The sequence below is a fragment of the Typopeltis vanoorti genome, chromosome 24 (assembly GCF_054136105.1).
Source record: "Typopeltis vanoorti isolate ZY-2024b chromosome 24, IOZ_Tvanoo_1.0, whole genome shotgun sequence".
Classification (NCBI taxonomy): domain Eukaryota; kingdom Metazoa; phylum Arthropoda; class Arachnida; order Uropygi; family Thelyphonidae; genus Typopeltis; species Typopeltis vanoorti.
Window position 1 is genome coordinate 48,573,617 of NC_143572.1, and position 281,252 is coordinate 48,854,868.

Here is a 281,252-nt window from a genome sequence, read left to right on the forward strand (position 1 = left end):
TAAAATAAAAATAAGTATACAGAAAAACAGAAATTTTTTCAAATGAACTTAAATATTCTAAACTTACAGTTGAGAGAACTGAGACACTTTAATCTCCTGAACCGATTAATTATTTATGACCTTGTTGCGACTCTTTTAACAAACCCATGCAAAAAAAGGTTGGAAAAAATTACCATTATTAAATCCTTTTAATCTTCATAGTCATCTGAATCGGTGTCCGAATCGCCATCACTTTCACTTAAACTAATCACCAAAGGTTCGCATAATTCTTCGATAATTCCATCTCTATCCCAATACATATTTTCCAATGAAGTGACATGAAAGCAATATTTTCCGCAGTTTTGAACTGTAATACTTTCAATCGCCTGTTCTGAAAGCTTAAAAAGTTTCGACATATCAATTTCCCCAGTTACTTTGCGATGGCAAATGAAATTTTTCACTTCTGCGCAAACATACTCAATAGCATTAATATCGCAATGATATGGTGGTAGCCTCAAAGCTAGAAATCCATACTCTTTGAACATCGTGTCGAATTTAAATAGTTTAGTTGTGGGCGAGTTTCTATTGACCAAATTAAGCAATTCAATTTTTCGCATATCTAGGGAATAAGAAATATTATTTGCAGAGAGCCAATCAATAAGAACTTGCTTCTTATTAGACCAATTTGGAACTTTGTTCAATGAATGGAGTGATATGAAGCATTATCAATAATAACAACAGCATTTTTAGGAAGGTTTGGAGTCAGTTTTTCTTCTGCCCACTTTTCGAAGATCGTAGAATTCATTTGCCCATGATGATCTCCAGTAGTTGAATTGGCTTGGTATAGTAAGTTTGAATTCGGTAAAAAAAAAAAAAAAAAAAAAAAAAAAACATTTCTCCACCCGCACACAAAATAATTATGCGTCGCGAGGCATTTCCGGTTTGTAGCACTTCACATTCTTCTTTAGATTGCCAAACGTTTTCCATAAATTAAATTACTATCAATCCAAATTTCATCTAGATACACAATCGATCTTTTCTCCTCCCTGAAACGTCGTATTGCTCTCAAATACTGCGTTCTAGATAAAACAATGTCACTTCGCTCCTTAATAAGTTTCCTTTTATTCTGGGACTTTTTCAAACAAAATCCAGTAGTTGAATTCTTTAAGCGCAGGAATCAATTTCGGAACAGTTGGCACTCTTTTCTCCACCACGTAAAATTCGTGAATTATTCTTATAACGTCTACATCATAAGGCCTGTGTAGCTCAGTGGAAGTGGCGCTTGCGTCCTCTGCACTTGGCCGCTTGAAGTTAGACTTAGGTTCTAGTCTAGTCACTGACTGGAGGAACTTTTTCTAAGCCTATCTTCGACCGGTTCCCGAGTTAGTCGATCTCTGGCACAGGCAAGCGGGTTTTTCCTCCCGGAAACTCGGATTTTTCGTCCCTTAAACTCCAGAAAATCGACAGTAGTACCCACATTATTTCAGACAGTGACATATCTTGTTAGGGTTAGGTACCAAGTGATGGCAGCACTTGTTTGCCAGCCTCTTCATCGGTGGCTGCTATAATTAGTGATAGAGACATGGGCCAGCTATCTCTGATTGGCTACCGGTGGAGATTGAACTTCCCACTTAGTCTCCAAAGCTAGATAGGGTATAAAGGCCTCGCCTACTCTCTATTAGGGAATAAAAGGCGTTAGTTGTTTTTTTTTTTTTTTTTTTTTTTTTACGTCTACATCAAAATCCATCAGCTACGTTTTCGACGGTTTTCTTTCTCTGGCGCTTTTTTTTTTTTTTTTTTTTTTTTTTTTTTTACATTTTGGTTTACCTTCACCTTTTGATTCCTTACGAATTCTTTTAACAGTCTACTCCGGTACGCCCGCAATTGCACTTGCACGTTTTATGACTCAAGAAAGGGGAACAAGGAGACTGACTTTTAACGATTCTTTTTCGCAGAATGTCAGCACATTATTCAATATTCTTTTGCAAGAGCTACTGAAACGTTTAACAACGGAACTTGTTGACTGTACTGGATCCATCATACAAATTAATAATAAAAAAATTTAAAAAAGCAACAACAAGAATCAAGCTACTACTACTAGTACAGCGACAGACAAGAAAGCACGTGATTTCGCATGTTGGCGACCAATTCGTACATCCTTCATTTCTTTTTCCCCTTCACATGAATAGATTATTCTTGGCACGTTACCAAGCAGAGATCTACAAATTGTGAGCGTACTATATCTGTTGTTAGGTCTGAGTATTTTGAAGACTGTTTTTCCTATTTTGGTATTATATATTTTAATTTGGGAGTTGTAATTATGTATATTTTTTTTTCATTCAGTGCATAAGATACTCAGTTTTGTTTTTTCCTGATTTATCTATAATTTATGTTCCTTTTCCCATCTTTCGAAGCCTTTTATTACATTATTTAGGATTTTTTCAGATTGTTGTGGATTACTGTTTGTGTGCCAGATTGCTTTATCATCTGCATAGCATGCTATGTTTGTGTCATTTATTGTGTGAGGATGAATATTGTTCATAGATGAGGAATAGGAGTTGGCTAAAAGCAGAACCTTATGGGCAAGTTCGATGCATGTTAGAATAAATTCCATTAACTTTTACTTTCATTTTTCTTCCTTTCATGAAATCTGAAATCCAAGTTAATGCGTTCCCCTTATTCCAGTATCGTATACAATTTTATTAACTTTTGTCTCCAGTCACGATCGGAGGTAGCTGCAAGATCCAAGAAGATTGCTGTTGTCTTTGGTGGTTTTTCTTGAAAGCCATCTATGATTGCCAAAGATATTGTGCTATGTTGTGTCTTTGATCTTCTGTATTGTGTTGAGACCTATATATAGTTTTGTAGAAGTTGATCTTGTTATTTTCCAAGAGTCTATTCATATTATGTATGAATAGTATGTATTATTCTTTTGTTTAGTTTACAGAGAGTACTAGTCAACGCTATTGGTCTGTAGCTTTTATTTTTGTTATATGTTTGTCACTAGGATTTTTGTTAGGTTTTAGTAAGGGTATAGTGACTGTTTTCCAGATTTTTGGCAGTTTACCAGTATTCCAGGAAGTGTTAAATATCTCTAGAAGGCATTTTTGGCTATCCTCCCATGTTTTTAATCCTATGTCCAAAGATGATATCAATTCCAGGTGATTTGTCCGGGTCAATTTGACTAATTGCTGTTTCTAATTTTGTTATCGTGAGGTACTGAATAAAGATGTCTTCAGAATGATAGGTTCTGAATTGTATTAGCAGATATTTGTAATTTTCCTACACCTTTGGTCTTCTTTGTTGTATTGCAGTTTGCTTACTTTAGAGTAATGTTTGAATAGTATATTTGCTATCTGTTTGTTTGTTGCTGCTGCTGTGTTAATTCCTGAGGAGATTTCGTTTGAAGAGTGATCAGTATCCGGAAGTGTTCCGTTATTTAATAATCTGATGATATTCCAGTGTTGTGAGTCTTTTCTTGGATCTAGGCTTTTGAGAATTCTTCCCACTTTTTTTTGCTTGCAAAAACTCAAAAAATTGTAGTATTTGAAATTTCATCTATAATTTTTTGAGTTAATTCTACTAACTTCTCTCTGTTTTCTTCTGTATTATTTTGTTTAAACTGTTCGTTGATAATACAGCATATCTTTCTGTGATCAGAGTATTGATATTATGATCATTTCAAAATGGAACCCAATTGTTCGTGAGACTTCTGGAAATTGAATTTTTTGCAGCTGTCTGTATATTGTTAGTTAATTCTAGTAGTTGCTGATCAAGTTCTTTACTTTGTAGGTGTGCTAGTGCAATGTTTCTAATAGTTGTGTGTATTTAGGCGAGTTTGCTTTTCTGATGTTTCAAGATCTCTTTGCCTGTGGTTTTTGGTCTAACGGCAAATTAATGGTTGTGATAATAGATCTAGGACCCCTGATAGCATTCTTTACTATTTTCCACTGGACAAGATTTGCACTTTCATAATCTACTGCTGTGATGTTTAATGCTAATTCTCTATCCGTTGCTTTTTACAGATAAGTATTTTGCTTGTTGTTTATGATCTCAAGGTTTAAATAATCATTATGCCCTCTATTTGTGCTCCTTTCCGATGTAGTTGTGGGAAGCCCACAAGTTGGGCTTTTAGCATTTACATCTAAAAGCATCTTTGTATTTGACATTGTTTAACTTAGTTGCTTAAGTAGTTCTGGGTGATATGCATTGACTATTATAATAATGCGTTTTGGTAGAAATATCTTAACTGCTTGACCCTCTGTGTTACTGTTTATATTGCTATATGTAGTTGATGCGATTTCTTTATATTTAATGTGTTTGGTCTGTTGGAGTATAGCCAGACCTCCGCCAGAATGATCTGGTCTTTCCTTAATGCTAAATAGCCTTTGATTTGAGCTTCAGATTTTGATTTAGTTTCGTTTCTTTTAAACATACAATCTGGATGTTATTTTTGTATAAAATATTCTTAAGCTCTTTCATCTTTTTTGAGTGCATTGATGGTTAGCTGAAGTATGTTGAGAGTCCTCGTAGCATATTTCTCATCGAGATCTCGGACTGCAGTTCTCGACGCGTCGGCTACCCCGGACGCGGTAGTATGTTTCTGATCAGAACAGATGTTCTTCATGGAATTGGGTGTGCCAGAGCCCCGTTAGCCAGCAATTTTCAGGGTTCTCTGATGGGTTTGATTAATCCAAGTGAAAAAAAAGGGGATGGAAGCAGGATTAGACAAAAGAAAACTTTTATGCTACCGTATCGGCGCTTCACCCTACAGAGCAATCACCTACTTCTTTCCACTTCCACCTTGCACGTGAGCAAATGCCTCGGAGGTGGAGTTGGACTTCCAAGGCGATGTAATAGATAAGACGAAGAAATTACGACTTTTTTGGCCTTACCTATTGCTCTTATGAAAGGTGTCGATATTACTGAAGCGCTCTAGAACTATTTCTGCTAGGCGTTGTCGCCTCTGAATATTGCTGAAACAATAATAACAACAGCAACATCAAATAAATGGTTACTAGATCCTGATGATGGGTAGAGCAGAACGGATGCCAGTGTATTGTTTTACATTTTGGCTGAAGTGATTGCCGGTGATGTCACGCAGTGAATAGTAATTAATAACGACATTTTGTTCCACTGTTCCAGAAATCCGAGCAAAATAAGATGGCGAACTTTTAGTTCAGTAAGAAAAAATGAATCTATGAATGCATTTTTTTGAGTTATGATGCCAATGAAAGTGCGAACAAACAATATTATTGGGAGGAAAATGAGTTAATTATATTTGTCGCTTGCCATTCCCAAATCTAAGCACTGACTAGATAAGAATACGCACTGACTACAAATTATATTAGCATAACTCGATTTACAAGAAATTGAAGAAACAAGAATCCACATGGTAATGAAGATAATGATATGATATTTGGAGAATCTATTATTAACAGGATGCTTTTGTTTTGTAATTTTATAACAGAAGTAACGGACACTTTTAATGGAATGTATTATATCCATAAATTGCTTTGCGGAATGAAAAACTGGAGTTTCCGAGATCAGAAAACTTACCTTAACTTGTAAAACCGTTGTAAAGGTTATTCGATCCAGGGTTTTTTCAAAAGGACATCCTCAATGCCTTTTGAACTATGCTAACCAACTACGGCACGACAAAAATTGATGCTGTGATAAAAATGACATTCATGTGCAGGGATGTCAGATCCTGTTCTTTATCAGTCTTACATATTGCTAATCTGAATTTCTTTGGGAGAATGGGAAAATTGGAGCAAGGACAGAGTTCAAAGGAGGAAAAACCGATATAATATGAAAGCTACAAAACATTCACTCTGAGAACATTGGAAAACGTAGCGTATAGAATTAGGTAAACGTATTGATAAAAGAGAGGGACTTGATGAAAGATAAAGAAGAGAGATAAAGAAAATATTTCATTATGTGGACGAGATACAGAAGCATATATTCATCTTTAGAAGGGTTCAATAAGAGAGTAGTCAGAAAGAGAACAATGGTATATTTTTCAAGGGAAATAGTCAATGAAAGGAATGCGTTATTACAAGAAAAAGTGATATTTTCACAGGCAGTGAATAAATCTAAGGGAGTAAGCAGCCTTCTGATGTCTATTAATAATAGTTGTACGGATTAATAAAATCCAATGCGTAACTTTTAAAATCAGGTATGAAACTTATATAAAAAAATAAAAAAAAAACAGCTAACGCCTTTTTATTCCCGTATACGGGAGTAGGCGAGGCCATTTAGCCCTATTTAACTTTTGGAGACTGAGTGGGCAGTTAAATCTCCACTGGTACCAATCAGAGATAGATGGCCCAAGGCTATCACTAATTAAGCAGCACACAATGAAGAGAGACGGCTCAAATGTGCCGCCATCTCGTGGTCTCTAGCCCTAACACAATATATTTAATGTCTGAAATAATGTGGGTTCTACGGTCGATTTTCTTGAGTTTACGGGACGAAAAACCCGAGTTTCCGGGAGGAAAAACCCGCTTGCCCGTGCCAGAGATCGACTAATTCGGGAACCGGTGGAAAAAAGACTAAGAAAAATTTCCTCTAGTCGCCGACTAGACTCGGAAACCAAGTCTTCCTTCGTGCCGCCAAGCGCCGTGGTGTGCAAACGCCACATCCACTGAGCTACACCGGCTAAACCTATATGTAATGATATAATACAAAAATAAGACGAATACAGTATTGTGATAATTACTAAAAATGGAAGCGAAATATGTAAAGATGAAGTTGAAAAGTTCTAATATCAGTATGTTAATAACCGACAATATAACTGAAAGGAAATTTTAAAAAATAGCAAAAAAACACCAAGCAACAACAACAACAACAGCAACAACAACAACAAAATAATAATAATAAAAAACACCTGAGCCTGTGTAGCTCAGTGGATGTGGCGTTTGCACACCAAAGCGCTTGACTGCACGAAGGAAAACTTTGTTTCGAATCTAATCGGCGACTAGAAGAAATTTTTCTAAACCTTTTTTTCGACCGGTTCCGGAGTTACCATACTTCGAAATCCTCCCCCCCCCACACACAAAATTAAAATTTTACACGGGAAAACGGGTTTTTTCTCCCGGAAACTCGGGTTTTTCGTCCCGTAAACTCAAGAAAATCGACCGTAGAACCCACATTATTTCTGACATTAAATGTATTGTGTTAGGATTAGGGACCACGATATGGCGGCACTTGTTGAGCCGTCTCTCTTCACTGCATGCCGCTTAATTAGTAATAGCCTTGGGCGAGCTATCTCTGATTGGCTGCCAGTAGAGATTGAACTGCTCAAAAGTTAGATAGGGTTAAACGGCCTCGCCTACTTCCTATATGGGAATAAAAAGGCGTTAGCTGATTTGAAAAAGAAAGATAAAAAACACCAGAGAATAATGACAATCACTTAAAGACATTTATAAACAAATTACACCTAAAAAGAAATGTTAATATTATAATATAGACAAGAAAAAATGCTCTGGAAGCCAGCGTAAAAAAAAAAAAAAAAAACGGCCATGGCAAATTACCATACTTTGAAACCCCCCCCGCCCCCAAAGAATTAAAGTCTTGCCAGCCAAATAAAAGAACTGAAAGGTAGCTGATAGCTGGATGCATATAAAAGCTTCAAAATTCTGAATATTAACTGGAAATGTAAGTCAAGAACTCTGAAATTCTTATAAAGCTGAAGAAAAAAAACTAGAATCTTGTTCATTTGATTGTAACGAAAATAAATTTAATGAAGTTCAGGTCAAGTGTGGTTCAATTGGTCATTGAAAGAGAAGAGAGAGAAAATTATGAAAACCTACCTGCATATCAAAGATAGTCCATTCAATGACTGACACTTTTTACTGGATACATTAACATTCTTTTGCTTCATTACACTTATCTATCAGTGCAGCAGCGTAAGCTTAAAGCAACATGTGAACAACGCCACCTGCGTGAACTTATCGTTTAGTTTTTCGAGAAATAGTGACCAGGCAAATTTAGATTTATAGAACTCCAAATCTTCTGACTTCTACTTTTATATCAAAAATATCTTGACCATTGCGAAATGTTAAAATTATAGATGGCAGGTTGATGAGAAGTTAACGTTATTAGGGCAAGGAAACATGTTGTTAGTTGCACAACGAAAAGAGGCTCTTAGATCTACAACATTCTGCCCCCAAGTTACACGTAAAATCTTTAAAAACTATATTATTATTAGTGGACGCTAAAACTTCTGTTGCCTATACAAAAGTATTGCCACCTGGAGAACAAATGTACGCAACTTTTTCAAGAATGTGGGAAAAAAAAATCTTTTTTTTTTTTTTTAGAAATATACTCACACATTGGACTTGAAAGTGTTTTCCTCTATTTTTTCCAGAAGGAATTACTTCTTTTTTTTCTCAAAAATTCATTTAAAGTAGATTTTGCATTTCATCGGAGAACATAATTATGGACAGAAAAAAAAATTGTTCCTCACTAGGGATTAAAATTTATTTACACACACGCACACACATACTCAACAGCAAAAGAATTCTTGCCAAGTATCAGAAGCAAACTGCAGCTGAAAAATCACGCCAACTCTCCAGGTCTAACCATGCTACTAACGGGACATGGAAAACTAAGACACTACTTACACAGATTCCATATCCTGGAATCGCCATCATGCATTTGTAGTCCACATCTTCAACAGACTGTTGACAACATACTTTACGACTGTCAGCTATTGGACTCCATCTGGATGTCCCTAATATACAGGGGCGAATGCTGGTCTTGAAATTCACGCTTGCTCTTGTTATCATTCAGGGAGTGAGAGGTGTGATTGAAGTCTGATTAGTGGAATAATGAATTCCCGCTAATCAGACCATTTAGAAATTTATGTACATTTAATCACACAAATACAGCATTTATTTTACAAATGATATTCTGTCTTTTTCAATTTAGCTACTTGAATACAAATTCTACCCTACGGTTCTTCTTTATGAACTGGTCAATAACATCGGCATAAAAAGTTGGTTGTAAGTAACTTAATTTTCCCAAGCAACACGCATACTTGTAAAGGCTGGCTGATGCTCACTGGCTAGAGCTACGTTGACTGCGTATGGCCTGTGTTTAAGCAACAGAGTGAGACGACGTGAAATGGCTATGCGCGTGCATGAAATCACAGTGCTGCTGCGAGGACCTGGAAGCTCCTATAACCGAACAACGCAAAGCTCAATTAATGCCGCGCAAGATTAAGACGTCTTCTTAATTAGAAGAAACACACGTATAAACCACAGTGAAAATTATTTAATTGTAAATATTTCATCCTAAGTATCTTAGGACATCATCAGTACAGTATTTAAACAAAATTAGGAATAACATACAGTTAGGGCGCATGATTACAATAGAATCTCATGAAAACGTGCATAACGTGCTAAAGTAGTACAAAAAAAAAAAAAAATTAGGATGAAATATTTACAATTAAATAATTTTCACTGTGGTTTATACGTGTGTTTCTTCTAATTATGAACGCACCACAGGTTTCGTTATTTAAAAAAAAATAATAAATAAAATAAGACGTCTTCTGTCTACAAAAATAAAAGCCTAAATGGAATGCTTATAAATGCATGTATTTATTAACAAATAAATATTACTTCTTTCTCAATTAATGAGCTTGAGCAGCAAGCATGGAGAATTCATCACTGCTAATGCCACACGTCATCACTTCCGGAGACAAGTGGCCAGTGTCAAAACAGAGATTTACCGAAAAGTATTATTCAAAATTAATTAAATTTATTATTATTATTATTCCCGATACCTCCAAGGAGTCCGAAGACTCATCGCGGGAGGACACCTACAACTGTCCAACCACTACACAGAACCTGTACTACGAATCATATCCATCAACGCCATCTACCGCCCACCTCCACCAACAACTAGTATTTTTTGTCTGTAAATTGCGTGTGTTCTGAAGGGCCAATTTGTCTATATGCGGGATGAAAAACCCGAGTTTCGGGGAGAAAAAACCCTGCTACCTCCGTATGAGATCAGCTAACTCACCTTCGATTGAAATCGTCCAGATAAAGATTCCTCTCGTCGCGACGAGTATCGAACTTAGGCCTATTCCAATCGAACGGCGCAATGTACCGTCGTTCTTCCAATTGCGCTACGGAGGCGCTTAGAAAAAGTTCGTCCAGTCGGCGACTAGACTTGAACTTAAGTCTGACTTTAAGCAACCAAGTGCAGAGGACGCAAGCGCCACTTCCACTGAGCTACACAGGCCTGTAATATATTTGTCAACAAGATCAACTTCCAGTGGTTGTAATCTAACATAAATTACTGATATTGTAAGAATTATATAGTGTAAATATATGTATATATAAAATATGAATATGGATGTAAAGGTCGTAACATGTACATATTGATGTAAATTGTAAATATGAATATTGATACAAAAATATAAATGTAAATGTTAATCAGTACTTGTAAGCTACATGTAATATAAGCATTGTATGCAATGGAGCATGTAGGAATAAATTACCTCCTAGTAGGGTTACTATTGACAGGAAAATGCACACACACACACACACACACACACACACACACACACACACACACACACACACACACACACACACACACACACACACACACACACATTATTTCGGTGTATTTGCGGTTGGACAAAAAAGGGAAGTTGGGTAGCTGCTGCGGCCCTTGTTTTAATCGGCCCAGCAGAAAGGGGAGGAATGATTGTTCAGTTAATTAATTAACGAAGTTAATTCAATAACACTTTTATTTATACTTCACATTTAGAGAGAAAATATTTCTTCCATCTTGTCACTGCTTCCAAACAATCTTCCTAAGTATTATTTTAAAATACAATTTACTAATTTTAACTTAACGTTAACAAGTTTCTCATTCTCAAATTTCTCCATCTAAGGTACTAATATACAGTTGGTACCAGTAGTATTAATATTGAGTGATAGTGGTACCAATACTACTAGTACCGCTGTGTATATTAGTGGTAGATCTCTGGTATAAAGTACATTATAAGCTATAATACTGTAGAAAAACTATGGTCTTTTTTTAAACATCTTATGTCTATATTCTCTTATATCATTGTGTCATATGATATATGACACAATATATATCTGTTAATACTGAAAAAAGAGAGCCAAAAGGCTTCACTTCGGCGATGCAAAATTATTCAAATTAAGTGGATATTGAATCCAACATTATTTCAAAGCCAAATAGAGAAACTACAAGAGTTTCGTGCCGAATATATAGAACCTATAAAAGTTTCGGCGGATCCAAGCGTAAGCAAACCTTTCATGACAGGGCAACTCGTAGTAAAGGTGGCGTGAGCTCTGATCACTATCCTTAGTATTTCCCATAATGTAAAACACATCTCCTAGCGGACATGTATGATGTTATACATTATGGGGGGGGTCACTACCCAGACCAGTTTCGACTTTTGTTGAGGTCTCGTCAGTGGGAGCCAGACCCAGATATATACTTTTATAGTTTCTATGTTCGGCATGAAACTCTTGTAGTTTCTCTATTCAGATTTGAAATAATGTTGGATTCAATATCCACTTAATTATTAAAATTAAGTGGATATTGAATCCAACATTATTTATATGCCTTTCGTGATGTGACACGAAAGGCAACTTGTATGGTAAAGTATAAGTTCTGCATCACTTCAACCTGAGTATTTACATCTGGGTCTGGCTCCCACTGACGAGACCTCAACAAGGTCGAAATCGGTTGGAAGCTTGGGTGATGAATGGCAATGCTGTAGCCCATGAAGTTTTAGCTGAGGCTCGACTGTTGCTGTCACCCAGGTCCTGGGTGGGGGAGCAATGAATGGCAATGCTGTTGCCTGTGAAGTTAACTGAGGCACGGCTGTTGCTGTTACCCCTCGGATGAGATATGAGCAAATGAGCGGCTCTGCTCGGTGGTGGGGTGAGCCTGACGCGGTGTAGAGCCAACCGGTTCTGAGAGTTCTTCTCAGTGGCAGGGTGAGCCCATTACTGAGGGGAACAACGCTGAGTTTTTGGAGTTTGACCTGTACTTGAACATTCGACAAAGGTCGAAACCGGTCTGGATAGTGCCCCCTCCAACATAATGTATAACATCATACATGTCCGCTAGGAGATGTTCTTTACATTATGGGGAATACTAACGATAATGATCAGAGCTTACTCCACCTTTACTAAGAGTTGCCCCTGTCATGAAAGGTTTGCTTACGGTTGGATCCCCGAAACTTTTATAGTTTCTATATATTCGGCACGAAACTCTTGTAGTTTCTCTATTCGGCTTTGAAAATAATGTCTGTTAATATATATATTCAATGTCTGTTAATATATATCTGCGTTTGTTTAAAAGAAAAATATGCTGTTTTGACTTATTACTTTATGTGAGTTTGTTGCAGTGGCACACTTGGGATTTAATCTTGGGGGGGGGGGGGGGAGCAGTCAAGATTTAATCTTGGGGAGAGGGGCCGAGTTAAGTATACGATTTGAGAATACACACTACGCATTGCATACGACCTATGACTGAGCATCTCGCCAATACATGATACCCGTGATCGCCTTTGGTCCTGCTCGGGCAAACGAAGTAGCGCTCGGTCCGACGGAGCAATACTTCGCTCGCCTCGCGTTCAACAGTGGCCGTGATTCTCGAGAGCTATAGGGTATTCCCACCTTAAGTGACCGCACAATAAAATAAAAAAAGAATAATAATTTTAATTAGGAAAAGATTTTTGGAAAATTTTCTAGTGTTTTTTAACTTTTTCTTTTGGTGGGCTCCAGTGCCCCTTGGCCCCCCTCCCTGGGTGCGCCACTGGTTTGTTGTATTAGTATTCTCTTTCTCGGCACTTATAATGTGCCGAGAAAGACATTTTTTTTTCTCAAGATTTTTACGGAAGCTGGCACCAGAAACGTTTCCTATCACTCTCGAAAATTATCGCGCCTTCAAATTTACGATGGTTATCATCTGTGGAGATGTGAACGGAAGCATAATAAATCTCAAGGAAGTAGCGTTGGTAAGCAGTGAATCGTATTTCAGTTTTAAAAAAAAATAAACGAATAAAAATAAATATAATTTCAGTCAACTGATCATGAAAACAAATCGAATCGAACTGTTTACGATGTCTTTGCACGAACTTGATAATTTTCTGATATATTATCCATATGTAGAGTAAGGAAAATGGCAGGGCATCGAATATAATAAAGAAAAATAGCATGTGTGTGGAAAAGAAATTACGCAAAGATTTCGTATGCATTCTTGGTGGTGGGGGGGGGGAGGGCTAATTTCCGTTATTAATAAAGGGCATGTTGTTTGGTGTATTTCGGTATTATCTCAAACCTCTGCGGGTGATAAGGGACTAAAGTAGCAAAAAATAAATGTAAACATTATTATCTTATATTGAAGGCTCTTCAAACCTCTAAGAGGTGGTTGATATACTATCATTCTGTAGTGTGAACAAGATAGCTAAAGTGATAAGACTCAGCTTATGGACAACGATGTTTACACATCCATTCTAGTGTCATTAGCAAAAGAGGCTTTGTAATAGAAAATTATTATCAGTATGATGTTTGGTTCTCTCGTCTCATATTCTTGCGTTACAGAAATTTAATATGGTTTTCTCATCTTCGTAAAAAAGGATAATACATGCACCATAAAGTACCAAATGAGCGAATCGCAGAAGCAAACATAGAGTGAAGACAATAGGAAAAAAAAAAACCTATAGTTTGTCTAGATTTCATACATTTTCAGATCTTTACGAGTGTTTTGAAGGATCCATCATAAACACCGCTTTATAAAAAAATAAATATCTGGATAACACTATATTTCAGAGATCCCTAAATTGCATAAACATCAATACTGTAGTGCTGAAAATATTCCATGCTTCGGACACCTCTCCATCAGGTACTCTGGACCACTCCTCCTGCAACACAACCATTAACCCAAGGCAAGTCGAAAGAAACATTGATTGATTGGCCAGAGAGGCATATGCTAAAATCACCTGCAAGAATAGAAATATTAGAACCCTACAGTGGACTCAGGACAACCTTACAGTTGTCCGCCAGACTTTCTTTGCGGATTTCAATTAAAAAGTTTGATAGCCTTGGGCCAGCTGTCCTGGCCGACTGTGGAGTTTTCTACCTTCCAGTTTCAAAACATTAGGGCTGAAACAGCCTCACCTTCGCCAGCCTGGTTGGCAGAGTGGTCAGTGTACTCTCCAACGAATAGACTGCTGGTTCGAATCCAGCCGTAGGCATAGATGTTTGTGATTGTCTTTAGACTTTTTGACTTGACACTTTTTCACTACCATGTTAACAATCTTCTGAAAATCGTGGAGGGAATGATACCGTCTGATGCGAAAATCTAATAACAGCTCGATGTTAACTAACGATACAATTCAAAAAGCAAAACTAGCATGTTTCTGCCTCGAGTGTGAGACACATTGAATATCAACAACTGGGAAGATGCGTTTAGACTTATCTATATAATGACCATGACTTGGAAAGTGCACCGACATGCATGACGCATTATTTTTAGATATCTTGACTTTTATAAAACCATAAGAAAACGCACAAAAATGAAATACAGTCACATGTATTATTATTTTTTTTTTTATTACGCGGCACCTACAAATTGAGGAAAATTTTCATTTTAATATCTGAATATTTAGATTTTGTTATAAAATCTAAAATTATAAAAGGTATTCTGTTATAAAAAAAAACTGGAGAAAAGATTAATTGCTGATTTTGCTTGTGTGTAATCCGTTAAATGTAAAATAAAGTCACAAAGAATCAGAAGTGTATGGATATATCACTGCCACTCTTGAATTTATTTTAAACTTCACGAGTTCTTCACATTCTGTGTAAATACACAACATAACAAACAACATCAACAACAGATGTTTTAAGACATCTTCAATTCTTCGTGGAATTTTCACAGCCAAAAAACGTGCACAAAATCTTAACAGTACGATAACAAAGAGTCACTACAACCGAGTGAAAATATGTGAACTTTCAGAAAGTAATAACATTTTTCATTTAAACAGTTTGTAATGGAGTGATTAACGAATTAAAGCTAAACCAAAAAAGTAATTAATTAGTCAACTAATCGAAATATAAACGTAAATTAAATCTGATACATTTAGGAAACTACTTGGTAACAAAGTCGTAGTTTATTCTGAATTACAACAAACACAGCGCCATCGAAACTGCAGTTTTCATTTCGTTCAGCAGACGATAAATGTTACTCGTTTAATGCTACATCAGTAAAAATGTCTCCATGTTTCCAGATGGCAATACGTGTGGCGTTGTATACTTATTTCCTTTTATTAAATATCATTATTATTTATTAATAAATAAATAATACATATAATGTATGCATAAATAAAATGTTTTTTTTAACTCCTAATTAATCTATTACTTTATAATTAATCTATCTTTCTTTCTACAAAAATTAATAATAAACTTTTCAGACTAACAATTTTGATAACGAACTTGTTATAATTATCCCCCTCCCATGAGGCTTAACATAATAATAAGTGACAAATACGCATAATTATTACTAAATGTAACAAAATTGAATTATAAATATACTACGAACAACAAATATTCCTATTTTACCACTCAAAATCATTTAGTAACATTTAACTTTAAGCTAACGGATATATTTTTAAATTAAATATATTACGTCACAGGGATCATGAATAATTCATGTATTAACAACCGGTCAACTCTCACATCCTTAAATAGTTTTGGTATTAATCACGAAGAATTCGTTGTATGCATTAGTTAAATATTTTAAATCATGAATATACGGAATGCAACAATAAAATTAACACTAATTTTGCCTCATTGAAATGCGAATTTTTCTTTTAGTATGTATACTGTGATAAGTAAAAACTTACAAAAAAAATTGTTTTACTCTAGTTTTTAAGAACACTTAACTGACTTTCTGGATGAAATCTTTTGAGCATATTTTTTAAGAATGCACCATTATGTATATACATTAACGAAATTCATACTATTGATGAACAAGAGCTTAATTAAATTCTGTTTTAATAAGAGAATACCGTGAGTAGACATATAAATACAAAATTAATAACGGAAAAACTCACGTAAAAAGATTATTTAATAGTATAATTTTTGCCTGCGTGTCACAGGCATCTTCAGTACATTTTAAGCTCAATTAACAATAACTGACAATTCCAAAAAACACTACCTAAGTAACTAATGTAAGTTAACTATAAAGGTCAATAAATTTCCTAACTAAATATATATATGTACATATATATTATATTCAATAAAAAGTTAGGAAAGATTATCTGATTTATAAAGTACTATCTCCCATAAAGGGATAGACGTAAGCCGTCGGATCTGTTTAAGTTAGGACAGTGAAGTAACGTTTCACATGTTTCTTTATAAAGACGTTCCATGAAGAACTTTTGTGAAGGACTATTGTCTTTTTCCAATGAACTCTATGTCTAGTGATGATGGCATGTTCTGCAAGTCCAGACTGTTCAGGTTCAAGGTATTGAATATAAGAGTGGTGCTCTTCTAGCCGAATAGAGGCAGATCTTCCTGTTTGTCCGAAATAAGATAACCACAAGAGCAAGGAATCTGATAGATGTCTACCAGATTCCTTGCTCTTGTGGGTATCTTATTTCGGACAAACAGGAAGATCTGCCTCTATTCGGCTAGAAGAGCACCACTCTTATATTCAATACCTTGAACCTGAACAGTCTGGACTTGCAGAACATGCCATCATCACTAGACATAGAGGTCATTGGAAAAAGACAATAGTTCTTCACAAAAGTCGGTTCCTCATGGAACGTCTTTATAAAGAAACATGTGAAACTTTACTTCACTGTCCTAACTTAAACAGATCCGATGGTTTACGTCTATACCCTTTAAGGGAGATAATACTTTATAAATCAGCTAATCTTTCCTAACTTTTTATTGTATATAATATATATATATATTTTTGGAATTGTCAGTTATTGTTAATTGAGCTTAAAATGTACTGAAAGATGCCTGTGACACGCAGGCGAAAATTATACTATTAAATAATCTTTTTACGTGAGTTCTTCCGTTATTAATTTTGTATTTAATCACACTCTTTATGCTGATCTCCACTTAAATCAGTATAATTTATAATGAAACTCATAACATGACTCATTAATAGATTAGACTTAATATTAATAATCCATACACCCTATCGGAATACAAAGGCAGCTATTAATAAAACATCATTATAACACAGTATCTGAAATCAGTAAATAGCCAACAATATCAACAGCTTCATATTAAATCACAGTGCATGTACAAATCATAATAACATAATCGGTATCACATTTTTCACATCCGTTCATATGAAGTGTTTTATTAAATAGGATACATTCTTGTTTTCAGATAATTCTTTCAGAGCAGACAAAAATTTCATTCATTTTGAATAACAAACATCAAATAGAAAACTTAAATTTTTGGTTTTATTGGTATATTTTATCATAACAATACTAATCTAGCCCTGACGAAGAAATTCTTCAACACATGGGTCTACGTAGCATACTGTTGGGTTACTACGTTTATAGAACACTCGCCTTTGACGTAGAGGTAAGAGTAGTAGACGAGCTGTTGTTTGACAAGGAACATCTTCACGACAGATTGTGTGACTTTGGTGGACAAATCCTACGTCACAATCGTCTGATGTTAATCCGAAAGCTTCACCCTAATAATAAGAAAGCAAATCAAGAAAAAAAAAATGTTATGCAGTGAACTTTTGCTAAATCTTTTTTTTTTCGCAATTTGGTAAAACTGAATAATAATAATAATAATAATAATAATAATAATAATAATAATATACTATACTGTGTTCCCTATAACATATTTCGTGGAATCCAGATTACAAGATAAAGAAAGGAGACAAACTGATTCTCATACTAAATGTGTAATTGAAGTTTTTTGCCTTTATTTTTTACATTGCGCTTTTGTTATCCCTTTTTTTTTATTTTCTTATCCTTGGTATTTTTCTAATTGATTCACTATGAAGATTCTTCGAGTAATACGGAAATACCATTTTACACACAAAATGGTATTCCATTTACAAGTTCTAAGTTCTTCTACCCTTCCTCTTAAAATCCTTGTGTGATCATTTTCGCTGCATAAAATGATGTTCAGACGATAATCAAATATTATATACAATTTTTTATTGTCGGTTCCGCTATACCAATATTTTCATAAAAGCAATTTTCGGTTAAAAATAGAAAACGTACAATAATTCTATCACAGATTGTTATCAATTTATCAGATTCGAACATTCTATCCTACTGGTTACCGATTTTCAAGGGGGAAAAATACTCTTGTGCAGAAAATATAATCAGCAGGAAATTATTAACTGGTTTAGCGAGTGGAGAAATAAAAGAAAACAGAGTGATACTTACACAGGAATAGCACACTTCGTGCCAGTTGCAGGCGTGCAACATTAGTTGTTTCATGGGCCCATCTAATGTGATATCTCCCAAAGCAGAGCAATCACTAGTCAGTAGATTAAGAGGAGGACATTTTTGGTCTGGAAAGACAAAATGAAACGATTGGACCTTTTTGTAGAAATGTGAAAAAGAAAATAATTATGGATTTTCCTTCACGATCCAAATTGTAAAAATGATCAAAACATTAATCTAAGTTAAGCTGTCGCATTTCCTCATGATGTTGGTTGCTTGCACTGACTTTCCCACCAAAAGAGAGAGGTCATACGTTTGAATTCCACTACCATATTATTTCTTTTTGAAATTTTTTGTGAAAAAGTGGTAGATGAATTTCATCGCCTGTTGAATCTGCCTATTGGAGGCCTAAGAAGATAGAAAAAGTTCAATGCTTAACTGCCTAGAGCAAGTTTTTTCAGATTACTTAAATCTTGTCTCACCCACAGTGCTAATGTGTCATTGATTTACAAACTTTCATGGATGGAATTCACATAAAACTTTATGAACTCACCACTCTGAAGTGGTAGTGAAGATCGGCTCAATTTCAGTCCTACACGAACCTGAATAATTTTCCTTACTCCACTCTCCCCTTATTATTGATATTCGAACTGCTAGTCAGTTTTCCCTCAATGAGCTAATTTTCACATTCTATTCTGGTATACAAACACTTAACGACAATAATATCCACAGTTTCCAAAATACTTATTTTGTTCAAAACGAAAGAAGTGTCTTCTTTTGTTCAAAACAATACTTTTCGCCTGTACAATTCCTGATACTTATAATTCGAAATCCGGCCGACCACAGAAGTGTTCTCACATTTGGGATGGTGTACCAAAAAAACTGTCTAAGAATGCTCGATTGTATCCAGAAAAGACAACCCGCTCAAAGGTCATCTGTTAAAGCAGATTGGATTGTTACTATCGGTATTTTCATGGGCGGTGCTCATGAATTCTCATGAGCTGCATTTTCTTCTAATTAGATAAGAATGCGAACAGCTGCTGGTCAGCAGCCCTCCTCGGTTCACTCCAAACTTATCACACCAACTTATATCCTCTTCTTTCATTCCATCTAGGTCTATTCTTTGAAACAGCCTTAACAATATTGCTTTCCATGAAGGTTACATCCTCAAGTACTTCAACTCATCATGATTAGAGAGAAAGATGGAATATTTCTCTCCAATCGCATGGAACTGCTAGGTTATAAGTTTTGTACCCGTCATTTGCAGGTTATTATTAAAAACGAAGTGAATAACTGTACTGTTCATCAGACTTTCATTTACGAAGACATAATTTATCTCGATAGTTTTTAATATTCATAACTCTAACCTATTTTATATCCTTTTCGTCTTCTTATACTTCATCGCAAAGAAAAACTCTTATGTGCATTGCAGAATAGTACATCATGGCAACACATCGTAAACAGTCAATGGTCTGTCGAAATGCTAACTTTTCTCAATTTCCATAACAATCTCTGTGCGAATCGCCAACAGATGACAGAGAATTGCATGGATTTCTCACGGTAATTAAGCATTACCGTTTTACCTAATGTCTCTCGGGAAATCTATTTTTTTTTTTTTTTTGAATTTATAGAAAAAAGAACATTGAAAAGTTTCGTGCGATGTTAAACAAATCAACATAGCCCTCACCAAACAGACTAACTAATGCCTGTGCTTATTACTTATTTATTTTATTTTCTTGTTATTTTTGAAAGCGACAACATTGAGAAAGTAGATGTAGTTTGCCTCACCTTTCACGCGAATTCCTATAACAGTTTTTGAATGACATGATCCGAAACGATCGTCTTTTGGTATTTTATTAATGCCTTTTTATATTATATATTTTAGGGACTAACCTGAGAGGTCGCTTAATCGTAAATGTGCGGATTGTTTCTTTATCTACCTGCTTTACTCTTAATAATTTGCTTTTAAGATGATTACTCACACAAGAGAAATTAAGCGATTAAATAACAAAAAGCTAAAAGCCATTTATTCCTCAGCATACAACTGCCGACATCTGGTGATCCTAAATCCTAGTCTTGTAGACTGAAATATTGTGAAATAGTGATCTACCTTTTGGAGCCCGAGGGGGAAGTCAAACCCCACTGTTAACTAAACAGAGATAGCGCCTCAGACTATCACTAAGTTTAAACAGCATCCGGTGAAGAGACGGAAGACAAGTGCTGCTACCTTGCAGCACCTAACCACAACACAATATATTATTGTATGGAATATTGTGGATTTTATGGTCGATTTTTTTTTTTTTAGTTTACGGGACGAAAAAACCGCGTTTCGGGGAGAGAAAAAAAAAACGCTTGACCGTGCCAGAGATCGACTAATTCAGGAATCGGTCGAAGAAAGGCTTAGAAAAGTTCCTCTAGTTGGCGACTAGAAGATGCAATCGCCATTTCCACAGGGATACAGAGGCCTTTTACAAAAAGTCGTCGACCTATGATGTCTTTCTTTTCACTGTCTGGTATTATGAAAGCTTTGCTACAAAACTACAAGACCTATTAAAATATTTACAATTTTGGCATCATTCTTCCATAAAATCTTCCAATGCTCAATGATGTACTTCAAACCGTTCACAGGATAAGGTGGTCAGTACTATGCTCTGGTGTATCCTATGTCCTGTAGTGTTGAGTTCTCAAGGCCAGTTTACCTGCTTTGCAGGATGCAAAAACCCCAGGATAAACTGGGAAAAATCCTACTGTCCACACCCAAGACCGGCTAACTTGGTTATGGCTGAGGAAGATCCTTCAGTTCCTCATGTCACCGACGGGAATCGAACCTAGGACACTCCTTCCACAGGCATATGGTTGCGAAGAGCACAGCCACTAATCTAAATAATTTACAAAATAAAACTTTATTATAGTTGTTTGAAATCCATAAATTTTATGTACGGATTTTGAACAGCTCTAATGAACGCCCTGAACTTAAGCTAATCTTTTTTTTCTACCGTAAAATTTCAATTTCGCAGAGAAGGAAAATTTTCATGTTAATAATTATTTATAATTTTTTGCATTACCTGAATAAAATTTACCTTCTTCATCTTCATCAGGTGTCCACTGACTTTGTGCAGGTAAAGAAAATTCATCTTCAACAGGATGAGAACCGTACAAGGAACTATATTCTAAGAGGCGAGGCAGATAGGCGTTAATGTCATTTTCGTCATCATCTTCGTCATCTTCGTTTCCTTCTAATCTTGCTAGGTGTCTATCCTTTACTCCTGGTAAATGTATGCAAATGATTATATACATATCCCGTGATACTCGATGTTGTTTACAAGTGAATGAATATCCATACACTAAAAACCCGATGTGATGCGTAGTCTGGTTTTAAACTATTTTTAGATTCAACATTTATTCAATAATAAGTTCTTTTAACACATTTCTTATTACAAGTCCACCAATATGATTAATTTTTAATGTTCATGTTCGTAAAATGGACTGAAATTAAGCCCTTGTTTATGTTTTATTTATTTATTTAATTATTAATGATGGTCACGACTTGTCGGAAACCTATCGTGCAATAATTCCGTATGTGTGTGTGCTAAGGGTGAGACAATCCAGATTCTGCTCACACCAAACGATGAAAATCATCATGCCACCTAAAGAGACTCAAGATCGTATGTTTGTACATACTTGTACAGTGACTAGCAATGTCTATTAATTGAAAAAAAAAAGTATCATCAATTGAATTCAATGGTGGCAATTAAACATTGTGGATTGCTCATTGAAGTTAACTCCAATTATTCCACTTCCTCTTCTATGCAATCCAGAACGGTTGCTTGATTGATTCACAACCAACGATGTCCAGTAAATTACAGCAGTGACTACTTCACTGTAAAATTTACAACGATAGGGGATCGAAATATTAGCAGACCCATGTAAATTGATCAGGAGCACTGAACGTGACTGGCCATAAACAATAGCAGTTAAGGGGACAATCTAACATCCTCGGGAATCTCTTTGAAAACTTTCCTATAATAAGTATATCAGTGAACTGAATTGCAGTGTTTATTTTCTAATTATTTATTCAGTTTTGTCTTTTGCATTTGCCCAGTCTGCATGTACATGCACATGATGTGTATTAAAAAGTTGGAAGGTGAATTTTCACAGCCTGCAAACCTATACTGTTTGGTCTCTAAAGTGAGATTTCTGGGTTTTCTAGTCCATTCGCTGTATTAAGGTGCATTCAGTTTAGAACCTTTAGTGGGTAGATATGTCATAAAAAATTAAACCTCACGTAAATATTCTTCTTATGCGAACCGATTTTAATTTCTCAGAAATATTAAACAAGCTGTTTACTTTAATTTCGTTTTACTTTAAAATTACTGCTACACAAACGATTAAAAAATAAGCAGTGCTGTAAATGATAAAAACTGAACCGGTACTTAGTCGCCTACAAATATTTGTTATAAGATCGATTAATTTCAATGTTGTAAACATTCAATGATGGAGTTTAACTGTGCGCAGTCATTTGTCTAAAATTTCTCTATGCGTCACTACTTTTGGAAACGTAGTGTATATTTGAAAACTCCTAAACTACAAAACCTCATTATGACGTGACGCACCCACACATCCACCCACCATAATATACTCTTTCCGTAAAACGAAGTATGAAGAGTTTCGCCGTAAACATTATAAGCACATTTCGGTACAAATTCAAATATCATCATTGACGTCATCGGCGAAAACGGTTCAATGTCAAGATTATTAATACGACGGCGATTCCTCAGAAACTAACCATGTTTTCGTTAAATCCTTTCGCATCTTTAATCGATTTATCCGTCGGGAAGAATTAAAATTCGATATTTAATTTGTTTCATTATTTTCAATTTCATTTCGAAGTAGCCTTTGATTTTCCATAACCGCTAAATGATAAATGTATTTTCAATTTTCTTTACGGTCTCCTGTCACCTGGCTGTTAATATATATTCCGAAGTGGTACGTACGTCTGCATTTGTAATTTCATTTTATATTTCGCTCAACGATGTACTTTTCTTTCTATTCCGTGTGGGACCGCAAAACTGCTTACAAATAAGTTTTACTTATTTGTAAGCAGTAATGTAACATAGATTACTTAATAAGTAATCTATGTTACATTTCGTTTTCTATTAACCTATGTAAACAAGTGAGAATAATGTTTTATTCGCCATGAATTAATTTTGCACACGTACCAAAAAAAAAAAAAGAAGAAGAGGAAGTAAGGAGCAAAAAATGAAATAGCAAACGAAAAAAAAGCCGCGCCATATGCAAAAAAATAATTGTTCACTCATTTGCAGTTTATTATTATTATTATTATTATTATTATTATTATTATTATTATTAAAAAATAACTCCCGGAGCCAGACTGATCAAAATAAAATACCTCCAGAATGAAGGAATTTATTTATTTATTTACATAAATAATTAACTTAAATAATTACTTAAATAATTACTGAATTTTATAACTCCATCAATACTTCATCTGTGCAACCGAGCAAAATTTATTAATTATTATTTTTTTATTTATATTCGTTTATTTATTATTATTATTATTATTATTATTATTATTATTATTATTATTATTATTATTATTTATATTTATATTCGATTTAATTTCTCTTTCTTAAATTCTGTTATCATTTCATCCATAACTGTGTTAAATAAATATACATATACTTAAAGAAACTTAGTCTTATCCCTTTCCTTATAGGAATTTTCTGCGTCGTTATATTGTGAGAGATCTGGATGCCAAAGTACACATACCAAATATATTTTCTTTTAATTTGTTCTCGCAACATTGTTGAGAGCTAATCCATAGCAAACCACTACACTATGCATTTTAATTCATAAATACAATTAAAACTGGAACGTATTGCGACCCTGTATACACTGTTAGAATAGCAGCACAGAATTTAGTATAAGAATATTGTTGAATATCCTATGAAGGCGCATCGAAAAGTTTGTAGAATTTATTATGATAGCAATGTCGGTTACCTATTTTATCGTATTTTAGTAGAAGAAAAAAAATGAACTTTACGTAAACTCTTTTACGATTGTAAGAGTTCTTATTACAATATTGTCTCGTCTCTATTAGTGATTATTTTTACAAACTACACATCGCATGCAATGATAAAGAAAGAAAGTTACCTTGATGATCAGACAACCAATGGTACTGTGGCTGGTTATCATCTGATGGAATTGCCGAATGGAATGCAGAATTCAGACCATCTACAAATTAAAAGTATTCATATAAACTCTGATAAAATCGGAGTTATGTTTTGTTATAAAAATCAAAGGCTAAATGGGAAAGCTGACTTGAATGAAACTGTTAATTATATATAGGACTTGCAAATCCAGCATTTTTCACTTTGTTAAGTTCAATCATTAGACAAAGATATGTTGCAACATACAAGGAGATATTTGCAACAAGTAAGGAGCAAAAACTGTTTCAAGAACAGATTTCAGCGTGTTAGCAAATCTTATTTTGATGCAATCTTTTACCTTTTTCACTAACGCGTACAACAGTGCTTGGTAATTAAGCTACAAAGTTCACCATATTATAAGCGCGTCACTACATGTTCTAGGCCAGTGCTTCCCAAACTTCTGGATGTCAGGGTCCCCTTTGCAAAAATTAAAATATTTCACGCCCCCCCCGGAAAAAATCGTAATAGAGAGATATATTATAATAATATTTATTGTATTTATATTCAATACAAAACATACACAGCGAATAATGCAAAAATCAAATGCATATATTACATTTTTTGCCTCTTACCGTTTGGTTCTGAAGATGATGCGGGCTGTTCTGGTTTGAAATACTGTCCTTTTTTTGAGTCTGTTTCTGCTTCTTCTGATTGTTCGCGGGAATTTTTTTTTTTATTTTTTATCAGCCACTTATCCATCTCAGGGTTAATTTTTTTTAACGTAGAATAGATCAAATAATATCACCACTCACCGATACTGGCACACCACAGACTGATAACATGAAATTAGTGAATATTACCTGAACAAGGGAATCCCCCCGGACCAGGAACATTTTTCTCTTTTGTGACTTTTCTTCCTTTAACGTAATTAAGCCTAACGCGAAACAGACAGCAAAGGCAGGTTATTAAAACGTGCATATGATTGGTGCGGTATTAACAAAAGATCGCGCAACCGAAAGATAAAAGCATAGCTGACAATTGAGTTGAAATGCTAACTCTCTTCAACCGAATTCCATATGTGAAACTGCCGTAACATTCATTACATGTATATATTACTTAGTTTTAACACTTTTACGAATTTTAACACGTTCGGTTGAATTTTATTGCTGCCTTGGGAAATCGAACTTACACACATCTAATTAATAACAATTGTTTTTAGTTAGATACTGTGTTTGCCCATGCAACATATGGTTTGGTTTCAGTCTATACAGCATAGTTTCTGTATGAGGGGACATGTGATTCATTAATTAGTGTGTTTTTATCCCAGTTGTCTCTAATTGCACTATTTGATGAGAAATATATTACACAGACTCCTCTTACCTTATTCACTGGCATAATAAAAGTACTTGTTTTTATTGCCTCTGCAGTATGCAGGCTGTTAGTGTTGTTTACCACTGCAAGTGAGTTACTATCGCTTGCAGTGAACTTGTTTAAGCTTTTTTTTCATGTGTGAAGTATATGCGAAACTTTTATTGGTAACAGAAAACTAGCTCGGATGACAGTGATAATATAAAACGAGTTTTGATATGTATATAAAGTCAATATCAACAGTCCCTGATTACGAACGCGTGATGAAAGGGATGGAAGATTTGGAGCTTCCCTGGAGAGCATTCGAAGTAAATACAATTAACCACTGCTTTGAAATGAAACATATGAATAAACAATATTTACTAATATTCATTAAGCGCCGAAATACGCAGGAAGCAAAGTTTGTGAACCAACACCAATGTGTGAATTTTTCCATTAAAATATAAAAAATAACAGAAAAGAAATAATAAATAATAAAAGTTAAATACGTTTCTTTTAAAATAAAAAAAATCTACTTAGTCTTAAAACATTTTAAATTTGTTTTCATTATTTCACGGCCCCCCTCAACAAAATCTACGGCCCCCAAAGGGGCTGCGGCCCACAGTTTGGGAAGCGCTGTTCTGGGCAACTATTTAAAGACTGCCTCTGCTCAGCAATCATCAGTAGTGTTAATCACAATGGGAAAAACAAAGGATGGTTTGGAGTTTGACGAAGGGCTTATTGCAAGTGTCCGTCTGTCTGAAGCCACGATTTTGAAAACAGCACTGACTGGTTTCTCAAAAGGTTTGATCAGTGGAAAAATAGCCAATTACTTGCTTGTCTAAGAGGCATAACTGTGACGGTCTGTCAGGAACCAGTTCACCATCGTATGAGGTTTGTACGGACAAACAGAACTTCCTTTGTGCAGCAATTGATCTAAGCATTTAATGAAGGTTGTTCTCAACTCATATCTCACCGAACTATGCACAGGGAATTGAAGAGAATCGTATTGCAATCTCATGCCTATACGGAAACCACTAATTTCTGCAAAGAACCAGAAAGTTCGTCTACAATGGTGTCAGGAAAATCGTGACTGGACACTGGAAGACTAGAAAAAAGTCATGTAGTCCGACGAGTCACTGTATACCTTATTCTGTACCGACGATAGATTTGGCGGGAGCCCAAGAAACAATGAACCCAGTTTGTAATGCAGATAAACACAATTCAAGGTTCTGGAGAAGGTGTCATGCTGTGAGGCATGTTCTGTTGGTACAGAATGAGTCCCCTGATATTGATAGAAGGTCGGATGTCCTACAAGGAATATCTGAGTATTGTTGCCGATTAAGTCCATCCTGCAATGTCGGCTTTTTATCCAGCAATTGACGGTTGTTTCATGGACGCTACTGTCCATCGCACAAGAATTGTTCAGCAGTGGTTCAGTGAACATGAAAGCAACTTCTACCATCTTCCCCTGCCACCACCAAATCCGGACCTGAAATCCATTGAGAATGAATGATGTCAGAAAAACAGATTCCGAAACAAAGTCTTCTGCCAAATCTGAACCCGCAGTCGTAACAACGGAAGCAGACGACGCTTAGGATTTTTTTTAGCAAAGTTTCCGCCGAGTGGTATCCATTTTTTATTTTAAAATGTGCCCGAAGTGAGAGAACAAGTACAACATTAGTGTTTGAAAGCAAATATAATTTTCTAGTTAGATCATATACTACAGTATAATAGGTCATCGGCATTGCAAAAAAGAGCTAAGAGTTAATTTCAGCGAGCATTCATTCTGCGTAATGATCAAGACTTTCACCAGCTTTACCATTCATCAAGAGTCCGAGTTTTACTGGTGCAGTCGACAGGATCTACAAGGTGAGAGCAATTCGTTATGTAAATGCATGCTCCCATGTTTTACAGTTCTATTTTGATTATTTGGGCGAAAGTCTGTTTTAATACAAAACAAAAAAAATGGCGTTCGGAGTTTATTCCATCCTGGAACAGTAGTAGTTTTGATTTCTCGCCAGAGAAAGAATACATCAGTATTCAAATTTTGTTCCATCCTGGAACAGTAATACAATAGTTTGGATAAAAGAAAAACACGCCAGTGTTCAAGCTATATTTTCGTCCCAGATAAATCAGAATAGTTTTTTTGTTTTTTTTTTCATTTTAAATTTATTTTATTCTGTTCTGCATTTATCGATTTGTCCTGTTTTGCATGTTTGTTCCATCTTGGAACAGTGAGTACTCGTGATTTCTCGCCAGAGAAAGAACACGACAGTGTTATCATAGTTCATTTTTGCATACTGTTTTGATAGTTCTGTTTTTCGAGATTTAAGTTATTATATAGTAGCGATGTAAAATCGAAACTATTTCTTTTTTGTTTTGTTTTTGTTTTTATATATCCACACACACACACACACACACATACACATATATATATATTTGTGTATTTGAAAGTGTAGTAAATTGTGTAGTTGAAGTTTTTTTTTTTATCTGATAATATTTAAGATTTATCTATGTTTACAAATGATATATTGAATTTAGTTATGAGTCCCATTATCGCCAAATACTGTATATACATCTCTTTCTGGGCATTTAAAAAAAAATTGCAATTGATTCCTTTTTAAGGGTGATTTTTTTTTTATCAGTAAAGAGAGTTATTGTTAAGCACCATAGCTTATTTAACCAAAGGTAGAAAGGAAGATTTACGTAAATTGGCTGAAGAATTGGGAGAGAAGCGAACTGTTGAAATGAAAGTGATAGATCTTAAAATGATTATTACGGGAAGTAAATTTTATGAAGAAGTTATGTTAAAGGAATGTTGGAGACGATTATTAGTACCAGACTCGAGGAAGAACTGATGAAGAAAGAAGAATTAGAAGCTCAACGGCAGAAGGAAGAACTAGAAGCCCAATGCCGGAAAGATGAATTGGGAGCCCAACAGAAAAGAGAACAAATGGAGTTCGAGTTGAAGAAACTGGAAATTGAAGCGCGTGTTCAACCAACCTCAACTCCAGTATCCAGTGACGATAAACCATATTGTCTTGAACTAATTAAGCTAATGCCTAGGTTTAGATTACAAGAGGATGACATTGTGATATACCTATCCCTGTTTGAAAGACAAGCTAAGAGAACCAAAATAGATGTTAAAGACTGGATATCATGTCTCTTGACTTTGTTACCATTTGAGATTGTCCAATTAATTGGTAGAGAGTCAGAAGAAAATTGCGAAGATTATGAATATATTAAAACAATTCTACTAAAGAGATTTAGACTGAATCCTGAAAGTTTCAGAAAAAAGTTTGTGATGCACTAAAAGGTTGCTGAAAAATCTTGGAGGGATTTCTGTTATGAAATAACTAATTATTTCGAAGAGTGGATTGGTGGCCTTGATATCAAGGATTTTGAAGGGTTAAAAGATCTAATTATTACGGATCAACTGAAGAAGAAAGTATCACACGAAGTGAGAGAACATCTCTTAGACGACTGGGCAAAATTCGTTTCTCCAACCAAGCACACAGTAACCTAGTTCAAACGTCTACCACTGGGGATGACAATAAATCAGGTGTGTTGACTGCCAAAATTTCCATTCCAGTATCCAAATCAGTGGACATTGGTCGAAACGTAGATGGTTTGAAGGTCGTCAAAATCAAATGCGGAAGTAGGGTTTTAAATGGAATAATAGATACGGGAGAGCAAATATCGGTAGTGCGCAAAGATTTAGTGGCAGATACGCCCCATGATGGAGAAAGTAAGATAGAAATATCTTCTGCTTTCGGAGATAATGAAATAACACCCTTGAGATTTTTTGAAATGAAAATTGATGATAAATTACATGGTAATGTTCCAGTCACATGTGCCGTCTCAAAAAGACTGGTTACCGATCTGCTACTGAGCTCCTCTGCCTATGAAATACTGGTCGAAAGCGTCGAGCTACATGAGAGTAATCATCATTGGGAGACACCAGTTCTGAAATCAAAAGATTTAAGTGATAAACGGTCAGAAGATGATGAAGACGAAGACATGCCTTCGAAAATAACCAGTACAGCATTGGCAGTCAGTACGATACAGTCCCCACCAGGTGCAGAAAATGAGTGTATACCAGAAAAAAATTCGAATTCGGCAAACTTCAAGAGAATGATGAGACGCTCCAAAGGTGTTTTGAATTGGCAAAAAGGCAGAAAAATGCCTATGCGTTTGACAATGGGGTTCTGCTTCATAACGAACATATTTTCGGCGAGAATATTAGACAAGTAGTGCTACCGTGTGTGAAACGAGAAAATGTCTTAAAGATGGCACATGAAATCCCTCTTGCTGGCCATCTCGGCGAAAAGAAAACCCGTCAGCACAAGTACTCATTCTTTTGGCCTACCATTAAACAAGATGTGAAAAAATATTGTGAAAGCTGCAAGGAATGTCAAATGAGAAGGACTGCTACATATAGAGATAGAATCCCCATACGACCTATCGTCAGACCAGAAACTCCGTTTGAGGTATGGAGTGCGGATTGTGTCGGAGCGTTAGAACCTCCATCGAGAAGAGGACATCGATTCATAATATGTGCTGTTGATTTATGCACTAGATGGGCGGAAGCCATACCCGTCAAGGAAATAAGTGCTAAAACTACATGTAATGTTCTGATGAGGATTTTTACTCAGACGGGATTTCCTAAAATGGTCTGTACCGACCAAGATACGAATTTCACATCTAAACTCACTCAAGCTTTTGAAGATCTGCTAGGCATAGCTCCACGTTTTTCCACTCCAGGACATCCTGAGAGTATGGGCGCTGTCGAACGTTGGAACAGAACTTAAAAGAGATGATGAATAAGAACATACAGGAGCATGGAAGATACTGGGATTTACATCTTCCCTATCTTCTATTCGCATACCGAGAAGTGCCACATAGCACTACTGGGTAATCACCTTTCCAGATGGTATATGGAAGATTACCTCCAGGCCCCTTATCTATGTTAAAGGAAATTTGGACTGGTGGACGAGGCATCTCAACCACTGCCTCTCGCTCAATTGAAAATTATTTACAAGAGCTTCTTGAAAATCTAAGAAAAGCTCATGAAATTGCATTCGAGAATGCCAAAGGGTCTCAAGAACAATACTCCTCCAGATATAATCTTCGTTCCAAAGAAAAATCCTTCATTGTTGGTGAAAAGGTTTTAGTATTGTTACCTTCATCCTCTCATAAGCTTCTAAATACTTGGACAGGACCTGCTACAGTCGTCCAACTTACTAGACCACATTCTGCGAAGGTTGAGATGAAGGATGGAAGTATCAGGGAGCTCCACATAAATAAGCTTCGACCATATATTCAAAGAATTAATCATGTCGGTCTAGTTTTCGAGCTAGATGAAGATTTCGGAATACTCCACTATGCACCCGCTGACAAGATGAATAAATCAGTCGAAGATATTAGGAAACACTTTGAAGATATGAAAGCTCTCTTGACGGGAGAACAAAAACAAGAACTTTTTGACATCCTCCGGAAATATGCAGATGTTTTTAGTTCCAAACCTGGTCATGCCAAAGTTGACGGACACTCCATCAAAGTTACAGAGAACTATTCCCCTAAGAGACTCAAACCCTATAGGGTGTCAATCACTCTACAAAAGGAAGTAGATCGACAAGTGAAAGAACTGTTAGATATGGGTCTCATTGAGCCAAGTGTCAGTGAATGGGCTCATCCTGTGGTTTGTGTGGCTAAGAAAAATGGAAGTGTCAGACTATGCATTGACTTTAGATTGCTAAATAGTTTTACTATTCTAGATGCTTATCCAATGAAAATAGCTAGAGAGTTATTATTTGAGGTAGGACAAGCAAGATTTATCACTGTAGTTGACCTCACCAAGGGATATTGGCAAATCCCTATGGAAAAGGAAGCAAAGCCCTTTACTGCATTCGTGACACATTCTGGTCACTATCAATGGAACGTCTTACCGTTTGGAATGAAGAACGCTGGAAGTACATTCCAGAAATCATTGAATAAAGCACTAGCTCCTCATAAGGCATACTGCCGATCTTATATCGACGATTTGGCTATATTTTCTAAAACATGGTCTGAACATCTCACCCATATAGATGAAATCTTCAAAACATTAAGAGAGGTGGGTTTAACAGTAAACCTAGAAAAATGCGAATTCGGGAAAAATCAAGTGAAGTTCCTAGGTCATTTGATTGGATCCGGTCAACATTCCCCGGACACAGAGAAGGTCGAGGTTATAAAAGGTTTAGCAACACCAGCGACAAAGAAGGAAGTAAGAAGTCTACTTGGGCTGGCTAGCTACTACCGTGACTACATACCACGATTCTCCCAAATTGTATTACCACTGACAAATCTGACTAAGAAAAGTGTCCCAAACAATATTCCTTGGATTACTGATGCTGATGAAGCTTTTACGAAACTCAAAGAAGAGCTTATAAAATGCCTTCTTTGCATACTCCAGATCTCGACAAGCCGTTCCAGCTGTATACGGATGCATCAGCAACAGCAATTGGCGCATGCTTAGCTCAAAACAACGAACAAGGAAAAGAATTGCCCATTGCTTTCTTCAGTAAGAAACTAAATTCCTGTCAAATGAAATGGTCAACCGTTGAAAGGGAAGCTTTTTGCGTCTTGGAGGCGTTGAAAAAGTTTGACAGATGGTATTTGGTGCTGAAATACAGGTAATTTCAGATCATAACCCTCTGACCTATCTAACTAAAAGTGCCACTCATGGTGCCAAGTTGTCCCGATGGGCTTTAGCCCTACAACGTTATAATATGACCGTTACATATAGAAAGGGTAGTCGTCATGGTAACGCCGATGCCCTTTCCAGATTAAAAACTGATATAATTAATTAATGTTATTGGCTTGTTTCTTAATAATGATTATATATTTTCTTGATGTTTAGTTAATGATGATTATATAGTTTTTTTTTTGTTTTGTTTGTTTGTGGGAGCTGCATCGCACCATAAAGCTCTCACCTCATTTCTTGTATTTTAGAGTCAATTACTCACCTGAGTTTTCTTTTAGATGCAACATCGACACTCCTGTGACGGATGTGCTTCCCCCAAAGGGATGTAAGGATTTTTGTCACGAAGACTTGCGAATTCTCTTTAAACTGTGTACTAGTGGCGAGGAGGCGCGGCAGTCGTAACAACGGAAGCAGACGACGCTTAGGATTTTTTTTAGCAAAGTTTCCGCCGAGTGGTATCCATTTTTTTTTTAAAATGTGCCCGAAGTAAGAGAACAAGTACAACATTAGTGTTTGAAAGCAAATATAATTTTCTAGTTAGATCATATACTACAGTATAATAGGTCATCGGCAATGCAAAAAAGAGTTAAGAGTTAATTTCAGCGAGCATTCATTCTGCGTAATGATCAAGACTTTCACCAGCTTTACCATTCATCACGAGTCCGAGTTTTACTCCGTTAAAGGGCTGTCTGGTGAATCCAACACCTTATTTAATTTATGCCAAACCCCATATGTGCTGTAATTCGGGCTAAAGGGGGGGGGGGTCGAACCTGGTATTAAATAAAAGTTTTTAATTCAGTGGCCGGCATGTGTACTTGTCTTCCAGTGGTCTGTTTTCATTGTCCTTTCTAATCATCTAAAGATTCTGATGCTTTCTGAATTATATAAAAATTTTATTTTAATGAAAGGAAGCTAGTATGGATTTACAAAAGTAGCAGACCAATCATGAATATCTATGTTCCTGATTCGACCAATATTTTTGAATTTTTAACTGAAATACTCGTGAACTGTTTTTTTCAATAATTCATCAATATTTCAAACACATTCTTGTATAGTTTAAGCAAAAACTCTGAATTCAACCATTTATGAGCAAGCATGAAGATAAAAAGGGAATTATTTAAAAAAAAATTAAAATAAACAAAAAAGAAGAAAAGGATATTTCGAGCTTAACTTAGCTTAATATTATTATAACAAAATACAATAAGTATGAAAGCGATCGAAGACAGTCATAAAATGGCATATTTGCAATAACATTCATGTATAGCGACGATATTCATTATCATAATAACTGTACGTAGAGCAGTTTTTTCATTATTGCATAAAGAAAACAACAAGAGTTTAAATGGTAAACCCAATTTTTAAGTATATACTTGGCAATTTACATGTATGGGGTGGAGTGGACAACGACGGAAGAAGCACGCTCGAGTATCTATTCTCGCAAAAAATCGATGGAAGAACCAAGTTAAAAGGGTTGGACAGTAGAAGTACATGGGAACTTATATTCCCATGTGAAAATGCCTCACGCGACGAAAAGAAAGAGTGTTTTGGAGATTTAAGAGAAGGCGGACGGAAGGAATTATTAGGATAATTTAATAGTTGAGTTGTTATGGTTTATTTTACAAGGATAGGGTGGAATATCAAGAAGAAAAATTTGCCAGGAAATACTCGAAATGACAGTACTAGGGAGTGATGCGGGATGTTCAGGCATCAAAGAATGAAGAGGCTGCTGACTCTGGCGGAATGGTAGTGGCGATGTTAAAATATGGTCGAAGAAAATTAGTGCAGGTCCTAACGACGATATTCAAGAATATAATTGCTGATGACGATATCTCTTATGAGTGGAATTTGTCATGTATATTATCCAAGGGAAGCAAGGAGAATCCGAAGAATTATCGAGGCACGTGTCATGGTTAGCACAGTAGGACATTTAGTTGAACTGTGGAAGAAATAATTGAATTTTGGGTATCCGTAATAATGTCGGAAGAACAGTCTGGGTTTATGACAGGAAGATCCTGTATGGATAATATATTCACCTCACGAGAAATATCCCAGAAAATGGTCACAGGAGAAGGACGTGGAATAATTGATGAGAAAATTGTTAGATAAACATTGCGTCCTGAAAATGAATTTGTTAAAACCAAGTAATGTCCCGTAGTTCTACCGACTGCGCTACGGAGACGCTTAATTTAAAAAAAATTACCTACTAGCGAGTGGTCTGTTGTACTCTATCATAAACTAGTGCAGTGAGCAAAACTTTTTAAATTTTAAACTATTTCAACTATTTAAATATATTTATATTTAAATAGTTGAAATAGTTGAAGCTCAATCCATCCGTGGTTAATTTCACTGTCTCGGGCTAACTTCAAAGCGATGAAGTAGACGAGACGATGACATTCATTTGTTAAATCAAGCATTTTTGCTCTCGTGAGATTAGCCATTGATAAACCGAATGCTTGACAACGGGAGGAATTGAAGCTGCCAATTGTACAGGCTGATCAGAAATCAAAATCGTATCTCACTGTTACGTGGGCTCTGTGCGTACATTAATAGCTTGAATGCGATATGATAGAAATTCTTTGAGTCCGAAAAATATTTGAAATAGTTCCATTAGCTATAACGGCTCTCTTTCTCTCTAGTTCCTCAGTGATGAAGTAGTGGAGTACCCTGATGATAAAAGGAAAATTCAGTCGTCATATGAGAAAAAGTTTTCATAAAATCTTACAGAAAAGACGTTACGCAAGATGATATTATCGTTGCTGAGCTGGTTAATGAAAGTAAGATTGATATCATTGTATATTGGTACTGTTAATTCTTGAGGAGTAGGGTATTACTAAATAAGTAACATACAGACTTATTCAAGGCATCATAACTGAAGAAATTTGTATTAGAACCTTACTTGTCAACCTTTCCATGGAAGAGCTGTTGAGTAAAGATTAACAGTGCAAAGCTGTGGTATGGGGTCACTACTCACGACGGGCTCGAGCACGCTTTATATACCGTGTTGTATATTGTGTTGATTTTTTAAACGCTCAATAGCTACTCTACGCTCACAGATGCGTGACCCTTCCACACTTCTGCGCATGTCAAAAGAAGGAGAATCCATTCCAATATTAGGGTAATCAATGAGTTTCGTGGGAGGAGTGTTTATTATTGTACGTCGGAAAATTAGCTTTTCTTTTATGAAAATTCTAGTTCTTAAAGTGGTAACTATTTTCTTATATAACAGATGGAAAATTTATGTATAAAGCATGTGACTTCGCGTGTTGGTAGCCAATTCATATATGTTTTATTTCTTTCTCCCCTTCAGCATGAATTGATTCTTCTTGGCACAAAGCCAAGGTCGGTTCTATGAAGTGTGGGCGTACTAGACAATATTTGTAGGCAGTGCGTGTGTGGAACACAATGAACTGTGAAAGTAACTTCATCTCGTTTAGTTACAATTATAAATAATATACAGGGTGTTCGGGATAAATTTGACATATTTATAATTAATTATATTTTTCCGTAAGTTACATGTATTAACACACACTTCTCTTCATTTAAAAGTTTGGACCCTTCTTCATTCATATACAAGATGTCAGAAAGGATGGATAGCTGGAACCCACCTGAATCATGGAAGAGAATAACTTGTATCATGATGATTCGTGCCCGCCATCAAAATAAGGATATTACGACTGCTGCCCAATGCTCCCTGAATACAGTAAAAACAATCAGGCATGAACTAGAGACTTGCAATGGTGACTACGAGGATGTAGCAAGAAGAAAGATCCCTAGCAGACGATCTGATTGCGTTCGTACAGCAGAATTCCTCGCAAATCTGCAGGAACAGGTGTTGAAGAACCCTGGCATTGGAATTCGGGCTTTGTTCGTGGAGTTGCTAACTGTAGTCAAGCCCTGGATAACAAGGGTAGCCAATGGTAGGCCGTATGTATGGCAGCAGGATTCGGCCCCTTGCCACACCTCTGGGAAAAGTCAAAAATGGTTGTCTGAAAATTTCTACGACTTCACCAGTCCAAATGTTTGGCCTCCAAACTCCCCAGACCTTAACCCCATGGATTATTTTGTATGGGGCGCAGTTGAAAAAGACACCAATCGCACTTCCAGTAATACAAAAGCCCAGTTAATGGATAAAATTAAAACCGTTTTTGCGGCCCTTCCCAGGGAGACTGTAGCATCAGCTTGTTCGAGGTTCCGAAGCAGAATTGAAGCTGTGATCGATGCTAATGGTGGTTATTTTGAGTAAATCTTGTTGATAGTATTGTAATTAACTCTGCCTGTAATGTTTTTTTGTCAATTCATTAAATTTAATAGATACAAAGAAGATTTTCTTTTTCCTTACGAAACTGTCAAATTTATCCCGAACACCCTGTAATTCAAAATCTGAACATGTTTCATAATCTAAAAAAATAGAAGCTATAGGAAAATCACGGGGCCTCACCTTTCCTTTTGTCCATAGAATCCATCCAGTAGCCTTGCTGAAGGGCTTGTTGCAAGGCGGTCTTCTCAGATTCATCACCTTCTTCTTCTTCATCCATTCTTTCCAAAGTGGACCTGAGATGATTTAAAGCCACTCTCATGGTTGCCAAGTCGTATGCAGCATTTAAATCATTGAGAACTTTTTCCCTGCTAGCATCCGTATCAATTCCTTTGCGTGCCCTGTATTTGATTACTTTTAAGGCGTCTGACAGAAGGGTCTTTTCGATATCTTGCAGTTTATCTGTGACCTCATCAAACTGACTAGGTGGGCGATAGTCATTTGGATTCCAGACGTAGTCGTCGGCATCTCTCTTCCGCTTGTTGTCTTCTTTATCTTCCACAATTTTTTTCTTTAAGGTCTGCTCTTCATGGTCATCATCATCCTCAGGATGAGTATTCAAAGGGCCCCAGCCAGTTCGTTTCTTTCTCATTGTTGCAAAAGACTTTGCCATATTACGATAATATTCCTGCTTTAACCACTCCTTAAAATCCATCTTGTTCTTAGAACCTTTATGCTTGGGTATCTCCAGCCTACTGATGTTTGATTCTTCGTTGGACTGGCGTTTCTGTTTTTCGTGAGTGTCCCCAGAGAATTCGTCTTTATCGTGGCTTTCGCTGTCTTCTCTTCTAACATCGGAAGGAATCTTCTTGCTTTCTTCCTCTTCGCTTTCTTGTCTTTTCTTGACTATTCTCCCATCTCCGTCATCATCTTCTAGGATATTTCGAAGCTCACCTAACATAGCAGCCTGTTCATTATCTTCATCGTAATGTCCTTCTCGTTTCTTCAGAGGGCGCTTTTTATGAACTTCTGATTGCTTCCGTGGTTGAGCTTTTTCACTCATCTGAGAATTCAGTTTGATCATATCATTTTCGTGAGGAATTTCTAAAGACTTTCCATGATGTTTCTTCTTGACGGATTTTTCTTCTTGGGCAGAAGATCCATAAGTTGATTTCAGAGAATTACCAGCTTGTAACAAATGTCCGTGTTTCTTTTTGAGATCAGGTGGAACATTTCGTTTTTGTTGAGTGCGATGGGGTAGATGATAATCTTTAGCGAACATCAAAGGTCGTCGGTCAGACATTGTCCTTTCTTGGTTGTCCACTGTAAGGATATTAAAATATGGAAATCAGTATTTAATTTAAATATTGGAATGAAGAAACACAATTATAAGAAGTAATTAATTATTTAGTTTTAATAAGAGATGTGGCATAAAGTAAAGAAACGAAAAGTATAATGAGACTGATACAATTTAATTGGCTTTGAATTTTTCGAAGTGGTTTAGCTTGGGAGAGTATGCAACGATTGCTAACGAATTCTTGTTTTGTTGTCGAATTCAAAGTGTGCATGGCTTCTTTTTGAATAATATCTTATCGATATCAAATCTGCATTCTTTTAAACACCTTTCAGTTTGGGGGTAGCAAAGATAAAAGGGACATTTTTGAGGGTAACAAAAACTATCATCCTTACACCCTTTCAAGTATTGCGCTCTTCTTATGTTCAATCTTTTTCAATATTGAAAAAAAAAATCGTTTTTTTTTTCAATATATATATATATATATATATATATATATAGGAAGAGAAGAAATGTAGTTTTTTTTTTTTTTTTTCTTGCATGTAAGAATAATGGAATAGAGAATACCTCGTTGAATAAGTTGAATCGGTAAGTAAAATATTTATAATTTATAAAAAAAAAGTACTTCGTTTTCTTCAGTATTCGTTAGGTGGTACAGATGATTAAACTATTTCTGCAGTAAACCACTTCTTAGATCGGTAAATTATCACGTTAAATTGTCTTCCTTTAATTAGCAGAGTTGAACAAACGTTTCACTATAATATCCACCAGCTTCACTTCCACTGACTATTGATTTCTAATAACAAACTCGATAGAGAAATTCCAAAGAGCACAGGTTACCATCCCATTTCCTTTCTTTGAGTCAAAGAAGGTGAACAAAAATCGAATTTTGTTTGTTTATTGAAATTAAAACACAAAACTTCCAAGCAAAGTGAACATTGAAAACTTAACTGCTTGGGAAAGGCGTAGACAATTACTCCAATTATAAACGGAAAGAACGACCAAATGTCTAAATTATCAAGACAAAGTTTCTGCTATCACTGATGTGGGAACATTTATAGTCTTGGATTCGAATTCCGTCATTGACAGAATATGAACTTGAGTAAGTGACGCCTGGTAAAACCAACTCGGCCATAACTAAATAAAACCATATTAGTTCAGCATATGGTTCGTAGTTTCCTTTTTTTTTTTTTCTGTCTGTAAATTTTAAACAGAAGTTAATTTGCACCTAAGACCACACTGACGTAAGTCCCTTTGGGTATTAATGATTTTCATTCTTTTGGATATACTAAAAAACTGATCGAGATTTTTGAAAGTTTTATCTCCTTTGAGAATTTATCACTTAACTGGCTTCTCAAAACATGTTCCCGTACTTCATATTTTTTCTGTCGTCTTTCTTAAATTCCGTATAAACTTGTTTAATCTTATCACACAAACTCATTATTTTCTTTTATAATAATTTCTTTTTCATCCTATCAATTAATCTTTTAATTATGGAAGGCTGCGAAGATATTACTTTCATTTTTTTATCTAATGTAATTGCTCATCAAATTCTTTTCTGATATACGAAGGCATATTAAACGACAAGTTAATAACGCGATTTTTTCTTATGAACGCTTAAGTAGGTTTTATTTGGGGGGGGGGGGAATCTTCATTGATGATCAACGTTATTTTGTGATTTTATTACCCCTTTCTGTAGGTAGTGTCTTGTATAACGTCATTTTAATAGACGTTGAACTGCTTGCAATTATCAAATCTGATATTAAACTTGAGAACTCAATGAAATGATTCAAAAACCCATCTGTTCCCGTACAACTGTGTTTAAGTGCTTTACACGCGTATTAAAGAAGACCAGGAAAGCCTCGAATATCAACCATGGGATGACCTCCCACACAGGCCCGGCTGGTGGCGTGTGCGAAGTGTGCAATATACACAGGCGCCGCAGAAGAAAAGGCGCCTAAAAGATGTCAAAAAATATGAGATAAAAGTTTAAACGAACAACGAATGGTACATATAATTATGAATGTACGTCGTCTTCCGTTCGGGCCCCTTCAGATCTTCCCGGAAACGAAGAAATAAATTCTGAAATTGTATCCCTGACCCGATTATATCACTGTAATTTTTGATTAAAATTTACGAAAATATACCTAAAATAGTTCTTCTTTATTTTTTGATGTATCATAAATCAACTTATGATTAATTGTTGAGTTCCGTGTAAAAAAATTTGTATAAGCTGGACTAATCCGTAGGTAACATTATACTGTAAAGCGGTTTTCATTTGTTTTTCATTTCCTGTTCGTTTTATTCACATTTTATTCAAACAAAACTTTTTTGGAAAGGCGCCAAACATTAATCGCACACACAAGAAAAAATACTAGGCGCCGGCTCTGCTCCCACATCTCGAAACAGATATCTAATAAATTATATGCGATGGAAGAAATTACCACTACGTATCTGCTAGGCTCCAGGTCGTAGTAATCGACACACCTGTCCAACTACAGTTGTCACATTTTTGTGAACACGCACTGCATCTTTTTTTTTTGTCTTCCCAAAATGAAATATCAGCTAAAAATTTGTTTGCTGTTTTCATTAATGAAAGGAGGCTGCTATGGAAAAATCTTCTGATTGGTTTCAGAATCTTTTGATCTCGTGCCTACGTTGGGAAAACTACACGAGTTCCAAAAGTAGCTCTGGGTGAGAGTTAATTTTTATTATTGCAAAGAGGTATCCCTTTACAATTTGGATACCTCTTTTCAAATATAAAATAAAATTAATAAATAAATAATAAAACAATCTTGCTTGTTACTACTATTGCAAGCTGCTCATGCTCATATCGAAATTCATTCGAGGAATCTTCCGTAACTCAGTCAGTTTCGACGCTGCCCTTTAGTTGGAAAGACCTTGAAAGGTGAGTTAGCCAGTCTCATTCAGAAATGGTGGGTTTTCAAACCAAACTGAAAACTCGGTTTCTTTCAAGTTCGCAACAAGCAACGAACCAGAAGAACACGCGTTGATAGTCAAGTAAGTTGGATTCAAAGAAACTAAGTTACATGGAAAATTCAATCGAGATTTTATTATTATTATTTGCTTAATTTCTGCGCCCAAATGATTCATCTTTTTTAACAGATGAAATATTACTATTACGTCATACCTCCAAGGAGTTCAAGGACACATTCGAGAGAGGATACTCAACTCTATTACACACAACTCCCCATCCCACTATTTAATTAATCCACCAACTACACGCGACGCCATCTACCGACTAGCAGCAATAGTATTTTTTGTCTGTAAATTGTGTGTTTCCTTGGCCAATCTGCCTGCATGCAGGATGAAAAACCAGAGTTTCCGAGAAAAAAACCTTCTATTTCAGTAGGAGGCCGGATAACTGACCTGCAATTGAAAACACTCCCACATACTTGAAAAGATTCTTCTCTTCATGACAAGAAACGAACTCAGATCCTTTCCAATCGAAGGACACAATGTACCGTTATTCTTCCAAGTACGCTTTCCGTGAATGTCCATCTTCGAAATAATCCTGACTACTATACACAATTTAAATTTAAATGAAATCCAGTAGCTTAATGCAGTTCAACAATCAAATAATATCCTATAATAATATCATTAATAATAATAACTACCCACTAATAGCAATATTAGTGATTAAATATCACTGAATATAAAAACAACTATATTTTTTGCCCATTTTTAGAAGGAAAATATGCTAAGCAGTTCACTGTGTAGTATCTGTAGGTTCTTTCTAATCATTTTAATCTAATCTAATCTTTAGTTTTAACCTAATCTAATCTAATCTAATTAACTTTCTAATCTTCATAAAATTTTGCATTTATTTCGGATATTTATATTTAGAAATCTTCCCATGGTGGATAATGATGCAGTGTGTAAATTAATAATAATAATAATTGAAACCTCGTTTATTTAATAATGTGCAATTTACTTAAAATAGAAACTGGAGTTTAAATAATGTGTAAATTAAATCTTACATATTGTTTTAAATTAAATACTTTAAATTAAAGAATTGCACATAATGCGCTTATTCTACTTTATTTATGAAAACATTTGAGTCAATTCTAATCCAAGTAATTTGCATGCATAATTAACAAATCATTGATGTATTATGATATTACTTACTCTTTTGAAGACATCCGAAGAAGCTTATTTATTATAAAATCGTGCCGAGAAGGAAAGTTAAAGTAAATGCAAGACTGGAATATAATTTACTACTGAACTTGCCAATATTTCTCATATAATCCGATTTCAGTATATTTTGTAGTTATTTTATAATCGTATTTTGCGTTTCAGATGCATGTTTCCTTCCATAAGCATATAAATGACGCATACAGAAGCACTTAAAATGTAAATTTCATCAAGAAGCAGCCATAGCTATACCAAATTTCATTACTCGGGAAATACGAAAGTATCGTAAGAACCTAAATCATCTTGCATTTCTTATTACTGTCGGTTTTCATAACTTCTCTTCTTCCTGCTATGATATAATAAGTGGCCTTCAATTGCTAGAAATAATCTTAGCTAAAATCATATAACACAGATATTAACATTCGCGAATTCATAAATACTAAATACAGAAACAAATACGAATCATAAATATTTCCCAGTACGTCTAAAAACAAAGGTAAGAAGTAGCATAAAAGTGCAGACGATTCTTTGTGCGTTAATGTCTATTCGATATATATCCTACTCTAGCAGTAGAGGGCGTTTATTTCACTTTTCTTCTACATGTACGTTTTGCTATTTTTATTAGCATTCTTCTCAATACCAGTACCGGTTATCTAAATACAAACTATCCACTCTGATATAATTAATTTTCAGGCGTAACTTCATCCAAGAAACTTCTGGTAAGAACGACTTATATTTTAAACTGCTTCATGAATTTCTGTGGATTTTAGGATGGGAATTCCATACTAAAATATGAAACTGGGATTCGATTTCGGTCCGCCATTTTATATAAAATAAAATTTATACGTAATGGCCTATATTATAAAAAAAGCAGTTATCCACTTTAGGTTTCGGTTAACAAATATGAGTAGAGTGAAAGGCTTCGTGTCTTCTAAATACCAATACTTATGGAAGGAACTCCTCTAAAATTTTATTTCCATGGAATCCTATTCAGTACGGCCTAATTTAGTGGTATTTTCAGACGTAAAAATGAACTATTTTTATTATTTATTTATTTATAATTATTAAAATAATAATGATGACGATACTGATATTGTGTGATATGAGGACATTGCCCATTCGTAGCGTAAATGGAAGAACAGCGGAACATTACACCCTTCGAATGGAAAAGACCTGGGTTCGATTCTTGTCGTGACGAGGGAAATTCTTATATAGGCTTTTTTAGTTGAAGGCGAATTAGTCCAGCTCATGCGGAAGTAGCAGGGTTTTTTGTCCCAGAAACTCGGTTTTTTTTTTATCCCGCGTACAGACAAATCGGTGTTCAGAACACACGAATTTACAGACAAAAAATACTATCGTTGGCGATGATGGGCAGTTGATGGTAGTAGTGGAGAGGGTGAGATGTATTTAGCGAAGTAGAGTAGGTTGCCCTCCCGCGATGGACCCTTGGACTCCTTGGAGGTATCACGTAATAATAATAATAATATTGATATCAAATACAATGTAAACAGGAACAAATGAGGATAGATATGAAACTGGTGAAATTGATTCCCTGATAGACAGATACCAAAAAGTAGTGTACGGAAGAGTAGAGTCCAGGAGAAAGCAGGTGACTAGTAGTGTGCCGCAAGGCTCTGTATTTGGATCATTATTAATAATTTAATTTTTAATAAATGATATAGAGAATGCTTTGAAGGTAGATATTCAGTTGTTTGCTAGTGATGCAAAATTGGGCAGGGTAATAGTTAATCAAGCAGATGTTAAGAGCTTGTTGGATGATTTACATAGGCTGACAGTATGGGCAAAAGATAATGGGAAGCAGTTTAATGTGGAAAAGTGTAAAGTTATGCATTTTAGGATGATTGGGAGACAGAGAACGTATTGCTAAAGTCTCCCAGGTAGATCATTGGATTACTCGGTTATTAAAGACCACATTAACATACTGAGATTAAAAAAAGTTACCATTCCTCTTTATAAGGTCTTGATTCGCCCACACTTGGATTACTGTACTCAGGTCTGGCGTCTTGTGTTTCTTGGAGATGAGGAAGCAGTGGAGAAGATCCAGAGGCGAGTGGTTTATGAAATGCCCCTATGATGACTGATTGAGAGTTTGTGGGTTGCGAAAGTCAGTTGATAGACGGATAAGCGGGGGGGGGGGGAATATGACATAAGCATTTAACTTACTAAACAGATTTTATATAATTAATGCACAGGCAATATTTCAACAACTGGCTAGAGATGATTGAACAAGAGATTATCCCTAAAAACTGAATAAGATTATGGCTAATAAGAGTGTGATAGATTTTTGGTTGGAGATTGGTGAATGAGTGCAATGACTTGCCAGAGTCAGTGATGAGTTAAGTGCTTGGTCTGTCAGTGAGTTGAAAGAGAGGTGATGTTGTACATATAGTATAGGTCTGCTGCAATGAGTTTGGATTCCATGCAGGTTCCCGTACAATAGTATTTACAATAATAATAATAAACACTATGAAACACTATGAAAAATAAGGATTATAATAAACTCGAAAGTGGTCCATTCATAAGGCGTTAAACTGATTATTGTCAGTCTACGCTCTCCCCAGAATTATATATTCTGGGGAGAGCGTAGTTTGTACGGATATTTAAAAATATTATTACGATATTTTTTGTAAAATGATTACGACAATGAAAAAAAATATTTTATGTATTTTGTCATTTTTATTATATTTTTTTCAAATATAATAAAAATGACAACTTAGAATTTCATTTAAAATATTTTCATCAAAACCCCCGAAGGTCTTCTTTGGATCAAAGTTTGAAAATTACTGCTGTAATGAGGAGGTTTCATTTAAATGTTTTAAGTGCTTTAACTGCGTACTGATTGTTAAACTTTAGGTAATTACTTTATGACAAATTGCTATTTGTGATTGAATGATACCTAGAGAAACAGTAGTTAATTTTTTATATAGTATACAGCAGCGGCCGGTAAACTTTTCAGACTTGTGGACCACATTCAACTTTTATTTTTAATAATCGGGTCGCAAGCGTTTAATTAAGAGAACATAGTAAGTGAAAAAAATACTTAAGTTATCAATTTTATTATATCAATTAAAAAAAAAAACAGAAATATTTAAAGTACGAAATATGAAACAAGAATGAAAATGAAACTCAATGAAAAATTATTATCAAGTAAAAACAAAAGTAATACTGTATAGTTCATGCATCACAATATGTGTGTCTCCTTGATTTTTTGGTAAGCATCGATAAAATGTTTGGACATTTTCTAACGAAAATGCGTTCTTTAATGTGTGCCAAAATGTCGGTTGTCGTCGGGTGAAGTCGCTTTTGTTATCCCCACTCAAAATGACGCCCAAGGTTGACTTGCGCCAAGTTTGCACGGCGATATCACGAAGTATAGGTATAAAATTATTTTAATTTAGTATTCATATTATAAAATGTATTATTTAAATAGTTCAACATACGGGTCACATGCCGTGTAAGTATGCTGAACCTTTTATGGGCCGTCAAAAATGCACTTTTGCTCCGCCGGTTGCCAACCCCTGGTCAACAGTATTATCAGTGGTGATTATGATGATAATTCCGGACTTAGGATCTCTTAGTGAAAGCTATTTTAATATTAACTATGAATTTTAGTGATGAATGTAATGTCATTCAACATCACACAAGGGGTAATAATATCAGTGTCTACCCACTACAAAATATTATAGCTTCGGATCCCCTCCATACGAATGCATATATCGCGTCGCATTCTTTTAAAGATTACACAACCACATAACTTTTTCTACGAAATCTATTGCAATAGATTTCTATGGCAATTTATTAAAATTGCAATACAAATTATTTATTTAAACTTCAATTAAGTTTAAATAATAATATCCAAAGTACCACATTTGGATATCAGAAAGAAATCATTGAATTCCGATTGAATTTAGCTCTTGTATCAGCATTATGATTTCAAAAAAAGAACTTCTGGATCTTTTCAAATGATTTTTTAAATGGTTTATTTATGTTAAGATGAAGTTTCGAATCTAAAAAAACTTTCTCTTAAGAAAATAGAGACGTGAAAATCATTTTAGATGTATCCCTTCCTCCTCTCTACGTCACAGGGATTTACTAACCCCATTCCTTCTGTCTCTCTCAATCTCTCTCTCTCTCTCTCTCTCCAAAAGTGTGATGTCATTGGATTTACACTAGAAAAGAGTGAAGCTACTGTTGATGGGATGAAAGGAACCTATTAATGTGTTGGGATTGCATTAATTGTTGGAATTGTGCGATATCCAGAATACTTGGAATCCCGAAGCTCATCATATTCGAGTATTCAGCTTCCCTTTTTTCCACTTTCATGAAGAACAAAATAACTTTTATGAAATATTTTGACGAAACACTTTCTGTTACATCTTATTAAACTGTAACGTTACTTATCGTGTATATCCATAAACAAGCTATTCTACCTTAATTGTTCTCTCTCTCCAACTGGCCACACCACGATAACTCTATAACAGCGGTGTTGAACCCGTCGATCGCGGAGCGATTTTTGGTCGATCTCTTGTGTATTCCTCCTTACTTACAAATTTAATTAAAACTGAAAACATAGTATTTTATTTATCATTATTTTGTATTATTTTTAATTCGCTTTAAGTGTATTGCTATTGTTTATTATTTTTCGTTAAAATTGTCAAATCAGTAATTTTCTTATAAGTCCGGGTAAATGAATTAATTTGGATCAGTGGAAGTCAAACAGCGAACCGAGTGAATAGGATTATAAGCCAAGTGTAAAAACTCGATTGTAGCTTAAATATTAAATATTCCAAAGTACATTACATCGATTTTTTTACTTAGGTTAAGTCCCATGTGAATATTGTAAAAAAATAAACTTTGTTTGTCTCGGTATAGTTTGTTTTTATACCGGTATTGTTTCTAGAGAAGAATAGAGATCTTCAAGTCGTCCAATTGGGTCAGGCAGGCTTCAAACAAGGGTATAAAGAACATGAAGGTAGATTATTATGTCTGTACACGAATGCTAGGAGTATCAGAAACAAAAGGGTAGAGTTTGTTGCGTTTGTCAATATGTTGCGACTTCAGATTGTAGGAATTAGTAAGACCTAGCTATCAGAATCAGACCTATTAACTGGTATCGAGTGTCATGGGTACAGTGTTTTCAGGAAGGATAGAGTGGATAGGAGAGAAGGGGCGTGCTGCTAATGATATTGGATGACTTAAATCCAGTTAGAGTTGAGACCTATGAATGTAGTAATACTACTAACAATATTTCTCGTGGCAGTGAGTTTGAAGTCATCTGGTGTGAGGTGGAATCTAACAAGACAAATTACACAGTGCGGGTGTTGTTACAGACGTGGTGGATCGGTTGCTGGTGATGAAGAAATGCATCACCAAATAGAAAAGGTGAGCGCGAAAAGAGTAAGCATAACGGGAGACTTTAATTATACAAATATTGATTGAGTAGCTGTAGAATGTAATGAGAAGAATGAAAATGCATTTAGTGAGCTGTTGCGGGATATGTTGCGCGAGGAAGTAAAACTTCATGTTGCTTCCTCATGCAGCATGTGACAGAAGGAACTCGAGGTCAAAGAGTGTTAGATTTGATTATAGTGTCAGAGAGAGTTTCAGTTAAAGACGTAACTATTCTGCTTCCAGTTGGTGACAGTGATCTTGCGGTACTCACTTGGGAAGTGACTAAGTTAACGAATGTTCCACTCAGAAAAGATTACATGCTGAACTACAAAGCAGGAAATTATGACCAACTGAGGAGTATACTGAGTTCAGTGGAATGGGATCGGTTGATGGATGGGAAGAATATCGACAGTGTATAGGAAGCATTTAAACAATATTTAAATGACGCGATATCAGAATGTGTCCCGAGAGTTCGAAGAATAAATAGAGCAGGAGTCAACTGGATGTGTAATCTTATTAAGCCAGAGATTCGTATGAAAAGGACAATGTGGAAGGAATACCGTTTGCATAAGGATGACGTCCGTTATGAACGTTATAAGCAGTAGGCTAGAATAGTCACAACTGTTGTACGGAAAGCAAAGTCTGATTATGAAAAGAACCTGGCTCTGCGTGCGAAAGACAACCCACAAGAATTCTATTGATATGTTGCAAGTAAAAGAAAAATGAATATGAAAGAATAACTCTTCTAAATCCAGATGGAGTGAGGGTTACTGATGCAGAAGAGGGTGTTCAGTTAATGAGAGCCCATTTAGTTAAAAGTTATCAACCTAGTGAACGCAACATTGAGCTCACTGTTACCTCTTCACTAGATGAAGAAACGCAGGTGTGTGAGGCCAAGGTATTAGAGCTGTTGCACAAACTGAATAAGAATTCAGCAATAGGGATTGACGGAATATCAATATGTGTGCTAAAAGAGTGTTCAGCTGAATTGATCATTCCGTTGACCAGGATGTTTAATATGAATCTCAGAACAGGGCAGATTCTGCAGGAATGGAAGGAATGCATGGTAATTCCATTGCATAAGGGTGGTGCAAAGACCGATGTATCAAACTATCGACCAATTAATATCGACCAATTGGTGGTGAAGATTTTAGAAAAATTAGTTAGGGGCCCACATTCAGAAATGGGTTGACAGTGAATCTCTACTTTGCAATGAACAACATGGGTTTACTAAGGGAAGGTCATGTTTTAGCAACTTGCTCTCATTAATGTTACCATTGAACTAGACAAGGGGAATGTATACACCATGATACTTTTGGATTTTGCTAAGCTTTTGACAGAATACAGCATGGCAGACTGCTGCATAAATTGGAGAAAATGGGTTTGGGTTATAAATATTAGCATGGATAAGAGCTGACTGACTGACAGATATCAAAAAAGTGGTATACTGGGGATCTGAGTCTGCAAGGTTTAAGGTGACAAGTGGCGTACCACAAGGATCAGTGCTTGGTCCACTGTTATTCAATCTGTACATTAATGATATTGGGAAGGATTTGACAAGCGACATACAGCTAATTGCTGATGATGCAAAAGATAGGCAGGGTAATCATGAATGCTGCTGATATGCAGTCCTTGCAAAATGATTTGAATAAGATGGAATTGTGGGCATGGGAAAATGGGTGTCAGTTCAATGTCAGTAAATGTAAAGTCATTCACTTCGGCATGATTACCTATCCAATGTCGTATTATATTGGTGGGATTAGGCTAGAAGAAACTGATGAAGCTAGGGATCTTGGAATGTTAATAGATAGGAAGTTGAAGTTCAGGGGCCATGTTGCAAAAATTGCAAATAAAGATAATTGCAATGCTCAAACGAACGTTCATATGTAAAGATAAGGATGTTATTTTGCCTCTTTACAAGGACTTGATAAGACCTCACTTGGACTATTGTGCGCAGGTCTGGTCTCCTGGTTTCCGATGTGATTCTGATATATTGGAGAGAGTACAAAGGCGAGTGTTAAAAATGATATCAGGATTGTGGAATACTGATTATGAAGACAGGTGGAGAATTTGTAGATTGCACACTAGCAAATAGAAGAAAGAGGGGGGTGATATGATTGAGACTTACACACTGCTGAAAGGTTCACACACGATTTCAATTGATAGGATTTTTCAATTTATGGAGGGTTGGGATAGGACGAGAGGGCATCGCTGGAAGCTGAGAATGAAGGCTGCCAAGAAGGGTGTAAGAGCCAGATTTTTCTCTTAGAGGGTGGTGCGTGATTGGAATTGATTGCCATTGGATGTTGTGAGTGCAAGCAGTGTGAATGAATTCAAGAATAAGTATGATAGCTGGTGTGTATAGCATGTGGTCTCCCTCGATGAGTCTCTGACTCCCTGGAGGTCTCTAGTAGTAGTAATAATAATAATAATAATAATAATAATAATAATAATAATAATAATAATAATAATAATAATAATAATAATAATAATAATAATAATAATAATAATAATAATAATAATATACTGCTTTAATGAGAATATGTTAGAGTGTTAAAAACAAAGGCAATGTTGTTGTCGCCGAAGCTGTACATGGCGGTATTAGAAAGATTGTTACTGAAAATTGTATGTATGAGAGTCTTGCATGCTCTAAGTGTAAACATCTCCGAAGTCAGTCAGAAAGAGTTCAAACAACTTTCCGATGGCCGGCAACTTACAATCAAAAGAAAGCGGAGGAGAACAAAAGGCGTGCCGAACTTGAAACTTAAGATGAAAGCCTCATACCGATTCTTTGGGGGTTGCCAAACTTCATGCGAGGTCTCAGAGGAGGTCTAATAAAAAGGGACTGAAGCAAGCAGAAGGGGTCCCCGGTTCCAGAATTGCTGTCAGAGCAGAGGCCACCCTTTCCAGAGTCGCCGTCATAGAGACTGCCCGGATCCTTGTTGGTTGAGAGAAGAGTTTCCCGCTTCCAGAAAGGAGCTTCTCGGTTCGAGACGTCGCTAGAGAGAGAGAGAGAGACCACTTCTAGGCCGCAAACAAGGTTTAAAATTGCCAAAAGGAAGAGTTCCAATTGCGGGAGAAAAGTTTCCAGGCCAGGTTAATGTCAGACATTCACCAGTGTGTTGCGTTTTCATTACATTTTGATGAATCAAACGACTTCACTGATATTGCTCAGTTAATGGTATTCATTCGCATTGTATTTCAAGATTATTCAAGTAAAGAAGAAATTTTGAAAATTATATCATTATTGAAAAGGTCTAGGGGAGAAGACATTTTTTCGGCATTTGATGAATTTGTGAAACAACACAAACTTCCGTTTTTTAAACTTGTGTTTATTACTACCGATGGTGCTCCTGCAATGATAGGTAATAAATCAGACTTCATTTCATTATGTAAAAACGATGACAAATATCCGGATATTTTTACGTACCACTGTATTATTCACCAACAAGTACTGTGTAGTAAAAGATTAAACACAAAAGATGTTTTGGATATTACATTTAAAATTGTAAATTCTGTTCGAGGAAAAGCCCTGCAACGGCGGTTATTTAAATTACAGGCAGATGATGATAGGGAACTTCTGTTGCACAATAATGTTCGCTGGCTCAGCAGAAGTCAATTTTTAGAAATATTTCTTGTATTAATTAACGATATAAAAATTTTCTTGATGAAAAAGGAGATATTTATCCACAATTCAGTGATAAAAGATGGTTGTTACATTTATCATTTTTAGTAGATTTCTGTACGAAATTAAGCAATTTAAATTTAGAGTTACAAGATAGAGATAAAAATTTAATTGACATGTTAACTTCAATAAAAATTTTCCAACAATACTTACTTTTATTAAAGAAAAATATAAATGACTGCGAATTTAAGAGAGTAGATCGCCGAATAACTTTTTATAGAAAAGTAGCTCGCATAATAAAAAAAGTTGAACACCACTGCTCTATAAGATTTCTTTTCGCTTGCATAACATTTTTTAAAATTCTTATATTCGATTTCTCTTTCGTTATCACAGTCGCTAGTCTCCTAGTTTGCACCATATAATTAACCCTCCCCAATCTCGTACTTGTTCAGTAATATCGTTGTTACAGTTCTTCATTTTGTAATTCATTCATTTTCATTTACTTCCATCCTGTTCTTTCTTCTTGCTTTTACCACGAGATTTCTCCAACGATATTCTATCTCCATAATCTAACAGCCCGTGATTTACATACCGCATTTCCTCACTGGACTCTGAACGCACTTGGTAATTTCAAAGACAGGACTGCATTATCGATAACCCCAAATCGAAGAAAAGCAGCCGTCATCTTTTGAAATTGCATTTGTTCCCTCAAAATGAAAAAGAAATCATACTTACAAACCATGCGCTGATTTTTATATAAATTTTACATTTATCATGACTTCATATGGAAATTCTTATTGCAGGTTTGTGTTGAAGGAGGTAGAGAAAACAAGGACCTTGTCTTCTCTACCTTACACTCCAAGGAGTAGGCGTTCAGAGAAAATTGAACAAAAATGATGAAAACAGTACTTATTGTCTGATAAAATGAATGGAACGTTGAAATGACATGGAACAAGGATGAGGAAGTGGTCATTTTACTGTGTAAGGATTTGATAACACAACATTCTGGACTATACTGTACCGGTTTCATAAATTTACTAGGTTGAATTTCGAGGAGATGAACGAGCAAGCCTTGGAAATGATTCTAAGGCAGGTAACAAAGCAGACATCTGGTTTGCGGAATGTCCGGTGGCGATGAAGATAGATGGAAGGAATATAATGTGGCAATTTGATAAACGGGAGGTGACATGATTAAGATGTATGTTGTAGAGAAGAGCTCACCTAATGGATGTAAGAATTTTAAAGTACTGAAAAGGAGAAGTAATAACAACAGAAGGCCGTCCGTGGATTTTTTTTATATGGACATTGGCGGGTGCATAATACATACAATTGGTATAAACAATAAATTACACGATAACCACAGTAATTAACTTTAATGAAATGAAAGTACGGAAATTTCGTACTGAAAATACGGGAAATCTGGGAAAATGAAAATGGCTGTCAGCTTAATGTTAGTAAGTGTAAGGTTATGCTCTTTGGAGTGATTACAGTTCCAGCGGCATTTTATAATTTACAGCCTCCATCGATGAGTCCATGACTCCCTGGAGGTCTCAGATAATAATAATAATAATAATAATAATAATAATAATAATAATTTTTTTTTTTATAATTGACTTATTTATTTTTACAATGAAAATGATAAGGTTTACTATCACACAGAGTATCTGCACACACACAATGAGAAACATATTATCTTTTCTGTACAGTACGAAAATTAGATATACAAAATGCAGAGTACATTTTATAAATATGAATATACATTTTTTTTAAACTAGCTAAATATGGATTGGCACCAATGTGCACACAATTCACGATACAATGCAGTAATTCAACATACACACACAATTCAATAATAATAATAATAATTTTTTTTTTGTTTTTTTACATTTTATTATGTCTCAGTATAAGTTACATACAATAATAATATTTACAGTATTTACAATAAGGATTATACAGAATTTTTTTTTTTATGTCTCAGATGAATTGCATACATAGTTGCTGTAGTAATTATATGTATATAATATTTATAATGCATTTACAAGTGTGTATAACAGATACTTGCAAGTTAGTAATTTTCATCCTCGAAGCTTAGCAGAGCTTATCTGAGGAAGATAATAGATGACAGAGGGTGGTGGTTTCATGGTTGTGTTCCTATAGTGGTCACAAGCCAGGTGTTGATTTTACTGTTTGTTGGTAAGCGCTTGAAAGACTTCGACTGCTATTACAATTTAACTTTTTTTTTTGTGTGTGCAAATAGGGTTGGATTTAGACATGGTGTGTTTGTTTCTTTGTGTTCTTGTAGTGATAGTTTTTTGGCAGGGGGGTTGTCGTAGGTTTGTGTGCGCGTGTATGTGTGGTGGGGGAGAGAGAAACAGGAATTGCTCTAATTTTCATTCTCGCTATAATATTTATATAGTGCCTGTTTCAGCTCTCTGTATGTTCCTAGGTTTCTGTTGTCGAACGGCAGTTTGTTTATCATGTCAGGTACGTAGAAGTTTCGGGTGGCTTTGCCGTGGTGATTGTTGTACTTATATGTTATGTAGTTTGTTGACTGTGGTCTTGTTATTTGATATGTTGTTCTGGTTACTCTATATGTTGGGCTGTAGTAGTGTTTTAACATGACTGTGTAGTGGCGTAAGTGTTTCACCTTAAATATTTTGTGTTTTGTTCATGCTTCCTGCATAAGAGTGGGTTGTTCCCAGAATATCAGTTTTATCATTTTATCTTGCAACCATTGTAGCTTGTTAAGTCTGTAGTCTGCGCAGAATGCGTATGATGCGATTGCATATCTTAAAATGTTTTCACATAATGCCTTATAGATTAGCATTTTTATGTGGGTTGGGGCAATATCTTTTAATCTGTATAGTTTGCTTGCTATTATCCTAAGCTTGGTATGTAGGTAGTTTGTATGGCTATTCCAACTTTGATCTGCATCGAAGTGAACTCCAAGGTAGCGTGTTGTTTTCACCTGTGTTGATGATTGTGATTTTAGGTTCTGCACTTTGTGTATATGATGATGAATGTTTGATAGTTAGATATTTAGTTTCTATGGGCAGGGTTTGGGGATTTTTGAATATCATTAGCTTTGTTTTTCCAGGGTTTATATATATGCCGTTTTCGGTTAACCAGTTAGTGATTTGATTGATGTCGTGTTGCATATTTTTGTAAGCAATTTTTGCACTGTTGTGAATGGATACTATGGCAGTGTCGTCTGCATTCTGGAAGATTTTACTTTTTAGGGGGAGTTGGCTTATGTCGTGTGTGTATATGTTAAATAGAATGGGAGATAGGACAGCTCCTTGCGGTACTCCACAGGTTACATGTACCTCTTTGCTGTGTACTGATCCTATACGTGTGATGTGCTTTCTGTTTTTCGTGTATGCTTTAAACCACTGGAGTAGACGACCTCCAATTCCGATATGGGTAAGTTTCGTTAACAAAGTTTTATGTGTTAGTGTGTCAACTGCTTTTGTTAGGTCAATGAATACCACTAATGTTATTCTGTTTTTATCCAATGCAGCGTTTATTAGATCTATGAAATCTTCCAGGAGTGTTGCTGTTCCTTTATTTTTTTGAAAGCCATATTGTGTTTTGGGTATGATTTGAAATTTTTCAACGTATGTGAAGAGTTTCTGATGTACAATGCGCTCCATGATTTGGTTGATTACAGGCAGCGTGGCGATAGGTCTGTAATTACTTATTATGTTTCATTTTCCCTGTTTGTGTATGGGTGTGATTAATGCAGTCTTCAGTGTTTCAGGTATGTGTCCTGTTTCGAAGATTTTATTTAACAGTTTTTGTATAACTGGAAGTTGGTCGGTTGAGTGTTTCTTGATGTCTTTTGGTCTGATTCCGTCTATCCCCGGTCCTTTGTTAGGATTTATTTGTTGAATTGCCATTGATAGTTCTTCTTTTGTTACTGTGGGGAACCACATCGACTGGGTTGCTCGTGGACCTAGTGGAGAATGTCCGTTTGTGTGAGGAAAGGTTGTTTCTTGTAGCTTTTGGACAGAGTTCACGAAGTGCTGATTAAAGTTGTTTGCCAACTGTTTGAGGGATTTGGGGTCGCAGGCAAAGCTGTGTTTTATTGTTTCTGTGGCAGTGGTTCTGTGTATATTGTCCAGCATTTCATTAATCAGGTGCCAGGTTTCCTTTATGTCATTCTGTGCTGTTGTTAATTTGTTGCTGTAATAGTTTCTTTTTGCCATTCGAATCTGGGTTGTTAAGAGATTCCGTTTTCTTTTGTATTCAGCTTTTAAAGCGATATTGTTCGGTGACTTCTTAAGTTGTTTCCATAGGGCATCTTTTCTTTGTATGTCTGTTAGTATGTTGTCTGTTATCCATGGATTTTGTTTCGTTTGGGGGCGTATTTTTATTTTTGTTAATGCTTTGTTGTATATTTTGTTAATTGCAAGTTCAAGATTATTATATACAGCTTCAGCAGAGTCTAAAGATGCTATCTGCATCCAGTCTGTTTTTCTGATTTCATCGTTCACTATTGCTTCGTTTACAATGCTATGATAATGTTTTGTAGTCTCAGTGATTTTTATGGGTTCTGGTTCAGTGTGTAACTGCAATGCTGTGAAATAATGGTCTGCTAGTTTTCATGTTATGACGGCTGCTGTGTGGCTGTTAGGAGGGGCCCTTATATTTATATGATCAATGCAGATTGAGGTTGTTGTGTTTCCCACTATCTCTTCTCGTGTATACGACTGTATGGATGGGGTTATGTTATATGCCGATAATAGGTCTAGATATTGTTCTGTGTTGTTATTTATGTTTCTAATGTTTATATTAATGTCTCCTATTATTATCAAGTATTTTGAGGTGCCTACTTTCGTGGCTGAAAGCCATCTGTTTAGTTCTTCTAGGAATTTTGTGGTGCTTAAGTTGGGTGGTCTATATATTGCGTTTAATATCAGGGAGTTTTCTTGTTTGATGTTTTTAATTTCGATGCATATGTTTTCTGCGTATTCTAATTTATAGTTTATTTCTGTTACTTCTAGTTTATGTTTGGTAAATATTATTATACCACCGCCTCGTTTTGTTTGTCTGCAGTGTTTGTGTTGTTGGAAGTGTGGCATTTGGTAGGAGGATGCCTCTTCGTTTGTCGTAGATACTTCAGTCAGTATTAAAATGTCTATTTCATCTATATCTTCCTTCAGATAAGCTTGCAGGGTCAGCCAGTATTTTTGAATGCTTCTGATGTTGATTTGGAGAATAGATAGTCCTTTTTTGGGTATTGTCAGTTGTTTCCATTCTGATATTGATTTCAGAATGTGGCAATTATCATGTTCCGGAGTGGTTACGTCTGCTTGATGGTGTGCGTTCATGTTGGTTGGGGTGCTGGTCCTTCTTTACGGGTTGTCAATATTCCTTTGAATGTGTCAGCCTGTTGAGGTCATCTACGGATTTTATTTCGATTGGTTTTGAGTCTTGTGTCTTTCTAAGGAATATTTTGCTGTCTCTTATCCATATAAACTGGTAATTGTTTTCTGTTTTTACTTTCCTTGCTTGGTAGAATATTTATGATAGTGTGGAGTAAGGTATTCAGACAAGTATATTGGGGTGTTGTCGTGGTCTCCTTTCAGATCCTTTACTACTGGATTTTTAATTCTGCTAGCTTTTATAAGTGTAATTTTTGTTAGACTGTTGGTGAGTCGCACTACGACGGGAGAAGGACGGGTATTATTTTCTCTTTTCCTTTTTTGTGGTAACCGATGCACTGACTGGATGTCTCTTGGTTTAAGGGGGGAGCCGATTTTTTGGCTTAGTTGTAATAATATTAATTAATAATAATAATAATAATAATCGACACCGCAAGGTAAAAGAAGGAAAAGGAAGATGAGATGAGATAATAATAATAATAATAATAATTATATTAATAATAATAATAATTATTATTATTATTATAGAGCTAACTGAAAGACAGCATAATTTAATTAAAGAGACAACGGACCTACGGCAAGAACTAAACTCTCTAAAGCAAAAGTACGAGCTCTCAAACCAACAGCAGCACAAAAATGACCTCCTCATAAATGGTCTCCCAGAAATAGCTACGGAACATCTAAGAGACACTGTAATACAACTAAGCCAAAAAATCGGCTCTCCCATTGAATCAAGAGACATCCAGTCAGTGCATTAGTTACCACAAAAAAGGAAAAGAGAAAATAATACCCGTCCTTCTCCCGTCGTAGTGCGACTCACCAACAGCCTAACAAAAACTACACTTATAAAAGCTAGCAGGATTAAAAATCCAGCAGTAAAAGATCGGAAAGGAGACCACGACAACACCCCAATATACTTGTCTGAATACCTTACTCCACACTATCAGAAAATATTCTACCAAGCAAGGAAAGTAAAAACAGAAAACAATTACCAGTTTATATGGATAAGAGACAGCAAAATATTTCTTAGAAAGACACAAGACGCAAAACCAATCGAAATAAAATCCGTAGATGACCTCAACAGGCTGTCACATTGAAAGGACTATTGACAACACGTAAAGAAGGAACAGCACACCAACCAACATGAATGCACACCATCAAGCAGACGTAATCACCCCGGAACATGATAATTGCCACATTCTGAAATCAATATAAGAATGGAAACAACTGACAATCCCCAAAAAAGGACTATCTATTCTCCACATCAACATCAGAAGCATTCAAAAATACTGGCTGACCCTGCAAACTTATCTGAAGGAAGATATAGATGAAATTGACATTTTAATACTGACTGAAGTATCTACGACAAACGAAGAGGCATCCTCCTACCAAATGCCACACTTCCAACAACACAAACACTGCAGACAAACGAAACGAGGCGGTGGTATAATAATATTTACCAAACATAAACTAGAAGTAACAGAAATAAAATATAAATTAGAATACGCAGAAAACATATGCATCGAAATTAAAAATATCAAACAAGAAAACTCCCTGATATTAAACGCAATATATAGACCACCCAACTTAAGCACCACAAAATTCCTAGAAGAACTAAACAGATGGCTTTCAGCCACGAAAATAGGCACCTCAAAATACTTGATAATAATAGGAGACATTAATATAAACATTAGGAACATAAATAACAACACAGAACAATACCTAGACCTATTATCGGCATATAACATAACCCCATCCATACAGTCGTATACACGAGAAAAGATAGTCGGAAACACAACAACCTCAATCTGCATTGATCATATAAATATAAGGGCCCCTCCAAACAGCCACACAGCAGCCGTCATAACATGCAAACTAGAAGACCATTATTTCACAGCATTGCAGTTACACACTGAACCAGAACCCATAAAAATCACTGAGACTACAAAACATTATCATAGCATTGTAAACGAAGCAATAGTGAACGATGAAATCAGAAAAACAGACTGGATGCAGATAGCATCTTTAGACTCTGCTGAAGCTGTATATAATAATCTTAAACTTGCATTTAACAAAATATATAACAAAGCATTAACAAAAATAAAAATACGCCCCCAAGCGAAACAAAATCCATGGATAACAGACAACATACTAACAGACATACAAAGAAAAGATGCCCTATGGAAACAACTTAAGAAGTCGCCGAACAATATCGCCTTAAAAGCTGAATACAAAAGAAAACGGAATCTCCTAACAACCTAGATTAGAACGGCAAAAAGAAACTATTGCAGCAACAAATTAACAACAGCACAGAATGACATAAAGGAAACCTGGCACCTGATTAATGAAATGCTGGACAATATACACAGAACCACTGCCTCAGAAACAATAAAACACAGCTTTGCCTGCGACCCCAAATCCCTCAAACAGTTGGCAAACAACTTTAATCAGCACTTCGTGAACTCTGTCCAAAAGCTACAAGAAACAACCTTTCCTCACACAAACGAACATCCTCCACTAGGTCCACGAGCAACCCAGTCGATGTGGTTCCCCACAGCAACAAAAGAAGAACTATCACTGGCAATTCAACAAATAAATCCTAACAAAGGACCGGGGATAGACGGAATCAGACCAAAAGACATCAAGAAACACTCAACCGACCTACTTCCAGTTATACTAAAATTGTTAAATAAAATCTTCGAAACGGGGCACATACTTGAAACACTGAAGACTGCATTAATCACACCCATACACAAACAGGGAAAAAGAAACATAATAAGTAATTACAGACCTATCGCCACGCTGCCTTTAATCAACCAAATCATGGAGCGCATTGTACATCAGAAACTCTTCACATACGTTGAAAAATTTCAAATCATACCCAAAACACAATATGGCTTTCAAAAAAATAAAGGAACAGCAACACTCCTGGAAGATTTCACAGATCTAATAAACGCTGCATTGGATAAAAACAGAATAACATTAGTGGTATTCATTGACCTAACAAAAGCATTTGACACACTAACACATAAAACCTTGTCAACGAAACTTACCCATATCGGAATTGGAGGTCGTCTACTCCAGTGGTTTAAAGCATACACGAAAAACAGAAAGCACATCACACGTATAGGATCAGCACGCAGCAAAGAGGTACATGTAACCTGTGGAGTACCGCAAGGAGCTGTCCTATCTCCCATTCTATTTAACATATACACACACGACATAAGCCAACTCCCCCTAAAAAGTAAAATCTTCCAGTATGCAGACAACACTGCCATAGTATCCATTCACAACAATGCAAATATCGCTTACAAAAATATGCAACACGACATCAATCAAATCACTAACTGGTTAACCGAAAACGGCATATATATAAACCCTGGAAAAAGCAAGCTAATGATATTCAAAAACCCCCAAACTCTGCCCATAGAAACTAAATATCTCTCTATCAAACATTCATCATCATATACACAAAGTGCAGAACCTAAAATCACAATCATCAACACAGGTGAAAACAACATGCTACCTTGGAGTTCACTTCGATGCAGATCAAAGTTGGAATAGCCATACAAACTACCTACATACCAGGCTTAGGATAATAGCAAGCAAACTATACAGATTAAAAGACATCGCCCCAACCCACATAAAAATACTAATCTATAAAGCATTATGTGAAAACATTTTAAGATATGCAATCGCATCATACGCATTCTGCGCAGACTACAGACTTAACAAGCTACAATGGTTGCAAGATAAAATGATAAAACTGATATTCTGGGAACAACCCACTCTTATGCAGGAAGCATGGACAAAACACAAAATATTTAAGGTGAAACACTTACGCCACTACACAGTCATGTTAAAACACTACTACAGCCCAACATATAGAGTAACCAGATCAACATATCAAATAACAAGATCACAGTCAACAAACTACATAACATATAAGTACAACAATCACCACGGCAAAGCCACCTGAAACTTCTACGTACCTGACATGATAAACAAACTGCCGTTCGACAACAGAAACCTAGGAACATACAGAGAGCTGAAACAGGCACTATATAAATATTATAGCGAGAATGAAAATTAGAGCAATTCCTGTTTCTCTCTCCCATGCACACACACACACACACACTCTCAAAAACTATCACTACAAGAACACAAAGGAACAAACACACCATGTCTAAATCCAACCCTATTTGCACAAAAAAAAAGAAAAAAAGAAAAAAAAGAGTTAAACTGTAAAAGCAGTCGAAGTCTTTCAAGCACGTACCAACAAACAGTAAAATCAACACCTGGCTTGTGACCACTATAGGAACACAACCATGAAACCACCACCCTCTGTCATCTATTATCTTCCTCAGATAAGCCCTGATAAGCTTCGAGGAAGAAAATTACTAACTTGCAAGTATCTGTTATACACACTTGTAATGCGTTATAAATATTATATATACATATAATTACTACAGCAAATATGTATGCAATTCATCTGAGACATAAAAAAAAAATTCTGTATAATCCTTATTGTAAATACTGTAAATATTATTATTGTATGTAACTTATACTGAGACATAATAAAATGTTTAAAAAAATTATATTATTATTATAATTATTATTATATTAGAAATTAATATATTAATAAATAATATTAAAATCATTTTTGATGGTTACAGAAAATGAGAATCTCCCCAAACTTTTGGAAAAGAGAGAGAGAGAGAGAGAGTGACAATCGTTTCGATTCAGATTTGGCCAATATAAAATGGCTTCGCAACTTTCTTTGAAAAGGCATTCATATTTAAAACTGCTTCTGTGGAGAAGACTTCATACCACCGGATATTGTGTTTAGTGTCAATGCTATGTTGTGCCAGACCAGCCTTTTGAGGTTTCATGTATTCGATATAATATTGATGCTCATTAATTCTCTTTTCCACAGAGCGGACTGTTTGTTCAAAGTATGTTAAATTACATTAGATAGAGGTGCCAGTTTGTCTTTTGTAGATGGCAACAGATGAGAAATTTTGTTGATAGGAAAATATGTGGGAATGAGATGATACTTCTTCAATATTCTACCAATCGGTTCAGAGATGCCAGAAATATAAGGGGTTGGACCCCTTCGGTGTGTTGAAGAATCTTGAGGTGTTGGAACATAGGACTCAATTATCTGCTGGATTTAATGAGGGTGGTAACCATTAATCCCATTAACGTTTTGATAGTGAGAAGTTCTTGTTTTAAGCTTTAGAGAGAGAGAGAGAGAGAGAGAGATGAGCACACTTTATGTGCTCTATTAATTAGTGTAGACTTGATAACACCAATTTTTTGAGAGGTGCTTGAGCAGACTTTTGATGAATGTTTCTGCTAGTAAAGGTAGGTTTTCTATAAACACTGGCTGATAAATTTCCGGAGGTTGTGTGCATAAGAAGGATGTCCAAGAATGATAAACTAACAGCCTTTTCTTTTTCCATGGTGAATTGAATTCATGGATAAAGGCTATTGATCTGTTGTAGGAAAGTGGCAAGTTCATTTTCGGAATAAGGCCAAACAACAAAGACATCATCAACATAACGAAACCAATGAGAGGGTTGAGGATGAATGGATGAGAACAATGCATCTTTCATATGGTTTAAAATATTTTGCCAAAGGTGGAGAGTGAGGGATACCCATGGCAGTGCCTTCAACCTGTTTATAATCAACAAAATCATGGAGCGCATTGTGTATCTCAAACTCTCCACATACACAGAAAAATTCCAAATCATCCCAAAAACACAATATTGTTTTCAAAAAAAAAATAATAATAAAAATAAAAATAAAATAAAGGAAAAGCAACACTCCTGGAAGATTCCACAGACCTAATAAAGCTGAGTTAGTTAAAAACAGAATAGTATTAGTTGTTTTTATTGATCTAACAGAAGCGTTTGACACACTAACACTCGGAGGTCATCTGCTCTAGTGTTTCGAAGCATACATGGAAAACAGAAAACACATCGCACGTATAGGATCGGCGCACAGCATAGAGCTACTAGTAACCTGTGGAAATACCACAAGGAGTTGTTCTTTCTCCAATTCTGTATAACACACACACACACACACACACACACACACACACACACACACACACACACACACACACACACACACACACACACACACACACACACACACACACACACACACACACACACACGATATTAGCCATCTTTCTCTAAAATGTAATGTCTTCCAATACGCACACGACACGGCCATAGTATCCATTCACAACAATATACAGATACTGTAAATCCTTACAGTATTTGCGTAAGGATTTGCTTACATAGCTTACACAAATATGCAACACGACATCGATCTGATCACTAACTAGCTAACTGAAAACACACGCACGTACGCGCGGGCGCACACACACAGTCGAAAAACACACGCAATATACTCATCCGTCACTAATGATAACACTCAACAATCAAATGAAATTTAGAATCAGAAGGAATAAAACGTCACTAAATAATTTATTATCCGTGATTTCAGTAATATGCAGAAAATGAGGCAAATTAGCGAGCAAAACTCCGCTGGGTATAGGAAACTGTACTGATGCGTGGTTATTTGAAATTAAAATGCAATATTCAATGCCCATTGTTTATTTTCGTGTAGAGTTGCTTCATCTCTTGAATATTTTGACTTATTATTAGATGAAATCAATAAAATAAAGCAAGTTATTTTAACTAACTAAATCGAACGAACACATTTTCAAACAATAAAGATGGAAGATTCAAACTTTACAGTCTTTCACTTCCTTGATAATATAAATCTTGACATAAAAATGGGAAGTCCATGAAGTGCGTAGTAAAATATAAACTACATATCGATTGTTTTTAAAACAAAAATGGAAAACTATTTATGATGTGCTTTAACTGTGACACCGAATATGATCGATATGTCTGTTTCTCCAGGTTAAAAATGGATTTCTATCAAGTTGAGTTAAAGCTGGACATAAATCGAGGTAAAAGTATGTTAAAACAGTACATTTCTATTTTATGACGTTTATCGGTAAGGCACGGTGTTAGAAAAATGTATTTATTTCTGTAATTCCCCCCTCCCTGTTTTTCACTATGACGTGACTACGGTAAATATTTTTCTGTTATTTAGACGCCTGGAGACAGCTCAGAAAAATACAATCCACCATGTCTATAAAAAATAATCTGTTTGTTATTACTATTATTTTCTTTCTTGATATCATATCGTATATAATATAAACTCCACGCAGTTATTATTTACTCTTCAGACAATAGCGTATTATGCATTATATATTATATTATTATAATTATAATACGCATTATGTCTGTAAATTGTGTGTATTCTAATGACCGATTTGTCTGTATGCCTGATGAAAAACCAGTTTCCGGGAGAAAAAAAAAAAAAAAACTGCTATCTCCGTATGAGATCGGCTAACTCACTTCCAATTTCAAAACGTCCAGATAAAAATTTCGTTCGTCACGACAAGAATCGAACGCAAATCTTTTCCAATTGAAGGACGCAATGTTCTGTTGTTCCTCTTTAACAGACAGGGATTTAAACAGACAAATTAAGTTTTCTGGTTGACAAATGTAGATCCTCCGTAGCTTAGTCAGTATAGACGAAGCCCTGGTCGGAAAGATCTAGGTTCGATTCCAGTCCAAGACGTGAGGAACCTTTATCTGTTCTCTTTCGACTAAAGGTGAGTTAGCTGGTCTCATACTGAGGTGGGGGGAGAGGAGTTGTCGTTCTCGAGAACAGGCAAACCGGCCCCAAGAACACACGCGTTGATAGATAGGACACCTGAAAACACAGGGCCAATCACCTTATCCTTGAAACCTTCGCGGTTGTGAAGTCTATCTACAGCTAAAGAACATCAGTGATTCGTGAAAAGCTTAAAACAAGATAAGTTGATAAATGTACAGTATTTTCCTTCTATTAAATATTGTATACGCACACAGGGCCGGCGCTACCATTTTGGCAAACTAGGCAACCACCTAGAGTGCAAGCCATGAAGGCCGTAAAACTTCAAGCTATGCTTTATTCATACTTTACTAAAATATCAAAATTAAATACTGATATATGATTTAGGTATCGATTCTTTTTCCTTATCCCTCACACATCACACTATTTTACTATTTAACTCTTGGTTCTTTTTTTGTTAATTACTTAAATGATTTGACCGTACCGCTATTTAAAATTCAGTTAAGATAAATATTTTAAAACGCTAACATTTTAAAATATTAAATTACGGTATTTTATAACTTTTTTTTTTTTTTTTTGTAAATGAATTATAACAGAGAATTTTCAAATTAATTAAAAAAGAAAATAAAAAAGCTCTATTCATTTACCTATTAATTTAACCTGAAAGACAATTTTATTTTGTTTAATACGAATTAGAAACATTTTAGTTTAGGAAATAATGGGCGCACTGTAAACTTTGCTTAGGGCGCGAAATAACCTGGCACCGACAGCGTACGCACACTACATTATCCAGTGAACCTTGAAACGGTCTCATTTTTTACTTTTTTTTTTTAAAATCTCCCAGCCACGAAAGGTTTTTTCGTAAAGCTATATGAAATTCATCTAAATTCTTGTTTTTATTAAAATTTATTATAATATTAAAATAGATTTCATGTGAAATGGTATAGTTTTGTTAGAATTACCATCGAAGCTCCTCATGCTCTGAGGCTATTATGCCTGTATTCGTTGGCCGGTTGGAGGAACAAAGGAACTCGAGTTTCCAGGAGGAAACACACCCACACATGCATTTCTGTGCAAGACCGACTAACCCAACTTCACTCGAAGAGTCTTGATAAAGGTCCCTCGCTTCTCAAGAAGAGATTAAAATCGACGAAAAGGCAAATGTGTCGTCCTCTCCTGACTGAGGTAGTCAACTTAGTGTTATGTGAGTTCGGTATAAAGAAGGGATTTGGGTAATTCGAGAAATTCATGCGGTTGCTATTTATAGCCATCTATGTATATCATGGATGGGTATAAATCTTCTATTGAAAAAGGGCGTAATAATAATAATAATAATATAACATAGCCTATTCCCAATTTCATTGCTCAAGTATGTTTCAGTAACTCTGATGAAACATTTACACAGAAAATAGTTTTCACATAAGAATTGAATGTAAACTTACCTTTATTAATATGACACTATATATTAATATTTGATGCTTTATATCCAGTTAAAAGGAAATAAACATACTGGCATTATTATAAACCCTATATATTGCAATAATAGCAATTTTCTATTGCAGCAGTGCAAAACTTGATGAGTCAAACTTTCAACCTGCTCATTATATTTTATGCATAACACAAAGAGAAATACAGTATTTACAAATAATCATAATAAAAATAACGAAGTTAACGTGCACTTGTTTTAACGAGTGTAGTTTTCCAAACTCACCTTGAAAATCTCTTACAACAAACTACATAAACGGTTTACCAGATCTTTTTATGTAATCTGGTTTCGAAATATATTTCTGATAAAACTTCAACTATTGAAAATGCAAACTCACACACGCGTGTATCTTCTAAATGGCTAGCATCTCGTAAAAAGGGTTTATTTTCTCGATAATTCTATTAGATTTCGTTCTCTGTTCGCGACTTGTGGATATGAGGCTCATACATCTCCACACTTGGGATCTAAATTGTCATTTTTCCCTTAAAGGATGAGAAAAAAGTGTATTGTGTTTGGAGTCGCTATTGTGTAGAAACCGGAACGGTCACCCAAAATTTACGGCCATGAAGTGGCCCACAATGGCCCGTTTGATGAACGAGCTAAAAAGAAATGTCGATATATTTTTATCGATTCTGACAAGAAAACGCTGAGATGACTAATACCACCTAGTATGTGTGTGTGTGTGTGTCAAAAAATATGCGATCGCCCAAATAATTTCTAAGAAATGTAATGTACGATTATATGCGTTTATTTATTTGTGTTTTTTTTATATAGATCGGGTTCTCGATTACTTGAGATGACTGGGCAATAAATTTTCCCCATACCCGTAATCTGTAGCACAGATTAAAAAAAAAAAAAAAAAAAAAAAAAAAAAAAAACGATTTTTTAAAATTAAAGTTTTTCCTCTTCGTTAGTTTTTTTTTTTTTTTTTTTTTTTTTTTTTTTGTAATAGAGCTACATAAATTTCAAAGAATCCGTTATCAAAGACATACCTTCTTGTCGTTCCACATATCTAAACAGTGATACCGCACGATCAAAAGTTATGGTTGAGTTTTAAAGTTAGCAAGCTTTCTTCTCATTTTTCTCTAATCTTGATCTTATGGTGAAATTGTAGATTAGAATCTTTTTTGTTTGTTTGTTTATAATATGCTGCACAGTTTCATGATCACTCAAAATTCCACAACCCCTCAACTTTTTTTTTTTTGTTAAAATCACACTATTCCTTTATCAGCATTATTCAAGGTGAATAAATTTGAAAAATTACATAAATACAAATAAATAAACCGAACCGATTACAGTCTTAAATCTTCTTCTTCCTATCATGGATTTTTGGTTGGAAAGACCTAGGTTCCAGGCTTTTCAACCGAAGGTGAGTTAGCTGGTCTCAAACGGCGGTAGTCCCCCCCTCCCCCAGGAAACTCAGGTTTTCATCCTTCAAACAGAATTCAATGAAATCGACATTTGGCATCTGTGCTAAAATGATCCAAAATGTACAAAATTAGTTGTTACAAATGACACTGGATTAACTATCTACAGTGCACGGGGAGAAAGTAGAATCAGTTATTCTCAATAATGGGTGATATCACATATACAATCATGCTATCGAAATCCGTTTTTATGATTTTTTTATTTCCTAAATACTAAATTATGATTGAAAGCAAGAAACACTACAAATCAAAATGAATATAAATTTTTAAAGAGACACTTATCATAATAATTCTCTAAGAATAAAACGACTCGAAGGGACCGTTATTATTCCTCGCTAGCTTCATGACATTAATTACTTCTATTAAAATTGTCGAGGTTCAGTTGAGATGATGAAATTATATTATCATACAAGAATGCTTGACAATGTGGCTCTTTTTAAAAGTCTATAATCACTTACTCGCTTTTTTTTTTATTCGTTGATCTTAACGAAATAAAATCGTAAAATATTTGATTTATTCATCCTAACGGATCAATATTACCGCACTGGTTTTTTGCCAGTTTGTTACTATTGATCCTTACTCATGAATATTAAAATATTTTCGGATTTTTACCTGGTTTTTTTTCACTCATATCAACAAACTGAATTAAAGTTGAATTCATTCAAGCAAACGTGATAATGTCGGTAGCCAATACAAAATGCAAATCAATTAAAAAGATTAAATAGTTGCGGAGTGAACGATGTAATTATTTTATTCGTTATATCCAAAGAAACACTAAAGTAAATATGTTTCTGGAATTTTGTTTCGATATACAATGATGTTTTCGGGAAAAAAATGTCTTAAAAGCAAAACAAAAAACAAGAAACCAGTCACTGAGATAAACATATAAAGATCGTTTGATATTTGTGGTGTCGCTGTACAGCACACCGTCTATAGCTGATGAATTTCTTAACCACGAGACATTTATTTATGCATACAAATTCACTGCGTATGTTTAGAAGTGTCCCATCCAAACATAAAATTAATACACATCCTTTTCAGAAATGCGTGGCTTTGGAATGGTGTTCCAGACATTCGCAGTCATTCCAGTTTAGCGTTAAGTTTCTCAATAACGTGGCGATTTGGTATCATCAGTCCAGAGATTTAATAAACGGAAGATTGGATCATTATCCAATCTTCCGTTTATTAAATCACACACACACACACACACACACACACACACACACACACACATCAGCATAAAACTTTTTGTTAACTGCGTTTGGCTTCCATGGCTGAAAAAATCGAAGGGTCCGCTGCATCTTCATTGGTTTCGTTCTTGATGTAAATAATGGCACGACTAGTTATCTACAATAGTAGATAACTAGTCTATAACAACTAGATAACTAGTTGACACAAAAAAGTGGACTCTTTCCTGTTTATTATTATGTGATACATCCAGGGAGTCCAAAGACTCATCGAGGGAGAGTATGTGCCAACAGCATCGAACGATTGATCCCCTTCCAACTACTAACCGCGCAGATTTTTGCAGAATTTCACTAATTTATACTATTGTTCAACCAAAACAATGAACTCACCATAGAACTGTTTATACGCGCATAAATATCGATATAACTCTGATATGTACAAGAAATCCATCAGCAAATTAAAAAAAATCTACTATAAATCTTGAGTAAAAAAATTGGGATCTGAGAGAATTATACTGTGCATATCAAATGTATTATAACCGAGTTATGGTATAGTCAAAGATAGGCTAAGGATGGTTAAATTAAACGATTCAAAAAAATCTGATTAAATAATAAAATATAATTTTATTAGTTACCTTTTTTTTTTACTTGAATAAATTATTTATTTAACCTTTAGCTGAATAAATGATAAAAATATCTAGCTAAAAATTATTTGTAACTAAAAATTCTCAGCTTCTAGATGGATTATTTTTTACAAATACTTTTAGAAGATTCTTTCGTCTATTATTTGAATTTTATGTACATTCAAAGTCACATTTTGTTTCAAATAAATCAATAAATAAAATAAAGAACCGTTCAGTCCTAACTTTTTTGAAGAATAGTGGACAACCAATTTCCATCGTTAGCCATCACGAATAGCTGGCTCGAGGCTACCAATGATTTTCTCAAACATCTAGGGAGGAGAATATGGAAGACAAATGCCGTCCTCTCCTTTCCAGATTCCGAGACCCATCACGTGGCTCTTAACCGGAACGTTTGCATTATTGTTTATAATATTGTGAATTGTACGGTCGATTTTTTTTGTGTGCGTGTGGTGGGATTAAAAATACAAGTTTACGGGAGAAAAAAAACCTAATTACCTATGCCAAATATCGGCCAACTCAGGAAATGGCCGAAGCCAGGTTTAGCGGTGACTAGAATCGAACTTTGTGCTATTGAACCAAACGCCATTTCTAAAGGCACCAATTCTTTTTTTTTTTTTTTCAATGAATTTTGAAAAATAGTAAATTTTTGGCATATTACTTTTTATACATCTTTCCGATCATAAAATTTAAATAACTGAAACTTTAACTCACCGTTCTTTTTCCTCCTAATTGCCATTCTTTTATGGTCATCACCGTGTAACCCCGAAAGATAATTGTGGTGTGTTTGAAAGTGTTTCTTCTTCCCTCTTTCAGCGTTCAGCTCGCGCTCTCGACCCATCTGATGTTCCATTTCTTTCAGAATCTCCATAACTTTCTTAGTGGTGGCAGCACTGTACATTCCAGCAACCGATGGTACGAAATGTAGTTTTCTTGAATCTGTTCCCATATCGAGACCATAGTCTTTGACTTCTTCCTTCTGCCCTTGTAGAGCTATAGTAGGCACTCTGTGGCCTACTTCAAATGAATGGTGGTTATCTTTACCCATCCTCTTTCGATATGCTGCCCTTCCAAAACTCTTAGGGTGATTGGTATGAAGATCTTCTAGAGACAATCCGCCAACATTTGAGATAATAAGGCTGTAGGCCAGTAGGACAATGACTCGCGTCATTGCCGGATGATGGGAATAAACCTAGCAAGAGATTTAAAAGAAATTTTAAAAACTAATATCAGATTTTTAGTGACTTTTTAAAAACACATTTAGCATTAAAAGCACCCCAATTTATCGTATTCGTAATGCACTGGGAAAGACATATTACGTGATATGTTCACTTTGCTCTTATAAGACATGGGCTCAAATTTTGTCGTAAGAATTATTTAAGATGTCTTTCTTCTTTTTTTTTTTTTTTTGAAGCTGAGAGTGAATTAATTAGTCTTATAATATTTTTTTTCTCCTGGAAACAAATGGAATTAAGAGATAAAAATATATTTGAAAGGTGATGCTGAATTAGATGAATTCTAACGAGTCTTGAAACTGTATGGAAGTGTCAAGTAGTGAAATTTTAAATTTAATGAATTAAAAATAAATTTTGAAGTTTTAAATTGAATTTAGTTTACCATATATATTAACTTCATAATTTAAATTGATATTAAATTTAATTCATAAAATCTATATTAAATAAGATTAGTCTGTCTCGATAGTTAGCTCAGCTGTTAACTTTCCGTTTCTTTATATATCATCCATTCCTCTTTTTCTTTTCTTTTTTTTTATTATGGATGATGTAATCTACGATATGCTGGCTGGTTATCGAGTGGTTAGTGTATCTGCTCTCCAGTCAAACTGATGCGGGTTCGAATCCCGCCTTGGACTTGTGATATCTTTCGTTCGCATTCATACATATAAAAATGCACTCTTCCAAGGAATGGGTCACCATGGGAGAAGTACACCCAACCTCTTCTCCATTAGGGGAGGGGGAAAGGCCTTTCTCAGCAATGAGAGAGAGAGAGAGAGAGAGAGAGAGAGAGGCGAACTTCATATATAATGTCAAATAAGAATTCACATCTATCGGTGCGCAATTGTCATGAAAGGATGTATTAGTTTAAGTTTAAGTTTTTGTAAGTTTAAAAAAATTTTAAGATATTCAATTCAGTTTGAAATTAATTTAATGGAATATGAACAGTTTCTGAAAAGGATAATAAAATCATAGAGAAAATGATAGATTTAATACTTTTGTGAAAGAATATTTTTATGTAATACATGAACTAACAAATAAGAACAACAGAAATATTATTATATATGGGCATCTCCATGTAGTTCGTAGACTTATCGCAGGAGGGCCATTTCAAAAACATTAATTATCAGTTATCATTACCTGTCATAATTTGCCTTGAAATCACTCACCGATAAAGCACGCAGAACTGACTTTGGTAATCTATTCCACTCATTCACCACTTCACAAGCAAAAAATCTAGTCTTCACTCCTTTGCTAACCACACTCTCATCAATTCCCACAGATGACCTCTAATTTTCAAAAATCCCCCCTTCCCAAGCAACTTATATCTCTCTATCATATCACCCCTTATCAGCCGATCAACCAGTCTGTAAGCCACAAATCTTCAATCTTGCGTCATATGGAACATTACTTCCCCTCATATTATTCCTACATTATGGAACATTATTCCCCTCACATTATTTCCCATCACATCATTCAGACCTGCGATCCACTAGGTCTGCAACCATCTTGGCTACTTGCCTCTGAATCTGAATCCGCTCTACCTCGTCCACATCTCCAACAGATCCAAACGACTAGATCTATGCATAGTAATCCAGACGAGGCCTTATCAAAGCTTTATAAAGAGGGATGATAATCGGCTCATCTTTGCATGTCAAGGTGTTCTTCAATAACCAGGTAATCCTGTAATCTGTTTTAGCCACTTTTGCAATATGCTCTCTAAACTCCCTATCCACTAACATCCAACGAATTCTCGGCTTCATCAATTTCCTGGAGTACAGTTCCATCAATATGGTACACAGATGATAATCGTTTCACTCAAAATGACATCTATTCATCTTTGCCCATAGTATCCAGTCAATTTAAATTATCTTGTAAAATATCAACATCATGTTTATTGACTGTTGCTCTACCTAACTTTGTGTCACATGCAAACAACTGAATATTTCCCTCTCAGATTATTTTCTATATCATTAATGAACAAATTAAAATAGTAGTGGTCCAAGTTCAGAGCCCTGTGGCTCGCCACTAGTCACAGGCCTTCTATAGAACTCTGCTCCAGTATAAACTACTGTCTCCAAAAACTATCCTCTTATCCACATCATATGCTCATATGGGCTTCATTATGTAATTATATATCAGGATTCTATGTCCTGTCAAAAGCGTTTGACAGGATTCTATCCTGTCAAACGCTTTTGCGAAATCCAACAGTATCACAGTGTAGCCATTACCATTATCCAACTCAGCTGCCTCCCTTTATTGTAAAAAGTAAGTTACTAAAGCATGCCCTATCCTTTACAAAGACATGGTGCCCCCCTCCGCATACAATATCCCATTCTCCACCCAATCCCGAATTTTGTCTTAAACTAACTTCTCCAATACTTTGACCACCGCTCCTGAAATGCTAATTGGTCAATAAATTATTACTTCGGTCTTGGAACCTCCTTTATGCAATGGAACTATTTTCATCTTCTTCGATTCCTTGGGACTTTACCCGAGCTAAGACTCAGATTAACAATCTAGTCAAGGGTGCTACTAATGTCCTAGCCCAGTCTCGTAACACGTGAGCTGATATCGCATCCAAATCCGTGAGCTGATATCGCATCCAATAGCTGAATTGACATCCAGATTCAGTAATATTCAATGCACCTCGACTTCGTCTATCCTTACTTCCACATTTATTCCTGTCATATCTATTACTTTAATATCTTCACCTGGATGGATACACTCTTGTAAAAGTCATTCAATAATTCAACTGTTTCGTCTGGTTTTGTCACCTTCCTAACATCTGTATTCTTCCAAGTCATTCTACTGTGTGAGAATTCTTCCTTTTGCTTGCCACGTACTGAGAGAACTCTTTCGGATCAGCTGGTTCAGCTAATCTTCTCTCATACTCCGATTTTGCCTTCCTAACCTTACCTTCAATTCCACTTGTGCTGTGTGAAAAAAAAAAATATTTTCCTTTATTCACATAAGTTAAAATAATACAAAATAAAATAAAAATAACAACCAGCTATTCTTGAAAATTGTTTTTACATTAATCGCGATCATCTGTTTATAAACTCTGAACACCATATTTAGGGTTTCTTAAACAGTGAAATCCACGAATAATTTTGAAAGAAAGAACAACGAATTAATATCTTTTGCAATCATGCAGCATACAACTGTCTGAATCATTTTTTGCCCTAACTTGCAGTCAGAGACATACTTTTCTTATTATTTCAGTCAAGTTAAAATATATATCTACACGAAAAGATATATCAATATAAGGCCGTCAATTTCTTGGCACTGATTTTCTCCACTCATTCATGTTACTTTGTAGTTCTACTAGTATCAATATGCGTAACTTTGCGAGCACTCGCTCTTTTTTTAACAGGAAGTCTTTTCTTGTAGCAGCAGGACTCTTTCCAACATCATTAAGCGCCATTGTCGGAGCTCCCAGCAGGAAACATTTTATTTCTTCATGGTAACTGTGTTCATTATGAACGAAACAACCAGCATGTCGTAAAACTTTAATGAAGAGGAGAATTTCTTTCGCCATAGTATTCTCAGTCATGAGAGCTCCGGTAGCCTCGATAAATCTATCTTTTTTTGCCGCGACCTTGTGTATCAGACAGCTCATCCATAGTGCAGAGGAAGGAGATGACTTGATCAAGAATAGAATTGTACGACAGCCGATTTCATTTTCTACTTGATAGATATATATTTCGGTGACTTTTAATGAAATAAATATTTTAAAATCCAGTTATTATTATTATTTTAAAAAAAAAGATTCATGACTTGGTTTATGCGCTATAAAATATAAAACCGATTTTCAAAGTAAGTTGGAATTAAATGCAAAATGTACTGTCGAATAAATCTTAGAAATGATTTTAACATTTACCATTAATCGAACTATTATTAAAATGCCACCCTGGTTTAGCCGAGCGGTTAGTGTATCTACTCTCGAGCCAAAACTGCGGTTCGAATCCCGCCTTGGGCATGAATGTTTGTAATTGTCTGTGAAAATACTAGTGGTGGTGGTGGTCGGCACTAGATGGCGTTGGTGTATATGATGAAGGTAGTTGCGAGTGATGGAGAGTTGTAGAGTAGATGCCCTCCATTGATGAGTCTTTGGACTCCCTGGAGGTGTTACATAATAATATACATTGTTATTATTATGTCAGAATTGTGACCGATTTTGAAACGAACATTTCATTTCTGTTTTCCTTCAAGATAAAGGCTATTAGCCTGTTTCGGTATCTACACGTTTTCATTTTCATCCAGTAAGCCTATCTTTTTTTTTCCCTTCAGATTTATATTTAATTTTTTCTGTGGTAGTTTTCCATCTTCCGTTCCTTGTATACGTTCTTTCGAATTGTTTTGATGTCCTTTTATTGTATCATTTATTACACAAGGATGTACAGATTACGAAATGTGATATCTTATTTTGTTTTTTCATATCCATTCTTTTATTTCCTAAATATTGAAAATGTGTTAGCTTGTTCTCGTTTGGTTTTTAATAACTACTTCAGTTTGTTTGAGATATTTACCCTAGCGTGTCATTAGTCTTAGCTTTTTTTTAATGAAATTCGTAAGCTGAATCTATCTATCTATCTATATAGATATAAGCACAAGGACTCATCGTGGGAGGATACTACACCCTACAGAGACCACCGTCTATTTAAACCTCCATCTACAATCGACAATACATCAACTACATACAATGCTGATTACTGGTATTTTTTGTCTGTAAACTGCATGTGTCCTGAAGGTCGATTTGTATGTATGTGGGATGAAAAACCAGAGTTTTTCATCCCACATACAAAAAAAAAAAAAAAAAAAAAAAAGCATGATGTATTGTCGATTGTAGATGGAGGTTTAACTTTAAGATCGGTTAACTCACCTGCAACTGAAAAAGCTCCTCTCGTCATGACGAGAATCAAACTGAGATCATTTTCAATCGAAGGACGCAATGTCCTGTCGGTCTTCCAATCGGATTACAGTTTATAATTGCCGTTCTATTATTATTTAAAGTAAGCTCTTAATTGCATTCTTATTTCATTTCTATAATCATTGCAAATCACCATTTCTATAAAACAATGCCTTTAAAAGAACACAATTCTTTACCGTACATCCAAAAACATCACAGATAAAATAGCTTATCTATTAAACCTAAACCTGTTTTTGTGTCCCTCAATTTACAAATATGAGTATTAAACCTAAAAGTTTCTTAAACACATAAAAGTCTCCTTGGTGTTCAGGTCATCTAAACAACTTGATTATCTTCTGAATAATTAGCATGTTTATAAAATACTCGACGAATGTGCAATATATTACGTAGAACAAACAGGTCGTTGGGAAGAAATTCGCACGAAAGAATATATGAAATGCGTTGACAAGAACACAAGTCTAGCTTAGCTCTCGTACTACTAAAAAAAAAAATAAATAACTTCAGGTAATTTGGGAACGACCAAGAACTCCGTGTCCGAATTTAAGATATTCCTAAGTTAGAAGGCTCCAAAATTAGACGATGTCCAACACGGTGTAAAAACATTCAATGTCTTATTTTGAATCATCTGTGATCAGTGGGCGTAAAAGAAAAAAAATCACAAAACTAGGTCACACAGCACAGATCAACAACACATATGCACTATCAGTTTAACGAGGATGTCTGTTTATTGAAAAGTAACTTTATTCCTTAAGAAGTATGCCATAGTGCATAGAACTAGCTGAATAAATAAATAATATTTACTTTCATGGCAATATTATGGTTATGGCCACATGGTGGTACATGATTTCATCGCCTAGTGTAAAATCCCCAGCCACCTTATTTGAGGTACGAAGTGGCTTGAAAGAATTCTTTTTGGTCTCTAGAGGAGGGTTCTCTGATCATCTAAATCCTAGCACACCCAGATAATAATATATAGTGTTAGGAACCACCGCAAGATGGAGGCATCTGTCTAGCGCACTCTCTTCCGCGGATGCCAATTGAAATCACTGATAGTCTTGGGTCAGCTATCATGATTAGCTAAGGGTGTAGATTGGTTGCACTCCTCCTCCTCTCCTCCAGTTTCCAAAAATTAATTGGAAATCTAGTTGTTCAAATAACAACTTTTTTTCTTTTCAAAGAATGAAAAGAAAATTTAGTGGTTCCAAATCCAAACAATGCTAAGTCCGTTTATATTCGAAACATAAATTTTCATGAAAATAAAAAAAAAAAAAAAACCTGGTTCGTTTTATATGCAATTACGTTCTCAATAATAAAACATTTTTGACGAATGCATTATAAGAAGAATATTGAAGTTTTAAAGTATTTCAGAAAGCCATTATTGCCTTTGGTGTTGGATATGAAATTCGATTTATGCAAATTGAACCTTCTTTCCTTTTTTTTTTTTTTTTTTTTTTTTTACGCCTTTCTCCCCCTTCCGAATAGCATAATCAAATAAAGAGGGTTATTCTGTTCATCTCCCATTCGGAATTCGTCAAGCACGAACGGTTGCAAATTGATTTCGTCTCATCTTTCATCATTTCCATCTGTTTTGCGCATTCCTGAAGGAAATATTAGTTTTCAGGAGATGGGCGCGATCAATATCCAGACGAGAGAGAGTCAGTAATTTAAGGGTGGAACAGCTCCGAGGAAATCTAAGTCAACTGGAATGTCACAATGAGATCTACCACGAATCGTTCCGCCTTCTTGAATGAAGGTTAACAATACAGAAGATGAGGAGAGAGCAGCTGGTTACGACTTCTGAGTAATGATAACGTACGATAGCACGTTTTAATAATAATTGTGCCTTCGGACAATCTTTAGATGCTTACGCCAACAACCTTTGTTTATATCTCGAGGACTTGCCCGGAAAAAGGAAATCTTTTCCAAGAGCTTGTTGGAAGTTTATTAATGTTATTGCAGATCCAAGCTGATGTCAACGAAAACCTCATTCGGTGTTACGATCGAAGTACGCTTGGCTTAGTAGAATAAATCAGAAACGAAAATTACATATTTTTTTTATAAAGAAATAAAAAAGATGGTAGTATACTCCATAAATGGAGCACAACGGCGCTGTATGTTAATGCAATCTTCATGTTTCATTTAATTTTATGACGTCATTAGTTTTAACGATTGAATTAGCTTTCAAATGACTACATTAGATTTTTTAATCAGAAGGTTGTTTATGACTTTATAACTCACATTAGTAATATAACTTATAGTAGCTTATCAACTTTTTCCACGATCTCCCATCCAACCATTCTCATATGATTAATGTACAAATTAAACAATGCATACTGCTTATTTTAACGAAGTCCAGAAAATTAAATAATGTACGAGTAAAAGGAAACCCTCGTGAAAATATGTATGAACAGTCATACAGTCCGATCAAATATCAAATTAACCAAGAAACATTTACACCCACCATCAGTCCGCCACTCCCGACATCCCTGAATATGCTATTGTTACGGTAACGAAATGCTGGATATCCTAACAACTCATTTAGGTTTCTTAAAAGGGTTCCCCCGGTTCCAGTTACTTATATAGCGGCTCTTCTCAAATTCGTTTACAGTCCGTGCATTCAACACACTCTTTTTTTCTTTCTTTCTCTCTCTCTCTCTCTCTCTCTCTCTCTCTCTCTCTCTCTCTCTCTCTCCTGGAAATTCATTTCAATTCACCAGAAGGATGGTTATTGATGTGTTGTACCACACTGATAAATCACTGCACGGAATAAAATCGAGTAAAAAAAAAAAAAAAACACGCAAAAGTTATTGGTTTCTTTTGTGCTCACACCCATTTCTCACGTAAAATACACTTTTACGAGTTATAACATTCTAACATTCTACAATTCATAACGCGGATAACATTCCATGTATATAAAAAAAGTAAGCCAATTCGATGTTCTTTTTGTAGCATTTACTCTTGTATCTATTCGCACGTGTAGCAACAATCACCTTCAACTGTCCTCTGTGATACTGTCGCGTTCATTGCTGTTACCTTAGAAACCGATGGCCAGAAAGAAATAGTTGATTTCACAAAGCTACATGGTTAAACTAAAATGATAATAATACTGTATGTTTCTATGGTTTTTCGTTGCTGATTTTTCTTGGTTTGAGAGTACTAGTCAGGAAATGGAGAGTAAAAACCAAACAATTGATATTTTTACCAATATTTTCTGAGAATTATGCATTTGATTTTCTGCATTTGATAGATTGTCTGTACGTAAAATAATGCACTATATAACAAACAATATATAAGATAATTGAACAATAAAAGATAAAAAAAAAGAACAATAAAAGATATAAGTAGTCTTTTATTGTTCTTTTTTTTTCCGAGTTGAAAATGAAACATTATCAAAGCAATACTGAATAATTACGTACTCCCCCCCCCCCTCTCCAATTCACTAGTGTAGTAAGTTGCGTTGAGTAGCTCTTTTTCTGAACTATTTTAACAATCGGCGCCGGTCTATAAACAAATGTGTTTTTTTCTGTTCTTGGAAACCGAAATGATAGTCGTGGAAAAGGTCAAAAGAGACAGAATTTAGTCCGCCTTGCTTTATTGATTAACTGGGGCTCCGCAAATATACGTTTAAGTAAACAAGGTTCATCCACGTTTCTGTTCTAGAAGGTTAAGAGCAAATCTGATACGACTTTTATGATGTACCATTTGTTAAGTGAACGGTGGTTAATGCGGCAACATGAACGACAGAGAATCAAATAGGACAAAAAAAAAAAAATTCACGAAGTCAAGGGTAAGAAAAATCTGAAATAAAATATTAAAAGGCAGGGATGTAAATATTTTTAAGTATGACTTTGGCAATGACTTTATAATTTCCAATATTGTGCCATACAGACTGCGCATCATCTTGGATCAAGAAATAGCTTGTGTCTGGAATTATTATCATTATTTGGCATTCAACTTGCAGAAGATCAAATAACTTTGTAATTCTTTGCCAGTGACATTTACAGTTATCCTATAACTTATTGCTAGATTAATAAAGAAATAATAACCCCGCTGTGGAATTATTTGAACGCGAAATTAATTAGCATAAAAAAAACTTGATGATTTATGCAGACACTCGAGCTCACAATTAATTCTTGAATGATTACAAGTGAAATTTCATTACAAAAATCAATAAAAAGAAACCGTTCAAAAGGAATTTACTGTTCTGCTTAAGACACGATGTCATCTGCGTTTATTACATGCCCAGTTGAATAAAATCAACATTTACTACAGCCAGACGATGATGATTATTCGTAAAAATATGCATGACTAGTTCTATCAATGATGTAATAAGGTTTCGTCTTCTGTCTACTCAACTGTGGTTAAAAGAGAGAGACAGCAAACAAGCTACATATTAAATTTGCATATATATATATATATATATATATATATATATATATATATATATATATATATATATATATATATATATATATATATATATATATATATATATATATTGATAATTATTTTTTATGTGGCTTTCACCCACCATTTTTTTTTGTAAAACTATAGTACATTCATACCATGGATAGGCTAAGAATTTTATTCTAATTTTTATTTTTATTTCCTTTTTGACATCATTTGAAAGTACTCATTTCCAAATGATGTAAAAATTGTAAAAAATTCAATGTTTAGTGTCTGCTCTAGACACTAAACATTGAATTTTTTAATGCCATTTCAGGGCTCCAATAAGCGGGGAAGTAGTCTCACAGCCGGCGAAGAAATTCGTCTCCTAGTTAAAGATAATCACAAACATCCATGGTCATGGTGGGACTCGGCCAACCAGGTCAGCGGTTGCTTATGATCACCGAATGACGACCACTGTTACTTTTTGTTCATCCAATTTGATTCTATATTATTATTATTATTATTATTATTATTAATTTTAATGTGCTTAATTAGGACATGATTAGAGTTATTTTTTAAATCTGTATTGATGTATTGTATTTATTCGTGTCGGTGTGTGCACGATTTAGCAACTGTATTAATCACACATCCCTTAAATTTTTGTTTTAGTTTTGAATAACAAATTTCGTCGAAATCTGTCAAGTGGCTTTCAGAGATAAAAGACAAGATAGGCAAAAACATACAATTCAAACCTAATAAAGAGAATAAAATGAGCTCTGAATGATTTAATAAATGGTTTCGAATACAAATCAACGTGTACATTCCCGCTTTCTGATTCCGACAACAACCTTTCTCTTCATAACAAGTAACTCCATTTTGCAGCTAACAACTGCAAGCTTCAATCGTATCTTAGAGATCGAAATGAACTCAAAGGAACACGGAAAAAACAAACTCACAGCTGAAGGGGGGGGGGAATAATAATCCAACCAATTCGTATAGCTTAAAATGAAGTTCTGCGTAGTAGACCCTTCGATCTTTCTTATCTGAAATTCACAGTTGCAACTGTCTCGTCTTCTGCTAATAAAAAAAGTGATAAACGAGCTAAGTTCTATTTTAAGGACGCCACCACCATTAATAATCCTTCATGACAACTGTCAGCCATTTCAGAAATTTTCTTCAAGTGCTGTCTGCTTTCTTTCATACATATACTTTATCAAACAGTTGTTTTAATTGTCTGAAAAACGTTCATAAATTAAAGTGTTTTTTTTTAATATACACACACACACATACACACACACACACACACACATATATATATATATATATATATATAATTATTTTGTTCATTTCTTCTTATTAGGAAATTTATTCCAGCGATGATACTGCCACCATTCTTTTATGAAGTAAAACTGAGTGCTAACAGCATAGAGTTCGTCTGCTATATTTCTCGCTTATAGTAGCCTTTGAAAGAAATTTCGGCGTGACATTTTCTAGTTAGATGTAAATGTCAGCATCAGTCAAAGGTAACTAGCAGTTTAATTTGTATCTCATTTACATACTCTTTTGTTTTCTTTAATACTCGCACTAAAAAGAACTCGAAATTTCTTAAAAAGAATTGTTGTTACTAAGGTGCAAATGTCATCGTAAAATATCGCAACCAAGCGAAGTAGAATAAGTAATGCCGTCAGTAAATCCTTTTAAAGAAAATTTAATTAGAATTTATATGGACATTAAGATGTTCAAATATTAATGGAGAATAATTAAGCGTGGCACTTACCGCATAATTATAGACGGTGTAAGTTTTATTTCGAATAAAAGACTTCGTTGATTTTTATTAAATCTTTGCAATAACGATAAAATATGCATATTTCTCATGAGTAGACAAATATTTGCATTAAGAGACCAAATAGTTTCTGTTGGTAATAATATACAGGAACGTGATTTTTCGCAAGTTTTCCGGTATTACATTGCTTAAAAGACACACACACACATACTCTCTCTCTCTCTCTCTCTCGATATATAGAATTATATATATATATATATATATATAAGTGTCTGCGTAGTAGACACTTCTACCATTCCATGATGCAAAGAATATGAAAAAAAAAATTATAAATGATATAAAATGTTATATTAAGAAAGAATGTCAGAAATAAGATGGAATACGGAAAAGGAGCCTAATGACTTCGAATTTAGCGATGGTTGTAGTAGTGCTTAAACAGAGAAAAAAAAAAGAGGGGAAAATTGTAGCGACCAGAAAGTTTGAACGATGCTTGGCCAAATGCTACGAACAGGACTGCATTGTCCGAGCTGTGAAGAGATGATTGAAGTGTCATTAACTAGATCAATTTTTTTGTGGTATGAAATTGGTTGATTTTTTTTTTTTATCAATATAACCATGAACACAGACGTGCACCTCTATGTGTTCAGGATAGCGATGCACGTACACTATTACACAGTGAACGGTCGTACGTGTTCTCAAAAGACAATGCCCACATTACACAGAAAAGTCCATTATGGATTGAGTAAGAATAAAAAAAAAATGCTTCTAATGGATTGGCTAGCTCATATCTACACCTAAATGAACACTACATTTCTGTATAAATTAGGACGTATAAGAAATCGACCCCGAAGGTCAAATATCACTAACAGAGTTCAAGACAATCCTGAAGAGGTATAGACAATTCCCGAAATACACCGCTTGAAAATATCTTTTTTTCGTAAGACGCAGGCTCACCACTGGCATGCATCACAGCATTTGAACTACGTGGTATGCTTCCTTACTTACTACTTATTTGAAAAGTTACAAATCTCTCTGTACTTCTTTAGAGTATTCCAATGGTTTTCGAACCTTCTGAACGTACACATATAAATAACCCTACTCATAGATTTTATTCAGATTTGATATTCGGAATCTTTATTAATCTATTCTGAGTCCGATTTAAATCAGAACATTTTAGAAGAAAAATCATTCAAAATGATAAACTAATAACTCCACTCCGGATGTCGTCTCCATTTAAATTTCTCGAGTCATCTAAATTTTGACTGTAGTCAGAGATCATTTTAGGGTCAGATTAGGCAAAACGGGTTCAAAACGGTACAGATGACAAAAAAAAAAAAAAAAAAAAACAGTCTGGAAATGCGCGGTGATCAAAATTAAAGTATCCTAGGCCACCCAGTGATCCAAATGCTGTGAAACTTTGCAGGACTATACTATGCATCATGCTGAAGCGATATATCACAGAGAGAGAGAGAGAAGTAATTCCAAAATTCACCACCAGGGGTTCTGTATGATGTACCGAATGCAGATGTAGTAGTAATTTTTCTGAGTGGATTTTTCGGAGAAAAGCGACATAAGCATAAATAAGATATTTTTATTCACTTCAACTGCACAGTGTGTTCAACGGCAGAACGTAGTTCGTCGAGACTGATGTTGCGCACTTGCTGTCTTTCAACGCTGGCAAGTTATCAAAATGTTCCCAATAAACTGTGTCTTTGGGAAATTCCCAGCGCCAGAAGTGACAGGGGGTCAGATCAAGTAAACAAGGACCCCATGCAGTGAGAAACGCAAGGCTGATCATTCTAGCTTCAGTGAAATGTTCTCGAAGACCCTCTTGTACGGATCGGCCGATGTGTGAAAGGGCCCTATCCTGTATGAAAATGACTAAATCCACTCACAGGCGCTGCTGTAGCTGTGGCACAACAAATTTATTTATTATATCGCGATACTTCTCGGTATCGCGATATGATAGATACCCGACCCGGCTGGAGAATGTCCTCAAAGAAGAGTTGTCCAATGATAAGCAAAGCTGTAAACCCGACACCAGCACCAGATAGTAAGCCCATACCCGACAAACTGTGGATATTCACATCTCCGTTTTGGTAAAGTGAGCCTCATCTCCCCACAAAATCATCCACGGTCACGCACTAGTGTGTCCAACTCCTGTGTCAGGGTTATCTTGAATGGGTAGAAATGCAAAATCTTCCGTAAAATTTTCCAGACATTTGTGTAAGGCACATCCATGTGTCTTGATACTGAATGTGGACTGGAGGAACCAAAGCTGTTATTTATGGCCTGCACAGCAACGGCAGGAGCAACTTATTTCCTTGTGAACTGATTGGTTTGCGATCTCTGCCAGGTCTAACTCCCAGCGATTCCGTTTCTCCAAAACGACTAATCATTCTTTGCGAAGCACTTGGAGATAGTGGACCTCATCGACATTTCTTTAGGCAACTAATTTGTGGAGTGCGGCAACAGTTGTTTAGGTAGTACAGCTTCACGAGCAAAGTACGTTCGGATAAGGTTAACGCCATTACTGTGGACGGTATTAACAACTAGAATGAAGGGAATAATCCCGTATCATCTTTTTAAACCCTCCTGGCATTTGCCGAGTTGCGTGAAATGCAAATTCAATGGCATTTGGTGTTTACAGCACCCCTGGTGGTGAATTTCTGAACTAATTTTTTCTCACACATCGCTTCCGCATGACACACAGTGTATTCTGCAAAGTTTCGCAGCATTTTGATCACTAGGTGGCGCTCCATAAATCCTTAAAAAAGGATACTTTAATTTTGATCATCCTGTAATTTAAGATAGTTGAGAAAACAGGTATCGTTTAATATCAATCTTGTATATCGATGTTATCAGTAATCGTAGCCATTGAACCAGATCCATTTCACCAGAAATTCTCAAGCATTTATTAATTCGTTTTGTTTGTCCGCTTGTGTCCATATAATTTCTCTGCTCTGGCTAAAAGAATTTTTAATGAAATTTGGTATTTGAGATCTTTTACAGAAATTGTCTCAATCGAGCTATTTGCAAGGAAAATTCATGACCATGACAGTTGAAAAGATTCCGACTCATAATCTCGTTCTGGTTATTTGGGATTTTTACTAAGATTTGTCAAGCTTTTTCTGAACCTTTTACAGTACATAAGCAGCAAAAAAAAAAAAGCCTTAGCTTCCACTCCAGTAATAATGAATGAAGTCGTTATATAAAGAATACTATTTTACCTCGGATCATTTACATTATTGTGCAGTGTTGAATTTCCTCCGACCGCAGTTAATTTGTTCGCTATCTATTTGAGATCCTAAGTAGTAATTTGGAAATAAAAAGAACATTTGAGAATAAAAAGATTGAAAACATTTTGGGAATAATGTTTTCGATGAATGAATCTTTAATCGATAATAAACGTACAATGTCATCAACAAAATGACAAGAAGCTTTCCTTTTCGCTATAATGTTAAAAGCAATAAGGCCCTCGAAGACCCTTATTATTATTAGTTATTTGTTCGTTTTTATGAAAATTTATTTTCTGTTTATTTAGCATTTATTTTTATGCTACAGTGCTGACAACAAAAGTAAAGCGGTTGAAATGTGTACTTAATATTTCATATCAACGAAGGCAGACGAAATAAACGGTTGTTCTGTAAGGAGATTGTAATGATATACAGTATGTGGAAGTCAGATGCAATGCGCATGGTTGGCGGTAATTGGTAGTCGTTATATTAAAACATCTCGACATAAACTTTATATTAAATATAAACAGTGGTATATATTTGCGATAATAGTTCAAAATTAAAATCGGGAAATAAGTTAGTATAATCGTGTTGATTTTCTTTAAGTAAGAAATTTTCTCAAAAAACTTAAGCATTAAGAAATTATTTTTATTTACATACGTTTTGTAACGAGACTGGCAGCCATGACCGCTAGCCACGACATACTCTCGGACCAGAGGTTTGCTATGTGCACTGGTAAAATGAGATGTGAATTTAAACTTGACATGCTTCGTATCTTTGGTGGTGGCTTTGGATCGGATTTTGATTTCCTTGATTAACTTTTGAGGGCCCACGCCATATGTGTTTACTTCTTGGAGGGCTCGTTTGTGGTGTTGACTTTTTTTGGTATGGTGTGACTGTTTCGTTTTGAAGAGGTGTAAAAAAAATTCTCAAGGCCAAAAATACTGTCTTTCTGAAGGCTATAAAACGCTTTTTTTTTAACACTAATCAAGAGATGCCATGTTGTTGAATTTCAATTTAAAAACCCACGCCCAAAAGTCAGTACCAGAAACGTACACATTAAGAAGTAAACATCTCCGGCCTATGGTCCTGGAAAGTTGACTATTTAAAAGTCGGTGAACTCAATCCAGATGCGCACACTTAGAAAGCTAACACATCTAACCTGCAACCCTCTAAAGCTAACTCAACCTTTTAAAGTCAGTGAAATCGAAATCCATCCCAAAGCCAGTCTCACAAATACGAAACATATCACGTTTACTACTCTGTATGCTTAAAAACACACTTTAAGAAGCACTTTTCAAAATAAAACAATAAAATAAAAACTCCATACTATTTGATCCTATGCTTAAGGCAGTGTTTATTTTCGAGCACAGTTCCTGCATGTACTCGATATTTCATCACCTTATTTCAATACAATTAAAATAGTTCGCGTTTTGAAAAAAAAAAAAAAAATGTGCTGAAGAACAAATCTAGCCATTGCATTAAATATTTTTATTATCGTTAATATACTAATTTAGACATTTAAAAGTTGTAATTTGTAAAATAAAATATCTCTGTGTCCTTTTTTTACTTTTAGTTTGATTTGAAGTCGAATTCTGTAATGTCAAAAAACGTAAGATCATCATACTTTTAATAATAATGATAATAAAAAAAACCCGGCTCCCCTACTGCTTAATTCTACCACTACACATAACTACCACCAATGCCATCTACCGCCCATCACCACCACCAACAGTATTGTTTTGTCTGTAAATTGCTTGTGTTCTCAGTACAATCGACAAGGTGTAGCATAGAGGCAGGCGCAGTGAGACAGGCGCGGCTTGATAAGGACGCTCGTTCAGCCATATTGCGGTAGGCGCCGTCGCTACACTAACAGGAATTGTTAGCGTAGGAAATGCGGAAAGAAGTTTTTCTAAGCTTAAACTGATTAAAAATTATTTGCGAACAGCAATGACCCAAGAAAGATTGGTTAGTCTAGCAACTATATCGATAGAAGGCAACTATAGCGATATCCCCGTAGAGCAAACATTTAATTATTATTATTATGTAATCGTTTTGCATTAATGTTTCTTTTAAAATAGCAATTGGAGTTTTTTTTTATATTTTTGTCTTATAATCCACCAGGGGCGATATATAATTGTTTGCCTCAGGGCGCGATCAAATTTGGCGACGGCCCTATGTGTTCTCATGGCCGATTTGCCTATATGCGGGATGAAAAACCCGAGTTTCCTGAAGGGAAAAACCCCGCTACCTCCGTATGAGGGCCGGCTAACTCACCTTCAACTGAAAATGTCCATATAAAGATTTCCTGTCGTCAAAGAGAATCGAACTCAGGCCTTTTTTTAATAAAATAAAATACATGATAAAAAATCTATAGGTCTGAAAAACGTAGGTGATCGCAAGATTTTTTTTTACAAAAAAAAAGGGGGGGGGACGTCTGTTAAGAAGTTTTGAAAACCACCGGATAAAGAGCTAAGTTACATATCTGCTTATACTGTAGATCAAATCTGATATCCCGTGTTTCTAATACTTCGTTAGTGATAATTGCACCAACAGTAAACTCACGAATCTGCCTACAACCCAACAGAATCCTTCTCCTACCAACTTGGTTGAGGCACTAGATATTTACTAGGAATGAATTTCAGAAAAGTTTCCATGTCTTCATACATCATTTGAAATTCTCATTAATACGCGGAAGTACCGAGAAGTAAGCACGCAAAGTGCCCATTTTAATGAACTTTTAATATTTTAAATGCAATTTCGGAACTTTGGTGCGAGTGAGGATGCAAGAAAATCCAATAAATAAACTGAACATTTCTAATAATAATACCGGAACCTGAGATGCATGCGATGGGTTTTATAGTGAATAATCTGTTTCTTTTTATTATTGTCTTCGACCGTTTCTTTATTAATAGTGGCCCGAGTGAAACGAAAATTGGGGTGGCTCCGTACATTTTAGTTGTCTCAACATCCAATTAATGTAATAAATGTTTACGTATTTTGTGAACCTGAAAAAATGAATCTTGTACACACCTTTCCATATACTAGCAAGAATAAACAGTTATAATTTATTTAATTTTTTGTTAATTTTTGTTTACAAAAATTAGTAACAATTTTATTTAAAAATTACAATATTTATTCATAGTTTTCTTTAAAATTATTTCAAATTTTTCTTTATAAAATTTGGCAGGAAATATAGCACTGATTTCACGCGTAAAACATTGTTTTCAACTCATGCGGCCTCCCCTCTCGATGAATAATGAGACACACCCACGCAAAACTCGAATTCCTTTGCTAAATGATTTATTTATTTCTGAGAACGAAAATCTCCTTACAAGGTTTAAGAAGGAGCACGGATTTACAGATGATTCCATAAATAACACAAAAGTGAATATTTATTTATTTATTGTTTTCCAAATCAAAAGGGAACAGCGATAGCTTAAAGCCATACAAAAGCTAAAAATAGTAAACAGAAAAAAATGTCTAAGAAGACATAGAAAATCTCATACACGCCTAAATAAATTGAAATTCACGAATTCTGATTTTTCTAACAGGGGCGAATGCTGGTCTTGAATTCCCGCTTGCTCTTGTTATCATTCAGAGAGTGAGAGGTGTGATTGAAGTCTGACTAGCGGAATAATGAATTACTGACCATTTAAAACTATATATTTAGAAATTTAATCATACAAATACAACATTTATTTTACAAATGATATTCTATCTTTTTCAATTTAGCTACTTGAATACAAATTCTACCCTACGGTTCTTCTTTATGAACTGGTCAATAACATCGTCCTAAAAAGTTGGTGTAACTTAATTTTCCCGAGCAACACGCACACTTGTAAAGGCTGGCTGAAGCTCACTGGCTAGAGCTACGTTGACTGCGTATGGCCTGTGTTTAAGACGACGTGAAGGGAGCGGAAATGGCTATGCGCGCGCATGAAATCAGTATGCAGCGAAGACCTGGAAGCTCCCACAACCGAGCAAGCCAAGGTAGCTTTGACTAGACGAGCAAGCATCGGCCTTCAATACACAACACAAAGCTCAATTATTGCCGCTTAAGCTTAAGACGTCTTCTGTCTACAAAAATAAAAGCCTAAATGGAATGCTTATAAATGCATGCATTTATTAACAAATAAATATTACTTCTTTCTCAATTAATGAGCATAGCAAGCATGGAGAATTCGCCCCTGTTATTTAACTATTAATTTACGGAGATTATTAACATATTATTCTAATTTATTATTATTATTATTATTTACATTACATTATTTATGGATCTTAGTTATAAATCTTCAGCTTTTAACTAAATGAGAAACAAAGGGAAATGCATCATATTTGATGCTGAGAGATTAGTTTAATGTCGGAGAAAATAATAAATGTAACATGAGGAACAAAATAACAAAATCTTTCCTTGTATGCAGTTGCAAGACAACCAAGTTAAAAAAAAATGCTACCATTAGGATCAAATGAGGTATGTGTGTGTATGAGTGAGAATAATTATTAAAAAAAATAAATATAATTATATAATATTTAAGCCTTATAGTTATTTATAATAATTTCCCAGAGTTTTCGCATGGAAAGTCCGCAGTGCAATTAGAAGCAAAACGGGATACTGCGTCCTTCGATCGGAAAAGACTTGTGTTTTTCTAGTTGTGACTAGGAGAATCCTTATATGAGATTTTTCAATTGCAGGTGAGTTAGCCGATTTCATAAGGAAGTAGCATGATTTTTTTTTCTTTTTTCTCCCTGAAACTAGGGTTTTTTTTAATCCCCCGTACAGCTACAAATCGACCATGAGAACACACTCAATTTACAAACAAAAATACTATTGTTGGCGGCGGCAGGTGATAGGTGGCGTTGTGTATTGATGGTAATTACAGCTGGAGGATCAAGTAAGGGCGATAGTGAGTTGCGTGTAGAGACTGGGATGACATGTGTTGCGTGAACGAGAGCCTTCCTTGGATGTGTCACATAACAATAGTAATAAGTCCATCTTTAAGGTTGAGATTAGGGATTTATACAGAAGGACTTCAGCACTTTCTTTAAAGAGACGCTCATAGTTATGGGAACATCTGTGTGCTATCTGGTTAGTAATAGTCATTAATTCCGTGCTCTGCTAGGCCAGATGTGTTGCATTTCTTGGAGGCAATGTGAGCTTGAAGTTTGCCAAATCCTTAATTTAGATGAGTCTGGTCTATTCTCATCTAAATTAAGGATCGCTAGCCATATGATCCTTTGGTACGACACTAAATTAGTGCGGAGATGCTCCCATAAATACAAACATCTCTTTAAAAACTGCTGAAGTCCTAGATCACCCTAATCTTAACCTTAATGATGGACTTTCCTTGCCAAAACTTTGAGAAATTATTATCACGAACTAATACTGATTAAATATATAATTCATTTTCTTAATATATTTATTCTCACTCAGACCCACACGAACGATTCATTTGCGCCTAATAGTATAATTTTTTACCTGGCTGTCTTGTGACTGCATACAAAGAAAGATTCTGTTCTCCGTCTTCATTATTGTTTGATTTAATTTCGAACTGTTTCAAATGTCAAGATGTTAAATAGAGCAGGTTCTCTATTTAATGGATGAATCAAGAGATAAGATATGCAATCGGGAAGAAGAAAATATTATGGAAGAAGCACAAAATGAGTAGTAACAATCAGTTGCATGAGGAAGAGCAGGCGAGGAAGGTGACTCACTTGATAAGAGTAGAAAAGTGTAGTACGCGCAGCAGTTAGCTAATTGAAGCTAAAATTCTATGGACTTTATCATTTATTGGTGAAAACGGTGGAATGATAACCGCTGCAGAATATGTAGTTGAGATATTTAATGAACAATCTATAAAGGTATTTCATTCTTGTGAATGTGACAGCATCAGAACTTGAATGTAGTGAGAAGACAGGAGTAGGAACTGTAATTGAGCAGGAGGTATATCACGAATTGAGCAAACTTGATGTTAATAAAGGCTGTAGGACTTGATACTTCACCATATGTTTTGAAGGAATGTTTCAGGAAGTTGACATTAATCGCTGATTAATGTGTTATAACTCACTATTTTACCAGAATCGCCTAAAATTAAGTCGAAATATATACTTGATGTGATAACTGCGAAGACCAGAGTCACAAAAATAAATAGTGCGGAATAAGGATCGTAGATTTAATTACAAAAATTAGATGAACTTAGACATGTTTCACTGTCTAGTTAGCTGATAGCATCACCAGGAAAGGCAGAAGAGAATATAGAAAAAAGATCTGAATACTTAAGTGTTTAGTACTTTTTTATTTCATGTTGCTGTGAACTAATTGGACTACGAAACGTGTCGAATTTCATCTAATTAACGAGCATTACTTCTTATTATTCATAAATCTAAATATAATTACACATCGACTTTTTTGTGTCGAACACACTCGTGTAAAACCTCTCGCACAATGATGACGTGCGTGGACTGAAACATTTATAATGGCATCGAATAACATAAAACGGGTCATGAAGCACTGCTCTTTCTTACAGAAATAATGGTACTTAATATATCATAACTTACACTATTTTAAACAGTAATGCGAGGTTTTAGGATCCCGCTTGCGACAGTTGTCTGCAGTACGCCCCCCCTCCCCAAGCCCTGAAAATTATCGATAGCCATGAGCTCATCTAGGATGAAGACTGGCTACTTACCAACTTCCAAAAACGTCAGTGTCATTTTATATTTCATACCATATAATAGCAAATGTCTACTTAGAAGTTTTACAAGAGACTTTGAAAAAGCGCATGTTCACTTCGCCATTCCATGTTCCAGTTGGCAATCGATTCATCCCACAAAGCACTAGCAAACTCAAGAATGGCATGCCAACATTTCTATGTTACAAGTATGCTTGAATCAAGCTGGTCCTTTAGTTACAACATATACCTTGTATTTTTGATTTATTAAAATGCACAAATGTTATTGGAGATATAAACGAGGAAGGGAAGGTGAAATAACGATAGTAATTTTTTATTTTTATTTTTTTATATTGCACTGTCATGTGCATATACCATCATAACCACCAGACATCTCTCAATAGTCTTTTCTTACACACGGAACAACCGGTAAAAAGGAAGGCAGCCCGCAAAGCATCATTTCCGAAACTCTGCAAGGAGTCAAACATGCAGATATGTCCACTTTGTACCAGAATCGTTTCAAAATCATTTGATGGCTTCTACCATATATTTTATGCGTTATTGAAACACAATGGGAAGAACATCCAATAAATGCCTTCTTTATGAGACCGAAACTGCTAAAAATTGAACTCACTGTATCCTGTGAATCAGCATGCCGATGAAGATGAAGCTTCAGAGGTATTTAGCACCATCTTCACCTGGATTGGTTCATGTTGGAATTGTTTTGCGCTCACGGTTTAGACGTTTCCCTCTACCTAAAGCTTCTGTCATCAACGAGTCATCCAGACTCTCTGTTCATTACGACATGGCTTCTACTAGTTTTCCAATATCATTCTATAAATGCATAATTAAAGAAGTTTACAAAAAAGTTACAAACTTGTGGCTTCATCTTTAGAAGAGTTAATCACAACAACTTTTCCAAGTCGATGCAACCTGCCTCTTTTCGTAAAAATTACCTAAGTAAATTTGGAAAATATTTGATAATCTAGATGCTCATTAACGTTTTTTGTACATAAATTGAAATTTAAAAAAAAAAAATAGTAGTTTCATGGGATAATCTGATGAAGGCAGTGCCGTGTAGCGAGTTTAGCTATTCTCCAAGGATTACTGAAGCTAGTAATATTAGTCAGTGATCGTAAACCTCGAAATAACATTTCAGACATGTACATTGAGCAATAACTTCAGAGGTCACGTGCAGACATTGCCCGCTTAATAATGAATGCCTCTGGTTTTACAGTCACCTCGTGTTTATCTTTGCTTTCTCTTCTAAACTACGGCTAGAACATGTGGCAACAAAAAAAAGAGCGATTTTAAATTGTTGTAATGAAAAAACAAAAAAGTTATTTTAATATATGTTATATATTCATTCACTAAGTTCGTTCGTCTGCTTGGAAACATTAAATACAAACTTTGGATCTTTTGGTTCAACAATCAGGCTTAGCTACGCATTTATTTATAGCAAATAGTTCTCTCTGGGAATTAATTACTTTTCGAAACTTCGTAGCAGAAATGTAAGACAAACAGTTATGGGTTCTCTCTTTCTTTGTCTCCGTGATAATAAAGGATGGCAGAACTTGGGATTTAACAAAACGGAAAATTTTATGTAATTACATATAAAATTTGTCTTTTTTTCAAATAAATGTAAACTTATTTATAATTTTGCAATTCCAGTAATTGAATAAATAATATCGGTATTACATCTGATCAATGGGGTAGGTAACTAGAATATTGTTCCAAATCAGTGATTTTTTTTGCAAGTTTAATGAATATTAAAATTATGTTCGGATGCCGAATTTTTAATATGAAAAAATTAAATATTCCCCCCCCCCTAAGAACACACTTTTGACTTCTTTGATGTATTTGGACCATTAAAGTATGGCATTATTTATCGACGATCGTCCCGTATACTCTCTCACGAAGTCTACTTTCTATGTTCATTTCACCCCCCCTCTCCCGCCCTACAACTTGCTGTTGCTCGTTTTTTTTTTTTTTATTTATTTTATTTTTATTTTTTAAGTCAACCCGCAAACTGAAAGTTGAAACTTTGATACCCTACGTTATGCCATCTCTCATGAGGAATCAAGTTATAAAAATCACTATTCAACAATAAGTGTGGTCACACCGGACTATTAAAATTATCTACTGTCTAGTCTTTCCTCTTCGAGAGTATAAAAGAGAGTTTTACGAACGTCCGCGCTTCAGTGGGATTTCACTCCATAATCTGCTAGTGGCAAAGCGGAGATATGATCTACTAGTTCACCGAAGCCGGTTTAGAACGTTAGCCTAATTATTTTATTCATTTTATATTTCATGCGAAATATAAAATGTGGTCTTTCTTTTAAACAATGAATAAACATGCCAAAGAAAAAATATGTAATCTCATTTTCCGTTTAATGTGCTAAGCTCAATGTCCTATCAATTTCAAGTAATCTGTATATATATATCCTGCTGTCCATGCTCATATAAAAATCCTGCTGTCCATGCTCAAGACCGGTTAACTTGGCTATGTCTGAGAAAGATCCTTAAGCTTCTCACGTCGGCGACGAGAATCGAACCTAGGACACTCCTTTGCCATATATATATATATATATATATATATATATATATATATATATATATATATATATATATATATATATATATATATATATATATATATATATATATATATATATATATATATATCGCTGTCAGTTATTCTTTGGCTGATTCGGCAGGAAAAAAACTAAGTTTTGGGAGGAAAAATGTTACTACCTTCATGGGAGAACGGCTAACTTACCTTTAATTGAAAAGTCCTTACGAAAGTTTCTCTCGTTTTTGATTGGATTCGAAACGTTTCTTTTTTTCCTTTTTAATACCAATGGACGTTGTCACTACTAACAGAGGCCCTCCAAAGTAAATATATGAATAAAAAATTTTGCACAACTACATTTTCAATAAATGTCTGCTTAAAATAACGTTTCTCGATTTTGAATGCATAAATACTGATTTTAACTTTCACAAACCGTGTGTTAATTGGAAATATCTGCGCTAATCCTGTTACGTAAGCGATCAAGTTGAAACTTTCTTGTCACGCGAAGTATAATCAATGTAAGCAACATGGTGAAAGTATCCAAAGCTCCAGAGAATTTTGGCTACTCAAAATCTAGAAATGTCAAGTAAAAAGTATTTGAAAGAAATTATAAAAAAAATGACTTTATTTAAGCCCGTATTATATATCAGTTTAAAAAACCACATTTCATTCAAACTCGCTCAAGAATTCGATTGTTGTTTGAGGTCGGTTTAATAGTCAAATGATAGTTTAGTTTTCTGCGGTGTGAAGGACTACCTTGACGCATTTGGAGACCGTGGACTTAACATTTATCTTCAAAACGGACGTTCAGAGATAATGAGATCCATTCGATCTCCCAAAATGCTACTGGACTTTTTTATTTTATAAAATTGCTATACTTAACAGTTTAAACAAATATGATATAATAGGTACTATAATGAAAGAGAAATCTCTTGGAAATTTATATTTAAACAAAAAAATATCATTTTGTGAGAAGCATCATTATTGAAATTCTTCCAGTACGAACACCTAAGACTACAAGAGGCGCCTCGTTAATAATAATAATTGTACAAAAATGAATAAGCACCTATTGGATTCGTTTTAGATAAGCAGATGACAAGGCATTATTATCAAATACTGAAACAGGACTACAACACCTGTTGAACAGATTACTGGAATCCTGTATCAATTATGGAATGAAAATTAATATCAGAAAAACAAAGGTAATGAAAATAGCAAGGAAAGAGACAAATATGGATATCAGAATAAATGGGGAAAAATTGAATCAAGTAAAGACATTTAAATATCTACGAAGTGTTATTAGCAGTGATGGAAGATGTAAAAGTGACGTAAAAGCAAGAATAGCGATAGGAAGAGATGCCTTTAATAGAAAATGGAATTTATTCAGAAGTAAAATGGATAGAAACCTAAAGAAAAGGCTAATAAAATGTTATGTGTGGAGTGTTGCCCTCTATGCAGCTGAAACTTGGACATTGAAGAAAGAAGAAATTAAGATTTTGGAAAGCTTTGAGATGTGGATTTGGAGAAGGATGGAAAAAATCAAATGGACAGATAAAATAACTCATGAAGAGGTTTTAACAAGAGTAGAAGAAAGAAGTCTGTTGAGGAGGATAAAAAGAAGAAAGAGAAACTGGATCGGACATATTCTGAGAGGGAATGGATCATCAGAGATGCCATCGAAGGAAAAATAGACGGGAAAAGAGCCAGAGGAAGAGTAAGGAAAACAATGCTAGATGACATGCTGGATGGAGACAGATACACAATCTTGAAAGAAAAGGTTCAGAACAGAAGAGAGTGGAAAAAAAGTTTTTGCTACTAAGAGAAGAACCTGCTCAATTGCAGAATACTCAAGAAGAAGAAGAAAAAGAAGATTCGTTTTTTATATCTGTTCTACGCATATAATAACTCCATTCTGGACTTGACGAATTTTATTGAAAATTACTCCTCGGGATCTCTAGTGATATTTCTCGGAATTATGCACAGTACATGAGCCAAAGATGGCTACAGGTTCAATTATTACGATAATGAAAGATATCACAGAAGAATGGCGAAATCACACTGAAAGGTATTATTCAGAAATACCAAAATATCGGGATGGTTTAAGGGATTATCACATTTTTGAAATCGTTTCTTAGAGAATTACAATATAGAACTATTGGGTTATAAAGAAAACCTGAATTATAAAGAAATATTTGAAAAATAATCGTGTGGGTGTGTGTTTCATCCACGAAATGTTGGAAACTTATGGCACTATTTAGTACCACATTGGTGATGCTATTTAAACTAAATTTGGCATTTTACTTTGCAATTATATTTATATTATCCCGAAGCAAACAAATGTACGGTGATAAAACCTGCACCGGGTCACCACATTCAATAAATCTATGTGCGTTATCATACAAAGACTCATCTCGAACACTGCGGATCACAGACAATACGAAGACACGAGCGATCAATATTTTATCTAGACACATTTTGACATCTTGCAGACTGCGCCATTTCTCGTTCAGAGCTGTAATCAGGTAACGTTATTAGCTCACGGCCATAACTGAGTGCGCTGCCTTTCCATAAATATTGTAATAACGGTACATAAAAATAAATCTTGTCTTTATGAAAAATGAATTACGAATAAATCATGAAATAAATGATAAATAGTAAATAAATATATTAATATTAAAGTAATGAGAAAAATAAATCGAAAAATATTAAGATTAATATCTCAAAAGGAACCTGGCATTTTTAAAAAAAATCTAAATGAGATACATCTTTACTTTTTTTGTAAAGGAAACATGAATGGGTTTAAAATTACGATACTTTTCGTACTCTGTGCATATTCGAATAATAATATAGACTGCAAATAAATAGACTAAACGGGGGGTGGGGGGGAAACATCAGGAACAGACCTGTTTACTCCAAGTTATTCACAGAGAATGTTTTTATCAGATTATCGCCTCAATTCACACGTGGAGATAACAACGAGGGAAAAAAACATTAATGTGCACTTTGTTCTTATTGATTGATTTTCGGTTGGGAAACAAAATAAAGCCTAGAAATTTGGTGGATATATTATGAAATCTGAATAAAAAGCAGTGAAATTAGTTTTTGGTCTGTAAATCAAGCCTGTGTTCTTGATATAGAGACTCTTGAATTGAATCACCTTTTTATTTCTTTAGTCAGTACCATTACATATTAAACAACCAAAAATGAGTACTACTTCTTAAAACTGATTTTGTTTTTCTTTTTTGTTTCCTTTTTATACCAATTTTCCACTAAGAACAAAGCTGTTGTTGTTAGATTCTTAGTATAAAAGATTGTATATCTGTTTGCTCGTATATCACGTCTGTCTGTCTGTTAATTGTGGATTCTCTGGGACTCTTACGTATGAAATTATGATGTGAAAAATATCGAGTTTCTGAGACGGAAAAATCCTGCCATTTCCGTATGAGACTAGTTAAATTATCTTCATATGAAAATTCCTCATCAAGGTTCCTCTAGGTAATTTAAATGTGGCTTTATACAAGCAAACGTTTGGTTAACACCTGAACGATGAAGATACCTAAGAATACAGTTAAAGAAAAAGAAAAAGCTGTAACATATAGAAATGTTTCTTGCATTAATTTTCCAACGTATTCCTTTTTAATGTGTGCCTTGAATTTTTCTTTTCTTCCTAATGTAGTCAACATTTGCTTATTCCATTAGAGCTACAGGAACTCACGTAAGTGCAGAAACTGCATCAAATATCCCGGAATAAGTTTTTAAGCATCAACTGAAGCAATTAAAGAATTTAAGAGTTAAAGAATTAAAGACTTTATCAAATCTAACAATAACAACTTAACGAAAGATAATAAAAAAAGAAAACGTTTTATCTTCCAAGAGATAAAACATGGTCGAAAAGTCATAAGTTCTAATTCACTTAGTCTTCTTTTATCGTCCTATTAGGCTTCGGGATTCTTAGCAAGAAACCCGGATATCGATTTCCATTAGCGGAAAGGACATTTCCACGCGGATTACAATTAAATGGGATAACAAGGCAGACGCATTATCAGAAGTGTTCGCTTATACACACGGTAAAACTAAAACAACTAAAAACAGTGTTCTGCACTTGGGCAAAGTTTATCTCTATTAATACAGAAATAAGTAAAACTCACTTCCGGCACCAGTATACTGGACCTGGAATGTAATATGTAATACAGTATTAGAATGTATGAGAAAATTCTGAGATACGTTTCTTAAAATGTGCAAACCCTTATTGGATTCATATTATCCGTTTTGGCTAGATGGATTTTATTCGGTATTTGAAATCCTTGCAAAAGTATATAGCATCATTTCAATCGGGCCACTTGCGCTTTCAAAATTCAATAAAATATTTCCAAGTTATATGTTGCAATGACTCCAACTCTGATTGAATGAAATTAAAATAAATCTGAACAATCTAAATTATTTTAACATTTAATTTTGGTTATAATAATTCGATTATAAACACGTTTCGAAATGATAATAATCATTTTACTTCTACTGGATGGAATTTGATAAAATTAGTATTTAGGATCGCTATTAAAATATGTCAATATGATTCCAATTGAACCAAAGTCAAATATAACCAAAAACAGTTTTAGATTCAGTTGGTGTGATAATGAAATAGTAACGGCATTCTTGAATAGTATAATATACAAGAAAGAACGCACCTTTTTGTATGATAGTCTAGGACTATTTCCTAGTATGGTTAACTCCACTTCGATCAATTGACAAAGAGTCTGGCAGGGAAAGAAAAAATCTCAAGTTACTGTCTCCCTTGCTTCTATCTCAACAACAGCATGACTCATTAGATCACGTGACCTTTTAGCTAAGTATGCCGTGTCTGTTGTTCGAACGAACATTTTTGAAACTACTTTTTCAAATGATTGTAGCAAGGTTATCTACAGTAGCTTTATACCATCCGACCATTGTTTTATATCGGCAAACAATTCTTGTTAAGCTAAAGGGAAAATGCTGGTTGAACATTTTCCATCATCCCTGTACATGTCGCTCTACTTATTGCTTTTTTCGCTATCACGTTCTGCTCTCTGATAGTGTTCTTTCAAATCTGTCCACTACTTTTTTCCCCTCATTTTTCAAGACACAAGGAATCATGGTAAACACTGTAAAAATACTTCAGTATATCTACCACGGGTAGACAGTGCTTTTATTTCTCCCCAACACTAACAAATGACTTCATCAGTAGGAAAATGACCTTGGCTAATGTCCTTGGGAAGTTTTCCGCAGATAACAAACATTTGTAACCGAGTGACGTTTCCTTCCAGTGATTGATTATAATAGTAGCTGTTGAAAATGATACATAACATTATCTTTCGGATGTTCTTTGACACTTCTGGAAAGCCATAAATCACTCAAAGAGTGATTCGATATAGTTTCACTTTTGTTTAAAAAAAATCCATATATATTGTTTGATCGGTAACTTAAATATACCATACATTAAAATTAAATGTTTATTTTTAAACAAATAAACATTAATTTGAAAACATGTAAAAAAACTTAAATAAATGTGTATTAAAATAATACATATTTTAAAATTCGTATTAAAATAATGTATTCTAAAACAGTATATTGAACTGATATCTGTATCGTTTGCTAATGTTTGCGATCTACATTGTGCTATTGATCGAGATAATAATGTATGTGTGTGTGTGTTGAGGAATTCAACACGATAATGGATCGACAAAGCTATCTAAGTGACTTTTAATGCTATGAAAGAAGACGCCAAGCATGTAGATGCAAGTATCGAGGAAATTGGGCTATTAATGCACAGTAGTAGCCGGAGACAGGTTGCTGATGCGAGACGCGCACGCAGAGTTCCAAGAAACATACAGTCTAACAGAACGATCCATAATTGCAAACAGCAGCTCAACACAAGTCGCCTTGAGCATAAAGGAATGCACAACTCATCAAAACCTGTCACAAATGGAGTAGAGTTCCACCCACCCATCTAAAAACGAACAGCCACGGGTACAGAAGGTTCAAGAACCGACACTAGAAACTTTATTACTATAAAAGGTCTCTTTATTTGACATGAAACACTAAAATACGTAGCGCATTATCCTGTCGGAAGTATCCAGGGTACTTGTTTATCTGGTTGACATCAGTATTTTGATCATCGTTAGGGAATGGTGCACTGGCTTGCTCAACCATTGGGTCTCAATCCAATTCATCATAAGTCGATGATGAAATAATGCTGTTCCAGAAATAAATTCGGATCAAGTCGAGAGTGTTCTCAGAACTAAATGGGTTTACTACTTGCTATTACGTAGGTGTACCTAATGTATTGGCCACTTAGAGTGTGTGTGTGTGTATGGCATTTTGTAGCAAAGCAGAAGTTTAAAACCATGCAAAATTGCGCTATGCGGTTTCTGTCTTGAATGGAGGGAATGAAGGTGGTTGCGAAGGGTGCCATTTGAGAAGGTTTTCAAAATGTTTCTGCAAAGTTTTGTTCCGAAAAAAAAATCTATGAACATTTTGATGGCCCTGTTATATAAAGAGTTAAATGGATCTGAAAAATTAGATCAATTCAATTACCGACTACATACGTGTTTCACTGAGAAGAGAATGGCAACACCTATAAATAAAAAAGTCCTAAACTTTTAATGTTTGAAGCTTTGCCTGCATTTCCTTATATCAGTTTTTTTTAATCTCCAGGCTAAGCTATTCTCATGTATTTCCCATTACAGAATGCCGCAAATGATTAAGTGAATTCTACAAGCATGAATAGCACTTATTAACATTATTTTTCTGAGCAATGTGTGTGCATATAAAACCTTTCCATCGACTAAATGTATTTAGACAAAATTTTCTCTTCGAAATCTTTAGTAACAATAAAAGAAAAAATTCATTTTCTATTAAAACGGGAAAATCTGATGTACCGTTTTATGTGCAGAATTGTCGAGGTGTCTTCTCATCCCCAATCTAGTACTTCACACATTGCGAATATTAACTCACCTGCTCAGTTATACTCGCCAGCCTCACATCATTTGGACATACACATTAATGAATTTTGTTTTCTTTTCCTTACTTTTTTGCCAGGCGGTATTTTAGTTATATTTATCTATTTATATAAGCAGGAGAAGGCATGATATCTTCCAACAAAACAGATAGCGAGAGAGTTTCATGTTTTTGCATGTACGTTATTAATTAATAATTTAATTTAATGTTAAAAGTGTTCCTGTTAAGGTTTTGGAAGGCTTATGAGAACTAACATTTCTGGTACTGAGAAATGTTAGTTCTTATGATGCCGAGAAAAGTTTATGCAACACTATCTACTTAAAACAAACGAATTATTCACAGCAAATTTAACACTTTTCTGTTCTCGTATCTTTCCTTTGAAAGAAATGCTGTGAGAAATCGTTATAATTAGATTAGTTATACGAGCAGCTATCAGACTTCCTCGGGGGGGGACCAAATAAGTGATGCTGATTCAGTCAGCACTTTCAACCTATCTTTGAAAACTTATAGACGTTTCAGTTGGATTCTGAAAAGATGAAATAGTGAGTAGATATCTCATCAAACTAAAACTAAACATGTCCAAGCTGAGACACAAACTAGTCCGTCCGTCGCCATAGCGAGATAATATGATGATTGATTGTGCTATAAAAAGGGACCATACGAAATGGCTTATTGATATTCTTGTCCATGGATAATGCTCTACTTTTTTTGAACATTGAGTCTGAAAAAATCTTTAAAAATATCTTTGAAAAAATATGCAAAAATATATTTTTGTTTCAAAAGACAATCGGTAGTGTTAAATCAAAGCGTACTTTTTTTATAAACGTGTTCTAAATAATAATAAAAAATTAAGCAAAATTTCACTGTTATAAATAACTTTAAAAAATTAGGTTTCAAGTTCATTGTAAAAAAAGGATGGAAACGACATTCAAATATCACATTTCACAACATGAAGTGAATCATTTCATTTATTTCTTAAAATAAGACGGCAGGATGTGAGTATAAAAAAGGCCTACTGCAAACAGCACTTTAACGAGAGACATTAATAAGCATTGCGATCCACTTCTGCGCAGAAACGCTTCGTGACTTTCTGAGTACAGGAAATGTCGCAATTATTGCGTAACATTGAGATTTGCATGTCAAATACATAGCGACTGTTGGCTGACAGGGAAAAAAAGCACAAAAGATTGTCACTTGAACAATGATAATATCTTCCAAGAATAGTGAGGATTTACCATATCATTAAGAAATCATTCCCTGATGAAGTATTTAAAACTTGTCTTTTTAAAAACTGAAGTTCTAATGTTTGTTTCACGTGACTTGTTTTATGCTCTGTCAGTTATTAGTTTGTTACTTTTGGTAAAAGAATTTCTTTATTTAGGGTTAGATGTAACTTATGTCTTTAGAGCAGCAATAAATTAATTTTAGACATTGATGGTTTTATTTATTAATCCTGCAGTAGAAAATTCGCAAGAGAACACTTATAGTTCCGCCTTTATTAGCCTCATTTATCTCAGGCGTGCGTTATTATATCTTAATATTGACTGTTTATGATTACGTGAGGTGTGTTAATTGGTTCTCTACTTTATAAATGTTCATCGTATCCTACATGGGATTCGAATCCAATGTTTTCACCAAAACATTACGCTTTCAGATCCTCCAGTAGTCAGTAATTAATAAATGGTTCTTAGGTAAAACGACAGTGGTGTGTATACCAAAGCATTATACCGTATGTTATGCACACGTTACAATTAATGCTTATGATATTTGTATTCATAATGTTCCCGGATAGCACATAAGTAATGCAGTGAACATACATCTACAGGGGAAGGCAAATCACGTTTTTGATTAAGGTGAAATTTTTCTTCACCAGGGATGGACATAGGCTGTTCAAGGACTGGACTAAGCAAAAATTACCATTTACGATGTAAAGTAGGGAAGGGTTACAGGGATTATTTAGAAAATTGGCTCCGCTTAAGAAACTACTCTTGAAACTTCTGCGAACACATTCAATTCACACACAAGAATATATGCAGTATCTAGGCATGACTATCTATCTTATCCTAAAGTTATGATTATGAAACCCAATCTGGCAGGTCATGAGCTTTACGGATCTTCAAATCTTCAAGTTCTGCGGATTATTATAATTATGTTAGCCTATAATTCATTATTGCCATGAGTGGTTTAAAGGTTAGATAATCCAGGAACTCTGCTATTTTTTAAAGTTACGTTTTCAAGCCTTTAGGCCTCTAGCTAGCAAGATTGTCGTTTATGTATTGTAGTATGTAAGCGTAGCATGTCCGGTGCAGGTAACATGTTGCGATTTCAAAATCTGGCAAAATTTCATTAAGATTCGAAATACCAAATTTCAATAAAACCAGAGCAGAGAAATAAAATGTGTACGCGAATATAATGGGTGTCACACAGTTTGCGATGCATCTCAAAAGAAACACTAACCATAAAATTATCAGCAAAATTCACGTTCTGTTCAAGCAAGAAAACATTGACAATCTTCCATTCTCAAAAACTGCTTCAAAAGTAACACGAAAAATTATGTTAGATCATAAAAAATATCTATAATCTGAAGTTATACGACTTGGCAGCAATCATTTTTAGATGAGTGACGGGAACTGAAGAAAACAAATTGAGTAGTGATAAGATGGTTCCCAGTTCTTTCTGGCGTTCTTACTTAATATAATAATTTTAGGCTATTTTAACGTATCATCTGTTGTACCTCAAGCGTTTTTTTGAGGGAAGAACGGAAAAGACTATATTACTTTATGGAGGGTTCTCTTCATCTTAAAAGGTGCTAAACGTGTCATGCAGTTCTTGTTTTCGTGATTGGTTTATGATTACATAAAACACATAATGTCTGACCAATGACGTCACTTGTTAAGCTTAGATGTCAATTTCAATGTAAATTATTCTTGAGTCCTACTGGAGAATTTATACTAGCGGTGACAGCATCTTTCGGTTGAGACAGGTTTTAGAGGGAGCCGTCTGCAAAACTTGCTACTCCCTTCTGAAAGGAGATACAGTAATTTAAGATTTTGCTTCGATATTGTATGTCTACGCTGCTTAAGTCACAGACGAAATTGTTGAAGAACTGTTGGCAGGAGTAATTCTCTATGTGTCACTACCTAATCCTGATGACTGCTTCACTTAGGCTTGCCTCATCACTCTTACGACAATCGAACCACGAAATGGGGGAGGGAAAGGGGGGAAGCTGGCGACAACTGCATGAAAGGGACCTTGTTTACAATGGACGGCTGAACGCACTGGTGATCTAGGAAACTGGTAGAGCAGTGGAACCAAACGATGGATTTATTGATTTTTCTGTGAAAGTAACGAAAGGGAAAAAAACAGCGAGTTCCTAAGGGAGACATTAATATCCAGTAGCCATGCAACTGTGTTTACTTGGTGACAGTTTCATGTATAGTTGCGTTGATCACGCACACACGCACACATACACACAAAGAAAAAGAGTCATTCGGAGGAGACATATTTTTCTTCTTTTGTGAGCTATATAACAAATTTTCATCTTGCTCAATTAGTTTTAAACTTCATGTTTTAGTTACACTTGGAAAAGTTCCCTTCAACAGAGACTTTTGAATTTTTTTTCGAAGGAAAAACAGATAAACCAGTCTTGGTATACATATGCATTTTGTTTTCAACACGCTATTTGCAGGGACAGAATTAGGCAAATAATTCAAAGCTTGTACAACCATTTTAGTTTTACAGTTAGATAAGACTCATCTCATCGTAACATATTAATAATGGAATTACTTATGCTAATTTAAATGTCTTTATTTGTAAAATTTTCGGCTAAGTTTCATAGCCATTGTCAATACGATTAGAGTGAAACACAACAAAGAGAACCACAATTCAACTGAAAGCGCGCGATGTTATTATGAATATGTTATGTTGAATTCTTCCTCTTACGTCTCGATTTTTAGAAGACAAATTTCATTGCGGAAACTATTCAAAAGGAAACAAAATGGCATGTTATAAATGACAAAAAATTCACTGTTGGTCAATGAATGACTTCATTGACCAACAGTGCTATTTCGAAATAGATACAATAGCCATATGAGTCATAAATTAGTGCAATGTACTAAATGCGAGCCTCCGTAGCTGATTCGGTATAGACGAAGCCTTTTGGTCGGAAAGACCTGGGCTCGATTCCCATTCATGACGTGAGGAACTTTTATCTGGTCTCTTTCGACTAAAAGCGAGTTAGCCGACCTCATACGGAGGTGAAGGGTTTTTCACCCGGAAACTTGGGTTTTTCGTACCTCAGAATAGGCAAACCGGCCGGGTGAACACACGCGGCTACAGTCATAAATACTTATGGCAAGGAAGGCAACGGGAAACCACCTTGCTTCATATCTCCCTAGTAATTAGTTGCAACCCTCTCAAAGAGAGGAGGCTACAGGATTAGATACTAAATGCAAAATTAACAATATGAGTATAGTTTGAAAATGTGTGAATTTTCACAGCATGACAGATATATTGCTGCCGTTATAACCTTCATTACTGAGTACTATTTATTGTAGTCTAGTATGATTATAAGTCTGAAAAATAGCAGAATAATCACGGAAAATCGTATCAACGATGAATCTCTAATATATGAGCAGTAAGAATAATGTTTAAGATTATTTTTGTCTTTTCTGTTTCGTAATCACATCAATAGATGCGCATTGCTTTAATTAAACGATTTAACCCACTGTGATGAATTTCCAAGTCTAGGCTTTTTTATAAAAATATCCAAGGTGAAGTTTAATTTAAAAAGTTTCTACTTTTAGCATCGAAAACTATGTACTCTTGGATTTAAAAAAATAGTCCTTGGAGTGCGCAGTATGCTAAATATTTTTTTTTTAATAATTAGATTCAAGAAATGTTTGTGGCTCAAGTTTGACCCCAAAACAAAATGAATGATGGCTATCTTAAAGTAGAGCTCATCTTATCGCTTACGTCATATCCGGTCTCGTGCAAACGAAAGCATTTTATTATACACTCCTTTTGAGGTCGTTCATGATTATATCAAGTTTTATCTTAAACACAAAACAAAACCGGCATGCAAAATTATAATATTAGCTCTGCAATCTTGATGTTCAGGATGCTTACGACTCAGTCATAACATCCAACTATTATATGACCGCCGAAGTGTCTGTACATTAGCATTTTCTGTAGGGTTTTAAGCAGAATATATTATACTGTTTATTCCAAGATGAGGCTTTTGCCCTAGAAAGAATACGATTTTATGACATGCAAAGATAAACAACAAAAACAAAACATTTTACAGTTCAAAAAAAAAAAAAAAAAGATAAAGAACTATGAGGGACAGTTTTCTCATAACTACATCGCTTAAGTCAAATTCATGTTCATAAACTAATCCTTTTCCATGAAGCCCGTATATTTTCTTTCATCTTCTTTAAGATGAAAGAAATTATTATTGTTGTGACTAATTTTAGCTACTTGCACTGTGAACATTTTGTTTTGTTTGCGCATTTTGTGTTAATTAGGAAGAGGAATAAAGATGAAAAACGATGAGTGCACATGTTAATTTATTTAATGCACATAATTTGTGCATTAAAGTATGATTTTGTTTCAGAGGCGTGTCTTGAATATAATGACATGTTAGGCTATGTTTATTACAGTGCGTGATTTACTCAACTAAGTGGATGTGAACGGGAATATTTTGTTACTGTTTTTGAAAGGAAAATTTACAAATACTACCTTCAGAGTTTTTAAGAGTGAGCCCTTTCTCTCTTAGATATATATTTCTCCATTAAGGATATTTACACCTCTTATGACGCGAATAAATACGTTGCTCTCAAGTGTTCAGCTTTGTATTCCATACTGGCAGATTGCGCAGTAAGCTCACAATATGATCGGTTAATTGTACTCGCCAACATAATGACAAAGAGTGTTGTAATGGAGTTGGTGAAATCGTTTAGCTACTCTGTTTTCTCATTACGCACATTACAGCTCTTTTGATAAAAACATGCTTGAACCCTTTTTCCAAGAAACAATGTAACTTTTTTTTTTCACTCTCGATTGATGGATGGGCATGCGTGAGAAAAACTTAAATAGGAAATAATTCTAAACACGAAAACCATCTTCAACGACGAGCGTAACCTGGCAACAGCCAATCAAACCTCAGCTTTCCAATGAACCATCCATCATAATACCTGCACTGTTGGAAACACATCTACCTATTGTCAAGTGCATAGTCACAGTACAAATATAACTTTAAGTTGCATCAGTGGTAAATCTTATTTGAGCTTTTTCATTTTTCATGTTTAAACCTTATTCATGACGAAATTTCTGAAAAGCAGAAAACTACTTAGACATTGGAATGCAAATAAATAATTTAGTAGCTAAAATTAATTATTTACAGCCGACGTTTCGCTATCTTAATTTAGAATTATCAGAGGCAGTTTAGCAACACACACACACACACACACACACACACACACACACACACACACACACACACACACACACACACACACACACACACACACACACACACACACACACACACACACACACACACACACACACACACACACACACACACACACACACGCACGCACGCACGCACGCACGCACGCACACACACAGTGAAGACACTGACTAAAACGATCTAGATAACAAGGGCAGTCATGTGCATGTAGGGCGACAGTGGCGCTCCTGGTGATTACTGTAGTTGATGTTGATGGGTAGACAGGGCAGTGCCCCAAAATCTATTTAAAATCATACCGTCCATTCTGCTAAAGTTAACGGGTCCTGTAGAACTTGCGCTGCTTCCAGGAACAGTCTCATCGATTTAAACCGAGATTTGTAAATCAGCCTGGCTTTATTCTATCTTATGACTGAGCTTTTTCAATTAAAAGGGATTTAGTTGATCGCATACGAGGTAGCAGAGTTTTTACTCCCAGAAAATGGGGGTTTTCATCCCTCATACAGGCAAGTCGGCCAAGAGAACACAAGTAACTTACAGACAAAAAATACTGTTGCTGTTGGTGGTAAATGGCGTTGTGTATTGGTGGGGGTAGTATTGTTTTGTGTAGTTAGAGCAGGGAGACGATGAGCTGGGTGTAGTGGAGTAGAGTATTCTACCGCGATGAGTCTTTGGAGGCGTCACGTAATAATAATAATTTAGTCCCTCCGTAGCGCAGTTGGAAGAACAACGGTAGATTGTGCCCTTCGATTGGAAAAGACTTGAGTTCCATTCTCGTCATGACGAGAGAAATTTTTATGTTGGCTTTTTCAATTGAAGGTGAGTTAGCCAATCTCATGTGGAAGTAGCAGGGTATTTTTCTCCTGGAAAATTCGAATTTTTAATCCCTCATACAGACAAACTGATCATGGAAATACTCACAATTTACAGGCAAAAATTCTGTTGTTGATGTTAGGCGGTAGATAGCGCTGTGTGTAGTCGTAGGATTAAGTTGAGGAGACGTGAGATGTGTGGAGTAGAGTACCCTCCCATGATGAGTCCTTGAACTTCTTGGAGGTGTCACGTAAGGACAGTAATAGTAATTCTAAAAAATTAGATAAGTTCGGTCAAAAACCGAAACCATCTATTGGCGAAACAGTAAATCAACATACATTTTCTACTGATAGTATCTTATAGAATTATACGAGGACAAACATGTAAATCGCCTCCGAGAATAAAAAAAGGCCATGAATTAGCCGTAAACTATCGTATATTTTCTTTCAAAATTAAGCGAAAGTAGGAAGGTAGCTGAGTAAGTAAGACAATAAGATGAAGAATGACAACTGCTGGCAAGCGTTAGCGAACAGAACCAAACCTTAATTTATGTTAAGGAAAGCTGCGAGCGGACATATTAGATATAAAAACCGTGTTCAAAATTTTCCAGAGTTATTATTATTATTATTTTTATTATTGTTATTATTATTATCTGAGACCTCCAGGGAGTCAAGGACTCATCGAGGGAGGCTGTAAATTACCCAACCCAGCTATCATACCTTCCCTTAAATTCATTCACACTAGATGCACTCACTACCCCTAAGGGCAAATTATTCCACTCACTCGTACAATATTATACAGTACTGCATAATATTTGTGTAATATGGAAAAATGACTTTTAACTCCTCAACTCAGAAAAAACAACCTTGCAACTTGCACTTCGCAGTGCAGAATTATATACTAGTTAGGTTTTAGGGACATAAGATAGCTGCGTGCAGCTCTTTATAGTTTTGCAATTTCAGGTTTTCAGAATCGTGTGTAGCCAGGAATTAAATTGCCAGTGACCACTAAGGGGTGGAAAGAGAACTTCTATTATCTTTCCACTTCTGTTCTAACTTCTGTAAATCGATTGATAGTTAGAACAAACATTTTGGCTTACATGTTAAATCCAGTAGATTATCACCGCCAAGTAAGCTGGCTTCATAGAAATCTAATTAATGATGTGATATGGCGGTTAACCCCTATCTGCATATTATGCTATGGCTGTTAATGGCGTATGTCCTCTGGATAGTTTGTTTATTCTATATTGCAGGATGAAAAACTGAGTTATCCCGGGAGGCAAAATCGCTATAGTCTCCGTATGAGACCGGCTAACTCACCTTCAGCTGAAAAGTCGTTATTAAAAATTCTAATTCTAATTTGAAACAGGATTGGAACTTGAGAATCTTACTAACCAAAGGGTATCGTTTAAAGGCTAAGTTAAGAAAGCATTTTTTATTTTATTAACACTTTTTTTATACATAATATTCTTAATACGATCAATGCTCTTGATTATTTAACGAAGAGTACTTTCTTAAGGACTTTGACATTACGGCAAGGAACAATAAACATATATTTCAATTGCTAAATTAGTCTTTCAGTATCGAATTTCATCTGATGAAATTGGATAAGGCTCATACGGAGTTGGGAGAGATTTTTTCCTTCCCGAAGAATCAGATTTTTCACACACCTACACACACACACACGCACACTTTTTTTCATGAGTGTGTCAGTGATGATTGAAATTAATTAAACTTTTTTATATGAACGCTTCTCAGTGCACTAAGTTTATAATATAATGGGTAATGAGCACTTTCAAAAAGCATTTCATTTAGTGAGTGCACTTTTCTTTCTTCTTGGTTCTGCTTATATTTCTATTATGTTAATTTCGAGTTCACTAGATCTAGGCAACAATTTTTCTTCATATAGGCTCGACCTTTACGCCACACATCCCTCAGTTTTTTTTTTTTTTTTTTACTGAAAAGGTATAGAAACGTGGTTAACTAAACTTTGTCGCTATAAAAAGCGGAAATTGAGCGCGCGAAAGTCTCTTGTGCTTTCTATTATATTTAGTAAACCTTCTTTGTTCCCTATTTTCTCTTCTAACAATTCAAGTCTTAAGATAAATTGTGTCAAAGTGTAGTGTTTACTTGTGGTAACAATGTTAGCATTCTGATTCGGGAAAAAAAAAATAAAAAAAGAAGAACCTAAAGTATTCTTCTTGCCTCTTCTCCTAACACTTCGTGTTTTCGCGACCACATTGGACGTTAATACATATTCTTATGGCTTATCATTTTGTTTTAGTAAACACACTTAATTTAAATTACACATAATCAGAAAAGAAATAATATCACGCTTGTTTATCAAGTTCTAAACTTGATCGAAAGCAAATCAACTGATAGTGTCATTAGAGTGGAGCTTGCAACCTAACTAAACTTTGTCACGAACTACACATTGCGGTATTTTATCGAAACAAGCTATGCCTATCACGTAGCAGTCTCCATTTTTAAAATAGAAATCAATAACAGTTGCTTTTTATTGTTTTCGGATTCTATATATAAAGTAAAAGTTCAAACTATAGCGGACGATGAAAGAAATTCAAATGCGGTTATTAAGGTTAAAACTTACACTTTGTATCGCATTTAGAAAAATCCGGGCTTACACGATAAATCTGTAGCTGCTGTTTCGTTAAAAAAAACTGCACATGTAATTCGTCTGCTAGAGATATCTGAATAATCTTTTATTCACGCCATTGCAATGCAGAATTCGTCTGCTATGGTTATTAGGATAATGACATATATTTTAAGCTTTTGCGCAGGTCTACATTATACCATGTAAACATAGTATAACGCAAACATGACGAAATAGGCAAGAGATTTGATTGCCGAAAATATCGACATGTAAAGCAAACTACTACTACTACTACTAATAATAATAATAAATATGGATTGTTGTTTAAATGTTTTCAAATGATAAATAATCCGGTATTAGACATTTAATAATTCCATATAAATCAGAATTTTAAAATCACTTCATTCAATATTACTACGTTCAAAAAATAACATTTCAACTGGACTGCATTTAAAAGTCTGTTGCTGATGTATTACAAGGCGCGATAGTATATATAACATGTTTTAAATAATTTATTTAATTAAATATGTAAGAATGTTAATTCTCCATTATATTTCTGTGAAAATCTGCTGCATGGATATTCATGAAATTTGCGATATGGGAAGATATAGATAGCTAGTGAAATATCAGGTTTAAACAAAAACATAATTAATTAGATCATATAATATATACGTCTGTGGACGTATATATTATATGATATATATTATACGTCCACAGAGAAAATGGCTGTAAGTCTGTACTCCAATGAATGCTTCTATTTAATATTCCTTCAAAACATTTTAACCAAACTAACCATAATGATTTCATATTCTCGCAATATTCATGTAATCCTAAACCTAATTTTTGAATAAAGAATATAACCCTCTTAATCTGCAGTACTAAATTCCTCGGATATGCTATCTTTTATGACTGAAAACATTAAAGTGTGTGACGATAGCATTTCGGCTTGTCCAGGCTTGCCGTAGATGTTTAAATTAGTTTAGATTACATTTAAATGCTTTTAATCGCTTCGCTAAACTTGTAGTGAATTTAGCTTTCGGCTGCAACCTATATTGTGTATCTACACGTTGCTAGGATACATGTATATGTCATCAATCGTGTTGAACAGTCTGCTCGTTAATCATTTTAGTGCTATGATTATCGTGAAAACACCGATCCGACTCTGTCCTATAACGGAGTGATTGATGCGTTTATTTTATCGGAGATTCACCCAAGTAAAATACTTCATTCGTTAATTAGAGCTATTCTATCAAACATAATACAAGTCGACTGTTATTCATACAAGAAACACAATATTGAATGATTAATTGTATGCATGCAATCAAAGGCAAACGATTGATGAGTAAATCAGAATGACGCTAGCAACCTCTACGATTAATTATGTTTGTCTTAGAAAGTATTATTCAGCCTCCATTTATGAAGCAATGTATACAACGCAAAGAATAGAATGTGAGTGTAATAATTACAGTATTCGTGATAATGTTTGCATACTGGCGTTAATTGTACACGATCAGGGCAAGATTCTAAGGATCTTTTGATAATTTGGAACATATCTGATTAAGACAGATGCCGGTAGGTAAGCTACATAAAAAGAAAACCTTAATAGCTATTTGCAGATATGCACAGGTACTCACCATGCTTCTGGTCGACTTGGAGAAGGCCAGATCTAATTCGTGGTGGACATGGGGGGAAAATGACCGTCACAACACACACACATACACACGCACAAACACGCGGGGAGAAGATGCCAAGAAGATTTCAGGCACAACTTTATTTCTCCACCGTTTTCTGACAGAAGATGACGTAGAAGATCAATACTAGCTGTCGTATGCACTAATCACGCATGCGTGTTACAAATGCTTATTGGGAGATACTGAGTGGCGAATGAATAGTAAAGCTGGCATCAAATGTCGCTTCTTGAGTGCAGTGTATATAGAACTTTGGCGCAAATTCGGAGGGATTAACATTCTTAAAAAGGTTTATACTTCATGGAATTACTACTGGCTCGCTACTGATGCAAACACCATGAAAAGAGCCAAGAATGCAATACTAATGTTTTATATAATTTTAAGACACCATAGAATTAAAATACAAAACAGAGAAAATACAGCATCTGTTTTTTTCTTTTTTTTTTTTTTAATTTAGAGTTCAGTTCGTGCTCTCTTTAAAATGAATAATACAAACTCTTGCAGTAGATGGCGCTCCAGCAAATTCAACATGATTCAACACTATCATATTTGATCTCCAACTGATTTGTCATGTCCAATTGATCAGTTAGACATTTAATGACAGATTACAACTGTATAACAAAAAGCTATTTCAGTACTGAGTCTGTGTTAAAATTATTGTTATACATGCTAAAGGAAGATTGTGTTTTAGTTATATGCTCATTATAACAAGGTGACAGGTGCATTGGACAAAGGGAAAGCATACACGGTGGTATATTTAGGATTTTACTAAAGCTTTTCATAAATTGTCACATGAAAAGTGGGTAATTAAACTAGAATAGATGGGGTTGGATAGTAGATTTGTGAGCTGGATTGGAGACTGATAGGTATCAGCAGGTTGTGTATGGGGAGACATCCCAGAAGAGGAAACTCACTAGTGGTGCATCCCAAGGGTCTGTTTTGGGGTTCATTGCTGTTTAATTTGCATGTAAATGATATTAGAAAAGGTTTGAATGGTGATAGAAAGTTGCTTGCAGACGATGTAAAATTGGGAAGAACTATGAGGAGTACAATGGATGTTGTAACCTTGCAAGCGGGTTTGAATCTTTCTGAATGGTTGGACAGTAGATTGGTAGAATGGTACAGTGGAATGGGACTACCAGTTCAACATAGCAAAGTGAAAGGTTTTAACCTTTGAGAAACACATAGGGGATGCAGAGTATAATATTGGTGGGACTATCTTGGAGGAGGTAGAGAAAATAAGGGGAGTTTGTGGAAAAATATACGAAATTTCGGGATCATTTTGCTAAAATTGTGAGGAAGCTCAGCACAATATGGGAATGTTGTGGAGAACACTGACATGCAGGAGTAAAGATGTTATGATTCCTTTCTATAGTATAGCGCAAAAAACAATACTGAAAACTATAACGATATATGTTAGGGAGTAAACGGTTTTATTAACAATGAAATATGCAGTAAAACTCCTTTTTTACACTTTTCAGGGGACTGATGGAAAAAAGGCTAAATAGCAGGAAATGTAAAAAACATTTAAACAAGGCTAAAAGATGACCTTACTGCTAGTATGTGAGTCTACATACCAGATTACAAACTTTAATAACTGAAAACAAATGAATTTACAATTACTTACATTTATCTATTTAAAAAATCTTTACTTCTTGATTGTTTTTGCTTTTCGTTTTTTTTTTTTTTTTTTTTTTTTTTTTTTTTTTTTTTTGACATAGCGCCAGACTGCTTGGCATTGGGTTCAATGCTGGATCTGTTTTTTTTTTTTTACTATCGTGTTCAAAGAGGACACGGAGAGTTCACGATCTTTTGCTAAATGCTCACGTGTTCCGGCTTGCCAATCTACACGTCGCAGAATTGCCATCTTTTCTTCTCCCGAAATACATTTTCTGTCTTTTTCCACCACTAACATGGATAATCCACCACCGCAACTTGAAAGCAATTTTCACACGTAAATTACGTAGCAGAAATTCTGCAATATCAATTCGTACTGTGATTAAAAAATCACGGTATCGCTCATCACTATATTACTGCTACAAGCGTGCAAATCACTGTGATAGTGGAAACGAAACTACAGCCGAAAGCAACGCCATCTAGGAACAGAAATGCGCAGATTTCTGCAGAAATCGACTCGAAAATCAGTATTGTCACCAATCGTCAGTATTGACGATATTGTCAATATTGATAACATACTGACGATATCGTCAATATTGTTATCAAAAGAAACACACGTATTAACCACAGTGAAAATTATTTAATTGTAAATATTTCATCCTAAGTATCTTAGGATATCATCAGTACAGTAGTTTAAAACAATAATAGGAATAACATACAGTTAGGGCGCACGATTACAATAGAATCTCATTAAACGTGCGTAACGTGTTACAAAAAAAATTAATTATTTAACACAATTTTGTGTGACAATTTCCCATACTTTAGGAATAGTGAGAACATCGTTACGGTTTAAGTTTGGTCTGTGGTGTAGTATCGCTTCAGAACCATAGGATCCATTGGGAAAAGTTTAGACTTTTCCCAATGGATCCTATGGTTCGGATTTTCAATTCCGTGTTGAGAGAAGCCAGATTTTTGTGGTTTAAAGAAACGAATGTGGTCTTGATGTTCCGAGATGCGTTTCTGAACAGACCTACCTGTCTGTCCAAAGTAAGACGATTTGCATAAGCATGGAATCTCAAAAACGCAAGGCAACATCAAAGGTGAGAGTTTGTTCTTAGGAGAAGGTAACAAGTTGTAAATTTGGTTGATAGGTTTGTAAGTAGTGGCAAAATTGTATTTCTTCATAATTTTAGAAAGACGTTCGGAGATGCCTTTGACGACGTAAGGTATGGGAATCCTATGGACTTCTTCCTGTCTGGTTTGATGTGTGAAGAAGTGACTGATGATTTTTTTAATTGATTTCGGATTATATCCATTTAGGATGGCTGTATTTTTGATTACTTCTAATTCCAAGTTTAAAGATTCTTCAGAGGAGCAGAATTTGTGTGCTCTGGGAACTAGTGATTTAATAATGCCAGATTTCTGAGATGGATGATGAGCGGAAGAATTGTGAATGTAGCGACCTGAGAATATAGGCTTGTGAAAGACAGACGTGGCAATGGAACCGTCTTCTTTTCTTTGGATGTATAAATCCAAAAAGTAGATACCCTGTGGAGATTCTTTTTCTAACGTAAAGTTGATGCGATGATGAAGAAGGTTAATTTTATCTAGAAACAGTTGTAATTCATGTTCGGGATGATCCCAGACTGCAAATATGTTGTCGACATATCTTAACCAAATTTTTGGTTGGGTTCAAAAGTGAATATTTTTCTTCTTCAAGGTGTTCTAGAAACAAGTTTGCTAGGTTTGGTGATAAAGAAGATCCCATTGCTGTTCCTTCTTGCTTGTAAATTTGACCTTTCCAGGTGAAGTAACCTGATGCAATAACAAACTTGAACAATTCAACTATATCAGACGGAAATTTTTGAGTTAGTAATTCTATTGTTTCTTTATGGGGAATGTTTGTGAAGAGGGAGACAATATCGAAGCTGATTAACAAGTCAGTTTTTGATAGTTGAATGTCTTTAATTTTTGTGTGAAACTCGGTAGAAATTTTAATTGAAGAGACTGAGTGGCCTATGTGAGGACGGAGAAGATTAGATAAGAATCTTGATAACTTGTAAGTTGGACTGCTGATACAGTCAACGACAGGTCTAAGTGGAACATTAGTTTTGTGTAGCTTAGGTAAGCCATAAATTCTAGGAGGTCTTGCATGGTATGTCTTAAGTTTTTTGATTCTTTCTTCATCTAAGGAGAAAGTTTCGTTAAGTAGCTTATTTAATTTTCTGAGTTGACGTTTTGTAGGATCATAATCCAATTTGGCATAAGCATTACGATCTCGAAGAAGTAAATTCATTTTTCGGTCATATGAGTTTGTATCGAGAACCACAGTGGTATTTCCTTTATCAGCTCTGGTAATGATTACGTTTTTATTACATTTTAAGGAAATAATAGCTTTCAATTCTGATGGTGGGATATTTAATTCTGAAGGTTTGGCATTGTAGATCACATTTGGCTGACGTTTCTTTCTATATTATGTATGAAGTCTAAATACGGGAAACGTTTTGGAGAAATAGCAAATTTATGGCCTCTTGCTAGAACATTTAATTCATCTTTTGTTAGTGGACGGTTAGATAAATTGACTACCCATTTCTCCGTTGGTAATTTGTTAGTGATCTTTTTTGATCGATTTAATAGCTTAAGGTATTTAAAATCAAAAATTTGGTTAAGATATATCGACGACGTATTTGCAGTCTGGGATCATCCCGAACATGAATTACAACTGTTTCTAGATAAAATTAACCTTCTTCATCATCGCATCAACTTTACGTTAGAAAAAGAATCTCCACAGGGTATCTCCTTTTTGGAGTTATACATCCAAAGAAAAGAAGACGGTTCCATCGCCACGTCTGTCTTTCGCAAACCTACATTCTCAGGTCGCTACATTCACAATTCTTCCGCTCATCATCCATCTCAGAAATCTGGCATTATTAAATCACTAGTTTCCAGAGCACACAAATTCTGCTCCTCTGAAGAATCTTTAAACCAAGATACAGTCATCCTAAATGGATATAATCCGTAAACAACTCAAAAAATCACCATTCACTTCTTCACACATCAAACCAGACAGGAAGAAGTCCATAGGATTCCCATACCTTACGTCGTCAAAAGCATCTCCGAACGTCTTTCTAAAATTATGAAGAAATACAATTTTGCCACTACTTACAAACCTATCAACCAAATTTACAACTTGTTACCTTCTCCTAAGGACAAATTCTCACCCTTGATGTTACCTGGCGTTTATGAGATTCCATGCTCATGCAAATTGTCTTACTTTGGACAGACAGGTAGGTCTGTTCAGAAACACATCTCGGAACATCAAGAACACATTCGTTTCTTTAAACCACAAAAATCTGGCTTCTCTTAACACGGAATTGAAAATCTAAGCCATAAGATCCATTGGGAAAAGTCTAAACTTTTACATAGATCTTTATACAAACATGAACGTTTATACAAAGAAAGTTCTGAAGCCCTACTACACAGACCAAACCTAAACCGCAACGACGTTCTTACTATTCCTAAAGTATGGGAAATTGTCATACAAAATTGTGTTAAATAATTAATTTTTTTTTTTTTAAACGTTACTCACGTTTAATGAGATTCCATTGTAATCATGCACCCTAACTGTATGTTATTCCTATTATTGTTTAAACTACTGTACTGATGATGTCCTATGATACTCAGGATGAAATATTTACAAGTAAATATTTTCACTGTGGTTAATACGTGTGTTTCTTTTAATTATGATCGCACCACAGATTTCATTATTTTAAAAAAAAAAAATTGTTATCAATACTGACGATATTGTCAGTATTGATAACAAATATCGTCAGTATTGACGAAAAAAAAACGGAAATCACGGGAAATAACGTCCACATCAAGTTGTTAATGTCAGGAAAACAGTATGTCGTAAGAATAGGTCTTAAGACGGGACCCACGGAAAATGACGTAAATCGCAGGAAAACATAAATTGCGGGAACGTAAAAACGGGGTTTTACTATATTTGCAGGCGTAGATTTCTATGGCTGATTGGTTCAAAAGACATATTTCGGTGATTACACCACATTTTTTATTATTCAGTTATACAATATACTGAAATAATAATAGTTCCCGACAAGTTTCGTAAATCATAGGATTTACATCTTCAGGGGTAAATAGTCTATATACCCCTGAAGATGTAAATCCTATGATTTACGAAACTTGTCGGGAACTATTATTATTTCAGTATATTGTATAACTGAATAATAAAAAATGTGGTGTAATCACCGAAATATCTTTTGAATGAAATATATGTTTACACTTGATGATATGTACATCCACAACTATTGGTGGAATCTTGGTCGAATAAAGCATCAATGATGGTAGATTGCATGCTCGAAATGGGTACCTTGTCTTTCAAAACAGTGTTCATAGCACACGTGATGTTTTGTCATCTTGGAGAAAAAGGGGTGGGGACATCTGCTGAATCCAGTAATTTTATCCCGTAATACATGAAGGTTTGAAGATAGGTCGTGGTGGAATACCCATTCCTTCAACAAACCCCAAACGAAGGCATCAAGCGATGTGAGATCAGGAGAATGTGAAGGGTACAGGAATTCTGTGAACATTGAAATGAGCCTCCCAGGGTTCTGATGAATGGGCTCTAGAACTACGTGATGTATGACAGGTTGCTCCGACCTGTGAAATATCTTAGATTAATGGAATGTTTTTTGCACGACACATGCTATGCAAATCCTGGGTGAACGGAACCAATACATTCTCGATGCAGCCTTTGTTATTCAAGCTCAAGTTTATACCACCCTTTTCAATGAAGCAGGGGGGCCCAGTTATGTCATAGTCGGAAACAGCACACCCTTCAGTGACCTCCTCGCTGTGAAGAGGTTTTAAATTCAGGTCTCGAAAAACCAAGCAACTTGTAGGGTTCGTCTATTTACATGGTAGATGGAAATGCGCTTCATCCAAGAACCAGACATTATGGAGGAAGGACGGGTGTTCATAGACATTTGCAGCACTTGTGCACAGTATTTCGGCAATGCAGCGTAATCCGTTGCTTTTAAACACTGACCCTCCTAAATGACGTACGAAAACTCATCCAGCTCCTTAAAGATTCTTTGTAGTGACCGCATCGGTATCCCAAGTTTTACTGCTGTTAGGTGTTGACTTCGTTTTGAAGACTAACGCTTGCTCCAGCACACACCTGATTCTCATTTGTGTTAACAGTTAGTGGTCTCCCCCCGAATACCCTTTACACCGCGGCAGACACTCCCGGTACGTCGCAACCTCTCGATTAAGGCAATGTGAGCTATTTTTGCAATGAATAAACACTCAGAATATCTCACATTTTGAGAAACCAGTCAACTTTGCTGTCTTCAAAATCGTGGCTCCAGCCAGAAGGGCACCCACAATAAACCCTTTGTCGAACTCCAAAATATCCTTTGTTTTCCTATTGTGAACAGCGCTATTGAAGATTACTGACACCAAAATTCTTAAATCGTTGCCAAGAATGCAAGGTGACACACATGACCAAGTATTTTGCATATAAGCTTCGTAAATATCTGCGTTAAGGTTTCTAATTCAGTGCCAGTATGCGTATATTAGTCAATACAAACACAAATGGTTAACTGAATGGATAATAGCAGAATGCCAAATATACTATACCGATATTAAATAAATGGATAAGAAAGAATTGGAAGACAAAGAAATCAATGATGAGGCAGGAACAGGCCACGGCCTAAAATCTATGATAAGAAGAAGAAGAAGAGTCACTTTGCTATGACAAGGGAATGGTAAAGAATGGCGAAAACTGCGTCAGACATCCACGGTATTGGGCCCATGAACACCGATTATCGATATAGACTTGAATTATGAGACAGCATCTGAGGGAGAAGTGAATGAATTTGAATTTCTTGAGATTTTGAGAAACAACTACTTTAGGCTGAGCGCAAAAGAGGGCATGTAAAGATCAAGGGTGGATTTAATTATCGCATCAGAGGGCGGATGCTAATGTAAATGGGATGTCAGATCTTCCATTTGATGAAATTAGCATGAAGTGATCACTTGGGCCGTTGGCAGCTAATATTCTCTTTACTTTCTTGCCGTCTCATGTGTGAGTGTAAAATATTTTGTACACAAGTTTCCTGTCTCAGACTCAATGCGTACGGTAGCTTTTGCTTACAATACCGAAAGTCACAAGCTACAAACTCTTAATTTGATACGCCTAAAATTGGTGACATTTTTGTTCAAAGATCTTTTGCATTACATGCTTAATATTTGTATAAGAGCAACGGAAATGCTTACTGTTCCGCCGTGGGCTTGGATGTTTGTGATTGTCTGTGGAAATACTAGTGGTAGTAGATGGCGTTGGTGTAGTTGCAGTTCGTTGTAGTTGGTGGATTGAGCGGCGGAGATGGGAAGTTGTAGAGTAGGAGCCTCTCTCTCGATGAGTCTTTGGGCTCTCTGGAGGTGTCACATAATAATAATAATAGCTACGTAAGTACTGCATATACATGCAATTTATGAACAAAGCATGTCACATTTGTCCGCTGACTTTAAACGACTTTGCAATTCATTTCCTCTTTAATTTCGACAGTAAAATTTTGGCGGTTTAACGTACACTAAATCGCTAATGTAGTATTTTACATATTAATATTGACCTTTTCTTTTTTCGTCTAAAACCTGTAAAATTACGAGCACTAAATTAATTCGCTTAAATCTATGTAACTACAAAAATCTGTTGTAGTTTTCAAGAGTTCACGCCAGTAGATACTGTAAAACAAACAAGCCTCTACAACTTGCTGACGTCAGCATCAGATCGCCCACACAGCGCATGCTAAAAGTAACTAATTAAAGTGTATTAAGTTGGAATGGGTCAGAGTGGAGTCAGTGATTATATTTCGTGTTTTTTTTTTAGTACATTAAAAATAATTAAGGGTAAATTAGAATTATGGAAGGATGATAATAGTTAATAAAAATGGTAGAATGATAACTACTGAAGAGAATATACTTATTATTACATCACACCTCCAGGGAGTCCAAAGACTCATCGAGGGAGGACATCTACTGTACAACTCTTCTTCTCACTACTCCACCTTTATCATCTAACACCAACTCCATCCACCACCACTAGTACTTTCACAGACAATCACAACATCCATGCCCACTGCGGGATTCGAACCCGCAGCCTTTTGGCTGGAGAGCGGATATGCTAACCACTCAGCCAGCCAGGCCTGTTAATTGAGCAATTCGTAAAGTATGTCATCCTCGTAAATGTAACGTCATGATGAAATTGAGAGGTGGTGGGGGAGCCACTGATGATTAGTAAGGGGGTATATGAGGAATTGAATAAACTTCCGTAGAACTCGACATTTCACTGTGTTTTGAGGGATTGTTCCAAGGAGTTAACAGCAGCTTCGCCTTACCTTTTTAATGTCTTAGACTGGGCAAGTTCTCAAGAAGCTGAAAGAGAGGAAAATTTTTTCCATTTCATAAAGGCGGTTATAAGATAAAGCTGATCTGCTTGTAGCTGTGGCCAGGGTGTTAGAGATGCTAATGAGGATCCGGATTCAGAACTGGGTTTAGACCAAGAGCAGCATTCTCACTGATGGACAGCATGTGTTCTAAAGGAATATCATGTTTTACCAATCTAGTTACTTATAACAAGCCGACAAATGCTTTGGACAAGGCATATACATGCATAGTGGTATATTTAGATTTTGCAAAAACCTTTGACAGCTTGCCATATGACAAGCTGATAATTAAATTTGAACGGTTGTGGTTGGCAGATTAGTGGTCTGATAAGTTGTGGTATTGCACCTCAGGGTTTGTTCTGGGGCAGATACTGTTTTACTTGTATGCTAATATTAGGAAAGGTTTGAATGGCGATATGCAGTTGTTTGCAGATGATGCGAAGTTGGGAAGAACTATGAGGAAGAGATTAAATGTAGCTTTGCAAGACTTCAATAGACTTGGCAAATAGGCAAGTGAGTGGGCTTCCAGTTGTGTGGCAAAGTGTAAGGCTTTAAAATTTAGGAAGCAAAGATGAGAATCACAGTTTAAGACTGGTGGAGATATCTTTTAGGAGGTGGAGGAGATGAGGATTTTTGGAAGGATGGTGAGCGATTGGGAGCAAAAATTTCGGAGATCTTTTGCTCAAATTGAGAGCAGCACAACAGTTTATGACAGTGATGCAGAGGACACTGACATGTAGAAGAATGTTATGCTTCCATTGTATAAGGCTTTGATCAGAACACATATGCATTACTATGTACAGACTTGGTCACCTGATTTTCAAAAGGATGAAATGTTGGAAAGCGTCGAAAGAAACTGAGTAAGGTAGTTTCTTCCTCTGGAACGTTTAATATGAAGCTAGATAAAGGGAATGCAAATTGCAGTCTAGTGAACACGAGGAGGGGAGGATTGTGATTGAGACATATAAGTTGGTAATGGATTTTTACCAGATTAATGTGGATGAGATTTTTTGCAGAATGGATGAAGACGGAAAGAACAAGAAGCCATCCCTGAAAGCTGTATGATTTGCCAATAATTTTTAATGTGCCTTTTTCAGGCACGAATTAAATCATAGCTAGACTGGGCAAGCTATCTGTGATTGGCTAAGGGTGAAGTTGGCTTCCCCCAGTTTGCAAACGGCCGCGTCCTTTGGAAATAAATGCATAAACATACACACTATTGTTGACAAAACTATTTGGACGCCTAATTGTGGGCAAAAATGCGTTTCAATTACATTTCTAGTACCAAGCAGGACCACCTTTGGCCCGAATGACAGCAAGCAACTACCCTTTGGGGCATGCTTTCAGCCAATTTCTGATAGATCAAAATAGGAATATTCTTGCATTCCTCATGCAACGCTACCTCATTGCTGATGGCGGCAGTTGTGATCTGGAGAGAATTCGGCATTCTAATTCGTCCCAAAGATGCTTGATGGGTTTGAGGTTTTGGCCAAGTTACTTGATCTCTGGCACAGGCAAACGGTTTTTTTTTTGGTTGAAACTCAAGTTATTTGTCCTGTAAACGCAAGAAAATCGACTATAGAACGCTAATAGCCATACTATTTCAGAAAATATATCTTATTAGGGTCAGGGACTACAAAATGATAGCACATGCTTGTCTCTTCATCAGTTGCTGCTTATAATAAGTTATGGTCTCGAGCCAACTATCTGATTGGCTACTGGTGGAGACTGAATTGTCTACTCAGTCTCCACAAGTTAGATAGGATTCAAGCAGCCTCGCTTACTTCCCTATAAGGGAATAAAAGGCATTAGGTGATTTTTTTATTATATGTATACACATTGTATGTATACACATACACATTGTATGTATACACATTATATGTATTACTTCCCTATAAGGGAATAAAAGGCATTAGGTGATTTTTTTATTATATGTATACACACCTGCTTTCATTTTCCCTTTCAAACAACTTGGTTTTAAAACAACCCATTATTGCTTATTAGAATTTTTAACACTTTATATTTACTTATTTTTTTCTCTAATACATTTATTTGTTTTATTTGTCTACAAGCTCATGACTAGGCTTCTCTTTTCTACTTAACTGACAATTCAGAGTATTATTTTTCTGTAATTTCCTCAGAAGATTGACTATTGCTCACCCATATTTCTTTTTTTTTTTTTGTATTGACAAACGTGGTACATTTGGATTATTCTTTGAAAGATTGGCGCATCTTTCTAAAATCAAAAATAAATCTCGGAAAACAACAGATAGGGAGGGTAGCCAGTGAACTGGCTCTGCTCCTAAATAAGCCAAGAATATTTATGTATAGAATTCCAATGTTAAGGGTCTGCAAATCCTTGAACCTCCATGACTGCAGATTCCATTTCAGTTGCAGATTAGAACATTTCCTAGGATTGTTTTAATCTTCCCATCCCTCAACTGGTTACCTAATTAATAGAGCCTTGACACATTTAAATCGTGTCCTCAAAAAAAAAAAAAAAAAAAGCTAGTTAACTTTGGTATTCTGGTGTCACTTTTTATGTAAACAAGCTGGGCAGAGATGGCCGCCAATCATTTGCCAAAATGAGTGCCAAATGCCCCTGGGGAAATAGAATGGCTTAGTAGAAGGGGAGAATGGTTCCATTATGCATACATCTCTTCTATATTAGACGGCTAATTCTGTGTTTGTCTTTAATCCAGCCTGTGAAGGGAAAAAACTATTCCATGGCTACATTGTTTAATAATCACAAAAAATATTCAGTGGTGATAGCTTAAGAATGTATGGATGAACATTAGAATATAATTTCTTATAATGTAATGCAGAAAACATACTGTGTTCTTCTCATCTTCTCGCTAATATCTTTTACGTGTCTTCAGAACTTGAAGTAATCTGAATAGCTTAAAATTTGGTATGAAAATAATCAAAACATGAAACTCTTTGAAGATGTGAAGGCACATGGAATATACTAACTACATTTTTCTGTTGTAGTATCTAGAACCAGTAAAGCATTTCAGATATACAGACACAATATTTAGAGATGATGGTAAATTATAATTATTACCAAAGAATTTTCAGGGACTCATCAAGGGAGGCCACATATTACTCACATTACGTGTCATACCTGTTCTTGAATTCATTCATACTACAATCCTGATATCATTTTTAACATTCTTTTGTCCTCTGTATCACCTCAGAAACCAGGAGACAGATCTACACACAGCAGTCCAAGTGAGGTCATATAAAGACTTTGCAGAGGCAAAATGATCCTTACATGCCACTCTTAAGCAATGCAATTATCCTCTGGGTTGTATTTGCAATCTTTGCTATGTAACTCCTGAACTTCAATTTCCTATCTACTAAAACCAGGATTCCCAACCAAATCTCTTTCTTCTAGCATAATCCCACCTTTTAATATGGCACTGGATATCTTATCACACCAATATGCATAACTTTAGATTTATGAACATGAAGTGACAGTGATTTTCACATGCCCATAATTTCAGCCTATTCAAATTCATTCTGTAAATACTGCATATCAATCACATAGCCTAATTATGTTGCTTTTCTTTGCATCATTGGCAAATAGCTATATGGCTCCTGCAAATCATTCACAGTGTCATTAATGTAAAGATTGAATAACTTTTTAATATCTCTCGGTCAGCTATCTTCATACCTAAACTAACACTTTAGATTCAAATCCCACATCCTCCAACTTATGCAAGTTTTCCAAGCTGTACTCTGTCAAAAGATGCAGCAAAGTACCATGGTGTACTCATTCTCCTTATTTAACTGAACAGTTAACATTATAAAATGTGAGCAAGTTATTCAAACTTGATCTTCCCTTAGAAAACCCATGCTGTTCATTGCAAAATACAGATTCTCTGTCAGTCCATTTCTGTATACAAGCTCTTACCAACTTTTGGAAAATTTTCACCATCACTCCAGAGATACCGATATTGATTGTTAGACACATCAATCTTTGCACAACTTTTGTGCAATGGGATTATCATACATGCCTTCCATTCCTGTGCATAGATTCAAATATATAGCCAAGTTAAAATGTGCTGATGTCCTATCAGCTACTATTGTTGAATTCTATTTGGTTGATGCAACAGTTATAGTAACTCTGCCACATATATGTTTCTTCATCCATTATGCTCTGTGTTGCAATCACCAGATTTGGCCTTTAGCCAAATGAGTACTCTTTAGTTGAACAATCTTTTGTACACCTTTCAACCGCAATATGGATATTGTTAACAGAACAGGCAAAGATGGTATGGTAAAAATGGGACTGAATAAATTTATCCAGAATAAACCAGAAATTGTCCACATGGTTAGTCTAATGGCTATGCACTTTGCAACCATATGCCTGGGAAAGGAGTGTCCTGGGTTCGATTCCTGTTGCTGACTTGAGGAGCTTAAGAATCTTTCTCAGACATAGCCAAGTTAGCTGGTCTTTGGTGTGGACAGCAGGGTTTTTCTCCCCAGTTTATCTTGGGTTTTTCTTCCCACAAGCCAGCAAACCAGCCCCATGAACACATGCAGCTACAGCCATAGAATATACTGGGAAGCATAGGGCTAGTCACCTTATCCTCGGGATGGGTATGAGTTAGAAGGGCTTAAGATAGCTGTGTAACAGACCAGTAGCCTAACACGCAGAAGGGAGGAGAAGAAGAAGAAGAAGACAGAAATTATCAAACAGTAAATAAACAAATATCAATAGCTCAAACTAAATTTAAATTAGAGATATGAGAACTGGATTAGTAAAAAAAATTTCACATTTTGAAGACTACAGATATGAGAACGCTGAGGAAAATTGGGAGAGCATACAAACAGAATTAATAGAACCACACTGCAATTAGCATATTGGCAAGGAATGACATTAGTAGCATTCCATAATGTGAGAGCAGAGCTAATCTAAGATACTATGGTTATTCAAATTGGAAGAGGAAGGTAGTAGTCAATTGGTTAATATTATAGGTGGATCAATGAAGCTACAAGACCAGTATATTGTCTGTTATTGTGTATTAAAATATGAGCCTATTTGCATGCTTTTGTGGATGAAAAACATTACAAGAGAAAACTTCTGCAATCTTCCTGTGGGATAACCTAACTCACATTGGGCTGAAGAAGATATGAAAGCTCCTGATACACTAGATGGGATTTGAACTTGATACTTTCTAATAGCTAGGCATGTAATGTGATGCTGTCCTCACAAATGATAATGAGGAGCTCAGAAAGGTTAGTAAAACAGAGGTTTGATGGAAAAGTGAAAACATTCCCACAGGATATACGTGGATTAATGCAATTAGTAAAGCTTTAGAAGAGTGAATATAAGTTTAAATACTCATTTGAAAAATAAATTAATTTCAAAGAAAACTGTTCATAGGAAGTCATTAATAAAAAAAACTTAAATTGTGTTGAACAATCATAGTATCTTCTACATCTCTAGAGGGTAAATACCAGGAAGTGATGATGCTCTTTCCTCTAGTGTGAAAGGATCTTAAATCAACAGAGAAACCTGTAATCCGTAAGTTTAAAGCCATTCAGATTAAACTTCTGAACAACTTTAGATTTTTGAGGAAGTCTCTGATGATCAGTGTATATATATATATATATATATACCTATGAAATAAGCAAAACCCTGTGTTATAGGTTGTTGTTATTCTAATTTAGCAGGATGGCACTAAAACATACTGAAGGCAGCTGAGAAAAGATGTATATATCACAACATCACTTTTGATTAAGCCTTAAGATTCATTAAAAAAGACAATCACACCAGCACCAGTGTTAGCCTCCAAATTCCACATCTAAACAAAGAGAACATGATGTCAGTGATGTCATCAAGACCAGCAGGTCATGCTGGATATGTTTGGAGGCATGTCAAATTTAACCAAAATGGGATGCCATTCTTTAATGGCTGTCAAAAATCAATCAGCGATGTTTTTTTTTCTGATTGAGATCTTTAAAATATTCCCACCAGCAAACATTGATAGAGATTGAAAGAATGAAGAGAGCTATTCCACATTTTGCTTATACAAATTTAAACAATATGGAACAGATTCATTTCTATTAAATACTTTTTTCATAGGTAATGAAAATAGCAGATAGTTGCCTGTCAGTGCTGCTCAACACTTTTGGAATACTCAAAAAAATTCTTGTTGAGATATTGATGGACCTTGTGCTTGGCAAGGGGAAGGGAGCAGATATTCCAATCATCAATAGTTCTCTATGATTTGCATTTTAATCCTCTCACAGGAGTAATCTTGAAGTTTTGGTACAGCAGCTGTCAGCATGTGATCATGATCCCTTTTCTATAGAAACTATTGTTGTGTCCCATTTTACGATTATTAGGCTTTCAACTATCCTTACATGTGAAACTCTACTTGTCGTTGTCCAAATCTTATTTATATATGAGATATCACCCAAATATAAACATTCAAGCTTCTCCTTCCCTTAGTGTCCGTAAATATTTATTTTATACTGCACCTTTCAGGACATTTAGTTTAAGATATAAAATTCAAAAACAAGGAGCAATTACCAAAATATATTTGAGTGTGAAACTAATATGCAGTCGTGATCTTTATCTCGTAACTTAACAAATCACCCCCCCCCCCCCCACGTGATTAGGTTCGTACGTTGTTACAAGTGGTGCACTGAGCAGCAATCTCAGACAACTGTATTTTCAATGAACAAAAGTTTATTGAACTCTTAAACATGGTACAATTCATTCTTTATCAAATAAAAACTCAATTCAATACTAAGAATACATAATACAAACTTTCACTAGCTAAACACAAGTATTAGGTTAAGACCCTACATGAGAATTGTGATCATATCGCCATAACAGATTCTATACACACAAACATGTATAATTAGAACTAGTTGATCCTTTGTCTAACCCCTTTCTGGTTTGATCATGCTATAATTCTGTATTTTCTAGGACATATATAATCAGTTACTCTAATTTTCTCATTAAGAAAATATGGATTAAAATTATCCTTTCGCTGAGCTAATACACACTTTTGACCTTTAAAACTCTCTTAATTAAAATACAATGTACATGCATAAATCTCTAGGCACATGAATACGTATTAATTAGTAGTAACAAGCTCATTTTTATTCTAGATTGACATGTACTAAAGTCCTAGTATAATTCTCATTAATCCTTTCAACTGTTCAGCAATTGAACAATGACTACAGTTACATATGATTTGAATTGACATGCGATTTTACAGTACCTTTTGACTTGGGTCTTCTACACTGGTCTCTACCTTTTTTTCCGATATTTTAACTTCCTAGGACGAACTCTTCTATAACTTATCACTCCTAAGTTCTTTTGGCACTAAGATGGGCTTACACAATCTTTACCTTACATTCTTCAATCAAAGACATACATAGGATTATCTATTCTATGGCTATGAAATTCACCATGTGGGCACTGACTCCTTTATAGAATTTTCTTTCTCTCGTTACGATCACTCGACGATGAAACACACTGACATTATCTTCTCTCTTTTTAACTAAATGGTGTCCCTCATTTCTTACAATAGGAACACGAAATCGAAATCCCGCACGCTTTGTTTCCTTATTGTGTCGGACGGAGAAAACTCCTACCCCGTCACTCAGGAAAACCGCATGTGACCTATACGAAGACTCGTGAAGAAAACTCTGAGGAAAAAAGCCTCATGGGGGGAGGGTTTCCTAACCCTTTTATATGATGATCCCCTACCGGCACCTTCTTCAATTTCTTTTCTTCCTCTCTTACTGGAGTCGATTTCACTGACCAATTAGAGTGGTGTTTTTCTGCCAAAACATCATGCGGTCCGTGTGCACGTGATGAAGTCTCAATTCGGGAATTATGACCTTGAGCTTTGGTTTTTGTTTAAGCTAACCTCTATGTCATCTATACTAAATTAATCCCCTTTCCAAAATTTTCTAAGAATTAACTCGAATCTTTAATCTCTTATTTCAAGTGTAAAAACTAGCCTCTCACATACAAAATCCTATGACTAATCTTCTTTGCTTTACTTAACCTTATTTTTATCATACCACAACTGCAATAAAATTCCCTTTTTTTTTTTTTTTTTTATTTGGTTCAACAAACAATTTCAGCTATATTTTTCACTTGGATGCAAGCATGTTTTTCTTTCTTTTTATTTTTTGTATTCGTTACTTTCAAAGGCTCTTAACGATATCTGCTTAGGAACAAGCTTGCTTACTTAGTTATCTATACAGGGTTTTTATTTCTTCTCTTGTTACATCATGATAACTGAAAATTTCACATTCTTGAGTTATCAGGGTGTAATGCTATGACTAGTAAAGAAAATGCTGCAGTTGCTGTCAGGATATCAATACCTGATTGAATAATCAATTAATTTAAGTCCAGATTAACCTAATTAGGCCTTTATCATTTTGAAAGTTTATTTTTCACTTGGTCAGACTATAATAAATTTAGTTTAATCCTTTATCCAAGTGTGTGCAAACAAAGTTTGCACCTGAAAGTATCTTCAGGACTGGGGTAAGGTGGTACAACACCGGGCGACTCCTTTTGCATTATGGGAGATATGGAGATAGGAGAATTGGTAGCTTGCTCCACCTTTGCAAGGAGTCGCCCGGTGTTGTACCACCTTACCCCAGTCCTGAAGATACTTTCAGGTGCAAACTTTGTTTGCACACGCTTGGATAAAGGATTAAACTAAATTTATTATAGGCCTTTATCAGTAAAGCTAATTAGCTGGAAATGAGTAATTTTTTTTTGACAACTTGGGCTTTTCCAGCAGTAGCAAATAGGCAAACTAGCCCATGAATACAAGCATCTTGCAGGCACAGCAGAAAGTGGTCTGCACGGTTAGCCTAGTGGCTTTACGCTTCGCAATCATATGCCTAGGGAAGGAGTGTCCTAGGTTCGATTCCTGTCAGTGATGAGAGGAGGTTAAGGATCTTCCTCAGCCATAGCCAAGTTAGCCGGTCTTGGGTTTGGACAGCAGGGTTTTTCTCCCCAGTTTAGCTGGGGTTTTTCATTCCACAAACAGGCAAACCAGCCCTGTGAACCCACACACACACACACACGGATACAGTCAGGAATACTAATACGATCCCTCCAGCCATAGGTCTGAATTGTCAGCTATGCTGGTCCCAAGCCCAGATAAAAATAGGGGGAGGGGACTGAAGTAGTGCCGTACTTCCCCATAATAGGGGCTCACGGCCATTGAATCACCATACGAAATAAAAAAATAAAAAAAGCAGAAAGTGGACACAGGATTGATTGTTTATCCTGTGACGATGAGGCTGAACATCAACAATTTGCTTAATGCCAATCAGTACTCAAAGGTAGCAAGCCTAAGCAAAAGAAAATTAGAATTAAATTACCAAAATTTCTATGGAATTTGCAAAATTTTCTAATCGAATAAAACTGCTATATGTAACAAACTAACACTCCAATTATGCTACAGGAAGCAGCTATAAAATTTTTGCATTCTATCATTGCTGCTCTGGTTGATCAAGTAGTTAGCATATCCTATTTGGGTATGAGATGAATTTCACTGTCTGGTTTGAGGACAAAGCCTTGTTTACTGGAGGATTGAAAAAGTTCCATGTTTGGTCTCTTAAGTGGGATTTCCAGATTAGGTAATAAATAAAAAACATACACAAATATATAAAAAAATTAAAATAGAAAAAAAATCTTTAGCCTGCCCATGGTACTAATGTAGGCTAACAACCTTTTTTGTGGGTGAGAGTCACATAAAAAAAAAAAAAAAGTGGTTAAATAAATGCCATCCCCCAAATTTTAATGTGTAGTATGATCCCTAATCTTTAAATAAGCATTCAAAAATAATTGCTTCTGAAAAAGATTTATTGTTATATGTTTATTTTCAATTTAATGAATGAACTATGAGCATGGTTATTTATTTCATTTATTTATTAACAGACAGATCTAAAAATATTTACAATTTCTTTTAAATGTTTTTTTTTTCACTATATTATTTAAGGAAATTACAACGTACTTGGATATACATTAAAATAAATTTTAATATATTCCTATATTTCAGCAACGTCGCATTGCCAAAACAAAATGGCAACGTGATGTTGCCAAAATATAGAAATATATTAAAATTTATTTTAATGTATATCCAAGTACGTTGTAATTTCCTTAAATAATATAGTGAAAATGCATAACCAATGAATTTCTTTTAAATGTGATTATACATTTAACTTTGAAGACAATTTTTTTATAGATTTTTTTTTTATTAGATTCATGAATGTTCAGCTATAACTCATCAATTATATTAATCAGACCACAGTTTCAAAAATGTGAAAGAAGTTAAATGCCCAGCTTGATATGATTCATAAAATTTTAAAACAGTAATAAAAATTATTTATCTATTGAGATATATCTTTTAATAAATGTATCAACATTAAATTTCTTCTTGCAAGCTTTAAGACTCATATAATGAATTCTTCCAAAAACAGGACGGGAAGGATAAATGTTATCATGAAGCCCACCAATCGACCACAAGCAACCTATGGAATAGACATGAAATATGCATATTACTGAACATGCAGTAGAAAGATTGCAGAGGATCATTAGTTTTCGTGTGTTGAGACTTAAGTGCTGTGAAGAATTCATGTTAGAGGTTTCATGGAATATTAACAGCACTGAGAAAGGATTAAAACTAATTTTAATACTTCCAATATTTCTCTCACAATTATTACATGGAAAATTTTGAAAAACGAGCCATTGACTCTTCCCCTCTAAAACCTTCTATCTGGCTAAGATATATAGATGATGTGTTGTCTATTTGGCCTCATGACCCAGACACATTAGATTCCGTCCTCAGTCACCTCAATAGTCTACATCCAAGAATCCAGTTTACGATGGAAAAGGAAAATAACAATAGTTTACCCTTCCTAGACACCTTAGTAACAAGCCTTCCTAATGGTAACCTTTCTTTCTCTGTATATAGAAAACCTACTCATACAGGCAGATACATTCACAAACTCTCCCAGCAATATGGCATTATTAAAACTCTGACCAATAGGGTCCACAATCTTTGTTCCAGTAAAACTGTCCTTTCAACCGAACTCAAACACATACACAACACCTTCCTTTCCAATGGCTATAATGACTACAGAATTAAAAAAATAATCAAGTCCTTCCCCATTCTCCGTCCATCTCTTCAGAAGGATTTCAGAAATGCCATCACCATTCCTTACATCCGTGGTACTTCAGAAAAAATAGCCAGATCATTAAAAAAGTACAACCTCCATACAGCTTTTAAGCCCCACCGTAAACTTGCTACCCTTATCCGCTCCACTAAAGACCAGCTCCCTCCACTTTCAGTGCCTGGTGTACATAGAGTACCTTGTTCCTGTAAACTTGCCTACTTCGGACAAACAGGCAGGTCAGCGTCCATCCGGTTAGAAGAACACAGTTCTTACATCTGCAAACACGATTATGGTCAATCTGGCCTTGCAGACCATGTTTTGGATACATCCCACAGGATCTCCTGGAAAAAACTACCATGCTCCACCATAGTAAATTCAAAAAAGAAAGACTATTCTTTGAATCTGCATCTGCACTCAGGAATCAACCTAATTTAAACAAATATGGTTGCATTAAACTTCCCAAAATTTGAGAAACTTTAATTATCAGAGATCCCTCTTTACATCCCAGACCACCTGCAAATGCCCATAGAGGGCGCACCGCCTAGATAGGACTTTAGTTTCACTTTGCATTGTATTTGTGTGTGTGTGTGTTGTTACAAAAAGTTTTTGTAATCCCAGAAGATATCTCTGTGACGGAGACGAAATATTGGAAGTATTAAAATTAGTGTTAATCCTTTCTCAGTGCTTTTAATATTCCATTAAACCTCTAACATGGGTCATTAATTTTAAAATGCTGCCGACAACCCACAAAATTTACTGAAATACTTGAAGTTAATGTTTGTCAAAGATCACCAACCACATACATCTTTCACAATATTTCTGCAAAAGAAACATTACCTGAAATTGGTTTCTGAAGTTATGCTTAAAATTTGGTCTTTAGTTACACATATAGGAGATTCACTTGTTGCATTCTTTTCCAGTCAGAGTTGTCTTCTTTCAACATTAATCCCAATAAATAAAGTAACCATAACAGACGTCAAAAAAATTACTGAAGACAGGAATTTTGTGTGTGCATATCCTACCCATAAAAGGCAATAAATCTATCATATATATACACACTCGGATCTCTTTTTATGCGGATCTTTTTTTATGCAGATATGAAGTTATGAGGTGCATAACTTCAAAACTCATGTATAGTACACCCACAGATACGAGACCTTTTGACACTTCTGTGCATGTCAACAGAAGGAGAATCCATTCCGATAATAGGGTAATCCAGCGTTTCCCAAACTTTTCCTACAATGGAACACTTCATAAATTCTAAAATTTTCACGGAACGCCTTGGTTATCTTGTAATATATTAAAAAAAAAAAAAAAAAAAAAATCAGCTAACGCCTTTTTATTCCCGTATACGGGAGTAGGCGAGGCCATTTAGCCCTATCTAACTTTTGGAGACTGAGTGGGCAGTTCAATCTCCACTGGTACCCAATCAGAGACAGATGGCCCAAGGCTATCACTAATTAAGCGGTACGCAGTGAAGAGAGACGGCTCAAATGTGCCGCCATCTCGTGGTCCCTAACCCTAACACAATATATTTAATGTCTGAAATAATGTGGGTTCTACGGTCGATTTTCTTGAGTTTACAGGACGAAAAACCCGAGTTTCCGGGAGGAAAAACCTGCTTGCCCGTGCCAGAGATCGACTAACTCGGGAACCGGTCGAAAAAAGGCTTAGAAAAATTTCCTCTAGTCGCCGACTAGACTCGAAACCAAGTCTTCCTTCGTGCGGCCAAGCGCGGCAGTGTGCAAACGCCACATCCGCTGAGCTACACAGGCAATGTAATATATTAATTAATAATTAATTGTTAAGTTAGCTGATTTTTATTATTAATTAATAATTGATCATTAATTATTAATTAAACATAAACATCATTAAATTAATTTGTGCTGAATTTCATTGGCATATCCCATTCTGATCACCAAAAATTTATAATATTATTTAGAAGTATTTATGAGTGAATGCAGACTTTTTCTACTGTGTGCTGATAGTTTTCCCCTCCTTTTGTACATCTTGGAGATTGCTTTGCAGGCTGGAGGTGGATGAATCACTATCTGTTGCATTACAAACCTTCAATAAGAGATTTCTTAATACCAAAATTAAGCAAAGTCTACTGTCTCTTATTCACATTAAAATTTAAATCTGTAGGCCTATTACTTTTAAAAAATCATGGCACTACAGTTTCGAAACAAGCACTTTCACCCTACAATACGAACTTGTGAAGAAAGTATTCAGTATTACTGAGAACCAGATACAGACTACCTTGATCTTCAATTTAAGTGGAAAAATTTTCTTTATACTTCCTTGCTGATTGGTCACTAACATTTGCAACAGATGTTATTTTGTTCAGTTTTGAGAACAGAGGATATGCCGCACATTGTTGTAATCGGCTTGCAGGCTATTTTTACGACCGGTCATAAACAGCGGTATTCCCTTTCCTGAATGTTGAAAGGTTTCAATGTGTGAAAATTAACAATAATTCATGAATACTTCCAAGATTAAAAATACACGTCTTGGTCACTAACATTTGCTACACAGATGCTATTTAGACGTTTTATGGGTCTGAGCTTTTCGGAAAACTCAAATTCGTATAACTAGTTATATTCAAGAATGTTATTCTCCTCAGAATATTTCCACTATAACATATTTATTCCTGAAAAATGCTTAGAAAACTAAAATGACAAATTCCAGGAGAACTTCTTGCAGAACACTTATTCACCTTGTTAGATCTGAAACAGGCGACCTCACTCTAAATGAGGTCACCTTTCCAGAGTCTAACATCCATTAAATGAGCATACTTATCATTTGGCACAATTTAACTATGTTTTAAAAGAAATAACAACTGGCAAATTAGAATAAGAACTGTTTGTATTGTAGTTAGTGTGTTTATACTTTAATGTAACTATAAGTCAACAAAAAGGGCTCACATGAGAGTAATTATCAATGAATTTCTACACGTGAAAGAATGCCCATAATTCGGTAAGAAGGGGCAAAGGTCGCCCAATACTACAATAGCAGCGTAAGCGTCCGTGGGTGCTACCTCTCAGAAAACATCAAGACACATGCATTCCCGGAATTGAAAAGCCCCGTATGAGGATCGGTGAAGTCACTGAGTCGGGGACAAATCAGAAGGGCGAAAGGAGAGATCAAACTTGGAAAGGTAGCACTCTTGGGGAGCGTATAAAACCTGCAACACAGAATTGAATCCCCCCCCCCCTATTTTGTTTGTTCCTGTATTCTCACTGTGTACTTCGAGTGGTCATTGTGATTCAGTTCTTATTCTTAAGAGCTGATCTCCAAGAAATCCCAGTATGGCACCGCCACAAGAACATGGCAAATCTTGAATGCAGGCTGTCAGTAAGGAATAGCATCGACGTAAATCCTTAGTAAAGAAACCGAGCATCCGATCCAGGGAGAGCACGTGATTCCCACATGGCAACAGAACCAAGGCAGTCAGAACTTCGTAAGAAGGAAGGATGGAGAAAATCCTGAAAGAACCTAAGATAGTGTAGATAAGTACTCTTACATATTCTAGCCCTTTAGAGAACTTGACTAACAGAAACGGAAGAAAGTGTAACTCTAATTTAAGACAATGATAAGCATGAAGAATTATTATACGTGTGAATGACTCTATACCATTAGACTGAATTCTGAGAACTATTAATTTGTAAACTATCAAGTTGTAAACTAAATATTTGATAAGTTAAAGGAATAGTATTGTAGAGATTAAGAAATCCATGTTTATCTAAGAATGAGAACGTGAGAGAAATGTAAGAGTTTTAATCTAGCAAAAATATCAATTTTGTCTTTGTATTGTAATTAATTATGAATTCATTAAATTGTTTGTTACCTTCCATGCTTGCTTTTCTGACAATGTTGACTGACCTAGAACATAAAAATACCCTTCATAAAAAATACGAACCTGGTGATCATATATGTGTGCAGAGATATCCTAAGTAAGAAAGGAAAGGGGCACGACTGCAAACAGACAAAAGGAAACCTACGGCTTCTGATATCAAGCGAATTATATTAGTAGCATCTGATACTCTATAGCCATCCTTAGGCTGAGTTTGACTCTCTCCTTAAAGCCCAGGCTGGCGCAGGAAATAAATTTGTCTGAGCGAATGTGGATGACTTATAGAGATCAGGGAATAGGTATTTTCTGGGGGCCCAAAATTTAGAAATTGTTAGGTAAGCAGTAAGATCATATACTCAGTGCTAGGCAGAATTCAGGGATATATAAGGGTTAAAGATAGCAGGCAGAGGCCAACATATATAATAAGGTAAGGGAAGGGGTAGTGATCATGATAGCATTATACAAATGAGAAATAAAAACCAGACATAACAGCCTTCTGGGGTAATCAATCCATATTGTGGGATGAGTTGTTTATTATTACATGGTGGAAAATTAACTTCTCTTTTATGATCATTGTAGTTTTTAAAGTGGTAACTATTTTACTTGTATAACAGTTGGAAAATTTTACCTATAAAGCACGTGATTTCGCGTGTTGTTGACCAATTCATTCCTCGCCATTGTACATAATGAACAGCGTGTTGCAGCATATTCTGGTGTAACGTGAAAGAAGGAGTGTTCATGAAGTTTAATTTTGCATGTGAGTAAGTGTTTGTCTTTTTATTATCAAAAGTCTAAATTTTGCTAATTGTTATTTTAAAGATTTCATTTGGCCCAATGGAGAAAAAAAGCACCAAAGAAAAGCAATTTCTTTGGAAATGAAAATTGCAATTTTAGATCGCTTAGCAAAAGGAGAGGGATCTACGGCAATTGGTAAACATTTTAATTTAGGCGAATCTACTATAAGAACAATTAAATGAATGAAGTCGCAATAAGAAAATCTGTCATTTCTGGCACAAAACTAAGTGCCAAATTATCATTGTACTCAAGAGATGCTTTATTAGAAAACATGGAACGAGCGCTCGTAATTTGGATTGAAGAATTAACTCAAAGAAGAATTCCTATAAGTGGTTATTTCATTAAACAAAAAGCTCTTCAGTTTTATGAACAGATGAAGCAATTGGAGCTGTCTACTTCCGCTTCCCAGGCTGATAAAGAATTTTCGGCTAGCAAAGGATGGTTAACCGGGTTTTTAAAAAGGAATGCACTTAATAACGTGAAGATTACAGATGAGGTTGCAGAAGCAAATGAAGAAGCAGAAACTTTTCAAGAGAAGGTAGCCAAAATTATTGAAGATGGTGGATATTGTCCCGATCAAGTGTTTAACGCTGACGAAACAGGATTGTTTTGGAAGAAAATGTTTAGTCGAACTTACATCGCAAAGTCTGAGAAAAAAGCAAGTGGATTTAAAGCAAGCAAAGATCGAGTAACGTTGTTACTTTGTGGCAATGCATCAGGAGAATCGTGGTCTTAGTAAATCGATTTCTAAGACCACGTGCTCTAAAAGGCAAAGATCTAAAACAGCTGCTGTACAATTTTTGTATTAGCCTTTGTATTAGCCATCCAATGTACCAGCAGCTGCTGGTACATTGGATGGCTAATACAAAGGCCTGGGTAACAACTGCTGTATTTACTGAATGGTTCAATAATTGCTTTGTACCAGAAGTGGAAACATATATGAAGCAAAAAGCTCTCGATTTTAAAATTTTATTAATTGTTGACAATGCACCAAGTAATCCGCAGGTAGTGTTTTTTCCACCCAATACAACAAGCATTATTCAGCCATTAGCCAAGGCATAATTGCTACTTTTAAAAAATATTACGTTAAGCACACTTTTCAATTTATATTGGATAAACTAGAAAATGAATCATTAACAGTAACTGACATTTGGAAAAATTTTTTTATTTTGGACTGCTTAAATCATGTTGCATCTGCTATCACTGAAATAATACCACAAACTTTAAATGCCTGCTGGAAAGCAGCTGGGCCTGAATGTGTTGCAAACAGTGCAACCATTCAAACATCTACATTATCAGCTGAAATCATTACTTTGGCACATGAAATTGGTGGAGAAGGTTTTGATACATTTAGCCAGAAAGATGTAGACGAATTGCTTGTGGATAATGCCTTAAGTGATGATGATATTATTGGATATCGATTAACTTTAGATATCGTCGAAGATTCAGAAAATGATAGTGAAGCGGAAGAAAAACCTGTTCCCCCTCACTGCAAATATAATTCTAGAAGAACTGTGCAATAAATTGGAAAATCATTTTCTTGTTAATGATACAAATTCTGAACGAGCCTTTAAATTCCAACATGAGCTGAAGAACTGTATGTCTGGATATCGTGAGCTGTATAAAAAATTAGTGAAATCATCATCGCAAAATTTAATCACGGATTACATTGTCAAAAGAAAAAAATTTTCTTTTGACAATGTAAGGAGGAGGGTGAAGCTAATTCTGTTTGTGAAGAATCATTGCCTTTACCATACAGATCTGATGCGCTCACTATCTCTTCTGGTGATGAAAGTGATTTCGGACCAGTTTGCAAACATTGCCAAATATTGTCTAATAGCAATGATAATTCTGATGACAAAATGTAAAAAAAAAAAAAAAATTTACTTTTCAATAAAATTAAATGAATAAAGCTTTAAAACAAATGTAGGCATTCCTGAATTTTCATAAACTTTTTTTATGCGATTTTAGGTTTATTTTAATTCATTGCTTCGGTTTTATGCAGTTTTAGAAAATTAAGGAACGTATCCCTAATTTTTCAACGTAAGTTAGGCCTTTTTTGTTCGATTTTTTATATGTGGATTTCTGTGGAACGTATCTATTACATAAAAAGAGACCTGACAGTATATATATGTTATGGGCCAAGTGACTAATAGGTCATTATGAATAATCACTAAAATTGTTGTGCAGCCTGATAAATATTGATTAATTTATTAAATTGACCAGACAGTATGAATAAAGCTACATTCCCTTTGGGCAATTTGATTAAAAAAACAAACAAAAAAAAACTACTTTTTTCATTAAGAATTTGACCAGACATTATGAATAAAGCTACATTCCCTTTGAACAATTTGATAATAATAAAAAAAAAACCTCCTAACCTAACCTAAATTACGATAACCTCCCTTGTAATATTTTTATATTTCTTACTTAATTCTTTTTCCATGTGGTATCTGCCACCATGGCCAATAGCAATATGGGCATTGTGCAATATCTGAAATATTTCTTCAATGTGAAAATTTTGCCATAATCAAATTGCCATAAGCATATTACAATACCTATATACGATGTTTATATGTTATGGGCCAAGTCACTTTGGTTTTTGACTCTCACTTTTTCTATCGTTGTCAAATGCGCTGATTTTGTAAAAATTTGAATGACCTGGGCAAAACGCCCTTCATGTCTCCCAACAAAAAGAAATCCGAAGAATCTCTCCTCCCCCAACCCCTACCACTTCAAATACTGCCAAAAAGGTATCATTATTATCACTTTGCCCAACCAGATGATAGCAGTATTCATATTGACCTGTCAATGTGATAAATATGATAAACAAAGTGAAATTTATTATAGTGCCTGAATTAATCATTTAGTCCATAACAGATAGACTGTGGATAGTCTTAAAGATTAGTCTGGGGATCCCTGTTTTAGAGAAAACAAGCATAGAACTTTAAGCGTTCTATAACCAGGGTGGTATTTTCACACAATGCAATGAAATTTATCTCCAACCTAAAAATATTCACAGACATTCATGCTCGCAGTCAGCTTTAAACCTAGAATCTGTTGGCTGGAGAGGAAAGAAATAGAGAGAGGGGGATGGAAAGACTTGTTAAAAATAATTATGTATTTAACAATAATTCTGCAAAATCAGGCAAATCAAACATTTTGATCTTAGATCAAGACACGAAGAAGAGGAAGAAAAATATTTTGAAAATTGAATGTGCACATTCAAAAATTTGTTTGATAATTTATATACACACAAGTGATTTAAGTAATTATAGTGTGCTGTCAAATTCAAACTTGCAACTGTGTAGTCAATATGCTGGTATTGCCTCCCCAACATTCGAAAAACACTTCAGGCATCCTGCTTCTCTGGTAGATATGAATTCCTACAGATGCACAGATGCCCAATATTAGCCCATTCTTGAATTACGTGTGCTTGATAACAGGTTTTATTTTGTTGGAATTATCCATTAGGTGCAGTGCAAATGATTAACATAATGTCAGCTTTTTGCTCTACTGCTATTATAAGGTGCCTAAGAAATTTCCCCAGCTCATCAGTATACTAAGATGCCTTACATCCATTGCTTCATGTTTAAATAACATCTCACGAAATAACAAAAACAGGGATTCGTTACTGCATGTAACCTTTCTATTCTCCTCTCTTCTGGAATCCAACGCTCTTTCACTTTAGTCATAACTGCAGTTTTTGTTAGACAAGTATGAATTGCGAGAGATTTAACATAAATGAGACATAATGAGGAATACAATATATAGTGCATTGTAATGATAAAATTATTATACAATAACAAAATAAACACTTACACTAGGAAAAAATATCTATTATTTATAGAATTTTTGGCAAGGTTTCCCAGTCATTGTCATTACTCATACTATTAATGCTGCTTCTCATCATCATCTCTGTCAAAAATCTGCTGTTTATTATGTGCACAATGAACTAAAAACATTATTACTATTATTATCTGAGACCTCCAGGGAGTCAAGGACTCATTGAGGGAGGCTATAAATCACCCAAACCAGCTATCATACCTTCCCTTAAATTCATTCACATTAGGTGCACTCACTACTACTACTAAGGGCAAATAATTCCACTCACTCACTGCTCTCTGGGAGAAAAATCTAGCTCTTACCCCTTTCTTGACTGCAAATAAATTTAACTTCCATGGATGCCCTCCATGTTCTCTTCCCACCTTCCATATAATGAAAAATTTCATCAGTTGATATCTTATAACACCCAATCAAAAGTTTATAGACCTCTATCGCATCACCCTTCTTTCTCCTGCTAACCAGAGTCTGCAATCCACTTACTTGCAGTCTGTCCTCATAATCCGAAGAATATAATCTTTGTAACTCTTCTTTGCACCCTTTCCATAGCTTCTTTATCCCCTTGAAACCTGGGAGACCAAATCTGTGCACAATAATCCAGATGTGATCTTATCAAAGCCTTATGTGACCTTTGAACTTTAAATTCCTATCCACCAATATGCTAAGATCTCTTGCCTCTTCAGTTTCCTGTAGCATAACCCTGCTAATATAATATGCCGCTGGAACTCTAATCATGCCAAATTATGTCTAATCATGCTAAGTGTTTCTAAAGTGCCTTGAAACATGAATAAATGGATAATTAAGAAGAAAAGTAATGTGGAGCCAGAGCCAATTACTTCTACATCTATGATGTTATCATTGTCCCATGTGAGTAAAGAAGTGGATTCAGTAGTAACTAAAAGAACATTAAATGTTAAACAATCAAGTGGTAAAAAAAAAAAAAATTAAGAAAAGTAAATATCATGAATCATATTTACAATTTGGTTTTACATCGACAGGAAATTTAGTAGAACCAAATCCACAGTGTGTTGTTTGCTCTGAAGTCCTGTCACAAAATTCTATGAAACCATCTCTTTTACGGCGACACTTTGAAATAAAATATGAGCATTTAAAAAATAAGCTCTTAAGCTATTTTGAAAATTTTTTGGAAGACTTGGAAGTAATTGGCTCTGGCTCCACATTACTTTTCTTCTTAATTATCCATTTATTCATGTTTCAAGGCACTTTAGAAACACTTCATTTAACTTCACAGTAAACTGAAGATTAAAAATAACATTAAGCACAGCAAGTGAAATAAATCACAACAAATACATAGAGCAGTAAGAAGGCACATTCACTCACTTAGAATGGATGTTTTGATTGGACGATCAGCTGTTCGGATAGGTCTGGCTCTCAGGTAGGGAGGATTGACAAGCGTGTATAGACACGAACTACAGCACTGCGCTTCTTCACTCAGTTCTCATGGTGTACCCCCCAAGGGGTATGCGACATCACACTGAGAACCCCTAATATAGACTATGTTTCCAAATAATGAATATATATCATACATGTATCACCACTATGTGGATGGTTTTAAAAGCAGCTTGTGATAAAACTGCCTTTTCAAACTTTTCCATGTATATGTTTGTGAATGAAATGATAAGAGCCCACAGCAAAACCATAGGCAGTGTCCAAAAAAATATCCCGGTATCTTAAACTCCTGATGAAAAGCTTACATAGTTAGACTAGAAAAAGTTCTGAAATCCAGGAGAATGAATATCTCAGTAACATTATGTTATCCACAAGCATAAGGACACAGGCTTCCCAAATTGTCATAGAATGCAAGATATGGATTGGTCATCAGCTTCAATGCTTTATCTTCATAATAACATCCTATCATGGATTTCAAAGAATTCAGAGATGTTATATGCTTGCATGCACTCTGAACAGGAATCAGGGTGAGAATTTTAAAATGTCATTCAAGTACAGAGTGCAATATGGTGAATCATATTGATATAAAACATTTATTTACAATAATCAGAAAGATTAATACAAAACTCGAGCATTTATTTTTATCCTTCCGTTAAACTGTATCTTCTAACAAAGGCATTAACATCAAATTTCCGTTTACAACCTTGAAAATTCATATAACGTATTTTTCCAAACACAGGATGCTCTGGCCAACCTTGATCATGAATACCACAGATTGACCACATGCAGCCTATAAAATAAATGCAGGGTATAGCTATTATTATGTAGTTTCCAAAATGTGATAATATCTAAATAACTATACTATAACAAATAAATGAACAGCAGTAAAGAGAGAAGAAATTATATTGATTATTAAAATAAACTGACTGGCCTGCAGCCATTATGAAGACCATTAAGCAAAATATATATATATATATTATTTTTTGGCTCAATGTAGCACAAAGTTTGTAATTTGCAGAAAAGTGTTTTGAGGAATGCCATCTATTCAATATCTGTCCTTCCTGTAGCATTGATGGCCCAAGGAGAACAATAAAGAATAATGTATCCAATTTATTCACAAATGTTAAATCAGAATGTTCATGTTCATCAAACAATGATCTTGGTGTTTGGGGCATAATGAATGGTAGTAAGGTCTTTCCTAGATGAAACAATCTCTGTCAAATATACTTATCAGCAAATAGGTTCTCATTTTTTTTCGTTTAACTATCCAGTAAATTTAGGAGGAAAGAATATGTCTACAAAAGATGTCTCAACAATTATTAATTCTTATTATTTTTTCACCTGGGACTATACAACTGGAGCTGCATCATTTTGAATGGTATCTTCCATGTTTTATTTCTATCCCTTGGGAAGATCATTGGACCATATGAAGAAGGTCATTGCCCAACTTTGTACTCAATGCACCACCAAAACTAAGCATTTGGCATATAATATGAGATCTGAGGCTGGTGCGATGATTAATTTCATATGCAGTAATCTACCATTTATCCAACCACATTGGGAAGGCAATTTGCCATTCTGAAAACACTGAAGGGTTAGCTAACTGAAGTATAATTACTGCTTGCTATACCAGAGTTATTTTGACATGCAAGAGTTGTTGTTTCGAAGTTCGGATAAATGGCAGATTATTGCAATTCATGGGTAAAGGACTGTTCATAAGAATGTTCATGGATTGCAGTATTTCTGAATTGAATTCCAACCAAATGCTTGATTTTTTAGCATTTAGAATATATATATATATATATATATATATAATCCTGTTCACTTATTCGATAAAGAATAAGAGAACTCATTTTTGTACTATGACTACTTTGTTGTTTTTGTAAAAATTATTTGGTTGTCTTACTCTTCCCAAAATAGTGAATTAACACATTTTAACAATGGGGGTGTAAGTATATTTAGGGGAGTTCCTTAATTTGAGGAAGAAGCAATACAACACACGATCCTAAAACTCTATGTCTAATGGAAATATGTTGATGATGTGCTTATTATCTGAAAGTATACTCAGAGCAAGAACGCAAAGATTTTGCGTTTCCTAAACAGTCGTCATCCATTCAAGATCTCTGCTTCAATGCATCTAATGTGCATTTCTGCACATTAGAAATAGAAAAAAAACACAATATGAAGACCATTCCTAGACATACCCAACAACCAAAACAATGTTGGAGTATCAACATTAGAGGTTTACCGAAAACAAACCCACATGGGCAGATACATGTAAGCTTTTTCCATCATCCACCACAATAAAAAATTAGACATCATTAGAACTTTAAAAAACAGAGCTTTAAATATATTTAAGAATGATAAAATTAAAGCAAAAGAACTTGAAATCCTATTTTGTCAATTCCTCCAAAGTGATTACTCAAACAAGTTATCGAAGAAATTATTATTTTTTCTGATAAACATCCAATGATAATATAGAAATCAATTTCAAAGGCACTATCTCCTTACTAAACATTAGCAACATGTCAAGACAGATAACCCAATTACTGAAATCCATCAATGTTAAAGAGCCTTCAAACCACTGAACACCTTAGAAAGCTTTCTATGGTCCTAAAACAATGTTCCACTCTACAAACACTCTGGGGTTTATAAGATTCCTGGTTCCAGCAGATAGGTGCATATGTGTCAAACTGGGAGAAGATCTGAAATCCATAAAAAGAATATGTAGGCGACATCAAAAATAAAAGAGAGGAAAAGAAGCGGGCTCATGGTACACGTATGCACAGAACATCATACTGTAGACTGACAAGCAGCCTCCATGCCATACTAAGAAGAAAATCCTTTTGTCAGAATGTTCAATAAGTCATTAATTAGTGTGTAACATTCAAGGTCTCTGCTACAATGCAATCACATACAAGGTTTACACACATGGAAACTTTGCATGATATGCCTAATGATATACATGACTGTACTATCTTTTCAATATCTTTTAATTTGTAAAATCATAACTGTTTAAAGCATTTGAGATCTGTTTTGTTTGTTTATGACATCTTCCTCAAGATGCTGTCAACCAAAAGTGTCAAAGTAACATTCAGATTAAATTAGTAAAAATTCTAAGGGTTTAACCACTTTGATTATTTATGTATTAAAGCTACTTTTTGCCACCTTACTCAAGTAATGCATATACATTTTTCCAGGATGACCTCTCGTTCTTCCCATTTATTACTATAGCAATATTATCCCTTTATCTAACTGAGTGGCTCCTTTTACTAAATTTGTTTGTCTTAATCATATCATTTCTTTTTCTCTCTGTCCAGCTCTGCACTACGGAGCATAGTATGTAAAATGACTAAAACTATGAAATAGGCAGGGAGATGGAAAATAATCTCAATAGAGAACCCACAGAACAAGTAAAACATTTCAGTTTTTTATACACAATTTTTAGTGAAGATGACAAATTAAACTTGGAAATAAATAACAAAATAAGAGAGTGAGTGATTAAAGATGCCAAGAAGTTATATTCTTGGTTTCATCCTTTATCCAAGTGTAAGTAAACAAAGTTTGCACAAGTCACTTCATGACTGGACTACTTGTATATAGAGGCTAATGATTTCACATGAATTGCCATAGTATCCCATAATGCAATGCACATATCCTTGCAGACATGCATAATGCTCTGCATTATGGGAAGAGCCACTACCCAGACTGGTTTTGACCTTTATTGAGGTCTCATCAGTGGGAGGAGCCAGACCAGAAGTGATACTAAGGTTGAAGTAATGCAGAAGTCATATTTCCATATGCAAGTAGCAAAAAGGTGTCACACCTTATTACTATAATACTTTGGATTAGAGATATTATTATTATTATTATTATTACCCCAAGACCTCATGGAGTCAAAGACTCATCTGGGAAGTCCTTTTATCACACACACACAGCTCATTATACCGTGCCATGAACACATTCAAACTCCTGGCAGTCACCACACTCTCAGGCAAGGCATTCCAATAATTTACAACTCTGCACGAGAAAAACCTGCCTCTCACTCCCCTACTCACGCCTTCTTTATACAGTTTTCAGGCATGATCTCTGGTTCTTCCCCGATCTCTCACTATTTTCTGTAGAACTTCTCCAGTTGATCCTATAACAACTTCTTACCAACTTGTGGTCTCTATCATATCTCCCCCTCTTCCCTCATACTCGACATTCCAGAGGTCAGAAACTAGCTTAGTCAGTCATCTCTGAACCCTCTCCAACATCTCTTCATCCTTCTAAAAACCAGGTGGCCAAATCTGGGCACAATAGTCCATTTGTGGCCTAATCAAACCTTATACAATGGAACAAGAATCTCCCTACTTCTACAAGTCAGTGTCCTCCGCATCATTCCCAGAAGCCTTTGTGTTGTCTTCACAATTTTGGCTATGTGTCCCCTAAATTTCAGATCCTTATCCACTATCACCCCCAGATCTCTTATTTCCTTCACCTCCGACAATATATCCTCACCAAGCATAAAATCTGCATCCTATCTTTGTTTTCTAAAATTTAAAACCTTACATTTTGCAACACTGAACTCACATCCCCATTTCCGTGCCCAATCACTCAATTTATTCAAGTCTTCTTGCAAGGCCACAACATCTTCACTACTCTTCATGGTTCGTCCCAACTTTGCATTATCTGCAAACAACTGAATATCTCCATCCAAATCTTCACCTATATCATTAATATACAAGTTAAATAGTAATGGTGCTAAAACAGACCCCTGAGGCACTCCACTAGTGACTTTACTTTTCCTGGATATCGCTCCCTCCCCCATACACAACTTGTTGATACCTATCAGATAGCCAGTCTCCAATCCAATGCACTAATCTAATATCCAACTGCATGTGCTCTATTTTGACTATCAATTTATCATGAGGTACTCTATCAAAAGCCTTTGCAAAATCTAAGTATATTACTGTGTATCCTTCTCCTCTGTCCAAGGAAGCAGTCACTTTATTGTAATAAGTAGATTACTAAAACATGACGTCCCTTTAGCAAATCCATGCTGTCCATCAAAGATAATACCATTGTTGTCAACCCAATTCTGGATCCTAGTTCTCACAAGCTTCTCCAACAACTTAACCGCAACACCTGACACACAGATAGGCCTATAATTTGATGCTTGAGTTCGATCACCTCCTTTATGAAGTGGCACAATCTTGCCCTCCTTCCACTCATCAGGAACTCGACCGAGTGCAAGACTCCTATTAAAAAAATATGTCAAGGCATGTGTCAACTCCCTGGCACGTTCCTTCAGAATACGTGGTGATATATTATCAAGTCCCACAGCCTTATTAACATCTAGTTTACTCAATTCCCCATATACCTCTTGCTCACTTACCGTCAGTCTCTCTCCTCCCCCTCATCTACTGCTCTCAATCTCTCTCTATGTAGTCACATTCACAAGGACCTTTATGAACTACTCATTAAGTATCACCACCACCACACATTCTGCAACAGCTGTCTTTATACCATTTTCTCCTATCAATGTCATCCTTCCATAATCATTCTTTCTTTTATGAACTACATATCGGAAGAACGCTTTAGGATTCTTTTTGGCTTCATTAGCTAACTGCTGTTCATCCCTCTCTTTAGCTACCCTCACCAACCCTCCTTGCCTGGTCTTTGTAGACCTCATGGAATTGGTTATTTCCACTTCTCTTATGCTGCCTACACAATGTCCTCTTCCTTTCTATTGCATGCTTAATCTCTTTATTCATCCATCTCACACCTACCTTATTTAACTTTCTCATCCTTGGAATACATTTAGACATTGCATCTACCAGTTAGTTTTTGAAAATCTCCCAAGTTGCATTGATCTCTTTTCCAGCTAACTCCTCATTCCATGTTACACCTGCAAGATGTCTCCTGAGCTCTCCATAATCATCCCCCCCCCTGTAGTTCCACATATACCCTTTTCTCACAGAGGTCCTCACACTGGTACCACCCAGGTAATCACCTCATGGTCACTCTCACCAATTGGTGGATGATTTGACACCTCATTTATAATTACATCCTCTGATGAGATGACCAAATCCAAGACCCTCAATCCTCGTGTGCCCTCTGTTACATACTGTCTGAGGTAGTTATCCCTCAAAAACTCAAGAAACTAATTTTCTTTACTTCCAGTTGATATCTCATCATTCCAGTCTATATTGCCATAATTCAAATCGCCCATAATGATCACCCTTTTCTTATTTGCTTGGCTAATTTTATGATAGATGTTGATAGTTTTTCCACTTGGTTACATATATTATAGTATTAAATATAGTATTTGAAGACAAAGCAGAAACAGAGTGCTGTTGATGGTAGCAGAGGAATTATGAACCTCCAAGGTGGAGATGCAAGGGAATATAGCAGTGATTCTGAAGCAGATTGATGTGAGGTAGTGGACAGGATGAATACACAGTAATATACTTAGATTTTGCAAAGGCTTTTGATACAGTACCTTATGATAAATTGATAGTCAAACTAGAGCAGATGCGGTTAGATATTTGATTAATGCATTGGATTGGAGACTGGCTATCTGATAGGTATCAACATGTTGTGTATGGAAGAGCGATATCCAGGAAAAGTAAAGTCACTAGTGGAATGCCTCAGGGGTCTGTTTTAGCGCCATTACTGTTTAAATTGTATATTAATGATATAGGTGAAGATTTGGATGGAGATATTCAGTTGTTTGCAGATGATGCAAAGTTGGGACGAACCATGAAGAGTAGTGAAGATGTTGTGGCTTTGCAAGAAGACTTGAATAAATTGAGTGATTGGGCACGGAAATGGGGATGTGAGTTCAATGTTGCAAAATGTAAGGTTTTAAAATTTAGAAAACAAAGATGGGATGCAGAATTTATGCTTGGTGAGAATATTTTGTTGGAGGTGGAAGAAATAAGAGATCTGGGGTGATAGTGGATAAGGATCTGAAATTTAGGGGACACATAGCCAAAATTGTGAAGACAACACAAAGGCTTCTGGGAATGATGCGGAGGACACTGACGTGTAGAAATAGGATGATTCTTGATTCTTTATATAAGGCTTTGATTAGACCACACATGGATTATTGTGCCCAGATTTGTTCACCTGGTTTTCAAAAGGATGAAGAGATGTTGGAAAAGGTCCAAAGGCGACTGACTAAGGTAGTTTCTGACCTCTGTAATGTCGAGTATGAGGAAAGATTGAGAAGATGCAATTTGCAGAGGCTGGTGGACAGGAGGAGGACGGGGGGAGATATGATAGAGACCAACAAGTTGGTAAGGGGTTGTTATAGGATCAATGCTGGAGAAGTTCTACAGAAAATAGTGGGAGATCGGGGGAGAACCAGAGGTCATCCCTGAAAACTGTATAAAGAAGGTGTGAGTAGGGGAGTGAGAGGCAGGTTTTTCTCATGCAGAGCTGTAAATGATTGGAATATGTTGCCTGAGAGTGTGGCGTCTGCAAGGAGTTTGAATGTGTTCAAGGCATGGTATAATGAGCTGTGTGTGTGTGTGTGTGATAAAAGGACCTCCCAGATGAGTCTTTGACTCCATGAGGTCTTGGGGTTATAATACTAATAATAATATCTCTAATCCAAAGTATTATAGTAATAAGGTGTGACACCTTTTTGCTACTTGCATATGGAAATATGACTTCTGCATTACCTCAACCTTAGTATCACTTCTGGTCTGGCTCCACTCAATGATGAGAACTCAATAAAGGTCAAAACCAGTCTGGGTAGCGGCTTTTCCCATAATGCAGAGCATTACCCATGTCTGCAAGGATATGTGCATTGCATTATGGGATACTATGGCAATTCATTTGAAATCATTAGCCTCTATATACAAGTAGTCCAGTCATGAAGTGACTTCATGTGCAAACTTTGTTTGCTTACACTTGGATAAAGGATGAAATCAAGAATATAACTTCTTGGCATCTTTAATCTCTCTCTCTTATTTTGTTTTACTTATTCTATTATTTATTTCCAAATTTAATTTGTCGTCTTCACTAAAAATTGTGTATAAAAACTGAAATATTCTACTTGTTCTGTAGGTTCTCTATTGAGATTATTTTCCATCTCCCTGCCTATTTCATAGTTTTAGTCATTTTCCATACTATGCTCTGTAGTGCAGAGCAAGGCGGAGAGAAAAAGAAATCATATGATTAAGGCAAACAAATTTGGTACAAGGGAGCCACTCAAGTAGATAAAGGGATAATATTGCTATAGTAATAAATGGGAAGAACGAGAGGTCATCCTGGAAAAATGTATATGCATTACTTGAGTAAGGTGGCAAAAAGTAGCTTTAATACATAAATAATCAAAGTGGTTAAACCCTTAGAATTTTTATTAATTTAATCTGAATGTTACTTTGACACTTTTGGTTGACAGCATCTTGAGGAAGATATCATAAACAAACAAAACAGATTTCAAATGCTTTAAACAGTTATGATTTTACAAATTAAAAGATATTGAAAAGATAGTACAGTCATGTATATCATTAGGCATATCATGCAAAGTTTCCATGTGTGTAAACCTTGTATGTGATTGCATTGTAGCAGAGACCTTGAATGTTACACACTAATTAATGACTTATTGAACATTCTGACAAAAGGATTTTCTTCTTAGTATGGCATGAAGGCTGCTTGTAAGTCTACAGTATGATGTTCTGTGCATACGTGTACCATGAGCCCGCTTCTTTTCCTCTCTTTTTTTTTTGATGTCGCCTACATGTTCTTTTTATTTATTTCAAAACTTCTCCCATTTTGACACATGTACACCTTTCTGCTGGAACTAGAAATCTTATAAACCCCAGGGTATTTGTAGAGTGGAACATTGTTTTAGGACCATAGAAAGCTTTCTAAAGTGTTCATTGATTTGAAGTCTCTTTAACATTGACGGATTTCAGTAATTGGGTTATTTTCTTGACATGTTGCTAATGTTTAGTAAGGAGATAGTGCCTTTGAAATTGATTTCTGGATTATCATTGGATGTTTATCAGAAAAAATAATAGTTTCTTCAATAGCTTGTTTGAGTAATCACTTTGGAGGAATTGACAAAATAGGATTTGAAGCTCTTCTTTTGCTTTAATTTTATCATTCTTAAATATATTTAAAGCTCTGTTTTTTAAAGTTCTAATGATATCCAATTTTTTATCGAGGATGATAGAAAAAACTTACATGTATCTGCCCATGTGGGTTTGTTTTCGGTAAACCTCTAATGTTGATACTCCAACATTGTTTTGGTTGTTGGGTATGTCTAGGAATGGTCTTCATATTGTGTTTTTTTTCTATTTCTAATGTGCATTTCTGCACATTAGATGCATTGAAGCAGAGATCTTGAATGGATGACGACTGTTTAGGAAACGCATAATCTTTGCGTTCTCGCTCTGAGTATACTTTCAGATAATAAGCACATCATCAACATATTTCCATTAGACATAGAGTTTTAGGATCGTGTGTTGTATTGCTTCTTCCTCAAATTAAGGAACTCCCCTAAATATACTTACACCCCCATTGTTAAAATGTGTTAATTCACTATTTTGGGAAGAGTAAGACAACCAAATAATTTTTACAAAAACAACAAAGTAGTCATAGTACAAAAATTAGTTCTCTTATTCTTTATCGAATAAGTGAACAGGATTATATATATATATATATATATATATTCTAAATGCTAAAAAATCAAGCATTTGGTTGGAATTCAATTCAGAAATACTGCAATCCATCAACATTCTCATGAACAGTCCTTTACCCATGAATTGCAATAATCTGCCATTTATCCGAACTTCGAAACAACAACTCTTGCATGTCAAAATAACTCTGGTATAGCAAGCAGTAATTATACTTCAGTTAGCCAGCCCTTCAGTGTTTTCAGAATGGCAAATTGCCTTCCCAATGTGGTTGGATAAATGGTAGATTACTGCATATGAAATTAATCATCGCACCAGCCTCAGATCTCATATTATATGCCAAATGCTTAGTTTTGGTGGTGCATTGAGTACAAAGTTGGGCAATGAACTTCTTCATATGGTCCAATGACCTTCCCAAGGGATAGAAATAAAACTTGGAAGATACCATTCAAAATGATGCAGCTCCAGTTATATAGTCCCGGGCGAAAAAATAATAATTAATAATTGTTGAGACATCTTTTGTAGACATATTCTTTCCTCCTAAATTTATTGGATAATTAAACGAAAAAAAATAAGGACCTATTTGCTGATAAGTATATTTGACAGAGATTGTTTCATCTAGGAAAGACCTTACTACCATTCATTATGCCCCAAACTCCAAGATGATTGTTTGATGAACATGAACATTCTGATTTAACATTTGTGAATAAATTGGATACATTATTCTTTATTGTTCTCCTTGGGCCATCAATGCTATATTCCTGCTACAACCTTCTATCTGGCTAAGATATGTAGATGATGCTTTCTCTATTTGGCCTCATGGCCAAGACATATTAGACTCCTTCGTCAGACACCTCAACAGCCTACATCCAAGAATCCAGTTTACGACGGAAAAGGAAAAGAACAATTGTTTACCCTTCCTAGACATCTCAGTTACATACCATCCTAAAGTTACACGGTCCTTCACTGTATATAGAAAACCTATGCACACAGGCAGATACATTCACAAACTCTCCCACAACCACCCTGCTCAACAATATGGCATTAAAACTCTTACCAAGAGAGCTAACAATCTTTGTTCCAGTGGAACCACCCTTACAACTGAGCTTGACCACATACACAACACTTTCCTCTCCAATGGCTACAGTGATCACAGTATTGAAAAAATAATCAGTTCCTCTCCCATTACCCCGGTCTTCTCTTCAGAAAGAGTTCAGAAATGCCATCACCATACCCTACATTTGTGGCACATCAGAAAAAATAGCCAAGATTTTAAAAAAGTACAACCTACACCCAGCATTCAAGTCCCACCCCAAACTTGCTACCCTTATCCAGTCTACAAAAGATCAGCTCCTGCCTCTCTCAGTGCAGAGTTTATAAAGTACCCTGTTCCTGTAAGCTGGTGTACTTTGGACAGAGAGCTAGATCAGCAACCATCCGCCTGGAGGACCACAAGTCATACATCTGCAACCACGACTATGGTCAGTCGGGCCTGGCTGACCATGTCTTGGATACAACCCACAGGATATCATGGGAAAAAACCACCAAATCTTAATAAATATGGTTGCATTAAGCTTCCTAAGATTTGGGAAACACTTATCACCAGAGATCCCACCTTACATTCCAGGCCACCTACAACCGCCCTTAGAGGGTGCCTCACCCAGATAGGACTTTAGCTTCACCCAAGTGGTCGTGGTTAGTATTGTGTGGTATCTGTGTTTATGTTACATTAGTTCTTTTGTAATCACTGAAGATGTCTCAGTGACTGAGACGAAATATAGGAAGTATTAAGTTCTGTTTTAATCCTTTCTGAGTGCTGTATACAATGCATTAAGCCTCCAACATCATGTCCTCACAGCACTTAAGTCTCTACACAAGGAAGGAAAAGGAAACTGATATGCTATCAGATATGACTGGATTACAGAGAGAGAGAGAGAGACTGCATATTTCTAAAGGAAAATCAATGGCAAAGAATGTTGTTTTTTAAAATAATATGTATTAAAAAATATATTATCTAAGTGTATTTCATGATGCATCTTCTCAAAACATTTTAAAAATCTCAGTTATTTTCCAATTCAGGATATAAAGAACTTATAAAACAATAATTTGGTGAGATCTTTCTGAGCAATAAATACAAAAAGTTATATTCAGGCAATGACAATCAAGGAAAAGAAGGAGTAGCCATAGTATTCAACACAAAATACGAAGCTAATCTTCTTGAATAGCACACTGTCTCAAGTAGAGTGATATGGAAAAATATGAGAATGGGGAACAGGACAATGAGACTTATTTGTGCCTATGGTCCCACAGAAGGTTCTACTAACGTAGAAGTGGAGGAATTTTTTGATGCTTTAGAAAAAGCAACTGACACAATGAAAAAGGAAAAGTTGGTCCTTGATGGGGACCTGAATAGTAGAATAGGAAATGATTGTCAGACATACAAAAATATTTTGGGAAAATTTGGAGAAAAGAGCAAAGCTAATAATAACAGCAAATACCGTTGGATTTCTGCTCAGGACATGGACGGGTTATTACTAACACCAACCATGTTCCAACATAAAAATGTGCACAAATTCACATGGAGAGAAGAGGCAAGGAATAAGAAAAGTCTCATTGACTATGTTATTGTTGACATTGATGTTTTCTCCCTGGTGCAGGACACCAGAGTGTACAGAGGATTTGAAATTGGAAGTGATCACTATTTAGTCTTGAGCAGGATAAAATTGAATTTCATATTGAAAAGAATAACATGTAAGAAAGTTTTAAAGCGAATAAAAGTTGAGCAGCTCTCAGATGTGAACTGTAGACTAAAATACACAAAGATTATTGAAGAAAAAATGAAAGCGTTTGAGAACAGGAACCAAACCTTGGCGATTCAGTGGCAAGCCTTGAAGAAAACCCTGACTGATTCAGCCAGAGAGGCATGTGGTGAGGTTGTCTGCAAAGATAGAAAAATCAGGACTCCATGGTGGATACAGGAAGTTAAAGACACAGTGAAGGAAAAGAAGAAAGCATCTCAAAAGTTCCTGGCAAATAAGTCAGCTTTACTGTTAGAGAATACAGAGACAAATGTAAGAAAGCTAAACACTGTGTAAAACTAGCTAAACAAAAGTCATGGGAGAACTTTGGCAAGAACATAGAAAATAAATATCAAGAAGGTGGTAAGATATTCTGGGGGTTGTTGAAGAAGCTTAAAAATGGAGGAAAGAGTGCCATAAAAGAGCTAGAGATGATAAAGGTGACATGAAAATGGAAGAAAATGATATCCTTTAAGTATGAAGTAATTACCTTTGAAAAACTGCTAAATGAAACAAGCAGTGATGACAGCACAGTGGTAAAAAATACTGACCAGGCATGCAGTCAGGAATACATATCCATACTTGAAGTAGAAAAAGCCATCATAGGCTTGAAATGTGGAAAGGCAGCAGGAGTAGATGATATTCGACCAGAAATGCTGAGTATGGTGGTATAAGAGTCTTACAGTGGCTGCACTGCATAGTTCAGAAAGCCTGGACAGAGGGACGAATTCCCGATGATTGGAGTAGAGCTCTCATAGTACCCATATATAAAAAGGGAAATAAAACTGTGAGAATTACAGAGGTATTTCCCTACTGAGTGTTTCTGGCAAGATCTATGCAAGTATACTTGAGAAACGGTTGAGAAGAATTGTGGAAGGAAAGATTGGTGAAGAACAAGCTGGATTCAGGCCAAACAGAGGCTGTCAGGATCAGATCTTCACTTTACGACAAATATTCGAGAAAGCATGGGAATATAACAAAGATCTGTATTTAAGTTTTGTCGATTTGGAAAAGGCATATGACAAGGTGCCAAGAGAGAAGCTATTCAATACGCTGCAGTTATATGGTGTCAATGGGGCATTATATCAAGCAATACTTAGTTTGTATTTGAGTTGTAAGTCAGCAGTTAGAATTGAAGGAAGTACAGGAAGATGGTTTAATGTTAAATCTGGTGTGAGACAAGGATGTACATTATCCCCTAGTTATTCCTTATCTGTATGGATCACATTATGAAGGAAAGTGGTATTAAAAATGATATCAGAATTGGAGATGTTAATGTCAGCGCTTTGCTTTATGAGGACGATGTTATACTTCTAAATAAATCCACTACAAGTTTGCAAGATTCCCTGACTAAATTGAATAACTGTTGTAATAGATATGGTATGAAGGTCAGCATTAAAAAGATAAAGACAATGGAAATAGGTAGAATTGTTGAAAATGTCAACTGTGTTGTGAACAAGGAACCTGTGGAACAAGTAAAACATTTCAGCTACTTAGGCACAATTTTTACTGAAGATGGTAAATTAAATATGGAAATAGACAACAGAATCAACAAAGCTGAAATGGTAGGAAGTCAATTGAATAAATTCATATGGAATAAGAGAAAAATTAGTCAGAACACTAAATTAGCTGTATACAAGACAGTGTTCAAACCAGTTTTAACTTATGGATTTGAGAACTGGGTCAGAAGTAAAACACTTGACCAAAGACTAGAGACCGCAGATATGAGAGTCCTGAGAAAGATTAGAGGCATGAACAAATGGCATCAATGGCAATATATAATATTAAAAACGAGGATATTAGGAAAGAACTTGACATTGTCGGCATCTGCATTAGCAGAGCTAATCTCAGGTGGTATGGTCACTTAAACAGAATGGGCGAGGAAAGATTAGCAAAACAAGTGTTCTCTGCCAGGTTGGCAGGAAAACGACCCAGAGGAAGACCAAGATATAGGTGGATTGATACGGTACAATATGCCTTAGACGATAGAAATATAAGATCTAGATAATGATAATCTTGGAGTCTTGATAAGTAATAGACTGATTTGGAGGAAAATTGTAGATAGGAAGTTAGTAATGGTGTAAATTTTTCATGTAGTACTATCATATCCTGTACACCCCTTGAGGGTACATGTCAGGAATTTGATGATGATAAAACAATAATTCTTTCATAAAAGAAAAACAAGTCGCAAATTTACTACTAGTAACTAATTAATAAACAGCACTTTTTATTAATTAATTAATGGAACTCGTACATATTATCAATTTGTCATATCACGTGTATTTCTTTTTTCTTAATATACCTAACCACTGGTCATCTAACATTACTCTTGCATGAATAAGCAAAATTGTGATTTTTAAAAATTAATATATTTTATTGTTTTTCAAATCCAAAAATAGGATAATACATGTGATATCTATCAAGCTCATCAACTTGAAAAAATTGTGCCACTCATCCGTTGGATAAGTGGCACATTTTTTTTAATTATCTGACTAACAAACTGCTCTCCCACTATGGGTGGATAACTAAGGCTTACTTTAACCTGAAATAACTGCTGAATGATATATAACAATATGCATATACTTTACTTACCAACATAACCACATGGATCTCTTCCATCAAGTTCGTATTTGTCATTCAAGTAGATGGAAACAGCTAAGGCTTCTTCTGGAGTTTTGGTCCATTCCAGAATTTTTTTAGCCCAATACATCCTCAAAAATCCATGCATTTTTCCTTCCTTAACCATCTGGAGCTTGGTAAAACAAAGAAATGTTTGATAATTATTAATGTCACTTTTGTTTAGTATGCATAATGATATAGCAAGTGGATTAAAGGGAAATTCAGTTACAGTTGTTTTCTGATAATGCAAAGTTAGAGAATGTTAAAGAGAACAATTCTTTTTGTAGTATCCCTTCAAGAGAATTTGAATAAAACAACACTACAGATAGAAGAAGATCAGAGGAATATTTAATGTTAACAAAAATAAGGGTCCTTACACCATGCAGCGAAGAGACAGAAGGTTTATTGTAGCAAACAAACAGCTTCAGCGTACGCACGCACGCGCGCACACACACACACACACACACAATTATTTCTTCACTTGCTCATTAATTTGGACCAGAGATGACTCTTATAGCAAATTCATTGGGACTGCAAAAATAATTTGTTATAGTGGATAGTTTGCTTTAATGAATTTTCTTTCATATGCTATTGTATCTATGGGTCATCTGTTGGGACTTTAGTGAGAACTGACTATACCCGATTCCATAAACTTTGGTGAGAATTTAGACATAAACGTTCACCACACGACTATTGATATTTTTGCTTTTGACATGAATGCTTCTGACATCCACTTATGGTTTTGCTTACCACACACAAACCACTCACTTTCAAAAGCAAATACATTGAACACATACACTGTATCTCACAAAATTCCTCAAACTGAATTCTCTGAACAATGACATCTTGGTTGCCATTCTCTTGTGCACCATCATTGTGTATTAAAAAAAAAAAAAGTTGCAAAAACAAGTGCAACCAAATTCAAATAAGCATTTTACCTGAGCTGCATTCCACAAAGGATCATGGGTATCTCCATTTTCTAACTGATCATGAGTATAAAGATATTCCCTCTTATCTTTCATGTGGTCTCTGAGTGTCTTTTTTGCCCAGTCAGCAGCTCCTGCATCATAAAATAATAAAATCAAAAACAGAAGTATATTTATTATATGAAACACTTCAAAAATCCCCCCCCCCCACAAAACACACACCTTCTATTTTGTCATATTTATCATTATAAAAACAAAAGTTGTCTGCTAGTTCTCTCCTTATTAATGCCTCTTCTACATAGACATCCACAGACTGACTGTACTTGTTTTTGTATTTGAGGATTTCCAAGATACATCTCTGTGCAGATAGCTGACCTGAAACAAAATAAGAAACAAAATTTTAAAACATGCAAAAAATACTGTTTTGATATTATTTCTGAATAGTCAATTTCAAAGATAGCTTTTCATGAGATTACATGTTATGCTTAACAGATGTGTTCGTCAACAACCAAAAAATAATATTAAGCTTTATTGTTTTAAATTATCAAAATGATAATTAAAAATAATACACTTTAAAAAACATCAAAAATTAAGTAAGCATCAATGTAATAAATATTTCACTGTAATCACATAATACTTTCTTCAACATTATTCACCAAATGCAAATGACCAACTGTGAGAGAAGATAATTCAAAGGAACAATTCATTCTATTCTTTTCTCACTCATTTTTAAAAAGCAAGTCTGTAAATCTGAACAGAACAATTACTGAACAACACAACAATGCTATCCTGATGGCTTCATATTACTGTTATGATGTTCAGATTTATACTTTTTATTTTTTTTAATGAATGAGAAAAGGAAAGAATGGTGTAGATAATGGATATTCATAGGTGTAGGGAGAAAGGATGTTGGTAACACATCCCAATCATAATACCATTCCATAAACTCTCAAACAACACTTTTTTGATTATCCCAAAAGACGTAGACATCATCTTTCCAGGAGAAGGAGAATGGACTTGATTTACTACTATTATTTTTTAACCTTGGGTAAATGATGGTATCCATTCCATCATCAATCTCTGTTTTAAGGATTTATCTTTAAAAATAATAAACTGAAGATATTCTTCTTGGATAGCCAAGACAGGTTGCATGAATTGCAATGTGTAGGGCTAAACCTCAGAAAATACTGATGGAAATGATGTTCTGGCCACTACAATGTGAAGTCTGTTTAGCCTATACACCTTCATGATGATGGGCCTGTTAGCAAGCTGGTGTAATACCACCACTTTGCTCAATGAAAGTTTAAAGTAGCAAAAAAAAAAAAAAAAAGTTTGAATTCTAGAGACAAAGTCCAGTTATTTTTCCCCATTGCTTCCAGCATGAAACATAAGAGGAGGGAATCCATATGAAATAGGGTTGGCCTCCCTTTTTCCCCATTTTCATCATTAAGGTTGCAATGAAGAAATTGCTTAAGGGTCAAAGCTGTATAACTGAGAGGAGACCTCCACATAGCCTTTAAAGGAATGCAGAGAACTGACCAGGGCTTCTGACCTAATGTCCAATCCTCACCTTCTCGTGGTGCACCCTGTTGGGTATCTACTTGGATAATGAACGAACGAAGATGGGCTGGCAATTTGGGATTTAGCCGACCAAATTGTATTCTTATTGGTTAAACCAAAATAAAAAATGATGGTACAACATGACAAAATTTCATGCCAGCTGGGGCGTCGTCCGGTTAAACAAGGCCCCCGTTGTTTTCGCCAGGGAACCAGGGCGAACAGCGAAAAGTCAGCTACTGGAACAAATCTGAAAACAAACCCCAACTCAACATCACCAGAGTTAAAGATCGGTACTATCAACGTAAGAAGCCTGAATGGCAAAGAAATGGCGCTAGATGAGGAATTACATAAGTACCAGATTGATATAATAGGGGTGACTGAAACAAAAAAGACCAAAACTGGTGAGATCTTTCTGAGCAATAAATACAAAATGTTATATTCAGGCAATGACAATCAAGGAAAAGAAGGAGTAGCCATAGTATTCAACACAAAATACGAGGCTAATCTTCTTGAATGGCAGTCAGTCTCAAATAGAGTAATGTGAGCAAATATGAGAATGGGGAACTGGACAATGAGACTTATTTGTGCCTATGGTCCCACAGAAGGTTCTACTAAGGTAGAAGTGGAGGAATTTTTTGATGCTTTAGAAAAAGCAACTGACACAATGAAAAAGGAAAAGTTGGTCTTGTTGGAGATCTAAATAGCAGAGTAGGAAATGATTGTGAGACATACAAAAATATTTTGGGAAAATTTGGAGAAAACAGCAAAGCTAATAATAATGGCAAATATTTGTTGGATTTCTGCTCAGGACATGGACTGGTTATTACTAACACCATGTTCCAACATAAAAATGTACACAAATTCATATGGAGAGAAGTGGATAGGAATAAGAAAAGTCTCATTGACTATGTTAATGTTGATAGTGATGTTTTCTCCCTGGTGCAGGACACCAGAGTGTACAGAGGATTTGAAATTGGAAGTGATCACTATTTAGTCATGAGCAGGATAAAATTGAATTTCACATTGAAAAGAATGTAAGAAAGTTTTAAAACGAATAAAAGTTGAGCAGCTCTCAGATGTGAACTGTAGACTAAAATACACAAAGATTATTGAAGAAAAAATGAAAGAGTTTGAGAACAGGAATCAAACCTTGGAGATTCAGTGGCAAACTCTGAAGAAAACATTGATTGATTCTGCCAGAGAGGCATGTGGTGAGGTTGTCTGTAAGGATAAAAAAATCACAACTCCCTGGTGGACACAGGAAGTTATAGATGCAGTGAAGGAAAAGAAGAAAGCATATCAAAAGTTCCTGTCAAATAGGTCAGCTTGTGCTCTTAGAGAATATAGAGACAAATGCAAGAATGCTAAACACTGTGTAAAACTATCTAAACAAAAGTCATGGGAGGCCTTTGGCAAGAATATAGAAAATAAATATCAAGAAGGTGGCAAAATATTCTGGAGGAAGAAGCTTAGGAATGGAGGAAAGAGTGCTGTAAAAGGAGTTAGAGATGATAAAGGTGACATGAAAACGGGAGAAAAAGATATCCTTGAAGTATGGAGTAATTACCTTTGAAAAACTGCTAAATAAAACAAGCAGTGATGACAGCACAGTGGTAAAAAATACTGACCAGGCATACAGTCAGGAATACATATCCATACTTGAAGTAGAAAAAGCCATCAAAGGCTTGAAATGTGGAAAGGCAGCAGGAGTAGATGATATTCGACCAGAAATGCTGAAGTATGGTGGTATAAGAGTCTTACAGTGGCTGCACTGCATAGTTCAGAAAGCCTGGACAGAGGGACGAATTCCCGATGATTGGAGTAGAGCTCTCATAGTACCCATATATAAAAAGGGAAATAAAACTGAATGTGAGAATTACAGAGGTATTTCCCTACTGAGTGTTTCTGGCAAGATCTATGCAAGTATACTTGAGAAACGGTTGAGAAGAATTGTGGAAGGAAAGATTGGTGAAGAACAAGCTGGATTCAGGCCAAACAGAGGCTGTCAGGATCAGATCTTCACTTTACGACAAATAGTCGAGAAAGCATGGGAATATAACAAAGATCTGTATTTAAGTTTTGTCGATTTGGAAAAGGCATATGACAAGGTGCCAAGAGAGAAGCTATTCAATACGCTGCAGTTATATGGTGTCAATGGGGCATTATATCAAGCAATACTTAGTCTTTATTTGAGTTGTAAGTCAGCAGTTAGAATTGAAGGAAGTACAGGAAGATGGTTTAATGTTAAATCTGGTGTGAGACAAGGATGTACATTATCTCCTCTGTTATTCATTATCTATATGGATCACATTATGAAGGAAAGTGGTATTAAACATGATATCAAAATTGGAGATGTTAATGTCAGCTCTTTGCTTTACGCAGATGATGTTATACTTGTAAATAAATCCGTTACAAGTCTGCAAGATTCTGTGACTAAACTGAATAACTGTTGTAATAGATATGGTATGAAGGTCAGCAATAAAAAGACAAAGACAATGAAAATAGGCAGAATCACTGAAAATGTCAACTGTGTTGTGAATGGAGAACCTGTGGAACAAGTAAAGCATTTCAGCTATTTAGGAACGATTTTTACTGAAGATGGTAAATTAAATATAGAAATAGACAACAGAATCAGCAAAGCTGGTATGATGGGAAGTCAACTGAATAAATTCATATGGAATAAGAGAGCAATTAGTCGGAACACTAAATCAGCTGTATTCAAGACAGTGTTCAAACCAGTTTTAACTTATGGATTTGAGAGCTGGGTCAGAAGTAAAACACTTGACCAAAGACTAGAGACCACAGATATGAGAGTCCTGAGAAAGATTAGAGGCGTGAACAGATGGCATCAATGGCAATATCATATTAAAAACGAGGATATTAGGAAAGAACTTGACATTGTCAGCATCCAGGAATGCGTTAGCAGAGCTAATCTCAGGTGGTATGGTCACTTAAACAGAATGGACGAAGAATGATTAGCAAAACAAGTGTTCACTGCCAGGTTGGCAGCAAAACGAGGAAGACCAAGATATAGGTGGATCGATACAGCATAAAGTGCCTTAGACGATAGAAATATAAGATCTGTTAATGTTGGAGTCTTGTCAAGTAACAGACTGATTTGGAGGAAAATTGTAGATAGGAAATTAAGAATGATGTAATTTTTTTCATGTAGTACTATCATATCCTGTACACCCACTTGAGGGTACATGGCAGGAATTTGATGATGATGATGATATATATATATATATATATATATATCCACAGAGTACTATATGGGATAGCAAATCTTCTTCTTTAGTATGACAGTAACAAAATAGTGCAGCAATTCTCAATGATGGTTATATGAGAATCTTTTGGAAACATTAGACAGGACATTATCACTCCTCTCCTGACTTTGCCTCTAGCTTTAAGCCTGTTTATTGTGTGTGTGTGTGTGTGTGAGTGAGGGGAGTTCTTTACAGAAGACCATATACATAAATAACAGACAAAACAACAAGTTGTCATTTGGAATTACAGTTTAAGAAACTAAGGCTAGAGCCTCCATAGCTCAGTCAGTATAGACGAAGCCATTTGGTCGGAAAGACCTGATTTGATTCAGTGATGTGAGAAATCTTTATCTGATTTCTTCTGACTAAACGTGAGTTAGCCGGTCTCATATGGAGGTGGGGATTTTATCACCTGAAAACTCAGGTTTATCATCCACCAGAACAGCAAACTGGCCTGTGAACACACACATCTATAGACATAGGAAATACTGGGAGGCATAGGGCTAACCACCTTATCCTTGATATGGTAGCAGTTAAATGTAAAAAAATCCTTGACACCACAAGGTAAAAGAGGAGGGAAGGAATAAGAAAAGAAGAAGAAACTAAGGCTATGAGGCCAGTATATTATGATTGTTAATGAAGTGTAATTCTGGCTGGCCTGCCTGCTTTGCAAGATGAAAATCCTTATTCTGTATAACAGTAATGCTAACAGAGTGTCAGAAAAAAAACCCTTATAGAGTTATTTTGCATCTTAGATGGGATATAAATCCAGATCATTCTAACTGAGCTGAGTTCTATCAGGAGCATATATTTTCAACATATTTCATTCATTCCAGCCACTTTCTCATGAGTAGCTAACAGGTTTTAGTGGGAACAAAGAATTTATTTACACTTATGGATATAAAATTTTTATATCCATAAAAATATATTTATTATAAAAAATTATATCCATACAAATATGGATATAAAAAAGAGGAAGAGAGAAAAATCAGAAACACTTTCCACAGTACCACAGACCAACGTAAAAAGGTCAGACAAGCATCTAGTATTCTTTTTTGTGTCTTGCAACAAATTTGAATGCTGTCATATGTCTTAAAGAAGCATTGAGATAACTTTTTCATTAAACAACTGGAAAAAATGTAATAGTTTATCTCAGAACAATATTCAGATTTCCATATATGGTTGAGTGTGATCCATTCTCAGAATGTTAACTCACTTCTGTGAGTCTCAATGTGAATGTATTATTCTGAACTGTTCAGTTTTAAGCTCCAATTTTCTGTTACTCTACTCTCAGCAGCTTGCAGTATGAATTCACATTTCATGTGGCTCTGAAAAGCCAAGCAAAGTTCCAGTTTGTATATAATTAATTTTTTTCTGCTACAGTGAATAATTGATTTATCTCAAGCATCTTTTCTATTAATATGAACCAGAAGAATGTCATGTTCAATCTTCAGTTGAATAAAATCAAGGCAGAAGGCAGTTCAGTGGGCAGAAAGGAGACCATGACTGACAGCACAGCATGAAAGCAAGTGAGGCTGGTAGTGAAAAAACAAACATGGCAAGGAAGGCAAAATCAGATTATGAGAAGAATTTAGCCAAGCAGGTCAAAAGAAATCCCAAAGAGTTCTTTTGTTATGTGGCAAGTAAGAGGAAGATTGACTATGGAAGAATAACCTTAATGAGCAATGATGGTCATAAGGAGACAGAAGCAGATAAAAAGTTGAGTTACTGAGTGACCACTTTGAAAGGGTATATCATCCTAGTGAGGTTACTGTTTTCACCTATGTGACAGATACTAATGTGGGAACAGAGGTGGATGAACAGGAGGTTCTTGGGATATTGCAGCATCTCAGTGTAAATACAGCTGTTGGGTTAGATGGAATATCAGCTAGGGTTTTGCAAGAATGTGCAAGGGAACTGGCAATGCCTTTGATTAGGCTCTTTAATTTGTCTCAGCTCTGGTAGTGTTTCAAGGGAGTGGAAAGAGGGCAAAATAATTCCTTTGCATAAGGGAGGTTCTAAGGCTGCTGTAGCAAATTATAGACCAATCAGTATCTCAGACATGGTGGTAAAAGTACTAGAAATATTGGTAAAAAAGAGAATTCAAGAATGGGAAGATAAAAATATGATACTCTATGAGTATCATATTTTACTTCACATGGCATTGTGAAGGGTCGGTCATGCCTTAGTAATTTACTAACTTTTATAATAGAGTACCAGTTGAGTCAGATAAAGGAATTGGCTACATGATGATTTTGCAAAGGCATTTGACAGAACCACATGGAAATCTGTTACACAAATTAGAACAAATGGGGATGGACATGACACTGCTCAAGTGGATAAGAGGGTGGCTGCTGGACAGATATCAAAAAGTAATATATGGAGAAGCAGAATTAAGGCAAAAACAGGTGACTAGAAGTGTGCCACAAGGTTCAGTGCTGGGACCGTTGCTGTTTAATTTGTATATAAATAATATAGGAAATAAACTGAAAGGAAATATTCAGTTATTTGCAGATGATGTGAAATTAGGTAGAGTAATAGTTAATCAAAAATGTGGAGAGCTTGCAGGATGATTTAAATAGGCTGTCAGTATGGAAAAAAGTTAATGGGTGTCCGTTTAATGTCGAGAAATGTAAAGTTATGCATTTTGGGATAAAAAGATTACAAGCCATGTATCACATTGATGGCACTGTACTCCAGGAAATAGATGAAGCTAGAGATTTATGGGTGGTGATAGACAGAGAGTTAAAGTTAAGAGGACATGTTGCTATGGTAGTCCATAAGATTACTTGGCTAGTGAAGAACACATTAACAAGTAGAGATAAGGAAGTTTTAATTCCTCTTTTATAAGGCCTTGATACACCCGCCTGGACTGCTCACTAGTCTGGTCTCTGGGTTTCTTGGGGATGAGGAAGCGGTGAAGAGGATTCAGAGGGTAGTGACCAAGATGGTAAGTAGCCTGTGGAATGTTCCCTATGAGGATAGAAACATTTAAGTTGCTTAAAGGGTTTTATAAGATAGATGCAGGGGAAATGTTTCAGGACTTGGCTAGAGCAACCAGAAAAAGAGGTCATCCCTGGAAGTTGAATAAAGGTGTGATTAGTAGGGGTGTGAGGACACGATTTTTTTTTTTTTTTTTTTTTTTTGCCTAGAGAGTTGTGAATGAGTGGAATGGGTTGCCAGAGTCAGTTGTGAGTGTTCTGTCTGTTAATGGGTTCAAGGAGAGGTATGATAGATTGTGTGTGTGTGGGGGGGGGATAGACTGGGTCTCTTGCGATGAGTCTTCGGACACCATGGAGGTGCACATATAATAATAATAATAATATAATAAAATGAACTCAGCAAGACTGCAGATGATAATCCTTCATGCCTGCAGTAACAAATGGCTGTCAAAATGATTAGCAGTTTATGGGATTTCCATCAAGATCAAATTACAACTATAAATAAAACTGATCACTATATGAAAAATCTTCATTAGTTTTGCAATTACAAGAGACAAGGAGGACTCATCAAAGGAGGTTACATGATCACACATACCTCCTGTCATATCTTTTCTTGAATGCATTCATTCTTGCCACCTCCAAAGGCAAGCCATGTCAGTCATGCTACTCTATGAGAGAATTTTTGTTTAATCCATGGTGATATTCTGTAGATTTGTGAAAAGATGAATTTACTTCTGTAATTACAAAGATAATAAGCCAAAAGGCTATTTTACCGGCGAATTTTTTAATTAAGAGAGAGATGTTAAATCCCGTTTTATTTTATAGCCGGGTACGAAACTGAGTTTTTCGACCCAAGTTTCGTACCCAGCTATAAAATAAAACGCGATTTAACATCTCCCTCTTAATTACTTCTGTAATATTTGAGTTTGATATGGTATGTTCAGTTGAGTTTTAGACTGTTTATTATGAAGTACGATGAGCTGTGCATGTGAGGGTGGGACCTCCCACGATGAGTCTCTTGACTCCATGAAGGTCTGTTAATAATAATAATAATAATAATTTGTATATGTTCTTTATGCATTGTAATGAGTTGATGATATGTTTAAAATTATCATTCTCTTGTCTTTTGACCAGAATGTCTAAAAAAGGTAGTTGTTGATTGTTTTCCAATTCCAAAGTAAAGTTGATTTTGTTATGAAGCGAGTTGATTTTATGTGTGTTTTTAAATAAAATCAACTCGCTTCATAACAAAATCAAATTTACTTTGGAATTGGAAAACAATCAATATCTACTTTTTTAGAGTTGATGATATGTTGCCTAGAGTGTAATATATATGCATGTGGACTTTGGAATATATATGTGGAAAGACTGACCAAGAGAAATGAGTTAGTATGCAGGAAGTGTAACATTTTAATTGATTATGCTGTTTCTTTGAATGAGAGTAGGGAATGAAGACTAAACACTGTAAAAAAGGTGAAAGGTAGTTTTGAGTGAAAGAATGTTATAGTGGGCAGAAAGGAGAACAAAAAGTGTGTGTGTGAGAGAGAGAGAGAGAGAATACACATGCAAAATGGACAGGAAAACATGGGGAGTCTGGATTGGCAGGGAGACAGATGAGAATAAAGTTTCCAGCCATACAATGTGTGTGTCTGGAAAAGAGAGCAATGCCTGGGATGAAAGGGAAGTTTCTGGAATGAAAAGATTAGAGATTGAGTGCATGCAGTTGGATGAAGAAGGCATTATGCAGGCATTAAATGAGTAGTAATAATTTGTTGTATAAGGGATAAGAGAATGGGGCATGAATACAACTCACTTGGTAAGGATAGTGAAAATAAGCAACAATGAGGCCAAGAAAAATACCAGAGAGTTCTTTCATAATGTGGCCTTAGAAGTAAGATCATTTGTGGGATAAAATTAAATTATATGTAATTTATACATGGGATGCTTAAGGGTCAAAGCTGTAAAACTGAGAGGAGACCTCCACATAGCCTTTAAAGGAATGCAGAGAACCGACCAGGGCTTCTGACCTAATGCCCCATTCCTCACCTTCTCGTGGTGCACCCTGTTGGGTGCACCTGGATACTGAATGAAAGAGGATGTGCTGGCAATTTGGGATTTAGCCTGTCAAATTGTATTCTTATTGGCTTAAACCAATATACAAAGTGACGGTACAACATGACAAAATTTCATGCTGGCTGGGGCGTCGTCCGGTTAAACAAGGCCCCTGTTGTTTTCGCCAGGAAACCAGGGCGAACAGTGAAAAGTCAGCTACTGGAACAAATCTGAAAGCATGCCCCAACTCAACATCACCAGAGTTAAAGATCGGTACTATCAACATAAGAAGCCTGAATGGCAAAGAAATGGAGCTAGCTGAGGAATTAGATAAGTACCAGAACGACATAACAGGAGTGACTGAAACAAAAAAGACAAAAACTGGTGAGATCTTTATAAGCAATAAATACAAAATGTTATATTCAGGCAATGACAATCAAGGAAAAGAAGGAGTCGCCATAGTATTTAACACAAAATACGATGCTAATCTTCTTGAATGGCAGGCAGTCTCAAGCAGTGATGTGGGCAAATATCAGAATGGGGAATTGGACAATGAGACTTATTTGTGCCTATGGTCCCACAGAAGGTTCTACTAAGGTAGAAGTGGAGGAATTTTTTGATGCTTTAGAAAAAGCAACTGACACAATGAAAAAGGAAAAGTTGGTCCTTGTTAGGGATTTAAATAGCAGAGTAGGAAATGACTGTCAGACATACAAAAATATTTTGCGAAAATTTGGAGAAAAGAGCAAAGCTAATAATAATGGCAAATACTTGTTGGATTTCTGCTCAGGACATGGATGGGTTATTACTAACACCAACCAATTATGATGGTGTTAGTAATAACCCATCATAATTTTATGTTCCAACATAAAATTATGTTGGAACATAAAATTAAACTTATTTTATATATATAAAATAAAATAAAAATTATTTTATGTTGGAACATAAAATAATTTTATGTTCCAACATAAAAATGTGCACAAATTCACATGGAGAGAAGAGGCAAGGAATAAGAAAAGTCTCATTGACTATGTTATTGTTGATAGTGATGTTTTCTCCCTGGTGCAGGACACCAGAGTGTACAGAGGATTTGAAATTGGAAGCGATCACTATTTAGTCTTGAGACAAGGATGTACATTATCCCCTCTGTTATTCCTTATCTATATGGATCACATTATGAAGGAAAGTGGTAATAAAAATGATATCAGAATTGGAGATGTTAATGTCTGCTCTTTGTTTTATGTGGACGATGTTATACTTCTAAATAAATCCACTACAAGTTTGCAAGATTCCCTGACTAAATTGAATAACTGTTGTAATAGATATGGTATGAAGGTCAGCAATAAAAAGACAATGACAATGAAAATAGGTAGAATCACTGAAAATGTCAACTGTGTTGTGAATGGAGAACCTGTGGAACAAGTAAAACATTTCAGCTATTTAGGAACGATTTTTACTGAAGATGGTAAATTAAATATAGAAATAGACAACAGAATCAGCAAAGCTGGTATGATGGGAAGTCAACTGAATAAATTCATATGGAATAAGAGAGAAATTAGTCGGAACACTAAATTAGCCGTATACAAGACAGTGTTCAAACCAGTTTTAACTTATGGATCTGAGAGCTGGGTCAAAAGTCAAACGCTTGACCAAAGACTAGAGACCACAGATATGAGAGTCCTGAGAAAGATTAGAGGCGTGAACAGATAGCATCAATGGCAATATCATATTAAAAATGAGGATATTAGGAAAGAACTTGACATTGTCAGCATCTAGGAATGCGTTAGCAGAACTAATCTCAGGTGGTATGGTCACTTAAACAGAATGGGCGAAGAATGATTAGCAAAACAAGTGTTCTCTGCCAGGTTGGCAGGAAAACGACCCAGAGGAAGACCAAGATATAGGTGGATTGATATGGTACAAATAGCCTTAGACGATAGAAATATAAGATCTGTTGTTGGAGTCTTGACAAGCAACAGACTGATTTGGAGGAAAATTGTAGATAGGAAGTTAGTAATGATGTAAATTTTTCATGTAGTACTATCATATCCTGTACACCCCTTGAGAGTACATGTCAGGAATTTGGTGATGATGATGTAATTAATACACTTGTCTTTATTTATTACTCAGGCATATCTGATGTGAAGTGATATCCTTTCATATGCAGTTTGTCACAAAGTTACTTCACAAGTATTCTTGTATAAAGGATAAAAATAAGAATATAAATTCATCATCATTATGCATATGAAGGATTTAGGCCTAGGATGGCCTGTTCCTGCCTTAGAATTCATTGTTGAATCGTTTAAGAGGACGTCCTGGTTTTCGTTTTTCTAATGGCTTGTATTTTAAGGCTTGTTTTGGTAATCTTTATGTTTTCATTCTTTGAATGTGTTCTATCCATTTAGTTTATATGTTTTAATTTTTTCTATTACTGGTTCTTGGTTTAATTCTTTCATAATTTCTTTTGTGATCAAATATTGTATACGTTGCAGTTTTTCTCATAAACTTCATTTCTGTTGTTGTTAATCTTTGTTTGTCTTTTTGTTTTATTGTCCAGATTTCGCTTCCATACGTTAAGACCGGTAAGGCTAATGTATTGTATACTTTTAGCCTAGTTTGTTTTTGAACTAGGTTTGGTTTAAATATAGAGTTAATTACACCTGTTATTTTTAAATATTTGGCAATTTTTACGTTTATATCTTTTTCATTTTCATATGTGATCGTACATCCTAGGTAGTTAAATGAATTCACCTGTTCTAAGATCTTGTTATCTATTACTATTTAGTTCTTGCTGGATCTTGTCCTTTAAAGGCCAGAATTTTTGATTTTTCTGTTGATATTATCATACCATAATCTTTGGATATTTCATTTAGATCTAAAATAGCTTTCTGTAATTTATCTTCAGAATTTGTAATTATTATTTGGTCGTCGGCAAAAAGGAGAATGTTTAAATTCACTGTAGGAGAAAGTTTAATTCCTTTATGTAACTTTTTATTCCATTTTATTATTATTTCATTTAAGTAGATATTAAAAAGAGTTGCTGAGAGGGGACATCCCTGTTGGACCCCTTGGTTTATCTCTCTCGTATATGATAGCTTGTGATTTAATCTTATTTGTATTTGATTATTTTCATATATACTTGTGATAGCTTTTAGGATATTATTTGGTATTTGTCTTTCTTTTAATATGTTAAATAATATGTTTCTTTTAACTTTGTCAAATGCTTTTTCAAAATCAATAAATGCAATATATTGTTTCTAAATTGTGTTCCAATTCCAATAAATGTTTCTAAATTGTGTTCTCTTCTTTTCTCTATTATTAATTTTAGGCAAAAGGCCGGGTCTATACATGATCGTCCTTTTCTAAATCCATTCTGTACTTCTAAAATAAAGTTTTCAGAATATTCCATTAGTTTGCTATTTAAGATTCTGCTATATATTTTGTATCAGGAATTTATTATACTGATACCTCTATAGTTTTTAGGGTCATCTCTATTACCTTTTTTAAAGATAGGAATCACAATTGCTTTTTTCCATTCTATTGGAGGGATACCAGTTGAATAAATTTTATTTAAAAATAATAAGAGTCTTTCTTTGAATCTTGTTCCTGCATATTTATATAGTTCTGAACCTAGCTTATCTTCTCCAGGTGATTTTCTGTTTCTTGTTTCTTTCAGGCTGATTTCTAATTCTTCTTTAGTTATTTCCTTTTCATTTTTGTTAATTGTTTGCCAGTTGTCTTTTTTAAAATATGTGTCTGTCCACAATTCTGTGTAGTAATTCTTCTAATTTCAATTCGGTGTTTAATTTTATGTTTTCTTTGATATCTGCATTTAAGTGTTTCAAAATCTTATATACATTGGGTCTTATTTTATATAAATCATGTTCTAAATTAGAAACAAATTTTTTCCATGATTCTCTATGTCTTTTTCTGACTTCTCTTTTAGCTATGGCTCTTATTCTTTTATATTCTATTTCATCTTCTAATATTTTACTGCTTAACCGTTTGTGATAGGCTTCTTTTTTCTTTTTGATTATTTCTTTCATTGTATCATCCTAGATCTTCAGTTTTTTTTTTATTGAATTTTTTGGTCTTTCCTAAGATTTCATTTGCTGCTGCATTTAGTATCATTTTTATATTAAGCCATTCTATTTCTATTTCTTCATTTTGTTTTATTTTGTCTAGATATTGATTAATTCTTTGTTCATATAGCCATTGTACATTTGTGTCATTCAATAGTCTAGTTTTATAAACAAACGTTTCAAATTTTCTTTCTGTTCTTGTTACTTGTAGCCATTTAGGTGGTAATCTTAATTTTATTTTAACAAGGAAGTGGTCACTGCTTATTTCATATCCTCTGTGAACTCTAACCTCTAGTGAAAATTTTGATGCCTTTTCATTTAGTATAAAGTAATCTAATATTGATTTCCATCCTCTTGCTGCCCAAGTATATTTATGTATGTCTTTATGTTTATAGAAGGAATTCATTATTTTTAGGTTATTATAAGCTACAAAGTCAATCAATTTTTTACCATTCCTGTTTAGAGTGTGTTCTCAATGTATTCCTATATTATTATTAATTTTCGCATTTACAATTCTTGCATTTAAGTCTCCTGCTAAAATTATATAATCGTTTTTATTTATTTTATTATATATGTTTTGTAGCTGATTATAAAAATCAATATTATCTTATTCTCTTCCCTCTTCTGGGGCATATAAACCAATTATTGTTAAATAGCCTCTATCTATTTTTATTCTAGCTTCTATTATTCTTTCATTCCATAATTTATAATGTTTTAACTGTTTTGAAAGGGAGTTATGAATCCAAATCATGACCCCTGCTTGTGCTCTTTGGTCTCTGTCAACTCCACTGTATATCACATTAAAATTTTCAGTTCTGATGGTTCCTTTTAATTTCTTTTTTGTTTCAGTTATTACTGTTATTTTAAAATTTCTTTCATTTAATAATTGGTCTAATTCTATCTCTTTATATGCTATTCCTCTTATATTCCAGTTTGCTATGTGTATTATATTTTGTCGTTTCCATTTTTGTTTTACCTTTTCTATTCCAGGGTCGTTTCCTATAGATTCAATCCGATTATCTTTTTCTGTCAGCTTACTAGTAGAATTATGTTCTCCATGTCAGGGGACTAGTCTGACGATGGAATAGTTCAGTGGTAGGGCTGCTACCTTAAGGCTTCTGAACTAGCCTTCTTCTGAATTTAAACCCATAGGAGGAATAGGGTATATTGAAGGAGGAAAGAGTAGATTATAGAAGAATTACAGTAAGGTTTATAGAGAGGGCATAGTTGTAAGGCCAGAAATGAAAGGACCCCATGGCCCTCGAGTACTCTAATAGCATAGGGGTCATAAAATAAGAAGAGTTGGCTAATAAGGCCTTATAGGAAAGATTAAAGTAAGTGGATCTTCCTCAAAGTAGTAGAAGGAGAGGAGATAGATCCAGCTAGGGGGTCCATGGGAGTGCCGCTTCCCTTACAATCAAGATGATTACCCCTTATAGCCCTGTTGGTCATCCTTATTCAGTATATTCGGACCATCCCACCATATACACATGCGCGCACACACACATGGTGGGTTCCCCTATACGCCACCCAGGGGACGCGCTCTCTAGGGGTTACAGGGTCCCCCAAGAGAATATAAATTCATGCAAAGTATAATTTACTTCATGACTAAGTGAAAAAGGAATTACAACTATCTCTCATCTATAGTGTTTTAAGAATATGATGATACACTATTTTCCTGTTTGTATATGAAAACATGACTTCTACCACTGATTTAGCTTTAACTTACAAGACTTCAGTAAAGGTCAAAGCTAATCTGGATAGTGATGACCCTTCTCATAATGCATGGCAATATACATATAAAGAATGTGTGCTATGCATTATGGAATACTTGGGCAATCTGATGTGAAGTTATCTGCTTCCATTTACAATAGCCTATCATGAAGTTGTTACTTCATGTGCTCAAACTTGAGTGAAAGATAAAAACAAGAACATAAATTCTTGTTAAGCACAACTTACTTTATAACCAAGTGAATAAATTTTCTACAATATTTATGGAAAGATGATATTAGTTGATGAAAATGGTATACTGCAGATCATACAGTCGAGATTAAATGAGCAATTCATGATGATATTTCAACCTCGTCAATGTGAGGGCATTCAGAGAGTGAATCAGTGAGAAGGACTAATGGTTAGTGAGTGTGTGTGGGGGGGGAGACAACCGAGGAAACATGGTGTTAATAAGGCAGTAGAACTTCATGATATATATTACTGCATAAATGACATCCTTGACATTTGTTAACAAGCGTACAGAGGAGAAAGTCCCAAAGGATTTTGGAAAGAGGACAAATTTGTTTTGCTTCACAAAGGAAGTGATAAAAACTGAGGCTTCAAATTATATATCAAAAGATTAAGGTGTTGGAAAAGTTAGTGTGGACCAGGAAAAGGTGTACCACATTAGTGTCAAATGCATTTTAATGAAGAGTCACATATGTAAGTGGTATATTTAAATTTTATATGATTAGTTAGAAATTAAATTGGAATGGATGGAAGTTAGCAGATTAGTGTACTGGACAAGATACTGGCTATCTGATAGGTATCAGCAAGTTGTGTAGTAGTCTAGAGCCTCGTTCTTCAACCTGTGGTCCATGGACCAGTGCTGGTTCGCAGAAATTTCCTGGTGGTCCGCCAAAAATTTCTTCGTCTCTCAAAAACAATGCTCCAGACACGTATATCAAATTTTCTAACCTCTAAGCAGCAGCAGATGTCGCACTAGCTAAAAATTGTAATTCCATAACACTGGATTTAATAAATAAAATACTATCTACATTGGTTTATGTTTTTGTCTTAGCCATCAGCCAGTCCGCTAAATATTTCTCCTATTTTCCCTGGTCCGCAGGTGTAAAAAGGTTAAAGAACTCTGGTCTAGAGGAATGTCTGTTTTGGGACCACTGCTGTTTAACCCCCAACTGGCCATAACATCTACTATAGACGTCCAGCTAAATCTGGATACGATTTTGTAACACCTGTTGAATAATATGGATAAGAAGTGCAATTTGGTCTCGCTATTTCATCCACCTCGGCCGGTAGGGAGAAAAAACATGTAAATTAATGATATTCAGAGATGTTTAACTGAGGATAAACAGTTGTCCGCAGATGAGGAGTTAAGGAGAACCATGAGGAGTTGTGACAGATATTGTGGAAGCTATCTTTGGAAGTTGTACAATGAGAAGACATACATAACAGAAATATCAAAGAATGTCAAGCTTTTTTTTTTTTTTTTTTTTTTTTTTTTTTTTTTTTTTTTTTAAGTGCAGTCATTGGAAGATATCTTAAAGTTGGAGATATGATAACCAAAAAAAACTGTGAATATGTATAACGTTCTGCTAGCTGTAAATATAGTACTTACGGTAATACTGTTTGACAGAACTGAAAACTCATATTACATTAAAATAATTTCATAATAAAAGAACAACTTCTTAATAGCTGTATAGATATATATGAAAAAAAAAAAAGAATAATTCACCAAAGTGAATCCAAGGAGACAGATTACTCAAGCCATCTGTTGTTGGATCATTACGAGAATTAGCAAACTGTTTCAATCTCATATTACAGAAATCATACAACATCTTAAGACCAGCAGTTGTTCCTGAAATAGCCCAATCCACCTTACTCACCAACTTGTTTACTTTCAGACTTGATTCAGCAGTTTTCCAATCTACTGCCTAAAAAAACAAAAATTCATGCAGAAAATTGAAAAAAGAATAACGATTTAATACAAAAATGATAACAGCAATAACAAGATTTACTGACATTCTTGAAACAGAAAATAAATCCCCCCAGATGGTCACCTCTTCACATTATAGACGTTTAGTTGTAATCTTTAGCCCTACTCAGAAGCAAAGGGGCAATTCATTGAAAAAGCAATTTGATGGCAATCGATCAAAAAACAATTCACCAATAATTTTCTGATGACTTCCTTTCAAAATTCATTGAAAGAGTAATTTTCTTGTGAAATATTGTTTAAAAGTATTCAGTATCAATACCTAACAAGTACCCAAGATGCAGATAACCTTAGTGGGTGGTCATCAAGACTCATAATAATTATTTTGTTGTATTTTACATTATTCTCTAAGCATACTTGCTATTTCATTGTGTGGATGGTGATTTTTTCTATCAAATTTTTTCACAACAAAAATGGTCAGATCAAAATTAAAACTGATAATTTTTAATAAGGATCTTAACTACAAAATTTCCTTAAATTTCATCCACCCAAAGTGGAATGATTAATATAATTTTGAAACTTCTTTCCCAAAATTTTCTAATAAAAGTGAGCCCGCCTGTAATTAAAACTGAATTGGACAAGCAACTTCAAGTTGCAATATATAATTTTGATACATCATTCATTTGTGGCACTGAATATAGTTGAACTGAGAATTGGAACTGAGAATTCAACAAATTTTTGTAAGGATTTCAAATACCAAATCTGAGTAAAATTCCTACCAAAATAACTGGTAGGAATATAGGTGTCACTTAATAATATTAATAATTACATTATTATTATTTAATTATATCTTTAATTAAAAACTTAAGGATTCCATGATGAAGCATCCTGGCTGATATATTGCTGTCAGTGAACCATCTGGATTGATTATTAATAATGTATTTACCCTAAAAATTGCCAAAATGCTGTCTGATGTGAAGCTGAAAAGATGGCAAGTTTTTCCTATAATCACACCTAATTTCGAGAACATGATGTTTTGGGAACACTTCCAAGGTACATAAAAATAAAATTAAATTAAATTAAAAAAAACATGGTGGGAGGGGGGGGATAGTTTATTTACGAATAAATGATCGTTGTCTCATCTCATCTTTTTTTTTTTTTTTTTACTGATTATACGGTATGACACAAAAAAAAGTACTGAATTGCATCACCCATTAACTTCATAACATATATCATTGTAGTATTTACAATTATTATTAAGAGAAACCTCCAGGGAGTCATGAACTCATTCAGAGAGGCCATACTATTCCCACCAGCTGTCATACCTGTTCTTGAATTCATTCACACTACTTGCACACAACATCCAATTCATTACTTTTTTTTTTTTTTTTTGTACCATACTGTATAACCTATTTGATTTTAAACTCAAGTGAACAAAATGAATCAGCAAACTAAATATAAATCATTGGGCCCCAGAAATCATTCTGCAAAATATCAGGTTATTCTGCCATTACTGAAAAGCAAACAAAAAAGTATTAATCTGCAAATATCCAAATTCATTGATACTTTGATTAATTAAACAATCTCTGTCTCTCATTGTCTCAAAATAAAAAAAAATTATAAAAATAAACCTCTTGAATTAGAATTTTTCATGGATCAAAACACTAGCAGCATTCTGCCTTATTATTATTATTAAGAGACTTCCAGGAAGTCAGGAACTCATTGAGAGAGGCCATACTATTTGCAACAGCAGTCATACTGTTCTTGAATTCATTCACACTACTTGCACACAACATCTGATGGCAATCCATTCCAATCATGCACAACTCCATGAGAGAAAAATCTAGCACTCACTGCCTTCTTGACAGCATTCATTCTCAACATCCAAGGATGTCCTCCTGTCCTTTTCCCATCCTTCATAAAATGAAAAGTTCCATTTCCAGAAATTCTGTATAACCCTTTCAGAAGTTTCCAAGTCTCAATCATATCACCCCTCTTTCTCCTGTTTACAGCCTACAAATTCTCAATCTGTCTTCATAAACATTATTCCAAAATCCTGATATCATTTTTGACACACTCCTTTGCACTCTCTCTCTCTCCCCCACTATATCATAATCACCATGGAAACCAGGAGGCCAGACCTACATGCAATAGTCCAAGTGAGTTCTTATCAAGACCTTATAAAGAGACAAAAGTTAAGGTTGATTTCAACATTGCAATTATTCTCTGAATTTTTATTATCATTATTATTATTACGGGCGACTCCAGGGAGTCCTTAGACTCATCGAGGGAGGCTCTAAACATCATGTCCACACAACTATATGACATTCTCACAGTATCTATCATACCCTGCCTTGAACTCACTCACTGTCATAGCACCCACAACAGACTCTGGCAGCTTATTCCACTCATTTACTACTCTAAAAGTAAAGAACCCAGCTCTAACACCCCTGCTAACCACACTCTTGCCCAGCTTCCATAGGTGTCCCCTAGTTCTTCCACCACCAGTCCTGATCTCAAAAATATCCTCTGAATTTATCCTATAGAAACCCTTCAGCAATTTGAATGTCTCTATCATATCCCCTTTTCCGCCTATCAACTAATTTCTGCAACCCACAAATCTTCAACCTGTTCTCATATGGTTCATTCCACAGACCTGCTATCATCTTAGTCACTCGCCTCTGGATCCTCTCCACCTCCTCCCCATCAAGAAGGAACCTAGATGACCAAATCTGGTCATCTAGGTTCGAGTCTAGTAGTCGAGATGAGGTCTTATCAAGGCTCGGTACAGAGGTACACTAACTTGCTCGTCAAGGTATTTTTCAACAACCAAGTGGGTTGATGAGCTGATTTAGCTACTTTTGCAATGTGCCCCCTAAACTTCATCTCCCTATCCACCAACACTCCCAAGTCCCTGGCCTCGTCAATCTCCTGGAGTACAGTTCCACCAATGTGGTATACTGCTGCTAATCTTTTCATCCCAAAATGCATAACCTTACATTTTGTCACATTAAATTGACATTCATTCTCCTTAGCCCAGAACTCCAATCTATCCTGCAAGATTTTGACATCTTCTGCATTCACTATCGCCCTACCCAACTTGGCATCATCAGCGAATAAATGAACAGTTCCTCTACGATCCTTCCCTATATCGTTAATGAACAGATTAAACAGCAGTAGTCCAACAACAGAACCCTGCGGCACACCACTAGTCACAGGCCATCTTTTGCACTCTACTCCTGAATAAACTACTCTTTGATATCTCTCCATCAAACACCCACCTATCCATCTCACCAGCCATATATCCATTCCCGTATGTTGTAGCTTACGGATTAGAATTCCACATGGTATCCTGTCAAACGCCTTTGCCAGGTCCAGCAGTATCACTGTAAACCCATTACCCTTATCCAGTTCAGCCGTCACCTTGTTATAAAACTTGAGCAAGTTACTGAGGCATGATCTACCCTTCACCTTCACAAAGCTATGCTGTCCCCCGTACAGTATCTCATTTTCATCAATCCATTCCTGTATTTTTCCCTTGACTACTTTCTCCAAGACCTTGACAACGACTCCTGATATGCTGATTGGTCGGTAATTTGCAACCGTAGTCTTGGATCCTCCTTTATGCAGTGAAACTATTTTCCCCTCTTTCCACACCCTCGGGACTAAACCAGACCCGAGACTTAGATTAAACAACATGGTCAAGGGCACTGATAATTCCTTTGCCGCTTCATGCAAGACCCGTGCCGGTATACCATCTAATCCCACAGATGTATTCACATTAAGGTTCTGTAATAGACTATTCACCTCCACTTCATTTATCACAATTCCCGTATAAACTAATGGTTCCTTCATTTTTTCAATGTCACCACCTGGATGATATACTTTTGCAAAGTATATCATTCAAAGTATATCATATCTAAGTGCTCGCTCAGTAACTCCACTATATCGACTGATTCAGTGACCTCCTTACCATCGTCATTCCTTAAAATCATTTTGCCGTGTACAGTTTTTTCTTGCTTGCAGCATATTGAAAGAACTGTTTGGGATTTTCTTTAGCTTGCATAGCTAGTTTCCTTTCATAATCCGCTTTTGCTTTTTTTACGACACTCGTTACCCTTCTGGCCTGCACTTTATACAATTCATGTGCCTGCAGGTCATCCCTTTCTTTAAATTCCCTCCACAGTTGTTTCTTTTTTTGCAGCTAAAGCTTAATGGTGTTATTCATCCATTTAACCCCTACTTGTTTTACTATTCGGACCCTAGGTATACAATCAGCCATAACCTCCTGTAAATGCTCCTTGACCACTTCCCATGCTCTATCGACATCCAGCCCTTTCAGTTGTACATGCCATGGCACTGATCCAAGCAATCTCCTAAGCTTGTCATACTTGCCAGCATGGTAATTCCACATATACCCTGTCTTAACTGAAAATTCCACACCTTTAGCCACCTCCCAGGTCAAGACCTTATGATCACTCTCACCAATAGGCGGCAACATGGTCATATTGTCATTACAGTCCAATTCTGAGATGCTATTACCAGGTCAAGCACTCTCACACCCCCTAGTATTTTCAATTACATGCTGTCTCAGATAGTTATCCTTTAATAATTGAATAAAATCAATTTCCTTCCTCACATGTGTCCTCTCCTCCTTCCAATCAATGTTACCATAGTTGAAATCCCCCATAATAACAATTACCCTCCTTCCACTCATTTCATCAATTTGTTTATGCATACTATCTCCACCATCTATTCCATCACCTGGTCTGTAGCAGCACCCAACTGCATATTTTATTCTGCCAGTCTCAATCTCACACCAAATAGCCTCAAATGAGCTCTTTTCACTATCCTGTGATACAACTTCAATTCTCCTTGGCTGCAGTTCATCAGCTATCATCAATAACACCCCTCCCCCCATTTTATTTTCTCTGTCCCTCCTAAACACACTATAACCTACACATTCTATCCCACTAACTATATCATCTTCCGTCAGCCATGTTTCACTAATGCCAATAACCTGCGGGCAGGAAGAGCCAATCAAGGCCAAAAATTCTTCCTTCTTGTTCCTAATGCTCCTGGCATTAGCAACCATGAAGTGCAGTGATCCATTTGTCCCACCCCTATCTTGATGTGTTATTCTAAATATCCCATTCCCATTTTTTGTCCATAGTACTGGCTCGGGTACATTATATACATTCTTACATTCAACTGTCTCACTGATGTCCGCATATCCCCCCCCCCCCCCCAGTAGTTCTAGTTTCTCTGGTTCTGCATATCTATTTTCACTTCATTCAGCCACATTTTTTCCAGTGTCATCACACCAAATCCATTCAAATGTAGGCCATCCGTCTTGTATAAATCCTTTCGCCCATCAAACTCATTCCACACCACACCATCTGCATAACCTGCGCATAATGTCGTTTGCGATTATGGCCCTCCTTCTAAAGTCATACCGCGGCAACAGACTCACCATTCTAACTCCGTAACTCTTTTCTTTCGCTACCTTTAACAATACTTTCAAGTTCTCTCTCATAAAAAATTTATCTCCTTTCAATTCATTTGTACCCGCCACAACTATCAATTCTTTTGCCCTCTGTTTTTGCGCTCTAATACTCTCACTTACATCCTTAAATTTCGCACCTGGTAAGTACGATTGAGTTAAACTCTCATCTATCACTCCTCTTAATAACGAGTCACCATACAACACTCTTCCCTTCATTTCAGAAACTCTCCCACTCTTACGTTTATTTTTCCTTTCAAACACTTGTTTATTTACGTTAGCCGAATCACTTTGGAAAGAGTTTTGCAGGTGCTCTAATTGCCGCTGCGCATTTTGTATCACTGCACACAACCTAGCGATCTCACTTCCTAAAAATAATTCCTCATTTTTTTTATCATTTAAACCATTTTCTCTCTCTCTGTATAGTTGCTTTCACTCTTTCTTTGATCACCGCTCTCATTGCCATCTTGTACATCGCAATTCTCTATCAAGCCACTATTTTCACTCACATTCTGGCTTTCTTCAAACATAACTGTCTCACAACCTGACACATACTTCAACTCCTCACTTTGCTTATACTTTCTGCACATTCTCCCACCACTATCACTTTCAATCCAAACTCCAGCCTCATTCAGGAATGCATACATCCCACACACATCACATTGGACAAACTCTCTCACATTACAGTTTTTGAACAATGGCACAATATTCAAATCTATGAAACGTATCGTTAAATACTAAATTAAATAACGGAATTCACACCAATTCACACAGACACAACAAGCTACCAAAATTAGACAATATTATGTTATGATTTAAACCTATATTCTAATTTTCACTCAAAATTATACTTAACTTTTGGAAGCTCTCTGAAAACACCTCCGCCCATGTAGCTCTATAGCGGGGTATGAGTTGTGTTTACAATTTTTTCTATATGATCTCTTAAACTTCAACTTCCTGTCTACTAAAATTCAAAGATCCCTAGCCTGATCAGTTCCTTCTAGCATAATCCCAGCAATATAATATGACACTGGATATCTAATCACATCAAAGTGCATGACCTTACATTTATTAACATTTATTAACTGACATCCATTTTCACATGCCCACAATTTCAGCCCATTCAAATTATTCTGCAGGTACTGCATATCAGCACTCCTGATTGCCCTACCTATCTTTGCATCATCAGCAAATAGCTGTATGTCAAATCTTTCTCAATGTCATTAATGTACAGATTAAAGACTGTTCCTACAGGCACACCACTGGTTACATTGAATCTCGCAGATTCACCATCTCTATATATGACTTTTTGATCAGTCAACCATCCGGTTATCCATGCCAAGAGTTTATAATCCAATCCCATATTCTCCAATTTATGGAACAATCTTCCATGCTGTATTCTGTCAAGATCTGATCTGATCTGATTTTCCCTTTCAGTTATTTCCGACCGTAGGTGACTTTGTAGGCATTTTGTTAAGGCTGTCTGTCAAAAGCCTTAGCAAAATTCCAAAGGATCATAACGTTGCCCCTGTCTAATTCAGTGGTAACATTATTATCGAATGTGAGCAAGTTTCTAAAACACGACCTCTCTTTGTCTGTTGGTTAGAGCTTGCATTCTGAATGCAAGCTCTAACCAACTTTTCCAAAATCTTCACCACCACTTCTGAGATACTGACTGGTTGATAGTTGGATACATCAGTCTTTGCACTATCCCTGTACAATGGGACCATACATTCTTTCACTACGTGGAATTGTCCCTGTTCTGAGACTCAAATTATGTAGTCTGGTGAAAGAAATAACCAGAATAACACTCTTTTAGCATCAGCGTTGATACCCCATCAGTTCCTATTGCAGAATTCTTGGTTAGTTTGTGCAACAGCTTTAGTACTTCCTTCACGTACATGAGTTTTCTCTTACAGTGAAGAGGTAGTAGTGAGTTTAATGTTGCATATACCAGGTTGACAGCTTTTAGCAAAATGGCTACTCATTAGTTATACAATTATTTCTGCATCAGTCACCTGTATACTTTCTGTATTCATAGAGTTATTCTTTCAAATTCATTCTTTCTTTTACTTGCAGCATAATAATAGAAGTCTTTTGGGTTGTCTTTAACTTGCAGAGCCAATTTCTTTTCATACTCAGACTTAGCTTTCTGTATAACACTTGTGACTCTTCTGGTGTGCTGCTCATAATTATTATAACTGACATCATTTTTATGCACATGGTATTCCTTCCACATCATCTTTTTCTTACGAAGCCCTTGTTTAATTAGATTACACATCCTTGTTTAATTAGATTGAGGCAATCTTGTTTTTAAGAACAAAACTGCTATACATAATTTAAAATTTGAAAATTCATTTTTAAGGGAATTAATGTTCATGTTTTTTATATGGCAAATATAAGTCAATGTTTTTTTTTCTATAATGCAATAAGTTGGTTTCAATTCATGATTCATTCATTTTTGTTTCATTTGTTCATTAAACTAAAGGCCAAACTAACTATGTATTTCTAGCCTATAATGTTAACATCATTCCAATGCAGTGTTTCGTTTGTCAGTTGGGTATGACCAATGCTTATATCAATAGCTCAAAATTAAATTAGGATTTTGATAAATTAAAGGAGACGGAGCCAAGATGGAGTCACAAAATTTTCTTCTGGCTCCAATGCTCTGATTACCACTGCATTAAATAAAAGAAAAATCCAAAATACCTTGTGCTTTGCAGAAGCAGGATGATAAGCAACAGCTGGAAATTCAGTTAAATAATCAGGAAGTTTTTCATGTATCTTTTTCCTAATTGTTCGAGCAGCATATTCTTGCTTTCCTGATGTAACCCAGCAGGGAACAACATTATGGGCATCTACCTATTAAAAAAAAAAAAACCAAGAAAGTATTATAAACAGTTTTGGTAAAAATAATAAATTAATTAATTCAATTATTTATTCTAATTATTAAATTAGAACAACTGGGGATGGATATGACACTGGTTAAGTGGATAAGTACTGGAGAAGTTGGTGAAGAGCAAAATACAAGAATGGATAGATGAAAATGGGATACTGTATGGGTTGGGGAGCAGCATGGTTTTGTGAAGGGTAGGTCATACCTAAGTAACTTGTTCACACTTTATAATACAGTGACAGCTGAGTTGCATAAAGAAAATAGGTTTATAGTGACACTGCTGGATTTTGCAAAGGCCTTTGACAGGATACCATATGGGATGTGTATAGGGTTAGTGAAATGGATAGGAGGGTGGTAGATGAAGAGATATCAGAGAGTAGTTTATTCAGGTGTAGAGGCCAAAAGAAGGCCTGAGACTAGTGGCAAAGGAAAAAAGTTAATGGGTGTCAAGTTTAATGTCGAGAAATGTAAAGTTATGCATTTTGGGATAAATAGATTACAAGCCATATATCACATTGATGGCAATGTACTCCAGGAAAGAGATGAAGCTAGAGATTTAGGGGTGGTGGTAGACAGAGAGTTAAAGTTTAGAGGACATACTGCTAAGGTTGCCCATAAGATCACTGGGCTAGCGAAGAACACATTAACAAGTAGAGATAAGGAAGTTGTAATTCCTCTTTATAAAGCCTTGATATGCCCACATCTGGACCACTGTGCTCAAGTCTGGTCCCTGGGTTTCTTGGGGATGAGGAAGCAGTGGAGAAGATTCAGAGGCGAGTGACCAAGATGGTAAGTGGCCTGTGGAATGTTCCCTATGAGGACAGATTGAGAGTATGTGAATTGCAGAAGTTGGTTGATAGAGGGGACATGATAGAAACATTTAAGTTGCTTAAAGGGTTTTATTGGATAGATGCAGGGGAAATGTTTCAGCACTTAGCTATAGGAGCCAGAACAGGAGGTCATCCCAGGAAGTTGAATAAAGGTGTAGGTGTGAGGACTAGATTTTCTGCTTGGAGAGTTGTGAATGAGTGGAATGTGTTTCCAGTCAGTTGTGAGTGCTTTGTCTGTTACTGAGTTCAAGAAGAGGTATGATAGATTGTGTGGATAGACTGAGTCTCCTGCAATGAGTCTTTGGACTCCATGGAGGTGCTCATACAACAACAACAATAATTAGGACTTAAGGAATATTTAACTGCAGAAGATACAAGGCACGCACGCACACACACACTATATACGAGAAGTATCTGGAAAGTTCTGATAAACTCCTGGAACAAAAAGATATTAAAGCAACTGATATAACCACAAGAAAGAACATATCTTAAAATCCTATAATCCCATCAAATTGTAGTCATTTCTTCTGTTTCTTTTAGGATATATAAGAATACATAAAATTAATTAATTTTTGTTCTAGTTGTTATCCAATCCAAAATTTAGGATGCATCCCAAATTTATGAGACAATTTTTAGAAAAAAAAAATTATTATATAAAAATATTCACAAACCTTAAATTTCATTTATTATTACCATAACTTGTACCAGCAGCATTCAGTTTGTCTTCCCTCGTCTCGGCACTATCACCGGTCTCATTACTGTCACTTTTTGCATTATTGTCTGAACTATTGTTATCCCTCTCTCTTCAAAAATGAAGTCATCTTCAATATCATCCATTGTTTACTTATGCCGCATTTTTTAAAGACTTAATAATTGTGTCATCTGTTCAAAACCACATACGCTTGCCCATTAACTACTATTGACGGCAGTAAAGTTTTTGCATGTAAATTGGTAAATCGAGATTCCTACATATACAGTGAGACATATGTTTGGTTTGCATTGAAAACGTGGGAACACAAGACTTACCTGGTATCACCTACCTTCGGACCATAAGATGCACCCCAATTCTAAGTTGATTTCTCTGCATAAAAAGGTGCGTCTTATGATCCGAAAAATAGAGTATATAATTGAGGGGTTTTTTATAAATGAAGGCAAAATTACATAGCATTATATCAGAAGTCAGCTAACAAACTTAAAGTTCATTCATTTGAGGATCATATGTATTCTTCTCAAACCCATCTGTCCCTAAGTAAAGTCCCCTGATTAAGAATCATGATGAATTAATGCAGCCGGCATGTCACTCCGTGTTGCTTCCTTTAAGGGCAAGTATACTAATGTATATACCAATTGAGCACATATATATATGTATACATATATTTTAATGTGAATTTCATTCAAAACAGGTTACAGACCTATTGTACATTTGCACTGTAGATGAGCTAAGGGTTATAAAATATGAGAGCCCTACTCCAGAGACTAAACATTAAACTTTTCTCAAACCATCTTAGTGCGAGACCTACCTGCTCCAATAAGCAACATGATGGTCTTACAATAGGAAATGGAATTCATTTACAACCTAAAGACATACATAAACACCTATATTTGTAGTAGGATTTGAACCCGTGACCTACTTGGAGAATATAAGCAATATTGTTCAGCCAATTATGTTGATAATTGGAAATATACAGAACTGATAAATTTCAACAGAGGAGCTATATGTTTCCAATTTCTAACTTCTCTAGCACTCTTACAAACATGTTCACTGGTTTAAAGTATCAACTACATATTTTTTGGCATAAGTTGAACTGAAATGCAGAACACCTGAAAACAGTGGCAAGCATCTCACCACTTATATATTATTTATCTGTCTTAGTCAAAAATAAACAAAATGATTCTATTAAACAGAGATATACCATCTACCAATAACTGTCCGGACACTCATGTTATTCAAAGTTATGGAACATTCCAAGTTTGTTAAAATTGGTGTACAGATAGTAGGAAGCAGTATTTCATCGTAGTTGAATACAGGTGGTATGGCAACACAACGTGAACTCAGTGACTTCAAGAGAGAGAGAGAGAGGTGTCATCATGGGCTGTCACATTGATGGCATGTCCATACATGCTAGTGCTGCTTAACTGGAGCATCCAAAATCAATGGTTGGTGATATGATCAACAAATAAAGATGTTTTGGCATCACTAATGCAGAAAACACCCAGGGTGGCTGGCGAAAATGACTGACAGTGACTGACAGGTGACAAGAAAAATCCGGCTACAATCAGCACACACTATCTGTGATAACTTCCAGAAAACCAGTATCATCATAGTGAGCACTATTATTGTATTCAGTTGGTTTGGAGTGGGACCACTGGTCGTTGTTCATCGTGCTATGAAGACAGCTCAGTTCCTTGATATTCTAGATAATCAGGTATTGCCTACACCGTGAAGTTTTTATGGAACAGACCTGTGTTACTATCAAGACGCCAATGCCCATGTCATAAAAGGATAGCACTACATGAAAAATTTACAACATTATTAACTTTCTATCTACAATTTTCCTCCAAATCAGTCTGTTACCTGTCACGACTCCAACATTATTAGATCTTACATTTCTATCTTCTCATTGATGCCATCTGTCATGCTCCTAATCTTTCTCAGGAGTCTCATATCTACAGTCTCTAGTCGTTGGTCAAGTGTTTTACTTCTGACCCAGCTCTCAGATGCATAAGTTAAAATGGGTTTGAACACTGTCTTGTATACAGCTAATTTAATGTTCCGACAAATTTCTCTCTTATTCCATATAAATTTATTCAACTGACTTCCTACCATCTTTGTTGATTCTGTTGTCTATTTCCATATTTAATTTACCATGTTCACTAAAAATCGTGTTTAAGTAGCTGAAATGTTTTACTTGTTCCATAGGTTCTCCATTGATGATGCAGTTGATATTTTCAATGCTTCTGCCTATTTTCATTGTGTTTGTCTTGTTATTGCTGACCTTCATATCATATCTATTACAACAGTTATTCACTGTTATGCAGATGATGCTATACTTCTAAATAAATCCGCTAGAGGTCTGCAAGATTCCCTGACCTCTAGCGGATTTATTTAGAAGTATAGCATCATCTGCATAAAGCAAAGAGCTGAGATTAACATCTTCAATTTTGATATCAGGTTAAATACCGCTCTCCTTCATAATGTGATCCATATAGATGATGAATAACAAAGGGGATAATGTACATCCTTGTCTGATACCAGATTAAAACATTAAGCCATCTTCTTCTACTTCCTTCAATTCTAGCTGCTGACTTACAACTCAAATAAAGACTAAGTATTGCTTGATTTAATGCCCCATTGACACCATATAACTGTAGCGTATCGAATAGCTTCTCTCTTGGAACCTTGTCATATGCCTTTTCCAGATCGACAAAACTTAAATACAGATCTTTGTTATATTCCCATGGTTTCTCGACTATTTGTCGCAAAGTGAAGATCTGATCCTGACAGCCTCTATTTTGCCTGAATCCAGCTTGTTCTTCACCAAGCTTTTCTTCCACAATTCTTCTCAATCGTTTCTCAAGTATACTTGCATAGATCTTGCCAGGAACACTCAGTAGGGAAATACCTCTGTAATTCTCACATTCAGTTTTATTTCCCTTTTTATATATGGGTACTATAAGAGCTCTACTCCAATCACCTGAAATCTGTCCCTTTGGCCAGGCCATCTGAAGTATGCACTGAAGCCACTGTAAGTCTTTTATACCTCCATACTTGAGCATTTCTGATCGAATATCATCTACTCCTGCTGCTGCCTTTCCACATTTCAGGCCATTGATGGCTGCTTTTTCTATTTCAAATATGGATATGTATTCCTGACTGCATCCCTGTTGAGTGTTTTTTAACCACTGAGCTATCACTGCTTGTTTCATTTAGCAATTTTTCGAAGTAATTACTCCATACTTCAAGGATGTCTTTTTCTCCTATTTTCATGTCACCTTTATCATCTCTAATTTCTTTTACAGCACTCTTTCCTCTATTTCTGAGCTTCTTTAACAATCACCAGAATATCTTGCCACCTTCTTGATATTTATTTTCTATGCTCTTATATTAATTTGTATTAATATATTATGTTCTTATGTTAATATGGTCTTATATTAATTTGTAAAACTAGTAAACATGACTTTTGTTTAGCTAGTTTTACACTGTGTTTAGCTTTCTTACATTTGTCTCTGTATTCTCTAAGAGCACAAGCTAACTTATTTGTCAGGAACTTTTGATATGCTTTCTTCTTTTCCTTCACTGTCTCTTTAACTTCCTGTGTCCCCCAAGGATTTTTCAATCCTTGCAGACAACCTCACCACATGTCTATTTGGTATTACATAAAACTTCAGGAAAATCTGTCTTCAATACTGACATTTACCTCTATATAAAAGTAGTCTTCTTGTGTGGATACTTGACACAACAACTTTCATTTACTTACACTTGGTTCAAAAGAAGATTATAATTTCTTTTCTATTATAATTTACTTTGTAACTAAACAAAAAAACTTTTTACAACTATCTCTAATACAAACTTTAATAATGTGGATAAACCATTTTGTTACTTCTACACCTACAAATCAAAAAAATTAGAATAATTAAAGAAAACGTGTTGAATGATTTGCAATTCTAATTTATTGCATAGAGAATAATTATTGCCAAATATCATATAAAAATGTAATATAAATTATAAGAAAACTGTTATTTGAAAACATTCACAAAATTAGAATAATTTTTAACATATAACATGGTTCAAAATATTAGAATAATGCAAAAATAAATGTACAGAAATTATAGTCAAAAGTAAACAACATGATAATTAGAACTTTGTTGCATCTCTGTTAATTTTTATGACAGTTTGTGGATGGTTGGGCATATTATTTACAAGTGATTTATGGTCTTTTTTTTTTTTTTTAAATCAAAACAAGCCCATTATGGTCTGCAGACTAGAAACAAGTTAATTTTTGTTTGTTGGGGCAACTTCTTGAAGATATTTCTTCATAATTCCCCACAAATTCTCAATGGGGTTTAAATCTGGTGAGTTTGCTGGCAAAGGCATTAACATTGATTTGCCTTTCTTTGAGCTATCTAGTAATGATCTTGGTGTGACAAAAAACTGAATCTCGCTGAAAAAGGAAATCACCATCACATAAATCTTTCGATGGCAGTAACATAAAGTGCTCAAGAATTTCTTGGTACACTTTGGAATTGACTCTTTCATACACAATATACAGCCTACCTGGACCCTCTGTGGTCATACAAGCCCATACCATGACAGCGGTTGCAAATTTCAATGAACATTTCATGTATTCTTAATCAAATGCTTCTTGCTTAAGACACCAAACACATTTCTTGATGACCATGGGACAAACAAAACATATTTTCATCACTAAAAAGGACCTTTTATTAGTTCTCTTGACCCCACAAGTCTTTGCTTACACCATCGCACTCTAGCTGCCTTTTGCTTGGATAAGCGGCCTTGCCTTAGATACACACGATTTAAAAACCAATTTGTGAAGTCATCTGAATATCGTAGATTTAGACACGTTCATAGTTAGTTCTTTCCATCTCCGGCGAAAATATTTTACACTTCAGAAGTAGTTTTTCTTCATGACATTCTAAAATCTCCTGTCATCTCTTGATGTAGTTATTATCTTTTGACCACTATTGCAGCGATTATTTTGCACTTCAGAAGTGGATTTCCTTCATGATATTTTTCAATCTCCTCTCATCTCTTGATGTAGTTATTACCTTTAGACTGCTAATGCAGAAATTATTTTGAAAACTCCGATTATTAGAATACTGCCTCAATACTCTATTCATGCTTGCTTGAGAACATTTCAGTTCCTTAGCTATAACTGTCGAGTTTGGTCATCTCTCTTTAACGAGACCATACGAAACTCCTTAGCTTCTGATATGTCACTCGTTTGACCCATGTTTAGCAAATGATTAACTGAAATCCACTCACAAATAATTCTCCAAACATAAGTCAGTCCTGCAGTTACTGAAATGCTCTCCTCAAACTCAATGAGAAAAATTTGGAATATTTTAATATTTTGAATCAGGTTAAAAATTATTCTAATTTTGTGAATGTTTTCAAATAACAGTTTTCTTATAATTTATATTACATTTTTATGTGTTTACATGGTTATATAATCTACAAAGTAAATAGATTTAGATGATGCTAATTCAAGTTAATAATTATTTTCTATGCAATAAATTACCATTGCAACTCATTTTGACAAGCGACATACAGCTATTTGCCGATGATGAAAAGATAGGCAAGGTCATCAGAAATGCTGCTGATATGCAGTACTTGCAGAATGATTTGAATAGGATGTAATTGTGAGCATGGGAAAATGGGTGTCAGTTCAATGTCAGTAAATGTAAAGTCATTCACTTCAGTGTGATTAGATATCCAATGTCATATTGTATTGGTGGGATTAGGCTAGGAATCTTGGAGTGTTAATAGATAGGAAGTTGAAGTTCAGGGGTCATGTGGCAAAGATTGCAAATACATGAAATGAATGTTCACATGTAAAGATAATAATGTTATTTTGCCTCTTTACAAGGCCTTGATAAGACTTCACCTTGTTTAACCGGGCGATGCCCGGTTAAACAAGGCCCCCGTTGTTTTCGCCAGGGAACCAGGGCGAACAGCGAAAAGTCAGCTACTGGAACAAATCTGAAAACAAACCACAACTCAACATCACCAGAGTTAAAGATCGGAACTATCAACGTAAGAAGCCTGAATGGCAAAGAAATGGAGCTAGCTGAGGAATTAGATAAGTACCAGAACGACATAACAGGAGTGACTGAAACAAAAAAGACCAAAACTGGTGAGATCTTTCTGAGCAATAAATACAAAATTTATATTCAGGCAATGACAATCAAGGAAAAGAAGGAGTAGCCATAGTATTCAACACAAAATACGAGGTTAATCTTCTTGAATGGCAGTCAGTCTCAAGAAGAGTAATGTGGGCAAATATGAGAATAGGGAACTGGACAATGAGACTTATTTGTGCCTATGGTCCAACAGAAGGTTCTACTAAGGTAGAAGTGGAGGAATTTTTTGATGCTTTAGAAAAAGCAACTGACACAATGAAAAAGGAAAAGTTGGTCCTTGTTGGTGATCTAAATAGCAGAGTAGGAAATGATTGTGAGACATACAAAAATATTTTGGGAAAATTTGGAGAAAACAGCAAAGCTAATAATAATGGCAAATATCTGTTGGATTTCTGCTCAGGACATGGACTGGTTATTACAAACACCATGTTCCAACATAAAAATGTGCACAAATTCACATGGAGAGAAGAGGCTAGGAATAAGAAAAGTCTCATTGACTATGTTATTGTTGATAGTGATGTTTTCTCCCTGGTGCAGGACACCAGAGTGTACAGAGGATTTGAAATTGGAAGTGATCACTATTTAGTCTTGAGGAGGATAAAATTGAATTTCATATTGAAAAGAATAAGTTTTAAAGCGAATATAAGTTGAGCAGCTCTCAGATGTGAATTGTAGACTAAAATACAGAAAGATTATTGAAAAAAAAAAATGAAAGAGTTTGAGAACAGGAATCAAACCTTGGATATTCAGTGGCAAACTCTGAAGAAAACATTGATTGATTCTGCCAGAGAGGCATGTGGTGAGGTTGTATGCAAGGATAAAAAAATCAGAACTCCCTGGTGGACACAGGAAGTTAAAGAGGCAGTGAATGAAAAGAAGAAAGCATATCAAAAGTTCCTGTCAAATAAGTCAGCTTTTGCTCATAGAGAATATAGAGACAAATGCAAGAATGCTAAACACTGTGTAAAACTAGCTAAACAAAAGTCATGGGAGGACTTTGGCAAGAATATAGAAAATAAATATCAAGAAGGTGGCAAAATATTCTGGAGGGTGTTGACGAAGCTTAGAAATGGAGGAAAGAGTGCTGTAAAAGCACTTAGAGATGATAAAGGTGACATGAAAACAGGAGAAAAAGAATGAAAAGAATAAGTTTTAAAGCGAATATAAGTTGAGCAGCTCTCAGATGTGAATTGTAGACTAAAATACAGAAAGATTATTGAAAAAAAAAATGAAAGAGTTTGAGAACAGGAATCAAACCTTGGATATTCAGTGCAAACTTTGAAGAAAACATTGATTGATTCTGCCAGAGAGGCATGTGGTGAGGTTGTATGCAAGGATAAAAAAATCAGAACTCCCTGGTGGACACAGGAAGTTAAAGAGGCAGTGAATGAAAAGAAGAAAGCATATCAAAAGTTCCTGTCAAATAAGTCAGCTTTTGCTAACACTGTGTAAAACTAGCTAAACAAAAGTCATGGGAGGACTTTGGCAAGAATATAGAAAATAAATAAAAAGAAGGTGGTAAGATATTTTGGAGGTTGTTAAAGAAGCTTAGAAATGGAGGAAAGAGTGCTGTAAAAGGAGTTAGAGATGATAAAGGTGACATGAAAAAAGGGAGAAAAAGATATCCTTGAAGTATGGAGTAATTACTTTGAAAAACTGCTAAATGAAACAAGCAGTGATGACAGCACAGTGATAAAAAACACTGACCAGGCATGCAGTCAGGAATACATATCCATACTTGAAGTAGAAAAAGCCATCAAAGGCTTGAAATGTGGAAAGGCAGCAGGAGTAGATGATATTCGACCAGAAATGCTGAAGTATGGTGGTATAAAAGTCTTACAATGGCTGCACTGCATAGTTCAGAATGTCTAGACAGAGGGACGAATTCCCGATGATTGGAGTAGAGCGCTCATAGTACCCATATATAAAAAGGGAAATAAAACTGAATGTGAGAATTACAGAGGTATATCCCTACTGAGTGTTCCTGGTAAGATATATGAAAGTATACTTGAGAAACGGTTGAGAAGAATTGTGGAAGAAAAGCTTCGTGAAGAACAAGCTGGATTCAGGCAAAATAGAGGCTGTCAGGATAAGATCTTCACTTTACGACAAATAGTCGAGAAAGCATGGGAATATAACAAAGATCTGTATTTAAGTTTTGTCGATTTGGAAAAGGCATATGACAAGGTGCCAAGAGAGAAGCTATTCAATCCACTGCAGTTATATGGTGTCAATGGGGCATTAAAACAAGCAATACTTAGTCTTTATTTGAGTTGTAAGTCAGCAGTTAGAATTGAAGGAAGTACAGGAAGATGGTTTAATGTTAAATCTGGTGTGAGACAAGGATGTACATTATCCCCTCTGTTATTCATTATCTATATGGATCACATTATGAAGGAAAGTGGTATTAAATATGATATCAAAATTGGAGATGTTAATGTCAGCTCTTTGCTTTATGCAGATGATGTTATACTTCTAAATAAATCCAGTACAAGTCTGCAAGATTCTCTGACTAAATTGAATAGCTGTTGTAATAGATATGGTATGAAGGTCAGCAATAAAAAGACAAACACAATGAAAATAGGCAGAATCATTGAAAATGTCAACTGTGTTTGTGAATGGAGAACTTGTGGAACAAGTAAAACATTTCAGCTACTTAGGCACGATTTTTAGTGAAGATAGTAAATTAAATATGGAAATAGACAACAGAATCAGCAAAGCTGGTATGGTGGAAAGTCAATTGAATAAATTCATATGGAATAAGAGAGAAATTAGTCGGAACACTAAATTAGCCGTATACAAGACAGTGTTCAAACCAGTTTTAACTTATGGATCTGAGAGCTGGGTCAGAAGTAAAACACTTGACCAAAGACTAGAGACCACAGATATGAGAGTCCTGAGAAAGATTAGAGGCGTGAACAGATGGCACCAATGGCAATATCATATTAAAAACGAGGATATTAGGAAAGAACTTGACATTGTCAGCATCCAGGAATGCGTTAGCAGAGCTAATCTCAGGTGGTATGGTCACTTAAATAGAATGGGAGAGAAAAGATTAGCAAAACAAGTGTTCTCTGCCAGGTTGGCAGGAAAAACGACGCAGAGGAAGACCAAGATATAGGTGGATTGATACGGTACAAAGTGCCTTAGACGATAGAAATATGAGATCTCATAATGTTGGAGTCTTGATAAGTAACAGACTAATTTGGAGGAAAATTGTAGATAGGACGTTAGTAATGATGTAATTTTTTCATGTAGTACTATCATATCCTGTACACCCCTTGAGGGTACATGGCAGGAATTTGATGATGAAGATGATGAAGTTCTCTAAAGGGCTAGAATATGTAAAAGTACTTATCTATCTTAGGTTCTTTCGGGATTTTCTCCATGCTGCCTTGGTTCTGTTGCCACGTGGTAATCGTGCCCTCCCTGGATTGGGTGCTCGGTTTCTTTACTAAGGATTTACGTTGATGCGATTCCTTACCGACAGCCTGCATTCAAGATTTGGCGTGTTCTGTGGCGGTGCCATACTGGGATTTCTAGGAGATCAGCTCTTAAGGATAAGAACTGAATCACGATGACCACTCGAAGCACACGGTGAGAATACAGGTACAAACAAAATGGGGGAGGTTTGAATTCTGTGGTGCAGTTTTTATACACTCTCTAAGAGTGCCACCTTTCCGAGTTTGATCTCTCCTTTCGCCCTTCCGATTCGTCCCCGACTTGGTGACTTCACCGATCCTCATACGGGGCTTTCCAATTCTGGGAATGCATGCGTCTTGATGTTTTCTTAGAGGTAGCGCCCATGGTGGACGCTTACGCTGCTATTGTAGTATTGGGTGACCTTTGCCCCTTCTTACCGAATTATTGGCATTCTTTCACATGTAGAAATTCATTGATAATTACTCTCATGTGAGCGCTTTTTGTTGACTTACAGTTACATTACAGTATAAACACACTAACTACAATACAAACTGTTCTTATTCTAATTTGCCACTTGTTATTTCTTTTAAGACATAGTTAAATTGTGCCAAATGATAAATACGCTCATTTAATGGATATCTTCTGTTAGACTCTGGAAAGGTGACCTCATTTAGAGTGAGGTCACCCGTTTCAGATCTAACAAAGGCCCCCTCTTTCTAAAAAAATTTTGTCCCGAAGAAAATTTTTCTCATCAGTTCCCCCTCCTTGATATTACCCTTCTATTATGTCTAGGTCTAAGTGAGTAGCTAAGGGGAGGGTTTTTCATCTTCTCTCCATGATTTGATTTCCCCCCTCTTTTCTTATTCCCATGTTGGGTGTCCTCCGTATAATTTTCGTCTAAGCTCTCTATATCTGGCATGTCTGGGGAGGTATTCTTCAGATGCATTCTGTCCTTCCTCTTCGTTGTTATCTTTTCCCATGAGCGACTGATTTCTGGACCTGGTTGTACTCTTGTTTTTTTTGGAGTTCCTTTCCCCCTTCCTGCCTTCTTCATCTACCCCAGATGTTTTCCAGTGAATCTCCTAAACAGACTATTCTATCCGATCTATTTCTATACAACTTCAACCGATCTGAGTGGACGATCAAAGTTTTTCCTTTATTTCTTGTTTCTCTAATCTTGTAGGGGACCAGTGACAATTTTTCTATTATCTCAAAGGGTCCATCAACACCCCTTCCAAACTTACCTCCTCTCCTCCTTGCTCAATTCTGTTCCAATAGAACCAGATTTCCCAGATTTAAGTCTTTGTATTTTCTCAATCTGTTTGCATATGTCCTGGAACGTTGGGAGCACATGTTGCTGGATTTAGCTACTAATTCGTTTGCTAATTTGCTAACCTGTTCTCTTGGATAAGATTATTCAGATATTGGTCAATGTCTGAAAACCCGGTATTTGCTGTGGAGCTTCTGAAATCGCTGGGGAAAAGGGGCTCAAAACCATATAGCACAACCGTGGGGGTCTCCTTGGTGGCGGCATGGAGGGCTGTCCTACAGGCAAAAAGGGTATGCGCGAGGTGAGAGTCCCACTCTGAAATTTGTCCTTCTGTCCTTCTTATATAGGGTATGTTTAAGAGTGCAGTTCATCCTCACGCACATCCCATTTCCCTGGGGATGATATGGGGTGGTGAATAGCTGCTTTATCCCCAGCAATTTACAGAGTTGTAACATCACTTTGGCAGTGAAATATGTGCCTTGGTTCGAAGGAGCATCTCTGGTGTTCCATATCTCGGAAATATCAATTTGAACAGCTTGTTTGCCACAGTCTTCGCCATCTGATCCTTCATGGCTGTGGCTTCAGGGAACCTGGAGAACATGTCAATTATGACAAGTGTGTATCTGTTCCCCTTCGAGGTAGTGGGGAGTGATCCCACTATGTCCATAGCCACTATGAAAGGGGCGTGAGGGGAGTGGAAAGGTGCTCTACCAGTGATGGGGGATTTTTGTTGACACAGATGACATGATGATACGTAGGCCTCAACATCACCCCACATCCCCCTCCATAGATACCTGTCCGTCACCCTCTTCCAGGTTCTATGTATGCCTTGATGGCCAGCTAGGTCTGTGTCATGAAAGGTGTATAATACCCAAGGGATCATGACACTCGGAACAAGAATCTTTTCCCTCCATTTTCCAGTGACACCTTGTTTTGACAACAGAAGGCCATCCTTGTCGATGAATATGGAGTCATAGAACTTCTGACTGTGCAAGAGACCCTGTCCTTCTGATAGCCTTCTGTGCACCCTCCCCCCAAATTGGATCTGTCTTTTGGGCATCAATGATCTGCTGCTTTCCCCATACTTATTAACTGGGGGGTATAGACTCCCCTTCCCCCCTTTCTTTTTTTTCATTATCAATACAGGGTTCATCTCCTTCATATCTGCACAGCTGTTTTTATCCCCAGCAATACAGGGTTAGTTTTTAGCTGTTTTTATCCCCAGCAATACATTATCAATACAGGGTTCATCTCCTTCATATCTGCACAGCTGCTTTATCCCCAGCAATTTACAGAGTTGTAACATCACTTCGGCAGTGAAATATGTGCCTTGGTTCGACAGGCGCTGTTCTTGTCAGAGTTGGGCTCTAGCGACCTGGATAAATAGTCAGCTACCATGTTTTCTTTGCCAGGAATATAACTATCCTCCATGTTGTATTCCTGCATCTCTAGGAACGAATGCACAATCCTCTGATTTTTATCCTTCATTGAGGAGACGAAGGATAAGGGTTTGTGATCTGACCTGAGGATAATGCGTTGTCCCAGCAATAAATATCTGAACTTCCTAAGGCTGCACACGATTGCCAGGGCCTCCTTCTCTATCACAGAGTAGTTCTGTTCGGAAGACGACAATCTCCTACTCATAAAGGCAATCGGCCTAAAATTTTCTCCCTCAGTTTGTTCTAAAACAGCGGCAGTGGCATTGCTTGAAGCATCAGCAGCAAGAAAGAAGGTCTGTCCAATCTTGGGATGAGTGAGAACCGGCGCTGAAACCAGAGCGTTATTCAAAGCTCGGTGAGCTCTCTGCTGCCCCTCCCACCATGTGAATTTTTCCCCCCTTCTCGTATGCTTCACTATGGGGTCCATTAACTCGGAGCACTGGGGAATAAATTTCCTATAGAAATTCACCATTCCCAGATATCTCCTGACTTGCCTGACTGTGGAGGGAGGTTTTGCCTCCAAGACAGCACTCACATTCTCCTTGGAAGGTTTTATTCCCATGCCCCTCACTATGTGTCCAAGGTATTCGACTTCCTTTAAAAAGAATTTACATTTGGAGCACTTGAGTGACAGGCAGGCTTCGCTCAGTCTACGTAGAACTCTCAGTAGAATCTCCTTGTGTTCGCCTAGTGTGGACAAGTAGATTAGCAGGCCGTCCTGGAAGCACAGGACTCCCTTGCCCAATACATCAGCTAGCACGGAGTTCACGAGGCTCTGAAAACTCATGGCTGAGTTCCTTGCTCCCTGGGGAAGATGGCACAGTTGGTATTTTTGCCATTTAGTGGTGAAGGGAAAATACTGTCTGTCCCACTTCCTAAGGGGATTTGGTAGTAGTCAGAGTTTAAATCGAGCTTTGAGAACACCTTTGCTCCTTCCAGGCTGACTAGCAACTCCTCAATCAATAGGTATGGTGACCTTATTAATCTCCCTAAGGTCCAGCACAAACCTTAGATCTCCATTAGATTTTTCAACAAGGATAAATGGGCTGTTCCAGCGAGAATTCGATTTCTCAATAATTCCTGCAATTTTATATTCTGCTAAGAGTTTATCCAATTTGTCCTGGTGTTTCAGAGGGGTCTTGTACTGCCTTGTATATATTGGAGTTTCTGAAGTGACCTGTAAGGAATGTTCCACTACATTAGTGCAGCAGAGGGAAGTGATTCCTTCTGTGAACACCCTGGGGAAACTTTTGTACATGGTGTGGAAGAATTCCCTAATTTCTTCCTTGACTAATTTAGAGTGATGCAGCTCCATGGCATCGTGTGTGAGCCTTTCCTTCCATTCATCATGATTATTACTTAGACTGCCTATTTCAACCTTCATGGTTTCACTCACATTGTTTCCCTCCTTGGGGCCGTGACCGGGTCGGAAACTTCTCCCACAAAGAGAGAGGGATTGGTTTCCGAAGTCGCATACAAAATGGTTCCTTTTCAAAAAATTCAGGTCCAGAACAACCTGATTGCTTAGGTCCGCCATCTCAGGGAGAACTAGTAGTTCATGAGTGAAATTTACGGGGAAACAAGGTATAGATATTCGCACCTTTACCTTCATGGTGGAGCATAATTCTATCCTGGCTATGCCTATTAGAGTGCAAGGTTTCTCAAGCTCTATGAGACTCTCGGGACTGAGGGGATCAAATTTCTTAAAGATTGAGTGAGGAACAACCGAAACTTGCGCACCTGTGTCTAACAGAATTTCACATGGTGTTCCCTCTATGATTCTTTCGACCATGGTAAGGTTTCCTTCATTCTGTGCCTGTGGGGGGGGGTGACGCTCTGCATCCTAAGTGGTTCGCATTTATTATCTGATTTTGTGTTCAACGGATCCTCGTCTCCCTTGGAATCTCCTTCTTCTGATTCTCTTGTCATTAGTTTCCTCATCTCATGGGCCTGATCTAACTCTTCCAACACCCTCTCCCTTTCCTTAGCCACATCATAGCACTCATCTAGGCCCTTTCTTATGCAGGTACTCTCTTGGAATCTGAGTATGAGTCCCGATCGGAATTGCTGGAGTGCTAACCATTCAATGTGGGCTTCCTAATCGGGTGAGGTCTTTAATTCGTGAGTGAGTGAAAATATCCTGTTAAGGAAGTTAGCCCCTCCCCTTTCTCCTGCAAGCACTTGTATAAATTTTTTAGCGTTTGATTAGTCCCTCCCCTTTTTGAATATTTGAGGGAGAGTATCTCTCTAAACTCCTCATAGCTTAGGGTCCTTCCTAGAATGGGGTGTGATTGGAAGAATTTCTTTGCTTTCCCTATCAGGGTGAAGCGAAGCAATGCTAGAAGTTGGAATTTGCTCCATCTACCCACCCTCCTAAGCTCTTCAGCATATTTGAAAAATATCCATACATCATCAGAATCTTCTCCAGAGTACTGAGGGAGAATCTGATGGGATCCCACCATTTTAAGGAATTCTAAATTACTTAGTTCTGTACTGGTTGGTAGCAACATACTTATCCTTTTTGCTTACAAAGGTTTTTTTTTTTTTTTTTTTAAATTTCAAACTTTTCCTTCCAAAATTAAAATCCTTTCTTTTCTTCTCATGTGACTTACACCACTTCATTGCATTTGATTAATTTATTCCCCTTTTATTGGATCAAACACATCCTGCCGGCTGCTGTGCCATTTGTTATATCTTGTTTTTTCTTTTTCAATTTTGTATAATGCTATCTTGATTTAATGATTACTACCCCCTTCCCTTACCTTATTATATATGTTGGCCTCTGTCTGCTATCTTTAACCCTTATATATCCCTAAATCATCTGCCTAACACTGAGTATATGATCTTATTGCTTATCTGACAATTTCTAAATTTTGGGCCCCCCAGAAATACCTATTCTCTGATCTCTATGTCATCCACATTCGCTCAGACAAATTTATTTCCTGAGCCAGCCTGGGCTTTAAGGACAGAATCAAACTCGGCCTAAGGATGGTTATAGAGCATCAGATGCTACTAATATAATTCACTCGAAATCAGAAGCCGCAGGTTTTCCTTTTGTCTGTTTGCAGTCGTGCCTCCTATCCCTTCTTACTTAGGATATCCCCGCGCATGTATATGATCACAGGTTCTTATTTTTTATGAAGGGTCTGGGTCAGTCAACATGGTTAGAAAAGCAACCATGGAAGGTAACAAACAAATTTAATGAATTCATAATTAATTACAATACAAAGACAAAATTGATATTTATGCTAGATTAAAACTCTTACGTTTCTCTCACTTTCTCATTCTTAGATAACCATGGATTTCTTAATCTCTACAATACTATTCCTTTAACTTATCAAATATTTAGTTTACAACTTAATAGGAGCTAGCTAAGTATTTGGCACATTATTAATTTCCCTCAAGTAGGTCACGACAGAATCTCCAGTAAATTAATAGTTCTCAGAATTCAGTTAATGGTATACAGTCATTCACATATATAATAATTCTTCATGCTTATCCTTGTCATAAATTAGAGTTACACTTTATTCCATTTCTGTTAGTCAAGTTCTCTAAAGGGCTAGAATATGTAAAAGTACTTATCTACACTATCTTAGGTTCTTTCAGGATTTTCTCTGTCCGTCCTTCTTACGAAGTTCTGGCTGCCTTGGTTCTGTTGCCATGTAGGAATCAGGTGCTCGGTTTCTTTACTAAGGATTTACGTCGATGCTATTCCTTACCGACGGCCTGCATTCAAGATTTGCCGTGTTCTGTGGCGGTGCCATACTGGGATTTCTCGGAGATCAGCTCTTAAAGATAAGAACTGAATTACGATGACCACTCGAAGCACACGGTGAGAATACAGGAACAAACAAAATGGGGGAGGGTTCAATTCTGTGTTGCAGGTTTTATACGCTCCCCAAGACCATCACCTTTCCAAGTTTGATCTCTCCTTTCGCCCTTCTGATTTGTCCCCGACTTGGTGACTTCACCGATCCTCATACGGGGCTTTTCAATTCTGGGAATGCATGCATCTTGATGTTTTCTTAGAGGTAGGGCCCACGGACGCTTTCCCTGCTGTTGTAGTATTGGGCGACATTTGCTCCTTCTTACCGAATTATTGGCATTCTTTCACGTGTAGAAATTCATTGATAATTACTCTCATTTGAGTCCTTTTTGTTGACTTACAGTTACATTAAAGTATAAACACACTAACTGCAATACAAACAGTTCTTATTCTAATTTGCCACTTGTTATTTCTTTTAAGACATAGTTAAATTGTGCCAAATGATAAGTATGCTCATTTAATGGCTATCTTCTGTTAGACTCTGGAAAGGTGACCTCATTTAGAGTGAGGTCGCCTGTTTCAGATCTAACACGAGTCAATGGTTAGTATAAATTGCAGGAACATGATACTCTCAAGTTAGTGCAACTGTGTCTGAGTGAAATGGCTGTGAGAAGATAACTAATGAGTTAGAAAGAGGCGTTGTGATAGGATGCCATGTTGCAGGCATATCTGTTTGGCAAATTTTTGACAAATTGGACATTCCCAGGTCAACGATTAGTGATACCATATTGAAATGGAAGCACAGAGAGTCAACTGTAAGTGCTACCTGCAGTGGATGACCTACCACACTCACCGAATGTAACCGTAGAGTAGTACAAAGAATAATATGGAAAAACTGCCATTCATTGGCTGACACATCGAATGCAGAGTTCCAGGCATCTACGGGAACATGAATCTGCACAGAAACGGGTTTCCATTGTAGGACTGCAATACGGAAGACTCACATTACCCGAACCAACATGCAGTGTCATCTTCAGTGATGCAAAGCACACATACATTTGTAGCATTTCTACAGAACTGACTATTGTCTCTTTCAGGAAGATAATGCACCATGTCATAAGGCTGATGCTATAGCTGTGTGTGATTTGTGGACATGAATATCACTACACTTGACCATCCTCCACAGAGCTCTGATCTCAACCCTAATGAACATCTGTGGGTTGAAATGGAGCATTGGATGAGGTCAAGCAACGTCTGCCCCACAATTATCCAAAATTACCACTGATCGCAATCATATGCTTGTGAAAAGTAAGTGCCCTGCAGGATTGCTGCAGTCATCGAAGTGAAAGGATGTCCTATATCTTATTAAGGTGGGTGCCATGGATGTTTGTTCCTCACACTGTGATGTCCATTGACCTCTTTCCAAGCAGTGTATGTCTGAAAGAAAATGTGCTGTGGATTATGGAATTCTTTTAAGTTTCGGCTCTTTGCAATTCCACCAAGGTGGTGGTGAGAAATCTACAAGAGCGGGGGGGGGTGTAAGAATCTCGCAGAGAAAGGGACCACCATCTGGAAATTCGACCCTATTTATTGGTTCCTTCAACACTCGAACTCTGTCTTCTGACTCCCATATTGATTTCCTGCTTCAAGAACTGCAAAATGTAAAGTTTGATGTCCTCGCTATCTGTGAAATCCGAAGACGCTCTGAATTAACAGCAAAATGGAACAATGGCAACCAAATTTTCCTGGGAGCCTCAGATAACACTACAAGGGCTGGAGGAGTTGGCTTCATCATAAATGAAAAGCTAACTAAAAATATTATTTCTTGTACAATCCATTCTGAACGACTAGGAACACTAATATTAAAAATTGGAGAATCCATAACAATAAAAATAATAGTAGCCTATGCATCCACCTCAACAGCTGACAAAGAAAAAATAAAATAAAATAAAATAAAATAAATTCTATGAACACCTATGAGAAACATTACTGAAAAAAACAAATAGTGTGGGGAGATTTCAACGCAAAGATCGGTACAGGATTTATTGAAGAAAAATACATTGGACCATGGGGGAAAAGGGGAAAGAAATGAACGAGGTGAACTCCTGGCAGAATTTGTAGAAGCAGAAAGGCTGTACATTATGAATAGTTTTTTTAAAAAGAGAACTGGAAAAAGATGGACTTTGAAATCTCCAAATGGAGAGACAAGAAATGAAATTGATTTCATCCTAACAGATTGCAAAAGAATAATAAAAATCGAAGTCATTGGGAAAACTTACTGCAAAATTCATTCAGGTCACTGTCCAATAAGAGCAACTCTCAAAATACATAAAAAAAATGAAGAACGCATACGAGCACAGTAAAACCATAAAAAAACGCTCAAAACAGATAAACCCAGAAGAATTTAGATAAAAGGTGGAAGAAACCGACTGAAAAAAAAAATGACATCGACGAAGATTTAACAAACTTTAACAATAAATTAATGAACTGCAAAGAAAGAACCGCTTATGAACTTCCTCCTAAGATCAGGGAACGCCTATCAGCAAGAACAATAGAACTATTGAAGAAAAGAGGAATACTGAAAGATACAGGAAAAGATCGTCTAGAATATAAAATTATTTGTAAACAACTGAGGCAAAATATCAAAGAAGACTATAACATATATAGAACAACAAAATTGGCAGAAGCAGCTAGGCTCCGCAGTAGCCTAAAAAAAGTAAAAAAAGAAATAAATCTAAAGCAACCACTACTGTCAGCCTTCATAGACAATCAAGGAAACAGACACACAAACAGAGGTGAAATGGAAAAAATAGTAAAATCGTTTTATGAGAACCTTTACTCATCTAAACAAGTAATCACAGCTCCAATACCAGACGAAAATTTGGAAAATCTGGAAATACCATCTGTCCTACCTGAAGAAATAAAAATGGCTATCCACCATATGAAAAACGACCGATCACCAGGAATTGACAGTATAAAATCTGATGAATTAAAAATGGGTGGAAAAATACTCTTTAAAGCTCTAGCAGAAAGGTTTACCCGATATATACAATTAAGGAAAGTACCTACTGAATGGAAAACATCAAAGACCATAATTCTGCATAAAAAAGGTAATAAAGAAGACATCAGTAACTACAGACCTATCTGTCTATTAGCACACACATAAAATATTCGCCAGAATCATCCTAAACCAAATACAAACCTCCATCAATGAAAATAGCTGCAAAGAACAGGCTGGTTTCAAAAAAGGCTTTTTAACAATAGATCACATTCAAGCTATTACTCAGCTAACAGAAAGATGCAGAGAATACCAGATCCCACTTTGTCTTCTTTTTATAGATTTTAAGAAGGCATTTGACACTGTGGAGCATAACACAGTAGTCCAAGTTTTAATAGAACAAGGCGTAGAAAAAGCATCCAACTCATAAAAGATATCTACAAAGAAAGCACAACAAATATCACCCTTTTCAATCACCCGATTAAAATTAACTTAAGTAGAGGAGTACATCAGGGTGATGTCTTATCATCTAATCTCCTCACATCTACTCTGGACAGCATCATTCGAAAAATTGACATGAAAAATGGAATAAACATTGATGGTGAAATATTAAATATCCTATTATTCGCTGATGATGTGGTATTAATATCTCACTCACCCAAACTCTTAGAATCAATGCTGAATAACATAAGCCAAAACTGCCAAAAAATTGGATTGGAAATACACCCTGACAAAACAAGATGGATGAAAAACAAATACTGTAAAGATCATACAATCACTCTAGAATCTCACACTATCGAAAAAGTTGAAGAATACATCTACCTCGGCCAGTCCATAAAATTGAATAATGATATATCAAATGAAATAGTAAGGAGAAAAAGAGCTGCTTGGATAGTCTTCAACAAAATAAAATCAACAATTACCAACCAAAACATAGATATAGACATAAGAGCCCATCTTTTCAATAGTCACATCTTACCAGCATTAACTTATGGCAGTGAAACATGGAACACAACTTTAAAAGAAGAACAAAGCTTAATAACAACTCAACATGCAATAGAAAGAAGAATATGCAATAGAAACAAAATAGGCCATGTAAGACACACAGAATCAGGAAGAAGTCTGAATTCACAGATATAATAAAAACAATCTACAACAGCAAAAGAAGATGGGCAGGACATCTCGCCAGAATGAGAGACAACAGATGGACAGTCAGAGTTACAAACTGGTATCTGAGAGATACCAAAAGGAAACCTGGAAGACCAGCCTTAAGGTGGGAAGACCCAATGATTAAGAAAGTTGGAAGAAAATGGAGAAGAAAGGCCCAAGACAGGAATAGCTGGACTCTTTATAACCTGCAGTCATGGAGAAATCTGGACTGAAACCATAGGTCCATCAAGGTAAAAGTATCTCTGCTTCCATATACAAGTATCCTAGTCATGAAGATACTTAAAATGCCTTTCATTTAGCTAAGCTTGGGTAAATAATTAAAACAAGAATTTCTTATCAGTTATTATTTCCTTTCTGATATTTTAAATTTTAACATAAATTTATTATTGTACTGGATTTATTTAGCAGCATAACATCACTGATATCATCAGTTCACTTCCCTAATTTTTTCTCAAAATTCCCATATGTATGGTTTGGTTCGCCATGTTTTTGCAATTGTAATAGGTTTATTTTATCAATGGTTTGGCTAACTGACTCCCAAATATACCATCCCTACTTATCTTATTTCTATCTAGTTATCTTCATTAGAAATTGTACGTAAACAGCTGAAATGTTTTGTTTTCCAGATTACTACACATTTTCATAATTTGTCTTTTCACTTCTGAATTCGTACCAAACATGAGTTTTATTTAGCAGTAGAGCATTATATGCACAAAGTAAGGAGTGGAATTTAATATATCTAATTTTGATATTAGATTTAATGCTGCATTACTTCATAATGTGACCCATAAAGAGGCTGAAGTGGATTTAGAATGTACCTGATTTTACAACAAACTCATTTTCCTGTACATCTTCCAATTTCAACTTCTTTACAACTTAAGTTCAGATTATATACTGCTCTATATAATGTCCCATTTACATCATAACTGTAATGTTTTAAACAGGTTTTTTCTTAATTCCTCTATTATATTCCTTTTAAAGATCTACAAAATTTAAATGTAGATCTTGTTATATTCCCATAATTTCTTAACTATTTTTTGTAAAACAAAAATCTAGTACTGACAACCTATTTGATTTGAACCCTTTGTTTCTCCCAAGTTTTTCTTTCACACAAGGTTTCTTCCTCACAAGCATCTTCTCTATTGCTCAATAAATCTTATCTGAAACACCTGATGGAGAAATTATTCTGTAATTCTCATATATTTTTTAAACAATGGGTTGAAAAGACCTCAATAAGTATGACTGTATTATAATTCCAACTTAACACATACAACTTGTTTTTTTTAATCCAACAGAAAAGAGCACCAAATTGGGACTTGAGTTCTTTATAATTTTAAACTGTTCCCAATGATAACTGATTGTCAGTGCTTGTATACTGTACCAAGGTATTTGTGTTTTGCAGATTCTAGTTTAGAATCACTTGGTGAAACATCAAATGAATAACAGTCAAACTCAAATTATTATACGTATATGCTCTACACATTTCTGCAATTAAATGCTTATCAACTGATGGTAATTTAATGACATGAAAACAAATGGAAGTGAGTATTTAAGCAAATATTTGTTTTTAAGCAAATTTGTGTGAATGCTTTTAATAATGATACTGATTTTTGAGAGAACCTTACACCAATTATCCAATTATCATAAAAACTATCTACAGAATACATTTCTGTTAGCAAAAGATTTCAGCAACAACCAGAAGCATTTTTTTTTAGATTTTCTTAAAATTTAAAATGTATCAAATTATTCAGAAGTGATTAAAATTAATTAGAATGTTTACCTGACAAAAAGGAACATCTGCTGGAAGTTTATGCTTTAATTCAGTGACCCAGCTTAAGGATATTTTCAAAGGTGAAAAATCCGTTACAACTCCACCAATCTCATTATTTTTAATAAACAAAGGTAGGACATCTTCTGATTTTCCCAAAAGCAAGTGAAAAGAAATACCTAGATCTTGACATTCCTAGAAATGCAAACTTTTAATAATTAAAAAGCTGTCACAAAAAATAAAAATTAATAACTTTATGGCTTACTTTAAACTTAATGACAATTGTCAAAAATAAACAACTGACATGCACATATACATGTTTTCAAAACCAATTATTTAAAATCAATTTCCTAAGACAAGTAAAGGCATAGATATTACTATAAGATAATGTTATTACCTACAGTATTAAATAATTAAAAAAATCTGGAACCAAATATAGAAAGCATTTCTATTTCTTTTTACTATTTGATAAGTGCATTATATTTGACATATCTCAAATGTCAGACTTTGCATTCAGTCTGAAACAACTGTAATCCCATCAAAACATCTAAATCCAACTTTGAAAGGACCAAATGCAGAAAACATGCCTTCTGCTCAAGCAGATGTCATACTTTCTAGTCCCTTTCCAAAGCAATTGGATGCAGTTACTTCTATTCCATTCTTCCAACTTTCTCACATCCAGATGGTATCATCACATCATCAATGAAAGATAAGGCAATCCTTCTGGTATTATTTTCTCTTCTAACTCTTGTATAGATAATCAAGCTTTCCACTATACTGACAGCTCAGAATGTCTCCACTGATCTTTTGCCAGAAAGAAAGAGGAATTCTTAATAGCTGAATTGAGTCATCTAGTCATGATGAATTAATGCAGCTGGCACATTACTCCTCTGCTGCATCCCATAAGGGCAAGTATTTTTTGGCTGTAGATCTGTGTGTGTGTTTACGGTGCCGGTTTGCCTGTTCTGAGAGATGAAAAACCCAAGCCATCAGGAGAAAAAACCTTTATCTCTGTATAAAGACCAGCTAACTCACCATTTGACTGAAAAGACCTGATAAAGGTTCTTCCCATCACAGATGAGATTTGAATACCCAGGTCTTTCCAACCAAAGGGCTCGTCTATACCAACTGAGCTACAGAGGTTTGTCACAGCTCCTAACATTATATAATTCCTGAAAATGTGAGAAGAACATGCTTCACAGACAGGGTCATCTGATTAAACATATTCTCAGACTCACACACACACTTGTTCTAATCACTTTCTCACAGATGTTTGGTTTCTACCTCTTGTCTTTTCTACAGGTACTGAAATAAGTGATGCTTCACCAAACTGGCCTACATAATTTTTCCACTTTCCTCTAAGCATGTAAAAGTCTGCACCCCAAGTAGTTTAGCTTCAAACTTAATAAACCAACTTTTTACCATCCTCTTTCATTCTATCTACCTCCTTTTTTGAAAAAAACCTTGCTCATACTTTTTCCTGCAGGAACTACCATTTTCTGCTTTCAAGAAATACATCACCTGATTCCTTCTTTCTTCTTAACCTCTTGCTCACATTAGACCTCAATTATTTGACCATCAAACTGATTATCAAATTGACTGAATAATTGAGGGATTAATGATTTATATAAATATATATTAGTTTTAAAAAATATGACCTAGAGAGGAAATGACACCACATAAAAGATTAAGGAAGAAAAACGTTTATTTATCTTTTGTAGTCATTCACAAGCTGAAACCAAAAAACAATACTCTCAATGACAGAATTTAGCACATTCAGAGGGATATCAATCATATATTACAATGATTATTTTCAAATAAGCTGAGGCGCAAATGCTTTCAGCATTCCCAAGCCAAAAATAACGGTTAAAATTTAACCACTAAACTTTCACTGTGACAAATAAAAGTGTCACAATGAAAGTTCAGGGCATAAAGGTCATGAAAAAGTTCAAAAGTGGTGATACAAACTGAAGGACTGCTGCAGAAAGATATTAACCAGTTGAAATAAGAAGGTGGTGATTCTGTCGTATAAAGCCCTGATCAGACTGCATCTGTATTACTGTGCTCAGATTTGGTCACTGTGGAATGAAGAGGATGAAATAATTTTGGAGACAATACAAAGGCATTTAAAAATGATATCAGGATTGTAGAATGCTAGTTATGAAGATAACTAAAGGCATGTAATCTGCAGAATTGGTAAATAACAAATGAAGGGATGATATAAGTAAGAGTGAGACATTTAAGTTGTTAAAAGATGTTTATAGATGGATGCTAAAAAGTTTTTTTTTTTAATGATAGAACTAGGGAGGCATAAGGAGCCATCCCTGGAAAGTGTGCATGGAAATGGTAGTAAAAGAGTGGTGCAAAGTAGATCTTTTTTTTACATGGGGAGTAACAGGATGTGGAATGCACTGCTTGAGAGAGCACTAATGGCACAGACAATAAATGAGTTAGAGTCGTATGATAGACTTTGTGTCATCTAAAGCAGAGCTTCTTAAACTTTTTCCACAAGAAATTTTTATGTGACCCCATGTATATAAGTATATAAAATAGGTATACAAATCAAACATTTACTGATAATAAGTCATAAAGAAATTTATTTTAAAACAATTCTTTGGTATACATATAATTTTACCATTTACATTTACCGATAATAAATCATAAAGAAATTTATTTCAAAACAATTCTTTGGTATACATATAATTTTACCATTTACATAAAGAATTACAATACAATAGTCTCGAATCTGAGCTCAGGTGTTTCTGGCAGCTTTCATTGGCATTGCTTGGGGTGCAAAGTGTGCATGTTGTGTGTTCAGAAACCAGGCTGCAGTGAAGTAGCATGATGCAACACGGGCAAGCGCTGCCGAAAACACCCATGATTCATTATGCGTTGATTTTGAATTACTTTTTGGTCATTGTAAGTTCAGAAACCTTTTACTGTTGCCAAATTTTTTGTAATCACATTTGGTTACGCAACCCCAAATGGGGTTGCAACCCACAGTTTAAGAAGTTTTGAACTAAAGTATACTTTCCAAGATGAGTCTCATAAAAATCCTTATATGGGCTTTTTCAGTTGAAGGTGAGTTAGCCAATCTCATACAGTAGTAGCAGGGTTTTTTTCTCCTAGAAGCTTGGTTTTTTCATCACGGGTATACAGACAAATCAGCCTTCAGAACACACGCAAGTTTCAGGCAAAAAATACTATTGTTGGTGATGATGGGCGATAGATGCTGTTGATGGTAGTAGCATAGTTGGAGAATTTAGTAGTGGAGAGGATGAGATGTGTTTGGTGAGGTGGAGTAGCGTGCCCTCGCACGATGAGTCCTTGGAATCCCTGGATGTGTCATGTAATAATAATAAAACTCAATGGAGGTCCTGAATATTAATTCTCAACAAACTTATTAAGGACCACAGGAATAGTTTCATATACTAAATAGTCTTGTTTTCTTAGAGCACCTCTTTTCAGAACGTTTTGTCAATTTTTTATACTAAGTGAGCGTGCTATATGGTGTTTGATGTAGTGAGAATCAGCTGTAATAATAATTCTACAAACAAATTTTGATATATTTCTAACATCTGACTCTCATTACAGCAGGATAAAAATGGTTATTCTTATGCCCATATTTTGCTATATCAATGAAAATGTGTCTGTGAACTGATATTCCTTTCAATTGGGGAGGAGAGAAGGAAACAACAGGCTGGAAGAAAAAAATCTTGTCATCTCCATCCATCAATGGCTATCTTAGTCCTGTTTATAAAGTTCCCTTCATCACTAACAGGATATGACTCCCATTTTAGCAGAGTCCCCCCCCCCCTTCCTTTAACATAACCTGTTAGCTAAATCTTAATTCCACTTACTGGCCACACTTCTTATATAAAAAAATTTCACACATTTCAAATCCTTAATCCAGAATGGTGAGATCTGAGGTCACCTCCCCTTTCTAATACTCTAAATTTACTGAAAAATGTGCTCTGCCAGACATTACTAATCTCTTTAATTTTGCTATCCATACTGGTTACTCCTCTTGGAAAGGCACCTTATACACTGGTGTCCAAAAGCTAAGGATGAGCTGCATTTTTTACTGTATATGAAATAATTTTCATGACTACAGCCAAATGCTGACATAAATTTAATGGCAACATACTAATAAATTATATTACACAAAAAATGTGTTATAAAATTAGTATAAATTAAATTGCAATACGTTTTTGGCCAAAGTTACAAATTTCCTAAGGATGTAGTTAAGGAAATAAGGTAAGGTGATTACAGAAAACTATGTGGAGAGACATTTCAATATGGAATATGTCCACCCTGAACTGTGATGCAACTCTCACATCATACCGTGCTTAGCACAAAATGATTCAGGAGTTCTTGAGGGAAACTAACTCGCTCCTCCTTCAGAGAAAGATAAGGCTATGTTTGTTTTCTGGAGGGCAATTTCAACAGCAATGTGCCTCCCTATTGTGTCCCAAACATGTTCTATGTGGTTGAGATCTGGGGAGCATGCTGGCCACTCAATTCGATTAATATGTTCAGTCTACAGAAGTATCTCCAGCTCATATATGATATGGTATGGCATTGTCATCCATAAAAAGGAATTCTTTGCCTACAACACCACAAAACAATCAAACACAATTAAATTAAAATTTAAAAAAAATCAAACACAAAATTAAAGTTGATTTAATTTATATTTCTAGTGTACATTGTCAATTCAATTAAATTCAATTTAAAGGCCTGCCATTTCGGCAAACTGAAGCTGAAGTTATCTTGACAACTGAATCGTCTGACCTTCCTAAAATGCTGCCGGGATAATCAGATAATCCCAAATTGTGTAAAATTTAAGCACCGTTTCTGTTCACAAAAAGCTCTCCGTATCTATAACCGGACGAGCCAGGCTTTACTATGGGAGCAAATTAACGCTACACGCGGTTTCCTAGTCGACGTAAACAGAGTTATTTTAGCGCTAAAGACAGAGCTTTCAAATACGCTAAATCACGAACTTTGGTCAATTCTACTTGACGTTTCTTGCACTGCACAAATAAAGAATTCGAAAGAATATGGAGTCGACATATCAACAAGTTTGATAAATTAAAAAAGAACTCAACGTCCGAACCAAAACTACAAACCAACGCTGTAGTTAACCTTTCTTCAGTTATCTTGAAGCTTGAAGCACTCAACGCTCTGTCACGTGGTCACAACTTCGCCATTGTTCCAAGGAAATTACCGACCAAGGAATTAATGATCCAGATTGAATGCGGGATTCGCCACCTTCCAAACCACATCACCAACGATATTAGATTGGATGTAGCTTGTTCTCACAAAATCAAAACCACCAAAAACCAACATATCCATTAGTGAATACAAGTCTCTACAGGAAATGAAGAAAAACAAAGAAATAGTTATTACCAAGCAGATAAGGGGAATGCCACTGTGGTACTCAATCATATTGACTACACAGGTAAGCTTAAGGCTTTACTATTAGATCAAGCTACTTACCTCCCCATTGAATACAATCCCACCAACTCACAAATTAGAAAACTCCATAGGCTCCTTAAGAAGGTCACTTCTTAGCCTGTGGAGATAACTAACAGACTAAAACCATATAACTCTAGACCCCCCCACCCCCCTGTATATATGGGCTCCCAAAAATACCCAAAGAAAATGTGCCATTACGTCCCATAGTGGATGGCATTGATTCCCCAACTTACAAACTAGCTAAATATTTAGCCAAAGTGCTCTCACACCATACTGGCAACACACCATCACACATAAAAAACTCAGCCCACTTCAAAGCCAGTATAGAAAACCTTAGACTCCAACATAATGACATAATGGTCGGTTTTGACACCTCCTCCTTATTCACAAATGTCCCCCTCAAAGAAACCTTAGAGCTAATCCAAGCTAAATTTCGTCCTGATATCTCAACCCTATTTCAGTTCACAATGAACTCAGGCTATTTCATTTGGCAGGAAAAATTCTACAAACAGATAGAGGGGACAGCCATGAGTTCACCACTTTCCCCACCCTTGGCCAACTTCTTTATGGAGACTTTTGAAGAGAAAGCATTAAACTCTGCCCCACAAAAACCTACCACATAGCTTCGCTACATTGATGATGTGTTTGCTATTTGGCCACATGGCCCGGATACACTCCTCTCCTTCCTAACACACTTAAACAACTAACACCGTAGAATCAAGTTCACCCCAGAAAAAGAGGAAAACAATAGCCTCCCCTTCATAGACGCACTAGTCACCTGCCAACCTGATGGTACCTTGGTTTTTAGTAAACCCACCCATACAGGCAGATACATTCAACAACAATCTGTCCCCCCCCCCCTCACAACAATATGGTTATTAAGACACTATTCAACAGGGCTAAACTAATCTGTTCAAATGACCAAGCCCTAACCACTGAACTAAATCACATCCTTAACACTTTCTCAGCCAATGGCTACCACCCCCAAAAAATACTAAAACCAGTTATCCAAACCCCCCCCCTTCACAAAAAAGATTACTCTAAATCCATCACTGTTCCCTACATCCAAGGTGCCTCGGAAAAAAATCAACAAAATCCTAAAAAAACATGACTTGACCACTTGTTACAGACCATATAGAAAATTGGCATCCCTTATCCGCTCCATTAAAGACCAACCACTTCCCCTAGACCTACCTGGTGTATACCAGGTCCATTGCAGTTGTAAATTGTCCTACTTTGGCCAAACAGGCAGGACAGCAAATATCAGAATCTCAGAACACAAGGACTACATCCAATTTCACCAGTACAGCCACTCTGGGCTTGCAGACCATGCTCTGGATACTCGCCACAGAATAAGGTGGAAGAAAACTACAGTAATACACCGCAGCAAGTTCAAATATGAAAGACTATTCATGGAATCAGCCTCAGCCCTTAGGAACATGCCAAACCTCAACAAATTTGGATGCATGAGACTGCCCTAAATTTGGGGAAAATACATCAGAAGAATTCAGCCCAAAGGCCAAGAACACCTAATATAGCCTGCCAGGGGGCTTCCTCGCTTCGTTTCTCATTTGCTGTTATGTAATACTTGCGTGCACGTGTCTTTATCTTAAGTTCCCATGAAGATGGCAACGTGACGTTGCCGAAATATTGGAAAGTATATATTAAAGTTGATTTAATTTATATTTCTAGTGTACGCTGTCAATTCCTTAAGTATTAATTATCATGTTTAACCAGCACCTTTCTACAAGAATCAAACACAATGTTGAGGAACTTTGTTGCAATATCATTCACTAGTTGTCCCTTTTTCTAGCACTTGTAGCTCGATGCATCCATTAAGCATAATGCCTCCAGACACCATGACTGCAGCACTGCTGTATCTATCACTTTCAAGAACATTCTTATGATGGTAAGCAGTACCACTTTCATGCCAAATCAAGTGTCATCTAGAATCTGAGGAAAGACTGAAATGACTCACCTGTAAAGAGTACATAGCCTTTTGGTGTCTTGTCCAATTTTTATGGATACAACACCACTGAAAACATGCTCTATGATGAGCTGTGGATAAAGGGATTTGCAGGTTCAGGTGTATAGGCCTATTTGTTGCAGATGTCTCGCCACAGTTTGTTGAGATATCAGCATACTTATGCTTGGATGGAGCCAACTTGCAAGATGATCTGCTGGCATGTTGATTACATTTTTCTGTTATAACCAAAACTCTGTTTTCGTGCTTCATTGTAGAGCAAGGGCAACTTCTTAGTAAACATCTGGAACACATTCCATTGGTTTAAAAAACTGCCTTTCATAGAACCTCGGTACAATGCTATGTGAGATTCCAAACTGTCTCTCTGGCAATGTGAGTAATTTTGTGGCACCGTGTTATAGCACATAAGCAAGTTTGTAAAACACAACCTCCCTTTAACAAACCCATGCTGATAAGCACAAAGAATACCACTCTTATTGACCCACTTTTGTATCCTATATTTCACCAACCTCTCCAATACCTTAACTACAACTCCAGATATACAGATTGGCCTATAATTTGTTGCCTTAGCCTTATCACCACCTTTGCCAAGTGGAACAATTTTGCCTTCCTTCCACTCCTTTGAGACTTGTGCTGCTGCAAGACCTTTGTCAAACAAGTAGGCCAAGGCTGTTACCTACTCATATAATTTATTCAAGTAGAAACCAACAAAACAATATTTGCATACATCAGTTCAATGTATAATGTAATTGCATAAAAGAAAACAGAAGTTAATTACCTTTTCCACTTCTTTCAGGCCTTCAAGCAGAAAATGATAATGACGGATGGTAGCATCTAAAAACACTGGTACCAAGCAGAAACAAATGTGAAGGTGATTTTCTACTTTTAATGCTAAATGCTGGGCATAAAGTAATGCCCAGTTATCTATAAAAAAACAAATAGAAAAAAAAATCATGACACATTATGAAATTATTTTTCAGTAAAATATTATTATTGTTAACTAAGCATCCTCACAGAGCCCCAAGACTTTGTGGGAAACACACTAACCATTATTCATACAATGCCTATCCTAACTCTCCTTAAAATTGTGCACTGAGAAAGATACTCACAACTACTTTTGCTAACTATTTTCATTCATTCATCACTCTCCAAGCAAAGAAATCGAGTCACATCACTGCTATTACACCTTTACTTTACGACTAAGGGTGATCCCTTTTTTTTTCCTCTCCAGCTTTTTTTTTTTTTTTTTTTTTTTTTTTATGTTGGCCCATATACAGGAGGTTGGCAGGTTGACCTATAGTATGTTAGTACTGTATATGGGTTGCAAAAAGAGAAACTTGTTTACATTTGATTTGAATGCCTGTATGCTGTATTCCTTGGGAAATACGTCTGGGGAGGGAGGGGGAGACTGTTCCACAATATTGCAGTAGCAGGAATGAATGGGGAGGAAAAGAAACTTGTTCTGTGGGTTTCGAGGTGTACTGTGAAAGGATGTTGGACGGCAGCTGTACATGTTCCAATGGGCTTAGTACAGGGTGGGGGAATTATTGATGCTGTTTCAGATGAACATTTCCCATGGAAATATTTATAGAATATACAGATTGCAGAGACAAGCATCTATGTGAAAGTGGAGGAGTGAGTTGGTGAGGGATGGGTCATTTATTAGTCTAATTGCTCTCCTCTGTATTGAGTCAAGCATTTTGAGGGAGCCTTTTGGAGCCCCACTCCAGATGTGAGAGCAGTATTCGAGAGTCGGGCGGATTTGTGACTTGTATAGTGTTAACAGCTGTTTAGAGGTGAAGTAGCGTCTTGAGCGAAAGAGAAAACCTAGTTTTTTGGAATCTGAGGATGCAATGGTTGTGATGTGTTTATGCCAGGAGAGGCTTGATGTCAAGGTAATTCCGAGAAGAGAAATTTCATCTTGTCTGAGAATTTGAGTGTTATCGAAAACAATGCTGAGGGAAAATGGTTCTTTTTTGTGAGAAATAAGACAAAACTGGGTTTTACTAGTGTTGAAGTTGACGAGGTTATCTGAGCCCCATTGGTGGATGGCTTGGAGGTCGGAATTAAGAGCAGTGGTGGTTGATGTTCTGTGGGTTGAGGTGAGTTGTGTAGAGTAGGGTTTGTTAAATGAAAGGGAGGAATGTAATGTACTGTCATCTGCAAAACTGTGTATTGGGTTAGAGGTCAACTGAAGTAGGCCATTGATATATAGAAGGAAGAGGATCGGTGAGAGAATTGAACCTTGTGGGACCCCAGCATTAGTTGGATGGTGAGAGGATAGGGAGCCATCTACCATCACACATAGTGTGCGTCCAGACAGGAAGCTGGCAATCCATCTGCAGAAGTCCTGAGGCAGTCCAAATGATGGGAGTTTGCTCATTAAGCCTTTGTGCCAGACTCGGTCAAAGACTTTGGAGATATCAAGTGCAACTACTTGGGATTTACCGAATTTCTCCATGGCATTTGTCCAGTGATGGGTGATGTATGAGAGTAGATCTCCTGTTGAACAGCTTTGACAGAATCCGTACTGGTGGTCGCTTAATAGCCAGGTGCCATCAAGGTAGATTAAGAGTTGAGAGTTGATGATTTTATCCATTACTTTAGATAGGACTGAAGTGAGTGAGATAGGGGGGGTAGTTAGATGGCAGTGATTTGTCACCCTTTTTAGGAATGGGTTGAATATAGGCCAGTTTCCAGGTTTTGGGATATATATACCAGTGGAGTAAGAGAGTGTGTACAAGTGACATAGGATAGGAGTCAGTTCCGATGCACAGACCTTCAGGATAATTGGAGGAATGCTGTCAGGGCCAGGAGACTTTTTTGTGTCTAATTTAGACAACAGGTTTGTGATGTCTTTTTGGCAAAAGGATACAGGGGGCATTGTATGTTGGGAAGTTGGAATGACTGGAGGGCATTTGCCATTGTCAGTTATGTGTGCATTGGAGGCAAAGTGTAATGCCAGGAGATTAGTTTTTTCCTATGAGTGATGTTACTATTGAGCCATTTGGGTATGATAGAGGTGGGAATAGTGTAGGGCAAAAGTTATGGCCAATTGCCTTGGCAAGAGACCAAAAGGCACGGCTGCCGTTTGGACAGGCTGCAAGCTTCCTGCTTTTTCCCGTTCAAATTCTGTTTTTGAAGTATTGATCATTTTTCTTGCATTTGTTTCAGGCTTCAGTATAGGCATCGAATGAGGATAAGGTTCTTGATTTGAACCAGTTGTGGTATGCCTGATTTTTCATTTGGACAGCCTTGGAACATTTTTTGGAGAACCAGAGTTTAGTTAGGGGACGGCAGGTCTGAGTAGTGTGGGGAATATATGTTTCATGCCAGTGAGGATCACTTTGGTGATGCATTCAGTGCATATGTTTGGACTGGAAGACTGGAAACAATAGTCTAACCATGGGAATGAATAGTAGTCTCGGAGACTGTCCCATTTGGCACTGTTATAATGCCAAACTACTCTTGTGTGGGAGTGACTGTGTAAGCATTGTTGCATGGGGGAGGAGGAGATGAGCACTAAGTTGTGGTCACAATTGCCCAGGGGGGCTCACTACATTCACTGCATATTTGGAGGGGTCATTAATAAGGAAGAGATCTAGAGTATTTGGGAAGTGATTTGGGTTATCTGGTATTCTGGTCGGTTTTTGAACAATTTGTGTGAGGTCATTAGTGACTGCAAATGTTTCAGCATCTCTGCCTGCAGGATCTGTATAACTGAAAGAGGAAAGCCAATTGGTATTATGGAATATGAAATCACCTAGGAGGATGATTTCGCTGTTAGGATATTGGGACTGGAGAAAATCAACTTTTAAGGAGAGGAAATGAAAGAGCTCAGGGTGAGTGGTGGTATTAGGAGAGTGATAGAGACAGCAGATGAATTTGACTGAGGGGGAGAGGGATATCTTCAGCCAAAGAAGGTCGAAGTCAGATGATTCTAAGTTAGTTTCTCTCTGGCGGGGTATGTCAGAGCGGATACATGCACAGATGCCACCCTTGGGTCGAAAGGAGTTAAATAGCGTATAGTTAAATAGGAGTTAAAGAGTGTATAGTGTATCCTCATCAGCTACACATTGAAAAATTTCCCCTGTATCTACTTCATCAAACCCTTTTAGCAACTTACATGTTTTTATTATATCCTTTCTCTTCTTCCTATTAACCAATTTTTGAAACCCATAAACTTCAATATTCAAGAGACCCCTCCCACCCTAATGATCAATATGAGAAGAATAATCAGACATTGTCATATCAAAGCCTTATAATGAAAGTTAATTAATTCCTTATCCCTACTTTCCAGTGTATTTTTCAACACTTGACAGATCTTTGGCATGTTTGCAATGTGTACTAGAAACTTCGACTCCCTATTCCACATTATCCTCAAATCCCTGGCCTTGTAAATTTCTTTCAGTGCAATCCCATCACCATAATACACAACTTACAACCTTTATCCAAAAGTGAAAAATTTTATTTCAGTTAAGTGTAGCTCTGCCACACCAAACAGCAACCATTATTTTTTGTACATATCAGTCTATTTCAATTATCCTGTAGGATTTCTATAACACTTTTATTTAGTATTGCTTCCAATATCATTAATGTACAAATTAAGCAATAGTCAATCAAATATGCACACTCCTAGTCTCTTGACTACTCCTTGATTCTGCTCCACCACATACTTTTCTAACTGTCAGCCATCCTCTTGTCCACATAGCCAGTCACGTTATATTCCTTTCCATTGTTTATTTAACAGATTTCTGGGCACATCAAGTGAAAGTGCTGAGTAGTAATTTTTCTTGGCAGCAAGCCAAGAAAAATCCAAGGAAGAGAGAGAGAGAGAGTTCTTTTAATATGAGGTCAGCAAAATAAAGAATGATTATTTGGGCAGATATTAGTAGATGAAAATGGTAGCCTGGTAACTGGGGCGGAAGATATAGTTAAGATATTCAATGAACAATTCAAAAAGGAATTTAACCTTGTAAGTATAATACTGTCCGCGCGGTTAGCCTAGTGGCTTAGCGCTTCACAACCATATGCCTGGGGAAGGAGTGTCCTAGGTTCGATTCCTGTCGGAGACGTGAGGAGCTCAAGGATCTTCCTCAGCCATAGCCAAGTTAGCCGGTCTTGGGCGTGAACAGTAGGGTTTTTTCCGCCAGTTTATCTGGGGTTTTTCATCCCGCAAGCAGGCAAACCAGCCCCGTGAACACACAGGTTACAGTCAAAAACATACTTACGGCAAGGAAGACAACGGGAAACCACCTTGCTCATAATCATCTCCCTAGTATAGTAGCATATATAGCTACTCTCCCCTGGCCGTATGGCAGAAGGGAACAGATAGATAGATAGAAGTATAATATCATGCAGATTAAGAGTGCAGATGAAATGGGGAGAGGACAGGCAAGAGTGCATTGGGAATACAGTTGATAAGAAATATAGGTGTGCTTTAAAAGAATGCTTCAGTCAATTAACAAGAGCCTTGCAACAGAACAAGTTCCCAAGGTGTCTCTGAAATGTTGAGTATGAGGCTAGATAGAAGAGTGCCATTTGCTAGGTCCTTATAAAACAGAAAGAGGAGATGTAACACGAATGAGACATATAAATTAATAAGAGTTGTTACCATAACAATGTCTCCTCCATGTGAGGCAGCTGTCTGTGGTGGAGAAGATCTCCCAGTGATGGTACTTGCTCTTTTTGTTCTTATTCTTTTTCTATGCTTTTCTCCATATTCTTTGTTCTACTTCTCCTGAGTTTTTTTTACCATTCTGTCTTCTAGTTCACCATTACTGGGATGCAATTACACTGCACAGCAAGCATAAGTAACCCATGGACATTCAGAAAGGTGTGTGTGTGTGGGGGGGGAGATCCTGGTAGTCTTGCACTACTTTGGTTTCTGCTTCAGTAAGATAGATGGATCTGGGTGGTCCAGCCAGAATAAATTTTTTTTTTTAAATGCAATTCCACTCATGAAAGGTTATAGGCTTATAACCTAAACTTTCTTTTTTTTATGTACGAAAAACTACAATTATGATTATATTTCTTAAAAAAATAGGTGTTTTTGTAAACATTTGGTCCCAATCGTATGTTTGCATATATAAATTACATGCAAAATTATACCCCGAGTTACGTGCTTTTTGTTAGTCCCACCTACCGTGTAACTTCAGAGTTTTACTGTGCTAAACTTTTAATACTATGCTCAAATGAAGAATGTTCACTTGGGAAAATACCATCCTTCTACATCCAGAAGGGTTTGGAAAGGTTGGCAGGATCTCCAAAATCAATGAAAAAACTCTGTTCTGGGAACATTCTTATAAAAATTATAAAAGGAGTAATATTGGAATGGGACCTCCTAGAATATACTAGATGAAGAGACCTTCTGAACTGAAAGACCAAGAAGTGACAGCTATAAGGAGAACCCTCATACGTAGGGATGGGCACCTAGTTCCAACTAGAAACATCATTCTTACTTTTACTTTCAACACACCCAAACCACCATCTGTATCTGTAAAAGCAGGCTATTTTGACTGCACTCTACATTCCAATGCTTTCTGCTGCTTTAAATATCAGAAGTATGGTACATTCTCAGACTCCCAGTCATGGCTCTGCCATCTGTCCCAATGTGGCAGTAAGGATCACGAGAACATAGACTGTAAGAGCAAAACACCAAAATGCCCTAATTGTGATCTTCTTCACAGTTAGGACATAACCAGCATAATCTTGAGAATGCCAAAGGTGGCAAGACAGCAAGGAGATCCAAAAACCAAAAATGGAGCAGAGCATCCGATATCAGGAGGGGGGGTGAAGAAGAAGTAAAACACAAACATAGCAACATCCAGTTGTTGTTATGTTGTGTCAATAAGTACATTAACACATATGTCAATTATGCCTTCTCATAACTACAGCATCCCTGAATGGTATAATTTGCTTGCTCTCTCTTTAGAGTGTATCACTTATATGGACTTACTACTGAGGCCATGCCAAAAATGGCCCTACTACACAAGAATCAACTAATTTTTAAAAAATAATGGAACGTGTACTACAGAGGATCAAAGATATGCCTCCTGACCTGTTAATAGATGAGATGGATATCTCCATTCACCCACAAGAAGATAAAAAAATGAATATACTTAGTACCCTAGAGAGATTACAGTTTGACATCACCTTAGAAATATTTACTGATGAAGAAGAAATGATGGACACTGGCAGTCCATAAAGGGAAAAAATCCAAGAACAATGAAAACAAAAACTCACATTATCGGAAGTCAGATAACACTACTAAAAATAAATAACAAAAACATTTCTATAATGTCATGGATTTTATCAAAATATTGATGACATCAAGGTTTTGATGAAATCCCTTTTGATGAAGGAAGAGTTGTTAAGCATATGCTTGACAACAATACCCTCTACCTCTTGAACACAAGAAGCAACACCTTCCATACGCCTGACTGAACATTCACTGCTATTGACTTAACTGTCAGCTCATGCTCCCTCTTCCCATTCTTTAAGTGGGGAAATTGATGACAACTTATTTGGGAACAATCATTTACCAGTGATATCCCCTTTTCTACATGGACAACCAGGATATCACGATGGAAAATTGAGCAAGCTCACTTTATCTTCCTTAACAGAATTCCATTCTGTGATGGTCAGATAATCTCCTATCAGTAATGCAACGAGTCATGTGACAGTATATTATACAAGCTGCCACATTTGCAATTTATAAAACATTTCATTGATTTCAAGAAAGCACAGAAGAAAGCTTGGATTTCTGCAGATAACCAACAACAAATCTTAATGCTTTCAAACATGCCTGAGTTGAGCAAGACACCCATTATCAGATCTAAAAGTAACCCTGAATATAATGCATGCATTCTATAACAAGAGCAGCCAATAGTAAAGAAGTATGGGATAAAATCCAAAAAATGAAGGGCAGACATATCACCCACCCACTCTCCATCCTTGAACATAATGGATGCATAATTGCTGATCCAACAGATACTGCCAATACTCACAGGGAGATTTCTGCTAAAGCATCATTAGTAGTCATTCTCTTTATCCAACTTAGCTGTCAAGTTTTTTTTATAGAAAGTAAATAAATTACTAAGGCACAAACTCCCCTTCACAAAACTGCACTTCCTTCATAGAACAATCATATTCCTATCTACTCTTTTCTGAATCCTGGATTAACTAACTTTCTGACAACCTTAAACTACCATGCCTGAGATAACGATGGTTCTAAAATTTGCAATGCAATCTCTTTTAATTTCCTTGGGAACTTGCCAAGTAGCTTGGTAGAGATATAGGTCTGTTCTGCACCATTTTGTTTTGTTCCATGATTACTGGTATGTGGTGTTTAACTCTCACACACAGAATAATTGAGACAACATTTCATTTAAATTGTTTAAATAGACTGTCAATTTAATATGGAGAAATGTACAGTTATGCATTTTGAGAGAAACCGATTACAGGATGTGTAGCAATGTACCTCAGGAAATTGATGAATCTTGGAATTTGTGCATGCTAGTAGTACACAGAGTTGAAGTTTAGAGAGTATATTGCTAAGGTTGCCAAAGTAGCTGATAGAATTAGTTATTGAAGAACACACTAAAAAGCAGAGATAAGGAGGTTATCATTCCTGTTTATAAAGCTTTGACAAGGCCACATCTGGTTTATTCTGCTTAATCTGGTCATCTGGATTTCTTGGGAATGAGGAAGTAATGGAGAGGATCCAGAGGTGGGTGACCAAGTGGCCTGTGCAATGCTCCCTATGAGGATAAACTGAGAGTTTGTGGGTTGCAAATGTTGAACGATAGGTGAAAAAGAAGGGGTATGATAGGAATGTTTACGTTACTTAAAGGGTTTATAGGAGTGATGAAGAGGAAATATTCCAGAATTTGGCTAGAGAGGGAAGAACAAGAGCTCAGCCCTGGAAGTTGAGTAAAAATGTGGTCAGTAAGGGAGTGAGAACTAGATTTTTCACTTGGAGAGTGATTGAATTAATGGAATGGGTTGCCAGTGTCAGTTTTGAGTGCTCTGCATGTTAATGGATTCAAGGAGAGGTACTTGATAGATATTGTGTAGATAGTTTGGATCTGCCTGAGTCTTTGGACTCCAATCCCATTCATTTGTCCAAGTTAATGTCATCTACTTTAAATCTTCATGAAGGCATCATCACTCCTTATTCCACACATCCCCAACCTGGTGTCATCAGCAAACTAAATACTGCCTGTGAATCCACACAAAATATCATTATAGTAAGTTAAACAGACAGCTAATCTTCTATCCATCTGACCAATATATATTATCCATCCCATCTCTTCCAGCTTTAACACTGTCATAGAGTACTCTATCAAATGCATTTGTGAGATCCAAGAATATCACCACGCATGAGTCTCCTTTATTCAACACATCATGTTATCATAAAATGCAAGTAGATCACTAAAGTAAAACCTACCTTTTTTACAAATTCATGACCATTATAGATAATTCTATAACTTATTTTAATGGTATACAACAACAAAAACTAAATTATTAAAAATGATGTTTATTAACTGGCTTATATTTTGGTGGATTTCAAACCAGCATCTTCAGTGCATGCTACATGCTACAGTTAACACATGACAATGAGTAAGTGAAACAATTTAAATTGTAATGGACAAAATTAGGACTTGAGATCTATTGTCTGTTACAATTTGAGTTGTCTTACTTACTCATTGTGTGGTAACTGTAACATGCAATGTGCACTGAAGATACTCTGAATTATGCTAGGACATAAGACTGGACTAGTCAAAAGCTGTGCAAGAGTTTCTCTTTGATGAAATTTGGATTTGAAGAGGAAAACCAGTAACAATGTAATCTACAAGTGATGAATGATAATCTCATTTTCTATTGGACTACGAAAATAAATCCTCTAAATTCACTGTAGATATTACTTGCAAAAATAAATGGGAAAATATAATGAGCAGCAACTTTCATTATGCTTTCTTACCTTGCACTCTTTGATCTCTGGACATCCAGTATACTATTCCTTTGGACCAATCTGGAATATCAGTAGCTGATGATAAAACTCTTACTCTTTTCTTATTAAATGTAAACTCTTCAACAGATGATGCACAGTTAATTCTAGCATTATGCACTTCATTAAGAAATGCATTTTCTTTCTGGCTATCAGAATCAGCTTCACCTTTTATTTTCTTTTGTGGACAAACAGTGCTCTGAGTCATAATCCTTTTCTTTTTAGGTGCCATATTAGGCATATAGACAAAGTAAATGATTAACTTCTTTAACTCTGCAAGATTTGATCAATATAAATAAAATCAGTTTTTAAACAATAAATATGCAAATACAAGCAAAAATTATGAAATTATATACAAACTATATAATCAATATGAAGTTTAATGATAATGGATAATGCATGGAGAGGATTCAAGGGTTTTACCCATTCCTTAGAAGAGGATATAAATCTCTACTGATTCTGAAACTGCACTAAATTTTTATTACTGATAGCATATTGATAGGTATTAGTAGAAAAAGTAACATTTTTTACAGATAAATGATCAGTAGTTATATACAATACATTATATATGATATACAATACATGATTCTTTTGATTTTTGGATAATACAGAATATAATTTGTTTTCTGGATAAAAACAAAACTTCCAATCCATCCAGCATACAACTGAATACCTACCAACAGGGTTAAACCTCAAGAAAATAAGGAATGGTAATGAGGATAACATCTGCTCAGCCAAGGCCAGCTTATAGGTAAAAACAGATAACTGGGCAGAGATTTCCACATAGACTACAGCATGGATGCTTGCACAAGTCTGTAGGTGGCAGACATATTTTCATTGCCTAAGATGAGAATACCACCTTACTTACTGGGATTCTGATGATGCTTGAAAAAGTTCATGTTTGGTCTCTAAGAAGTATTTCTGGGTTAGATAACCTTTAAATTATGAATAAATAAGCCCCCCCCCCAATGGCACTTTAAAAAAAAAAAAAAAAGACAGAGAAATTATATTCAGCAGGAATCTGGAGTATATATGAATACTGAAAGTGGAAAATATCATTAGGAAAGGCTGCTGGAGTAGATATATATATACAGATGATATCTAATCTGAAATAGAATGCTATAAAAGTTTACAGTGTCTGAACTGCTATGTACAGTTCAGAAAGTCTGGTCAAAAGAATAAATCTCAATTTATTCTATATCAATCTAACTATCAATCTATATCAATATCAATCTAACTAAATAAATCTAACTATATCAATCTATAACATGGAAAATAAAGCAATGTGGAAATTGCAGAGAATTTTAAGTTTCTCTACTGAGTGTCCTAGGCCACATCTACTTAAGTATACCTCAAGAAATACTAAGAAACATTGTTAAAGAATCCTTGAGTAAAAAGGTCAATGACATTTAAACAGGGGGCACTCCTAAACAGAAGCAGGCAAAATAGCCATATCTTTAGTTTTATCTTTAATACATTGTTAAAGATAAAACTTGGAGAAGAACAAGCCAGGTTAAGGGAAAATGGAAGTTGTCAATACTACATTTTTACTTTTAAAACATTTTAAAAGTAAAAATGGTATATGGAGGAGCAGAATCCATGCAAAAGTTGGTGACTAGTCGTGTGCCACAAGGTTCAGTGCTAGGACCACTACTGTATTATTTGAGCACATTATTGATACAATAATAATAATATGGATCATGTTGTTAAGGAAAGAGATATCAAACAGCCGAAAAATCACATGAATACAAGAGATTCCTGATATACTTTTTCAGTCCTTGAAAAGGGATATTATAAGGTACTGAGAGAAAACTCTTCAAAATACTAAAATTACAAAATCTCAATGAATTTTATACACAGCAAATTAGATATAATTTATACCTGAGTTTTATATCAACAGTTAAAACTGAAGACTGTACAGGACATCATTAAATCAGGTGTAAGGCATGATTATATACAAGTGTATAAAATATTCTCTTGAATAAGGGAGGTTCTAATTGCAATAGCAAATTATAGACCAATCAGTATCTCAGGCATGGTGATAAATGTACTGGACAAATTGGTCAGAAAGAGAATTCAGGAATGGGTGGATAGGAATATGATACTCTATGAGGAGAAACATGGCTAATTTACTAACTTTTTATAATGGAGTGATAGCTGAATTGGACAAGGGATGTGGCTACATTATGATTCTGCTGTATTTTGCAAAGGCATTTGACTGAATACCACATGGAACTCTGTTACACAAATTAGAACAAATGGGGATGGATATGACACTGGTTATGTGGATAAGAAGGTGGTTGCTAGACATATCAAAAAGTGGTATGTGGAGGAGCAGAATCCATGCAAAAGCTGGTGACTAGTCATGTGCCACAAGGTTCAGTGCTAGGACCAGTACTGTATAATTTGAGCATATTATTGGTACAATAATAATAATAATAATATGGATCATGTTGTTAAGGAAAGAGATATCAAACTTCATACAGAATTGTAGGTATAGACTCAAATGTTCACTTTAAATATATCTTCTACAAGCCTTTAAGTAGATTAAATAAGTAGTTACAAATATGGTAAGAAAATTAGCATGAAACATAGAAACAGATTTTGTTATAGCATTGTTTATAATTGTTAATAATTTAAAAAAGATTTTAACAGTAGTATGATATGATATCGTACTGCATTACCAACATTCCAATTCTGCTAAAGCAATAATGTAGTGATTTTACATCCCACACCAACAGCTGTATCAATGCACACTTTAATATTATTTCAGCTTTGGTGGAGCAAAGCCATTGTCATGATTAGTATTTTTTTTTTTTTTACATATGAGTACATTTGCATGCAATTATAAGTGGGAAGAGAAAATGCAGCAAAGCTTGTAAAACCTAACAAGCACAAATGGTTAACACAAGAATATTATTATTATTACTATTATTTAAGCCTCCAAGGAGTAAAGACTCATTGCAGGAAGTCCTTCCTAGGAAACACAAGTCTATCAAGACTCATTGTGGGAGGTCCCTCCTAGGAAACACAAAGTCCATCATACCACTCCTTAAATTCATTGACTGTTCTCGCTCTCACCACTCTATCAGGCAATGCATTCCACAATTCATCCACCCTCCATGCAAAGAAACCACTCCTCACTCTCTTGCTCATAGTTTCCTTTCATAACTTCCAGGGATGGTCCCTTGTCATCACTCCTTCCTGCTGTTCAACCAAGCAAAAGAACTCCCCAGTGTCAGCCCTGTAACCACCTCTCAACAGTTTAAAAGTCTCAATCATATCACTTCTCCTTCTTCTATCCACCAAACTCTGCAATCCACATTCTCTCAGCCGATCCTAATAACTAACATTGTACAGTTCTGAAACTAGTCTTTGTTATCTGCCCCTATGTGGCCTGGGACACTCAGTAGAGAAAATTAAAATTCTCTGCAATTTCCACATTGCTTTATTTTCCATGTTATAGATTGATATAGTTAGAGCTTTTCTCCAATCTTTTTGAGATTTATTTGAGATAAATTAACTGTACCCTTTCCACAGTTAATTTATTCCCTTCAAATCCTGGGGACCAAATCTGAGAACAATAGTCTAAGTGTGGTCTGATCAGGGTCTTATACAACGGAATGATAACTCTTATCTCTGCAGGTCAGAGTCCTTCTCATTATTGCAGCAATCCTCTGTGTTACCTTCACCACCTTTGCAATATGTCCCTTGAATTTCAGGTTTCTATCAATCATCACCCCCAGATCTTCTTGTCTCCCTTACTTCCTCCACTATATCTCCTCCAATAGAGTATGCAGCATCCCATCAATGTGTCCCAAACCTCAACACCTTAAATTTTGCTGCAAACCGACACCCCATTCATTTGACTAGCTTATTCAAATCCTCTTGCACGACTACCACATCTGCACTATTACTAATAACCCTTCCCGGCTTCACATCATCCGTAAACAACTGAATAATCCCTGCAATCCACTGACAATGTTATTGATATAAAGGTTAAACAACATAGGAACCAGTACTGAGCCCTGTGGGACCCCACTTGTAATCAGTGGTGAGCTATAAGGGCTCGCACGAGCCATTTGTTAACTTTTTCTCAAATTTGCGAGCCCCTTATTATTCTTGTTCACTTTTTTATTTTTCCAAAAAAAAATTTTTTTTAAACATATTAAGCGACAAACTCATACGGTAGCCTAACAAAAATGAGTCTATTCGGCAGTGTATAGATTATTTGGAATTATTGTTTCAACTCCTCTATAATGAATGGCCCAAGTTTGAAAATAAAATAAGCGCATGCGCTATCTTTAACCAGTAGCCAATCAAATGTTTTATAAAAGATTTCATTCTTATTATATTTTGATAGTTAAAAAATGTTTTTCTTATGCAAGATAAATTAACACAGTTGATTGTGTGCAAATATTTGATGTTTAGATCATGAAATATTTGTTTAAAAATGATAGTATTTAGAGGTTGATTGTCCTCTCATACTTTTTGATTGGAATTTGTACACGAAGTTTCGATGTGAAATACGACTTTTTTTTTTTTTTTTTTTTGCTCGATGATGCAAGCCCTTTGTTAAAATTTCCATAGCTCACCACTGCTTGTAACCCTCTGCCTCCTTGAAACTGCCGAACCATACACAACTCTGTGATACCTATCGGACAGCAAATCCTGAATCCAGTTGACCAACCTGACATCCAAACCCATGTGCTGCAACTTAAATATCAGCTTATCATGTGGCACCCTGTCAAATGCCTTTGCTAATTCCAAGAAAATGGCAGTATATGCCTTTCTCTCATCTACTGCTCTTGTAACTTTATAAAAGGCTAGCATATTACTAAAATAAGAGTGCGACCCCCCCCCTCACAAATAACATTACCCTCATCTACCCAGTGTTGTATACGGTCCCTAACTAATTTCTCTGAGATCTTAACAACTACTGATGACACACAAACTGGTGTATAATTAGACACTTCCAGTCAGCTACCACCCTTCCTTCCATTACCTGGGCACCTTTCCCGTAGCCAGACTTTCATTGAAAAGCCAGGTCAAAGGAGCTGTCAGTTCTTTAGCACATTCTCTCAAAACTCATGGTGAAATACCATCCAGTCCCACAGCTTTACTGACATCCAGAGTACTAAGTATTTGGAACACGTTCTCCTCCTGCACCTCGAACCTGCCCTATCCCTCTAGTATTAAAATTTACTCCGCTAGGATGAAATACACCAATAAAGTGTTCATTGAACAATTCCACTATGTCCTCTGCATCAGTCACTCTATTCCCATTTTTATCCCACAATGTCATCTCCAAAGTCTATCATACCACTCTTTAAACTCTTAATTCTTAAAGTGTTATAAAGGAGTATTGTAAGCTAAAACAGCACGTGACGAAGGAATGAATGAATGAGTCATCGGCACAAACACTAAGAAGACAGATCAAATAAAAAAACATGGTATAGCCACAGAATCTTATATGACAAAAACTGATCACTGAACATAGAAGTTCTGCAATGGATTATACAGAATATCTTTTAATGATATGGACTGAAGACTGTAATCAGAAAAAAATTCCATTAAAATGATAATTCAAGCTTAAGCAACAAGTCTCTATAAGGTAAAAGAAAACTGAGAAGAAAATGGAGATGAAAGGGAAATTTTTCATCAAGTCATGGCTGGCTTTATAACTTTACAAAGTGTATGGGGCCCAATAATATTCAAAATGTAGACAAAAGTGCTAGTGCTGATAATGATGTTGCTGCAAAATTTCCCATGAGTTAAAAAGAAGTGAAAAATTAAAAGGTGAAAAGAAGTAAAGTGATTGAAAAAGGAGACTCCAAGGATGAGCATATTTTTAATGTCTACGAAAAAGGTTTGGTTTGGAAGAAGATGTCTTTGTACACTTATTTAGCAGAAAAGGAAAAGTTGCAACCAGGATATAAAATTTCAAAAGACCATTTGATACTTTTATTAAGTGCAAATGCATCTGGTAACTTTAAATTAAAGCCTTTGCTCCTTTACTGAATCCACAAGCTTTTAAGGGCTACATTAAAAGTGTTGTTCCTGTAATATGGTGATCAAATAAAGAATGGCACAACAAACATTCAAAGAATAGTTTACATCTTATTTTGGTAGCTGCAAATATTTACAATTTTTATTATTGCAGCCAATGGATTAGGGTGTCATTGCTACATTTAATGCTTATTATTTGAGACAAACATTTTCTCAAGTCATAAAAGCAACAATGAAAGATGGGCCATAATGCTGACAGATGTTTGGAAATGGTTTAATATCAGAAATATGTTGAAAACATTGGTGAATTATAGCCTGAGGTAACTGTAGCAATATGAGAGCTATGTGACGATATATTTTATTGTACTGTAGGAATAATTTCAATAATTTTGAATGGCAATTAAAATGGTTTCTGAAGATATCGTGCAGATTGGGAGAGATCTCAAATTTGAAACTTTGGATTCTGACAATGTGAGTGAAGGTACTAGTTCGCATTCAAATGACCTAGATGATGAAATTCTCGTGGAGATGGATCAACAACATTTATTTGAAGAAGAAGCAGATAAATTACATAAAAGCATCCTGAAGTGCCTAAAAAAGAATTCTCATTAAATGAACTTTTAACATTTAGCAGAAAAAGGGATGATGAGGCTGACTTTATTTATAAACGCAGATTGTAACTTTGAATGAAGCAGTAAAGTATGGCAAGCACTGCAAAATGCTATTCAATGTTACAAAGATATGCATGCAGAGAAAATGAAGAAAAAATCTGTACAAACTATACTGTTAAAATACAATTTTTCCAATTAAAAACTTGTGTTCAATTATCAACAATAATAATCTTTACTATTTTTTCATTTAATTTCAATCCTTTTTAATTTTTTTATGGCGTCACATAAGGATTAAAGCCAAATAACTGGAAGGAAACCTCCACATTGCCCTCAAGGAATGCAGAGAACCAACTGGGACTTCTGACCTAATGTCCAATCCTCATGTTCACATGGTGCACCCTGTTACCATGGGTACTGACTGAATGAGGATGGACTGGCAATTTGGGACCTAGCTGACCAAATGCACTCTCTATTGGCTTAAACCACAAATATGATGGTGCAACAGGATGAGATTTCATGCCAGCTGAGGTGCTGTCTGGATAAACAGGGTCCACACTGTTTTCATCAAGGAACCAGGGGAAGCAATGAAAGCTGGGTACTAGAATTCAAGTTCAACATCTAGAAGAAGAACAACAACAAGAAACCCATGATATACCCTGTTAGTAGGTACTCACTAGTTAGTAGAACCAAATTGTAATCACTATTAGTTTAAATCACAAAAAAATACGATGGTGCAACATGATGAGATTTCATGCCAGTAGAGGCGTTGCTAGTAAGTCCACTGCTGTTTTTGTCAAGGAACTAGGGCAAACAGTTAAAAGCCAGCTACTGAAATTCAGGCTCAACATCTAGAAGAAGAACAAACCCATGGTGTGCCCTGTTAGTAAGTATCCATTTAGTAGGATGTTGTTACAGACCCAGTGGCCATGCATTTCATCACCACCAGCAACAGATTCAATGGATTTGTTGCTGGTGATGATGAAATGTATTACCAAATTGGCCTAATGGGTACTAAACAATTAATCATCATGGATAACTTTAATTATTTGAACACTGATTGGTGAAAGGTGACATCTTGTGAAAAAAAAACAAGCCAAATTTATAGAGTTGTTATGAGCATCATGTGACAGAATGAACTCAAGGTCAAAGATTATAGTGTCACAGGGAATGTAAGTTAAAGACATGACCATTCTTCCCTCAATCATACTATACTGATCTGGGAAGTAGCTAAGTGTATGTACCATTCAGAAAAGATAACATGCTGAAACCAAAAAGCAGAAAATTACAATCAACTGAGGAGAATACTAGGTTCAAGCACATGGTATTGGCTGCTATATGGGAAGGTTATTATTATTATTATTATGCAGGCCACCATGGAGTCAAAAGACTCATCGTGGGAGGTCCTTTTTAGGAAACACAAAGTTTATCATACCACTCCTTGAACCCACTGACCGTTCCTGCTCCAACCACTCTCTCAGGCAATGCATTCCAAGGTTCAACCACCCTTCACGCAAAGAAACCACTCCTAACCCTCTTGCGCAAGCCTCCTTTCGTAACTTCCAGGGATGGCCCCTTGTCATCGCTCCTTCCTGCCATTCCACTAAGTGAAAGAACTCTCCAATGTCTACCCTGTAACTGCCTCTCAACAGTTTAAAAGTCTCGATCATATCACCTCTCCTTCTATCCACCAAACTCTGCAGTCCACGTTCCCTCAGTCGATCCTCATAACTCATATTGTATAGTCCCGAAACCATCTTTGTTATCCGTCTCTGTGCCATTTCCACAATCAATTTATTCCCTTCAAATCCTGGGGACCAAATCTGAGAACAATAGTCTAAGTGTCGTCTGATCAGGGTCTTATACGACGGAATGATAACTCTTATCTCTGCAGGTCAGCATCTGTCTCAGTATTGCAGCAATCCTCTGAGTTACCCTCACCACCTTTGCAATATGCTCCCTGAATTTCAGTTTTCTATCAATCATCACCCCAAGATCTCTTGTCTCCCCTACCAATGATATAGATTAAAGATGTCAAGAAATTATATTCTTGTTTTAAACCTTTATCCAAGTGTAAGCAAGCAAAGTTTGCACCTGAAGTAATTTCAGGACTGGGCAACTTGTATATAGAGGCTAATGACTTCACATCATTTGCCTTAGTATCCCATAATGCAAAGCACATTATTTATGGACATGTATATATAATGCTGTTATATCTTGTTTTACTCTCTTGCTTTTTACTTGGTATAGTTTTACCTTTTCTTCACAGGTTACTTCTTACACTTACCAGAAATTAGCCTGTGACAAATTTGTTTATCTTAAGTAGACTGCGCCAGCCGGTAACTAGTTCCTGATACTTAATCTTACTTTAACAAACTATCTCGACAATATTGCTTAGCATTGGGAACACGTGGTATGCAATCACGGCTCCCTTCTTAACTTAACGTTGAGTGTCTTCCCCCCACTTACACAGGTTCGATTTTTTTATAAGTGGTAGGTCAGTCTCAAACAACAGAAGCATACAAACTCTGATTTAAGATAAAACATTTTAATGCAGCTGTAGAAAGTATTTTTAACTTGGGTATAGTTATGTTAAAGATACCAAGCAATTTTAAACCTGATTTTACTCCATTTTTTCCAAGTAAGCAAACAGACAAAATGTCAAGTTTGCGCCTGCAATTTATGCAAGACTAGCTGATCCCACAGGTAGTGCAAGACCAAGGCAACTCGTGATAGACGTGGAGCAAGCTCTGATCACTAATCTTAATATTTACCCTTAATGCCAAAACACATCTCCAAGAAGGGGATGTATGATGTTTTGTATTAAAGGCAAGGGGCCACTATCCAAACCGGTTTCGACCTTTATTGAGGTCTCATCAGTGGGGAGCCAGGCTAGAAATACCAAGATTTAGTAATGCAGAGCTTGTAAGTATTTTACCAAAACGAGTTACCATAAGGTGTTAAAACCAGGTTTAAAATTGCTTGGTATCTTTAACATTTTAATGCAGCTAAATTCATATACAGGAAAAATCATGTAAATATAATAAAAAAAGGGAAGTAGGTTCCACAAGTGCCCACTCAATAGCAATAGGCTCAATCAATTCTTCTCACGCACTTCTTAATGTGCAAGCTTATACAATTCTAATTGAGGAGCATTAATTAATCAGTGTGGTTTGCGCTAAGATTAACTGATACTCCTGTCCTTAAGCAAGTTTAACAACACTTAATAAATCAATTTATACATGACACATTCTCTCAATCCTATAGATTGCTAATCTTATGAGAGGTAAACTCCTTGCTATTTAACTTATGCAAATCGCAGGCTCAATATACAGAGCAGAAACTTCATTTATAGCATTTCATATAGCACTTCATTTCTAAAACTGTTCCACTAAAAGTTCATACAAACATAAATTTACAAGTCACAGCAGGAAGGTCCAATCAAGACGTATAGTCCAAAACAGATCTTCTAGCCAGGTCAAGCAGGGTTATGCTTAAGGCTTTCCCCTTTTTCTTTGTTCACTCTGGTTTCTACAGCACTTCTCATGTATATAAGGTAAGAAATATTTGCCTTACCGATTAATCTCCTTAGCGTGATGGTCCCTTTGTTTTATGTCTGATCCTTCCTCGAATATGGCAAGATTTCCTTGTCGTTCCGCTGTCTTTCTTCACTCATTCCTTCCGAAGTGTTGAGCCCTTTGAAATCGTCACATTGGCGGTAGCTCACCAATGGCCCTGTCTGCTGGTTCCTTGTTGTTCAGATGGACGACCTGTACGCAACGTAACTTATTTAACTTATGCAAATCGCAGGCTCAATATACAGAGCAGAAACTTCATTTATAGCATTTCATATAGCACTTCATTTCTAAAACTGTTCCACTAAAAGTTCATACAAACATAAATTTACAAGTCACAGCAGGAAGGTCCAATCAAGACGTATAGTCCAAAACAGATCTTCTAGCCAGGTCAAGCAGGGTTATGCTTAAGGCTTTCCCCTTTTTCTTTGTTCACTCTGGTTTCTACAGCACTTCTCATGTATATAAGGTAAGAAATATTTGCCTTACCGATTAATCTCCTTAGCGTGATGGTCCCTTTGTTTTATGTCTGATCCTTCCTCGGATATGGCAAGATTTCCTTGTCGTTCCGCTGTCTTTCTTCACTCATTCCTTCCGAAGTGTTGAGCCCTTTGAAATCGTCACATTGGCGGTAGCTCACCAATCGCCCTGTCTGCTGGTTCCTTGTTGTTCAGATGGACGACCTGTACGCAACGGGACCCACTGCAACATGGAGGGTTGCTGGACACCAGCGACAAGCTTCCTCAGCCTCCACGGCCTTCTAACTGGCACACAGGAAAAATGCAGGAAACAAGAGAGCATTTGAAGTGCGCACCGCTCCTTATATCTTAGCGGCAAGCGCCCTCTCTCTGTCTACGCGACTCACTCAGCCGTCTTTGATTCGTCAGGTAAGGTCACGTTCTTTACTCGGCAGCCCTCTCGACAGAACTGTTACTGCAGGGGTTACCAGATGACGTTTCGGATTTTCTGCTGTGTCATGGACTATTACATAATGATCAAGCCTTCTGCTGATTGGTTAACATAAATTTTCCCAGTATTGGGTATTATTCTAAAACAATATTTGAATTATTTTACAAAAACATTAATAATTAAATTGATACACATTACATTTACAAGTTAGTTGTTGCCTCTCTATGTAAACTCTTGAGAGTTCAAGCATGTCTTTAAGTTAAGATTCTATTCTTTCATGTTGTGTCTGAAACCAATGGCTGACTTATAGTGGGCCAGTAATTTCCGACACAACAATGCTATGCATTATGAGAAGGATAACTTTCCAGATTGGTTACGACCTTTAATGAAGTCTCAACATCTCCGTTCTCTCTTGCTTAGTGGGAGCTAGGCCCAGAAGTGACGCCAAGGTTGAAGTAATGCAGAAGTCATATTTCCATATACAAATAGTCAAAAGGTATCACACCTTATTACTAAAATACTCTGGATTAGAGATAGATGTTGGAAGTTTTTCCACTTGTTTATACTATAAATTAAAGATACCATGAAATTATATTCTTGGTTTAGTCCTTTATCCAAGTGTAAGCAAACAAAGTTTGCACCTGAAATAATTTCAGGACTGGGCAACTTGTAAATAGAAACTAATGACTTCAAATCACTTGCTTTAGTATCCCATAATGCAAAGCACATATCCTTTATGGACATGTATAATGCTATGCAATATTGGAACGTGTCCTGAAAGTTTGAAGAATAAACAGGGTGAAGGTGGAAACGGATGTGCAATCTTATTAAGTGAGAAAAAGATGTGGAAGGAATGCTATGTGCATATAAACCTATTTATGCTCCAATAGGGTTGTTAATCCTGTTTGATAGTGGTATGTCTGCCAAGTGCATGTATTCTCTAGCTAGTTTTATCTAAAATCCCCACATTTACATGAGACCGACTAACTAGTTTTCAACTGAAAAGCCACTATAAAGGTATGACTCTTAAACAGGATTCAAACCTTTCCAACCAAACAGTATCATCAAGTTTTGCATGAATTGTGCAAAACTTTACTCATCACATAAAAAATACACTTGCCAAACAACTCCACCCCACCCTTTTTATTAATGGTATGTCCCAATAAGTCAACAGCAGTCCACAAAGTGATTAGTGATGGTATGTTCTTCTATGGCTTTCGAATAAATATCATTCACTCCTTTCCTTGTGCTATCATGTGAATTTAAGAAAGGGGGCAGTACTGTAGTTGGAAAGCTTTTTTCTTTGTTAAATAAAAATAAAATTCTATTTGATACCATTTGTAGCTACTAATCAGCTAGCAAAATCCACTCACCAGGGAATAATTTTAATCCCTGGTGAGTGGATTTTGGCTGATTAGTAGCTACAAATTACTGATTAGTAGCTTCATGCTGGCAAATATGCTTGCCCCAAGTGGGTGAGCATATCTGTCAAGCCCTGAGTATCACTGTATCACATTATATCATTACATCAGTCTACAGACTGTGCTAAGGAGAGCTTGCAATAATGAGTTAAAAATAAGTATTACATTAAAAAAAAAAAAATTGAAATATTTGTCTTTAAGTCAGTAGTCAATGAAGGTATGCTTCAGAAGATGCCTTAAAGAATCTTCAATTGAAATTTCAGAGATCTGGGCACCAAATCACTCTTCCACAGATAAGCATGGTCAAGAGAACCGATTTTCTATAGTAAAGAAATCAGATATTCTACCCTTATTTTTTCAGTGTTATATATAGTTTGCTTGCAATAATTCAGGCAGAAAAAAATAAGGAATTCTATAAACATCCAGGTGAGATTATGCATGGATTTACCTTTAAGCATGAGTAAGATAGAAAATATTTTTCTCACAGATGAAAAAGTTGAACCATTCCTTAAGTTATGTAAAATATTTTCAGAGCTATTATCACAGTGGGGTATTCAAATTAGAGGATATCTTCTAACACCAATTGTCTGGGTCTGTATTTTTGTTGAACTACTAATACTGAGGCAGATTTTCCATAGTGAAGAAATCAGATGTTGTTCCCTTATTATTTCAGTGTTATGCTTTGCAAAATGCCTTCCTTCGGCTTACCTGCCACTCTCTGTAACTGGATAGCCAGCTTTCTCTCTGGTTGTTCACTGCATGTCATGGTGAACAGAACCCTCTATTTGAGTTTTGCCACCAATGCAGGAGTACCTCACAGCTCCGTTCTCTCACCTAACCTCTTTCTCTTATACATAAATGATGTACTCTCAATCACTACAAATCCTATCCATAGCTTTGCTGACAATAGCACTCTCTATTCATCCTACTCCTTTGAGAAACCATGTAGTTCCCAGACATCCCTTATATCAAGATCATCTGCAACCAGTGACTTAAACACTCATCTCCATACCATCCTTCAGTGATGTAATAATAACCTAGTCACCTTCAATGCTACCAAAATGCAATCCCGCCTTTCCTCTTGCAAAAGGGGAACTCAGTTCACCTCTCATCCTCAGTAATACACACACACACATCACCAGACAGAATGAACTCTCTCTCTCTTCTTGGACTGACATTTACTTCCAATCTTTTTTGCCACAAACATCACATCAATAGCTTTCTCAGCTTCTAAAAAACTAAACATTCTTTTCCACTCAAGAAGATGTTTTACACCCACCTACTCACCAAGCAACTAACCCTATAAAAATAGGGTTAAATGCTTAAATAGGAACAACAATTCAGTGGAGAATTATGGATTGATGAATGAGAGATGATGCAGTTTTTTTTTTTTTTTTTTTTTTGGATGCACATTTTTGTACAGATCTGATTACTTGGATATCTTGTAATAAGGGAACATCAGAAGAAGGTGAGTGATGAGAGGAATCTTTGTATGAGCTTTTTCAATAGATGGTGAGTTAGCCAATCTCATCTACTAATGGCTCAGTTAAGTTTGAGCGCGGTTAGTAGTTGGAAGGGGACCAATCGTTCGATGCTGTTGGCACACTCTCCCTCGATGAGTCCTTGGACTCCCTGGAGGTGTCAAATAATAAGGAGATATAAGGGTTTTCTGATAGGAAACTTCAGTTTTTGATTCATACATATTAAAAAAAAACAAAACCAGCCAGAGAACTTACACAATTTACAGACATAAAATGCTACTGAATAGTAAATGGCAATTAGTGACATATCTGAATCGTGTGCAACTCATCACAGGATAACCTCCAGTGATGAGTCCTTGGAGCTAGCACATAATAATAAATTTTTAATGACACTTGTGGCATAATAATGTTTATTAGGCACACATATTCAGAATAATATAATAAATAAAATAGAATAAATAATATCAAAAGACTGTCTCAGGACTATGGAACATTGAAGACAAGGACAGAGAATGTGTTCTGCAGAGCTTGGCAGATAGGAGACACGGTGATATCATTAAGACAAAAGTTGGTGAGATAAACCTACCAGGCAGATATAGGGGAGATACTGAATGGGGGTAACAGGTGGTGGGAGAGAATGAGAGCATCCCTTGAAAATATATGACTGCGAAAGCAAAAAGTTTTTTTGTTTTTTTCATGATGAACAAGTGGAATGCACTGCAATGATAGTGAATGCTCAAGTATGTAACTTAAATTTTATAAGGCTGTAAGAGGTGTGTACTATTATTTCTTAATAAAAGCCTGCTTACTTTCTCCCCTTTTTTTTTTTTTCAGGGATATATATATATATATATATATATATATATTTACATTGGTATTTATATAATATGAAAATATTTACCTCAACTAGTTAAATCGCCACACCGCGATAAATTAAGTGTATCATGTCAGAAAACAAGGCAATCAGCATGCCTTAACATCAGATCAATCTCCTAGCAATTACAGTACTTACGAAGTAATGCACCGAAACCTAACCCATGCAGCAATATGCTATTCCTAAAATCCGATTCATGAACATTATATAGATTATGTAACAAGCACATTGACGCTACATTGTTTTAATTAAAATAGGAAATTATCTTCTCTTAGTCGTAAGTTTTCAATTATGATCATGTTGTTCTATGCTAGGCGCGGGGATATTTTAAGATCCATACGCCATATTCATAATAACGAATAAAGCTCTTTTTCTTACTTAGGTGAACACTAAATTTCTATTTTAAAACATAAGAAGAGATGACAATAATTCGTTATGAATTATTGTAGTCTCTTCTTATGTAGTCTCTTATCATTAGCGTTGAGCAATTATCTCTGATTGGCTACTGATGGAGATTGAACTGCCCGCTCAGTCTCCATAAGTTAGACAGGGCTAAAAAAATAAAATAAAATAAAAAATAAAAAAAGGCCTCTCCTACTCCCTATAAGGGAATAAAAGGCGTTAACTCGTTTCATTTATTTTTTTCCATCATGGCCCTATATGAGGATAATGCAGCATTATTAGCCAGATCTCTCTCTCCGACCACACTTCATTACTATAAATCTTCAAGAAAACCTTCTAAAGTTAGAGAGATGGTTCTCCAAATAGAGGCTGCAAGAAAATCCCCCCAAAAGCTCAGCCAAAAGCTCAGCACATAATATTCGCGAAAAGTTCAATATCTCATGTAGGAGACGTCTTACTATTCAATACCAAAATTCCCTGACAGACAGAAACAAAATACCTTGGTGTCGTCCTCGACAAAAAATTAACTTTTAACCAACACATCAAGGCTACGTGTGCAAAGGCATCTAAAGCCGTCGCTCATATCTATCCCCTAATTAACAGGAACAACAAGCTAAACATCAGAATCAAATTGCTTTTATACCAGCTGATGATTCGTCCCATAGTCGCTTACGCTTCTCCAGCCTGGAGTCTCCACTACGAATATTATGAAACTGCAACGTGTACAAAACAAGTGCTTGAGAATGATTCTGAACGCCCCATGGTTCGTCACAAACAATCAACTTCATCAAGATACAAATATTCCTTATATCTTCTCTTTCCTACAATCTTTAGCAACAAAGATTGTTGCTAAAGATTCCTAAAGACGTCCAGACGCCCCAATGATCTAGTTCAGCAAGCTATAGCATACGAGGCAACGGATATATTCAAATATAAAAGACCAAAAGCCATTTTTAACTTCCTGTAGCGATACATAATATCCATGCCCATCCAGGGCGAGAAAACTGCTCATAAAATTCTACCCTCACTGTAGCCGTAGCAGATAGCAGGGAATATGAAAAGCATCTTGCTTCACCCCTAAAGACATTAATGTCAATTGTCAATTTATTTTTTATATTTTTTGTGCTTTACTGATCTATGGAGGCCTCTCTTTTATTATCAGACGAATCATAAAATTTTATAGCCTATTCCGGCGTTGTCCTTTCTACAGTCTCTAGAGAAACAGGAACTACTTAAAAGGAAATATAATCTAATAACGAAATTCAAAGACAGCGAATCATATAAAATTTGAAAACGTCAAGGCTTTTGCTCCGCATAATTTGGGAAATTTCACTTTTGCATATTCAACATTTTGTCAGTAGACTTTACCAGAAACGTCAAAGGAGTGCTCATTGCAGTCATCTACGCCAAAGGAGGTTTATGTTACAAACATGTTTCACTTGGCTGTTTATTTGCGTGCAACTGCAATACCAGCTAAAACAAAAACTCTAAGCTACAGTATTTTATGCACACTATCATTAACAGAAAGTCATGAATTACTCAGCTCACGAGTGCGCCTTATGAATGGATATACAGGATAAAAACATTGAAAACCTTTCAGCATTTTCCCGATAAATCAATTCATCACTTTCCATCATATGCTTGGTAAACCACTTTTTACCCACTGTCGGCGCCAGGTTATTTTGAGCCCTAGGCAAAGTTTACAAGTGTGTCTCTTATTACATAAACTAAAATGTTTCTAATTGACATTAAGCAAAATAAAATTGATATTTTATTTGTTTTTTTTTTATTTTCTTTTTTAATTAATTTGAATATTCTCTGTTATAATTAATTTACAAAAAAAAGTTATAAAATTCCGAAATTTAATATTTTAAAATGTTAACGTTTTAAAATATTTATCTTAACTGAATTTTAAATAGCGTTAAGTTCAAATCATTTAGGTAAAGAACAAAAAAGAACCAAGAGTTAAATAGTAAAATAGTGTGATTTGTGAGGGATAAGGAAAAAAGAATCGATACCCAAATCATGTATCACTATTTAATTTTGATATTTCAGTAAAGTATGAATAAAGCATAGCTTGAAGTTTTGCACCTCTTCATGGCGCGCGTCCTAGGTGGTTGCCTAGATTACCTAAATGGTAGCGCCGGCCCTGTTTCTATCTATGCATGCAATACGGCTATGCTAAACAGATCCGGTTCCCATATTTACCTGAATTATATTAATATTGTTGCTGAGAACTTTTCATCGAGTGATATGATGAGAGTTAAATAGTAAAATATAAAAATATATAAATATAAAAAAATTGTAAAACAGAACCAAGAGTTAAATCGTAAATTAGTGTGATTTGTGAGGGATAAGGAAAAAGAATCGATACCTAAATCATGTATCACTATTTAATTTTGATATTTTAGTAGTGTAGCTCAGTAGAAGTGGCGTTTGCCCTCTACGGCGCTTGACCGCACGAAGAAAGGTTTTGGTGGTTCAAATCTAGTCACTGACTAGAGGAAATTTTTCTAAGCCTTTTTTCGACCGGTTCCCGAGTTAGTCGATCTCTGGCACGGGCTAGCGGGTTTTGTCTCGAAACTCGGGTTTTTCGTCCCGTAAACTCAAGAAAATCGACCGTCGAACCCACACTATTTTCAGACATTAAAAATATTATGTTAGGGTTAGGGAACACGAGATGGCGGCACTAGCTTGCCGCCTTCTTCACTGCGTACCGATGAATCAGTGATAGCCTTGGGCCAGCAATCTCTCTGATTGGCTAGCAGTGGAGATTGAACTGCCCACTCAGTCTCCAAACGTTAGATAGGGTAAAACGGCCTGGCCTACTCCCTATATGGGAAGAAATAGGCGTTAGCTGATTTTTTTTATTAGTATGAATAAAGCATAGCTTGAAGTTTTGCACCCTTCATGGCTTGCGCCCTAGGTGGTTGCCTAGTTTGCCTAAATGGTAGCGTCAGCCCTGTTTCTACCTATGCATGCAATACGGCTATGCTCAAAAAGATCCGGTTCCCATATTTACCTGAATTATATTAACATTGTTGCTGAGAACTTGATTTCATCGAATGATATGATGAGAGAATACCCAAAATTTATTTTAACACTCAGTGTCAGCATGTGCTAATGATCACTTTATGGAAACACTGTATTGTGAAATTCTGCCTTCTATAAGTGATACCACCCCTTGATTCCATTAGTAGTAGTTTATGGAACATATCAAGTGATTCTATCAAATACCTTGTGCATCCATGTCTCAGGAAGCAGTCTGCTAAATAATTTAAGTAGCTAGTCTCTATCTCGGACCAAATAACTATCCATCGACCGTCCATTTTATAAGAACAAATTTTTCTGCAGTCATGAATAGCACAGCCATACCTACAGTGGCGAATAAATTAATCCCAATAAGCCGAATTTTCGTCAATTTTTTTGGTTTGGTTTTTGTTTCATTTCATAATAATTTTGGTTTTGGATTTAGTTCACTATTTTGGTCGAATGCTGCACGTTTTAGTTGTCCCTACGATGTTTATTAATAATGTTGTGAGTTTTTAATAATGTAACCAAGTTGATATTCGTAGGGTTTTATTCATTTTCTATGGCTATAAATTGGAAGCATTTCGAAGAAAGTGTTCAAAAATATGTACTCTTCCTCATCACACATCCCTGACACAAAGTCAAATTACCAATAAGTGTGGTTTGGTTTGGGTATTGTTAATGAGATTTTAAAGAGACTTAGAGAGACAGGTACCTTTTCTCCAGACAGAAAAAGAAAATGTGGGCGAAAAATGAAAACCGCACTTACCGAAAATCATCTACTAGTTAGGAAAAACAAAATAAATCCAAGATTGTCTGCTGTAGATTGAAATAGAGAGTTGGAAGGTAGCGGGATTAATGTATATGACATGACAGGCCATTGAAGATTGTTGGAAGATGGGAATGCCCACACACACACAAAAAAAGAAACAAGTATTTATGAAGGCTATGCAGAAAAAGAGGCTCCAGTGGGAAAAAGTGCACAAAGATTGGATTGCTGAGAAGTGAAAGAAGGGCATATTATCAGATGAGAGCCATTTCTTTGTCCAAAGAGATCGAATACCCTATGTTCGCAAATCAGCGGCTGAGAAGACTTCTCCTGCCCACATTCAACAGCTCCTAAACACTTAGCTTAATGTTGTTCTGGGGTTGTTTTAAGCATGGCGTTTCTGGGATCACTTGTGCCTACTGACAGTATGATGAAAAGTGACCAATACATAAAAAATGTTGGAGAAAAGAGTGGTCCCACAGATCCAGAAAGACAAAGAACCTATCTTCCAATAGGATCTTGCTCCGTGCCACACTTCAAAAAAAGTGAAAGAGTTCCTCAAAAATCATAGCATCCAATTGTTTTAGTGGCCAGGTAACTATCCTGACATTAACCCAATAGAAAATTTGTGGACTATAGTGAAAACGAGATTGAAAAATTAAATTGTGATACAAAGATTAATTTAATACAATATATTATAATATTATGGTTTCGAGATGCAGAAATATGAAAAATGTGTTCTGCAGTGGTAGAGTTCATGTCCAAGGGATTTAATGAACTTATTAAGACAGAGGAGCATAAAAGTAAAGTTGGAGTTTATTTTTTGTACTTATTTTCTTGCAAAATTAATATTTTCTTTAAAATGTGAGTGTTTGGATTAATTTGTTCGCTACTGGATTCTATCATATTTTCTATATCAACTTCTATATAGCGCATATTATGATATTAATGTGTCAGCATTAATATCATAATATGCGCATTTCTGGCTATCAAAGTTTTACTCTGATATTTTACACATTGGACATTTACCTTCAGAGTTTAAAAGATCAAAAATAATATCTATTTTAAAGCCAGGTAAACCAAATGAACAAGTAGAGAGTTATCGACCAATCGCTCTGTAAAGCAACTGCCTTAAATTATTAGAGAGACGTTTACTGAACAGAATAGGCCCCAAAATACTGGAATATATACCTATTGAACAGGCAGGATTCAGCCCAAACAGAAGCACCATAAACCAGGTCTATAGTGCTTCTATATGCATAAAGACAAATCAGTCTTTATGCATATATAGAAGTAGGATTTCAGCAGCGCCTTAAGACTTCAGTAGCCTTTATAAACCTCACTGCCGCCTATGATACGGTTTGGAGACAGGGCCTTCTTTATAAACTACTTAAAGTTATGCGATACAAAACAACAACTGCGCTTATCAATAATATGCTCAGTTATTCCAGTTTGTTATGGGAACCAAAACAAAACAAAAATTACCGAATAAAAGACAGGGTTCTGTTCTTTCTCCGATGTTATTTAGCTTATATATCGCCGATATGCCAGACACCATATCCAGAAAATTTGGATATGCAGATAATTGGGCTCTGGCAACAAGTAGTGGCTCAATAGAAACTACAAAGACAACACTGACGACTGACCTGGACTATCTTAGTAGTAGGTATTAATTAAATTTTAATTAAACTTAACTGAGGCTCGGCTATTGCCGTTACCCCACCATGACCAGAACTTATAGCTCAATAACATCCCATCCACATATTTTCTTCTATAGATAACACGGGAAATATGAAAAGCATTCTTGCTACACCCATATTTTTTCTAACACTTTCATTGGCAAGCTGAAAATTGGAATTTAGTGTGGTGGCCAAATTTTTTTTCTTTTTTTTTTTTTATGTAGTTAGCGACGTCCACGCGATAACGCGTGATCGGCCGTTTGGTGAGGACTCGCATCGCGTGATATCGTTCATTGCCAAGCTGAAAAATGGAATTTCGTGGCGGTCAATTTTTTTATTTAGTTAGCGATGTCCACGCGATAACGCGTGATCGGTCGTTTGGTGAGAACTCGCATAACGCATCACGTGATTGGCAATGAACGTGTTAAGAGCCTCCGTAGCGCAATTGGAAGAACGACGGTATATTGTGCCCTTCGATTGGAATAGGCGTAAATTCGATTCTCGCGAGACCGGAGGAATCTTAATGTGGACTTTTTCAATCGAAGGTGACTTAGCCGATCTCATACGAAAATAGCAGGGTTTCTTTCTTCTCCCGAAAACGCGGGTTTTTCATCCCGCGTACAGACAAATCATCCCTTCAGAACACACGCAATTTATAGACAAAAAATTACTAGCCTAGATGGTAGATGGCGTTGATGGAGATGATTGGTAGTAGAGGTTCGTTGTAGTGGTGGAGACAGTTGTATAGCAGGTGTCCTCCCGTGATGAGTCTTCGGACTCCTTGGAGGTGTCACGAATAATAATAATAATAATGATAATATTTCAGGAATTGGGCTCTTCAACTGAATACCAACAAGTGTGAGACCTGCTGCTTGCACTTTAATAACAAAACTTGCCAATAGAGAACTTCATGGTTACCTTAATGGACAACTTCTTCGACACAATAGTACCCCAAAGTATTTGGAGATGACTCTTGACGGGTCTCTGACATTTAACCACCTTACCGGCCATTATGGATCAAATACACATCCTCATACGCTTCGTATGCATCATATATTTCAATGTAATATCAAAGGTATTACAATTTTAATATGCACTTCGCATCGATGATAATCTTGATGTCTACAGACGTCTTGGCCGGTATCGTAGTTAAAAATCACCTCTTGAACACATCGGCTAAAATCAAGACTAGCAACAATATACCGTATTTGCCGGCGTATAAGACGCAATTTTTTCTTTGAAAATAGGTCTGAAAAACAGGGTGCGTCTTATACGCCGATACTCAGTTTTTTATTATTTTCATTTCTGGAAATTTTCTCTGTTCCGAGTTACGCGATTTCTTTATTGCTTCCTTGAGTTGTGTGCGAGAGCATTCCAGTTACATAGAGCAGCGTTTCTCAAACTTCAGACATTCGCGTTCATATGATTGGTGAGGTATTAATAAAAGATCGTGCTACTAAATGACAAAGGCAAGGCAATCGTTGAGTTGAAATGCTAATTCTCTTCAACCGAATTCCTTATATATCTGACACAAATTCACTATATATTTCTTCGTTTTAACACGTTCACTCAAACGAAACAATATATTGCTCCGGCAACATATGGTTTTGCTTGAGTCATACAGCATTTTCTGTGGGAGGGGGAATGCGATTCATTAGTTAGTGCCGTTTTCATCCCAGTTGTCTCTGCACTGTTTGTTGAGAAACATCTGCACAGCCTGCAGATGTCTCAGTACCTTATTCAGTGATACAATAATTTTACGATCTCGAACTTCACGGATACATTGAATTTTATTCTATTCGTTAATGATGCATAACCGAAAATTGCCACGGACCCCCTGAAGACCTTTCACGTACCCCCTGGGGGGGGTTCGTGTAGCACACTCTGAGAAACACTGACATAGAGTTCAGTGGATGCGCATGCGCTGTCATCGACGATCACAGCTGTATCCTGTTCGTTTAAACTTTCCAATTGTTGTCGCAGTTGTGAACGGTGAAAAATTTCTGCCGTTAAATTTTCTCTAAATTTCTTGGCAAATTATGGCTGAAAAACGTCGTATTGTTACAACATTGCATTCAAACTACATGTGATTGCGTATGCTAAAGAACTTGGAAACAGGGCTGCAGAGAGGCATTTCGGACCCCCAACTGAGAAAATGATAAGAACTTGGCAGAATCAGGAAGAGGATTTAAAAAAAGCAACTCACAGAAGAGCCTGTGTAGCTCAGTAGAAGTGCGTTTGCACTCTATGGCGCTTGACTACACGAAGAAAGGATTTGGTGGTTCAAATCTAGTCACTGACTAGAGGAAAAATTTTTAAGCCTTTTTTCGACCGGTTCCCGAGTTAGCCGATCTCTGGCACGGGCTAGCGGGTTTTTTCTCCCGGAAACTCGGGTTTTTCGTCCCGTAAACTCAAGAAAATCGACCGACGAACCCACACTATTTTCAGACATTAAAAATATTGTGTTAGGGTTAGGGACCACGAGATGGCGGCACTAGCTTGCGCCATCTTCACTGCGTACCGATGAATCAGTGATAGCCTTGGGCCAGCTATCTCTCTGATTGGCTTAAAGGAACCAGTGGAGATTGAACTGCCCATTCAGTTTCCAAACATTAGACAAGGTAAACGGCCTCGACGACTCCCTATATGGGAACAAATAGGCGTTAGCTGATTTTGATTTTTTGAGAACTCGCAGTAAACATAACCTACGAAGTGGAACTGCAAAATGGCCAGAACTTAATACTTGGATTTTAGGCCACAGAAAAGAGGGACTTTCAGTGTCTACAAAAATTATTACTCATCAAGCGATAAGCGATAGCCACTAACAGAGGGATCGCCAACTTTACTGGATCAACATCATGGTGTTCAAGATTCATGAAGAGAAACCAGCTATGTATGCGGACTAAAACAAAAATATCACAAAAGATGCCAGCTAAATATGAAGAAAAAAGGATTGAATTTCATCGATTCGTCATTAACGCAAGAAAACGAGAAATTTTGAACTTGCGCAAATAGGAAATATGGACGAGGTTCCACTGACTTTTGATGTGCCCTCAAACAAAACCGTAGATTCCAAGGGCACTAAAAGTGTTACTATTAAAACTTAGGGGCAGGAAAACACTCACTACAGGGTTGTTTTATCCTGCTGTGCTGATGGGACAAAATTGACGCCAATATTGATTTTAAAAGGAAGACGCTACCCAAAGAAAAACTGCTTAAAGGAGTGTTTTTACATGTTCACGCAAAAGGCTGGATGGATGGAGGAGGAATGAAGTTATGGATAGATAAAATTTGGTCTAGGCGCCCTGGTGGACTGTTGAAGAAGCCTGCCATGCTAGTATGGGATCAGTTTCGTTTTCACAGAACAGACGATGTTACAAATAAACTCAAGGAATTGAAAACTCAGTTAGCTGTAATTCCAGGTCTAACTAGTCAGTTTCAACCTTTAGATGTCTGTATTAATAAACCATTTAAGGGATTTATGAAGAAGAAGTGGAACAGCTGGATGAAGTCTTCAGATTTTGAGGTTACGCCATCAGGAAGAAAGAAGAGGCCTAGCATTTTGCAAGTTTGTGAGTGGGTCAAAGCTTCATGGGATGCTGTGAAAACTGACAGTGGTGAAATCATTTAAGAAGTGTGGAATTAGTAATGCACTGGATGGTACAGAGGACAATTTGTTGTATGAGGACTCAGATTCTGACTTAGAAGAGATTTCAAGTGTCTCTTCATTTAGCTCTGGAGATGAATTTCTGGGTTTTGACAATTAAAAGGTGGGTACTCTTTCCTAGTTAGATTAGGTATTTGTTGAAATTAGACCTATTTATTACTTTATATTTGAAATACTGTAAATTCATTATAATATTCAGGGATAATTTTTTTCCCTAAAAATGTGTACAAATAAGGGGGTGTGTCCTATACGGCGGCAAATACGGGTAATTCAGAACCTGACCAGAACATCTTGGGGGTAGGGGGTTCTGCGACAATGCTTAGATGCTCAGCTCTCGGCCTTGTATTTTCCACCTCCGAATATGGAGCTCCGGTGTTGATTAACAGCACACACACACACCCATTTGGTTGACAAACAGCTCATTAATACTATGCGTCTTGATATTTTAAGGATACTTGTGACATAAAGTTTGAATAATATAAGCACGCAAACACAAGAAAGATATTTAATTAGCCAAATATTTCGGTCTGAAAATTGCAGATCATCTTCAGTGGCACTACAAGAACAGTTTTAAAAAATACAAGGTGGAATACTAACAATAGATCATTTAAAAATAGAACAAGCCGCTTGATGTTATATCACTAAGTATTAAAGGGAATATTATTAAGCAGACATGATTGAAAAGATATTAATTAATAATTTTAAATAACATAAAATTAATATGAATTAATGAGTTATCCTGATTAGACTTCCCCAGATTTTGGATACAGATATACAGTCATTCTAATTCAGGTTAGGACGATGGAGTGATGCCTCTACACTTTCTTTTGAATAAACGTTCAAATTTATAGCAGGATCTATGAGAGGCGAGTTTTTGACCAAAGGATGTTATGGGTAGTTTCAACCCCGTGCTGAGCCAATCTAGATTTTTCAGGTTTGTTGCGGTGAATGGAGTATTGATGTTCTTTGATTCTTTTTTTCAAGAAAGCATCCAGTTTGTCCAAAATAGGAGATCACAGTTGCAGGAAATTTGATAAAATCCAGGAAGAGACAAAGTTGAGCGTTTGTCTTTAGGAGAAGGAAAATGGGAAGATAATGTGTTAATAGGTGAATACGTAGCTATTAACTCATATTTCTTAAGAATTCTTGCAATAGGTTCTGAAATTCCGGATATGTATGGAATTGGAACTAGACGTATTGAATCTTTATTGTTTAGTGGTGGATTATAAGAATCAAGATGTTGTGTACTCTTTTCGGAAAAGCCATTAAGTTTCATGTATTGTTGGATAGTATAAAGTTCTTTCTGTAGAAAATTAGAAGTAGAACAATTAGTTTTGGCTCTTCTGATTAGACATTTTATGATTCCTGTTTTTTTGACAAGGATGATGGTCTGATTCTTTAAGAATATACCGACCTGTGAACGTTGGTTTCCTGTATAATGTAGTTGTAAGAGTATTTGAAGATGACCGGATGAGGAGAACGTCTAAAAATGATAACTGGTTGTTTTTTTTCCATTTCCATAGTAAACTTTATACGATGATGTAAAGAAATGATACTGTTTAAAAAAAGAAGGTAAGGAGTCTTTGTTGTGAGGCCATATAGTAAAGATGTCATCTATATATCTTACCCAAAAGGAGATGGTTGAGGGAAAATAGATGAGAAGAGGACTCTTTCTAGATGTTCTAAATAAAAGGTGGCTAAAGCAGGAGAGAGGACTTCCCATGGCCGTTCATTCTACTTGGCTGTAAAATTTGTTTTGTCATAAGAAATATCCAGAGTGTATTAAGAAATCGAATAGTTTTATAATGTCTTCCGGAAGATGCCAGCAAGTAATTTTAAAGTCTCCCTGAGAGGCACATTTGTATATAAAGATTCTATATCAAAGCTAACCATAAGATCTGTAGGTTGCAATGAGACATTTTTCAATTTTTCTAAGATATATGAGGAGTTTTTAAGAAAGGTACTAGAGTTGCCTATGTGAGATTTCAATAATTTAGCTACATATTTGGCTATACGGTAAATAGGAGAATCAATACAATTTACTATTGACCGAAGAGGAAAGTCAATCTTATGTATTTTAGGAAGACCATAAAGTATTGCAAAATGAGTTTTAAGGCTTTCAAGTGTGTCTCTATCTAAACTGATGACTTCATCTAGGAGAGAATTTAATTTCTTTAGTTATCTGTTTGTTGGATCATAATCAATTTCTTGATATGTGGAGCGATCTCGAATTAAAAGAGAAAGTTTTCTTCTGTAATTTGCAGAGTCCATAACTACTGTTGCTTTCCCCTTGTCAGCTTTGGTAATAATGAGGTGATTGTTTTTTTCTCAAGGACTGTCAAGATTTCATTTCAGAAAAAGATATGTTGGAAGGAGGAAGTTTGGCCTTAAGTAGAGAAGAAGCGACTTCTAGGCGAAGAGCATTAGCTTTATTATTAGTTAGATGATTGAGATTCCGTTCAATGTTAACTAGGAAATCTAGATATGGTATCTTATTAGGAACAATAGAAAAATCATGTCCTTTTGACAGGATGAGGGTTTCGCTATCAGTTAGAGGACGTCCGGATATACTGACAATCGAATTATCTGGAGTTTTGAAGGGCTGGAATTGTTTAGAAGAAAGAGCTTATTTCATGAGTCTTATTTCATGGGCAATCAAAAGTACTCCTATAGAATGCTCCCTATTTTAAGCCATATTCCTCCTCACCGTTAAGAAGAGCGAGTGTAGAAAGATCCAGGAAAACCCCCATCTTCCAGTGCATATAGGCACTTCAAATTTAATAAATAGATTGAAATCGAGATATCCTCCTGTTAATACTGCTATAAGACTACTAGAGAACAATTTTGACGCCAATCAAGAGTGGAGACGCCAATGGGAGGTGTTTGCTGATCCAGACCTGCAGAACCTTCCCTGCATAGAAGAGCAACCACCTGGATATGACCTTCCACGTAAATCTTGGATTACTTTAAATCGGCTAAGGACTAACCACAGTGGATGTACAGACTTTTTTACAAGTGCCAGAAAATTCTTTCCCTACAATGACTGTGGAAATGAGAGGCAGACCATTCGTCATATTCGCCAAGAATGGCCAGAGCATACGAAGGAGACCAACAAGATTTCCTCGTTCCAACACTTGTGTCTATTGACTGGATTAATAACTTAGATATAAACTTTAATATCTGACGGATAGAAGAATCTTAATTTTCTTATTTGTAATTTCTAATGGTGTTGTTTGTATATTTAGCGTGTTTGTGCTATATATATATATATTTAGAGATGTCAAGTTTAGATTTTATGTATCTGTATATATACAGGGTGGCCATAAAATAACTTTCCCTCTTTGGAGGCATCTGTAGCTAAATCCAATAAACGGAATGAGACCAAATTTTATATTGAGACTTTCGAAGGCATGGGGAGATGATTTAAGCGAAAAAAAGATTTACTACTAGAAGTCGCCGATAGGGGAAATTTTGGAGCTGGCGAATCCGAAAACAAGCGGATAATTACACTAAAAGCAGATAAAATGGAATAATAACATTTTGATGGTGTAAGCAACAGCCGCATCACATATCTAGCTGGAATGAGTGACGCGGCTGTCGCTTACACCGTCGAAATGTTATTATTCCATTTTATTGGCCTTTAATGCAATTATCCATTGTTTTCGGATCCGACAGTGCCAAAATTTTCCCATCGGCGACTTTTGGTAGTAAGCCTTTTTTTTTCGCGGAAATCATCTTCTTATGCCTTCAAAATCTCAATATAAAATTTGGACTCATTCCGTTTATTGGTTTTAGCTACAGATGCCTCCAAAGACGGAACGTTATTTTATGGCCATCCTGTATGTCTATTTATATTTTAATTATATACATACTGTTATAACTGTCATCAACACTGTATATGACTCTTTTTCTTGGGATGTAATAGCCATACGATAATAAAGAAATAAATGCTGACACATATTCTCTGAAATAGTGTGAAACAAATAAAAAAACAATTTCTACGAGATAAAAAGCTTGCTTGTTTGCATACACGAAAGACGAACCAGCTAACAAAATTAGGTAGAAAAATTTCCTCTAATCAGTGACTAAAATGGAACTATGCATTTTTAATGTTTGATATATATATATATATAGAACCTGTGTAGCTCACTAGATGTGGCGTTTGCACTCTGCAGCGCTTGACCGCACGACGAAAGGCGTACGAATCTAGTTGCCGACTAGCGGTTCCAGGGTTAGTCGATCTCTGGCACGGGCTAGCAGGTTTTTTCTCCCGAAAACTCTGGTTTTTCGTCCTGTAAACTCAAGAAAATCGGCCGTTGAACCCACACTATTTTCAGACATTAAAAACATTGTGTTAGGGTTAGGGACCACCAGATTGCGGCACTTACTAGCCGCATTCTTCACTGTGTGCCGATTAATTAGTGATAGCCTTAAGCCAGCTAACTCTGATTGGCTACCAGTGGAGATTGAACTGCCCACTCAGTCTCCAAAAGTTAGATAGGGCTAATAAACGGCCTCGCCTACTCCCTATAAGGGAACAAAAAGGCGTTAGCGGATTTATATATATATATATATATATACATACGTTAAAGTTACCAAGCTATTTTAAACCTGGTTTTACTCCATTTCCCAAGTAAGCAACAATTATATCTATCTATCTATCTATCTATCTATCTATCTATCTATCTATATATATATATATATATATATATATAAATTCAATATAATACACACACACACGTTAAAAATACCAAGCAATTTTATAAACTTGTTTAATTCTTTTTCACAAGTAAGCAAACAAGCAGGTAAGTCAAGTTTGTGCCTGAAGTATTTTCAGGTCTGAGGCAACGCGTGGTAAAGGTGGAGTAAGCTCTGATCACATTCCTTAGTATCTCCCATAATGCAAAGCACATGTCCTTGTGGACATTTATGATGCTATGTATTAAGGAAAGAGCCACTACCCAGACCGGTTTCGACCTTTATTGAGGTTTCGTCAGTGGGAGTCAGACCTCTTCATTTCCACTGATCTACACATGCCTAATTTTATTAATTTATTATTTTTAAAAGGCATTAGCTTATTATTGTGTTATATTATTTTGTGAAATTAGGCTTTTTAAGTCGCTTTACAGGAACATCCTTGGAACCCCACAATATTTATATAACAGTACGAGAGATATGGTTCAGGAACACTAAGGATTGTAATCGTTCGCGCGATAGTTACAAAAGTAACCAATTTTTAATTTTAAAAGTAACCAATTTTAGACTTGAGTAACTTTGTTACTCAAGTCTAAAGGAGTTCTGATTACTCCTTGATAACAGGATTTATTTCTATTCCTCAGAATGGAATATCAGCTACCGCCTTTTATTCCCTTATTTAACTGGTAACTTTTATGGCAAGATGGATGACAATCTAGTTGATTTTTATTCCTTCATCGCTAAGGAGTTGATGATATGTATAAAAGATTATCGAGCACCTGGCTCGCCCAATTTAGAGACGTGTGAGGGCGCTTGTACCGTTGAGCAGAGCTGATTTCAGGCATTTGTGTTTCCATCTGTCGTTCTCGTCGTGGTTGGATGACTCTTGAATGAGTTGACTGGGGTGGAAAGCCACCTGAACGAAGTATGTAGAGGCAGTCCCGCGAAGTAACGTGGGTATATCAGGTATGTTAGCATCTCGATGGAGTTCCTGACAAACTACGGAGCATCAAAAATCATACGGAGACACTTATTTTGAATCACTTGTAGTTTTTTTATGTTGCTGGGGGGGGGGGGAGAGTACCCCAAGCTGGTGATCCGTATGTTAGAGTGGGTCTGATGATTGATTTGTAAATAGTAGAGCTGGACAATTGCGGAACTGAATTTATTGTAGGCATATACAATGTGCGGGTTAAAACTGAGGCGGTTGTCTAGTTGTATATCTAGATATTTGATTTTGGATTGCCATGGAATAGCTGCATTGAATAGTTTTATTTCTCCGCAGTGAGAAGTTTTCCGTCTTGGAAAAAGTATGGCGGTGCTTTTGTCACCATTATCATCTATCCTCCATCTCTTAAACCATTTTTGCAGGTTTGTCGCTGCGTAGCGAAGTGTGGCCTGAGAGATCTGGTCAAAATTGCCATATCGTCCGAGTAGCAAGCCATGGTGGTTGATGTCGTGCTTGGGATGTCTGCAACGTAGATGATAAAAAGCATCGGGGATAGCAGCGAACCTTGGGGTACACCTGCAGTGATTCTTTTCATAGAGGATCTGAGTCCGCACAGCTTAACTTGGAATTTCCGGTTTTTTAGATGAGTCAATGAGTTTAGTAAGGTATAGTAGAATGTTCGCTGTAATTAATTTGGAAATAAGGCCTTTGTGCCAAACCTTATCAAAGGCTTTTGCAACATCAAGAAAGATAGCTCCTGTATGTTGTCTCCAATAAAAACCAGTTGTTATAAACTCTATCAATCTCTGGTCTTGCTGAGTTGTACTGTGCCCAGTACGGAACACAAACTGCTCTTTCGGGATAAGGCTGTTTTTGTTCACCTCATCTTGCAGATGGTTGAGAATAATTTTTTTCGCAATTTTACCCAGGCATGACAAGGGGCAGATGGGCTTATAATTCTAGGGGAACTCGGGTGCTTTCCAGGACTTCTGAACGAGGATTATATCTGCTTGTTCAAAGCGAGTGGGAAAATAATTGAATCTGAACATTAAGTTTATAATGGCTACCAGATGCATAACTGCTTTATGTGGGAGTGCCTTTATAATTTTGTTAGTAATCTCACCAGGACCTGGTGCCTTTTGTTGTTGAGTTTTTTGATGATAGAATAAACTTCCCTAGCTGAAGTATGACAAATATTTTCGCAGCTGCAGGGCTGATGGAGCGCGCTGTGAACCGGTGGATTTTCACGATGAAAAGCAAATCCGCATGCGTGTAGTTAAGACTACATTAAAGCTCCAGGGTGTCTGCAAAAGCTTCTGCCTTTTCATTATCTCTGTCAACTATGCCTCTTTCTCCGTGAATGGGCTGGATGTTGGAACGATCCATGCTGAGAGCTATAGCCAATTCCCACAGAGAGTTATCCTCAGCTTTTAGGGAACACAGCTTCCTTTCCCAATGTTGGTTCCTGTGATCTTTCAGTGCATAGCGAATTAAATTGGTTGCCCTATTTAGCTCTTGACGGTCTTGGGGAGATGATGCATAGTGATAAAGGCGTCTGATTTTGTTTCTATTATGGATTAGATTTAGAATTTCTTCTGGAAGCAGGTTGGCTTGAGGTGGGGTGGTAACGGTGGAGGCTGCTGCCAAGCCAGTATGAATTGTACTTTCTAGATCACTGACCGCTGTGGCTATTTCTTCACTGGAGGAGATAGTTGGTACTGAGCCTATAAGAGTGCCGACAGTGAAACTTGTGCAGGTCTGACTGGGGTTCAAGGACCTTTCTAGGCATAGTAATACTGGGTAGTGGTCAGAACTAAGATCATTAGATCATTAATCACCTGTAGCTGGAATTGATGAGAGGTGTTCTTGAAGATGGCTATATCCAGCACATCAGGTCTGCCTTGAGGTCCCTGCGTTAGTTCAACCGGACCTGCAATGACGATGTTTCTTAGCATAGCAAAGTTGTAAAGAATGAACCCATTATTATTGAAGCTTTTACTGTTCTATAAGGGATGTTTTGAGTTGAGATCTCCACCACAATTGTTGCTTCATTAATATCGAGCAGTTGAGAGAGATCGGAAGTTAGGAGAGGTTTGCTAGGAGGATTATAAACTGAGTATATTTTTAGGCTGCCTGCGTTATTGGTGTGGATACCAGTTTCTTCCGGATTTGTTGTAGTGGTCTTCTTGATTTCGTTATAAGGGATGTTTTTCTTCACAAAAATAATTGGGCCACCACCTCTGGCATTGAGTCTGTCATTTCTGAGTAGCGAATAATATCTAAGTTTAGGGTTTTCTCAGGTGCCGAAGATGTGTCTAGTTAATTAAGAGAATATCAATTCTGAAGTGGTCTGCAAATTCTTGTAGCTCCAGGAGTTTGTTACTGAGACCATTAGCATTCCATAATGCAATCTGTATGGAATTAATTGAGATAGTCAGACACACCATTAAGCATTGAGAATATGACTTGGATATTTTTCAGGAATTTATTTGTATCACTCTGGTTTGGGGTTTGTTTTGTTGAAAGCAGTTAACATCTCTCCTAAGGTAGTGGCTAGAATAGCAGCAGAGTTTTAATTTTGAAGCTGGTTCTGCCGGTTTTCTGCGCGAGGAAATCACTGAGGGGTAGGATCTGTTGCACGCTTCTGAGTTGGTGGGGCTCCTGTTTCCCTAGCTTTCATCAGGTTAGATTGGTGGAGTGTGCAGCCTTTGTAGTTCGCCAGATGTGGACCGTCACAATTTGCGCACTTAGCAGTAGTAGTGAATGGTTTGGAACATGTATGAGAGGAGTGATTGTCTCCGCATTTTACGCATTTGTACTCTGCTCCACAGAGCTTCTACGCATGCCCGTATTTCTGGCAGTGGTGGCATTGTCTTGCAGATGTCCTCCTTCTGAGTGGTTCAGTCTTTAATCCTAGATTACAAAGTCTTCAGATCATAAATCTCTCTCTGGTCTTTGCTGATTTCCACTAAAACCAGAGGCATGGGACGTTTGTCTGCTCGATATATACGAGACTTTTATCAGCTCTAAGCCTTGTGACTTGAGGTCAGTGGCTATCTCATTCGATGTTATTGTTTCCACTAGACCTCTGATAACAACCTTTAAGTTTTTCTGGCCCTTTAGCTGAAATGTATGGTATGGAACTTCCAGTTAGTCCATGAGCTTAGTAAGCCGACGGTAGTCCGATGCTCCTTCGGGTTGAATGCGGGCTCCTTCATGTACTTATAGGCCTCCTCTCATCACTTCCCTCTGCAGAAACTTGGTATGATTCCCACTCTGGCCCATCGGGCGAGATTTCTAATTTCAGAAGAAGTTCTTCAAATAGAACTTAACCACCTCAAAAGCACCTTTCTAAAGAACGGATACCCACCTCAAAGCATTGCAAACCGTCTAGACTCATATATGCCAACTCGGTAAGAAGATAACTCCAATCCTATTGCACACATTCAATTACTGTACGTAAGTTCTCTGTCACCAAAATTGGCGAAATTATGAAGAAATTTAACATTAGAACGTACTTCACTACCCTACCAAAACTTCGTTCTTTTCTGAGTTAACCCAAGCCAAAACATAACTTCAGTTCCCAGGAGTTTATAAAATCATCTGCAGTTACGGAAAAACATATTATGGGCAAACTGATAGGTCGGTCTCACTACGAATCGAAGAGCATCAACGTGATATATCTTAAAACAGAACCTGTGCAAGCGCCCTCTCCAGTCATGTCCTTTTCTCTGCCAACTCTAATTTAGAAGAGCATCAACCCCAGATAGACTGGAATCTTACTACTAATATCCATAAATGCGCTGACGAACTAGAGAGACGCATCTTAGAATCAAAAGAAATAGTTCTGTACCCCTCACACATGAACAGCAATTTAAGTTATAGCTTACCTGACTCACACAGTGCAGTAATTTAGTTCTGGCGCTCTCGAGATAGTTCCCACTCACTAACGTTTCAAGCTAGACCTACTATGCGGACGCCAGTTAAAATTTGACTGTTGTTATTCCTAACTTGTTTATATGAGAAGTCCATGTTTCATCTTGCTATTTTTCCAGTTTCCAGTTTGTGATAATTTTTTGTACACCTAAAGAAGTCGGCATTCCGACGAAACGTGGTGTTTTAATTAAAGTTTTTATCTTACCTTATCTCGGTATTCCTGGTCAGTAAAATTATAATATAAAATGTCTACAATCCGAGTAAATACCAGTTACAGTATATATATATATATATATATATATATATATATATATATATATATATATATATATATATATATATATATATATATATATATATATTGTGTATTATGTTACATTAATGCAACTTAATATAACAGATAATACATAAAATAACATAATATACGAGGGGCGACTGGAAAGTTCCGATAAACACCTAGAACAAAATGATACTCAAGCAATTGTTATAACCACAACAAGAAGGAACATACGAGGATATAAGAATAAGAGCATAAGTTATCTTCTCCACTCTGCTACTATTATGTTCTTCCTTGTAGTTATATCAGTTGCTCTAATATCGTTTTGTTCTAGGTGTTTTTCAGAACTTTCAAGCACCCTCTCGTATATAAATTACAGAATATACTCGACAATGTGGTCGTATAACATTAGTACGGCGTATATCAGTATGATCCTCTCTAATAGCTAAGTAGTTATGAGGGTGGTAGATTTTTCTTCGTATAAGAGTGGCTATGATTCCAAAAAATATAAAAATAATAATCCGCCGCCTATTTTCCCTACAAGGAGTGGGCAAGATCGTTTTAGAACATTGTAACTTCTGGAAACCGAGAGGGAAGTTCAATCTCCACTGGTAGAGAAGTAGCTGCACAATTATACAGAGCATGCGATGAAGAATGGCAGACAACTGCCGTCATCTCGTAGTCCACAATAGTTTATTTATTGTCTACCTATAGTGTGGGTTATACGTTCGATTTACTTGAGTTTACGGTAATAAAAAAAAACATACCGAGAGTGACTAACTCAGTAACCATTCGAAGAACGCGATAGAAACAAAACGTTCGGTGACTACATTCAAATTCAGAACGGTTTTCTTCGGGCGACCTAGCGATACGGAGCACATCACGGTCATAGGGCTACACTTGCTTTTGGCTATGATTATATCACAACACACACCATTCTTCCACCAGAGAGATTTTATCTCATCAAGTCACAATAATAACTGTCCAAAAATGCGATGCACCATAAGTTTAGTGATCGAGTTGGGTACGACACTCATTGGATCTTCAATTTCATGATATCAAGCAACATTACTGAAGCAAATAGATTACTTTAGTAATGCTGTTGTGTATAGTTGGAGGATTATGTAGGAGACAAGAAATATTCTGAGTAGTGAAGTAATGTGCCCCACCACGAATTCTTAAATATGTCAATTAAGAATAATGATACTACTCCACCACTTTAGTTCTAATGGTAATGACATTGTCGCACATGAAAAGAAAATCTGAGCATCCAAACCTCTATAAGTAGCACACAGAGCTTGAGGATATTTTCTGACTATTTCTATCAAAACACAAAGTGCTGCGACCACTGAACATTATTCTATCATACATGGGAATACCACCTACACGTCTCTTACTTTGGTGTTGGAGAGACTGTATTACATTTCTTGTACTCTCCAGATCAGGGCTGAAAAGTACATGTGATTAATGGGATACAAATCACTGGCCCAGGTTGCCAGCAGGATCCGCCAACCAGTAGACAGTTTTCTGGCTCAGATGCAATGCGATTCCTCTCAGAAATTGTTGAGGTGGCGGCCACAATCCAGTTGGAAATGTTTTCATCTGTGGCCACAGCCATCTTGAAACGGGACAACTTGTGTTCCTTCTTGCTGTTCCACTTTATCGGCCATTATGGATCAAATACGCATCCTCATACGCTTCGTATCCATCATATATTTCATTGTAATATCAATGGTATTACAATTTTAATATGCACTTCCCATCCATGATAACCTTGACGTCTTGACCGGTAGCGTAGTTAAGTCAAATAACGTTTGGTTATTTGGGTTAAATAGCAACAGTTTTGGTTGATGCAACAGACAGGCAACGTTGGACAGCTCTTGTAATAGTTTCTGACTCGTTACTCTGCGTTGCAGTTGCGAGACATTTCGTGACACATTCAGATTACATTCCACCTTCGACCGTAACTCCCCTGGTTCAAGTCATCCATCGTCTCACCATCTCAAAGTATCATCTAACAAATGACCAGTTTCCAACTTGAAGATACTGAAAATATGGGTGGTCAAAAAACGGGAAGAGATGTGGCCACAACTCCTGCTTTAATGGGCATAAGTGATTTGCATTGTGTGGGTACCAGTTAGCAGATCAATTTCCATTTGATACCCGAAATTTTTTGCATACCAGAATGCCTATTATATCAAATTTAAATACACCCCTGTCAGACTTTGTTAAAAATATATTTTGTTTTCTTCACTTTGTCGAACAGTGTACTTTTGAATATGGGAATAGAGAAACAGACAATTCAATTTTTTATAAAAATCAGATGATTTTAAATACTTTCTTGTTACGAAATAGAAATCCTCGATGTTTATAGAGATGTAACATATTTAATTACTACTTTATCAGATATATATTGTGTTAGGAACCACGAGATGGCAACACTTCACTGAATGCCGCTTAATTAATGATAGGCTTTGGCCAGCTATCTCTGATTGGGTACCAGTGGAGATTTAATTGCCCACTCAGTCTCCAAAAGTTAGGTCTAAAACGGCCTTGCCTACTCCTTATACGGGAATAAAAAGGCGTTAGCTTATTTTTTTTCTGCTCTCTCTCAGGAGTTATGAACTTCCTATTCCCAAAATTGAAATTCGGAAAAGGAAGTACAACGAAGCCATATCACATAAGCGGTATATGATTTAATTCGAAGTCGTTTCTTAAGTTTGGCCAATAAATTATGGAAGTGTAAGTCACAGTTGTCATAATCCCATAAAAGCATCTAAGGCAATTTGCAGCAGTAGAAACTTTGGAGCAGTGCAAAAAAACTCATATATGTGAACCATAACAGCATCATATTTTTAAAAATTTTCATATGCATGTTTTCTTGAAAATCCCGTGTAGCCTTATGGAAGTGATAGTTGTTTTTATAGCTCTAATCCACCAGAAGAAAACTGTCCTCAGTTCAAATCTAGTCACCGATTAGAACTTCTAAGTAGTTCTTTGATATGTTCCTGAGCTTGTTGATCTCTGGAAAGGGGAGTTCGTCAGCCTTAAAAGCCACACTATATCAGACAATAAATATATATAATATAAGCCAGTGTACCCTCAGCGGAAGTGGCGTTTGTGTCCTGTGCGCGAGAAAAAAACATCTAAGTTCTAGCATAGTTGTTGATTAGAGGAAATTTTTCAAAGCCTTTTTTCGACCGATTCCCGAGTTGGTCGATCTCTGGACAGTCAAGCGGGTTTTTCTCCTGGAAATTCATGAAATCCGACCACAGAATCTACACTATATCTTAGGATCAGATACCACGAGATGCCAAAACTTGTCAGTCATATTTTCAATGAATGCTGCTTACAGGCTTGGGCCAGCTCTCTGATTGGCTACCAGTGGAGATTTACCCCCCCCCTCACACACTAAAACGGCCTTGCCTATTCCCTATAAGGGAATAAGATGTTAGCTGATTTTCTTTAAAAATATAGTTAGGCAGTACAAGATGACGGCACTTGTCAGACAACTCTTCACAGGATGCCCTTTATAATTAGTGATAGTCTTCGGTTAGCTATCTCTGGCTACCAGTGGGCACTGAACTGAATCTGCCTACTCCCTCTAGAGGAATAAAACGCTTTAGCGAATTTTTTTGGAAATATTTTGTTGAATTTAAAGGTAACAAAATATTGCTTGCCTAGAGGTGGATATATATATACTCTAAAACAGTCCTGGTATTGAGCTGATGCATTGTGATGTAATATTTTTTTATTACGTTTTTGAACCTTTTCCATGTAATTGCTTTAACTTACAGTTTGGTTCTGTGAAAGGTAACTGATCATTATTATCCTCTTGGAATCCAAGAAGACTGTTAGTCAATGGAATTGTCTTTGCTTTAGGTAGAGGTGAAAATTCTGATGTTTCCATTGTTCAGTGCTAAATGACCCATAAAAAAATAATAAAATCAAATAAGAATGTTAAGCACAGAGTTCAATAGGATATCGAAGAAAAACTACCTAACCTTTTGGCAATTCAAGCGGCATCTGTCAGACCACGAGCTTTTCAAACACATCACGGATATTATACCACACACATTAAATGTGTGAAATAGATGTATGCATTAGAGACATCAAATATCAGAGGCAGTGCCTCAGGTCTGAACAGATGCTAAGCTTGGAGGAAAGATATTAGAATGTACGGATATAATCTCCAACCCTAATCATGTGAGTGTAAACCCCATCTTCAACTTATAAGCTTGTTATTCAACTGTAATTTAGGTATGGCGTACGTGAAACTAACACATTTGTAACAATATTAATAGTTACAAACGAGAGCAATCCATTTTTAATGAGTTATATTTCTAATGCTTACTGCGTGTCTGCATTTCTTCTTCAGATAGTTTTAGAAAGTAGGACGAAACTAACAGTGCTTCTTTTAAGAAATAAATAGTTCACTTTTTAAAATAATGAAGTAATTTTACTGTGCAATTACCATCATATTCCTCCATACATAAGTTTATATGCAAATAAATATTTTGATGCCATGCATGTGGACAAGTACTTAAAGAGAGAATCTATTAACATCTTTTTTGAAAATCCCGGGGTAATATTCATTGAGAAAATGATGGGGAAATATATTCCTAAAAGCAGGTGAAGACAGAATGAAGGGTGAATATGAGAAGTTGGTTGATAACTTCGGAATTGAATTGTATGGAGACTGCCCAGTTGCTCATATTTTTTCATGATTAGAGGAAAGGTAGTGGCCAAATTTATAGAGAATTGGCATAATGTAGAAACAGGGAACCTCATAGAAAGTGACTGGAGAAACTCTGAAAGGAAGAGAGAGAGAGAGAGAGAGAGTCATTATTAAGCAGATTACAACAATATATAAAGGTCAGTCAACTTTCAGTTTTATAAAGTGGTCGGACTTGAGCCAGGTGGAAAGTTCTAAACGAAAAAGAACGTTTCTTAGAACTCTGAGTGTGATAAGTTTATGCCAGGATAGGGCGGATACGGAAGTCAACTGAAGAAAAACTGATCTTGACTGAAGATCAAAGCATTGTCAGAAACAGACTGAAGTGAGATCTTTCATATGGGTAATAACATCATCACTGAGACCTCTGGGGAGTCGACTCATGAAGGGAGACAACACATCGTCAAAACCAGCCATCATACCTTCTCTTAAACTCATTCAAACTATATGTATTCATCACTTCAACAGACTAACTGTTCTACTTACTCATTACTCTGCGAGATAAAAATCTAGCTCTTACCCTTTTCTTAACCACAAACAACTTCGATGTATTCCTTTCCCATTCCCCGTTTTCTACCCATCTTCCAGGTAACAAAATTTCATCTACCGATATTCTATGAAACGCATTCAGAAGTTTACAGGCATCTATCATATCACCTCTCCTACTGTTAACTAGGATCTGTAGTTCACATACTCCCAATCTGACCTCAATCTTTATTCATAATCCCAACATAATTTTTTAAGCTTTCTCTGCACCTTTTTCATAGCTTTATCTTCTTGGAACCCAGGACACATATGTGGACAGTGGTCCAACTGCAGTCTTAACAAGGCCTTGCAAAGAGGGAAAATGGCATCCTTATATGTCGAGATTTGTTTCAACATCACAATTACATCTGAGTTGTGTTTGCTATTTTTGTTATGTGACCTATGAACTTCAAATTGCTGTCCACCATAATGCCAGTTTCTTGCAGCTTAACACCACGACTAATGTGTCTGCTATTTTTTTATGTGACCTATGAACATCAAATTGTTGTCTACCATAATGCCAAGCTCCCTAGCTTCATCAGTTTCTTATAGCTAACACCACTGGAAATCTCATCATACGAAACTGCATAACATTATAATTACTAACGACCTGACAGTCATTATTATTTGCCCAAATTTCCAGTCTATTCGGGAAGAGCTGGATATCAGCAGCGTCCCTGATTGCTCTGCCTGTCTCTGCATCATCAGCAAACAATCGAACATCTTCCTAATGTCATTACCATAGAGCTTGAAAAATGGTCCAAAGAATGACCCCTGGGATACACCAGTGGTCACCTTAAAACTTGGACTACTTATCCAAGTGAAGAGTTTATATATATACCAAACCCATTTTAGCTCGATCCAACAGAGCAATAACATTGCTATAAAATGAGGATATGCTAAAACACGAATGATTAAACGGAGTATAATCATCACTGGTTATAGACTTTAGGTCTATAACCAGTCTTATCCAAGTCACTTGTTATGAAGTTAGACACATTGCTTTTTGCACAAGTGTTACTACAGAACTCCTGTTCACTTGAAAAATGAAGAGATCAATGTTTAAGATAGTCATGAAAGATCATGAATTTTGAGCCATACAAGGTGTTTGCAAACTAAGAAGAAATAATATATAGAGAGAACAGGAAGGAGGAGGAAGAGAACGGATGGGCAGAGAGAGAGAGGTGGCATAGGGAGCATGGATGCTGAAAGTAGAAGTGAATGTGTGCATGGAGATGGAGTAAATTGTGATGTGGGTGAAGTTGAGATTAAGCGGATGTGTGGTAGGCAGTGATAACGGGAATTGGGCAAGGGTAGGTGCGGTGGGGAAATCACAAACAACAAGTGACTTGGATAGGACTCGTTATAGACCTAAAAATGAATTGCTGTTTCTTTACAAATGACAGAATTATCAGAAATAAGAGAGATGAAATGATTTCACTGATCAAATTTATTTCTGCCAAAATTGTTGGAATAAGTCAGACATGATTGAAAAGACGATATCCTAATGGGATTAGAAATAGGATGATACAGTATTTTTCGTAAGGATAGAAAGGACAGTACAGGAGGGGAGTGCTGCTGATGAAAGCATAGGATTATGTCTGCATAAGGTAGACACGATAGAGAAAATAGTGGCCATGGTTATGAGGCAGTATGGTGTAACATGGGGATTAAGAAGAAGATATATTTATTCAGTTATATGTTGCTATATTCCTGGGAATGTGGAGGGTGGTGGTGAAGAAAGGTATAAACAATTTGGATTAGTGAAAAAAGGGTAATTAATTATTATAGGTGATTTAACTATGGCAGTATTGAATGGAATGAAGAGATAGCAATTGGGAATAAGAAAAATGAATTTCTGAAGTTCTTGAGAGATAACTATCTTAAGCAGCATGGAAAGGAAGGCACACAAGGATCGAGTTTTAGATCTGATCATTTCACCAGAAGATGTAATTGTGAGTGAGGTTCTGGCGCTTCCTCCGGTTGGTGAGAGTGATCATGAAGTGATCTCCTGGGTTGTGGCTATGTGCAGACTTCTGTGAGGAAATGATACATGTGGACATACAAGGCTGGTGATTATGACATGATTAAGAGACAGCTTGGAGATTAGTAAGGAAATAAATGCAGCAACAATGTGTAAATATACTTTGAAGGCCAAAAGACTAAATAAGATGGATTAATGAGGGTCTTAAGCATGAAATCTGAAAGAAGGCACTTTGGAGGCAGCACAAGTTGAATAATGGTGATAATAAATTACATGAAGAGTATAAAGAACAAGCCAGGAGAGTGACTCAATTAGTAAGGAAAACAAAAGTGCATTATGAGTAGAAACTGGCAAATCAGGCGAAGGAAAACAAGTTTTTTAGATATATATGGAAAATAGGACGAATGATCATGATGAGATAATGTTAATGGTAACTGCAGCAGAAGACATTGTTAAGGTATTCAGTGATCAACTTATAAGGCTGTTTCATCTTCATCAGGGGTGGAATCATGAGGAACTTAAGTGTAGAGGACTGTTTAATCGTGAGTGAGCAGGAAGGAAATAAATAACCTTGTGTCAATAAGGCAATAGGATTGGATGAGATATCACCATGCATCTTAAGGGAATTCCAAAGAAATGGCAGTAACATTAGTATGTCTGTTTAATTAGTCATACAACAGCACTGGTTCCAAGGGAATGGAAAGAAGATAAAATTATTCCGTTGTATAAAGTTGGTGATAAGGTTATGCACAATAATTCATGTGAGGCCTGATCAAGGCCTCATACGAATTATTGTGCACAGATTTGGTCACTGGGTTTTCATGGTAATGAGCATATTTTAGAGGGTCCAGAGATTCTCAAAGGTGGTCAGTGGTCTTAAGAATATGGCGTATGAGGACAGATTGACAGAAGTGAATAGGAGGGGATATATGATTGAGACATATAAGCTAGTCAGGGGTTGTTATCAGGCTAACATGGAAGAGACTTTTCATAAAATGGGAGAGAGGAGTAGAACAAGAAGCCATAGATGGAAACTGATATGAGGATGTAAGCAGAGGAGTGAGGAGCAGGTTCTTTGAATGGAGAGAGTGGTTTGAGTGGAATGCATTGCCTGTGTTGTGAATGTAGACCCACTGAATGAGTTTAAGGCACAGTTTGATGAGCATTATGTACAATAGTACCTCCCACGATGAGTCTATGACTCCATGGAGGTCAATGTTCATAATAATATACTTATCATATCATCGAATCCCATCCTCAGTTTCACTGAGGATGGGATTCGATGATATGATGGTCATTGAGGATAGGTAGAAAATTGTGGCTGGTAGTGCACTCCGAAGGCACACTCCGGCATCAATAAAGAAATCTGATGACAGATCGTTCTTTGCACATAACCACATCTGTTTTGCTAATATTTTCTCTTCCATTCTGTTTAACATGAACATACCATCTAAGATCAGTTTTGCTCACTTTCCTCAATGTTAAAATGTGAACTTCTTTCCTAATATCATTTTTAATGTGAACCATTGATGCCATCCATTTACTCCTCTAACTTTTATTAGAACTTTATTGCCGACTTATTTCCCATTTTATAAACAACCTGTATAAACACTTGCTCCCATGGTGTGAAATTAATATGGATACTTGTGTAGATGATACAGGATGTGTCAGTACTGGAGCACAAATGGAGGAACAGTCTGACGTCTTTCTGGTGAATCAGAAGAGGCATACGAGTAATTACATGGCCGGAAAATTCGCTGTAAGATATTTTGCATTAATTTTTGTAAATAATCAATGGATGATAAAGGGTATTATAAAATCATTAAAAAGGCAAATTTTTATTAAGATGAATGTCAGTAATACATAAGGAAATCATTTAAAAATTGTACAAATTAAAAGATGCTGCGTAAATAATTAACGTTTTGCTGCAGATCGTCGATCAATAAATCCATCAGCAACATCGCTCATTGGAAGAAATAATGCTGTGAAGCATTTAATTTTCGTGTTGAATTCAGCATCTGTTTGATAGCATAACTTCAAACCAGTGGCAACAATTTGCGATAAAGATTTTGTGCCATATGAAATAAACGACCTGTTATGGTTGTTGATGCAAATGTTAGAAAAAGCGTTGATAGTTGCTTTCTCGAAGTCAACCATTGTTTTGGGATTAATGATGCACGTAAATCCTTTAAGGCACTGACTAATCTGCTGTAAGTTAATTCTGATTTGCCATGAAGCAAAACAAAAAGCCGCCATGGAATCCTTAAGGGTCTCATGCCAGTCCCAAGCCTGATAGAGGAGGGTCGGTCAGATGAGTGTTGATCTGACCTTAAAGAAAAAACACGATTGTTATGTGATGCCTGGATCAACAAGATCTGCGATACCAATCGAACGATTCCATATCATACTCATTACCTGGTGGTGATATTTGCTTCAATTCTTCAGTCACTTTCCCAACGCTATCTAAATCTAGTTTTTCCCCCAATATAACTCACTATAGTATCTTGTTCATCGCTGTACAATTGTATTTTTATTCATCAATACTTTGCCTTTTTCGTACTTAACTGTGGTCTGTTTTGATTGCCACCTTCTATTAATGGTTCTAATCATTTTGTACACCTCCCTAGTTTTATGCTTTCCATAGTACTGCTCTATATTATTGTATTGGGCTTCTAACCATTTCATCTTATCCATTCTGACTGCTTTTTTTCACCTCATTACACCTTCTTCTATATTGCTCCTCTATCCCTTTGTATCTTCAACATTCTTTTCTCCTATACTAACTTCAGTGTTTCTTGTCTAATCCATTTCTTCTTGATCTTCTGGTATCCTGTTTCTCCAACTGCATCTTCTATAACCTTCGTTACTTCTTTCGCTCTTAGATTCGAATTTTTTTTTTTCTTTATCCACACTTTTAAGTTTCTCCTCTAAACCTTCATCCTATTTCTGCTTCTCTTATTCTTGCTATATTTCTTCGTTTCTAATGATGGGGTTTATATTTTCTTTTTAATTTCAACTTGATGTTTGCAATCACTAAACTATGATCCGAGTCTATATCCCTCCTTTAAAAGTTCGACACTGCTGTTATCCATCTTCTTCTAATCATATCAATCGTGTTCTTGATTTTCCCATCATTTGATTGCCAGGTCCAATTTCTACACTCCTTTTGCTGGAATCTTGTGCCACAGATCATCTCATGGTCCACAGCAAATTCAAACATTTTTTCAGTTTTTTTTTCTCCGAAACTATATTTTCCCACGACTCTTTCCCAACCATCATTATCTATTCCGACTTTGACATTCCAATTTACTTCAATAATTAGTACATCTTGCTTTGGTATTGTTTCTATTGTCTGTCAGATCTTTGTAAAATAAATCAATATCCTCATTTGTGCTGTCAGATGTGGGTGCATATATCTGGGCAATTGATATATGGTTTTGCTTGAAATCTTGCTGCTATGATTCGTTCATTGACTGGTTTATAGCTTAACAGTGCCTCTCTAGCTTTTTTTTTTTTTTTTTTTTTTAAGAAGGAAGCCAACCCATGCTTCGTGTCATGCCCTGACAATATGACTGCGCATCCATTTATCTCTCCTGATGATGTATCGCATCTCCGCCAGTCCTAGTACACCACACCGATATTTCATTTCCTCGGGAAGTAATTCTAGTTTTCCTGACATCCAAAGTGTCCATACATTGCATGTTCCTACTGATAATGGTTCTCTTAGGTTCAGTTTCCTTTCGGTGTTCCACTTTTCGATCCAACTCCGATCGCTATCGCGGACCCTGTTGATCCGGCCGACGTCCGAACTGGCATGTTGTAGCTGTTGATCGTATAGGCATCAGATAATAATCGTGTTTTTTCGTTACGGTCAGAGCGTCGACGCTCCTCCTTTATCCAGGCTTGGGACTGGCATGAGATCCCTGAGGATTCCATGGATGTTTTTTGCTTTGCTTCCTGCCAATTCAGAATTAACTTACAGCAGATTATTCAGTGCCTTAAAGGGCTTACGTTCATCATTAGATCTCGAAACATTAATGGTTGACTTCGAGAAAGCAACTATCAACGCTTTTTTCTAACATATTTACATCAACAACTATAACAGGTTGTTTATTTCATATGACACAATCTTTATTGCAAAATTGTTATTAGTTTGTAGCTGCTATCAGAAGCTGAATTCAACACGAAAATTAAATGCTTCATAGCATTAGCATTTTTTACAATGAGCGATGTTACTGATGGATTTGTTGAACTGACGATCCACAGCAAAAAGTTATTTACACAGCACCTCTCTTAATTTGGGCAATTTTAAAATGATTTCATTGTTATGTATCGCTGACATCCACCTTAATAAAGATTTGCCTTTTTCATGATTTTATAATACCCTTTATCATCCATTGATTATTTACAAAAATTAATACATAATATCTTATGGCGAATTTTTCTACAACCGAGTAATTAATGGTGTCCTATGTGGTAATTTGCTTCAGTTATCTACTCAAGAGTTAGAGAAAATGATGCTAGGGGGGTCAAAACAAGGAAGGAAAAAAAAAAAGAAAAAAAAAGGGACCAAAGTACTTAATTGTTATTTTAGTACGAAGCAAGATTATTACATTTAGCCCTTACAGAAGTATATAGTGTGCTTATTTGGTGATTTTCTAGCATCATTTTGTTCCTGCTGTCCTTCAAAATAAAATTTCATGCTGAAATTTTATTTTGGAGTGCAATAGCACATTCAGGACTCAGAAAGAGAACAGAGATTGTCAGTGGAAGGCAGAAATCAATTCTCTCATTTTAAATATTTTATAAGAGCAGGTCTGGATTACGAGAGTGGAAACAGTCACCAGATAATAGAAAAAAAAAGGTGTATAAATCTGAAATCTCAGAGGTCATCGCAATTGGCATCATTGTAGTGCCATAAGGGACAAACCTGAGGTTATAAATTAAAGATGCCAAGAAATTATATACTTGGCTTAATCCTTTATCAGTGTAAGTGAACAAGTTTGCCCCTTAATCTATTCAGGACTGAGGCAACTCATATAAAGAAGTTAATAACTTCACATCACTTGCCTTAGTATTCCATAATGCAAAGTACATCTCTTTGCAGACATGTATAACAGGAAGGTCTCACCAGTGGGAGTCAAACCCAGAAGTGATACTAAGGTTGAAGTAATGCAGAATCATATTTTCATATACGAGTAGGCAAAAGGTGTCACACATTATTATTAAAATACTTGGATGAGAGAAAGTTGTTGAAAGTTTTTCTGCTTAGTTATACTACAAATTAAAGATACCAAGAAATTATATACTTAGTTTATATATCTCATAATGCAAAGCACATCTCCTTAGTATAACTTCTGGGTCTGACTCCCACTGAAGAGACCTCAATAAAGGTTGAAACCGGTCTGGGTAATGATCCTTTCAATAATGCATAGCATTCTACATGTCCACAAGGCGATGTGCTTTGCATTTTGGGATACTAAGGCAAGTGCTGTGAAGTCATTAGCTTCTTTATAGGAGTTGCCTCAGTCCTGAAAATAGTTCAGGTGCAAACTAGTTTGTTTACACTTGGATAAAGGATTAAACCACGTATATAATTTCTTGGTATCCTTAATTTATAGTATAACCAAATGGAAAAACTTTCAACGAGCCTGAGGTTGGATAGAAGGAGACGAATCTGCTAGAAAAATATACTAGAAAATCATATGCATTTGCTTGTTTCATTCATATATAATTAGGAAGACAAATCAGAAGGTACCTGGAATGGATTTATTAAAACTAGATGAATGTTTGAGTAATTATAAATGTTCTCCACATGAGCTTTGCATTGGGAAAACAGTTGTGATTCTTGATATTTCACGCACTTTGCTAGGATACTGAAGGTCAACATACTCAAATTGAAAAGAGGTGGAAGCAAGTTGTTTCAACTTGTTTCCACCTCTCTTCAATTTGAGTTTTTGTCTACTGCTCTCAGGAAAAGTTGCTGCTGTTTGGAGTTATGGTTAAGAGGCTAATTAGTAAGATTATGAGGCCATATTATGCCTAATGATTATGAGTATTCATTCTTCTGATTTATCTGTTTGTTTAATGGGATGAAAAAGCAGTTTCCCATTGCCTAACTCACCTTCAGTTGAGAGGAAAAACAAAACTATGAACTTTCTTTGCATCCTTGACAGGATTTGAAACCAGTTCTTTCTAACCAAAAGACACTATCAATATGAACTAATCTACAGAGGCTCTTATCAATGACAGGCAAATGCCACTTTCTTGACCTGGTGTATATCAGATTCCCTGTGAGTGTGTCATCTGTTATATTTCTACTGCATGGAGATATGACTGATGATCAGAGGGTCACAGGAAAAGAATTAGTTCTTATACATTTCAATTTCTTCCCAAGCTAATGATAAAATTGCTTTTATCATCAGCTGGGGGAAGAAATGTATCAATGCTATTTCCTTGAGTCACAGCTGGTTGGAAGAAAAATATGATAAATATTCAAAATAATTTTCAGTTGAGTTAAAAATAAAGTTTTTTTGTTTTTTTTTGCAGCCTATGTGGTTTTCATGAAAACATCATAATACCAAGACTTGCAGTCTGTGTGGTTTCATGAAAATATCATAATATGAAGACTGCAAAAGAAAGACTGTTATAGATTAGAATGTAGTCGCTGACTACAACAACGTTTCTCTGAGACTGTTTTCAGCTGCTTTAACAATAGCCAGTCTTTGGTGCAAGCAAATAGTTTTTTTTCTGCCCACCTTTCTGGAAGACTCAGGTTTTTATTCACAAAATATATCAAAATCGATCACAACACACAGGGCATAACATTTACTGGTTAGAGTTAGAGAGATTGACTGACTACCTGCTGATTTTCAAAAAATGTTACAGCTAAAAAGTGTTGTCCATCTCCATAGCAAATGAAATGGCATTAGAGGATTTATTATTTACTTTATGACATTGCTTAGAGTTAGCAAAAAAGAACAGTAAACATAGCATTTTGTAAATTAAATGTGCATGTTATTATTAAAAAAAAAAGCGAGTAAAAGAAAAAAAAAATTATGGCAATTGTGATAAGAGGGGCACCTGAGGAGAGCATGACCAAATAATTTTTCAGGAAATGACAACATATACTAGCATATTAATTATAAAAAACTTTAATTAATGCTTTCCTATATTTCGGCAGTGTTACATTGACATTGTCATCACCAGGGATCACAAAAAAAAAAAAACAAAAAAAACAATGATATGTGCATGCAGGCGCTAACACTGAGCAAGTGAGGTGGAATAAAGGCAACAGAAGACAGGCCTAGAGTCCTAAACAGTGCCCCTCCCCCCTCTAGTGAGCTAAATTAGTAGTCCTGGCCGTTAGACTTACATTCTTAAAGTGTATGCTCCCCAAATTTGGGGCAGTCACATGCATCCAAATTTATTGAGGTTTGGAAAGTTTTTCAAGGAGGCAGATTCAATGAATAGTCTTTCATACTTGTATTTGCTGTGGTGTAGAGTGGCCTTCTTCCAGTGCATCATGTGGTGGGTGCCCAAAGCATGGTCAGCAAATTCTGAGTGGCTGTATTGGTGGAATCGGATATAGTCCTTGTGTTCGGATATTCTGATATTAACTGTCCTGCCTGTTGGGCTGTAGTATGACAGTTTACAACTGCAAGGGATCTGGTATACTCCTGGTAGGTCTAGGGGATGTGACTGGTCTTTGGTGGAGTGGATAAGAGATACCAATTTCTTATGTGGTCTGTAACTGGTTGCAAGGTCATATTGCCTTAGGATTTTTGTTAATTTTTCGGATGTGCCCCAGATATATTAAATGGTGATGGATTTTGAGTAATCTCTGCTTTGAAGTGAGAGGGAAGGGGTGCTGCTGTTACATTGTTTCATTATTTTTTGGGGCTGTAGCCATTGGCTAAGGAAGTCTTAATGATATGATCAAGTTCAGGAGTTAGGGCTCTGTTGTCCAAACAGATTAATTTTGCCTGTTATATAAGGTTTTTATGATCCCATATTGTTGAGGGAGGAGGGAATCCATTCAAGATACATTCTCTGCTGGTGGAATGCCAGAGATCCATCAGGCTAGCATGTAATCAGAGTGTCTAGGAAAGAGAGACTGCTGTTGTTTTCCATTTCCAAGATAAACTGGATCCTGGGGATGTTTACTGTTTAAGTGTCTTGTGAAATTGTGAAGTGTATTCAGGCAATGTGGCCAAATTGGAAAACACATAACCCATGTAGCATAACCAGACAGTGGATTTTTGTGGGGCAGAGTTCAAGGCTTTCTTTGGAGCTCTTCATAAAGAAGTTGACCAGGGGTGGAGAACCCATGGCTGTTCCCTCTATCTGTTTGTAGAATTTTCCTTGCCAAACGAAATAGCATGCACATATCATTGTTTTTTGTTATCCCTGATGATGGCAGTGTAACATTGCTGAAATACAGGAAAGTATTAATTAAAGTTTTTTATAATTAATATTTTAGTATACATTTCCATTTCCTTAAAAAAATACAAGCTATGACCAAATAATGTTTCCCAGGTGGAAAAATTGATAATATTAGTGAATCTGTCAAGATGCAAGAAAGTAACATAAAAAAACTGATTGTTTTGGCTAGCATTAATGACTTGAAATGTGAAAAAATATTGTATAAGTAGAATGAAAGAGTTATTGGAAGAAGAGCAATAGGGTCTCACACAGGGCAATGAAATCCATGAAACTAGTCGAATTAAAACAGTTTCTTTTTGCCTTCTTTGTGTGTGATTTAATACCAGAAAATAGTGATTCTAATATGTCCTTTCTCCAGAGCAGTCTACACAGTGAAATGAAATTCATCTTCTTTCACCTAAAGACAATCACAAGCATCCATGTCCACGACAGAATTCAAATCTGCACTCTCTTAATTGCAAAGCAGATACACTAACCACTCAGCCAACCAGGCTGTGCATTAATGAAGAGGAGGATAATGATTGTTCACATTATTCTTTCAGAATGGTGTGAACTTTGTAGACCTATGGACTAAATTTGATGGAAGGAAGAATTTTCAGTTCATTTGAGACAATGTGGTGTGAGACAGAGGCCAATTGGACAAAATATATAGTTGATTCCTGTTAGAGGCCATGGGGCAGGAAATGCAGGGGATGATGTGGAAGACATGCATCACCAAATTAACAATAAGTGCAGATGAATCCCATAATTATTATGGGATAATATGATATTAAATTACACAAAATTAAATTATGAGAAGAAATTAGCCAAAGCGGCTATAAGTATCCCAAACAGTTCTTTTGCCATATGGCAAGTAAAAGGAAGAATGACTATGGAAGGATAACTTTAATGAGTGCTGATGGTATTAAGATGAGAGAAGTGAGCAAAATAGTTACCGAGTGACCTCACTTTAACAAGATTTTCAAGTGATGATGTGACTAGAGACTGAATGCAGAATAGAGGCTGATGAACCGGAAGTACTTAGAATATTCTCCATGCAGATTCTCCATATAAATACAGCCCAGGGATTTGTTTAGATGAAGTATCAGCTTGCATATTATGATAATGTGCAAAGGAACTGGTACTGTCTCTGACTGGACTGTTTAATTGAAAACATGGTTCTAGTAAAATCCCAAGACAGTAGTGGGAGGGTAAAATAGCTCCTTTGCATACATGTGGCTCCAAGATTGCACCAGCAAAATAAAGACTAATAAGTATCTCAGGAATGGTCATAAAGATATTGGAAAAGTTAGTCAAAGACAAAATTCAAGAATAGGTGGATAAAAATATAATACACTATAGGGGAGGACAGCATGGATTTGTGAAGGCTGCTCTTGCCATAGTAGTTTATTAACTTTTAATAACAGAGTGACAGTTGTGTTGGATAAAGAGAATGACCACACAATGTCAAGTTGCAGTCATGCTCTTTATTAGTCAAGATTACCATGGGTTTCTTCAAACCTTTCCATAATATATGTCCAGAAGTGGATATGCAGGCCAGGAGATTTTATGTGGATCTAAACTGTCAAAATCTATACTGGTGGTCACTAATTAGCTGACAGCTCCAGTGTCAAAGAAGTTGAAAGTTGATAACCGTCTTCTCCATTACTTTGGACAAAACTGAAGTGAGAGCAATAAGTTGACAGCTTGATGATGGACATTTATAATTTAAAAAAAAAAATTTTAAAAAAAGAATTGGCTGTATATAAGCTTTCTTTCAAGCTGAAGGGTGGATGCAAGCTCAGCATAATATAGTATACAGACGATAACCCAACAGGTGGGATTCAATCAGGACCAGCTACCTTTTTTTGGCAGCTCAGGATCATGTGACACAATGTTGTAGACAAAGGAAGAGGTGATTTGCCTCAGTCATCTATGGAGATACTGGAAGAGAAGAATGAAGCCAGGATGTCAGTCTCGTCTTTAGGTGGTGATACAATGTTACCATTAGGGTGAGAAAGAGGAGGAAACACAGAGACAAACGTTGTGCTCAACTACTTTGGCAAGGGTAGCAAGTTTCTACAATTAGCACTATGAAAGTCAGAAATAGCTCTTTTAATGACGATTTACAAGTGTTGCAGCAAATGTGTAGGATGTGAAAGAACCTGGAGTCTCTGTCTCAAACTACTATTTATTTCAGGCTGTTTTCTTTTTGTGGGCTGCCCTGGCACATTTCTTGGAAACCATGGTTTAGATATAGAGCAGGAATTTTGAACAGAGTGAGCAATGAAAGCTTCCATTCCAATATGGATTATTTCTGTAACAAGATCACAACAAGTATCTGGCTGTGAAGAATGAAAAACAGTAGTCTGATCATGGAAAGGAGAAGTAAAAAGCAGATGACGGACGAAAGACATCCAATGTATGGCCATATCATCACGGCTTCTTGACTCAAATCGAGGCATAGTTTTATGCAAAGAACTAAACCACTGATCCATAAACCTGAGGAGCGACGCCTTGGTCTATGGAGGGAATCGGTTCAACTTCAAGAAGCCCCCATAATTAAAGAAGAGTTAACCAAGGGATATCACCTACCCTATAGCACCTGGAGGACTCCGAACCGTCTTAGAGTGGGAGTGTCCAGATGCAGAAGTAACCTGATGAAATGGGGTTATGCAGATGATGACAGCTGTGACTGCGGAGACGCCCAAACTGACGAACATCTTTTATGTTACCCACATCTAATCGATGTGTGCTCCACATGACATTCTGATGGTCAATGACAAGGCGATACAAGCTGCTGTTTATTGGATGGAGAGGATATGATTGGTATTCCGGACTCGGAAAGTAAGTAAGTATAGAGAAATCATGACTGCATGGCTGTATAACATGAAATGGTATAATTGTTACTTCTATATATTTTTTACTACTTCATATATATATTTTTATTTTTTAATTGAAAATTTATACTGCATTATTTGTTTCATCTGATCAGTAAGGAAATGATGTCACTCCTGATACATTCACTGCATAGTCACTATTATGCATATCAAATGGTTGTGATAGAATGCCAGATAATGTTAGGATAATATCATCTGGATATACAGACACCCCTTGACATCATACAGAAGCAACAGCAAAGTTTTACCATTCATTTTTGCCCTAACACTTGTAACTGACATTGAGAGCAAAAAAAAAATTGCTTGTGAGTATTATGTGACATGTCCTATAATTGAGCAACATTTGAGATGCATCCATATATGTTGAAGGTTGAACTGTACGTGTTGAATTACAGTGGTAACAATTTGCTTTTCCTCAGGAAAAGCAATTTAGTTCATATATATCAGCATTTATCTCTTAAGTGTTCACTTGTATTAAGACTAGAGTCACTTCAATGGAACCATAATAATATTCACTTTAATTACACTTTATACTATTAAACATATCAGGAATTGCTTATGACTTGAAACTAGAAACTGAGACCATATAGTCTAAAAAGTAATGAGGAGAACTAATCATAGTTCATCTTCTGTTGATCCCCACCTCCCCCTCCAATGACAATCCCACTCATAAAAGGTTGTAAACCAAATGTATTTTAGTATTATGGGTTGGCTGAATATCAGCTAACCCAGAAATCATCTATGGAGTTGGAGAAGAATGCCAGATCAGGCTCTCTCTTTGGATAAAGGTTAGGATGATACCATCCTGACGTATGTAAATAGAATGTTCCAAAACTCCTTATGCAAGTTGATTTAAGTAAGTCAATCTGACTTACTTAACCCCCCCCTCCTTCTCCTGACTTTTCATAATAGACTTTGTTATGTCAAACACATGCAAAAAATAAACATGTAATGCAATGCAGAAATATTAAATAGTAAAAAAAAAAGGTAAACATCCTGTATTAAATACATAAAAGATACATTTTATACCATAACCAGTTGGACAATTTTTAAATATTGAACATACCAAATACATTTTACAATTAGACCACATTTCAATGCTGGCAACTCAGAGTTGTGAACAGGTATTGGGCTCAACTGGCATATTCCAGATGCGTTTCCACCGAGCAAAAGTGTTACTCTGTTTTTTGATGCTTTGTGTCCTGGCATAGTTTTTATCTTTGGAAATATAGGTGCATGATGGCTTTTTTTTTTTTTTTTTTTTTTTTTTTTTTTAAACAGGCTTGTTTCATCCATGTTAAATATTTGCTCATGGAAATATGGACCTTCACTGATTATGGATTGTAGCCACTCAAGAAAATTTTTGGCTGCTTCAGTATCACTGCTAGCAGCCTCAAGACTTTTAAACATGCAAACCGCTGCTTGCAGCAGATGACAGTGTTCCTTTAGGATATTTCCCTTAAGATCCTCAAATAAACTTCTTGTTTTAGCCTGTATTGTTATAAAGCCCATATCATTAGCAGTATTTCCATCTCTGTTAGTGCACCTGCACATTTTTTTGTTACTATGGTTGTTTTCATGCTGGCTGTTCCTTGGTATGTTCATTTATCTGCGAGGCATCCTTTACGGTATTTATTGTCAACAGGGCAATACTGAGTTCATATACTATACCTGATAAGCTTTGTCCACCTACATATTTCTTTATTATCCATAATTTCATCTCTATATTGATTACAGTATGTTTGCGAGAAGGTTGTGTGTGTGTGTGAGAGAGAGAGGCATAGAATTGTACCCAGTGGTCTCGTCAGCAACTAGAAGGCATGCCCATTTTTTGCATTACATTTGTAAATTATTTTTATAACTTTATAATTTACAAGAAAACCAAAATATCCCCTAATTGTTTTGAGCAGTATAGTTCTTTGGAAGTCCTGATATTCCCTACTACACATAGCAAAAGTTCATGGGAAACTGTTTTTTTTAAATAATGAAATTCTCTCTAATAAAAAGATTTTTCAAGAATATTAAAACCTTTGATTAAGCAACAGATGTCTACATCTAAATTTATGTTTCTCACTGTATTGCCTTTCTTTTTTCAAATTATTTTCAATACATGAAAACCTATTATATGAAATATGTGCCCAATGCCACTGTTCTCTCCATATAATCAGTATCAAGTTTTGTTTGTTTACTGTAATGCAGAGATTATAAACAGCTAAAATAAATGTGGCGATCATGCACTGATATACATGGCATGTGTTTATAAGTATCTTTATAGAAAATTCCTACTTTTAGTGCAAATTATAAACTTATTAAATGTTGTCCAATCTTTAAAGGTATCTGTGGTATGACTATAAACAATAAATTAAACGATAACCACAGTAATTAACTTTCATGAAATGAAAGTACAGATATTTCGTACTGAAATTGTAATAACAGCACATCATCAGTGTGTAGAAACAAGAAATCAAAGAAATGAGAATACAAGGTACATACAGCAGTAGGTGGATTACCAATTAAAAACTGTTGCTGTGTGCTAGAAATTAATATTAATAAATAATATTATTAAGAACTATTTTTGATGATTACATAAAATAAGAATCTGAGAGAGACAATCGTTCCGATTTAGATTTGGC

The 281,252-nt window shown here is 36.0% G+C and overlaps 2 protein-coding genes across 6 annotated transcripts; both read right to left on the reverse strand.

Annotated features, from left to right (window-relative positions):
- Positions 1-17,018: 17,018 nt before the first annotated feature.
- On the reverse strand, positions 17,019-112,667 carry LOC150093180 (uncharacterized). Of its 2 annotated transcripts, XM_090413907.1 has the most exons (7): positions 112,595-112,667; positions 69,974-70,451; positions 37,122-38,261; positions 24,593-24,673; positions 21,484-21,684; positions 18,419-18,546; positions 17,019-17,706 (listed from the first exon to the last, which is right to left on the reverse strand). In XM_090413907.1, exons 1-7 carry the CDS (start codon positions 112,595-112,597, stop codon positions 17,500-17,502), a joined length of 2,238 nt encoding a protein of 745 aa, XP_090270033.1. In that variant the 5' UTR covers positions 112,598-112,667; the 3' UTR covers positions 17,019-17,499. The 2 variants fall into 2 exon arrangements, with proteins under 2 accessions (XP_090270033.1, XP_090270034.1); XM_090413908.1 differs by lacking the exon at positions 24,593-24,673.
- A 19,219-nt stretch (positions 112,668-131,886) lies between these two features.
- On the reverse strand, positions 131,887-241,085 carry LOC150093181 (deoxyribodipyrimidine photo-lyase-like). Of its 4 annotated transcripts, XM_090413683.1 has the most exons (11): positions 240,675-241,085; positions 235,964-236,157; positions 225,744-226,043; positions 216,537-216,682; positions 208,309-208,491; positions 184,564-184,716; positions 176,154-176,352; positions 159,008-159,160; positions 158,798-158,919; positions 157,833-157,992; positions 143,379-143,594 (listed from the first exon to the last, which is right to left on the reverse strand). In XM_090413683.1, the coding sequence occupies exons 3-11, from the start codon at positions 226,009-226,011 to the stop codon at positions 143,446-143,448; spliced, it is 1,533 nt and encodes a 510-aa protein (XP_090269809.1). In that variant the 5' UTR covers positions 226,012-226,043; positions 235,964-236,157; positions 240,675-241,085; the 3' UTR covers positions 143,379-143,445. The 4 variants fall into 4 exon arrangements, with proteins under 4 accessions (XP_090269807.1, XP_090269809.1, XP_090269810.1 ...); XM_090413681.1 differs by lacking the exons at positions 143,379-143,594; positions 235,964-236,157 and adding an exon at positions 131,887-132,258; XM_090413684.1 differs by lacking the exon at positions 235,964-236,157 and having other exon boundaries at positions 157,833-157,986.
- Positions 241,086-281,252: the final 40,167 nt, after the last annotated feature.

What these genes read in the sequence shown, in the direction of transcription:
- LOC150093180 (XM_090413907.1), bottom strand. An exon ending in AATTAGGAGGAAAAAGAACG is followed by an intron (nt 38,262 to 69,973) that starts GTGAGTTAAAGT and finishes ATATCCTTACAG; the next exon opens with TGGACAACCAAGAAAGGACA. An exon ending in TTCTATGGACAAAAGGAAAG is followed by an intron (nt 24,674 to 37,121) that starts GTGAGGCCCCGT and finishes TTTAATTTGTAG; the next exon opens with ATGGTCTGAATTCTGCATTC.
- LOC150093181 (XM_090413681.1), bottom strand. Translation starts at nt 226,011, where the DNA reads ATGCCTAATATGGCACCTAAAAAGAAAAGGATTATGACTCAGAGCACT. An exon ending in CAGATGTTCCTTTTTGTCAG is followed by an intron (nt 184,717 to 208,308) that starts GTAAACATTCTA and finishes TTTTTTTAATAG; the next exon opens with GTAGATGCCCATAATGTTGT. An exon ending in CTTTGTGGAATGCAGCTCAG is followed by an intron (nt 157,993 to 158,797) that starts GTAAAATGCTTA and finishes TGTTTTACCAAG; the next exon opens with CTCCAGATGGTTAAGGAAGG.